Raw genomic sequence first — 288,358 nt, 5'->3', positions numbered from 1 at the left:
GAGCATACTGCAATGTCCTTGACATCTTCTATACAGACGCCGCGTGCTACCCCGACATTAGAGAGTTTTAGATTAGGGGGACGCAAGCGCTGGGGCCCGCTAGCGCTTGGGGGCCACGGTACTGCGCATGCGCAGACCGCTCTGCGCATGCGCAGTACTGTATCCCCTAGTGCTAGGGGGCCCCCAACACTTGCGTCCCCCTAATCTAAAACTCTCTATTACAGCGAAAGTGGTAGCGGTGGCCGACTTGATGGGCGAAGCAGTATTATCACCCACAATACCCACTGACAACTGCACGGAAGCGGAAGAATGTGCCATAGCCCTCGCCATCAGCGCTCAACCCTGGACTATTAGATGGAGAATAATGAAGAGGAAAACATTGTCATCCACTTGTACGTATTACACGAAGTGATAGCAAGTGAACCCTTACGGCTTTTCCAGATAGGTGGACGGTCTGGAAACACTTGCTTCGACGGCCTTTATGTCCGCACCCAACATTCACCAAGTGCCATCCTTTGAACCAATACAGGCCCTTGGCCCATGCACTAGCACTGCCTTTGCATGTCGCGCACCGAAGGCACTTTTGTGTTTCCATAGATACACTGGTCGCAAAGAGACATTTAATTCATTGTTAAGTACTGTATTTTGGGTATGTTGTGTAGCTTTGTTCTGAACTGTGCACATCATTTCATTTTTCATCCTATCCATCGGGAGCAGCATTCTAGGCATGCCGCCAGGCAAACCTCTCCAGGATCCATTAAATATCTTTCTCTCTCTTGTTTCCTGTTACGCCGCTTCACTTCTAAATGGACAAAGGCACAAAAGCAATTGCAGTTATTTAAGAAATGAATATCACGGCCTGCAGAGACATTGGGTAAAGGTTAAATCTGATTTTTTTTAAATGTAAGAAGTGTGTTTGACCTCAGAAAAAGTACAGCGTGCTGTGCAAAGGGAGACACGTGAAGCGCTGCTCATTAAGGTGGAAGCCTTAGATGGTTCATAGGTCGAAAAATCCGACAAGCGTCTGGCGTTAATGCAGCAAAATTCAAGTGGCGTCTCAGGTGACGTCTCAGACACATTAAAGAAACTCTTATCATGAGTAGAGGCAAGTTCGAAATGGCTATGGGAGCTACGAAACATAGCCACATTCGGTGACGCATGCGCCAGTAAGCCATCACTTTCTTTATCAATAAAAGACCTCGATTACCTACGTTCGCGTTGAACGGACACCTTTCTAAATAATCCGTGTGGCCACAAAAGTGGTTTTCCCGGTTTTGTTCATATTTACACGTGTATACGTGTCTTATGACGTTTTGAGGAGTATAAGTACGCATCTCCGAGAAATGGAAATAAATCTGTTGTTGAAAGTTAGCGCTGTGTGTTTGACTAATGTGCCTTTCCGTGTCCTTCTGATTATGCCTGCGCTACAGGAAAGTGTACAAAAGAAACAGACAAGGAAAGCCACGACCGTTCTAACGTGCCATTAACCACGCCGAACCAGTGGCGATGCCTAGGCGACCGAAAAAGCGAACAAGTAAATAGAAAAATAAGTAAAGAGAAAACAAGAAGTATGAAGTAACAACGCATTCGAATGGGAATGTCGAAGTAAATTAATTAATGTCTCGTGAGCGCGCAGGCTTTCGCATTCATGCTATTTAGCGTATACGCTAAAGTGACCGTCAAGTTTTCGACTTGCACACCTCGAACCTGCTACGTTATTTAAGTGAACATGTGGTTGGTTAGCAAAAGCTGCTAATGACGGCTATGGCTACGTACCAGCGGGCCAGGTGATAAAGTCTGGCGCTACTTCAAATAATAAATTGCCAGAGATGAGAGTGTTTTCAGCATCGATTATGTCGAGCTGTCACCTGGCCGAAATTATTATTATTATTATTATTATTATTAGTTGTTGTTGTTGTTGTTGTTGTTGTTGTTGTTGTTGTTGTTGTTGTTGTTGTTGTTGTTGTTGTTGTTGTTGTTGTTGTTGTTGTTGTTGTTGTTGTTGTTGTTGTTGTTGTTGTTGTTGTTGTTGTTGTTGTTGTATCCAGTATGTTGCTATACATCCTATGAGGGATCCTAATAAAAACTTTATGTATCCATATATCATATGCGGAATCCCATTTAAAACCCCGCATGGTCCCAGATCACATATGAGGACATATGGGTCTTTATATAGGACCTCATGATAAGGGATTATCGGATAAAGAGTACATGTTGTTGTTGTTTTTTTTTTTCGATAAGGAACTGCCACCGCAAGCAACACAATGCCTGCCTACCCTTCAGGAAATCAAAAGAAACCCAGAAATTGAAAATAGGAATGACTGAATGAAAGAGGAGAGAATGCACAAGTTTTAAGTAAAACTATACTACAAAGAATGAGCTCTATCTAGTATGAACAGCAGAAAGAAAAAGAAAGAAAAAAAAAGAAAGAGCAGCGAAAGTCGCCCCATGTCGCACTAATTGAAAATTAAAAACAGCAATAATAGAGACCTCTCTCTCCTCCCACACACACACACTGTATGTGTGCGTCCGTGTGTGTGTGTTCATTGCACGTGAGCGCAGTTCATTGCGCGTGACAGTATGTACTTAAGCGCAAAAGTAGGCAATTCCTTCCAATAAAGCCTGAAACGATGTCAGCTGTATCGTTTGAAGACACCCACCTGTTGGCACTGTGGGACAGTGCCAACAGGTGGGTGCGCGCTGGTTGGTCTCAAAGTACGACAAAAAAGCACATGTAGTTGCGGAAGTATCCAATGTCATCCCGGATCGTAAATGGGGAATCTTGACGGCGGAGAGCTCAGTGGGTCAGAAAAGACGTCGGTGGGTCAGGAAGGAGAACTACAAGAGCGGCGATCCAGGCATCCTTGTGTTTCCCCAAAGCCACGTCCCAGCCCATTGTGGATGAAAGCACGGAGTCAAATGTGAAGAGGCAGGCGAAGCTGTCACCTAACATGGTAGTCATCTTCTCTATTGCTTAAGATAACCAGGTGACATAAATATTACAAAAAAATTAAACTATAGAAAGAATCACAGGCTTCTCCGCAGAATATTCGCGTGATGATATAGGATGTAGCCTTGTGGCACACTGTCCCTGCGATTGCTTGTTGCAAATTTCAGTGGAACATTTATTTGAAAGATGCTGTCAAATATTTGATTAAATATACATTAGAAGCGTGATCTGCTTTTCGTTTTACCTATACCAGTTGAGGTTGCTTCGCTGCAGTAGCGGTGGTTTTGTATTCAGGTGAACGAGTCGCATGACCACCCTCTCGTTTGTGGGCAGCATTCTGCTCAGCGTCAAATATTCGCTTGGCTAGCATATGTGTCAGGATCCCTAATGTCAGCTCCACTATGCACTAAATGCCACTTCTCTATGCACTGCGTAGTGGCTGTTTCTGTGGAGTCCGTGAGGGAGCTATATCTGACCAGAAAAAACATGACATCGATGATCCGTCGATTCGTTGGCAGACAGGGCTCTTGGTAGATCTACTTGACGCACTGTAAGAACGCGAGTGCCACTGAGACGGAAGACTCACGTTTGTCATATATAGTGTGACAGGATTTGAGCAGCGACGACAAAACTACCCTGCCGTCCATCGGCCGATGTTTTGTGCCTTGGGAGTAATGGTGCCATTGTCTTTCGTATTTGCTGTTCACTGCAATCTTCCTGGCTCGTGCTATGAGACCGTATATTTCATCGGGAACGACCAGTTATATATACATTGAAGCATTCTGAGACGTCGGTGAAGCGTATGTGGCCCAATTGAGCTTCACCTCGCCGCCGCGTGGTTGCCCCTTGCCATACAGCAATACTGACTCAACAAGATCCGTAGGTGCCGTCCACCTTCCAGAAGCGCTGCGATTCAGAGCGGATAGAAGCATTAACTGGTCAGCAGTAGAGATAGGCAAGAGATGTTTAGAGTATTGGCGAAAAAAAAAAAAGCAGGGAAGAGATTGATAGAACCGGAGTCATATGTATACAGAAATACAGGTTCTAATGAAGAAATGAATATGAAGGAGAGAAAGGCAACATGCTAGACTGCTCTGCATGTATATGATACCTGATTAGCTCAAGCAGGCTAGGTGAATTTGTCGCCACCCCATTTCGAAGGGTATGCCTCTAAAAATAATCATGATCAAGAAAAACGAAAATTTGGTCACCCCTGCCAAGGATCGAACACGTATTGCTACGGTTATTACCAGTATTACCAGTTGGGAGGTGGACGCGCTAAGCACTTAGCTATCATGTAATTTCCGTGCTTTCCAGTTTGTGCGGGAATTGCAGCATATGCGAAGCAGACTGGGATAGTGGTGGTGTCTGTGCATGCATCTTGGAGGCAACGATAAGCAGTACGCTCGCACAACATAACTATAACTGGTGCGCGATGCAGCAGTCGTTTGCAGCGGGGCGTTCAACGCAACCATCATTCTCAGCGTTCCTTTCACAAATACGGGTTTTCGCTGTTGTTAATGCATACGCAGTTGTCGCCAACTGTGAAATGTGTGAGGAACACGTATCTTTTTATAATTTAAAATAATTAAATTCAGGCGTTTTATCTGATTCTCAGGCGCACTGTAGTGAGGAACTCCTCCGGATTAATCTTGACCACTTTTTTTTTTTTTAATTGTGCACTCAAATCTAAGTACACGCGCGTTTTTTGCATTCCCCCAAAATGCCATTTACGGATTCGAGGTTTTGAAGATTCAAATGTTTGTTTGACCAGCGGTGGAGAGTTCTCCCTGCTTTATAGGAAGGATAAATTTATGATCAGATACTCGTTGTTTGAGGGTGCTTTTGCATAAGGCTGCAATGAAACCATGCCGAGGCACCCATAAGCTCTTCATGCATGCTCAATACAAATTTACGAGTACAAAATAGCACCTATGTACACAGACTCCTAATTTAAGTGAGTTGTGTCCAGCATTGAAGCCTGCATCAACATTACGCGTCGCTATTGCGTAGTACGGAAAAAAAAGGGGAGGGGGGGGCTTCGGCTGGCAACGTGCGGCGGGCCGTCGCACCTGACGCGCGCCGCATCGCTGCACCATGGTTCGGGTTAAGCAGATGTAAGAACTTTAATGCTCGCTCAGACGTTCAAAATTACACCTTACGTCGCCATACGTGGCCGCAATTCTTAACCCTAAATTTAGCTTATAAAGGCTTTACGAGTTTCGGAAAACTGGCTACGCCATTTAATGTTTCATTACACGGCGCTGCTGCAACGCGCTTATATGAGCGGGCAAGGATTTATGGCGGCCCCATCTCTGGTCCTTGAGATTGCCTGGCGCAGGGAACCGGAAGAAACGCGTTCGGTTGGCTGCCGCGCTCGTATGTGTCGCCGACGTGTGTTTACAAGTAGCCCTGCGAGGTGCAGCCGGCGCGGTGGGCGCGCGTGCGACTTGGACCTGCAACGGCGGGCGTAATGAAACGCGCACGGCACACAGCAGCTCCCGACGGCCGGCGAGGCATGTACCTCGGCCGAAGGCTAATTGGCGGGGCCTGCCTCACGGTGGTCCACTGGTATCCCTCGTGCTTGTGCCCAAGGTGCGAGCGCGCGAGGCAATTTGCAGCTACGCTGCGCTTCGAAATTGCTCTCTGCGCATGCGGGAGGCGACTCTGCCAGAAAGGGCGAAAAATATTCGATTTCACATGCGATAATGGCCACGTGACGTACTTTTTTTTTCTCCCCCGGACGCTCTTATCTCCATAACGAGCGAGTAAATGGTACACTAATTACCCCTATCACGTGAATTAATTTTCTTAATGGATTTGCGCTTTAATGTATACCTATGCGAGGAGTTCGCAGACCTTCGGAACAAGTTGCGCCGTTTTCTTGCCTCAGAATTTTTTGCCTTCGCCCCTTCATTGTTGCGCGCACGCTTTGAACGCGGCGACATAGGACGAACAAAAAGAAATTTCAGCTCTGACGTCGTTTTCAAAGTTTTCCCATGCCATCACATTACTTATGCTTACTGCACTGAATGCGTGGCGGCGCGGTGCATCTTGAAGAGAGTTTCGCTCATAATAAAGCGTCTGGTCGTGTCAGGTGTGCGCGAAAAAATTTACGTAATGATGCCCCGTTCGCTTAGTCGCTTTTTCTGTATTTCTCGGCTTCTCCCTACGCTCCTCACGTGTACCTTTCTACCCCCTTCGCTCAGCAACTCTATGACGAGCCCAACTTTGTCTCGTTGCGGCGCGTATACGTATATTTAGTTGATGAAATGAGAAAACTATGTCGAGTCAAAAGCGCGTTTTGTCATCCTTTTTGGATACGTTAACGCATTTTGATGCCCTGGACCTCCGTATCGAACACTCAGGGCCGTCATCTATAGGTCGCTGAAGTGGATGATTTTCATTGTTGCGTTATATTCCGGAACATTATGTTAGACGGATGGTAAAAGCTTTCTGGCATTTGTTACTCAAACTTAAGATAGAAGAGGGCTGCAACTTGGGCATTGATCTATATAATAATTCCGACGTGCAATGACAACATCGTGTCTGCATTGTCGTGCGCCATTGATGGTAGTGGTAGACGTGCCATGAGCGTAACGCAAATCGTAGTGAATACGGCACTTCTAAATGACCCGCATGCATGCATATAACAGATGCGCACATCGCTTACTGGGAAAACTTCGCTTAGTGATTAAGCAGCGTTACACCACAAATTGTTGTGATCGTTGTATGATAACGTAACGTAGGTGAACTATAAGATAAAGTGTTCCGGTAGCATAGCTCACCATTGCGTATTAGTCACGTATTCTATACCAACCTGTCCGAAAATCGTCATTATGACAGTGTGCTGTTACACTTTTCCCTGGAGATATTACTGCTAAAGCAAATATTTTTAAAGCTACACGTGTAAAACAGAGCCAAGTCCTAAGGCTGTGATGCCACTCACGTGTGCTCGATTTTGCGTACGCCCGCCGGGGGCGCGGTAGACGATGTGTCTTCCGAAGAAGCACTGTTCCGTGCGCTACCATTCTGGGCGCGCCGCAATCAGCGGTAGGTTACAAAACGGCGCATGTCTTGCCTCACCACACACGCAGGTAATGCGCGCCGGCGGCAGATCGGAGGCTCCTCTTGTTACACAGAGCCGCTTTGCCGCGTACTCGACCACACCGGACCGAGCGTATAATTAGCCTCGCCAGGCGTTGGGCGGCTTCGTTCTCGCACTCGCCCATGACCTCCTCTCAACCGCGACGGAAGAACAGCTGTAAAGTCCTCGTCCGCGCTTTGGCAGACGCGCCTGGAAGCCCAACCGGAGAGGCGAAACACGAGGAAACTGGCCCTCGTGCGATCCATGAACCGAGCCGCGGAGAGCTCCGCCAGAATCGCGGGCCGTGAACAGCCATGCAAGATAGACCTCACCGTCAGCGGCAGCGAGAAGCAGAGGGCGCGATAAAAACCGAGGAGCCGCACGCACGTCTCGGGGAAGTCCTCGGTCGTGGTCCGCACGAGAGGTGACACAGTCCTGTGCGTGTTAACACAGCGACAGAAACAGGTGAAGACGACAAGTGGGCAAAATAAAATCAACCCTGCAACACGGCTCGGGAACGTGTAATTTTCGCCGCAACCTTGGCAGCTCAAAGAGACCAACGAGCCGTGAAATTCGAGACAGGAAGCCCAAAATTGTGCCCATCCGGTGGCGTGCGTGAAGCACGGATCGCTATATAGGCATGCGCAGAGTGTGCGCGGATGGTAGGTGTCGCAGACGCCTTTGGTCTGCCCGTCCTACCACGTCTCTCTACGTCTCTTTGTCTGGCAGCAGATACATATATAAAAAAAAGAGGAGGAGGAGGAGAAGGAGGAGGAGGGGGGGGGGGACCGACCCTTACAAAAATGAGTTTAGACTGTCTGTAGAATGTCCATAGACTACTTGTAGACAACTTTGCCTTTTTATAGATTTGTTCTTTTGTTGATAAATAATCTATAGACTGTCTATAGACAAAAGTTGATATGATTTTTATTTATTTTTGTCTACTCACATTCTATAGACAGTCTATAGAAAAAAGTCGATAAGATGTTTGTTTCTTCTTGTCTACTTCCTCTCTATAGACTGTCTATAGAAAAAAGTTGATACAGTCTTTATTTATTCTTGCCCATTCAATGTCTATAGAGTGTCTATAGACAAAAATTGATAAGATTTCTATTTCTTTTTGTCTACTCACTTTCTATAGACAGTCTATAGAAAAAAGTCGATAACGTGTTTGTTTCTTCTTGTCTACTTCCTCTCTATAGACTATCTATAGAAAAAAGTCGATACAGTCTCTATTTATTTTTGTCCATCCATTGTCTGTAGACTGTCTATAGACAAAAGTTAGTAAGATTTTTATTTCTTTTTGTCTACTCCCATTCTATAGTCGGTCTACAGAAAAAAGTTGATAAGTTGTCTGTTTATTTTTGTCTACTTCCTATCTATAGACTATCTTTAGAAAAAGTTGATAAAGTCTCTATTTATTCTTGTCTATTCATTGTCTATAGACTGTCTATAGACAAAGGTTATTAAGATTTTTGTTTCTTTTTGTCTACTCCCATTCTATAGTCTGTCTACAGAAAAAAGTCGATAAGATGTTTGTTTATTTTTGTCTACTTCCTCTCTATAGACAACCTATAGAAAAAAATTCGATACAGTCTCTATTTATTCTTGTCCATTAATTGTCTATAGACAAAAATTAATAAGATTCTTATTTCTTTTTGTCTACTTCCATTCTATAGTCGGTCTACAGAAAGAAGTCAATAATTTGTTTGTTTCTTATTGTGATCTTCCGCTCTATAGACTACGTATAGACCAAAGTCGATACCGTGTCTATTATTCTTGTTGATTCTGTGTTTAAGGACTGTCTATAGGCGACAGTCGATAAGGTGTTGATTATTTTTGTATACGCCTGGTTTACAGATTTTCTATAGGTGAAAGTTGATAAGGTGTCTACTTCTTTTATCTATTCCCCGTCTATAAATTTAGTCTTGACAAAAGTCGTTAAATTGTGTTTTTTGTCTATATCAGCGGTCTATATACACCGTTTATACGCAAAAGTTTTTCTGTTTGCTATTTATTTAGCCGATTGCCACTTTATAGAATGTCTACAGAGAAAAGCAGTAAAGGTCACCATGGTATCTCTGTCATTGAATTACGCAGTTCTTAATTATTATTTTACCAGATAATTAGGTGTTTAAGAGTCTGCTCGCCGAGTTTCATCCAGTATTGCACTGGTTTTTAACATGTAACCTCTGGGCCCGGCACCCTAGTTAGTCGGGAATGCATCCCCGACGATAATTTTTCCTTGCGAACCACACGGAGGCGGAATATATACTTCTATGTGATTGAAATTATTCTTTAATGGTTTCCTATATCCCTCCCGATGAACGCTATAGGGTGGGACATCACCAAAGATCATGTTAACTCGAGCGAACAGACCGTATACCGATTGCAGTAAGCTGTGAGATGAACTAAAGGACAGCCGATATTGTAAACGTCTTATTGATTCAGATTTACTTGCCGTCTATATACAAAAGTCGTTAAACTCGGCCCAACCCGTGTACGCTGTAACCAAGTGGAGGTACAGGCGGATAATACGGAGCAACGTTTGATATAAGCCACTGGGATTGTATATACTGCTGACATTTCTTTAAAGCCTTTTTGTAGAGTTTATTATAGATATGGTGTATATACTTCCGCATTTGTTCACCACATTATATGACCTCCGTAGTCGCTCTCGGCAATCCCAAGACAATCTTTACAGTTGTTTTTCATAGCATTACGTTTGCGGCAGTAAAATAAAGAAAACAAACTGCCGATCCAATCATGTAAATAGATGTTATGAATGCCAGTTTTAGCAAGAAGCGGATTACAAACAGGCATCAAGCTAACATCACAGAGACTTGTAATGTGTATAGCTGACAACGCAGAATTTGCTAGTGTGCGATGAACCGATGTCGCGCATGAGGTGTGCGCCTTATGTGTCGTCTGATTCTCAGATACTCTTTAGGTTCTCCCCATATCTAGGCTGCATCACTAATATCGCGTGGTTTTTCGCAGACTGATATCCCGCGCTATAAATTCATTAAAGCTTCTCGTTCACTTACAATGTGCGCCAGATACTCTGAGCCCACCCAGTCCTTTCCAGGCGCTATATGCCTGTGCGGCCGAGCACATGCGTGCGTCATTAGTGTATTGATTGCTTTGACATATCACTGGAACAGACAAATGTGCACTAACATGTGCGCAGGTATCTTATTTGGCAGTATGTTGGAAGCTATGCTAGAAATGCACTGCATTACTCATCGTCGTTGGCCATAATGCTAGCGCCTGACTTGCGTGCTAACGGTTTTTACAAACACTGCGTTCATCCAAGTGTGCGCTCTTGCTCCATGCGATAGCCCACAGCGTTCGTAATACAGCGCGCCAAAGCATTTCCTTCTTCCATGGAAAGAACTGAAAGGTGAAAGCAACCGGTTTCGCGCGCATGGAACGCAGAGAAAGAGAGAGCGAGAGAGAGAGCGCGACCATAAAAAAAGAAAAAAAAAGAAAAAAAAAAGAAAAGGGCAAAGGGGCGCTCGGGTTTCTCGGAGCACGTACGCCGTCGGCGGCCTCAGCATTTGCGCATGCGCAGCGGCAGCAACGGCGGCGCGCCATCTCTCCGCGTCGATTCGAATTCTCAACGGCTGCGCCAGGCAAGTCAACGCTTGTTGCTGCTGGTGAGCTGCCTGCACCTTTGTGTCTGTGTATTCGTCTCGACTTTGTGGCATCACACGTCAACTGCACTGAACGGTAAGTTTTAACGAAGATGTTTTCCGTCACTAGCTCATGACTAGGTGAGCGTATTTCGTAGCGCGAACCGGCTGCATGTAATGTAGGCGACTCGGGCGTACTGTCGATTTGTCGTTTGGTTTGTAAACGCGCTCGGGTTCTCAATTCTACTTTAAATAGGGCATGTTTAACGGCAAGCGATCGCTCGCGCTTGTTCATTTTACCGTCATTGTCAATGTCCGTGAAAAAGGAAATACACCATGTTTAACGTGGATACTGAGCAGAAATAAGCGCGGATTGTGTGTGTTAAGCGGCGTACTGTGGGCAGGTCTCGTTTTGTGGCGCTCGATCGGCGGCCATAAACGCTGCGCTGCCTGTCTAATAAAACTCATCTAAAGCGCTTTATGTATATACCTCGAAATTATGCTAGAGTGATGAATTGTCTAAAAGAGACGTACAGTTGAATAAATGCTAGCGTACTCAGAGGAAAGGCCGTGTTTGCGGGTCATGCATCAGCAGCGTGTGCTGCCGTTTTCGTAAGTAAAAAGTAGCAGTATTTATGGGGCTCCTGGCAACCAGTATAAATATATATAACCGCAAAAGCTTTCAGAGCACGAAACTCGCGATAAGCCCAGTCAATCGCAGCTTCGCAACTTAACCGAAAGAATTGGAAAACAATAAATTAGTGGTTCGGGGAAGCACCCTTTACACGTTTGAAACTGAAGCCATTGGTTTGAGGAGAGTTTGAGGATTTTCTGTGCTGTGCTCGTGTTGCCATGAATTACGAACTTGGCCAAGCCCTTGTCTGCTTTATTAAACAAGTGCTTCAATTCAGCTGAATCTAATAGTGCATTTCACGTGACTGACGTGTTATTCGTTATAATTATAATTATGTACTGGCAGTAATTTGGCAAGCATTAAACCACAATATTTTTATTGCCCCTAAACTGCGGGTGTCATAGACTGCCAGGGAATTTTCATGAAAACAGCCAGGGAAAGGTTGAAAAAACACCAAGGAAATTGAAAATGTCAACATAGGTATGCTGTCTTGTTATTTCCATACAATGTTTCCAGAGAATCGCTGTCTTAAACATATTTTTGAAGCATTTCACCTCCCAAAAAATTACAAATAGGTACGATTTTCTGAAAAAGAAATGAAAGTGAAGCATGCTGACATGGGGGGGGGGGGGGCATTTCTTACTCAATCTTTTTGCATTACGTAAGTGTCCTGAACCTCGAAACTCTAGAAAAAATACTTATGTTATAGAGCGCCTTCAATTATTTACTGTGATAGCATTCATTGTAATGACAGTTTCAGTTTTGTTTCCCAGAAGGTGCATATGTGTCGTGCCACAACACAGAAAGTGCTCACGGGGTATTTCTTGTGCTCATGTGGTATACCTAACTTGCAACCGTGTCAGCATTCCAGAAAGATATGATTATCTATAGGAAACTAAGTGACCATATCGACACAATCAATCCATCTGCCTTCTATTGAAGTTATGGCCAATGTATCAGTTAAGAGTACGAGAAAGACATTTAAATGTGTATTAAGGAAAATAAATTACAATCTTTGGCATGATACGTTCAATACTCCAGTCACTCTTCTGAGCATATCATTCCGCGCGGGTATATTTAATTACCAGCCAAAAATGTAAGCAGTCCAACTGGGTAGCCTAGTTTCAGCAATTAATATAGAGGTCATTTGGGCTAATTAAGTACATTACGTGTCATATGGCCTTGTCAAAAAATGTAACATACTGTTGCTGGCACCAGCAGCAATTGTAACAGTTTAATTTTTCACCATACGGTAGAGTGAAACATTATGCGATGGTACTGTTTTGTATTGACAAGCAGCCATTAGGCATAGTTAAACCGTATTAAGGATTGACTTAAGCGGTTTGAGCGAATATATTAAGCTGCTTAATGAACGTACAAAAAATACACATTTGTTATTTTTGCCTCACATTGTTGTATCTACATATTTGCAGCATGCACCTGCAGCACCTTCGGAACGGCTTACACGAAGGTCAAGGCCAGCCTGGCAACCATGCTCGCCAAGGGAAAGCAGCTGTAAATATGTAAATATTCTCTTTTGATGATAGCATAAGACATGCATTTTAATAAATTAATGTATTATATCGTTCAATAAAAACAGTTATTTCAATATCGGTGCACGTGTTTTCTTTGTTGCACTGCATGAGTCTGCACTAGTGGAATTGCTTGAAATATTTGTTTCTGCAACATATGAGAGTGCAGCTGGTTCAGGATCATTAATAATCTATTAACATGAATGCATAAATGCAGATGGGAAGCAACAGGTGCACATGCATAATACACGTTCAAAATTTTGTTGCTGCCATATGTAAACAAAAATTTTAACTAACTTGCAGATAGTAGATTTCATTCAAGCGAATGCATTGCATGCAACTAAACTTTCTTCAATGTGCAATTGCACAAATGCTCATGCAGCTTTACATAATGTTTCACGGCTGCATACATTTTAGATTTTTGACTGCTTCCATCTGCATGCATGCTTTTTTATGTATAGTTACCTATGTATGTTCCCATATGCATACTGGGTACAATAAATTTTTGTAGACATTTCCAATAAACTGCTTATTAGCAAACCCCAGCAGCGAGTGTTTATAGAATAACATTGCCTGCCGAAACATAGTTGGCAAAATGTGGTGTATTATCTAGTATATATGGTGTCCCAGTAATTTTAGCCAAGCTGGTCAATGAAAATGAAAGGTTAAAAAACAACACGGTGCAAGATATATGATCCTAAAAAGACCTACAGGTCAGACCTCTGAATTCACGGCCGAATGCACGCCATAGGTCTTAAAATCGGATCTTATTGCAGTGTCTTTTCTTAATATTATTTTTCATTGAACAGCTTCACTAAATTTAAGTTAGCTAGGACACCCTGTAAAATTGTAAGGCTGAAGTCTATAGATTAGCAATAGACTGATCTACAGGAACTCTCTGTAGGCAGACTGTACCACATTCTACAAAAAGTGTAAGGCCATAAGTCCATAGACAGACTATATACTGGTCTATAGGAATAGTTTATAGTCTGTAGACATTTCATAGACATGTCTACAAAAGTAAAACTATATAGGCCTATAGACTTTTGTCTATAGACACTCTGCAGACATTTGTCTACAAAAGTGAATTTTCATTGATCTATAGACCGTCTATAGTCAGTCTATAGAATCAGACATTTTGTAGACTAGTCTACAAAATGTGTACGGCCATAAGTCTATAGATTGTCCATAGACTGGTCTATAGGAATAGTCTATAGATACTCTATAGGCGTTTGTAGATAGTTTATAGACTTATGTATACAAAAGTAAAACTAAATAAGCCTATAGACTTTTGTCTATAGACATTCTGCAGACATTTGTCTACAAAAGTGAATTTTCATTGATCTATAGACCGTCTATAGTCAGTCTATAGACTCAGACATTTTGTAGACTAGTCTACAAATAGTGTATGGCCATAAGTCCATAGACTGTCTATAGACTGGTCTATAGGAATAGTCTATAGATAGTCTATAGCCATCTGTCTATAGACATTTTATAGACTTATTTCTACAAAAGCAAAACTATATAAGCCTATAGACATTTGTCTATAGACATTCTATAGACATTTGTCTACAAAAGTGAAATTTCATTGATCTATAGACAGTCTATAGTCAGTCTATAGACTCAGACATTTTGTAGACTAGTCTACAATTAGTGTATGGCCATAAGTCCATAGACTGTCTGTAGACTAGTCTAAAGAAATGTCTACAAAAAGTCTGTTGACTTCATAGACAAATGTCTACACACTTTATATAGACTTTCTACAAAAGTTTTTGTAAGGGGAGAGGGCACGACACCTACAGTCTCACCTTGCTCTACCTATCAAAAGAGGAAACGAGCAACGCCTGCTTGGCCTGAAAACAAATGAGCATACCCGGTGTAGTTGGTGTTCTGTTTACCCCTTGATCGTCTTGTGCTGACAAATCAAGTCTTGAGAGAGAGAGAGAGAGAAATAGCAGAGTCTTGAGGTTTTCTACTTGGCAGCTTCTACACATTACAATATGATTACTGTCTCCTGGCTCACTAATCAGTGTGTTAGCCGCTGCTAAAATGTCGAAGGAATTAAATGCAATTTAAAGACGAGGCATTCTCTGAGCTTGATGTTCGACACTGAAATAATATGCGTGCAGTTTGAAATATCATTACTCCAGCTGTAAAGCGCTGCGCGTACGCTAGGAAGCTTTCACTGTGCTAAATTTGAATACGGTCATAAAGTTGTTCCAAATATTTCAGGTACTAAAGAAAACGAAACTTCTTTGTCGTCGTAACACTGTGCACTGGAACAGCTTCTCAACTCGAATTTTTTACCCCCTTCATGATCTACAGTAGCCAACTAGACATGGTCTGCTTTACTGAGCAATGGGAGGCATAGCTAAGAATTAAGCTCAGACCTGGTGAGACAACAGTCCTTCATAAACCAGGTCAAGTGGGCGGCCGAGCCCAGTGCCCTGGACTAAAGGGAATCCGACCATTTTGGCAAAATCCTTTTGAACAATAAAAGCTTCTCTCTCTCTCTATCTGTGCTTTCTTCTCTCCTCTTTCTACTCTCCTCGGCCACGCGATCATTCAGGTGAGAAATCTATATTATGATCTCGACCTATCCCGGTAATTTATTGTTATTCTTTAATGAACAACTAGACCTGCTTACCTAGCTCCATGGATGCTTTCAATCTCACCAAAAACAGCAAATGTGTGTTGTACGCCTCGCAAAGCTTTTCGAGTGCATTCCGCGGCGGAAATTATCATCACAACGCATACCGCTAGCGTTTGCACCCAATTTTGTGAAAACTGCATTGGTCTATAAGTCGTATTTCTTGTGTGTGTTTCGTGTTTTTTTTTTTTTTTTTTCATCTCCCTCTCTTTCTACGTGTGTGCATTTTTTCTTTATCTTTCTGTCTCCCCTTACCCCTTCTCCAGTGCAGGGTAGCAAACTGGATATCTACCTTCCGGTTAATCTCCCTGTCTTTTACATCTCATTTATCTCTCTCTCTCTCTCTCTCTCTCTATATATATATATATATATATATATATATATATATATATAGCTAAAATGACTTGGGTTCTACTGCTGGAATACTTTTTCCTTTTTTTCTTCTATTCTTTTCTATTCTTTTTTTTTTTTTACGTCATCCAAGCCAGCCTGAATGGAGGCCTTTTGCGAAGGTGCCTTGTATTCGGCCTTTTATCATTGACATAGCGACGAGACGTCGTTAAGTGTGTGACAATAAATGATGAGCCAGTGCCAGATAACGCATGTTACGCACGCGTGCAGAATTCAGCATACGACGTTCGACGTATCATGAAGGCCCATCAGTTTTCGTTTCCGTTGTTGCTATTGTTGTTGCACCCCACAAAGCGTGCTACCTCTGAACGGTTGAAATATGAGCACCATAGCGACCCGTTCAAAGTACAGCCCTTCCTGGTCTCAGCGTAACCATACGCCCGCGGATTAAATGCATTGGCGACACTATAGACCCTGATCAGAGGAGTGCGACGCACGAGATTATGAACATGGCTTCCTAATGAGAGAGTACGAGACTGCGATTTAAAAATGGCGCGGCCGTTCGCCGCGCGCGTCTTTACTTCCTGGGAGAGATTAGAAGGCTCCATCAATTAAAGCGCGCTTATACTGTCCCGACGAGGACAACTTCCTAAATTATCGTGGCATTTTACACTTGCTCTGTAATGGCCGGTATACGGCCGCGCGCGTACTGCTAATGACGGCGTCCCAAAAGGGCCGAGCGTTTTGACCTAATGCAGAGACCTGCAATTAGCGCGACACCTTTCCCTCCCGCGCCGCACTTTGCTTGCGGTTCCTTGCGGCGCGGCTTTCTTGTTCTTCTCGCCCCAACTCGAGCCGCGTCAAAATTGGCGGCGCACGGCTGCGCCCTGAGCCTCGGGCGTTACAAGGCGGAGGCGTTCCCCGACAGGCGTAAAACCAGGAGCCGTTCGCCCCGGTGCGAAGGGAGCGCGCGCAGAGAAAAATAAATAAATAAAACCGGAAAGAAACAACAAAATTTGACTTCGCGAGGCGGCAACATGGCCGCCGCGCCCGTGTACAAGCTGAAGCAGCCAGCCAGTGCTTTATCACTCGATCTGTCCGCATAAATTCTCGAATGTTCTCTTCATTAAACAAGTCAGGCCCAAGGTGCCAGGTGCAAGTCTGGCCGTGTCGTAAATTCTGTTTTCTCTTTCTACGGCCAGGTCGCGCCGCTGCCTCTCGCGGCGTCCCCTCAGAGCCCAGTGGCAAAAGAGCGCGGTTGCCTTGTTCCCAGCCGGCGGCGTTGAATGTATAATTACCGGCGGCGCGCTCTACTGCTTGATTAGCGCCTTGCGCGCTCCCGAGCATTCCTGCAACCGTGCGCCCTGATCCGAGGTGCGCCCCTAATGACGCGTCTACATGATGATGCGGCACTTTGCCTTGTTTTGGGGCGGCATTCCTGCGCGTGTGGTCCCCCGGGCGGCCTGATTGAAAAAGTACACGCTTCCTTCGCCAACCTCTCCGCTTCCTCGTCGCCGCGACCCCATGTTGCCCGAGCCGAATTCGCTCTTCCCCTGCCACCTTGCTAAGCGATGTCACAAGATGCGTACCACGCAAAGCGGGCAACGCGACCCATTCGACGTGCAAAATCGGCGATGTCTAGATAAATGAAAAGTGCTCTCACGCCTCTTGCGCGTTGCGTCGACGAACAGGCTTCGAGCCCCAGCGCTCTTTTGCGGTTCTTCCGGGCCCCGCTCTCGGCGGAGGAGTGGCGCCGTCCTAAAGGTCGGTCATCCAGTTCCGATCGACGGAAGCCGAATCTCCTGTCAGCCCATGGGTGGAGTATCCGCGAAAGGGTCTCCGTGAAAGGTCCTCCGCAACCGCCGCTCGCACACCCGCACAGGGACGCTCGCCGCCAGAATACACAAAGCGCGCAAGTATACGAACAACCTGCGCCAGGCCAGCGCGAGACATAAGGCGGAATAAATCAGTCACGATGCGGTGATGCGAGGGGGCACATAAATCAAACCAGATGCCGACGCCGATCCCAGAGTATTCTTGTTATGGCACGCACTGACACAAACACACGGTCGGCGGTCTTTCTCTTCCTTCTCCATATTTTTGTTTTTATTGTTTCCGCTCGGGCCGTCCCGAAACCTGCCTTGCTTCTCACGCAGCAAGGTTTAATAAGCTCCGTGTCGTTGTTCTACCGTCCTCCTTCTTTTTGCTGTCTCTGCGCGTCTGTGATTAATTACGAGCCGCTCCGAGAAAGCTTTCGTTTGCGTTTCAAACTGCTCCTGGGGGTCCCCTCGCACGAGCGCCTCTCATTCCCGCCTGCGCCGTGTCACTGCTCTGGCCGCACTCTTCTCCTTTTGCTTCGCCCGCTCTGTCTCTCGATTCGTTTCCTTCCCGACGAGCAGCTCAGTGTTCTATTCTTCCAGGCTGCTTTTAATGCGCGGCAAGTGCGCTTTCCGCTTTCGAATGAGCTCATAAAGTGTTTCGAGCTATGCAAACAGAAGTGCTCTGTTTGCCATCTCTTTTTCTGCGCCGCTTGGGTGACTGTGATGCTAAATGGGCAAATTAGCTAAGAATAGCCCCCTCCGGAGGTGCTCCCGCGAACGCCGCTCAGCACGTTGTTCATTTTGCTTGCGTCTTCAGGCGTCGAGCGGTGCCGGCTGCGCCAATCGGGTGATTTTTCTTCCGGTCGCCTGTATATATATATATATATATATATATATATATATATATATATATATATATACGCCACTTGCTTTTCGCGGTCGACGTATAGTAGCGCACGCAGCATTAACATGTTGTTACCTTTGCTATATGGCATTGCTAACATACAACCTCGGTTTCGGCTGGGTGCGTTTAGTGCGCCTGCTCTGCGAAGGAAAGGAAATGACCCACGAGCTTGGCCTGTGTCACCTATAAAAAACTCGACGCACGTCGTCTCGCGTGTTTCAGACGCAATTACTCGCTTATTATCTCTCATTTCAGGATTATTTTGTCAGAACATGCAATGTGCCGAGAGAAAATAATGGGCCGGTCGCCTGTCCGAGCCTTCCTTTTTTTTTTTCTTGCGGCGTCTCTCGATGGCGGAGTATTTCTCCACTTTGCCCAAAGCGCTTCTCGAGAACAAGGGATGATTGAGCATCCCAATTACGCCCGCTCACTCCTGGCAGCGTCAGTCAGTGAGCCTGGATGCCGCTAGAAAAAAAAAAAAAAAAAAAAAGGAAAGAAAGTATATACATTAAAGCACCAGGGGGCGCCACTTCCACTGTCGTGAAATATTTAGGGAATACCTTATTCATTCATCATGCGCTGTCCAGTTTCTTTATGGTCTTTGCTGTTGTTACAAAACACTAGGTTTGTGGTAACGGACGAGTTGGCCACTTTTACTGATATTTTGCGCAACTTATGACATGTTACTACGTTAGAATAGAAACATACATTTAGGTGGACCTATATTGTCTACTTCTTTCTTTGTTTCTTTCTTTCTTTCCTTCTTTCTTTCTTTTTTTCTTTCTTTTTCTTCTTTTCGCAAAAGCCACTACCCAATGCTCAGTTTTTACTCATGTGTAACATATAGCCTGAATACACAGCGCGCATTTCTGTATTCCAAGCGCAAAGAGCAATTGACGTACCAGAGACCAGCGGTGCATTGAAGTGGAGGATAAGGAGCGTGTAGCTCCGGTATTGGCCTGTCACATTAGGAATGGTATTTATATCAAATAATTTTGAAATAACTGATTAGACAAATATTCAATTGATCATAACTGGTGTTAAGAAACCAAACTGAGCTCAAAGCAGTTTCTCAAATCTAGTGAGGCATTTATATGCATCAACATTGTAGCAGTAAAAGAAGCAGGGGGAGAGGGGGAGCCGTGCATGCAAACAGCGAGGAAATTGGGAGGTTCATAATGGAATAGATTCACAATGAATTGTAGTGTCCCGCTAATCAGACCAGCTGCCCCGCTCGGCAGATCCTACACTCGGAACCAGAATGTCTAACAAAAGCACACTTCACTTAAAAACAAAACACGCGCAATGAAATGATGCAGGTAAGCTAGAAAATAAACATGAATTTAAGAACAGATTTCAATACTATATACGCTACGCTTACAGGCGTAGCTTGATGCTTCTAATTAGGAGTGTGCGAATATTCAAAACTTTCGAATAAGGTATCAGATATTGCCTTATTCAGTTGGGTTTTCCAATCGAATAGTCATTATTCGTAAATGCAGCAATCTTTAAATAGGTTTCGAATATTTCAAACCGTCAACTGCGCGCTATCAATAATAAAATTGGTGCAAATGAGCGACAAGTTCAATCTATGTGGCCATAGCAGACATGAAACTCAAGAAGTTGCATAGTGGAGCGTGCTGTGTCGCTCAAGGAGCCAGGGCATTTCCGGCTCTATGGTGATCATGCGGACTCGCAAATCAGTCCCGAGTATGCGAGTAAACTACTTCGTTGCTCCTAATGCTTCACTTGGGCTTTTAATAAACCACAATTCATAACTTACAGTCTAGAGACAGAGGCCTGCATAACGTTGTATGAAGTTATGAAGGATATGAAGGTCGTTTTATATCAATGGTGAAAATGGCCGCTCATTATTCGAAAGCTATTCGAAAAGCATTGAATATGTAATTCGATTCGTTTCCGGCACTACTTGATTCGTATTCGATTCGGTCTGGGTAATTACTATTCCCACACCCCTACTTCTAATACGTAGACCTTTCAGTCATGGTCTCCCCATATGGAAATGCAAGTTTTGAATTTTCCGACTGGTGACGAAACGATGAAAATCTTGAACGTATCGCTGAACGTACACGTAGCCCTCTGTTAACGAAAAACAATATCATATAGGTCACTTTAGTATGGAGTGTAATGCAAGACAATGTCATTTTAGTGATGCACTACGAGGTTTGACGAGAAGCTCGACGTGTCATCTTGTATCACTGTTTTTAATTAGTTTATATATATATATATATATATATATATATATATGTGTGTGTGTGTGTGTGGTGTGTGTGTGTGTGTGTGTGTGTGTGTGTGTGTGTGTGTGTGTGTGTGTGTGTGTGTGTGTGTGTTGATTTAATATACCCTCAGGGTCATGGGCACTAAAGAGGAGAGTGGTTCAACAGGAACAAAAGAATAACAAATTTAAAAAGTAATGTAGCACATGAACGAAAAGCACAGTAGGTTTTCTAGTTATAAAAAGTTATCTAGTACGTTTTTAAAGAGATGGTGGTACCTAATTACACTCTTCGGAATTTCGGGGCATGAATGACTGTATTAGTGCTCTTTCTTGGGTCAGCCGACCCTCAAATCAATAATAACCAGCGCGTCTATTTGAAGAAAGAAATATGTCTGTTCTTTTCGTAATATAGCGTGTCTTCTTCTTTTCTGGAGTTTTACGTGCCAAAACCAGTTCTGATTATGAGGCACGCCGTAGTGGAGGGCTCCGGATTAATTTTGACCACCTGGGGGTTCTTTAACGTGCACTACAACGCAAGCACACGGGCGTTTTTGCATTTCGCCTCCATCGAAATGCGGCCGCCGCGGCCGGGATTCGATCCCGCGATCTCGTGCTCAGCAGCGCAACGCCTTAGCTAACTGAGCAACCGCGGCGGGTAATTTAGTGTGTAATCTACTAAAAAGATTATTCGTAATAAATTAATCTTTGTAATTACGAGGACCGGCCTCATGTGGCTTATATATTTATGCTGCAGATGGAACTTTGCGGAGAAATGCATTGGCGTTCCAGTTACTTTCTTAACAAAACGTCGTTTTCTGCATTGAAGCACAAAAGTAACTGGAAAGCCAATGCATTTCTCCGCAAAGTTCGGGAATAAATATCTCGAAACTGGTGTCATCCTGAGAATTCGTTCCAAGTGGATCCGCCTTACGAACTCCACGGCTAGAATTTGTAAATTGTAATATGGGCCACAAGGTCATTAATTAAAAAGTTAGTTAGAGATTTTTGTTAATTAGCCAATTATGCATTTCACTACTTTGTGCAAATAATGTCTGCCTCTTCGAGTAGAGCAGTTCATGAACTAGAATTGTGCTATCTGCCACGGGCAACCTTTATAAAATTTGGAAAGTGTTCGCTGAAACACCCGGTATACTGCGAGTAGTATAATGACAATTTAAAGAGAAATTCTAGGTCAGTTTAGACTGACAAATTATTCTTTCCAGATTCTGTATACTTCATTTTGCAGTAAGAGGTTGTTTACTAGAAGAGAAAACGAAGGGCCGAACTTACATTCTTGCAATTTCGCACCAAAACTAACGCCGCATGTAAGTGTGACGTCCTGAATTTCAAGATATTTTTCTCGTATTTGGGCCATTATGGAGCATTAAACGTTTTCGAAACTTGCTATGCTCCATCTTTGGCTCCTTTGGAACAAAATGCAGTCCACCTTTAGTAATAGTATTCGGTGGCACCAGGTGCTGGCCTGGGGCCCCAGATCAGCATACCGAGGAATTTGCAGACGACGCCGGATCTTGTATTAGGAAGACCGTTTTATTTCTGCTTTCAGGCACTGTGCTCACGCAAATATATATATATATATATATATATATATATATATATATATATATATATATTTCACTTTTAAAGCCGTGATATTGTTGGTCAATACTTTTGCCTGTTCTTTATACGATCAGTGATGTCGTGTTCCGGCCTTTCTATTGCCATTTCCATGACAGTAGCTTGGGCAGCTCAAGAAGGAAGGAGAAGGGAACGTTGAGATTCCTTAGCTCTGAGAGTATCTCCTTTCCATCTGTCCTTAACCCGTCACTGTTATCTTCGGCGTCGGATAAAGGAGTGTTCCCTACACCTGTTCTCTACATCCTAATATGCTAACTTTTTACTGTGATCACTGAAAATCGCTTTTTTTATTTTTTTTGGCGTTACAGTATTTATTACTGTGAACCAATGGGTGCTTGAATTCGTGGTCCTTTACTAACTACCTTCATTTGGCTCGATCTCCAGAGGAATGGCCAATAGAATAGTTTCGTATAAATTCAATTCATCTAAAACACAAAGTTTACAATCAGGTTCTTTAATAATGCTCCAAGCATGATCACAATGTTATGAGTGCAAACAGTGTTCCCCATGATGGTGTCGAGAAATAACGCTCATGAACTATCATGAACCATCCTTCACTGCCAACAAGCCTATCTTGCAGCACGAGCGTTTCCCAAGAACTGCAGCGAAGGAAAATAAAGACCACTGGAGGAGTGTATATAAAATACCATAGAAAGCAATGTATGTGCCGGTTAAACGAGAAATAAACGTTTATTCCTACTGTTGTGTCTTCCTTTTGCGGCTTACACATTTCTGACTCTGCGAAAGTTTAAGCAAGGTGTCGTTATTCTTATTGCTCCTATTCTCCCTGTTCGTTATCTTCTTTCTGTTCTTTTTCTCTCTCTCTCTCTTTTTTTTTTGCTTTGTTTGCTTGTTTGTGGACATTCTACCCACTGTTATTGCTCTGTCGACGCTGAACCTTCCATGAGTGATTCCTATGCCTTGCATTTTTGTTGCTTTGTATATGCTTCCCCTTGTGGCGAGCGTTAATTCTTTACTAAATACACCACCCTGCGAAGTGCATCACTCGCAACGGCCCAGCGAAAACGAATAGTGGTTACCCATTCATATATACTTGAATCCCAGACTACATGAAATTTACCTGGGCTTGTCTCCCTTTAACCGTACGTCCGGATCCCAATTACCGAAAATTTTTGTTCGCTAACGCGCTTTCATATTGGTCGACCGCCTTCGATGATTAAATGCCGAGCATTGGATGGAACTAGCCCTCGGGAACAATTTTAGCGCAAGAGCTTTTTTTTTTGTGTGTGTGTGAATACGGGCCCATGTTTTCCCACGCTCGGCTCGGTCAAAACTATTCCATCACGCTTGGCTTTCTCGAGGCGGAAGCCTACTGCGTCTACATGTTCACATGTAACGCGCAGCAACGCCTCCCTGGATTCTATCGAAATTTGGTCGTCTAAAGTGAGCTAACATCCCTGCGATGGTTGCATCGGGCGCGTCTCGTGAATCAACATTACTGACCGATTCAGCCGCACTTAGTGGCGACTTCGGCGCATGCGGACAACAAAAGACAAGTGCGTACGATTCGGGAATGCGGTTAAGCCGGAACAGCACGTATGTATTGAGAGACGGGTGTCTGTTGAAAGCGGTTTCAGGTTGATCCAATGGCTGACAGAGTCGAGTGCAGCGGAGGCTGGACAAGCGTGCGAGCCAGTGTTGTCTGACTCGCGAAGCAGGCGCAAGGACCGCTGTCGTGCGGCCGCCACCCAGGCGGACGATGCGCTCCATCTTCATTGCTTTGTCCGCTCATCGGTGGGCGAAAATCATGTCGCCCCTGGTCGCCGCATTTTTCTTGGGGGGTGGGGGGGTAGCCGAGCGCACCACGCGTTTTGTCCCGGGAGCGGATCGGAGCTTCGCGTTTCTTCCGCCTCGCCGCGGAGGCCTATCCTGCGTGCGTGCGCTCGCGCGAGCTTCTCGGGCGCCCGGACCACCGGCATCATAATAATCGCAATTACGAACGCAGCTGCGTGTAGGTATTAGCCGGCAGGACGTGTCGGAGGGCTGCGCTCTCGCAGGCTCGGTTAAGCGCGCCCGCGCGCTGCCGCTGCCAACCCCCCAGCCTCTCGTCTTGGTCCGGGCGCGCTAGAAATTACCGAGCCATTATGTGCGCTCTCTCTGATGTGGTGCATTTACACCGCGCCATGCGTTATTTTTGCGCGTTTAATCCTGGCGGGGGGTTCGCTGTTTTCATATCACAGTGAAAAACAACGTAGGCATTGTTTCTTGCCATTTTGTTTGTTTCTTTCGCGTTCCGGTCCCAACCCGTGTATATAATGCGCTTATATTGTGATAACACCCCGGCTGCAACTTTTTATCTCTGCTTCGTGTGTAAGACACACTTTTCCGTGTTAAGTTGGTCTAATGGGTTGTAATAAACAATTTTCTCATTTTCGTCCTATTTTGCTTCTCGTTCTCCACGCTGCCGAGTGAATCATGGCTGTGCTCATCCTGGTTCAAGAAACCTTGTTCCAGAACGTTCCACGTTTAAGGGCGTGGGGGCCCAGCGCCGTTTTCCCATGTACGAAATGACAGACGACTTGCGACCTGATGGCTCGCCAACTGGTGCCTAAGGATGTCTTCCATGCGCTCCGCAACCAAGTAGAAAGCTCTAGTTAGAGCATCCGCTTTTCATTAAGCTCTGAGCTATGAGGGGCATAAACAGGAATGGTGGCTAACATATACGACGACAAGGGTTGCTACCACGGCCAACGAAGGTGTGCGTTGGACAAAATGGCATGATAATAATAATAGCGAAGTTTTATTTTTTATATAGCTGGGCTTATGGCTTCATGGCTGCGCATTGCAGGCCAGGGCTTTTCGCGAAAGAATAGATGGAGAGAAGGAGCTCATTTGTGCTCCTTAGTATGTCCTCGTGTGCTTATTTATTTATTCTGTACTATTCAGTTGAATCGGTTGCTTGATTTGTGTTCAATTACAGAAAATGCTGAATTTCGTTTTGTTGCCGTTTTTTTTTTCTATATTCTATTTAAGCATGTTTACGAAATGTTCTTTATTGCCTGAACGTTTTTTTCACATCCCCTCTTGATATCATTTTTTGATCAGTGAACAATTTGTTATTTGTGCAGAAGCTAGGGACACCAATAGTTGCCAACATTTCAAATTTCATACATATGAATCGATCACACGCATTAACTACCGATGACGCCCAATGTCATAATGACTCCATTGCGTCCATCTTGGATGCGTGGTGCTTCAAGTCGCTGCCCATACATTTCTGATAAGAGAGGTGCTGCTGTGATATCAGACTGTTGTTTACACGCACACTATTATTACACACACAAGGCAACGCCAGTTTTTCACAACTGCATGCAATGCAGACTACTGCCGTAGGTTTAACGAAAGAGTCACCTTTCACCCTAAGCCACTTTGTTCAAAATACCCTTCTCAAAGAGCCACAATTTAAGAACGTAGATTCACTTGGCTTCGATGCATAAAGTCGCGAGAGCAATGGTTTTTGAAATCAACCGGCCTCAGTATGGCTATGCCTACGCCGCAACGATGAACGCGCACGTGTACCTGTCACGCCTGCGTGCATTTTTGGAGGAGCGCTGTTGAGGGACCATCCTCTGCCTGACCATGCTCATCACATCCTTCTGTCTTTCTTAATAGCAAGTCTCTTCTTATCATTTGGCCGTTCGGGACGTGTTAGCGCTTGGGTATCCGTGCCGTTCATGCCCGAAATGTGACGAGGCCTCGGAATGTTGTTACCTATGCTATTATCGAGAGCTTTCTTTCTTTTGTGTAGTTCTTTAGTATGGTTGTCCTTGAGGAGGGGGGCCGGTGGGGGATGGATGGATGGTAATAACTTTATTGAATTGTCCTGCAGTTTTGACGACCCGGGCTCAGATCTACCACGACGGGACGTCGAGATCTTGTCTCAGCGCCACCTCGCGGGCCTGCTGCACAGCCCAGAGTTGGTCGCCGAGGTCGCAGCTGCGCAGAGCGGCGGCCCACCTCAGCGATAGGGTCTCGGAGTGTAATTCGTTTTTGTGTTGGGCGTTAGGAGTGATTTATATCTGTGCTTTCATTTCCATTCCGGACCCTATTCTTACTATAGCTTTCTTTAGTATTTGTTACGTATAATCTTTTTCCCTTCAACAACAGCAACAACGACAATAATAATAATAATAATAATAATAATAATAATAATAATAATAATAATAATAATAATAATAATAATAATAATAATAATAATAATAATACAAAGAAGTGACCGAGTATAGGGCAATGATTACTGTCCACCAACTGCATGCACTGCCTAGCTAGAGTGTCTAAAGTACAGTTACCGGTTACGCCTTTCCCTTGCCACCAGCTCACGCTTGCAATGTCCATGCAGTGATGTGGAGATTCAAGGTGCCCGAGCTTTTGCCCATATAGAATTAAAATGGGGTAGCCCGAACCAGCTTCTTCCAACGTCTCTACCTGATCCACTAGCTGTAGCAAACTATCGCCAGCCATCCAGAACACGAGAACGCAATGTGAGCAAGTGCGCTCTCATGTGTAAGAGGATGTGCTTAAGGAAGAACGAGATGAAGTTGCTCTGCAAAACGAAGCTGCTCGCCACATCACAAAAAAACTACTCATAAACATCAAGCGTCACGAGAATGAAATCGTCCATTAATCGTCCACTGCTGAAACTTCTGTCTTTTTTTTCACAAGCTTTATCACAACCATTCGTCACGCGGTAACTTTAAATATTAAACCAGCCGATCGTGTATCATCGTGCGAACACAAACTAAAAGTATATTTCCCTCCTTCGCCGGTGCTATTTTTTTTTTTTTCATGCACAACTTCTCCTCGCCATCCGTCAATGTAATGTGCTCCCAGCTGAGATCGCATGAATTACTGAACATGAAGCATTTTTACAAATGACTTAACTGCTTCCTGAAACCCTAAACTTCTGCGTATTAGTAGTAGCTGCCGAACTTTTCATCATCTTCTGCCATCCGGTGCGACATTCTTTTTGGTGTACTCACTTAGTTTGTTTTCTTGTTTAGTTCTGTACGCTAAGAAGTTGTGTTACCTTGTTTTAATGATTGTTGTGACCCCGTATGTAATGCCTACCGGGCTTATAGGGCACTCGAATAAGTCCAACATATGACAAGTGAGTACCTGGCATGTGGCCAAGAACTCAATCAATCAATCAATCAATCAATCACTCAATCATGGAACTTATTTTCGCCGTAAGCAAGACAATCGTACAAGGAAAGCTGGCCACAGAAAAAGTTGCACTTGCTATGTTTGACGTAGAGCGGCAATGACACGACAATTCGCTTTGCAGTTCAGTTATAGAAACTTATAAGCATTACAAAAATAACTTTACGGTACCATTTACACATGGTAGTTACAAGAACAATTATACGATATACATGTACAAAATTACTCACTGCTCAATGCCACTCAATGCCATTACTCAATGCCACTGCTCATGTACAATGTACATGAGCAGTGGCAGAAATAAACAAATAGGGCAAATAAGCTTTGTGACTATAATGGCCGGAATGTCACGTTTCCTGTCTAACTCATTCAGCGCGGCTGCCAGTGTATATTCAAGCCTGTCTTTCCCATGGCGGTTGATACCTGAAAGGATGAGAAATTTTGCTTGTTTGAATACTGGCTAAATGTAGCAGTTTCACTCTATGCCTAATGCGGCGTTTTGTAGGCTATGAATAATTTGTATACGCATATATTGTAAATTTTCCCTAATTTCGTATTTGTGAAGGTGGGTCTGTGTGTTCTAAAAAAGAGAATCTTTTTCTAAAATTTTTGAAATTGCTGAAAAACTAAAAAGCGCTTCTTTTTTAATAGAAGGAGTTTCTCTGTAACTTTTGCGCTGTTCGGTTTGAACTGCACTGTTTGTTCAACTCTACTTGGGGTCTATGGGCAGCGTGTTTTATGCTCCATATTACGCTTTCAACACCTGAGAAGAATGCGACGTTCGCCTTCGTGTGCGTGACCGCAATGCGACTTAGGGTCTTCGGCATGATGGCTGGCGTATATTGTGGTCTCTCATGCAAGCACTTTGTTAGTTATCGGTATGATACAACGCGCTGTGGAGTATGGCAGGTTTTATACTCGGATGTATCGTCTTCTTCAAGGCCGCTTTTATGATGAAGCTCTTCAGGAAACGAGTCGTCCTTTTTCCCAACAATACATCTCTCTCGGAAAACGGTAACTCAGCTCACAGCGGTTCGCTCGGCGTCGAAGTCGGGTAACTCACCGCACCGGCCGGCCATGCCATTCAGACGACGACTGCGTGAGCTCAGCTGACTTTCCGCGCGGGGGTGCGCGTCCTCGGCGGCACTCCGAGTGCAAGGTTCCGTCAGCCTTATTATTTTCTACGCCGAGGGCATGATCCTACTCCAGTTGGGTTCTGCAAATAAAGAAAGATACGGCGCATTGTTTCCGAGCAAAATGTCTCGAATTACGTAGCCTAAAACGCAGGCCAAAAACGAGCGGCCTACACAGCGCAGATGGTACTTCCCGAAAGAATAGCGTGATTGTGTGGCCCGACATCTCGACCCAAGGTTTTCTCATTTCTCTTTCTTTTCTTTCTTTCTTTTTCTTGTTTTCTTTTTTTTTTTTTTTCTACACTGCCATTTCTAAAGCGCGACGCCTACCTGTCTCTTTTTGCTTGCCACTCTTATTTACTGGCTTCCTTGTCTCCTCTTTTCATTACATTTTAGCCTCCGCCAAGTTGATTTTAGCGGCGTACGAGAGCTTCTGCCATTCGTTCAGTGACCGCCGCCGGCGTCCGCTGCCAGTTTATCGCTTACGTGTGTTGGCAGTTACGGGTGCCGTGATCTCGCGTATACGGCCGTAACAAAATAATATCTGTTATTAACTCCCTGACGGTGCCTGTCTTCGCCCGCGGGGTGGTTTCCGAGTCCCCGCGCCGGCGGCTGAAGTGTCGACGGACGCATATATGCACAACGCGGGGCGGGCATACGGAAGACGAGTGCGCCTCCTTCCACTCAGTCTTTTGCCTTGGGTCAGTTGCCAGCTCAGGCGTGCGTGCCGCGCTTCCCTCTGTTGTTTCATGCGCACACATTTGCACAACCCGGTCGTTTGCACGGCGGAGGGCGTCGCATTGGGCATTTGGCATATGCATTACTCGGCGCGCAAGCTGCCGGCCGTAAGGTGGCGGTGCATGAAGATGCGGCCTGCTTCTCTCCGTCTTCCTCTGTACTCAAACGGTGGACGCATTTCATCTCACTTATGCAATATTCATGGGCCGGTAATTTGTTGACATGCGGTTATGAGCTCTTGAATAATAGAAACTCGATCCACACGCTGCGATGCAATGGAATAGCTTGCTCGTCTGCCCTCTAGTCATACAATGTCGCTTTGCTCCGAGGCTATAAAGGCGCTGCTGCTTTTCCTTACGTGACACCGGATTGTGCGATAAATTGTCACTGTGCATTGTGCGGCGTTCTATATCAGAACGGGACATTGACACTGTCGATGGCTATGTGGCGACTTCATATACTGCGTGCCAGCGCTCACACAACCAGTTGTACGTTGTTTATTCTTTCCTTCGTTTTTTTTTTTTTTTTAATGTTGTCGTTATTTCTTGCTCTCATACCCGTTTCCTTTTCCCAGTACAGGGTAGCAAACCGGAGACATCATCTGGTTAACTTCCCTGTCTTTCCTTTGCTTTTATATATATATATATATATATATATATATATATATATATATATATATATATACATATATATATATATATATATCTTGTTTCAGGCGATCTGGCGGTACAGGCACTTGTTTATGTAGTGTAGTTAGGGGATGAAGCTAACTATTACTCTATATATGATTGAGTGACCAATTGTGCGCGTGCGTGCGTGCGTGTGTTCTTTTCGTATTCTTTCTCTCTCATCTATCGTATCCCTTTCCCCCTCCCCCGGTACAGGGTAGCCAACCGGAGATAATCCCTGGTTAACATCCCTGTCTTTCATTTGCTTCTCTCTGTTTCTCCCTTGAGTGACTAAAGTGTACAAGCCTATATACCGATGGTTCTCACGTTAACTCGACGTCCTTTATAGTTCACATGCACGGCCAGTGTTAATTGAAGTCTATTTGCCCTGTCTCTTTTGGTATCCTAACCAAACGCAAAAAGTAAGCATGGGTGACCAGCAAACAGTCTTTGGTAGCCAACACTAACGGGCTGCTCCTCTGACCTCTTCGTGTCGGAACCACGGGCTGTTTAAATTTTCAGCGGTGATGCTGGCGTGCTTCACCAAGCGTATTCTTGCTGCTGATGAGATAGAAAAGTCGCGTGCTTAGCCGCCACTACCTCGTTCATGCACTGCCATGCGTGAGGGAGGTATATGCATACGCAAATGATAGGTTCGACGGAGAGCAGTTGCACATGTACGCACTTATATCCGCATTAGTTTGAAACATTGTGCTCACATCGGGCAGTTTCCTTTGATGCGGCTTACTGGGTAAAAGCCTGCTTTCGACTGAACTCGCAGTGCTGATACTTCATATTCCTTTTATATTTTAAATGCACTTGCACTAACGAATATCGAGGCATGTTTATTATGCAAAAAACAAAAACAAATACAACTCTTTCCTTCCCTTGTACGCCTTGCACTTTTCGCAGAACATCGCGTGCAGCAGCCTTTCATGGTAGTTTATTCCCTGCGGCCACCCGGCGCCACTGCAGATCTTCGTGCGCAAAAAGACTGCGCTATGCTCACCCCCACTTCAACCTTCGTGACAGCGCAACTGGCGGCTCGCTCCTCCGTGCCTGGTCGCGCTTCGCGTGTGGCCAGCAAATCAGTGTAGGTTTACGAAAGAAGGTCTGAGAACCTGACGCTTGAGGCAAGTCCTGTTTCGTCTTCGCTGGCTGCCCGCTAACGGGCATAATGGCATCCCTTTGTTGGGCCCCGCGCGAGCGCTTTGCATGTTTGGTGCGTATAAACGGGCCGCCGTTGTAGCCGACGCGCCTCGCGGTGTCCGTACTTGTTACCATCTGGGGGCTGTTTTCTTCCTTACGGTGACGACGCCCATTGCCGGCCGGGAGGCGCGCGCTTGTCATTGCTCCGAGGTGCGTCGGCCTCCGCAGCGTGCTGCCAAGGGACTTAAGCTGGCGGCACGCAATTCGTTTTTAGACAGGTTTCCTCGCCGCCTTTTGTGCTGCTTTGTTCTCGGCGCGGTCGCCGTCACGCGCCTGCTCTTCCATTTCCCAGCTTCGCCGCGATTCTTTCGCTTCCTCTTCTTCATTCGCTCGCAGTCGCAACGTGGCCGGATTCGAGCCGCGCGCGCGCGTAGGCGGCTGCCGTTTCCGCTATGGGAAATGACAACGGCAACAATGAATAATAGTGTCTGATTAGAGCTTCGGCGTAATTTCTAACCCCTTCAGACGGGAAGCCCTCCGCCTTTGTTACTCCCTACTTGAGCCTGGCGGAAACCGAAGCAGCCGCGCCGTAACTCAAACGATGCACGGCGCCTTTCGGCGCCTGCGTGACCCCTGCAGACCGATCGAGGACTCCACTTAAGGCCATCTGTTATGGCGATATCTCGTACGTCGTTCTCATGCAACGTCTTCTTTCAAAGACGGTGTTGCTGCTATTTCATTTATCTTGCTTTGTTCCTGCCGTCTGAACACCCTGCCATGTATATTATACGACTGCCGGCACGTCTCATCCCCGCATCCGCGCCACACAGTACGTTAGCACTGCTCTTCTTAAACTGTTGACTAAGTTCAATAACAAGTTAGCAAGACATTTGCAGGAGGCCGCGTACAACAGCCCTTTGTTCATTTTACTGACAAACATTTAACGTTTATTTATGTATGCATCTTTTGAAAATCTGTAGTCATTGCATGCATCTTTTTATGTGTGTTTTTGGAGCCGCCTCCTTCGTACAATGCCCCAAAATGGTCACACCAATAGTTCGACGAAGAAGAATTGAAAGGATTAAATTTACTTTCATGTTGTCGCTTATCCATGTGTGCCGTTCCTGCGGCGTAGTGTATATGCATAAATGATGAGTGCTTTCAGAAATACCTTTGGCTATACCAAAGATGGCGACCTTCCATCTCTTGGATGACGTTTCACATTGTCATTTCTTTCTTAATGGGCCCCTCCCCAGGCCGCATAGCAAATTTTGGTTACACACTGGACGTGGTAGAGCGCCGTCTGGAGAGCGTTTTAACGAAATAAATTTTGAAATAGGTTCATTGTTGTAGGTGATAGAAGAAATTAACTGTCCCGTTACCATGTCACCAGGAGGCGAGCGTCACTGCCATCGGATAAGCCATCGGATACGCTCTCTCCCTCTGCCTCAACTAGCGTGCGCAAGCGGTGTCCTTTCTTGCCTTTTCCCATACCGGAGCCGAGGGACCGCGTCATGTTGACGTGGCGAGCTCTGCTCTTTTTCTTTTTTTTCTTTCTTCTCTTTTGTTCTGCGCGGCGCATTTACAGTGTCGGCATTGCGAGTTCCGCATTGCATAAATAACTGAGCTCACGTGCCACACTCGTTGACGTCGCAACCAGTGTGTCTTGCGTAGGGGCATTTGTGCGTGCGACCAAGGCTCTAGGCATTTGTGCATGTGAACGAGAGGAAGGGTGTGGCCGCGCGGACTTCTGTTTGAAAATTACGACCTTTTTCGCGCTACGCAGCCGTTTCATACTTTGTAGGCACGGTCTCCACCGCGAGATCTACGCGCCGCGCTTGTTTGTTTGCAAGTCCACAACCTTCGTGAGGGGCCCTTTAAAAATTTGAATTCGTCGCGCTTTAGAAAGAAGTGAAAGCCAATAATTCATTTCAGCATTGACGCGGTGGTCCCCAGAAGATATTAGATTTACAATATTGCCGACGTTGCATTAAAGATTCAGAGCAAGTACATGGCCTACTACGGATGTAGACTTGATTATGCACAATGAGAGCTGCTCCACATAGTGGGCGGATGCTTTCAGTGGGCTTTTATGGTATCAGCGCCTTGGAGAAGCACATGGTTATGGGATGCATGGTAATTCTGTTGTAGCAGCAGCACTGCGCTTTAAAGAAAAGAAACTCACTGGAATTCACCCGCATGATTCATTTCCTTCACCAGCCTGCACAAATGAAGTCGTAGAGCAGCAGAAGCTCTCTCTCTCTCTCTCTCTCTCTCTCTATATATATATATATATATATATATATATATATATATATATATATTAGTTTGCCAGCCTGTTGTGTTACAGGCAAAGTATCCTCGAAGCAGGACATATATCTTAAATAGTAACAATAAAGCGCGAACTGAGCCAAGTTCCCGAGCACAGGTGGGAAGAGCAGAGTGGAGCTTCAATTATCTCCGTATTTTTTTATCGTGAACTGCGTTCTTGATTAGATGGCACCTGCATCAAACAAAGCTGCCGATAGTGCTCTGTTCGAAACACTGCGTTCACCACGCCTTCGCTATCGTATTTGTGCGTGCCAAGAAAACTGAGTGACATTTCGCAACAAAAGTATGAGCGTGTGGATAGCAAGCCTGGAGCAGGATTAAGGAAAGCCGGCAGTAGGTTGAAGGAGGAATAACGGATGTCTTGAGTTGGCCAGCTGTTTTAGGGCATAACTGAGTACGTGATGATATATACAACCTATAGGGCCAAGGCCCGCCAGAATCGATTACCACGACATTAAAAGTTTTCACTTAAAGAGCTGTTACAAAAAATGCCCACGCTTATATTTCTTTTGTTGTTTGCTTTCTTAGCTCCATACACCGGCCTTGCCCACTTGTTCCGCAGGCATCAAATAAAACAAACTTAATTGTCTTCCAAAGCGAGAGAGAGAAATTCACCAGAAGATTTCGGTGCTATGGCGGATGGTGCGTGTGCTTCGACCTCTACAAACGACAGGGGCGTGACTGGACCTCTCCCTCTGAAAGGCAATTAGGTCTACTTAATTTGATGCTTCTGAAATAATAGAGAAGGCCGGTGTAGCACTTTTATATATATATATAAATTTTTTTCATTTTATTGACGTGGACATAACCGAAGCCGGCGCCTTGAAACAGCGCTGGCTATTTAAGATACCTTATTTCTGAAAAGTCCCCAGACTCCACTGAATCCTTGGTTCTATTAATTCACTTACATCGAACATGCAGTTATTAGCACCCGCGTGCTCTATGCCTTTGAAGAATTTGTGAACGTCACATTGAGATCGCCGCGACCGCACTAATTGTAAGGGCCACGCAAAGCGGCTCACCGACACGTCATCTCAACCTCGAAAGGAGGAACATTCTAAGCTCGCGCTGATTACTCCTTGTCCCAGACGGTGGCGCCGCGCGGCACATGCTCTTCCTTATCACGCAGCATGGTAGAAATTATTCACACGATTAACGCCAAAGGAAGCTGCTATATGGAGTACACGGGTGTCTGTGCAGATAAACCGAAAATCGAGCCATGAGACAGCCGGAAGGGCAAGCCGGAAGGTCGACACTGGCTGCGGACTTTGCTTGTAGCCCAGGAGACTGTCATCAGAAAAAGAAAACGCCGATGCTGGCCTACGACTTGTTTTTCACAGGTTGGCGAAGGGCATTAGTTGTGCGCATGAATATGCCTAAGTGGCTTTCCCTTTAGACAGAATGGGATGGGTTTCAACACGAGGGTCACCGCGCATCCTAGCCATGTTTCTCCGAGGCGCTGACACCACAAAAATAAACTATACAAGCTAGGGAAATGAGCCCATCACGTGGAGCAGCTGTCACCGTGAGGCGAACTTCGATAAGGAAACACATTTCTCACATATTCCGTGATTCTTTCATGACGATGTCCACTTTCTTTAAACGAATTTTCATGCTCTCTAAACGGCATTTGTTTGCGTATTATTATTATTATTATTATTATTATTATTATTATTATTATTATTATTATTATTATTATTATTATTATTATTATTATTATTATTATTATTATTATTATTATTATTATTATTATTATTATTATTATTATTAGTGCTGAGTGATTGGAAAGAAGAGGCCGCAGGCTGCGGGACTGTCTCGCGCTTGCATCTCAGTTGCAGCGTATACCTATCTGTAAAGCATATAGCATAGATCACGTACGTGAATAGCTGGACGCATATAGTAACGCTATTGATCGTAAACTGCAACTTCCATATACAGCGCCAAGTCAGATGAACTCCGCAAACAGTAGCACGAAGTCAGAATGAGTATCAGGGAGTCACGCAGTAGTATTTCGACCCCACGCGATACCCAGAAGCTCTCTAAAATGGCCGCGAAACACGCACAAAGGTCGAAATATTTTATTTATTCCTGTGCGCAACAAGCTACCTGTTGCTGTGGCCCCGTTTTGGGCAAATGGTTGAGAAGAATTAAGTAACGCACTAACGTAAAACGTAACCTTGCGTGACTGGACTTCGTAAGACAGACTTTCCAGTGGGAGAAAACAACGGCGTGTGGTGTTACCCGGTCGGCAACTCGCATTTTGATACGTGGTAACCATAATCGTCGAACTGTATACTCTACTGGATTTTGTGCACGCTTAATGTGTGCGGGTGTTGAAAATATGCAGCGAATGATGCTGATTCCAGGAATAAAATCACGCAAAATAACTAGACGAACTGGTTTCACATGAAGGACATGTCGATTTTTTGCTTACGTCTGTTCCTTAAAAAAAAAAAAATTCGAGCACAGCGGTGAGCACAGAGAGAAAATGCATATATGACAAGTCGTCGCCCTCGCATGGTGCCGTCTAGATACTGCGGAGGCATTACTTGGTCGTCGTCTATTTTGCCTGTCTCTCAAAGCCTTTTAAATGCGTATAAGGGCAGGAAGGGCATCCAAAGATAGTTCTGATCGGCATGGAAAGAGGTGGTAAATGATAGAAACATAAAGAGATAGTAGAGAAGGACGAAGTATATAAAGCGTGCACACAATTCGTTGGTGTATAGCACGCAGCGTTGTTAGTCTATCCTGTACACCCGAAGACCTCAAGAACTTCAGTAGCACATATACATGTATATATATGTACATGTATATATATATATATATATATATATATATATACATGGCTGTTTCTCGCAAAAGATAGAGACATAAAGCTGAAAAGGCAGGTTAATCGTGGTTGCGCCAGGTTGGCTACCCTACACGTCAATCAAGCCGCCCATCAAGCCCGTTGCACAATCCCTTGACTCTCCGCACTACAGCAGACAACGAAAAAAATGCATGAAGGTCTCTTTACAGCTGCACGTGTTGCAGGCATAGCTGCAGGCCGTTCCAAAGAGAAATACACATATCACACTAAACATTTTAACACATTTATGCGTATATAAAATGTGCTTGGGTATCTCGTTGCTAACACCCTCACGTTTAAGGGGTGTATACGTACGATCGAATCGTTGGTGGGTAAAAATGAAATTTTCTTTTTTGCCGACTAGCAAGTAAAAATGATGATATCTGCGACAAATGACACGAAGAGTGACTAAATAAACTTGCATAGCTATCGCTGTCACATACTCATGTCAGATATTTATGTGCGCCCCAGGTGGTCACAATTAGTATACAGTTTTCAACTACGCCTTTTCTCATCGCACGAGTAGTTAGAGCTCGCTTCGTGTGCAGTATTTTTTTGCAGCCCTAAAGGTAAGGGTATTCATCTCATGGGACAAGCCAACCTCCATAAAGGCGCGATTTTTTTTTTTTTTTTTGAACGATAAGAGCTGAATAATGCGAAGCCGAGCATTAAACGTAACAACATGGTCTCTTCTCGTCGTGGCACAATCCTGAGGGTAGACGTAGTTCAGGTAAGAGGACAACGGCTGTAGACGATCGAGATACGATTAAAGCGTTTAAGTCTCACCCCAAGGGGCAATGTGTACATTGACATCCAGCCATCGATAGCCATCGAACAAAGCCAAGCCCCTGTGTCAGTTGGTAAAAGGGGAATCAAAAAGTACCAACCAGGTATCGCTTCTTTCAAACTTTCGTGCTTCATTCTTCCTGTGGTTACTTTGGTGCTGAAGCACCGTAATACAAAAACGCATACGGGTAAGAACTGCCCGCAAACACGTTTATTTGGAGGTTCAAAGATGGCATCGCGCGATTTCCCCGCATGCACGTATGCCCTCTTGGCGTTCCTGGATGGTCCCAACATTGTGCGCATTCGTAATTACGTGGCTCTGAATTGTCGTACGTGACTATAGGCTTATTGTGTAATGTGTGACTCACGGATGCAAGTTCTGCTCGCATTTATACACAGGTGAGGATTGTTTCCAAGCCGGTGGCATGGCAAGGTGTCACTAAGAGCGTCACTCAGCTGCCGAACGTCAAGCGAAACCAACACCCTCGCAATGTCTACCTCCCCTCACTTATTCTCGCGTTACATTCCTACATTCCCTCCGCGAATGCCAAAGTACGCGCTCCAAATGCATTTGAAGGGTAAGGCGTAGATGAGATGTCGGAAACTTGTCCCGCTCTCGACGCACGCCGTCACCATATACGTGAACATGTTCGCGAGATTTGTCGCTCCACCGACAGGACGCGTATAACCGGGGGCGTGGCTCTGTCATGACACGGCCCCAACGCATGTGTACACGACACGCAACCCGGTGCTGGAGGCACCATCCGGCAGTCGGGCTCCCATGCGTTCCCGGAGTCCATGTCTGCTGGGTGGTTGTGTCGCCGCGGAATGCGCGCACGGCAACAGCTGGCACTGCGACCGGCGGATTTCTTGCTTCTGTTTTCTCTTCCGCTCCTCGGATGCGTGCGCACGCCTTGTGATCCCTTTACGGTCAGTCTTGTTTCTGTCATTAGGCCTAATTGCTCATAATTTGCACGCTCGTAAATTTTTAGCCAGCTCGCAAGAAGGTGATCGCCTTCGCAGCCTTTAACGACGTCTAATTGGCCGGCGGCCGAGAGCGCATTCCCCCCCTCCTTTTACTCACGCCAGGCGTCTGCTCTTCTCCGAGGCTCCCTTGTGTGAATATTCAGAGTTGGCGCCTACTGTGACACAGGCGCCGCACTTGGTGTTCGAAGCCAAACGTGCGTCTTGCCGAGCGCCAAGCCGCTTATTGGGCGCTAGGTGATTCCCAGCTGTCCACAATAAAGCAATGCTTGTGCAACCGCACTGGTATATAGCATACATTTAGCCGCAGTACTTATTGGGATGAAAACACGTATGTACACGCCAGCGTTTGTCGCTGTCAGCGTCACTTGAGTGTTTAATTTGTTTTAAACGGGCAGTCTTACGGCTCTATTTCGGTCATTTAAACGCATCCCCCAGCACCTTAGTATAACCATGCAGCGCTTTTTGTCGTACCTCTCATCCGTATCTTGTTATTTCTACGTTATAATCAGCCATGAAGTACCTGTGCACGCAAGACACGAGGCCATATTTTTCCACGTTTGACGGCGTAATGAAGTGCTGCTTTCTTAGAAGCTTCGCTTCGGCTTGGATGCCGTATCATTTACGCAGGGTACATTCTGCATTCGTTGTCAGCGCTCGTATAATGCCCATGTTCTCGCTGAACATTCGCCTCATTGATTTATATTTTTTTCTGCGCCATTCAGGAAAAAAGAAAAAGAAATGTATTATGATTGCAACATGAAGCGGTAAATTACTTTCGTATTCCCAGCTTAGTAAATTAGTTTGACCGAGACAATAGCGACTGCGAAGGTGCACGAAAGACAGTAAATTACCCACCGTGGTAGCTCAGTGGCTATGGCATTTTGCTGCTGAGCATTGCTGCATTTTGCTGCGTTGCTGCTATATGGCATTTTGCTGCTGAACGTGCATGGAGTGCACGTTAAAGAACCCCAGGTGGGAAAAATTTTTCCGGAGTCGCCTCGTATACGGCGTGCCTCATAATCATATCGCGGTTTTTGCACATAAAACCCTTGATTAAAAAAAAACTTTATTGCTTGAATTCTTTATATTTCCTTTAAAAAAGACTGAAATAATTGGAAACGAACTGCATCTCCGGACTTTCAGCTTTCACCCCGCCTATAATTCTATGTACACGCTCAAGCTTATTCTGTAGATCTGTGTTATCTAATGAGCATTGAGGAAAATAACATGTGTACTAAACCGTGGGAGATCCTGAAGAGTATCAGCATCTCAGCAGGATTTGGGCAAGCTTGATGCCGTGTGTTCCTCCACAATAGCAAAGAAATGGGTGGAGCAAGGAGAAAAGTGAATGCTCAGCAACAAAACACAGGCGCGCAGAATGGAGCTGCGTTCTTACGTAATATCGCCAAGGGGGTTTTTCTCACACATAGCGTAATACACAAGCGCTACAACACTAAAGCCTTTCGTCATTCGTGAGAAGGCCTTGCGATGTCTACACACTCTTCCAAATATAGTGCGCTGGCCTCTCTCCTCCGCGGTGCGGACGCGATCTTTGTGCGCCTTGCTGTTGGCGGTTGAGTGCGGCACGACCCCGCTCCCCAGCGCATCGCTAGAAATTCGCCCCGCTCTTCAGCGTCGAGATGGAACCCATTAAAATGCCCGATCGGCTCCTGCTGCGACTGATGCTCCGTTCCGCCCACAAATCATTCATCCTAATTTTCCTACCCAACACCCCCGGCCGACTTTGGTTGGCACCAGCCAACTCTCCCCACCGCACACAACTTTTTGCCGAAACAACAGGACCGACAGCGACGACGGAACGGGGTTGTGCAGCAGCCAGGGCGGTCCCGGGACCGACAGGAGCAGCGCACCCTTGTAAACGTTCACCGCGCACGCGGCAGTGGTCGTGCTACATATGCGGAAAAGAAAGAAAAAAAAACGCTTCAACGAAATAACAGTCGAGCAGGGAGCGCGAAAGAGCGCGCGGTTAAGCGCAAACGCGTGTGCACAATGTAGGACGCTGTGGGCATCCTCCGGGACAAATAGATGGACGATAGAAAGTCGTCATCTGTTGTTGAATTATATTTCGCCATGGTTGGGGGCGACGATTGAGCGATAGTCTGTTTCCGTCCAGCGGCCGCTGCCTGAAAGGAGGAGAAGGATGCCATCGGCGTTTCGAAAGAGGTCGTAGAACGTAGTAAAATGGAGTGGTCGAGTCCCTGTGTTAGACGGGGTCCAGGCGGCGGCGGGCAAGCCCCGGTGATTGATATCGAGTGGGATATGCTCGGCGCTTGAGTGCCTTTCAGCGTCAGGGCGGCCATGCTGGCCCCCTCTGTTCCCCGCGCGCACACTTTTTTAAACGCCATCACCCTTTGGTTGGGATTCAGGCATACATTTCTTTCACTCAGTTCATTTTCTTATTTTTTTATTTTTTATTTTTTTTATCCATAACAAATTTTCATTGTTGTATTCTTTAATACAATTTTTTCTTTCACCATTATCTTTGCGTACTGCGACAGAGAGTGGAACTATAGCCCTTTCACTGAAAAACTTGTCCTCGTTACATTTTACGAAATTACACTGGGCGCTGTAATAATACACTCAAGTTATTTGCTCCTTTGCTACTCGGGAAACATTGGGCCATACGTCGGCGAATATATGGACGAATGCCTCCGTTGAAAACCGGCAACTCTGGTATATGTTGTTTGCAGGAGAAACATTGAAATCTTACACACCCTCTATTATTTATGATTTTCAAGCTTGATAACATTACAGGGTATACCTCAGCAGCGCGGCGTACTCAGGCTTCCGCATAGTATTCATGCAATAAAGGGATGAAAGCAGCACAGTAATGACATACAAGGCATACAAATGTCATTGAATTTCTTAATCAAAACAAGCTCTACTTCCTATTACTCTTGTAGACTTATATACAGTGAAATTCGTGAAGTAGGAGCGAAAACAAGAGGTGAAAGGCAGAGAGGTTAACCAGATTAAGTGTCTAGTTGGCTACTCTCCACAGGGGGGTGGGGTATGGGCAGAAAAGATAAGAAAACAAAAGAAGATTAAAAAAAAAGATGGAACGCATCAGTTCGCGAATTCTATAGTTTTTCAATGAATACCTTATCTTTTAAAAATCGCCCTAGCGATTTTAAAGCGGTTCGGGCCGATGTCGGCTGGGTCCGGGGTCCAAGAATTCTAGCTTCCGTAAGGGGATGGTTGTCAATCTTGTCGAGCGTGGTGCTGAGGGCTTTTCTTTGTGCATTAAAACGACGACAATCACGCAGAAAGTGCGCTATCGTCTCTTTGCAAACACAAATTTCACATTCTGGACTCGTGAAGGCATTCAGGTAGTGTATATGGTTAACTCGGTTCCAACTCGAGAATTAGGAAGCACCATGCTTCCGACCACTTCGTACGATTTATCGGGAGAGAGCGAAAGAAACGTTTATTCTTGGAACAGTGTCCCGAGCGACGATTTATCGGGAAAATAAAATTTTTCACAAAAATGACTTTAGAAGAATAGCTAAAAAGAGTGCTTTAGGATGTGCAAACAGTAACAAAGATTAAAGATTCTGGGGTCCTAAAGTGCCAAAACCACGACCTATGAGGCACGCTGTAGGAGGGGGGGGGGGGGGGGGGGGGGAATGCGGCCGCCGCCGCCGATATTGAACCCATGACCTCAATCTCGGCAACGAAACGCCATGGGCTACCACGGCGGGTACCAACAATTATTAGCAAATTGAAAAATACAATAACAAATGGGAGTCGCTGTACATAAATCGTCCCTAATACGTTGAGCACATGTACGCATTAATAAAGAAGTTTTCTACGGCAATGAAAGCTGTCTTTGAAAGCCCATGACAGGCCATGTATCCATGTATTGGCCTACATCAAGTGACAACAGGTAGCATTGCCCAGAGCCCTCAGTTTTCAGAATAGCCGCTGTGTTTCCCAGGAAAAAAAGGGAGCAAGCCAGCAGCACCTCGTGGACTACGGAAACTGCGGAATGGCGCGTTCATCTCGGCGATTTTTCCGCTCTTTCATTTCGAAACAGGCAAGCATATACGACTGGGAAACAAGTGAAATGCAATTTCCCATAACACAGATTTCGGCAACGTATGTGATCTTCACAATTTTATTGACGCTTGAAGTCCGTGCAGTTTTGCCTAAACGTTGCAGACCGGCTTACAGGTCCAGATCGTGACTAAGCACAAAAGACATTTGTATCTGGCGCTGAATTCGTGGTAAAGCACCTGGTCACTTCCAAAATAGTGCACAGACCTGCGGTGTGGTTTTAGAAGAACGAAAGATTGTAAACGTGCATTGTACCCTTAATGCCGGATTATCAAAAGCACATGCTGAACTGTCTTCAGTGCCCGAGCCATGAGTGTATACTTTGTTGTTGTTGTTTTTTTTTCTTTTTTTTTTCCTTGCGTACTGGTTGTGCGATTGATACATGGCTACTTTAATTCTACCGCAACGATTGGGGGGGGGGGGGGGGGGGGGGGGGGACTACAGAATAACTTCGCTCTGCTAGAGTTGTTTAACGTGAATCTAAAGTATGATAGGCGATCCTTCTGGCATTCCGCCCACATCCGAATGCGGCCACGTGGCGGGGCAGCGAACCCGCGACCTCGTGCTGATCAGCAGCAGCAGTAGCAGCAGAAAAAAATAATAAAAAAATAAAAAGATGATATTATTAAAGGCATTTGCAGCTTAAACAACTTATCTGTGGAGCTTAAAAATGCGAATGTGGACTGCATATAATTGAGCAGCTAATATTACGGCGAAATATAATGCGGTAACTCAGCCATCCCTGCACTGGACACGAGGATTGGGATGCTTGTCTCTGGGATGCCTTGTTTTGACGCATATTTTAAGGTCCTTTCGCTGAAAGACGACACATCTTTTATACTAGCTCTCCATTTTGATATGAAGGAGAAGACACGCAGAATGACGGGCTCCACTTCCATGAATGTTCTGGCTTCGTTAACTGGTTCTCCAGAGGCAATGAGGCATATAAATCGCCTTTAACGCCGGGAGCCTCATACATCTTCAAAATAACCTTACTGGATTCACTTGAAAGCTCGCGATCCGAAGCTCTCAGTGCAATTTCATTAACACAAAGGCACTTTTACCTACCATACATCACTTTGTCATTTGGCTTAGTAATAATAATAACTTTTTTATTTCATCAATTTGGTGGAGGAGGCTGCAAGTAAAAGCTGCTCCAGTAGAGGCAGCTTTACGAGGCCCGCAGCCCCCTTACAGAATATTCAGGAACAACAATTCATACGTGTATACACATGTGCATTATATATATATATATATATATATATATATATATATATATATATATATATATATATATACCCACATGTACCCACATACGCGCACATACATGCACATACCTACGCGTGTACATACAGTGCCACGGATGTCCAAAAAGTACTTAGGTAGCTTGTGTAGTTCTCATGGTGAATAAAAATGACACAAATAGACGCCGCTGAGCATATATATGTGCATGTACGTTATCCCTTGCTCGGCTGGATGGTGACACTTGCGCTACGTCATTTGACATTCCTTGTTAAGTTCTGGTGATTTATCTTTTTTCTCCTTCACAATAGATTATTCCTTATTACACTTTGTGATGGCTGTCGATCAGTCACCTCACGGACAATGTCTCACTCGGTCAATGTCGGACAGTGTCACGGACAATTTGGCAGTGAGTAGTATACTTTGCCCGAATGCCCCTTTTCGGGCAAGGTATATCTGCTCCCTCTACAAAACCTACGCTCTCTGATTGCGGACAGCTTGAACATCAAGCTGAATGTGGTCCACCGCTGTTGGCTTATTTCGGCCCACACTCATAGGAAAAACATCGCGTCAGTTGCTAACCAAAAATTAGTAAGTGCTTGTTACAAAGTTGTCTAAGATTCTAGTAAGAGCAGTTAGATAACGGCACTGATTGCTGCATTTACTAACCAAAGGAGGTGGTGCGTACGATTAGCACAGGTTAGCACAGGTGGTCTGCTTACGAAACATAGATAGTAGTGGCACCGGTATAGTGGCATTAGCAACACAAATAAGTTATAGGTCCTTTTTGTTTGCAAGCTGCGCGTACATTGCCGCGAATAACTAGGTCGCTTCGCTTCTAAAAGTGTATTATAAACACGTATGTAAAGAAAAAATTAGGACCCCATTGGCACACAGTTGAGAAATACTTATAATAACATTTTAAAAAATGCCACGTAAGGGTGATGCGTGACAGGAATAATAAGTTGTGTGTAATAAACTGCACTGTACGGAAATTAACAAATTATATAGGGGAACAACGTATCACATAATACAATGATCTGTTTCTGAGAACGACCTTATGAGTAATACTATAGCCATAACCATTAGGAGCGCAGGTCTTACCGATAGGCACTTATGTATTTGAATAAATTAACAAGGTTATGAATCTATATTTGTATAACGTACAGTATGCACATATGTGTGCCACAACGCAGCACATAACTATTATTCCAACATAAGGATCGAAACAATAGTTCATATAAACATCGCATTATGATCGCCACTACACAGCATAATAGACCACAGGTGACGATGGTATTGCTGTTTACTAACTCGTCTGTGAAGCTTACGAACTGCTTAGTAAAGGTAACACTCAGTATACAAGACTGAATCATCGAAGGTATAGTAAACAGCTATTAAAGGCGTGGTAATGGCTGGTAACATTAGTAACTACATCCGTTACTACCTTTTTACTGCCTTCTTTTCTAAGAATGCACTTCCAGACGTAAACAGCTTGAAGTTGTGTGGTCCAGCGCAAACATGGAATCTCTGCACCCCACAGCATGACTTCCTCATGTGCCCATGTCGCTAAGGTTTGTAAAGTTGTAGAGCAGGTTCGATATATTCCTGCACATGAGACATCATGAAACATAGCGTCCCGGGGCTGGTAAAGACTTGCTGGACCGAAACTGTAGTTACAGTATGTTGGACGAAAGCTTCATTGTTGTGGGGCTATCCTCATTAGCATACCAAGTCCTCTGTCATCGAGCAGTGATGGCGGCCATAACCGGGATAGCCCGGAAGACACTCGTCCGAACTGGTACGTCGTATCTCAACAACAACAACAACAACAACAACAACAACAACAACAACAACAACAACTTTGAAGGACATCGTGCCTATTTTATTTATATATAATTATGACGCATTCATAGCTGGCGCCTGGAATCCCCTGACGCGCCGGGCAATAGTTAGGGATAATAAGGTCAGACTGTTCGGGCTCCAAAGGTCGCATACAATAAAGAATCCTTAATGAGAGAACGCAGAGCGGACGCTTAAAAGAGCCGCAATCGACACAAGAACTCTTGCGCCCTTCAGCGCAAGCTCACCTAAGCCTACTATCTTCCGCGGAAGATCAACATGCACTATGGAGCGGTGAACGATAAGCGCTTGTCCCTTTTAACTCCGCGACTTATTTCATTCTACACACCCGTTTGTGGTAAGTATTTTATTTCTCGGCTCGATTGCTCATTCCTGCGAATGCCAGCACGCAGAGTGCTGAGCGCTAGGCTAAGAGCACCTCTCCATAAACGTGATTCAGCGACAGCCCGAAGTCCCCTTCGACGCTGCTTTGCAAGCGTCGAAGGTCTTGCAGGTAAAAAAGCAAGAACAAATTAAACGGCGACACGAATGACAAGAGCGCAGCAAAAACCGCGTCAAAAAAGTTCTCGAGCAGCAGTCACATTTGTGGCAGCGTCTCGGGACCACTTCGCGCCACTTCTTCGGCCAGCTTTTGCTGAGCGGGGAATTACAGGCATTTCCTTCCTGAGCCTTCGGGAGCCACTGGGAAGCATCGAAGTCGTTTTGTGGCGTCGTAAAAGAAAGAGAGGAAAACAGCGCGCGCAGCGTACACCCGGTCGGCCTCAGTGGCGCATCTTACTCGCGAAGTGGCCAGCCCAGAGGGAACGGAAGCAAAAAAGGGCAAAATGCCGCCGCCGAGTAGCTGCTAATAGCGGCCATAGCGTGCAGCCGTTGTCGATTCATTTTTATCATGCGCGACTGCATGCGCACCTCCTCTCCGCTCCGAGTAACAACCTCCACTGATCACAAGAAGGGGGCGCAATGAGTACCCCGCCGCATCTCCTCTAACCCCCCCTACCGCCGCCTCAACTTTCGTCGGCCAAGATTGTCGCATCTCGAGATGCGACAACCCGGCGTCAGATAGTTTTGATGCTCGACGACTAACACGGTCGTCTTCGGTCCAATTTACGACCGCCATCTTCGTCGACGTCTCTCTGCGCATGCACCGGCTGATAACGCTGCCAGTCGCCGTGGCCACCTTTTCGGTGCTGTCCGCACCCGCGACGTAATGGCGGGGGACGCGACCGGGAAGGCTGGGCCAGCTTATCGCTGGCTGCGTGTTTTAGCTCAATGATGAACGACCTGCACTCGCGCCGTGTCTCGGCTCCCTTCTCCTTGCGCGAGAGAATGCTACTCGGCGAGGCGAGGGCGGCTTCGATATCGGCATGGCGATGCGCGCAGCATTGCGCTGCAGCGCCGAGGCACCGCGCAGGCTGTGTTCGCTCGGCGCGACCGTTGTAGACAGCTCTTCAAGATTAGGGCATATCTTAAGAGGACGCCCGGGAGAGACCAGGTCGGGGGCCTCCCTGCGTGTTCCGGCCGCGACGCAGTGTGTCCATGCGCTTTATCGAACACTGTGCGCGCCCGTATATGCGGTGTTTCAAAGCGGACTCGCATATTAGATATGACGGCCATATCTGAGGCGCCGAGCTCGCTGTTCGCGCCAAAGGTAACAGCGTGTAAATGCGTGTGCGAGGGAAACACTATCAGGGCCTTACGAGCTTTTTCACACCTGGCCATCACTAAGCAGCATTCGGCGCGTAGAGATCAGCGCCGTTTAATTTGCGTTTGCTCTACTGAGTGTGCACGATGGTTGTGCGTTGCCAGCATCATTTCCCCGACTGCTCAGTTAAGAAGGCCGTTTCAGAGTTGTAGCCTGCCTACATAGAAAGTTTATTCTAAAGTGCTGCTGTGGAAGCACCAGTGTGATGCTGTGATTTAGCGCTGGTCGGAGGCAGGTAAAATAAGTTACCTTACAAGATTTACCGATGCACATCGTATTCATTTTTCAAAACCAATTGTCAAGGCGTTGCACCGATCATCAAAACTTGTACCTCAAACCATTTACCAGTCCATGAGTTTTTCGTTTGGGAACCACTTGATTTCGATCTTTAATTCCCTGCTGTTTTTCATTTCTTGCTTTTTTTTTCTCTCTTTCCCCTAGCAGCATCACTCGCTGATCATGTCCGAAGGTTGAGTTCAATAACCCGCTTAGGAACTCTTCATGCAAGAAACATAAGTGAAACGAAAAGCTTCGTGGTAGAACAAACACCCAGTAGCATCAGTGCTGCGCATGCGGGGACGGTATGCGCGCTGCTGCGAAGCGTGGCGCGCGATGCCTCGCAGGAACGCGGAGAGAAGGTGCGAAAGAACGTCGCGACTAAATCTCGGAGCGATTTCCAAGACATGCCGAGAATCTTTACAACAGTGGCACTGCTGGCAATAATGGGATGCGAGCAGGACAGGAGAGATGCTGGAGCCTCGGGCGTGCCTGGCAGCATCCTGCGGATTCCCCTCTTCCACTTCTCTTCGGCTATCAGCCGACCGGTAACATTGTCATCGCCATCATTTCCGAGATCCCATAAATGATGTGATGCGTTTCTGCGACCGGCGTCATTTATTAAAAGGCGATAAGGCGCACTTCTATCCGCCCGCTGCTGAAGTGTTTCTTCTTGCTCTTCCGTTCCGGGCACACAGGGCCAGATCCAGTTTGCGTTCCCCGTCGCCCTGGTTCTTCTCTGTTTGCATCGTTTTCTCGATTTTTTCCTTTGCTCGACACGGAGATCGCGCCTGTGTGTCTGTTGCTCCTGCGTTCTCCCCTCGCACGGGTCTTCCTCTCCCTTTTCTCCGCAGCATGTAAGGAGGCACGTACGCGCGGTCCGCCAAGGTGTGCTGGGCAGCGTCACGATGTCGACGACGATAGGATGTGTCAGGCGCGAAGGAGCGCGATCCAGTTGCTCGCGCAGGCAGTGCCGTCCGGGTTCTCGGCCGATGTTGGCGTGCGCTTATCTCAAGGGCCCCCAGTGTGAAAAGGGAGATGCACGCGTTTTATGCTCTCGGTCGGGTGTTGTGGACGACGCCTGGAGCACTGGCGATGGCCGGAATGAGCGAAGGCTGTCTCCGCCGAGTACACTTTACACCCCTCCGGCGCGCGCCCTTGGAGCGCAGCCATGGGCTTCATTAAAGTGCGCATTGCTTTTAAGAAAAGTGTTTCCCACGGACCTTGGGCCACAGGCCGCGCATTTTCGGAGAAGCACAACGGCAGAGCTGTGGTCCTCACCCCTCGAATCAGTCGCAGTCTAGTCCCTAGGCTTTGGTCTCCGGGGGGGGGGGGGGAGACAGAACAAAATATATACCCACACGTAACCACGAACGTCTGCGGAACGACACCACGGGAACATTTTTTTTTTCTTTTACTGCTCGCCTCTGTAGCTTCAGTCACTGGCAACTTGAACGTTTTCGGTCGTTTGTCAAATGGCCCCCAAGACCACCTTGGTCAGAGTTAAAAGCAGCAGGAGGATGACGACCTTCTCACGGCCGTGAGTGATTGCTACAGCTTAGTTGGAGCGCTTCTTTAAAGCAGCCTGCATCTCCAATGCTCTGGTTCTTGCATACGGAAACTGTTGGGCTATAATATCGCGCGTAAAAAAATACTTAAATATTACATTTGTCTGCAAAAGATGGAACGAATGCCAGCCATGTAATAGCGTGGCGACGCTAAATCCAGCTAAATCTTTACCAATCCCCCACCACGACAACTTCATAAACTATAACAGTAAAATTAGTGCGAAAGAGGCGTGTACGAGTGGATGGAAAAAAAGTACGAACGTGCCAATGACTAGCGATTTCTTGATTGTATCATTTATATGTCGGGAAATTCAGACTTCGAAGTAGTTGAGAAAATGTTTGCATGCCATCTTCCCATTTTTGTGCCGTTTATGTATACAGATGCTATCCAGTGTTACTCGCTTAAATCGAATATCACAGTAATAAAATTTTTAGGAGGTACTCAAGTTCCAGGCATAATTGGTGGTACCTGCGACGCGTTAACCTTGCAGTAGTTTACTTTCATAATGTTACTCCTAACGTGAAGTGCTTCGGGCACTCCTTTGGCGCAACACAATTCTCAGTGTAAGCAAAAGAGAAAAGTGGTGTCCAAATTTATGCGACTAGATTGCGTTAAACATTTAGTTCCTTGTTTTTCTCTGTCTTTTTTCGTTAGTATACTACATTACTGAATGGATATGGAAAGTTGCACATATTTACTTAGTCAAGATGATGCTTGTATTTAAAGGTGAAATCTCATCGGGCAGACCATGAAGTCACAGATACACGACCGTTTTTTCATACCGTTCCCATGAGAATGCGGCCACCATGGCAGAGAAGCGAACCCACGTCCTCGTGTTCAGCAACAGAACGTCATAGCCTCTAAGCCACCGCTGCGGGTGACTCTTGGCTGCGGTTACAGTATACACCACAGCGAAGGCGAAGAGTCATGAATGGACGTGCAGTGGCGGTACAATCAATCTAGTACTCATGTGTTGGAAAACTATCGTCTCTCAGTGCGCATGTGTGGCGCTTGCTTGTTTTTTTTTTTTTTTTTTTTTTTTTTCACTGCTGCACAGACAAGAAACGTGGAAAAGTATCTACTAGTGCTGCTGCACAAACGGTATTTCGATTCGCTCAGGTAAGCGCGAAACGAATTTGGGTATTTGCATTGCAAGTGTTTCTCTTTTCTTTTTCGTCCATTTCGTTTTGTAGCTCGAGTTATCATTCGATTAGGCCTGGGAAAAAAAAAGTTGCAAATTGCTATCTGCGACCTTTGGAAAGAGCCACAACGGATCTTACAGCACCGGTGGATTATACAACTCAACCAATTACTGCGCTCTCTTCCAGTGTGCATAATAACATATGAAGATGTAAGTCTTTCTGAGCGCCAGCTCATTCAGTTCAGCATGCCTATGAACCTATAACGCCGGCTCACGCTCGTAATCTCCTTAAACTCATTGATAAAGCAAAATCGCGACCTTAAATCCTGACCTTGAAGTGTGCGGTACTGCCCTGGGAAGAGCTTGGTTTGTCAAAGCTTTGATGTTTCACTTAAAAGAAAAGGGAAAAAAAAGACACACGCGGCCGTTCGATAGCGAATTCAGCGCGACCCATAATCGGCTGAGCGTGCGCGAGCACCTATATCGGACGGGTGGACGGAGCTAATGGATCGATCGCGAGCAAGCGTCGGTCTTGCGGGGCGCCGTCTCGGCATCGTCTGCCTCCTCTCGTGCGCCTGTCGACATTTCGCTGCCTACTTGTGGCTGGCACAATTTACGAGCAGCCAATGCTTGCGTAGTGACCCAGGCAGGACCCAAGAGCGATTTCCTATTTAGACGACGACCAGCTCGCTTTCTGGAGGGCGTGTGATTACGTAGATAGGGATCGTTACGGCTCGTTTACTGGGAGCAGCCTGACCGCCCTCCCCCAGGTCTGGTGACATTAAGTGCCGGGGTTAAAGTCGAAATGGAATCTATTAAAAATGGGCGGTAATTACATCGTCGCATCGGTACGACCCCATCCATCTTGTCCGTGCTGCTCGCGCGCGCTTTCGGCAGCGCCCTTTTGTCAGTGGCCATGGCCGCGGGCCGGGTGGGTTGATACAAGCCATTTGTTCAGAGAGGGCGATTTGTCCTGCGCACAGCCCATGCGCCGAGTGCCGCGTGCTACCTGCAATTATGAAAGTCAGCGAGTTGTTCCTCCGCACTCTGTAATTCGCAGCGACGGGCGAGTGCGCGGCGGCGGCGGCGGCCGAATTCCCGACTTCCTGGTTCGCCTGCAGACGTCGTCGCCTGTGGTCGCGCTGAGAAGCGCGCGGGCCGTCTTCTGAAGCGAGCTGCGCCACCCGGTTCTCTTCCGACAAATTGTTCCGAGCTTCCTTTTCGAGAACCGCGTAGAGCCTCGGTGCCCGTCACATTGTGCACGCCAGCATCGGTGTCATATACGCTCCCTTCACTCTTGGGATCTGTGAGACTGCTCTAAACGCTTAGACCAATGAAAGCAAAGTCGTGTGATTTAGGCGCCGGTATGCTTAGCAACCCTGTGCAGAGTAGCCGTTTAGCGGGCGGGCGTCGACGAAACTTTGGTATGTCACGCCACTTTCAATCTCAGTAAGAATGCTTCCACCTATAAGCTGCGCCTAGGCAAGGTAAATCTCAGCGTGGTACCACCTGTTTTAGGTCTGCTGTGTCCCACTGTCACCCGTAGCTACTGACTGCTAGTGGTGGACGGCCACACGAGGTCCACATTAACATCAGTATGACCACGATCTCACAGAGTGAGGCTAGGTTGACGACTGCTGGAAATTTTGCGTTAAGGCCAACGATTTCGGTAATAATGCGTGAGCTTGAGCCCTGCTCCATATGTACATGTACTTTCTCCATTGGCTCTTTTGCATACAGCCCCCATTGAAATAAGACTCACTGAGGTTGACAGAACTCAGTGAGGGACTGTAGTTCCGGCCTTCACTTCCGTATGAAGCAACAGTCTCAATGTTTTATCTTCTTTCTTTCTTTCCTTATCTTTTCACCCCTTAACAACCTTTCTCCCTTTTTAGGGTAGTAAATTGGACGTGCCTCTTGTTGACTTGTCTACCTTTCCTTTTCTCTGTCTTTCTGGGCTTTCCAGCCGTCTGCCACCACACATCTCCCGCTTACCCCTTACGGAAGAGACCTTGCAACTTTTTCCCGCAGAGTATCTTTCCACAACCACTGTTCGGGTCTTGCTATATGCTCTTTTTCTGGGAAGTTTCACTAGAGACACGCTCTCCCAGCCGACTTCTCCCTTCTCTTCATTAAAAATCCTCCTCTCTATTCTCTTTTTCTTTATGGCAGTAAAATGCTTAGGTCTATGTCTCCTGCGGCTTGTAGGACTTTCAACTTTGTTTATCCGCAGGCTGACTACTAGTTCTGCAGAATTCGTGCACCTCATTCACATTCATGGCATTCCGTCAACCGAACATTTATCATCTCCCCTCCCTTGTCACTTGCCACTTGATTTGAAATTGCGCTCGCGTTATTAGTAGAAAACTGCCCTGCATAAGCCATTCTGGCCACTAGTCAAAGGTTAAGCAGGGAAATTCGGCAGCTGTCTGATACAGGTGGGGGAAAATAAATTTTTTCGAATCTAATATCGAATCGAAAATCGAATAGCCAAAAACAGACGCACACATATGGAGCAGTATTATTTATTTCGAATTAATTAGGCGCCATGTGTGCATTGACTAGTGCAATCAAGTCAGCTAAACGCCAGGAACAAAGGGTCAGTTTTAAACACACGATCACTAATTATCGTTAAAAAACTTCACTAATAGCCTCCTCCCACTATCTTTAAAGCATGGTTGCAAACAAGCTTTCACAGAATAAATGGCTGCTGTACGACTAGCTTTCCAAAACTGCTAATTAAGTGGCTGCCGAAAACTAATGAGAAGTTTTGGGAAAATAAGAAATTAACCGACGATTACGATACTCCCTAATGCGAAATTTGAGCGCAGCTCTATAAGTGTTTTCATTTCGCGGTATATTGGCTGGCGTGGACAATCGGACTCGTGCGGCACGTTGCAAACGGAGCGAAATGTGGCGCGACTATCTCGCTAATCGGGAGATCGCGAGAGGCAGCGCGTGGGTGACGCGCAGGCGCGATTCACAGCAGCCGCCGCAGACAGACCACCGATCATGCAGCGCTTTGTTTCCATGTATGGTATCGGTGGACGCGCTCGCCGCATGCCTTATTGATAGCGTCATCGGTGAATAGATGACGCGCGCTACTCTGGCGCCATCTTGGCGTCTTGCGCGACATTACGCTTTTCTTCTCACGCTTTCGCCATACCCTCCTTATCGCGCTCTCTTCGCTATCGCTGTCTTTCATACCTCACTGCGCTCCGCGTTCACTCTTTCATCTGTCGCTGTGCTCGTTCGCTCGGTTACGCCGAGGGAAGCCGAGGGACGCCGACCCCGACGCTCAACGCAGGAACGGGCGCCTAATTAAGAGCTGCGCCCTAAAACACAAAACAAAAGAAACAAAAAAAGAACTGCTGAAGGACCTGTGTGCCGTAAGCACATATAAAGGGACCCGTAGCAAGGAAAACATCACTGGTTGTAGTGCAAAAGATTGAACTGCTACATGAGAGAGAGAGAGAGAGCGGTTTATTGAAAAGGCAGAGTGATTAGCCAGCGTAAAACATTAAATGTCAGACTACAAGCAAAATTCACAGGTTACCGTGTAAGCTTCCGCGGCGAAACCGAAAACAAAGCTTGCGTTACCCATTTTCTTACCGCTCTGCTTCTAAAGCTTTTGTCCTTGTGTCACTTCCGATAATTAGCGATAGTTTGTTTTGCAGACGGATAACATTAACAAGACTTTAACGGTCGCTTCTTTTCGAAATATGTTGTCAGTTTTGAATATTCAAAACTACCGAAGAGTTCATTTTCAAATACGAATAGTTATAGTGTAGTAGTTGTAGCCGATTCGTATTCGCAACTTAGAATGCTCGCCCATCTTGTTTTTTTTTTTTTTCGGCGTGTCCTGTGACGCGCCACACGAATTCTGAAAAAGACGCGTGAACAAGCGTGACCGCCCATCCGTACATTATAAATAAATATTTAAAATAAATAGTTTAACGAAGTTTATTGAACTGAGCGAACGGAAGCGCTCACTCAGCTTCAACCTACTGTTCCTTTATTTACATTAATTGAGAAATGCAGGCGGCGCCATTATGTTGTAGGATGGTGGTTCCCCGCGGTGCAGTGACGATATCCCACACACACGCACACGCATAAGCACACGCGCACAAGCACCGATGCACCCACGCACACGCGCGATAGAGCCCGCTGTTTATGATAAAGGTAACTCGAGGGACACACGTTCCACACGGACTGCGGCGGTGGCATATAATAGGAGTGAAATTTAAAACAGCGGGTGTGCGTGTACTGGCATGTGGACGTATATACGTGCCCGGCAGCCGAAATTTATCGATGGCCGCCGACTACGCGGCGGCGTGACTCGCAGCCTGCTTTTTACCTTGGAAAGCAAACCACTCCATTTTAATTTCAAATGCGTGCTGAACTTGGGTACGTAAAGCGATGAAGCAAGCAAAACCTCGCTGCAAGGGCGATCGGAGAAAAAAAAAAGTGGTGGGCTGTATACGGAGGAAGTAAGAGTACATGAAACTTCGGTAGCGACGACTACTTTGTTCGAGCAGTGCGATGGACAATTATACAAGGAGAGGACCTTGCATAATTTTTCCGTATTCACAAGCTTAATAATAAATCTAATAGAAGCTTCCCTTTTCTTTCTTTTTTCTTTTTTTTCAGAGATAAAAGAAGGTTTACATGCACTTTATGGCAATCCAGATAAACCTCAGGGTGGCACACACAAACTTAAGTACGAACACTGAAACTGCATGTTTGCACCTTGTGAAGTTTCTTTACCATCTTGTAAACATCTTTTTTTCCTTGTCTAGCTCTGATTCATTTGCTTGTCTTGCTGTCTTAATTGTTCGAAGTATCAGGCTCTAAAGTTGCCTATATATATCTTGGCATTTCATCGTCGTACAATAAAAAAAGACTAAAAACACTGTGGAAATGACAAAAACACTCCGGCAAGAATTATCTAATTAATTGCTCAAGGAAACAGGTAAACGTACATGTTAAGGATAAGCGGCAGCGGCTGTAAAGCACTTGCGTAAAATCCTGCCGCTGGCGGCTGGGGGACGAGGGTGGGTTGCCGACACGAACAAATGCGCAGGCATACGTAATCGCGGCCCCATTTGCTCAGACAAACGTAACGACTCGGTTGAAGAACTAGATTTTCTCCTGAAGCTTGGGTGTGCAAGCAAGCCACGCATGCCAATTTCTCTGGCGTCGCGATTGTGGAAATAGGCAATGTGGTGCGTTTTCTTGGTCGACTCGATTTATTTCTCTTCTTTTTTCTTTTGCTGATTAAGGGAAAGAGAAGAAACAAGGAAACTAGTCGTCGACCACATTATCACGCTTGCGATCAGTTGTTTTGACGCTGCCTCTTTTCTTTCCTTCTCTTGAAAGCCGTAGTAACAAAATGCGCTACTCGAAGCGCCCTTGTCGTAAAGCTGTGCGCTGAGCCAACGCATTGAAAGGAAAAACGCCTCACGCAGGCTGCACCAGTGTCACTACGTTGCAATAAAATGCTGCGAATAAATTTATTAATCGCGAACGTTCACACGAGCGAAGTGAATTTAATTTCGAATGTTAGCGCATGAATTGCGGAAACTTTTATCACACACTGACCGGTCTTGCGGCGCGACCGTCAGCTGCTTCGCCGCCGACAAGGTGGACGACGGCCTAGCTTACACCCCTGGCGAGGCGCACATTATTACAGTACGCCAAGGCGCCAGGCCTGAGCGGTCACGTTAACATTGGTGGAGGACCTGCAACGCCATGGCTGGCTGCTACTCGTTAAACCGTGGTCCCGATGGCCCCATTAATTCGCCCCCATCAGGTGCCGTCTACATGCTCGTAAGCTGTGTTGAGTAATGCCACGTAAGAAATAACTCGAAGAGCGGACAATTTTGCCGCAGCGGTTTTTAACGAGTACAAGTTGTTCGTATAACTTAGGCATTTAAGAAAGAGAGAGATAGGAAAAAAGAAATGGCAGGGAATTCAACCAGGCGTGCGTTTGGATTTCTACCCTAGGCTCTTGGGAAAGGATTATTTAAGTGGATAAGAATAAATGGAATTTAAGTGGAATAAAATAAATAAAGTGCACACATATGCATGCCCAGATAGGGTTATGGGTTCGAGTACCACGCCTACGAATGGCCACTGACGTCATCCCGTTTCAGAAACACTGTGCCCGGCTTGCTTTCTGAGTCTGTACATAATTTTTCTCTACCACAATGGTTTAGAACTAAGCACGTATGGTACAGTCCGAAGAAAATTGCGCTTGACACGCGTAACCCGGCCAAGAATACAAGAGGTCGACAAACATCTGACAGAAGGTGAATATATTTTATGCCGGTGGGCTAGTGGGTGCCTGTTGCAAAAGAATATAAAGCGCGACATAGTATGTACACAACCGCATGAAAGTAGGGCAGGCAACAAGCGCTTCTCTGTTGTGCATATGTTCCGCTTTATATACTATCACGAGATAAGCGTGCTCTTTGAGAAGACTGCCTTTCTTACCATCCCGTCCATGAGAGGGTGCTCACTCAACAAACTTTGGAACAAAAGAGAAAGTCACTTTGTAGAGAAGTAAAGAGGTTATGCTCGCCAAAGCGTGAAGCGACTCCCCGGCGTGGTTCTACGAGTGCAACAGAAGTCGGGTACTGGCGTGGCCGGCAACCCTTTATCGCTGCGAACCGATTCTAACGTTGCAAGCTGGAGGCCGACCTCTCCCGCGGTCTGCGGCGGCTGACATGGCAGGCTATTAGCGCGGCTGGCGGCGCGTGCAAGAGGCTCCTCGGCAGTCCATGGGCCGTGCGCAGCCATTGAGCGCGATGGACGCCCTCACGGCGGCCGTTCCGCTCACGCGATTTAGCCGCGCGCTCCGGAAGCGCGCGGGCGACCGTTTTTCATCCGGTGGTTATCACTGACCAGGAACAAAGACGGACGGCCATTATCGAAACAATCGTGTTAGAGACACCTGAATAGAAAGGGTCCCTACACAGGTACCTACGTGACGATGCGCGTGCATCTCGTGCGACGAGTTTATACGCGCCGTGGAGGCGAGCAGCTTTCCCATTAGGGCTTTTGCGGGGCTAACGAGTGCCGGCTTGCTCCACAATGACGGAGCCCGTGTTGGACGAGCTCGGGGAAGGCGGCTCGTCTGAATGGCCGCTCTCGGCTGGCCGCATACACTACGCCGAGCTGTTTGTGGTGACTCATGTTTGCTCGGCAGTTTCGCGAGACAATGCCGGCAAACATGGCTTTGTCGCCTTCGTTGAACGAGCTTCCTACCTGCCCGTGGTTCGCTGCCGGTGAAAGAGGAAAGTTGACCCTGCGGCCACACTTTGTCCTGTCTTCGTGAGCGAGAGACTTTCCGGTGTACCAGTCAGAAGCGCAGTACCGGTCAGAAGCGCTGCAGCGCTAGGTGAACTTTCGAGAATGGATTCTTTTCATCGGTAACGATTGAACAGATTATTATTTTTAATAACATATTTCACTTTGGACATGGCCTTTTCCAATCGTTCTGCACGATGATTATAGGGTGCAATGAATAATTAAAGAGTGTGTGCACACCTTTGTATACATTACCAGCGTGTGAGCCTATATGGCATACAAAGGTTATCAAGTAATTTATACTAGGCCTTTCTTGTAGACGTTGCTCACATTGACGAGATGTTCCACCTAAGCGGATTATTGAACAAACGAGAACTTTCTTATACGAACAGTGGACTCCTCATTCGTGCATATGGAATGTTTGTGGGGAAACGGAGTTGCAAGTGTTGATGTGTTTACGAGTTTTTGTTTTCTTTTCACATTTTACCTGGTTTAGTTTCGCCGATGTACCCATGCACATATCAAAACTTGCACAAATGCGCAAGGTAATTTCACGACTCAGGCTAATTAAGTGCATATGAAGAACTGCGGCGTTGCATCCATATAATATGGGGCTGGCTGCTAGCCCATGCAGCCAACGAAGGAAAATCGAAACTGCGGCCTAGCTGCCGTCGCGAAGAGCGACCAGTGGCGGCCGCCAAGAGCGAAGTTACATATATATATATATATATATATATATATATATATATATATATATATATATATATATATATATACAAGTGAGCTCTCTGGGCGTGGGAGCAGGGGTGCTATTCTGGAAATTCGGCCATGCATGTTGGCGATTTGAACCACTCAAACAGGCCGTAGCAAGCCTGTGCGCCATCCAGAACTGACAAGATGGCGGCATTTGACAATATTCAGAATCACACGCCAGGTAAGCGGTAAGCGTATCGCGCAGCCACCCAAGCGTCACAAATAACGACGAAGCGCCTTCGTGTGTCACATCGACACCTAATTTTTCGAATTATTCGATACTACTTTTGCTTTCCCCTGGTTTTGTCTTCAGGGCGGAATGATCCTGCAGTTGTAGCTGTTAAATACGATTTATGCGAGGGCCTAACAGTCACTGTCCATTAAGACAAAGTCAGAGCATACATGTAGTCTCTCTGAATTCAGATATGTCGGAAGTGCGCGCTGAGCGTAGAGGGAGATGAAAAAGGCAGACAAGCGGTCAATTACCTGCCGCTACAGTGTCCGGTCACTGTCTCGTCGTGCGCACAGACAGCCGCCAGAGCTCTGCACCACCTTTTTTTTTTCTCTCTCTCTCTCTCTTTGTAATGACGGCTGGGCTCTGCGACCGCCTTTGAATGTACTCTAGCCACCATAAATACTGAGTGTGCGCACGCACCCCTCCTTATTGCTTTGGTGTTGCAATTACCTTTTTCCTTTTACCCGCCTCTCCCTCCCCCAATGTAGGGTAGGAAACCTCCCTACCTTTCGTACTATTTCGCTTCCTAAGAATATTAAAAAAATAAAACACTGACTGGTAACCACTCCAATATCTGAAGATACGTTTTGTTCATTAACAAAACACATCTGTTTTTGATATGCATAGTAACGATCCCATAAGCAACACGATTGAGTGACTTCTGCGAAATGTAAATTATAAAATAAATCAAAAACAATTTACAGAGCATGGAACACCAGAATATCGGCGACATCTTTCACAATATTTAAAGTCGTAGACATCCTCGTAAAAGTGACCGAATAATTTTGCTTGCATGTAATAAAACATTAGCAGTGGCACAGTTATCTATTGCATTGTTGTTCAACTCCAACAGAAAGTGAAAATACGTACACTATCCTCTTCATTGTTCCTTCTTTCTCATTGTTTGTTTTTCTTTTAATGTTTGTATCTCTCAGAACGAGACCTATAGTTCGTGGCAAGCGGCCGTGTTAAGAGGGTCGTCTGGAGGTCGGGAGCAGCTGAAAGGTGGAGACGGGGGGGAGCAGGCGCTACCCTCGCGATGAACCTTGTTGATGTAGTTAAGCGCCACAGAAAGAATAAATAGGAAAACATAATGTCACTATTATATGACACAGTGCTTGCAGTGCTTCTCTTCTTCTTTATGGGGTTTTACGTGCCAAAAACCAGTTATGATTATGAGGCACGCCGTAGTGGAGGACTCCGGATAAATTTTGACCACCTGGGGTTCTTTAACGTGCACTACAACGCAGTGCTTCTCGTGACAGCAGTAAATGAATGTCATTATGTAGCCTATCGCACAACCAAGAGAGACATCCTTCCTCGTTTAACATGCTTAAAAAACCTTCCTTTCTGACTACGTTTCCTATCAAGTGGCATCGGCAGTTAGCAAGTTGACACCACCAAGACAGCCTTACTTATGTTCTTTCCTGCCTTCTGACGTACTCTATAGATTAAAAAAATTTAGACCTGATTGCGCGACTGTTTGTTTTTGAAGTCCGAACGCGAGACCAATTACCCTTACCCGTTACTCTCTGCTCTCCCAGTTTCTATGTTCGTGATAATGTCGTGGAGTCTTTTTTTGCCCCGGATAGTTGAAGATAGTTTTGTGAGCTTGTGTTGAAACCCTACGTAGGATCCGAATAGACACTGTGACATGAGTACGTAGAAGTTTCAGTTAGACGTTTCCAGCTATTTTCCAACATGAGCACACAACAACACAATAAATAAACTATACGTTTATTTATACACATGGTGCCCCTCAATTTTCAATTCTTTCTTTTGCGTTTTTTTTTAAAGAAATGTCGTGACCACTGAAAAGAAGTTAAGCCAGCCTCTCTACTCACTCGTTCCACGCATATACCACCGATAACCAATTTACTCGCAGCTCTTTGATCACATACAGACTAGCGTTATTTCCAACGCACATTGAACAAATCGCTTGCAACCAGTGATACCAAAACATACGTGGAAGAGCGACAGAAGATGAGTTATGATCTTTCGCGCCTCGACATCCCACCGTTGTCGGCGGACAATAATTTAGGCCCTTGGCAAGACGTTAAATCTATATAGTTTTCACGCCATCCAGGCCTCACTTGACTTCATAAAAAGCACGGATCTGAACTCTAGGCTTTGAGTAGACCTAATCGCTTGCATCTTCCTTCTGTCGTCATCGTCACTCATCATGCTTCTCTTAATTCTTTCCCTCTTTGTTTCTCCGTTCCCCTTCCCCCAGCTCAGAGTAGCTGGCTAGAGGAATGGACCTCAGGCCGAATGCTCTACATTTCGTATCCTTAAACTTTCTAGATCTCTATGTCTTAAGGCGGTTTTCATATTTCTCCTGAAACCTGCATTCACCACACTTTACAACCGAAAGAACTTTGGAATCATACGGTCAACGCTTTTGCTGCACATGCTTCGCCACATGATGCCCACGCTCACCGCACCGGTCGTTGTTATAGTCCACTATATGTCGCACTCGTCGTACGCGGTCCACTGGCAATTTCATTACTCTCGACTACTGCTCCACTTCGTGCTCACGTTGCTATCGCAATCACCAGCTGTTGTTCTGCGTCACTCGTCGTGAAGGCTGCTAGCTGCTTCGTTGTCCCACTGCTCCACAAGACTGAAACCCACGTCATCGTGTGTGCTAGACTAAGTGTGGTATTTTTTACTGCAACTCCGGTAGCCAACCAATGTTTCGCATTTTCACAGCTGGGAAACATGAACGCTCGTAGGAACGCGCGTTCGTGCCGCCTAGACAGCTGCTGCGGCACCAGACTACCAGATGACGGAATCATTATCACCGATCACGGGCGCGCGTTTTCTGCAGCGCAAACCGCCATTTTCTGCAGCATGCGTCCTGGTACTTCAATCAGTTGAACGCCGACTTTCGAATTATAAGTTTCAAGTATCGATACCGGCTCGGTAGACATTATTATCGTCACCTAGGCGGGACCTTTAGCCCGTCCTCCTCCTCCTCCTCCATCATTCGCAACATACCTGCTGCCTGCAGAGATTATACGGCATAAGAATGGGATCCACTCATCATGGAACCATACTAAATTAATTTATTAAATCGTGGGGTTTCGAGGGCCAATGCCAAGATATGATTATGAGGAATATGCCACAGCGGGGGACTCCGGAATAATTTAGACCACCTGCGGTTTTTTAACGTGTACCGAATGCACAGTACGCGAGCTTTATTAGTTATTGCTTTAAGGTTTATTCATTCATACATTTATTGCATTTCGGCCCCATCGAAATGCGGCCGACAAGGCCGGGAATCGAACGATGTAACCATATAAATGATATCGCTCTTAACAGAAGCTCACGATACCTATCATGGAACCTCCCGTTTCCTATATGCCATTTTCGTCTCGTTGTTTCAAAGCGCTGCGAAAGGTCTGCGAAAACCGGGCCTTTGAGCTGCTGAGCTTCATTGCCAGAATAATAGGGCTAGAATAGCTGTAATGAACCTCAAATAATGCTAATAGGGGTCCCTCATTTTCACACTGCAACTTGAGTGCTGCAGGACCTCTGCAGCCCTGTCGGTTCACTCTGAAATGAACAGTTGACGATTTCATTATCATCGGTGGTTTCCTCTTTCTTCCCGTCATTGACAGTGCGATTTATCACATATGGGGGCGTTTCCGACGACGTTCGCCTCAGCGCCTGCAATAGACGACTTTTCATGCGCGAAGATTGCTGCCCCGTTATTTAAGTGTCTTCTTCTTTCTTCTCTATATCTCTCTCTTCTTTCTTTCGCCTGTGCGCCTATAAATGTGCGTTGCTCTTTCCTCCAAGAGGGCGTACATTGTATACCTCGATAGCGCATTTTGTATAAGTGGTGACTCATGAAGTGGGCCAAACATACCGGGATGCCTTTGGCGTCACTGTTGTGAGAGGCCTAATTTATCTCGAAGTCGAGCTAATATCGCATAGCTTTCAGGTTTAATCACGCGAGGTTTATCACTCGCCGACGTTGTGTTAGTCTGCATGAGCCGGATAAAGTGATTTGAGTACTCTTTGACCTAGCATGGGGCCCGGTCGAAAGCGATTATCACCTTTTACGGTCAAGACCACGGGGGGAGGGGGGGGGGGGGGGTCTTGACCACGGGGGGTTCTGCCTGGCAGAAACCCTTCGACGATCGCATTCATCCTCAGTGACGCACTGACGTGCAACCCACTGCATAGTCGGTGGCGGTTGACGGACGGTTTGAACACTGAACTTGCGAAGGCTCTTTAGCTTACAATTTTTATACATGGATAATTTTGCTTGCATCTCCAGTCCACCCACAGGGATCGAGAGGGCCCGCCCTCGGGATGCTTTAGCGAGTTTCGTCATCACCGCTTGCTACAAGGCGAGCGTCATCGCTCTCCACGAGGCCAGCGTTATACCTGAAATCAACAAACTCGCCCAGGTCCCGCACCTTCCTGTGGCTAACCTTTTGGTGACCGCATGATCGCCGGCGAGTGTGTCGCCGAGGCCTCGCGAATGAGTGTCGGAAGTATACCGGGCCGACTGTTTGCCGTGCTGCCAGACAATGGCGTCTTCCTTGTGGCTCGATGACGGTCGCCCGACGTGCGCAGTCTCGCTCCCGTCTGTCACCGCGCTGTTCTTCTGCGGACTGCTGATTGTTTCGCCTCGCGGCGTGCGCTGACAACGCGGCGCTCGACTCGGCGTTCTCTTTCCCTGGCAAGCAAGCGCGTGCCTGCGCGCTCCAGGGAGCGCGAAGCGCGAGAAAGCCTGCGCGAGCGGACGTACCCCCGCGTTTGCAGCGCACGAGAGTGAAGCTGCGGTGACGTCGTCGTGGCTGCGGCGATAGCCGAGACTGTCGCCGTCGCCTGCATGCCTGGTACTCGCGGGGACAGAGCGTGGATGGAGGGGTATTACGAAGTGGTCGACGACTCCGTTTCCTGCTTCTGTGACAGCCGCGGTGGCCAAGCGTCGGCCACGCCTGGTGCTTGAATGAATGCGAGGCCACGGTCTTGCAAAGGCTTCTCGGGGCACCTAAAGAGCGGGCGGCAAATCTAAAGCGCGGCTTAAATAATAGAGACGCCCAGTCGCGAGATGGCGTGTATGTCACGTTGTGCGGGGAGGAGTGTTACTTGAGGCCTCACGGCGGACACTGCCCCGAAGGGTATAATGCGGAAAGCGGCTGACGTGATTTCTCCTTCTTGCCAGCGGCCTTTATCCCCTGCCTTCGTGCGCTCGCCGCCTGTGAGGTAATAATGTGCTCTTACGCTTCCACCCTCTTCTCCTGTCTCTCGCTCATTGTCTGCGCAGGCTCCACGCTTTGTGAGACATGGTTTTAGGTGACCTGCCTTATCATTAGGGGGCGTTCTTGTGGCTGGTGGCGGCGGCTAAATATTTACCTAAAATGCAAATGTGCCATGCGGAATGGCATTAGACGCTTCTTTGAGGTCATAGGTCAAATTAAATATAATGCACCATCTTTGGAACGAGCTTGTTTGGCTAGAAATTATATAGCCACTCTGCCGCGAAGCTGCATTAACCTAAAGCTTTGACTCAGAAGCCTGTTGTGTCGGGCACAATTTCTATTTGTCGTTTCTTGTCCTTGGGAGAACAGAGCACACATAAAAAATACCTAGGCCGTTTCAACAATGTTCGCTATCATTATATAACTGTTGGCACTCCGCCGGCGTTAATAAGACACTTGCCATGCCTGCACGTGCGCGCGCGCACACACACACGCATGCATGCATTTACACGAAAGCAAATTAAGGAACAACAGCGATCACACATGTTTGGGGCAGCTTCTCTAGGTGAACATTTACCAATGTAAGAGTGTCGTGCGAATTGGTACAATAGACACAAAACCGAACTTTAAACTGAACTGTTTAAGCATCGCGAAACCATGCATTGTCAATAATGCATGATCTAAATAATGCATGGTCCTAAATCTTTCGTTGCATGTTCGTGTCTGACGTGTAGTTTGGATGCAGTTGAAGATACTTTCGCTTTAATGTTTATATTTCTTCATAGGAGATACTTGTGGCAAACAAAAACATGTAATAGAGGAGAAAAGGGGCGTAACATATGCGTAATATATGAACCTGGTTAACGTCGATGTTGAATAACAGCCTCGCCTTCATCTGAATGTGCCCAAAGGTGTATGCGACCTGAGGTAACTCATGCTCGGCTCAGAACGAGCAAAATGTCGTCAGTAACTTTGAACCCTTTTAACCTTTGATAGCGCTCATCCACCTTTCGTCACACGTATACCTGTGCGGTATCCCTGCTTTAATTGGGTCTCAGCGGGGCGAAATTGCACCGCTCAAGCAGTTGGCCTGAAAACACGGGCGCTGTCGAGTGTGACAATGAGCCTCTTTGTGTTTACGCAACGACGTGATGCGCGCGGGCCTGCCAACGGATATCCTTGTTAAAAAACTTGGAGCGTGTTGCTCTGAAAGCCCTTTCACGACTGAAGCATTCATGCGGCATTGTCGGGAAAGGAAGTCTATTATCGTGTTGTATCTGCGCTATTAAAAGCAACAGCCAGCCAAGACAGAACACAATACACTTTGCCCGCTCTACCCAGAGCAAAATATTGCCAGCTTGATGAAACTATGCGTTCGAAGGTGTACTCAAATCCAATGTTATACCAGTGACCTGGAGCAAGTCCCATTGTTATGTGCTGAAACCTCAAAATTCTTACAGCGACTTGGTTATCGACCCACCCATCCATCCCACTTATCGTCCCAGTGAAGTTGGTGACATCACAGCTTTAGGAGCAGGCAAGCCTCTCGCGCATATGCGGTGTCGATATATGGTCGCCACGCTATAGTGCAGATGGAAAGTCTCAGCTGTTACGAATCTATGAGCTCGCAGCCGCCTCACACTTCGTTTAAACCATACACCGTGTTACGTGAGGAGCACGTACAGGACGTAAAGCAGCTTCATCACCGACACCTTAATACGAATAGATGGAAGCGCGCGAGTAACACATTTAAGAGCCATGGCAGTGATAGAAAAATTTTACTTGAAAATGACGGGATCCCCGTGATTATGGGGAGCTGCTTTCCTGCCTTGCTCCTGTTTCACTGCAGTTTCAGGAGTGGCAAAAATTTGAAGTTTTGAAGCGTATACGGTTTCCGTCGTAGCAGCAGCAGGGCGTATGAATGAAAACGAAGTGGCTTCGTCGTTTCCTGCCTACAATGTCATTTATATTGAAGGGAAAACATTCGACTAACAGGCGGTTATTGACACTCAATTTCTGCCGTCTGTTATAAAATGTCTGAAAGTTAGTGAACTATCCTTCGTTCGTGCACGTCTAAGGACTTACGATGTGACGGCTGCAACATAACAAAATACTATCCTTGTTAGTTCTCTCTCTCTCTCTCTTTTTCCCCTTCATGGTAGTGTGGTATTGGGGGTTGTTTTACTTTCATACGTTCTCGTTCTCATCTAATCATTATTGTCAGCAATAAAATAAGAGAAGAACAGTAAAAACAATTTTTGCACCAAGAAAATAGATGAACAGTTTAATTAAATATCGAAATCACATCATAATGGGCGCGGATTGAACGTGCGCCCACCGTGAGAAATGTGAACAGAATTATTATAAGCAAATTGGGGGGTTTTACGTGCCAACACAACGATCTGATTATGAGGCACGCCGTAGTGGGGGATTCCGTATAAATTTTGATCACCTGGATTCTTTACGAACCCAGATGATCGAATCCCTGAGCTCAAGCTCTGCAGCGCAACGCCATTGTCACTGAGCTACAGAGGTGGTTTGGGAACCAAGTGGCAGTTGGAGTAATGAATTCTGCAGGCTACCAACATAATCCAGCTGCCGTGAAGATTGGTTGAGGGAGGACAGAGGCAACCGCAGTATCCCCATTAGAATCAGATAGTGCACCTCCTCTTCCTCCTCAAGATGCATGAAGTTACATGTGTCATCCGATGTTTAGAGGGATAGATCGCAGTTAGAAATTGATGTTTGAACTTTGAGCTTTCCCGGAAATGAACGGAATCATTCCTGCGTACACAAAACGCATGAAAATGCAGCAGTCAGGACTCGCGAATAACGCCGAATATATTCCAATGCGGCTGAGAGCGGTCTTCTGTAAAACGACTTACAAAAATGCTTCGTGTCGGGAGCGATTGTTGGGTACTGCCCGTTAGCTTTTCTCTTTCGAATTATATACTATAAAAATGCAATACTTATAAACAGTGATTCGCAGAAGCAAGAATTCATGACTTGAATTTATTGGTTGTGTTGCTAAGGGCGCTACTGTGTACCCTTGTTCGTGATCCACTATATAGCCACGGGAATGCGAGAAAGAATCTCGGTCAAATCAGACGAAATTGCTCGCTCTTTTCTTCGTGTCGAAAAGAGACAAAGATAAAAGCAGCTCGCTGTCCTGCGTGCTGTTGCCATTCGGCTGCGTCTCCGGCGCCAGCGAAACAGCAGATCTTCAGCTCGAACACGACAACGTACATTCCAGAAGCGCCATCTGCCACGAGCAGGGCGAAATCCTGTCGCCTGGATGACTGGAGCTCTCGCATACGTCTGCATGAGGCGTAACATTGGGATCAGGCGCGCAACTGTTGGCAGTAGTCAGGGCACCGAGGGGCATAATACGTTATGTCCCCACTCCTCCACGGCGGGGATTATTGTTGATCCCGAACCTTATTTGAGCCGCAGTTCCAGGGGGCTCTCTTTTAGAGAAATCCGATTTCCCGTAAGGAAATCCTTTCACCTCTAAGTCGTCTGGTGCGTTCTCGGCAAAGAACTGCCGCGTCGCGCCGGCGAAAACAAACAAGCCAAGCACCGAGAGGAACAACGAGAAAAAGAGAAGAAAAAGCGCGAGGGAGTCGCTGGCGCGCGTCTCCTTTGCCAGCATATATATGCCCCGCGGCCCCCTTTAGTCAGGGATCCGGCGTGCTACGACTCCGCAGCGTTGCGATTTGTATACTCGTGGCCCTGATCCCCGCTTCTTCTAAACCTGGCTTTGTCTCGACCCTCGGGCGGCTGTAATGGCTCGCATTTTCAGAGGAGAGTCGAAATTTTGCGCTACGTTTGAGTAAAGTAGGCGCTTTCGTTTGCGGGTGCGGTGGCGTATAAGATATGCTGTGCATTCACTGTGCGTCGTGTTAGGGAATAGAAGCTGTTTACATTTGCTTTTTCGGAAGTCACTGTTAAATTGCAATAAAGTGGCTCGTCGCTCGTTTACGGCACGTGCTGTCTTGCCTTTGGTACTCGACCAGATGACCATACATGATAATTCGAAGCTAAACATGATTTTAGTTATACTACCAGTAAATTTTAGCGAACTGAACGCCTATCCTAGTTTTGGTTCCAAATGCCAGCTCTTGTTATTGTTGTCCGGAAAGAAGATAAGAGAGAACATGCCAGCATTCAGGATTACTTACCATGCACTAACCAAATACGAGCTCTGAACGTAAAAGCTTTTGCTCACTGGTGCCCCGGTCGCTACCAAAGAGAAAATAAAAAGGAAAATAATGTACAATTTCCAACCCATCCCGGTATTCGTATTGGGCGTTGTTCCTAAGATAAAGAAGAAATCAAGAAGCAGTAGGGAAGAGAGAGGAAATGTTCTGGTTTTCATTTTTCTAGTTTTATTGGGTAATTTTGCATAGCAAATGACATAATAAAGCTGATATAGCATACCGTCCCTTACGAAACACTGCTCGTTCATAACACCGCTATTGCCAGCTAGCCCCCCTGCTCGTTTTCCACACCATCTATTTTAATACTTCACGCGAACTGACCGAGTCATTCCTTCCCCGCCGCCTCTCTCTGTCTCATCTTTCTATTCATCCTTCCCCCTCCCTTTCTTATCTCCTACCTTCGTTCTTTACCTATAACCCCTGTTTAATATTTTTAACATTGTTTTATCCCTGTTCTACCTCTCACGCATGGAATGTGCTTTGTAAGCTAGTTGCCCTTAGCCACTATATGATCAGTGTTCCACTATTTGGACGGTTAGCTTGCTCTGCGCAGTGAAGGCTCTCAAAAAAAGACACGGCAATATTTGTATAGCTCTCACTCGTTACGTGATTTCAGGAACCTGAATGTTGTGTAGCCGCGGTGGAAGCTGCAAAGGGTAACAGTGATTGGCCACTGGATTTGACGTATTGGCACCGTTAAATGAACCGAAGTTGGCGGCATTTGCACGGGAGCCGAGACGGTGCGCGGTGAAACGTTCCCCCGAGTGACCTTCTTCGCCTTTCCTCGAGGCGGGAGAACAAAGCAAAAAAATAAAAAATAAAGCATGGCGAGCGTGAATCGAGTGAATGCGAACACAGCGACGGGAAAGAAGGGTGGACAGCACTGCGCAATGCGTGCCGCTGCGCGCGGCCGAGCACATGCGCACGGTGTGGCGATACAGTGACGCGGCCGCGCGCACGGACTTCTGAGGCGCCGCCGGCGCAGCACATTTTGCGCGCCGTGGTGGTAACCCTCCACGCGCGTCAGCGGAAACGGCGCGAAACCCTAGCCGGGCCCGAGATAGAAGGCGCTGGCCGTCGCGATAAATAACGAGCGCGAGCCGAGACGTAACCCGTATCGCCCCTTTGGCTCGTATCTTATGCTAAGCGCTTTCTCCTTCAGCGATGAAGAGCTTTCTGTCCTTTGCGTGGCTTCTTCATAAATATTCGCGCAACAAGGGGCCAGCGGCCAGACCCATCTGTGTTTTGCGGGCCCTCTGAAAATACACACGCGCGCGCGCGCTCAAGGGGCCGCGGCGGCGCCCTAATGCGCGCCGGCACGGAGCAGCGCGCCGGCGAGCCGGCGCGGCAGTCTTCTTTTTCCTGCAGGCAGGAAGCAATTACGATTAGGAATCGTACTTACAACAAGAGGTGGACCGAGGTGGTGGCCAACTGACGATTACGAGACACGGGAGGGTAAACAGCGCTCGGGGGCCCCATCCTCGAGAAAGTACCGTGTAATGGCATCAAGGAATGACCGCGAGAACCGGGCTCCCGCCGCCTGGTGTCAAGGCCTTCGGCGATGAGGCAATAATTGCGACAATTTAAATGAACGAGATCTGTATACGGGTGTGCATGTGTTTGTGCGCGAGATAGGCGCAATTTGGGGCATGCCATTTCCAGAGTGGGAGAGCTCCCGCGAATCGGCAGCCAGCAGACGTGCGTGCTGCCATCCATCATGCTATTAAGTATAGGGCCGGCTGCAGTCCCACCGGTGGCCGACATGTTTGCCTATGGGCGCTGCTTGTGCGCGTACGCGTACAACTTATTAAAAGCTGATCTGTCTTGCTGCTCTCGACTACTGCCGAAACGTGTCTCCACCTGCGGCCACGTAGTATAGCCGCCGGCCGGCATCGGCGCGCGCACGCCGTGTGCGCGGACTCACTCTGACGCGGCGAAACACCACGAGGCACGGTCGAGACTCGCCGACCGTTTGATTACTCATCCGGCTCTTATACAAACTTTGACAAACTGCTTCGCGTTTGTAAACGAGCCGATGCTCACGGATGCACCGCTGCGCTCTATAAGGTAAACAGGTGACCTTTCAGTGCATTTGGGAGGATAACCTACTTGTCTTACCCGGGCACTCACAGGTAACGAAAAAGGGCTGATATAGGGATGCGTGCCGCAGACAGACATTTTGATAGGTGGCTCAACCTCTGCCGTCCCGTTATAGTTCACTGTTACCATCACAAGCACGATGTAACTGCGCCTCTCTAGCTCCCCGTAAGACTGTCACGCCAAATATGGCAAGGTCGCCTTCACAAAGGTCAATCAGCCTATCGAAACGTCGGCCAGCCCGTTTAAGGCACTTCACCTTACACTGTAAAAAATAAATGGGAAGAAACAAAAACAAAACAGGAATTTTTTTTTTTTTTACTGCAGAAAATTTCTTGCAATGAAATAGTCACAGACAGAATTTCTCTTGATTTTAACTGAACTGGTCCCCATACGGTAAGCAAATGTCATCAATAATGTACGTGTCATCACGTAAATGTCATCAATACGCAAGTATAGGCAGATATATCTCGTATGCGCGAGCCAATTGGTCTTACTTTCTGAATAAGATACAACTGCAATCAGGGCGAGTCATGTCACTCAGAGCATTGGTATACGGATAAACTCGTAGCTGAGTGGTTACTTGGATGCCAAGACATCCGGTACTACGTGCCGGGTGTCTTGGCGCCAGATGCCTTGTCAGTGGTCATATCTTATATGTTCTACGTAGCGTGTTTATGTGTACAAATGATCGGTTACAACCGCATTCCTGCATTTGACTCTTTCGAAGTACATGAAAGGCTGAGGTTATGAGAGGAGTAAATGTTACTCCCATAATGGAATAAACTAACAATTTTTTTTCTGTAAAATTTTGGATAAACAATAAACAGATTGTATGGTAAATGTACGTAAGAACAAGAGGAGAACTGAAAAATATGCGTCACCGAAATTGCCTTACTTTTTCTGTTCTTTTCACACAAAACATTAAGCAGTGTACATCAGCATCTCCCTCTCTCCTGGTTGCAAAGTTATACAGCCATTTATTATACTCAGATAACGTTAGTGCCAGTTTGCCATATCTGGGTCACGCCTTTCGGCAGAAGCAAGCTTGAGTCTGGGAGGATGAATCTCGAAAAGCCAGTAGTGGTGCTTCAAGCATTCGCTACGGTGCCTGGTTGACCTCTGCTAGTCCAAAATTAAGACGATGAAAATGATTGAAAGAAGAACATTGTTATAAGCTTTGCAATTGTGCCGGCAGTCCACGTCCCATTATTGTTGTTGAGCTGCCGAAACATTTTGTTTATGGGTCATACATGTTTCGAGATAGTGGAATTAGACATTGCTATCGGACAATACTTGTGACATAACGATTTAACGGCACTCGTAGCTTAATAAATGAAATAAAGAGTGCAATCTAGTGCTTTAGCTGCCTTTAGCGCATCCATCCGTTGTGACCACTGTCCTAAAAGTTTTTGTCACTACAGTGACCGGCTGTTCAGTGTCTACTGTGGCTGCTGCGGTCTACGCCGTTTTGCTTTATTTGTACGATGGTATCTGTAATGACCACGTGCTTTAAACAATCGGTTAGTAGCGCCATGTCTTCGTCTTCTCTGTCTTAATTCTCTGCCGTTTTGCATGCCCCCTTTGCGCTACATGTCATGTAAAGTTATTCTTTCTCAACAACACAGATTATAAATCTTGAATGGCCTGCCCTGTCGTCATGCACACAGTCATCTCCAGTTAACTATAAAAGCTATAGCTTATCTCTGTCTTTCTCGGTCTTCCCGTCGGCGGAAGATGTCATTATCAGGATTTAAGGACACTGTACACGTCGCGCTATCTTTCGGCGGTGGCCGCTTGCCCTGCCGTAGCTAAATTGGGAACAGATGAAAAACAAAAGTCACGTCTCTCGAACAAAATAAGGCATGAAAAATAACTCGTGGTTCTACATACCAGAAACCAATTGAACATTCTGGTGAAATTTCAGTAGCGTGCCACAAAGCACGTAGCTTCTGAATACATTTGAATATTTTGCAACGCTACCTGTGATACTCCTATATAGATTGTGTCTTAAAATATTAAATGCCCTGAGAAGCTGCGTGCTTTGTGACACGATACTAGAATTTCACCAGAATGGTCCGGTTGGTTTCTAGTATGTTGGTTTCTAGTACGTATAAAGGAGTGAGGATCAATGGCGAATATCTCTTGCAGGTGACCATGTCCTATTCAGCAACAATGGGGACGAATTACAGCAAATGATTGAGAACCTTAACCGAGAAAGTCTAAGAGTGGGGTTGAAGATTAATATGCAGAAGACAAACGCACAGCCTGGCAAGGGAACCAGAATTCAGGATCGCCAGTCAGCCTCTAGAGTCTGTTAAGGAGTACGTTTATCTAGGTCACTTACTCACAGGTGACCCTGATCATGAGAAAAAAAAATTACAGAAGAATAAAATTGGATTGGAGTGCATACGGCAGGCATTGCCAAATCCTGACTGGGAGCTTATACCGCTGTCGTTGAAAAGAAAAGTGTACAATCATTGCCTTCTACCGGTGCTAATATATAGGGCAGAAACTTGGAGGTTAACAAAGAAGCTCGAGAACAAGTTAAGGACCGCACAAAGAGCGATGGAACGAAAAATGTTAGGCCTAACTTTAAGAGACAGGAAGGGAGCGGTGTGGGTCAGAGAACAAACGGGGATAGCCGATATTCTAGTTGACACTAAGCGGAAAAAATGGTGCTGGGTAGGTCATGTAATGCGTAGGATGGGTAACCGGTGGACGATTAGACTTACAGAATGAATACCAAGAGAAGGGAAGTGCAGTCGAGGATGGAAGAAAACTAGGTGGGGTGATGAAGTTAGGAAATTTGCAGGCGCACATTGGAATCAGCTAGCGCAAGACAGGGGTAATTGGAGATCACAGGGAGAGGCCTACGTCCGGCAGTGGACATAAATATAGGCTGATGATGATGATGATGTACAACCGCGAGTTATATTTGATACCTAATTTTATTCGAGAGATATGGTTTTTCTTTTTTTTTTCGTTTCCTATTCGCTTACGGCGGGGTGCGAGCAACCGTCCCCGCTGCAGTGGCAGTTTTGGGAACTAGTCTCGTATGTTTCCCATTCCTGGCCTTAACCTTCTTGCCGATGTGTACAATGATTTAATTTGCCTAGTTTTTCCTAAACCACTAGCAGAAAGGACTAACCGTCACCGTGATTATATACAGGGTAACGATCCCTTGAATCTATGCTCATTTCAATAACATAAATTTTTAAAAACAGGAGAAGTACTCTCAAAGTGCGCGCCATTCTGGCTTTTTGCTGCATTTTGTATTTGTTTCCTGCCGGTGCTGCTGTGTCTGCCTATAGAAGTGGTTGCAACATTGAGCACATCACTGTCATTGCGTGCTCGTATACATCTATACCGCACTCGCAAATGCGAGGCACCCAAGGCCACCCGATTGCGCCCACTTAGCTTCTTCTTTATCCGGGCAACGTTCGGCGATCCGACTCGATTTGTTACGGCTCGTTTCACGCGCTGCCGCCAGGCACCTGGAGCCTCTTTGTAATTTCCCGACGCGCTGTGTCTGCAGCAGAAATGTATCTTCGAAAAGATAAAAGCCAAATAGTGCTCAATGATAACGCTGTACCAGCTCTTGCAGTTTTCTTCCTCTCCCCTTCTTCTTAAGAATTAGAAGCCCTTGAACCTTTCCACTCTGAATTACCCAGCGTAAGACATCCCATGTTATTCGGGTGACATGCACATGATAGAGGCGCTTACGTTCCGCGCGAACTGACGCCGATGCAAAGAGAGGGAGAGAGAAAAAAAAAATAAATCAATAATAAAAGCCGGCTTTTAGTAACGGGTCACTGTCAACACAAGTTCAGCGAGCACGCGCGATTGAACACCGTGTATCTGTTTTTGTCGCGCTTGTCATTTCGTATTGGTGTAAGCTTTTGCTGGAGATACACGAGATACACGTACTTACAGGAGGAAACATTTCACACCACGATAAGTTTGGGGAGCACATAAAAAGAAGCCGCCAAAGGTAAGCCGCTTGATTATAATGATCGAAAGCAACCACGCATGTCGTCGATGTTTTAACGCTATCGGTAGCCTGGATGCCAAACGAGTTCAGGAAAGCGAAAAAAAGAGATGGGAGCAAGTTATCAGGCTACAGCGAAGGCGCACTTGAAAGTAGACACACCATATAAACGAATATAACGAATATAAACGAAGTGCAGTCGAGGACGGCAGAAAATTAAGTCGGGTGATAAAATTAGGAAATTTGCAGGTAGAAATTGGAATCAGCTAGCGCAAGACAGGGGTAATTGGTGATCGCAGGGAGATGCCTTCGTCCTGCAGTGGACATAAAAATAGGATGATGATGATGATAAACGAATGCTCGAACGACAAAGACGGTCAATATATGATCACAGAGTTTTAGAAAAGTAATTATTAGCGTATATATACGTGAAGACGTCTTGACTTACGTGGTATAAGTACTGCACTCCTTGCAATCGAAATCGAAACTAAGCGAAGACCAAAATTTAGCATTTGGTATGTTTTAAAACATTGCAAATAATTATCCTACTGAATGTGTTAATTGACCTAGTTTGGATATTTATGGATATGGTTCTGATTGTGTCTGGTCATCTAGTTAAGCAAAATGTATAGGTGTGTGTCAACAACTTCCTCCAATTATTAAATTTTTTTCTCGAACTACTTCATATTAAATAAACGGGAGTTGAGAAAAAATTATAACTGTTCACAACAGTGGCGGACATCAGAACTAGCCCAAAAATTGCCGATACGCCGTTTGAATAACTAAATTAGTCTAAAAAATCCTATTTAATCACTTCAGCTCACATGTTGCATTTGCGGACGGAATATAAGCCGGTCAGTGTTCAGGAAGACTTAAAACTAGCCCAAATTTCGAAATATTATTCTCTACACTAAAGCAACGCTTCTTTTCTGGCCGCGGATTGCTGCTGCTGTCTTGCCGAACAGCTCACATACAGGACAGCTCTACCATGTTTACTACTCTTACAGGTGCCTGGCTGCTAGCCTTGTTTTCTACGGAATTACTCGGGGACAAAAGATATAATAGCTAACAATCCTCATTGCGACAAACATACGTCAATAAAAGCACAGTTGTTTTAACAAAGCAATTCTTTCTGTTCGTATTTTTCTAGGGTCCGGAGTTTGGCGCATCTGCTTGGACGGTCTTTCGCCGAGTAAAGTGCTGTTTACTGTTGCGCTATATCCAGAGTCGACGCGTCGGTTAGAAAGGGCCGATTCTGCATATAGTGTGGAAGCAAAGAGGGCCAATGCGCGATTACGTAGGTCACGTGGTGGGGGTCTCCGCGTCTTGCCGTCTTCACTGGCAGACAGGTCATCGCTATGGTGCAAAACGCTGTGCAGGACGTAATCCGTTCCATGGCATTTTACAGCGAAAGCCGTATAGACTAGAATTCAGAGCCGTTCTCGGGCGCCGCCATTTTCTCGCGACGGTGGCGCCGCGGTGCGAGCATTGGCTGCGGACTGCGGGCACCGCGAATCGCTCCACTGGCGGAAGCAGGAGCGGTGGCAATGAATTGTTCTTCAAGCGGACCGTTGAAGCTTAATATTGCCAAGTGCATGCTCATTTCACTTCTGCATTATGTACGCATGACGAACGCAGTAGAACACGCGTCGGATCTAGGGCACGCTTGACTTTTCTAAAGTTTCGCGGTATCATGGTTGCAATGAGGGCGACGCATTTTCGTTTGCGGAATACGTATGCATTGGTTTCCGCGCGTCGTAAAGCGAGATGTTCTGTTAGATTAAGTGTTCTGGAAAGTGCCAGCCATGGTGCAAGATAATTAGTGGCAATAAGCATGCCACAGCTGCATGTAACGTCGCTGTGCGCTGTCACAGAGCCATTGCAGGGACATGGCAGTGTGTTGTGGCGAAGCTTTAGTTGCTGACAAAAGTGAAACTCACAAGGTATAAAACTAGATTTCATTCGTATCTCGATAAACTTATCCAAACAGGGCAGTGGTTTTCGAAATGCGTTTCACACCTCATGTGAAGTTACTGAGTGAACGATGCGATGAAAGTAACAATATTGCCGCGAAACACTGTTTGTTTTCTTTTGAACCGCCTCTGAAAGCTTCCCTAATAGCCTCGTTGGCTACGCGATACGTGACCAAAGCGCGCTTGCTTGAACACTCTGATAAAAAAAAAAGTAGCGTAGCTTGTACTGGAGGCGCAATGCTAAAGAGACAGCGGAGCTGATGGGCACCTATCTAGTCATAACTTTTGGGCTAGGCTAGGCACTACCAAATCATCCCCAGAATATTCCGGAATTTATTGAATATTGATCGATTATCGATTAGCTACTGATTGGCTATCGATTGGCTATCGCAAGGTATTGGCCACGTATTTGGGTCAGTCTAAGCACTACCAAGTCATCCCCAGCATTTCCCGGAATTTATTGATTGTTTGTCCATTATCGATTAGCTATTAATGGGCTATCGATTGGCTATCGCAAGGTATTGGCTATGTATTTGGGCTAGGCTAAGCACTACCACGTCATCCCCAGCATTTTCCGAAATTTATTGATTATTGATTGATTATCGATTAGCTATTCATTGGCTATCGATGACTGACTAAGGGTATTTTCCATTGCGCTTGGACCCTTTCTGCACTACCGCTAGGATCTGCCCACATTTTTTGTTCACATGTTACGGACTCACGCTCGGCTTCAACAGATCCGCTGCTAAAAAATAATAATAATAATAATAAAAAACGCATACTTGGGGAGCCCTTCTGCCACGCAACAATAATCAAAATCTGGTTTCCTAGCGTTTGATTTCTTGAAAACTCATCGCTTGGTGCCGCCGCGTTGGTGCAGTGGTTACGGCCTTCGGCTGCTGACGCGAAAGACGCGGATTCAATCCCGGCCGCGGCAGTCGCATTGCAATAGAGGCGAAATGCTAGAAGCCCGTGTACTGTGCAATGTCAGTGCACGTTAAGGAACCACAGGTGGTCGAAATTTCCGAAACCGTCCACTACGGCGTGCATCATAATCACATCGTGGTTTTGGCAGGTAAAACCCCAGTAGTTATTAAGACAAAATTTTAATGTGTCTCATGCGGAGGTGTCCTTTAAAGTGTTGGCAATGGCCTTGTCGAAAACCCGGCGTCGCCGCCGATGACAAAAAAATATCACGTGGTCCTATGGAAATGCATATATATACCCGATCACGTGTGGCGCATACCTCGCTGCATACCCAATTCCAGGATATGCGGGTAGGCGCCACACGAACTTTTACATGTAGCGAAGAGCCTATCATTTGGTAATGTATAACCTAATCTGTAACTTAATGTATAACTCAATGCATGACTAAATTTGCACCAGGCTTCCGCCTTCAAGTGTTACAAAGAGTGTAACGCCGAGCGGAATTTTTTTTTCAAAATTGGCGCTCGCCACATTCCTATCAAGAATGCTGACGACGGTACAATGCCGCCCTGACGAGTAGCTTTTATGCATCGTTGCTACTCACTCAAACCGTGAGTATAGCAACGACACAAACAAGCGCCACGCACAAATAAACACACGCTAGTCCGCAGATTCCCGCAGTCCACGCCGAGAGGTGGCGTCTGGTGTCGAGAGTATTGGAGCACGCCCGCAGCCTGCGTGCGAGGGTAAAATAATCTGATCTACGTATATGGCTAGGCGAAACGAAAAACCGTTCATCCCATGTTTCTCAAAATGTCTCCATTGGCTGCGCCGTCAGTTACGTTGTTCTCTACGTCGCACCCAAGCGCGCGCGCCATTGGCAGCGCCGTTAGTGACGTCGTTCTCTGCGTCGTACCTGCTCTGCCCGCAACGCCGGCTCCTCGGCTCGCCGTTGTCGCATGCGTTCAATATCTCGAGTTAGCTCGGCGTCGTGGTCAGCAGCATCCGCCCGCCATTGGCGCTTGCGTTCCACTAGAAACACAAACATGTAACCAATAATTGATAAACGCTTCAATACAGCGTCGGGATTAACCCACTGCTAAACACCGCGGCCGCACGTTTCAGTTTCGCTGGTTAATCATCTGTACGGAGTGCTTGGGCAGTGTTTTTTTTTTTTTCAGCACTTCACGAAAGCTTCGCTTCTCAGATTCCAATATGTGGGTTGGATCTACATAATTTTAAAGCGTTACCTTTTCTTAGCTTGTATTTGTTCCGCAAATAAATTATTCTCTTAAATATTGCGGAGGAGGAGGAAAATAAGGAAGGAAAGGTAGGGAGGTAAACGAGGCCCACGTCCGGTGTGCTAACCTACGCAGGGAAGGGGATTAAGGAATGAAAAGAAAGAAGAGAGAGGGAGGGAGGAAGGTATGCTATCAATGCGAACATGTGTGGTTGTCCATCACATGGAATACATACACGGAAAGCGCATGAATCGGTATGGAGTGTCGAGCAGTTGTAACGTTTTCGTGTGTAACGTGTGTAACGCCTTCTTCGCAGTATTCGCGTGTTAGCGTTGACATCTTAGGCTGCAATACCAGATCGGCCAAAAATAAACAGAGCCTTGTCAATTGGGCCCCTATATATTCGCAAGCATTTGGGTCTCTCGGAGTTGTTTCTTACCGGCCCCCTTCGCTAATATCTTCGTCTCCTGAATTGTCTGGCGCCTATTCTTACGAACCACTTTAGCGTACCAACTCCTTTGTGAATACAGGGCCTGTGCACGTATTCACAAAACTTGCCTTATATGTCATCCACGATTGGTCATCGCCGCGGCGTTCTTGTTGTTATCACGGCGATCGCTTATCAAGAGTGGCGGGTCCCCGAGCGCCGGTCAATGACGAAACGCTCTTGCGTAAGAGAAGTCTTGTGAATACGGGCCCCCCGCCGGTATTCGCAGCTGCTTTCTTACGTGACACCATTTCTTGATTGGCCAGCATCGTCGCAACGAGGGCCAAACGCGGATAGCACATACGTAAGTCAGAAGTTTAGTTGATGTGGAAGCTGTGCCCCTAAGTGTACCCGTAAGGGTCCGTATTCATTAAACTTTCTTTAGCGACATGATAGAACAATTGGCGATATTTAGCGACTTCGAAGTTAAAGAAAGTAGCTTCGAAAATGACTTTGTAGAACGCGCTTTGAGGCGAAGACGAAGAACGGAGCAGCGCTTGTCGCGGCTAGCTAGCTTGGACCTTCGGAAAAGACCGGCGCCCGTATTCACAAAAACGTTCTTACGCTAAAGCTCTCCGGAAGATCGAATTCCAGCCAATCATGGAGTCGTACATTTTATTCGCGAGAGTGGCCAGCCAATGGCAAAAATCACTTATGAACAAAAAGCTTTGGGAATAAGGTCTCGGATCCGCACACCTGCGCAAATCCTTCTTATATATTTTTTTTTCTTCATCACGAATGCAAGTTATACAGTTCCATACGCAATTCGTTCAAATTGAGCGTCCCAGCTGTAGATAATTATTGCCGAGCATGTACGGTAGTGCTCCACCCACAAGAATTGACTTAATCAGCTTCTGTAGAAAAAAACCTTACCAACAAAGATCTGCTTCCTTCTAGTGCTCGATAACAATGACGTCAGTTCGGCGCTTCACGCTCGTAACACGCGCGCTTCGTTCACCGTCGTCGTCTCTCTTTCTCTCTTATATATATATATATATATATATATATATATATATATATATATATATATAATTGTCGTCGTTTTCAGTATTCGTGCGGCATTGCATCGCGAGAAGGCAATTGATGAACGTTTTGTAGTCGCAGGCCAATTTTGGCAGTAACACGACTTCCATAAGCATACATTCATTAGCTCGAATGTGACGCTGTCCTCAATATGCGATCTACGATATACGAAAATGCCTTAGAATTCACTCTGTGTCAAGGCCGTGGTCTCGTGGTTAAGGCACTGGCTCCCAAATGCCGAGAATATGTTCTGAAGCCCTGGGGCGCCACCAAACGTATACAGCGTGTGTGTGCACTCAACGGGTTTTCGTATTCCACTCGTAACTCGTGTAGGGAGGTCAACACACTTGTCTATAACGAACTCCTGAGGGCCAAAGCAGCTACCAAAGCTTAAGCCAACCATCAGGTCAAGAGAAATCAATGGAAACTGTAAATGTAGTCACGCAACCTCACATACAGCCGATATTGTGCTACTTGTCATCTTCAAAAATCGCCAGCGCAGTCCTGAGAACGTGGTTCGCGCGTTCTAGAGAAATGTGTTCACCTCTGTACAAAGACTCCCCTACGCATCGCTGCCCACTGGGCCAAAGCTCAATGAACGTGAGCGGAAGGTATAGACTGCCAGATGTTTTCTATCGTGAAATGAAAGTCCTTCACGAGAAACAAATGTTGCCTGCTGTATCTCGATCAGCCATAACACGACAAAATCTGAGTGGAATTGCATAATTGCGCAAGAAACGCAAGAGACAAATCGAGGCATGTTTGAAGCCCGATTTCTTCCTTGCCCATTCACTACCCATGTACCATGCACCGATAGGGTAACCGTAGTGTAATTGAACCAGAACAAAGGCAGAGGTGCACGAACGTCTGTCGTCATCAGTGGTCTCGTGAGCGCACTGAGCGAAGAACTCACGCGCCCGACGGGCGAACCGTTAAATTGTATTATATTATATTATATTAAATTAAAATAAATTCAATTACGGGGTTTAACTTCTATTAACTGCGCAGTGGCTTATGAGCGACGCCGTAGTGGAGGAATCCGGATTAATTTTGACCAATCATGTCTTTTAACATGCTCTCAAACTAAGATACACGAGCGTTTTTTTTTTTTTTTTTTTTTTTTTTTTTTTTTTTTTTCAAGCGAAGCTCGTACACGCTAGCCTGCGCCGGCGATGTAACGCTAAAAAAAACCTGCTGCTCTCAGAGCTGCACAGGTGGTCGGCACGCGCTCGCGCCACTGCTCCCGCGTTCGTCGTCGTCGTCGGCTTCCACAGCTGGCTGCGTTGCCGTTAATCATTCCAGCGTAGAATTTCACTTCTGTCGTCGTAACGGGGAGGCCACGTTTACGGGGGTATGAGCCGTTGCTTAAGGGGGTATTAGCCATTCATTGTCTTACGTAACGGACAGGTTTAATTTTGAAGAAACTTCATGGAAATCCATCCAGAATGAACGCGGTTGAGAAAGGGCTCGCTGTCGACGTGCCGATTCTAGCTTGAGGGCTTCCGAAGCCCAGGCGAAACGTCAGCGAAGAGCCGCGAACCCCGAGTTGAGGGAGCGCGATGTTGAGGCCAAGCGTCAGGGAAGAGCCGCCGACCCCGAGTTGCGGTAGCGTGATGTTGAGGCCAAACGTCAGCGTCATCTTGCCCTCCAGGAACCCGACGACGGTGGTGCACGCCTCGGCAACGCTAGCGCCAACTTCCCCGGTGCGACGGCCGGGTTTCAACGCGAGTTTCTCAACCGGAACTTCGGAGCCAGCTGCAGTGTGCGTGACCGGGTGTGGTTATAGCAAAACGTGGTACTTGTCAGTGCAATTCGTTCGGAGGAACACCGAAGGAACACACGAAAAGCTTCGCTTACCCCTATTTCCACGACAGGGTGAGGGCTACTAATTCTTGCATTCTGCCCCGGTCAGGAAATCTAATCCATGGACGACCGCTGCTGACCATGGGCAAGCCGTGACGAACACAAGGTCGCTTTTCACCACGGCAATAAATAGCATATATTGGCCGCACAGAAAAGGACAAAAAGATGGCAACGCTGCTATATACTTGTACCATGGGATGTCTCATAATTGCATTGTATCACTGCTGAACAGCTCCCGTTTCAGAAAAAAAAACAAAAAAAAAAAAAACATCCCATTTGGAGTCTGCCTTGTGCAAAACTTAAAGCATCGCCGTAGATTTCTTTAAGCGCACTCATTTTGTCAGCAGCGCGTAGACGGTTCAACTATTTTGCTCTATATTGTTTCACACTTTTGGTGTCGATTCAGTTTGGTGACACCAAAATCCTATTCGTGTTAAATAGCAAGTTATTGTCTATATTTATATGGCTTTTCCACCTAATTCTTCGTTTAAGACCGCTATCATTTACGCTTTTCTATGATGAATTCAAACAATGCCGATATTTTCGTCCGAGTAATAGCCCGAAGCGCCGCAGTCCGCACGCGGTGATACCAGGAAACAAGTTGCCTAACCTTCTTCCCTCTAGCTTTAAGGCGTGCCATTTGCATAGGCGTAAGCGTTAGGTGACAATCGACCGCTTATAAATGGCTTGTACAGAGAAGCCATCTGTTTTTTTTTTTTTTTTTGAGTCATTCTTACGGCTTTGCACGAGCCGCCTCGGAATGCATCCCCACTCCAAGGAAACGTGCGTTTTATCGAGACATGCTATGAAACGAATCGGCCGGGTAATCGGCAATTAAATCCATTCTGTAGAGTGCGTATCAAAATTTCGCACTTTCATAAGTAGCACACTTATCTAATCTCGTCCTTGGAGAATGGCCCTGCATCTTAAAGTACCCTGCGCCGATTCGTGAAAAGGAACACCTATCCTGCTCACATATGCGGCGCTGCCTCTTTTCTTTATCTTTTTTTCTTTTTCTCCTTCGGTTCATATCGCTTCCAAGAGGATGTTCGTTCCTTTTAGAGCTTGTTGGGGCTGATCCGCTTTTATTCTATCGCTCGCCTTGGCTCACAGCGGGTGCGGCGAAAACACGCCAGCAACGAAACAAGACAAAACAAAACGCACGCATGCACACCCATCCGACTATACGGTTCTGGTACGTCCAGAAGGCTCCGCCTCTTTCAGCGCGGGATCACCATTCTGCATGCGCGTCACACTTGCTTTCGCCAATGGTGCATCAAGATTGATAAATGCTTCCAGGTGGTTCACCAACGACTCGAGGGAAGGGGCGTAATTCGGCACACCGGCTCCAATCCGCATGCTGAGTGCTATCAGCTTTTAAACCAGTCGGACGAAAACCGAAGAAAGGAAGAAGAAGAAAGCTGCTTTAATTTTGTTTTTCGCGCTTAAAGAGTCGCCGCTGGCTTCGCAGAGAGAGTAGTCGCTTATTGAGCGCGATGGCTGGATGCTGGATCAGCCTGCCAGGCAGGATTAGGATCTTTACGAGTCTTCGTCGAACCAGGCTGTCGCTGAGTGGATTAATCCGCGCTATCTTGCGCCGGGCGTATAGGAAAGACAGGCGCATTTTTATCCGGTTCCCGAGCGCTTAAGTATGCGCTAGGGCGCCTGCCTCACGTGCGAAACATCATTCTGTCCCGCGGATACAGCTGCACGGGCGACTATAATATACGCCCGCCCCTATTGTTCGCCGCTTTTTGCGCAAGCGCGAGAGACTGTGTACGCGCAGTGTGAAATTTATTTCTTGTCGTGTCCTTTGTCGTTGAAGAGCAATTAAAGTGAAGAATGACGTCTTATCACACTGCCGAGCTTGACGTCAGCGCCGCGGTGCCATTCTACGTATTTATCATTACTTTTTGCTGTCTCTCTGCCCTGGAGCGCAGCGCGCACTGCGGCGCCTCTCAGCATGCGTCCTACTCTGCCCAATTAACCAGCGGACGCTTTTGTCTTCCGTTTGCTTTCATGCGCGAGCCACGGGAAATTACTCCGCCGCCCGCATGTCTTTATTATTTCGCACCGATCGTCCGTTGTTCTTGTTCCTGCGGGGACGGGCACAAAAGGGTTGTGGCTTCATCTGGAAAGCAGGCGTGCCAAGCACGGCGGCCAACGCGACGGGGTGTTAATATTCAAACACCATGCTGCTCATTGGCATGCACAGCCTACCAGGTCTAATGATGTCGTACAATGCTCGATAGCTTTTCAATGTTAATGAAGGTGGTCTGGCGCGGTTCTTCTCGCCCGGCTTGTTTTGATCTTTCTCATCCCGGGCCCCATTGCGATGGAGCGGCGGGCTTGTCCGCACTCTCATTATGCGCTGGTAGCCGTGCTCCAAGCGGTGGACGTGCTATTATGCGTCAATGTCGCCCGCAGGATTGGCTGACGCGAAAATATACGGCCGTCCAGGTGTACTGGAACAATCCAATATGCAGGACGACGTCTGGCATGTCCACGTTTGACCGTGCGTTTCTTTCTTTGTCTTGTTTTTTCTTCTTTTCCTCTCTGTTTTAGCTGCGACAGTTCGAGCACAGATGTCCATCGGCGGCACTGGTGGGGACGCAGGTTAGTTACTAAGAAGACAAAAGACGAGCATCGCGCCAGCCGCGTTCAAAGAATAACAATGCGGCAATTATTTTTATTATGCATTTATCTCTGCCGCATGGCTTTTGGTAGGCGAGGTTCAAGCTGAGCGGTGCCCATAATGTGAAGCAAGCTTATTTCGTTTCAAATGCACATGCATGAGCAGAGGAATGCTGAGAAAAGCTTTCTGTTTTTTTTTATTTATTTATTTATTTTTTAAATATTATTACTATTATATTTGTTTTGCTTCCGTCTAGTTTCACTGCTTTTATCATAGCACGGAATGAGGGCGTCGTTCTCGGACTTGAAGTCATGGAAGTACCAAGATTACCATCATGTCAACTATCAGAGAAGCATGAACTCCCAGCACAGGGTTCCCCCTGTGCGGGGAGAAGTAGGTCATTCGGAGAGGCGAGGACCACATGCCTGGTTGAACAGGGATGTGGCTAGCCGTCGTGTCCCGCACGCTTTGTACGTGGCGCCGAATCTTTATTTATTTATTTATTTATTTATTTATTTATTTATTTATTTATTTATTTATTTATTTATTTATTTATTTATTTATTTATTTATTTATTTATTTATTTATTTATTTATTTATTTATTTATTTATTTATTTATTTATTTATTCACTTATTTATTGAAAGCGAAGCCGTCAGATCTTATGAAACCAACTGTATTGTGTTATCATCCACTAGAATAAGCAGGTTATAATAAAGAATTTACTTCTTAATTGTTATATTGGGGGCAGTTTTGTGAATACTATGATTTGAAACACATTCAAAAACTGCAGTTTCAGATGTTTCCAACGCGCAGTATTTTGTGTCGCTCTCTTTTTCTCTGCCATTTGAATGAAAGCCCAAGAAAGCTTTCCTTCTTGCCATTTGCGCAGCACAGCTGTGCTGCTTCCAAACACACTGCTTGCAAAAAGTCTTCCCGTGTGATGGTCGTTCCCGCTCATAAATATGACATGCCACCGTTCTATATACGAGGCGGCCACAATATTTGTGCCTCTGTTTGGGGTCCGTAAAACCGACTGTCTGCGGAATGGTCGCCTATAACTTGCCTTTCGCAGATTGTTTGTGGCTGTTACAAACTGTCATGTATGCGTTCAGGCTGGTTACAAACTGTCATGTATGCGTTCAGGCTGGTTACAAACTGTCATGTATGCGTTCAGGCTGGTAGACCAGAGGCTTATCGCTAGCAAGGGTTTTGCAGCCGCACCGGGAAAAACACTCCGTCAAATAGATGCAACCGGTGGGTCTATAGGCATACAACGCTTATACTTTGTTTGCAACGCGTTTGAGAACAGCACTGCACTAGCGCGCAAGTCCGAGGCCACGACATTGTTCTTGAATATTCGCGGGGCTCTCTTATATCTGGGGAAAAAGGAGCCACGCAAAATATCTGGCGCCGCAAACAACTGAAACTTTAAGACCTATATTATATGGCCACATTTTCTGCACTGATCAGGCAATTAAAACTCAGTTAACTAATCATAACAAACTTGTAAATTAAGCTTAACACAACAAATACTGGCGGCTTCATTAGGTGGACACTAGCAGGACACACTTGATTTCACCCGCAGAAAAGGCTTCAATATTTATTTTATTAAACTTGGTGCATGATAGATGTACACCTTGTTCAAAGAACGTGAACGTATAGGTGGACAGTCTTCAGCTGCCATAAGTTTATACTAACTGATCAGTGGATGGGTTGCTCGGAACAACTGTTTATTATGTCGACTCATCGGTGGGTGGCCGGCCTCCTTGAACACAAGATTTACAAGTTATACCGCAATTAAGCAACAAGAGAGAGACAAAAAAATTTTGTATCTTTTGTTCAAAACGTCGGAACAGCCCATACAATAAAAAAAAATAAAAAAGCAAAAAATTCGTCGGCCCTTTCACTCCGTGAAGATGGATGATATGCGAAGCTTGCCCCTTTGTATACCTAACCGTCCCCTTTGCCATCAACCTCTTGTTTACTGGAATGTGCCCTTGTTCTTCGTCCTGCCTTTAGAATCTCTTCATTCATTCATACTTGTGTCGCTGTTCGTCGGAGTGGATCACACTGATGTGGGACAAGTTCTTGTCGAACCACAAACGCTCGCGTTCGATGTCTCGAGTTTACTCGGCGGCATGGTTAGCAGCATCCGCCCGCCATTGCCGCTTCTGATTCTCCAAAATTAAATAGCTTCAAAATTAAATCTGTCCGTCACGTAAGACAATGAATAGCTCATATCCCCTGAAGCAATTGCTCATACTGCCGTAAACGCGGCCTCCCCATTACGATGACAGATACGCTAGTATGATGGCTACAGATCAGTGTTCCTTCGCGCTGCAGTATTTTAGGTTATTACCCGTGGTTTAATGGGAGACGCCGCTCCCATTGCTACGGCAATGGAAGTGGAGTCAACAGAACGCCGACGGGACGTGACTACCACGGCAGGAACCGGCCCGAGGAAGAGAAACTGCCCTCCAAGTCAAGCCGGCAGTGAGGACACTGTGTTGTACTCCTGCTCAAGCGATGACGCCTCAGATGATGAAGGCTTCGAGAGTGGTACATTGGAAGGTCAAGACAAGAAACATCAGCGAACGTTCTTCGTCAAGTAAGTCAACTGTCCTGCCACAGCGAAGGCCATCGGCGCACACACTTCTCTTTATGCCTGACAGACCTGTGGACAACCTCAACCGCCTTAATCAACAAGCGGCTTCCGTTTCTCTGGAGGCTCTTGTCCCAGGTGAGATTAAAGATATCAGGATTAATAATCGAAAGAATGTCCTGGCTATTGATGTTCACAACCGAAGCGCAATCAATGCTTTGATGGCCGTAAAGCTCCTGGGCAACATTAATGTCCACTACGTCGTTCCGCAAGGACTACGAAACCACGGCTGGTGTGGTTTACGATATTGATGCATCGATTAGCGACAGCGACCTGCCAATTTTAATCAAGCCTGCGACAGATGGTATTGCCTTACTGCAAGCTCGGCGCCTTAATTGGCAACTCGAGCTGTGTAAAGCTCGTCTTTAAAGGTGACTGCCTACCATCACACGTAAAGGTCGGACACTTTCGTCATGCGGTACGGCCTTTCGTACCAAAACCACTTCAGTGCAGAAGATGTCAAAGACTTGGACATGTGAGTGCTGTCTGCCGAAATTCAACGGTATGCCCACGATGTTCCGAACAACACGACGCTGACACCTGCCGTGCAACAGAGCTCAAGTGCACAAATTGTCAAGGATCGCACGCTGCATACTCAAAAGACTGTCCACGCCTAAAGAAAGAGCAGAAAATCTTTAGGAAAATGGCCAGAGGCAGATCATCACACAGAGATGCTTCTGCTGCAATAAGGCGACATCGCTCCCGAAAAAGATAGTCCACGAAATAGTCTTCAGGTTCGAGGGAGATGACTCGTCCTGCAGCGCCGCCTCCTGCTCCATCTGTCTCCAATAAGAGCACGAATGTCAGCGGAAAAAGCAGCCATGCTGTTGATACCTCATCAAGTGAGGAGTGGCCAGCGCTGCCGAAGACATGCCAAACACCAGAGCCACAGCACATGACTCGCCACTTGCAGTCCAACGTCGCTGCAGTTGACCACATGTGATACAAGGATTCGCAAGTGATTGGTATGCTGAAGTCGCTCACGAATGTCATGCGTCTACTACTGACAAACATGGATACTCCGGCTGCTCGTAGCGCCCTGCAAGTACTGGACACGTCGACTCCAGTGCTTGAAAGCTTCGTATAGCACCATTTCCCGCTCCTCGCTGCCATTGCACAAGGAAGTCAAGAAAGCCTCTCTATTGCAGTGGAATGCCCGGGGCCTAAAATCAAGAATTTCGGATTTTAGACAATTTGTCTTCAAAAACCCTTTTCCCATCCTCGTAATTTGTGAACCGAACGTTCAAAATGTCATCCGCATTTCTGGATATGAAGCATTCATGTTCTCTACCTGTGGTGATGTGAGCAAGGTCATTGTATATATTATATGTGAACTGACATACGTGTTGTACCCAATCCCACCTCACGATACCAACCAGTACGTTTGTTTAATCATAAAGACGAAGGAGCTTACGTTCACTCTCATCGCTGCCTACATTGCTCCTTCAAATCGCTTCGACTCTAAACGACTGCACGACGTGTTATCCACGACACCCGGCCCTACGATCCTCATCGGAGATTTTAATGCTCACCATCCGGGGGAGTTTGAAGGTGGACTCTATAGGGAAAGAGGCTTGTATCGTTTGCAACACAGCACGACCTTTATTGTCTCAACAATGGTAGTCCAACATATTTACGAGGGATTACATACAGCAGCTGCCTAGATTTGACCCTGATCTCTCGGCGTCTTGAAAGAAAAGTGCAATGGTTCTCAGACATCGAATCACATGGCAGCGACCATATTCCCACTTATCTGAAGATCAAGGGACTATTTAAATACTCCTCCACGACTCTCCAACGAATTGACTGGTCAGCGTTTCGGTCACACATGGAGGAAGTATCTCAGGAAGGAAACCATTCTAGTCTGGAACACGAAATTCAAAAAGCCATGAAAGAGACTACACGCGCTTTTCAGCCTTTCCCGAAATATGAAGAATTTGAAGCCGAATTGCAGCGCTTACGAGCGATTCGCCGGCGGGCTGAAAGAAGATACAGGAGAACTAAATCTATCCACGATCTCAGAGAGGCAAGGTGAACGCAAAAGAAGATTCAGCGGCGCATCGATGCGCTCCAATCTCAAAAATGGAAACGATTCTGTGAGTCGTTGGATTCACGTCAGCGCTTATCTCAGATATGGAGGACCGTGCGTGGACTTCGCGTACCACCGCAACAGCGTGTTCCTTTCAAATCTCTCGCTTTGCACCAAGGTTGCAGAGAGATTGAGATTGCTGAAGAATTTTGTTCAAGACTTGCTGGCTTGCAGCCTCAATGTGCACCTACACCATGCGTCACTCCTGCGTCTCGGGACTCCCGTATGGATGTCATGTTTTTGATGGAGGAGCTTGAAGCGGCCCTGGCGACTTGCAGGCGCTCTTCGTCCCCTGGGCCAGACGGCGTTACCTATACGGCGCTCGGCAATCTTGGCCAGAAGGCGCAACTCATGCTGCTAAACCATTACAAAGAGTCTTGGCGCAACAGTGTGGTTCCACGTGAATGGAAATGCAGCCGCTTGGTACCACTTCTCAAACCAGGTAAATCACCGTTAGATTTGTCATCGTACCGCACCATCGCTCTGGCCAGCTGCATCGGAAAAATAATGGAAAGAATGGTTTTGACGCGCCTGGAATGGTACCTGGAGAATTACAATGTGTACCCAGATGCTATGGCTGGCTTCCGGCGTGGGCGCTCATCCATAGATAATGTCATCGATTTGGTCACATTTGTTCAACACCAAAAACGTCTGAAACGACTCACTGCGGCATTGTTCCTTGACATAAAAGGAGCCTACGATAACGTAGCACATTATACCATTATAGAGGCTCTGATTGAAGTCGGAATTGGTGGTCGCACTTTTCAGTGGCTATGCAGCTATCTGACCGACAGACATTTCTTCGTGATGACCGAGGATGGCGCCATGACTCACCACCAAACATTCCGTGGAGTACCACAAGGTGGGGTGTTGAGCCCGACACTACTCAACTCAGTGCTCGTTGGCCTAGTCAGATGCTTGCCCAACACCGTTGGAGTATCAATCTATGCTAACGATATCTGCATCTGGGCGTCTGCTGTAACACGACTGCAGGTACGAGCAAGGCTACAAAAGGCAGCTACGTTAACATCACTGTACTTAGGAAAACAGAACTTAGAGCTGTCTTCAGAGAAATGCTGCCTTGTTACATTCACTCGGAAGGCAATGAGGCCTTACTCTGTAAGTGTCAATGGCGAAACAATTGCAAACGCACGGAAACACCGCTTTTTAGGGGTAATTATCGACCGCGACCTATCATGGAGCCCGCACGTTTCATACCTAAAGAAGAGGTTAACGACCATAACACACCTCCTCAACTTCCTCGGTGGAAAATCATGGGGCACATCGGTGCGGTCAAGGCTGCAGCTTTATAATGCCTTGTTCCTCGGTTTCGCAAGATACAGCCTCCCGGTGCTAGGCAACACCTGCAAAACAAACCTGCGTGTACTCCAGGGACTACAAGCTCAAGCCCTTAGGACGTGTCTCGGTCTTCCGAAGTGTGCGTCTACGGCGGCAACGATTGTCATAGCGCGAGATCACCCAATATCAACGTACTTAGCCACCGACGCTCTCACGGCGCATATTCGGCACGTTGCCCGACTACCTTCCCACCATCTTGCATCTTTACTTACAGAAAGGCCACACACAACTTTCAGTCGTATAATTGCTGCCAATCGTACCTCGTTGCCATCGAACTACATGCCTGCAGCAAGACCATCCTCACCGTTATGGTGCCTGCACAAACCTGACATACGCCTCACCATCCCAGGAATCACGAAGAAAGCTCACATGCCGTCATTTGCCCTGAAACAGGCCACGTTAGGACTTTTACATGAGGTTCACAGTGGCCGCGTACATGTTTATATCGATGGATCAGTCATACCTACAAGTTCAGCTGCCGCAGTGGTGATTCCATCAACATCCGTCAAGATACAGCTAAAGACATCACATGTCTCATCAACGACAGCTGCTGAACTGGTAGCCCTCCGTGCGGCTCTTCATTTCATTCCAGAGGAACCACCCCATCCATGGTAAATCTTCTGTGACTCCAAGGCAGCCCTCCAGAGTTTACTCTCAGTACTGCGCCATGGATCACATGAGCAGCTCGTCGCAGAGATAAGACAAGTACACCGTCGCATACTTGATGAAGGGCACGATATAATATATCAGTGGTTGCCTAGTCACTGTGGCTTACATGGCAATGATCGAGCGGACGCAGCGGCCCGATCTGCCCATGACGGTGTCAACTGCGTTGCCATTCCTCTTTCGAGAGCCGACGCAGCGAAAAAACTTTCCGCGCTTGCGCGTGAGCTAACAATGATGCAATGGAATTCATCCGATTTCACAAGGGCACGCCTTCATACCCTGCACCCTAATTTACAGCTCCGTATTACGTTCAACCTTCCACGACGGGACTGCACACTTCTAGTCCGTCTATGGCTTGGAGTAGCATTTTCAAATGCGTACTCCTTTCTTATCGGAATGGCCAATAGCCCACTTTGTGAATTCTGCGGGTGTAATGAAACAATCGCACACCTTCTTTGTGAGTGCCCTCGTTTCAACCCGCAGAGAGCAGCTCTTCAGCGACGATAGATCAACTGGACAAACGCCCAATAACAGAAAAGAACATCCTTGGAAACTGGCCTACACAAACAACGGCGCGAGCCGCCGTGAAGGCACTGCTGCGTTACTTGAAAGATACCGGACTCAGTGACAAATTGTGACTCTGCACTGTGTTACGTAGGATGGAACGTTCACACTATGCCACACAAGAACGCCTTCGCAGACTGCGTGCCCACAGAAACAGTTCTGTTTTGTGTGTGTGTGGGATTTTGTTTTCTTTCCTTCCTACTTTTTATTCTTTCTTTTTATTTATTTTTTCTCTCTCTCTCTCCTTTCGCATCCCTTTACCCCTCCCCGGTACAGGGTAGCCAACCGGAGGTAACCTCTGGTTAACCTCCCTGTCTTTCCTTTACCTTTTCTCTCTCTCTCTCTCTCTGGTATGATGAGCGGCAACGGAGCCAGCTGTGGAAGAAGACGACGACGACGAACGCGGGAGCAGTGGCACGTGCGCGTTCGCGCGGTTGCGCCGAGGGGCGCCAACGTGCCAGCTGTAGAAGACGACGCTCGAGTCATTGCTGATGATGATAGTTTTTTGCCTACACGGACGCCACTGAAATTTCTACCTTATAACAAGCTTCGCTTGAAAAGCAAAAAAAAAAAAAAAAAAATTACACCGCGAGGATGTTTTCGTCCTCGAAACATCCTTTCTGCAGCCTTACTTTTCCTGAAAAATTCAATAATGGGTGTATTCATTAACAGAGCACCCTTAATAGACCATTTTATTACTTCTGGAGTGCGAAAGGGTGTTATGGGCGAAAATGCATCTTACGGAATTTAAGGGTGCTCTTGCACTTCAACGTTTCGAGGAAGTAAAATAAAAAAAAGCTTTACGAGCTTCTTTGCCAGTGGTTTGCACCAAGTCAATGTTTGAGCTCGTCATACGTGGTCACAGTATATGCTAAGGATGTGATTGATTCTGCCGCTTCATGTGTATGGCGTAGAGACTGAGCGCTTTCTTGCTCTCATTTCTTAAATTGTATTTAGCATTTTACCACTGGCTTCATATAAATTCTTTCGGGTGCTGGTTTATAAACCAGCTGCCAAGCGTCAGCCAATCATGGCGTGCCACTCAATCCTATAGTTCTCCAGGCGTATGTTCTTTCTGGTGTTGCATCTCTGGTGGCCCAATATTATGAGCAGTAAGCCTTGCACTGCTTCATGCAGTTACGGTTGGAGTAAACAAAAAATTCAGAGCCCTTCCCCTGTCGAGAAAATGGGTGGTAAGCGAAGCTTGTGGCAAGACGACGCTGTCGCGGGTGTTCCGCTTCGTTTGCCTTAAACTCAGGGTCGGCGGCTCTTCGCGGACGTTTGGCCTCAACATCGCGCTCCCGCAACTCGGGGTCCGCGACTCTTCGTTGACGTTTCGCCGGGACTTTGGAAGCCCTCACGCTAGAATCGGACGACAAGCTTCGCTTACCTCCATTTTCTCGACAGTGGAACGGCTGGTGATTTTGTCTCTTTGGGTCCCGCGTGTGACAAGGGTAGTTCAAGGGCCCGTTACAGGTCCCCGAGCCCACAGGCGTACGTGCCATTGAGCTTGGACCCTTTCTGCACTATCATCAGGATCGGCCCACTTTTCAGCGTGACACCACCACCGACGCTTGTGAGCCTATAAAGTTTCGCTTAAAAGTAAATGCGTGCAGAGCAATCTCCTGCCGTTAGGAAGAACACAGAATTCGTTCTAGAGATGGCGCGTCCCGGTAGTAAAGTGGGAAGACACGACTATTTTTCCCTCTCCTTCTTATCCTGCTTTTCAGTTCTCACTGCTAGTTTCGCTTAAATTTTTTCACTCTAGTGCTGGTTTATAGATAAGCTAGAGAGCGTGGCGTCAGTCATTGAAGCTAGCGGCACGACTGCTTCTCCAGGTGCTGTATTCTTCTCTGTCGTGGCATAGGTGGACTGGCTGAGAAGGAGAACTTCCAACTGCAATGACAATCTGTAGGGCTGGAGTTCGAATCCAGGCAGGGCACTACGCAGCTTTTCCTTGCTTTATTTCTTTATAAACGTCTCGCAAATGAATTTGGGATTCCTTCGACAGACACCGGCGCCACTGGCAGATGTCTAAACGTCGAGCAGAATGATGAGATCATAGCAGATTTTACTGTAAAAAAAAGAAAAAAGAACGTAGGGCACAATTTGAGGGAAAAGTTGCACTTCCAACGAAATACCCTTTCATATGGGTAGACTGGTTTACTAAAACATCCTCTTCTATGGGGGTGAGGGGGTGAGTCAGGGACACTAGAAAACACTCCCAAGAATGCAAATTTCATTAGTGTGCATGAGTGCTTTTGCTGTAACAAATCGCAGCTTTGCCAAATATGCTAGGCGGCTATAGTGTTGCCTATGGCGTAATATTTCACGCCGTAAGACAGGCAGCGTTCGGCGCAATGTCACTTGGAGTAAATACCTGTGGCAGCACGCGATGTAGCGCTTTCATATCTGTGCCAGTATATGTGTCACTGTCGAGTTGAAGTCAGGCCTTAAATGCAGCGATACTATCCGATCTTAAAGTACTTCGGCAAGTACTCGGTACGTACGAGCATGCGGGTAAGCCCAAGTACGTGCGCGTGCTTATCTGCTTATATCTGCTCATAAGCTGCACCGAGGCGGACGAAACATCATGGTACAGCGTACTTCGTGTGCATGTAGTAAGTACCCTTGCGCAAATATTGCCGATTCCCAAAATCCGTGCCGCTATTTTTCTCAAAATATTTCAGCAGGAAATATGAAAAATACTGATGAATAATTAGCAAGGCTTTTGCTGTCTTCATTATCATCTTTGATCTCTCTTTTTTGTCCCCTTTCCTCATTCCCCTGTACAGAGTTGCAGGCCAGAGCATACCAGTCCAGCCAATCTCTTCCCTAATAAATTCTTGTTCTGAGAAAACATTTGCTTTCCAGCGTTTGCATTCATAGGCTACTTTTGCTATACAAAGCACCAAACATAATAACGAGGCCTTCATTCTTACACAAAATAATGACGTCACAAGGCTTCTGAGATAATTATTTTTAGGGATGACGATGGTGTTTGCATGCAGACGGGAGTGCCTGAAACAGCGATTCCAGCTATTGCATTAAAGTGTACCTAAACCCCCTTTGACAATTTAAACATATCTTAATAAACATGTGCGATGTCTATACAAAATACCGTGACGCTCATCGATCTTGCCGAATCGCACAGCGCTACGCGCCGAGGGGAAACCACAAGTTAATGGAGAAAGAAAGAAAGAAAGAAAGAAAGAAGGAAAGAAAGAAAGAAAGAAAGAAAGAAAGAAAGAAAGAAAGAAAGAAAGAAAGAAAGAAAGAAGTTAAGCGCTTGTCTCCAGGGCTTTTCCAATCCTTTTACCATGAGTGCTACGCCAAGATGGCCACGCGTGACATCAAGAGGGTGGTAGTTTCTTTATTGGTCAGCCTGCGAAAGATGTTCATGCCGCCATGCAGACGCACGTGTGCGGTTTCATCGATGTTGCTGTGTCACACGCCATACCGTTACACCTATGTATGTGTCGAAAAGATGCCGAAGCCAGTGATCTGTAGACACCATCGGCAGACAGTGTCGCTAAAATACCAATTTGTCATACTAGGTCGAAAAGCATGCCGACACATCCGATGACCGCAGGTCGTCGCACTGTGACGTGCTTTCGTGACGCCGACGAAACCAGTCTGCCGACCGTCGATTTGCAGGGGCGCTATAACGTAAAATGATTCCAAACTGTTTTGATTCCAATTTCTGCAATCAGCCTCCACGATTGGTCAAAACATTTTCGGGCCACAGCCAACTTCGCCTGTCTGTCACGCGACGTCACGAAAACCACGATAGCTTCTCATCTGATATAACGTGTTCACACTGATTATGCATGATTAAACCGCGCAAAAAATAATCATTCCTGATTGGATGCCTTTTCACCATTAGCTCTCTGCTATTGTTCAATGTTTTCTGGCTACGCCCACTTCGCCTGTCTGTCACGCGACCTCATAAAACCGTGAAAACTCACCACGTCAAAGTGACGCGTACGCGAAAAAAATGCATTAATATGCCAAACAAAACTGAAAATTTTTCTAAATAGCCACAGACTGTCCCGTTCCGAAAGGAATAGAAGATGGCTGCCTTCCGTTCGCTCAGGCCCTCGCTACTCGCACCTGCCGGTGAGCATGTATTTATTTGCGCATGATAAACATTTTTACGTGGCAGTAAAACGTTATCGAGCCCTTTCGGCATGTATACGACATCGCTCTGCCCGCTCTCCCACTGCGGCGCATGCGCGCAGCCCTGCTGGCATCTGCCGCCTGTGCTGCCGACTCTCTCTGGGCTCTCGCCCGCCTTTCCCCTAACAGTGTCACAACGGCGTTTAGCCGTTCCGTCACGTAGCCAGCGTTTTGACAGCGGTTGCATGCGGTCACACAAACAACGCGCACAACTGTTGTCGACGGCGGCGGCGTTTTGCCCGCGTTCGCACCGAACGTGTTTGTGAAGAACGTGCCAACCTTTGCCGTACACCCTATATGGCGGTTTACCGTAGCGACCATAAGGCAATGGTCCCTGTGGTCACTAAATAGATGAAAACCACCGGATCATATATATATATATATATATATATATATATAATTTTTAATAGTTCAAATAACCAATTACATTATCACATCTTAATAGTTATAATTGGAAATACATAATTCACAACATAGTACAACTTCGCTGGTCTTCCATCTCCACTCCAGTGGATGGCTGACAGTTTTATTAAGCCAGCTCACTCTGCTCTCAAGCAAAAGAACGAAGAGAAATGATGATCGACATACGCGCAAGCCCGGCCTCCGTCTCTCGTGGAGTATCGGGCACCCGTGACGTCGAACCACCCAATACTGAAAATAGACGCATTGCAGCAGCGCCGAAAATAAAGAGCAAGAAAGCTAGCAATGCGAGAGCACGCATGCACTTACTTTGTTTCGCGTTCAGTTCTTCTTCTTTTCTTTAAATCTGTTTTTCGAGAAAGGGCCACAACTCAGGGAATGACATTTGAAGAGGCGGGTGAGCCGCTTTCGTGCACATTCATTCATAAACGAATAAGTCAGGGCGCAAGCAAACGTCGCACAAAGTTGAACGTTTAAACGCATCGTGGTCGTATTTTCGCGACGCCCGCAAAACAAACGAGAGTATAGTTTATTGGCTTATTTTGCTGCCGCTCGTGACGTCGATAATCCTATATTAAGCTGTCTTTATATAAATAAGTGGGCAAGACTACACGCTTGAGCAACACCTTCTCCCTTTGCCGCCAGTCGGCGACAACGTCCTTCACCGCAGCCTGAACTCGTAAGCCATCTGTATGCGTTGAACACTATTGAACGGCAAATTTGCTTAAATTATTTTGCCCTGTTTTGTGTGTGCGCCTCGACGATGAACCTAAGCTAACAGGCTTACCCTTTGATACTTTCATTTTATGTTCTGGTACAACAAAATTAAATCACGTGATTTTGATGGGAGCCTGCAGGGTGTAATAATCTACGGGTAATAATTAATGACCGCAGCCCGTTGTAGTTGTCGACAATTTAAAAAAAAAAACATATGCAAGACACTGAAGCATTTGCATGCTTTAAAGGTTGGATAGAAAGCCGCATTACCTGCAGCACTACATACCGTTACCTACAACTTCACCGCTAGAAATAATTTATACGAAAGTGGCGCAGCTTCCGCAAAGTCTAGACCGCCGTTCTTCAATGCGTGCATGACATCCCAGTGTGCCGCGATATAAAAAAGCAGCAGCGTGTCGGTCGCCTTAGCAACGGCTGGGAACTTGTGATGCAAGAGCGTGGGTGAAGAAAGGCACGTCTTTAAACGTGACGCCTCAAAACTACAAGCGTATACTTTTTCCCCATTTGATTAGGACGTTACATTTGTCTCGGACACAAGTCTTTTCGCATTTCACCCCAAAGAAATGTGGCCGCCGTGGTCGGGATCGAACCCGCGACCTCAGCAGCACAATGCCATATCCACTAAGCTACCACGGCGGTAACAAACAAAGACGCATATATGTTCTTAGCGTTTTGGTAAGGGTCAGATAATAACGGACAGTTTCGGGCTAATTAAGACAACGAGGTTGTGTGAGAGAGAGAGATAAAAGGAAGGCAAGGGATGTTAATCAGTCATGAGTCCGGTTGGCTACACTACGCTGGGGGAAGGGAGAATGGGAATAGAAAGAAGGGAGAGAGGGAGTAGGGCAGAGAGACGTGCACGGACAGCACTACAGAGTCAAAGGCGCTCGCACAAGCCAGCCGTTCTCAGAAAGCACAAAAGTGCCTTTACTGACTTTTGTGCCGATGATTGGTGGGGACGGTGTTCGAGTACTGTCTGTTCGCTCAGAAGATGATCATCTAGTTTCCTGTATGCCTTGGACATAGATTATTTTTGTGCTTCAAATTGAGGACAGTGGCGCAATAGCTGTTCAATGTTCTCGCAACGGCAGACATCCCATGCAGGACTGCCAGCCATTCCAATTACCGTTGAATAAACTGTCGTGAAGGCAATTCTCAACTACAACCGACACAGAAGAGACGCTTGGCATCGGTACAGTCCGGTCGGAGGTCCGAGTTGCAGCGAAGGGTTTAGTGTGTACAGTCTGGTGCACCTTGTATCTGCTGTATCCCACTCAGCTAACGAGAGTGTGCGTGCTAGAATGTGAAGCTGTCTCACAGCGTCTGTGCTTGAGAGAGGAATGGGGAAGCAGCGGACCTCTTGGTTTAACATCCGAGCTCGTTTATCTGCGTCATCATTTCCACTGATACCACAATGGCCTGGTATCCATTGAAAAGAAATATCATGGCCTTTTTCTCTCATGTGATGGATAAGTTCCACGATTTCGCAGTTCAGTTGATCGTGAGCTCCATGTCAGAGAAACAATTGTACACATTGTAAGGCCGGCCTTGAATTACAGAAGACTGCCCGTTTTCCAGGACTTTCTGTATTGATCACATGAAGCGCACCGTGGAGAGCCGCGAGCTCTGCAGCTGTAGACGTAGTGATATGGGAAGCCTTGAACCGTTGGGTTATTCCCCTTGTTGCTATAACTACAGCGTCACCAGAACTGGTTGATGTAGTTGAGCCATCAGTACGGACGTGTGTGCAGTCGCTGTATTTCTCATACAAGAGGAGTAAACTAAGTTTCTTGGGTGTAGATGACGGTAAGTCCGACTTTTTCTGAAGTCCTGAGATTGTGGGGTTTACTTGAGTACGGATCACACACCATGCAGGAATCGAAGGTCTTGCCGCCGGTGAGTACCCTGACGTAATAGAACGGAAGATGAATGCTAGCGCTTGACTTAAGCCAGCGTTCATCTGTTATTGCAATCGCTCAAGATTACCTTATCAGAACGCACATTACCATTGAAAACAATGCGCGTGCACGTAAGATACTTCCCCGGGGCCCCTACCCACCACCTCGCAAGTCTCCCTGTAGAAAGGCCCCACATGAAATTCAGTGCAACGAGGATGGAGAGAGAGAGAGAGAGACAGAAGAAAGGGGAAAGGCAGGGAGGTTAACCAGATGGGAAGATCCGGTTTGCTACCCTAGGCTGGGTAGAAAGGGGAGGAGGAGGTAAAGTGACAGCAAAGTATAGATAAAGAAAGTAAGAAGCACAGACACAATCAGGAGGATGGTAATTTCAATAAAACACGTTTGCTGGGCTAGTTGGTGCATCTTTGTTGACCAGAATTGTGGCACAGCAAAATAACAAGAATGAGAGAATCGACAGGGACAAGCGCATGTCCAGATCTTTGCACAAACAAGGATTGGCTACGCTGAATAATTGATCGATTCATTGGATTTAACAACGCAAAGCAATACTGGGAACTATGAGAGACGCCGTAGACGAGGGCTGCGGATCAATTTTCGCCACCTGGGGATCGTTAGGGTGCACCTAGCTCTAAGTACACGAGTGTTTTCGCATTTCGCTCCTATAGAAACGCGGCCGCCGTGGCCGGAAATAGAACCCGTGGCCTCGTGCTCAGCGATCGGCAACGTCAAGAGTCGTAGCATGTACAATGTGCTTTTACGCTTCACAATTTTTAAGAACGCCATCGCCGAATCACGCGTGAGTACACCAAACACGAAATGCGGCGTCGCATACGTCATCATATGTCATCACAGCAACAAACCCCATAGCCCAATCGCAACATGGTGCAACCGCCGGGTATTGAATTTCAAGACCGTCATCTGACGGGCACCAATTGGAACAGTGAGCAATAAGCCTATCGCGCAAAAACCAAGAAGTTGTGTATTGTATATTGTCGAACCAATCAATAGTCCACTGTTGTGTGCTCAGTAAAGAGGCACAGGATTGCCAACTCAGTATCATCAAACAAATGGTACACCATAAAAACAGCGCCTTACGATTTTCACATACGAAATAACAGACCGCACGGAGAATCAGTTCGTTTCGCTTACTAACTGAACGTGGAAGTCGATTATGGTTCTCTCGGCAACTAAAAGCTTAGTACAAAGTTGCCCTAATGGGATTTTTATACGGGCCAATGCAAAAGGCCAGCGTATTTTAAATTGTGCATTATTTAGAGTGATAACGTCAGTCGAGTCAAGAAAGCACATTATGAAAGCGAACGGAGAAAATTATCACATTTCAAGTTTTCTGATCAGCACATGCCATTACCGATAATAAAGCATGGTGTACATTCTTTTTTTTTTTTTTCACCTGGAGAACTTACTGTCTGGTTTCGATCTATTGCGGGAGGCAAGACGTTTGAATGACGCCGGTACTCTCGGTAGCCCGCGTGCGATAATGACATAATTCAGGTTATGCGGTCATCCGAGTAGCCGTCGATGTCGCGCTACGTGTTTTGCACTGCTTTTGAGCCCACAATACCCGCATCTTCGACTGCTGTATGCGGTCATCTTGCTAGGGTCGGCGTGAAATGTTCAGTGGGTCGACGACCGGATTCTGCGGTCTCGTAGGAACTGCGGGGGCGGACCCTGCAATCCACTACGCATTTTATTCTAACGCTTTTCTTTATTGCTTGGTTTTGCATTCCCCGAAGAGTAACATCAGAAACTGCACTCTTTTGTATTATCATTTATGTTTTCACATTGAGATATGTTGATATGCGAAGATATTCGTTCGCAAAATCTTTGAGTTCTCCACCGCAAATATTTTCAAACCTCTGAACTGTGTTGTATTCCACTTAAACACTGGGACTTCAGCAAGATACCTATTGTGTTTCCATGAGTTACACTATTCCTGAACATGCGCTCTTTCTGCTAGACCCAGCTGCGTGTTCATAGCTGAAAAAACATTTTTTTTGCTCTGTAAAACAAAATGTACAACTACAAATATGAACAAAGTACGCGTATTGACGAATGATACACTACAAATATTTCGCGAAACGTCCCGCGGCCTCATACACGGGCAATGGGCGTTCACTCACTCCCTTGTCAGGCGCACCACCATGTTTCCAGATAAATACAAAGAAAACGACACTTCATAGAAACTTGCATACAGCTGAGGTTTACAGGCAGAAGAAACATTTCGCGGATGAGAGTCAATTATTGTTCGCCATCGAAAGTTTGCAATTGACAAAGCCTCAGTGGTATATAGGGTTGGTAACATCGATGAACGATTAATCGATTCAGTGATTAACACTATCCAGCAATACGATTAATCTTCATCGATGTCAACCTTTCATTTATTCGACTTAATCGATTGGACCTGTTCGATTAATCGTTTTCGAGAGTTTGACAGGAGTGTCGCGAAAATTTTGAAATGGTACCCGAATGGCGGCGCACGAGCAGTGACTGTGCGGCTGGGGTAGAGCGACTGTCGGCTGTTTTTCCGAGTCCCGAGTGACGCCGAGCCGAGCGCTCCCCCTCTCTTCCCCCACACCGCACACGCCACCACGCTGCCGGAAGCCGGAGGCTTAAAATTCCCTCGCAATTCAAGGCATACTATAGCAATCGTTGATCGTCGGGCTACTCCCAGTCCGCTAAAGCCATGGCACAGCATGCGCGCTGGTTTGGAGCATGCATTTTGACATAGCGATGGAGTCCATGTCGGCTCTAGCAAATCTATAGCATCCGAGCATCTATTCCCGCATGCTAGTTGTTTGGGCCATTACAAAGAAGGTGTCGGTTTCACCCAAACATCCAAGCCAACTGTCATTCCTTCGCTCTGCAGAAAAGAGCATGTGGTTTAAAATCCTAAACCATTAATTTTCTTTCTCGTGTGCATATTGCAATTTCTTGCATATTTCAGTTGGGCTGCAGCTTTCACTTTTGCCGTTTTTCTTATTTCTTGTTTAACTATACTGCACTAAGCGCCATTTTATAACATATATTGTATACCTTGTCAAAAGCCACTAGTGCCAACTATATTTAGCCTTTAACAAATTAAAGATGATACTTCATCAAAAGTTTATGTAGTTGTGTTTCAAACTTGGTTATACCTCTGAAACATTAAAATAGGGTCCTACAAAATAGATAACTGTCGATAGATAAATAGAATAGAATAGATAAATTTTCGAACAATAAATTAATCGATGAAAAACCCTGCATCGAAAGCGATTAATCGATTAAAGGCTAAATGATGAATTATTAATTGTTAACCAAATAAAAAAATTAATCGACCATCCCTAGTGCTATACTGCAAGTGGCTTTAGCTTGCCAATCTATGCTGGTTGTTGCTCAATTTTAATGCCTCGTGCACTGGCACTTAGGCACGTCAAGAAATTATCGACAAACCAGTGTGATTCCAGGCGTATCCGTGGGCCTCTTTCCTCTTCAGAAGGTAACAATGAAGAAATTGCGTGGACGAAGGCACAATAAGAATGCAAACGAGTCAGACACCACAGTGCAAGGTGTATATCGCATCGTGGTATGGAGATCACAAGAATTGTATGCAAAATGAGAAACAAGGTATACTCGCGCGGTGGGACGATCAAACTTGCAATTTATTCAGAGAACAAGGTGTGAAATGACTTGTGAAAAAAATTCCCCCCAGAAGCAGTTGCGGCGCCCTTTCGTGCCTAGCGATTCGCTCAGGTCGCCTTCGGTCCGCATATTGTTTCTTCGTGTGAACCCACCTTCACTTGTACGCCGCATACTACGGTCAAATATCACAGCAATGCTTTTTGTATATCTTCAGTGACGCCGACATCATTCGCCAAAGTTGTGAAGGAAGTAAACGACATTCCACATGCCAATAGATAAGCCCATGCTTCATTTCTCGCCGGAGCGCTATATGTGCCTAGCTTTGCCCAGGATCAAGCTTGAGAGTGCGCCCAATTCCGCGTTCGAGCGTGACCATGCCTTGTTAAGCGCGACATGCGCAGTTGGACATTTGCAGATCTGGGGAACTCGTGACTCGCGATAACTCATCGGCAGTGTCACCGAGAAAGTATAATCGTGTCCTTCCAGGTTTGCTTCATGCTCTCACTCGGCTGTGTGTTCTGGTGCTGCTATTGCTACCGTCACTGTGGAAAGTTTCCGCGCAGGGTACCTATAGGGAAGGGCTGAGAATTCGGCCCGGCCGGCCGTCGTCTCTGATAGTACGCACGATTTTTCAATCAGCATTTGAAGTTGCAGGTTACAATGACTCTATTTCGCATGCCCCGTTATGCAACTCTCACCTGTCTACTGGCGGGCACATAAAGATGATACCAAAATGCAAGTAAGTGTAAAGTCGAATTTCGAACGCTTTTTAGTTTTTATTTCACCCTTGGAGTGACGTCGGTGCATGCAAGCAGCACGCTGTTGTGAGCGGGCCGCATACGTGTGGAGAACATCGAACGTCCTAGTGGCCCAGTGCTCAACTCATGTCCGTACTTGTGCACGTAGTGTGAGGGTGCAGGAGTGGATAATTTTATGCATAACCTATGTATGTCATTTGGTGTAGCCCGCTAGGCGTATGGCCAGGCAAACATCTCCAGCCCCCATTACAAAACGTCGCTCTCTTGCTCTCATGTCCGTGGTTCTCTCCGCCAAACAGAGCCAGAGATAGATAGATAGATAGATAGATAGATAGATAGATAGATAGATAGATAGATAGATAGATAGATAGATAGATAGATAGATAGATAGATAGATAGATAGATAGATAGATAGATAGATAGATTTTAATAGCTGCCCCGTCGGGGTGGTGACAGGTGCCTTTGCCATAAAGGAAAATTACCGTGAATTTTATTCGAGCCCCGAAGGATATATTCTATCAACCTTCTCCGGCAATCCCCTAGTGTCCGTTTGCTTATTTCTATCTCTTGCGCATTAATCTCTTAGTGGAGGCAACTAAAAATCTCAATGCATCTTAGAGGGTTGAATCAGCTGGTAAAAGCTTTAGGGATAACTTGGTTATCGAAGGAAGATGTCCTTGTCCTGCAGTGGACATGAAATAGCATGATGATGATAATGATGCTTCTTGGATATCTGTGCCTTTCTCGTCCACTTGTTTTTGAAGGGAACCACACGATATTAAAGCGAATAGATTTATTTGGCTCTTTCGCCAATTTTCATAGTGGTCGGTGGTGGTCGGGCTTGCACAGCCGATATAAGAACGCCCATGCAAAGGGTGCGTACTCTCGCGCCACGTTGCGTGGCGTGTTTGCCGCCAAACGCCAACTCTTTCAGACGCACGTGCACCCTCTTATTTCCGGTACATATTCTCATGAAGAACCTAATTTCATGACAGCGCTACTAAGGTAGCGTGACGCAGTGTCCAAAGACAACATGAGCATAAACCATGAATCATGTTGGAATCTTATTATTACCAGCACAGGTACTAACAGGGCATTTCCCAAGACACCTCTGTTTTAGTAAATCACCACTGTGAGTAAAATAATAAATAATGAGGTTATAACACTCCGTCTGACGCCACAACACCGTCGCGACAATATGCGCAGAAGGCAATCTAAAAGGCATTGCCTTAATGGGATCCGCAGTGCCTGTTAACAAGGAGATGTCAAGTGTCATTTGCTTTTCTTTTATTAGGCACACAACGGGAAACGTGCACCGGGTTACTCTGAAGGCTTGCTCGAAGCTAGAGCCTGGCGGTTTTCAAGAGGAGCAATTTCACTTTGCCTGTGTGCACCTGCCATTTATAACAGCAGCCAGCCCAGGAAACCTTTCTGTGCTGTCACAAGGTTTCTGAGCCTGACGGCATTATGTCAACCACTGGTTCTTCTTGTTTTTTTTTTTTTTTTTTTTTTTTTTTTTGCCATGTAGTGTACCCGAAAAAATCCTGTTTCAGGCTGTTCGCTAAGTGCACCCTAGTTTTTGAAAAGCTCCAGTTAAGACCATGTTACACGGGGACACTGGATTGGATTTTCTGCGAACGCGGCGCTTAGCAAGGGTGCTTCTTGGCGTTAGAGCTTTGCAGGCTACATACAGGCGGTGCGGTAAAGAGCTTTGCTCCGGGCTTTAACGAGCATGTTGTTGCTCCGCTTCGCTTCGACGAGAGGACAGAGGCGTCTATTTAACGGCTCTATTTTGCGGGACGCGCACGCGCGTGTCCCTCTTGATGTAATTTCAGCCGCCGTCGTTTCACCATAAGGTCCTAGAGTCGATGGGGAGACTGCACTTACATTACAGCAAACGGAACGGCCTGCCACGCACGCGACGTTGACCCTGGGTCGGGCATGTCGTATTATTCGCTATATCGACGCATTTATACTAATGCGTGCGTGCAGACAGGCGCGGTTGCCCAAGCTGTGCGCAAACATTTGTTCCGAATCGAGCCATTGCTGGGTGTCTCAATCAATGACCAACGTTGTCGACGACGGGAGATTCACCATGAGAAGTGAAATGCGACAGTCAACTGCAAAATGACACGGACGGGCTGTTGTCAGATAACTGGGAGTTATCGAGAAACGTGCGACAATATTGCATAAAGCGGAAATCAGGGGTCGCTCATTTGCGACGAATTTTCCGCATGACGCCGGCGTGTTTGTTTCAGGGTACACGACAAGCGTACTGTAATCTCGACTGCCAATTTCTCGAAGTGCGTACTTCTCGTAGTGCACATTTAGGCAGTAACACTGTGGCCGTCGCGCGGCGTGCAATGGTTGCGCCGACTGAGCCTCACGTCAAGCCGAAAACGCGTCGGAAATGCACTCGTTTTTTTTAAAGGACGAGACGCACGGCGTGCACAATGCTGCGTTCGATACGACATGCGACGCGTTTGAAAGATGGCTGCTCCGCTTGCTGGAACTATACCTGGTGGAACCTGCTGAAAACTTGTTGGATGCCCCACTTGTTGATACGATAAACCCTACGGCGGATCTTCTGTTACACTAAAGATAAAAAAAAGACAGAATAAATTGTGTAGGCTTTATGTGCAGGAACCAAGATCAGGACCCGGATTCAGAAAAATGTTTTTACACTATAAATGTTCGTGAAACCGGATACCAGCCAAGTTTGTTGCTAGACATATTATTATTCATGCAGGCCGCCGGCCAATGGCAAACAGCGATTACGAACAAAATAGCTTTGTGAATTCGGCCCCTGATTACGAGGCACGCCGTATAGCGGGAGACTCAGGATTTTGACCACCGGGTTTTCTTTTACGCGCACCCACTTTACACGAGCATTCTTGCCTTCCGCCCCCATCGGAATGCGGGGCTAAATTGTACCACGTGTCTCTTTAATAGCTGACTTTTTAATGCCTCTCATCTGTGAGATCGTAGCCAGTTGCGTAAGTCAACAGCAGAATTCGTGAATAATGGTGCCATATATTTATGTAGACACTTATTTTATCACGCTGTGATACTCGGAGTGCCCGGTGAATCCGTTTATTGTTTTTTGGTGTGGTTGCTTCTGAGGCACGCGGACCTTTGTAATCCCTAGTTGACTTTTTCAGGGTAAACGCCGAAATCGAAGTTTCGGCGTTCGTCGATAATGACAAAAAATGGTAGTACTAGTTTCTGTGTGTGTTAGTAAAGTGCCCGTTTTGCCTTTTGCGATCCGTACATATGCTCCCTGCTGAAAGCAGCGTAACTTTAAGTATGTATGTATGTATGTATGTATGTATGTATGTATGTATGTATGTATGTATGTATGTATGTATGTATGTATGTATGTATGTATGTATGTATGTATGTATGTATGTATGTATGTATGTACGCGATGTATGTATGTATGTACGCGATGGAGCGGGCACTAACTATAGGTCGATGCAGGTAGGGCAGTAAAGGAAATTTAAAAAAAGAATGGGTGGCACTGCAAGACAAATCGCTTAAGCACCTCAATAAATAATAACACTTCACTTCCAGGGATTCGATCGTACTATATTTTACGAAACAAAGATACCTTCAACTAGCTGGGGTCATAATGGAAATGTGGTAGTACGGAGTTGGTTTTGCTATCGTCTCATGGTGATAAAGTTCACACAAGAAATCTTGAGATGATGGAGCTGGCGCCGAGGAGATGACCGACATTAGAAATAAATTTTTCTCATATTTAGTTCAGGTGGACCAATATCGTGATTTCCACGTCCAATTATTTCGACTGACAAGTTCAATAGAATATCTACCTAACATGAACCTAACCTTTCTTCGTTGAATCCTCTGAAGATAGTAAGCTTTAATGTTACATTTAATGTGCTGACCGAACATTACGCATATAGTATAGGCTACGTATTCGAGTGTACGACCCGTTCACTAAAAGATCTGCAAAACATTTAGCCCTAGTCGAAAAGATTTTATTAATTTTCTTTAACACAAGCCTTGATGTACTATCGCGCTCAGTATGAGCTACACCGCGGGAGCGCGTGGCCAAGCGCACTATAAGGTTGTACAGTGGCGCCAATCGGAACATGTTTTCGAGTTATCAGGGAAGGGTTTGGCTGTTCCTGCGAGTGCGCATCAACCCCACTTGCTTGCTTTCACCCTCGCCTTCCTTTATTTGAAGAACCAGGCTAGAGATCACCTGTTTTCTGAAGCTCGACTTATCGAGTACGAAGTTTGGGCGTCAAGCCACGGCGGTAGTTATCATTTTCGAAGCTGGGCCGCGATTTTGTAGCAAGGCATTATGACTTATTCTACTCTAGTCTTATCATCCACCGCTCACGGCCGGCTGATCCCGTTGATAATGCGAGCGGACCGCCGCTCCAACCACTGACAAAGCGCGATAAGCGCGAAAAGGCATTATTACATTAAAGGCATCGCTACAAAATACCGGCCCTTGTCTCACCACAGGGAAAAACGAGGGCGAGGGTGAAAGAAAGCAAGTGGACGTGATGCGCACTCGCAGGAACAGCCACAACCTCCCCTGATAACTCGAAAACATGTCCCGATCGGCGCCACTGTACAGCCTTACAGTGCGCTTGGCCACGCGCTCCCGCGGTGTAGCTCATACTGAGCGCGATAGTACAACTTCCGGAAAGTGCATCTTCAACTAGTGTTGATGTGCCTTTTCCAAAAAAAAACTGCTGGTCAACGTTACACCAACTATTTAAAGCGACACCAGACTTGCAAGCCTACAGTGTACTGACTAATAAGAGGTGCATTTTGCCTTGTCATAGGAGGACCTACATTAGTTTCGGTGTTTAAGAAACATCCCTTGTTCGTTACACCATTTCCAAACGTCAATGAGTATAGTGTTGGCATAATATGGACCGTCAATGTAAAGGGCTTTCCTGAACAAAATATATGATCTGCAACAGATGCGATTTTTTTACAAGCAGACTATTGTTAATAGTATTATTGACGTACAAGGTGAAAATGTTAAGTCCTAAATAACCGCATTTTTGGTACTCAGATGTAATAGGAAGATGGTCAGAGCACTGATTGCCCCCTTCTACATTGTTTCTGTTTCCGCAAAGCTACCTATTATCAAAGAAGCAGCGCTATCAACTATATCACATTGTTGAGGTGTTAGAACAAGTGTATCATAAGGAACTTATCAAAAGATTTTCTGGAACGAAGAAAATTTGCACTAATTTGACCATTTTTGTCTATGTATAAATCAAATGAATACTCGTGGTTACAAAATGCGCTAGAGAATCCTTGTGTAAACCCTTATAAAAGGAGAGTAGACTTTTTCTCACAATGCGCCACAAATTTTTCAATGCGTTTAACAATACGATGAAACCATTGTACGCAAAATAATATATATATATATATATATATATATATATATATATATATATATTTCGGGGTTTTACGTGCCAAAACACCGATATGATTATGAGGCACGCGGTAGCGGGGGGGAGGGGACTTCGGAATAATTTGGACCACCTGGGGTTTTTACAGCCAAAGCTGTTTACCTCTAGACCCCGTATACATGCGCCGCATGCGTTCCCAGGGGAAGGGGAGGGGGGGGGTTGACCCTGGAAGGCTTACGTCCGTATCGGGGACACGGCGCGTGCACAGAAATGGGGACCAGTAGGGGAGAGGGAGAAAGTGTGAGGCGACATCGCTGCAGCAATGGAGACAAGTAGGGTGAGAGGGGGAAAGCGTGTGGCGACGGCGCCTGTGCACGTGGTCTGCGCTTTTGTGTTTACAACGTTACGCGCGTCGGAGATGACGGCGCGGCTGCAGCAGCGGTTGCGGCAGATACATGGGAGGTGCGGTGAGGCGCTTGTGTCGGCGTAATGTGGTGCCGTATGAAAAAAATGTATGATTTCATAAGAGCCCATGTATGAGCATAAACAGCTTTACTGGTAATCCGTCCCCATATTAATATTGCGGCCCCACCAATGTTTTAACGTGCACCAAATACACGGTACGTGGCATGACCTCAGAGTACGGCCTTTCACCAACAGCACAGGGAGCCGAAGGTTCGTGTTCATCAGCCATTGGAAAGTGGTAAACAGCCAATCAGGATGCGAGGTCTGGAATAGCTGCCAGTATCATAAAACATGGAGCCTAACGTAGCCTAAAACAATAAATTTCACATTACCTGCCGTCCTCAGTTTTGAAGTTTTGCCGCACAGGGGGCTTTTGATGGGGAAAAAGCATAATATTCTTGCTTTGCAGAGCGAAAGTACCTGTAGCCCAGATGGCAAGCTGAAAGTTGCTCTTCAGTTTGCTTTCTCGCACACTCGAACTACTTGAACAGATTCGAGTACACTTGTGAATTTTATGCTATACTTAAAGGAGTACTGACATTTCAGAAATTGTACAGAAATATTACCGCACACTTCTCGCAAGTAAAAGGATGACAGCAAGTTCCAAGTATGAAAACTTTTATAAAGTATTTTAATCGAATACTAAAGTTGGTACCGAAGATGCCGGCCAGGCGTCATCGTCACTATCTTGACGTCATGAGACAGAGCAACATTTGTTGACGTCGTGTAGCAATGTGGCTAGGTATGATGACGTTGCTCATTTAAAAAAGAGATAGAGAGAGAAAAGAGAACACCCGAGTGCTGCGCGCGTGTCCTGCAGTGTGGCTGCGCTCTTGTGTGGCAGCCGCTGCGATCGCAACAACGGAGCAAGCCACTGTATCATGACGTCATGACGCCTCCACCTCTTGGGTACCAAAAGCAACTGTTTCGTAAAAGAAATTATTATAATAAATAAAACAGTGAATAAATTAGGGCGCTTTCACGCTTGCCAGTACTTCTACGACTTAGAGGGTTCAGATCATTATTGAGTGCAGAAAGATCACAAGTGAGAATCTCGTCTCAGTACTCGTTTAATCTAAGGGCCGCGGCCTTAAATGTTCCAAAGCCAATATGCCTGAAGCATACCAGTAGATTCACGAGCTTTTTTAATTATTCGCAAGAAAGAATATGGGAAACATGCAGTTGTGTTTCTTAAGCTATGCAGATATGCGCGACGTGCAGAGCTGCTCAAACGTATTGGTAAATCTTGACACCAGCAGCATAATCACCTTACGGAATACACCAGGATGCAGGGGCTCTCCTGGTTACTTTCTGTCACTCACGCGTTCTCATACTAGGTTCACATAGTGTTCGTACTCAGCAAAGCGCAAGTTCGGGTTGTAGTGGGCGTTCCGTGAACTTACGTAGAGCGAAACAAGACGAGGGATGCAGAAGTTACAAGTAGTTGAAAGTCAGCGCTCGTATACTACGAGCCATTATTTTTTCCCTCTTTGTGCCCTTGTCTTCTTTCGCTCCACAGAAGCTGAATATATAAGAAAAGAAAAGAAAAAGACGCCCTTGTCAATGTGTTGCTCATTTTCCATATATATATATATATATATATATATATATATATATATATATATATATATGAAAATTGGGTTTCACATTGACACTTGTAAGGTACCCTATAGGGTCCAATTGGAGAAATTGGAAGCACTATGCTTCCAGTTAGTACTCCATCTTACACTTAATTGTAACCAAGGCTCAAATGGACGAGCAAATAGAAGGCACAGAAAGACGCAAAGGACAGCGTCTTTGGATGTGCGTTTGTTTTTATTTTGACGCTTTTGCCACAAGTATTAGCCAAGCGACACTGCTGCAGTCTTGCAGTTCCTCCTACAGATTCTAAATTTCGTAGTCATAGAAATTGTGTCGCGAATATTCTACTGTATTGTAAATAACGCTCTTATATACGTGCGGTAGCAGTACTACCACGTGCGTGAACGCAGAGAACTGTTTTCTAACTGTAGTACGGCAAGATAATTTTCCGTGCAAGAACACTTACGGTCATGTAGCTAAACAACCGAATACGGCGGGCGTGCATAATAAACATCGGCTGACGGGTTGAAAGCCTTAACATGAGGAGTAGATTTCACAAAGATTTCGCTCGGATGCAATGCTTCCCTTTGGCCGACGCTCTTGCTGACGTTCCGTATGTTTTACTATAATTGACCGGGTGCCGTTATTACGAACCGTTGTTGCGCACGAACTGCTTTGTGAGGTCTATCAGGGGCCTTATTTTGTAACTATTATCTTTTTTTTTTTCAATTCTTTTTGTCATTCGTCATTGGCTCACACGAAACTGCTCGCCCGCCATCGCCGGGATCCATCCCTATATAGCTTCAACGGATGATGGTTAATAGAATAGGATGAAAGGAAACCTTACAAAATACAGCCCCTAAACGGTTTTCAGTTCTCGTTATGCTTTCGACGAATGTTTCTATAAAATTGTTGCGCGCACATTAGTTCAGTTCACACATGCATTTTGACAATTAGGCGAGGACGCTTACAGAGAATACCTATCCAATTGCCATGCGAAGCCCTATTTTGCACCTATGATGTTGCGGGTTATATTAATCACTGTTTTGTTACGGGAGGCCGTGTACAAAAAATGTGTCACAAGCGCACCAAGAGTGAATAAAAAAGACAACCAGCAGCATATGATGTTTTTATCATCACTATATTTTAATCCAACACGTTGTATTTTACTGTATTACACACGCAGTCTGTCACCGTCATGGTTGCCAGAGAACCAGTCGCGACAGCGACTCGAAAGGGAAATAAAGAGTTCAGGACGTGAAATCAACAACTAAGACACGCAAAACAAAACAATAAAATATTACAGAAGAGTTTACATTCTGTTTTGCGTTCAGGGTCGAAAATTCACCATCCTGCTTTTTGTTTCTTTGTGTTCTATGCACACACTGCACCACTCACTTTTTTTTAAATATGTACAGTCCGTTTGCACCATTGCCTTTGAATAAGTTACAGAGGGAAGTTCTTTGTGCCTCCACGCCACCTCTTGGTAACGCCATGCTTTTTTTTTTTTTTTTTAGCAGCTCAAAATGCAGAGCCTTGCACGTCACTCACAGTAACGCACAGCACTAGAATGAGAACAACAGAATAGAAACACCAGTGTAAAACGCCAAGCCCACCATGGTAGCGGCTAGAACTTCCTTTCGTGCACAGAGAGCATTGACAACATGAAGCAGCTTGGCGTAACGTAACAACACATCCGAACTGACTGAGTACAAAACTCGAAACGACAGACATAGTGTGGTCTATTCCCCCGCACGAAATAGACACCAGCTTACTTCCATCAACCCGTCGATTCCTGCATATAGCAGCAAAGTTCACAAATATCGCCAGGCAGGCGGGAAATGCAAGTGCCGCGGTCAAAAGCCCAGCAAAATTTTGGCGTTCCAAGTACGTATGCGCAATGCTCGAAAACAAATGTACGAACCCAAGTTCTAATAGTAAATAAAATGTCTTTCACTTCCTGCAGTTTTGCACAATATGACCAACACTTCCTAGGTTACAGAAGGCCTGCACACTCCGACTGCGACGGCATCCAGTACAGCCACTCACATTGAAAGAAAAAAAAAAAAGTGATTTGGAGGAGAACATTCCAATTGCGGCTTCACTATATCCCTCCCTATGCCCCTATTTCCCTCCCTATTACCATCCAGTCCCCTATTGTGCGTCTCCTATATTCCGCTTCTCCTTCTGAAATGTATGAGATCTCGGCCTTCCAACGCGATGCCGTCGCTCAAAGTGCGCACCCCTTCTCTTAACAACCAAGTATTAACAAGCAGCGCGTCAGGGCGCAATTTTCCGCTTATGTAATTTCAGGCTAAGTGCGTTGTTCAGACGCTTTTAACACATTCGGCAAACCCGGTCTTTGATGGAAATCAATGTTACGCTATGAACAGCCATCGTGTGTTTATCTTACATGACATTTCTATGATCTAACAATTTCCCCATTACCGCAACATAAATAAAGTAACAATACTCTTGCCGTAGCTCTCGAGTCCATCATTAGGCGATTATTCTTTCTTCCATCCGCTCACATAAACGCCTGGTCCACGTACACTTCGCGATAAAAAGAAAAACAATAAAAAAGAATAACCCGTTCACTGAGAAGTGAACTCTATAGTACATCTAAATGGAACCGGTATGTGAGTCATCAGAACGCGGCAAAAGAATTTTGTACCGTGCAAGACATTGCCCGATATGCCCTCTCATGTTACACGATAGCCTTTTATCAGGGTTGCACCATTCTCGACAAATAACTGAAAAATATCGTCCTTGTATTTTAACTTTTCGCATTAATTTAGCTAGCGCATGTAGCGGGTCCCACAGGTCACTTTTCTCTGTGGCACATCCATTAAACAGTACGAAACATACGTCAGCCCGCACAAGGTAAGCCGCAGGTATTTCCTCCTGCAGATGATCTGACTTCACATAGCCACCTCAATCTGTTCCCCGCGATGTTACACGTGTGCAGAGCTTCACAATGACGAGAAATGAAAAGACAACAAAATAAATATTTCTAAGTAAAAAGAGCGTTCTACTTTACGGAGCACTTATCACTTTGGCTTTGAGAAACATTTGATAATAGCTGCGAAATGGTGAGAAGTGAACTTTTATGATCGTACATGCTTGGTGACCCCTCCTAAACTTCCCTCCTAGTGTTTCCTGTCAATGACTCAACGTATTCATATAGCCTGTGCCCAAATAGCCTAAAATAGCCCAGATAAAGCACTGGACGTCGTAGCCGTATTGATATGTGTCAACTTGTGTCTCATCTTGCAAATGCCAGCGTAGTTTCTAAAGTGCGAAATTTTGACATCTTTCACACTTTCATTTTCTCGCTCTGGGCTGAATTCCCTGGCCTCGGAAAGCCTTCAAATGAGACACCAGCGCCTTCCAGCTAAAAGCATCAGCCATTGTCCTACAGTATATCGAGTGGAGCATGAACAGTGTTACAACCGCGATGTGATATTGGCTGCGATGGCAATTGAACCACGAGCCTTTCAGCAGAAAATATGGCGATTGCTTGCACATTGAAAAACAATGAACAAAAGCCTAAAGAAAAACAAAAAATAATGATGTTTCAATTTGGAACAAATCCGCAAATCCGTCCAGATTACCACACACCAGAGCGCTTGTTGTGCTGTTTACAATCATTTAGACAGGTATTAATTTAGCGAACCCATGTGAAGCTAACACATAAAGTTGTTCCCACTGATTCACATGCGCAACTATGAGTGAGAGAATATCAAGACAGAGCTGCCAAAAATGTTCAGCGTAAATCCGACAGCTAGTACAGCCTTCTTACGAAAAACACTTGACAAAATCATACAAACGCTGCAATCTGCTTGCGGCCCGCAAAAGGGTTTGCGTATTTGACTAAAAAATGCGCCGCAACTCTCGTGAGTGAATAGGCCAGGTAGGTAAGCTTCAATGAAGACAACGTTAAAGGGTTTCCTACATCAGGGACTTGAAGCCACTTCGGTCATTACAAAATACGCGAACGTCCTAAAATATCGGCGCACTGGACCTTTCTTGACGTGCTTTAACAACAACAACAACGAAAGAAGAAAAGAAAGACCGTGTCTGTCTCAACACTAGTACACAAGAGCAGCAAGAGGGCGTGGGGGCGAGGCTTGTCGAGAGGGTCTCTGCGTGAACGATGCAAGATGACATCAATGTAGGGTGAGGCGGCAGCAAACAGGACACGAGATATTTTTCTCCTTCTTCGTTTCTATGTACAAGGGTGGGGAAGGGACGAAGGGGATGGAAGAGGTCCACGCACTGTATCCTCTCTTTCGCAGTTGTGAGCGAGTGCTACAAACCATTCGTCTAAAAGCAAGCTTGTCCGCGCCCGCGGAAGTGCCACGTAGACTTTGTGACGTCCAGAGCCTGGATCGCTGGCGGCGCTGGGATCTTTCAGTTTGCCATTGTAGCCAAGCGGTGCCCAGTGAGCGCGAAGTCACTAGTGATAACAAATAAATGCCCCATGCTTGAGTAGGAAGCTCGAGATGATGATAGTTCAGCACAAGGTCGGCGTGCTGTCGAAATTCTCGCGAGTTGCACACACGGCACAGCAGCCAGAGGAAGGGAGGTCTTCTAAGGTGCGCGCGCACGTCATTCTGACGGCACAGTCTACATGCAGTGCTACGACGCTGGGACAGCGGCACGTACACACACATACACACACACACGCACACACACACACACTACGCGGGAGAAAACACGGCGACGAAGTCCGAAGCGCTCATCCCTCAAGAGAAGCGTGTCCCTGGCGGCCCGGCGCGCGGTTGACGGCGCTGCGACCGGCAGCAGTACGGAGCCGTCGCCGGGCGCTGCCTCATGAGGGGCTGGGTTGCGGCGCGCTCGCCTGGCTCGTCGACGGGCTGCTGCTGCTGCTGGTTGAGGCGACGGCGGCCGCAATGGCGGCGGCCGAGGAGCGCGCCGGTGCCAGCCGGCTCAGGTTGAAGGCACCCGAGGGCCCCGGCGGTGGCGGAGCGGCGGCCGGCTTCGGCAGCACCATGTCGGCGGCCGCAGAGAAGGCGGCGGCACTCCGTAACCTGCTCAGCGACGCGGCCGTCGTCGAGTCCGTGAGGGGAGAGCCGGCCGACACTGGCGCCAGCCCCGCCGCTGGAGACATGATGGTGGGCACGCTGTACACAGTGGACAGGGGAAACGAGCCGCCGCCCAGGCTGCCCAACGTACTGGCGTACCACGAGCTCGTCTTGTGGTACGGTGACAGGTAGTCCAGCCGCGCCGAGCGTTGCAGCGACGCCATGCGTGCCGCCACTGCGGCAGCCGACGGTGTCCCCGGCGACAGCATGCTGTGGCTGGGGCTGCCGGACGTGGCCGTGTCCACGATGGACCATATGCGCGGTTTCGGAGCCGAAGACACGTCACTATGTCCGTTGGGCGATGCCGCGGGTGTCCGCGCCGAAGACTCGGAGTCGGACAGCGAGGCGTCCGACAAGTTGCCGCCGCCCTGCTGTAGCCCATGTCGGGGCTCCTCAGAGGAATGGGACGTCCCGCTCGGCCGCCGCAGGTCGGTCAGGTCCGAGGACCGCGAGTCGTCGTCCACGTCCACAAGATCTGCGAAAGGCCCAGCAAACATTTTCGCCAGATTAATGAAAAGTTATGCTAACCTTCAGGCAACACCGCGGCTTCTTAATAATGATCGTACCGTAGCCTGATCTGACGCAGTAAATTACTACAAAGCTTTTGTAAACTCTAGTTCATTCAGTCATAGCGACTGACAGTTTAGTTTCTACAGGTCTCTGGACAAAGCTGTTTTAGTGCTAGTTATATAATGGATGGCAGGTGTACTAATTCGGCGCTACTGTACAAGATCATTGAGGCGAGTTAATGGAGAGCGTTGGAGGACGGCTGCGCCCTCCTGGAATGCAACGTAATAAATTTTCGACAAGATCAAAGTAGACACACTGATTGCAATCCGTACAGAATGAAGCATCGTGCAAAGGCATGCATGTTTCCATAAGTAAAAAGACCACTAACCATCAGATTCATCGCGTGGCCTCTTGCGGTTCTCCGGCAGACCCGCTGTGCCGGCCGCGGCCGCCATCAGCTGGTGGTTCCGGCGTGCCAGTTCCTCAGCCGCCCTTGCCGCGGCCTCCGATGAAGAGGTGTTCTCCTGGCGCGAAGCGGCCGCTGATCCTTGGCCGTCCTTGGAGTCGTGTCGCGCGGGCGGCGCGTCGTCTCCGTCCGCGTCGTCGTCGTCGTCGCATCGGTTCCTAGGTGACCAGGTCATCTTGTTCTCCTTTTTTAGCCGGCGCCGGGCATTCGCAAACCAAGTGGACACCTGCTCGAAAAGAAAGCGTTTGAGGCTATAGCATCACAGTAAGGGGGCAAATATAATTTTGCGTTAAATTGCATTCTACTATTATCCTAAATTGCCTACCGAGAGGCGGGTGGGGAAAACATTAACGCTTTTCGTCTCGGTGAAATAACTTCTTTTCTCTATGTGTTGCTATATCCACTCGGTGGCACTATATATTCCTACCAGGAATCTGTTTTGCTCCCCGCAAACAGGGCTCACCATTCGTTGCAAGAAAATGTTCAAATTGTAGCGTGAAAACCCCAAAGAAGATGAGCGGAAATGGACATGAAATGTCGGCTCGAGAGCCTACTATTCGCGTTAGGATTACTTTGCTCCTTAAACAACATAAGCGTCTTTAAACGTCTTGTCTACACTTTAGTTCAGTTCCGGGAGCAAGTAGGATTGCTGCTCTTAATTTTTGGCAAGTTATCTTTCTTTTATTCCGCCATATTCAAGCAAGAGACACGGTGTCCGTTTATATATATATATATATATCTCTGTCTCTCTTCTTGAGATCAAGTCGCTTTATTAGCCTATCAGGAAGGCGGCAAAGCGGAGGAAAGGCATGAAAAGCTCGAGAGGAGGATCGCGAGTTTTATGCGAGACGAGGTGGATCGAGAGCGCACCTGCGTTAACGTCATCTTCGTGATGATGGCAAGCATAATCTTCTCGCCCTTCGTAGGGTAGGGGTTTTTTCGGTGCTCGTTTAGCCAGGCTTTGAGCGTACTCGTGGTCTCTCTGGTGGCGTTCTTGCGTCGGGCGCCGTTGAGGTCCATGCCATACCTGGAGACACAGAGACAAAACAAAATGTAAAACCGAGGACGCTGGGGTGCGATCGAGCCAATAATTTTATTGCATTGGAAGCGTTGACGCACTATACTACAGTAACGTGTGCTGCGAACCCCCAGACAATGTTTTAACGCACACCGGTCTGCTTACAAGAGCAGCAAAAAACAAAAACACACGTTGCATCCATCGATAGATTCACGATGTCCCAGGACCTGGTGTGAATCAAACATTAGGAAATTCCTCTCACCAAAGCATTCTCTCTTTCCAATACCGTGAAGAGCTCTTCCAAATAAAAGTTTATGGCGGTACAGGCTTCTAAAGAATGTTTTCATAGACTGAAAGCAGAGCAAAAAAAAAAAAAAAAAAGAGACGAGGAAATCGAGCATGGAAGACGTGAAAAGCTGGCCTCCTCCCACTCGGCATAAAAGGACTAGTGTCGAGAGGCCGAAACCACGCTGGCTGCCGCGTTGTACAGGCGTGTACGACTGCCCGCGACAGCGTTTCGATTTGCGGCGTCGTTCGGCCCGCAATTCCCACAAGGCAGCACCATCCCGAAAGTGAAAGCAGCACAAAGGCACTCCAAAAAGCCGGCTACGACAACCCTGAAGGCCCCCGCTCTTCTCTTCTCGTGAGAAGTAGAAGAAGAAAAGGAAGTGAACGCGAAAAGATCGATACCGAACGAAACTTGGTTATATACGCGCGCTAGCTTAGTCCGCAATCCTGCAAAACAATGAGGGGCTGGGGACGATCAGAGTGCCAATCGGCGAGACATATTAATCATGATTATCCTCATTCATTAGGACGCGGGCGATTCCCATGGGTTACTTCATGCTGGGAAATGAATAGCGTTTCTCCCAGGCATCCGTCGCTGCCGCCCGAAACACCGCCGTGGAGAGAGGGTTGTTCATTAGCAGCTCGGGGAAACACAGCGCGTCTACTTAATTCAGAAAAATGAATACGCGTTCGGTGTTGGCTGCCGTTCTGCAAATTCTGAACGGTGGTTCGCGGTCAGGATTGTAGCATATACCGTGTGCATCAGCATGTGCGACAATGCCCAGAAAACGTCTGCGTATACGAGCGTCATAGCATGCACGATCCACTCAAACCATAACAGCACGACACTTTGAGTACGACAATAGTGATCAGTACGGATCTACAGTGAAAGCTTGTGCAAGCAGTGAGTATGCCTCGGTGGGGAAACAAGCAAGCACTCGATGCATTTTTATCTCTGTAATTTTGGCAAATACAACGGCGCATACAGGGATAAAGTTGCGTTAATATTGCAATAACGTGAGAGTGTATCGTTAATAGACAGTTTTAGTATTGCGGAAATGGCACCACGCTAAACGCAATAAAATAGCGGGGTCAGACTGCGCATGCTCAGAACGCTATTTCAGTTTTGCGGGTAGCGCGCGTCCGCTATTTTTCAAATATAGCGGAGACGCTAAACGCTCGCTAAGTTTTTAACGTTGCAAACATGGTGGCACCCTCGCCCCCGAGCGCTTGACATGCAGGATCGTTTCAAGGCTTGGCGTGGATCCACACGGCTAGTTTGGTTGTCGAGCTGCTCAGTTTGCTGCTTTGACTACTCGCAGCTAGATGGTTTTGCGCTTAGCGGCGCATCGTTGTCTTACGCTATACTAAAACTACCGAACAGCGTTCCGCAAAGATTTAGCGTGCGTAACACGCTAACGCTAACGCAAGCATTTTCCGCAATACTAAAAGTCTCTAATATTACGATGCGTGTCAACAGTATAGAGCCCGCATACAGCGCATGCTGCATTTCTTAACAGCACACGTACTCGCAAAGCTGAAGAGACATCAGGTATATTTACAGAAATAGCGCCGACATTGCGAACGGTAGCCTGCATTTTCGATCCTGCTTCATTTTTCGCCCGACTTTCAACCATGCGTATCGGCCGCCACAATAACAGGTGTGAAGCGCACCACCCGAAATCCCGAGGTCTTTACATTTCGCGCAGCGATATCTAAATCAACGGAACAATTTATTCCCAGGTGAGTGATAAACAGTCCGTGATCACAAATACTGCGAATAAGGGTGTAGATTCAGAGAGCCGTTCATAAACAAAAATGATTGCCAAGGATAGGTACTGGCTATTCAAGACAGCAAATGAGATAACAGCGAATGTGCCAGTGAGTGGCAAGGAGATCTTACGAACGAGAAGCATTGTCTATCCGGTCCAAGGTACTTAGAAGGTACGCTGACTGCTTTCAAAATATCATCTTAGCGCTAGCGTATAGTAAAATCAAACCAAATACGCCTTCTCAAAATGCACAGTCTGCCTTTCGCTTGAAGCTGACACCGCACAGACACGGACAGCTAAATCATAATACAAACGTGGTCGGCCGTACAATTCCATGCATGAGAAACTGTCCATTGTACGGAGCGAGCACGCATGCAGAAGGACGGAGTTTAGAAAAAATCTGGCTCCGACTTTGAGTTGAGAATGACTGTTTCGACTGGTCATTTTTCTCTTTCTTAAGAAAATATCGGGCAAGCAAGCGCTCTGTTCGCCGAGAGCCATGGAGCTGCAAAGCGCATATAGATGAGCTCGCCTCCCTCCGGCAAACCCACCGAGGTTTGTTGATTGCAAGCGTCCCTCCCCCTCCCCCCTCCATAGACTAAGCGGCGCACAGCCGTATTAATAAAGCCAACTCACAATCGTCTCGTTCAAAATTTGCATTAAATTCAGCCATAGACAGCCGAGCCAAAGTACCCTCGCGTAGCGTGTCTTTCTACTGCGACGCCCGCTAAATATTTATGCGCTATGCTTCAACCGAGCAAGGGTCTCGTCAAAATCAAATGTCCAGGTGAGTGATAAACAGTTCATTTAAAAACAGCTCTAGTTAATTCCATAGTTGACTCACTCGACAAGCGAAGACAGGTTCATATGCATACATGCGAAGTAGAATGAGCTTTCTCGTAATATATCACGGGAAAATGTGCAACTATATATATATATATATATATATATATATATATATCGCCAACTATAATGACATCCTCCATCAGCAAAATGACTTATTGCCGTTTTTCTCGCATGTCCATCCGTACTAGATCCTGTAAGGGGTCCACATATCATCAGCCTGGCGAGAGTGAGCTGCGCGTCACCGTGATGAACGCTACGGGAGGCGTACAGGGAGAATCCGTGATCCTTCCATGTAACCCGACACATTCTCAACAGCGCTGGGTGTTCCCATCCTTCCTTCGTAATCTTCCTCCCAGTTTAAAGGGATGTTCTTCTTCTCCCCCCCCCCGCCATTCTCCGACAGACAAGAATAGAGAGCCACGACACTAGCGCGCCTCCAATTTAGACTCGGAGAGGCTGATCAGTAACAGCCATTCTGGAAATCCGAGAGTCTCGTTGAACACGTCCCGAGGAAAGAGCGCGCCAGCCACGTCGAATCCCGAGAGACCAGGAATCCGCGTTCAAAGGGCCACCCGGTTCGAGCAGTCTCGACAGCCGGAAGCTCACAATTACCGGTGTTCTAACGTGCTTTAGTTCCATCGCGTTTCCAAGTGACAGCGTAATTTCGACCTGCGCTGCTCGTCCAGGGTGTGTGTCGTTTTGTGTTTGCACAGGCCCCTTCTAATGCTGATGGATCACAGAGGTGCGCGTGCAAGGCACCAGCCAACGGATATAGCAGAGGGAAAAGGCGGCGCTGTTCGCCCTATACAGCTCCTTCTTGCGTCCTGCTTGCTTAAATTTTTTCAACGTCTCTGCTGTTGTCCCATGGTGTACCGCATACTGCACTGCGTCAGAACAAGCCTGGCCCTTGTTACTTGAAGTAATAGGCCAGCTTTGCTGCATACTATCGAGCCCATTAGGAACTGCCGGCCGCTCTTAAAATCTCCATTTTGCCATGTGTGCGTCCACATGCACATTCGCAGCCTCTAGCACGGTACAAATATGCTCTCGCAAGATATACGAAAAGGTGTTATTGTCATTGCCTGTTGTCTGGTTCCTTGCTTGAGGTGTCACTCTTGCACTTCTTGCACTGCCATCAGCTTGAACGGCGTCTCTACAAAACAATATTTTCGCACGAAAGGCACATGCCAAGCGCTGACATATTCGGGCGAGTTGCCATGCGATTGCAGACCGCTTACAGCAGGAATCGTACTTTGCGCAGCGCCACGGCGAGTTATTTGCAGCAAACAATGCCTGGGAAAAACCAGAGCGCAGAGCTGCCAATATTTACGGCACGCGCCTTTCTTCGCCACTTAGAGACGGACACGGCACCGCGAACAAGGCCCGGCGCGCCGCCCGCATAAATCACAACGGCGTCTTCCTAAAGCTGTTCATCATGACCGAGGAGGCGCCGACGCCGGCAGATGGAAGGTGGCATCCTTGCCGGGCTCCCTAATAAGTGTTGATAAGTAGGAGCCAGTCGAGGATCAATGACGCCAGAGGTTACACTAATATCCCGCACACAGGTTAACGCGCAAGGATCCCTTGACGCAAGAGAAGGGCCTTTCATCGATTGCACTTAGCCGGCGGCGTGCTGCGAAGCGGACGCACCCCGGCGCAGCTTTCATTGATTTCGAGTTCCACAGATGGGAAAGCCGGGAGGAGGTGTTGATTACGCGAGAGGTGAACTTCGTCCATCTTGCCGCAGCGTCGGTGCGCTTCTCCTCCTCCTGCAACGTCGCTTCCCTTTTCGTGCCGCCCGCGATTCCTCCACCTTCCAGACGGTGCGCCTCTTACATGATTGGTTCCCTGGCTGTTGTTATGGCGCGGCCTTTGTGAGATACGTGCCCTCCTGCGCGCCCAAGGGGTGGTGACTCAACGCTGCCTGGTCTCATCCCTCATCGCTCGCTGGCACTCCGGCTGCATCCCAGCGGCAGCACGCTTTTAGCTGGTTTCGCTCGAGCGCGTGTGCGCCTTTGTTCCAGTTTGACGCCGACACGAGGTTATTTTGCGCTTCGACGTCTGTGCGCGAACAAATCTGCCACTGCCTCTTTCTGTATGCCAAGTCTTCGCGGCGCCTTCAACAGGCCCGACTGACACGCCTTGTTGTACCGAGAAAAGGAGAAAAGAAAGGACGTTTCATGGCCGCGTTCTTCACGGACATAACAGAAACTGGAAAGATGCTCTGAAATGCGGGTGGCTGCTAGCTTACTTGATACCATGGTCTCGACGAATCTCAAGTTTCACTCATGTTGCTGATTGCATGCGCGCCTGTAATGCCGCAACACGTTCATCTCCGTTCAAGCAAACGAAACGACGTTCTGTTCTTAATACTGCTACGCATACTCAGCTAAATCACCCGGAACCCCATACGACTAGTCAAGACGGCATAGTGGCTGCTGTAAGTCGTGCCTTAGTATAATACTATTTCCCTTGTCCTTCGCTCTGCAACGTGCATTCATCACTGCTGAAATAATGAAATCGTTAAAGGTCCGAGGTCGTACACGTCCCCCTGACAAGCAGGCACGCGGTGATCCGATCGGCCGATTTGGTAATGATCTATTTCACTTTCAATTCTTTTTTTTTATCATCCGATGCTTTGAGTGGCTGATTTCAGCAATAACGTCGGTGCGGTGGTGTCCCTTTGAATGACAATGGCCTCAAAAGAAAAAAAAAAAAAGACAGAGAGGACGAGAGAAATGAAACAGAATGCAACGTTGTACTCCTTGCGCGGGATTGAATTTAATCCACGTGAAGTAAGGTCTTTCATTCGGACGAGCCCCACGACATCCCGCGAACGTTTGCTGCCACTTGAGTCAACAAGGAAATATCCTGAATGCGCATACTTATCCCTCACGGACAAGACTTATACTCGAGAGACAGCGACAGAAGGCCGGAGCTCCAGCTACACAGCTACAAGTGGCGCAAGTGTCATTCGTTGCCTGTATACAAGGCACCCAAAAGGAAGCGGTCTTTCCCGCGAGGCTATAAGATGACTTGAGGACTGCTTTCGCTGTGCGTTTCAAAGCTCCCCACCACTTTAGCCTTAGCAAGTATCGCCGACGCCGCAGAGGAACGCTCACGTTCCTTAAATGCATCGCTCTAAAGAATGTCCCTTCAAGGAAGCGGCAAATATTCAGTTTGCCATAACAGCAAGACCTGGCATATAGAACACGAAATACGAAAGACGTGAAGTGTTTTCAAGCATTAAAAAAAATGCTAGAGATAGAGATACTATTCTCATTTTAAGGAACTGGGGGCGGGCACTGGGTTCACTGCGCATTGGTGCTCCGACGCCTCTTCGGATATCTACACAGAATCATCCGACAATTTCGTTGCGTCCTTACAAAAGCCGCGCTCAAGCACCCCGCAGTACGAACAATTCTGAATTAGTATCTTCGCGTTGATATCGGCTCATTAGCCGACGTGGCTTCTAGCTATACAGCAATTACAGACCCATTGGCAATGAATACTGGAGGTTTCCGAAGAAAGTTGCTATTAGCTACGTACAGAGTAAAAAGGCCTCCGAAGAAAAGTTACGTATTAGTTACGTACTGAATCACGTACCCTACATCACCGAGACCGTAATTGCAGCGGCGCTGGTGCATTTCAGCCAGTCTAAACGGAAACGTAACGGCATGCCGCCGCGAATGACGGTCAACTGGAGTAGAGTTTAATGCATGCGGGGCTCCGATATCGTTTACCGCCTGCACGGTCAGCAGCTCCCGCGCCGGTGCGAGCGGGCATAAGTGCGTCGGATCAGTTGCGCGCACGCAGCCTTGCCGGCCGGCGGAAGCTGCACCGAGGCAGGCGCCACCGGCGAGGCGCACCGCGCTTGCGTGATTCGGGCGTATCAATGCGTGTGCCTGTGTACAATGTGGGCGCTATATTTCGTGCTTTCAGTAGCCGGCCAGCCAAGCCGCGAACCCACAGGCTGTTTGACGTATGAACATGTATTTCCTTTCAGGCCAATTTGGGAGAGGGGGAGGCCAAGGTGGGGCGCAGTGTTTGCCGCATTTTCCTCCTTCGGGACGGGTGCCCGCCTGCTTTGTTCTTTTCTTTTTCCGGATACACTTTATTTTAACTGAGCCAACGATACCCCCTAATTTTCCAAGCTGTGAACTCAACTGGAAACCGGACGACCAAGAGGCACGCGAAATTCGTGTTTGTCATTAGGAAAAAACCAAGCAAGAAACGAACAAGTAAATATAGGTAGAAAAAAAAAAAGGACCCCCCTCTTCCCTCCTCCTAAGCTCCCTGAACAGGCGCTAGCTGCCGCCAGCTCCGACCGTCACACCTCTACACGAGTGGCACAAATGCAGCGTGCCGACTTGCGTCGCTGGGTTTCGTGAAGTTGAATGCCGTTCAGCGTGCGCGCACGTCTGCCTACACATGCGTCACTTCCTCGTGCAGCCCCGGACCGGTTTCATGCAAACAGCGCGAAGAGGCAAGGACGACACGCTCCCGGAGAAACAGAGGGCCCGGCACAATGAAAGCAGCCGGCGCGCAGGGAAAGGCACCGCCAGATTCCGCGCTTTTCTCTGCTGTGTTCCCGTGGGCCAGCTTCGGAGCGAAGCCGTCCGAGGCTGCCGTAGAAGTGGCGAAGAATCCACGGTATGCTGGAGAATAACTGCCTTCGCCGGCTTGAGAAAGCAGCTCCGCCGAACTAAAGAATGTCTTTCGACAATTCACGCTTTATTCCTTTTTTGTTGTTGTATTTTTTTCGTGGGTCTTCGAGCCAACGAAGAATGTTGCGCAAGAATGAACGACAACGTTCTTTCAACCGTCAATAGATATCGGAGCGCTGAGACACGCTGTCTTCAACAAACATTTCAATCTGCTCAACTGTCTCGCCTTCCCCAGTCCATGGTAGCCAACCGGGCTCAGCCTAGTTAGCTCCCTTGCATTTCCCCCTTTATCACTTCTCTCTCTCTCTCTCTCTCTGTGTGTGTGTGTGTAATCTTCGATTAAAAGTTGACCGCACTCAGCTCATCGAAAAAAAAAAAAAAGAGAGACAAAGCTGTTTGTCGTTGACAGATCGCGACAGCGTTTTCCCAACAGAATCCTCATGCTATGGCAATGCGGTTGCACTTCCCACCAAAGTGCCACACTTCTGTTTTTCTTCTTTCTTTTTTTTTTTTTTTGCACGCTTGCGTTTAATTCCAAGGAGTTTAGACTTCCTTCTAATCATTAAAGCACATAAATGTGCGACCTCAACTACTAACTATACGTAGTTGCTCAGACTACAGCGGGAGAACTGTACTATGTTCGGCGAGTAGCAGAAAACGCGCAGCTACGAATGGTGCACGTAGAGCAGCAACATTTTTCACATCGTTCATGCCTCATGTAACGAAAGCTTTATTTGCACGATCGTGCGCTTTCACGTGAAAGTCAGGTCGTACGTGCGAAAAATCCACCGATCGCCCAAACGCTCGTGCGTTAACTAGAGCCTATCAGTTCACGACGTGACTCATCAGCATATTTGGAGCGTTTCACTTGAGAAGTACTTACCCATTCGCGAATGGGTAGCCGGCGATGGCAGCCGAGTCGTACGGATAGTACATGGACGCAGCGTACGGGAGGTTCCGCCATGCTTCCAGGTTCTCCTTCAGGTCGAAGCCATTTGCCTGCAAAAATTAGCCGTTTACATATATGTCATTAATCCAGCCCCTGCCACAACGTAGCAGAAAATTGTCACTTTAAACATGCCGGCATTTCAGCGTGCAATATGTGCGCTTTATCCAAAAAAGATTGTCGGTGCGTATAATAGCATATAAATAGATGGAACATTATAGTCGGTATGGTGCGAGCTGAAAGTGTTCTCTCAACGGTTCTTTTTTGCATCGAACGCACAAAAACTTGCCATGCGAAGCATGCGTCCGTTATCACTCAGTCCGCTTTTGAAAGGAGCGATGCCAGAGAACCAACAATCTGGGCTCGCATCACAGCACATGGAGTCTCGTGCGCCGAACGGTTCTCTCATCGACATCAATCAGCTCGCTAATGACCACGCCACTTTTACTTTCTCATTCGGCCAGCGCCGAGGACCGAGGAGCTCTGCCAATGTTCCCTCACTCGCTCACTCAGGCGAGAACGCCCAAGGCCTCTCCTTTGCTTCAGTTACCGTTTCCTTATCGCCAGAGGCATCCTTGGAGCCGGATCGGTCAACGTTTACCATGTTCAGCGCTGGCGACCTGCCACCTTGCAGCCTCTCTCCTTTCCTCCACTTGAAGCGAACTTTGTCAAACTACTGGCATCGAACAACCGCATTATAAATGCGTCTAAAGGACAACGTTCACAGTTACGGATCATGCTAATCAGTTCTTGCATCGACATGCGGCGGCCAAATTGAGCGCGGATCCCATTTTAAATTAAGATTTGCTTTTACTGCGCTGGGGAGGTGACGTCATTGTTTTTGGCAAAGGAAGAAAATATCCTGTGGTAACTGAAAATTTGACTGATCCAGGTGGTTTTATGGCAAAATTCTTAGTATGTTACGTTATTTTCCATTTCATTATATATTTTTACAAATGTTTCGTTTGCTCTTATACACGTGACTTAATATTAGTCTTTGTCTAATCTCATCCGAGCCTTGGCCTATCCCTGATTGCCATTTTTAGAGGAAAACCAAACCAAACCAACTGACCCAGTACGCTGATAGACAACATGGCACAGCGTCAGACGACTTTGAACAAACCATGCCGTTCATCAGCTGCGAACATTTTCCCACCCTTTTTAACGAGTCTGCTGTCCAGGCAATTCTAAAGCAAAGCATCTTTTATTGCAGCAAAACTTTCTCCGAAAAGTTCACGGGTGTATTCCATTGCAGCGCGTAGCATTCTAGACGCTCCTGGTAGCCCATAGCCGCCGGACATTGTTCGAGGTTGGGGGAAATAAGTGCTGAAAAAGACATTCGCCTCCTGCTAGGCGTCTGTGTGCGAACAGCAGTGTGGTCCATTCCTTTTCTTTCTTCACGCCGCCTCCCTGCTGGTCGGCGTTGCCCGCTGCCTCATTGGCATTCCGAAAGTGCATCCAGGGAGCGGACAAATGAGCAACAAGGCTTCCGTTCGAAGAGCCCAGCGAGTAAGAAAAAGAGGGAAAGGCCCAGAGTGGCGGCGCTGCAAAACAGCCCCAGAGAACAAGCAAAGGCGACAAACAGACAGCGTGCCTGGACGGCGGCCGCGGGTAACAGGGAAAAGAGGCTCCTTTCGCATACAAATCAGGATTGAAAGTTTAACTCGCAAAAAACTAATTCACTGCTTCTACGAGAAATTCCGCCACTCGAAAAGCCGCATGCGCTGCGCTCAAGCGCGGAGCGAGAGAAAGAAAACAAAAACAATAATTACATAAAATACACGTTGTCTGCGAAAGGGATGGTCGTCAGGAAAGTTCAGTAAAACCGAGCGAACATTACTAAGCAACCGCGTAACTTGGCCGGTCCACGCGTTTCTTGTCGATGCACGGCCTGCTCTGGATATTTCATTAATCAGATGAGTATGCCACCGAGGAGCCAACCCTCTATACGTTTGCGGTGCCCAAAGACCTTTTGAAAGCGTTCACAATCGTGCGAGAGGATTCCTGAACTACAAGTCACAAATATAGAATGCGCGACGACATCTTGCAAATTTCGCTGCACAGCCCTTCATCCAAATGCTACCTTTGTGTGAACGGGTTCGCAAAACGCTCGCGCAGCTTTCGCTCTCAGCAGGCTGCGTACTGAATTAATGTGTGCATTAATGTGTGCGAAATGTGTGCAGAATAATCTGAACCCGTTAAGAATGTGCCTCCTTACTATAACCGCAACATGCACATGGCATCTGAGTGCGTTCCGCGACTCCATAAAAGCGCCGAAGTCCACTGCACTCTAATGCTTAAAACAATTGCCGTTGAGTTGCTCCGCAAGAAAAGCAATCTGTTCAGAAGTGGTGGCTTTTTTATCTTCACGAGTTCAAAGGTGACAGCTTTCCTTGACCCCTGACAGTCCATGTGTGATGTTGGTAATAAAACCAACGCTGGATTCCTTGACAATTTAACGGAACCTTTCGGAGTATATTTGCCACCAAGTTGTGCACATATCGCATTGTCCTTCTTTTTTGATAACGGTCCTCATTCTCAGAATTCCCAAGCCACCTACCCGTCAACGTCGGTGTAGGTCTGCCAGAATTCCTTTGCCGACGTACGTGTCGGGACCCTCATCACGGATTAATTCGCTTCGGGAGCGCCCACTGCCAGCTCTCGTTAACAGTTCACTCTCGAGGCAAATCGTCCCTCAAAATGAAAAGCAGCATGCTGAGACACTGCGGGCAGGTGGCCACGACTTTGGCCCTCCAGTATGGCATACACGCGTATATACTGACGGCAATGAGAGAGAGGGGCCTCTGTCGCAACTTCAGTGCTCGCCAGTGTTGACCTTTCAACTTCCAAGGAGCGACACCTTGCTTCTGCGGCGTGCTGTACCATAGCTTGCACCTCGCCGCGCACAGGCGTCGTAGCCTTCGGGCTTCGGGAAGTGCGACTCGGGAGGGCGACGACGCCTTGCGCCGGCGGGGCAGACCGAGCGGCCGCTTTCTCGCGCGCCGCTGGGCCATGGCGTCCGGCGCGGCCATTGTTCGGAGCGGCCATTCTACGCGGCCGCTTTCTCGCCAGCACGTCGCCTCGTCCGAGGAGAAGTCGCCGCTGAGAGAAAACATGTCGCGCACACGCAACGGGTCGATTGGGTGCCTTCGTAGTGTGGCGATTAAAATCACAGTTCGCGGACTCAGCACAAAGAAAGGCCTTCCAGGCGGAATCGCCGATCAGCGACGCGCTGCCGCCGCGTGCAGTCGCCCTTGCGTGAACAGGCGCCATATGCCTCCAACCGCGCCGCGTGCACGAGGCTCCCAAGGCTCCCCGCAAAAGGCTTGTTCGCCGATAGCCGCCGCACCGCTTACATTTCCCGAATGCAAAAATGGCTTCCTATGGCGTGGCGACTGTGTATGGCATATATGCGTATACGATGACTACTGTGGGCACAGCATCGTGCAGTACACACAGCGTCTCGCTTCGGCCCTGCAAACATAACCTTCCCTTGGCGCCCTACCCCCGATCTTTTCTTTTTCTTTCTTTTTCGTTCACGTATGTTTCTATTCAGAAGCGTTCTGGCTTCCTGCGGCGTCCATCGCCTCCTAGCCATTCCGCGAACCGGTCACTTCCGATTAGTGCTGTCTGGCACGTTTGGCTCACATTTCAACATAAACAAGAAGAGCGAGTAAGAGGGTCGAAAGTAACAAACGGGGCTCAAAGCAGCAAGAAACCACGCACACGCTGTCCGCACGCATACGTGATTATTGGCTGCTCGCTTTTATTGCCCGGCTGTGCGCAGTCGAAACCGCTTTGTGGACCACTCCGCGTATTGCAGACCAGCTGAACAGGCGTGTGACGGTGTTAGCATGCGTACGGCTCGTTACAGCGGGAGCGATAAAATGCAAATACTAGTTTGTAACCAGCTGCAACACTGCGCATAGTTGGTTAATGGTGGCCACCAGGTGGAGGAGAGGAAGATAGCTACCTCGCGACGAGCAGCATCTTTTCTTTTTTTTTTAAGTTATTTGAGCGACATGTATTAATGTAGCTGAGAGCGGAGACGGTTGCTGCATACCAACTACAACCTTCCTCTCCAGATCGAGCAGCTCAACGGAGAACGAAACCGATTTAGACCCTCTATGAAAGGCTTAGTATTTTCGACAATGCCCACTTCTGTAGAGATGCGAGAATGTTGCAAGCGAGCGCTTTCTGAAGCGTCCCAACTATTTGTAATCCCCCCTCTGCTCCCACGTTTCCCCCTCTCGCGAGTATGTCCCAAGAAGGGGTAAAGGACAACCAGGTGTAGCGGCGTGCCGCTCCTGACGCCGACTGTAAACGACTCCTCGCGCAAGGCGTGGGATGCCCGATTCTGGCAGCTGCGCCAACTCGAGCCGAGGGTGTAGGCTGAGCGAGCGCCAGACTATCTTATCTGCATTGAACGACATCTTCATTACAATCGCGCGAACAGGGGCGGTGAGCGCGCCGACGCGCGTAGAAAACAAGCAAACCAGCGGGTAAGTGATCTGCTCCGAATGTAGGCCAGATAGTCCACAATCAGGCGCCCTAAAGGGCTCCATAAGTCTTTTCTCATCTAGAGCGCGCCATAAAGCATAAATCTCCCGCTATCGGATTCGCTACCGCGTTTTGGGCGCGTATATATGCCCCGGAGAGGCAGTGTGCGCGCCGTCTCCTCGGGCTCTTCGCGGCCACAGCCCTTTCTCGCGCTCGCGGCGGCCCCCCCCCTGCCGCGCCTGGAGTTGCTGTGTCATCACGTGCTCGTCAAAGCAAACGCCAAGAAAACGGTCGCTGCAGTAAAACAAATGAGCGCCGGTGCTGGCGACGGCCGCCGAGGCCGCTTTGTACATACCTGGCCATCCGTCCTCTTTGGCTCTTGGGGCGGCGGGAAGGAGACACGATGGGCCGATAGTCTCTCTCCTACTCTCAAACTTCTCCGCCGAGTATCGCGGCTCTTATCAGGCGCGTTTCTCCGCGCGAGCCCATAGCCAAAGAGCCTCCCCCTGGGCAGTGTGGAAACAAGCGGTCGCCGGGACCCGCGAGAGCTGGTCCGGTCTTTTCGGCGCGCCTATCGGGGCTCCGCATCGGCTGCCCAGCTCTCGCTCCGTCTCTTCGCAGGCCATAACAAGAGGCACTGCCATTGGCGCATTCCGATCACGTGACCAACCTGGCGACAGGAATACTGGCGGCTGCATTGTTTTATAGCGTCTGCGAGGTGATTTACGAGCGTTTACTCCATCTCGACGCTGCTTCTCCTTCCTGTTGCTCTTGGCACCAAGACTCCTCCCCACTCGTTTTACGTCCTTTCGCGTGTCGCAGTTATGATTTCACTTACGGACGTTGCAAGATGAGGCCCACTTTACGCGCCAGAGGTAAAAGCCACCAGGTTAAAATCGCTCTCTGCCATCTTCGACACTGCGCCTACCGGTCGCTCTTTCGCTCGAGCAGCCTTGGAAGGATGCGTAAAGCCACATAATTGAAAGCAGGCACGAGCGTACAATCAAATCATTACTCTTAAATAGAAGCTACACATTAAAAAAAAAATTGTTTTTCAGCACTCACAGTGCGACGACGCGATCATGGGATGCATTTATGTATTTGTACACTTTTAAAGAAAGTTGTTAAGCTGTGCACTTGAAAAAACATGCGCACGAAAACAGTTGATACATTCACGCAGCGCTAATATTTCCATCTTCAATGCTAAACCTTGCACGTGAAGCAGAAACCATCGCGTGTTTTGTTTGCTTGTTTGTTTTCGCTGCTAAGATGCATCGAACACGAAGCATCTGCGACGACACGACAGGGCGTATATATACGGCTGATCGAGACATCCGATATTTTATTTCTTGCGCGGGGTTTCACCGTGGTATTTGTTACTGTTTTTAGTACATGTTTTCGAGTGCATTATAGTACATATAGAACATTCTAGTACATTGCCAGCACATGTGTTTATTTCAATGTATCATATATTACATCAAAGTAATATTCGTTATTGCATTGTTCATATATATATATATATATATATATATATATATATATATATATATACGTCACATAAAGCAGCTCGACAGCAAATGAGAACGGCACACGGCGTTAACTGGAGCTGAAAGCATGCCTGGGGTCGGTGCCAAGTACGCCTTTAAAACTTGCGCAAATCACTTTACATCTATCGTGTGCATGGGAAACATGCCATATAAGCTCTTCGGCGTATGCCGAAGGTCGCTTTAGATCGCAATCAGGCTCCAAATTATCTTCCTTTGAGCAAACAGAGCCCGAATGTGAAGTAACTCAAGCGTATAGATATTAATATATTCCTGTAACGCGGACAGGTGGTTGCGAAAAGTTGTTTGCAGATCGGTGCGAGCATACAGATTAATCGCGCGGCACTGGGTAGTAGTAAATCACGAAAAGATAAGTGTCTAAGGAGAAAAATGAAAAGTTGTCACTTCGCGACGACGTAAATGTTGCGATAGGATCGCTTTCGCTTCCTGTTGCTGAAGCAGCATAAGCCACAAAAAATAGAGCTTATTCTTTCTTTCTTCCCATTTGCTCACAATGTCGTCCATGTCACAACAACAGTTTGCACTTTTGTGTGAAAAACGAAAATAATATTACCGAACTATGTCAGCATGTCATCAGTCTTCTCAACTAGATAAGACCAATCCTCCTTAATTACGCAGGAAGAAAAAAGATCACCGAATAAGTGCAATTGCGCAGCCGAGAAATATGATCCATGAAAAAGCAACTATTTTCGTTTTGGTCTACGCCATTGTCATTTACATATAAAAACTACATAACGTGGCTTGGTTCAGTTGACTCTCTTCATCGTACTTAAACAAGAAGTCATAGAGGTTTCACTTCCGTGTTCGCGTTGCCTCCTTACCCACCGTCCTCTCTCTCTATTCGTGGCTACAAAATTCAAGCGAACACGAGTTGAGCGACTTCGCTTATCAAAGCCGTGCTACCACCTAAAGGACGAGACGTTAGTTATCTTGCGCTAGAGAAGGGAGAACGCCCTGACGGCGACCTTCCTTTCCTTGTTTCACCCACAAAGTTACGGTATGTCCGACCAATTAACGAAGATAATGAGCCACCAGAGTATCGGCAACGAAACGGAGAACGCAACGGCGAAATTTCGCGGGCGCCCCTTGCAAAATCTGCGACTGCGGCCGCTGAGAAGGGCGCAGCTATGAGGTGCCCGCAGTGCTGGTGCATTTGCGAGCCGCCGACAACACCGCGAACAGCAATTCGCCCGCTCGGTGTTCGCCACGGTTGGCTATACTAGCGGTTCGGTACCGCAGCCGAGGCTGTCATCAAGATAGGAGCTATCGCTAAATTGTTCAAATGGCAAGCTGAGAAATCGGAATGAGTGCTTCGCGGGTCGCGCCGGCTGGAACCCCCAGGCTGTGCGACATCTCAAAATGCACCATTCGTATGCCTCGCGTTGAGCCCCCGGCTCGGGAGGGAGACGCCGTAAACAGGACGTCTTCCGCCGTTCTTCTACTCGCCACGCCCGTGGCTTTTGTTGCAGATTTTTTTTTTTTTTTTTTTTCCCAGGCGCTCTTTTACGTTTGGCTCCGGTCACTCGGCTCGTTTACTCGCTGCTTCTCGTTTATTCCGCCTAAAAGATTTCTTGCTGTCGGCCTTATCGGCGAGTCCATTAGTCGAAGTCTCTCGTCTGTCCTACGGAGCGACGAGCTGAAGCAAAAACAGGCGCGCACTGGCGGAGGTAGAAATAAAGAGCAACCTGTTTCTGGTGATAAGGTCGAGTGCCCTCTCCGTGGCCGCCACACGCCCGCCTCGCAGGGCTCCCCTCCCGTATTGCGGGCGCGCGAACCATCCCGGGTGACAATCACAGAATGCGAGGCGATCGTCTGCGCCAGAAACTCAACCGACGCCCCTTAAGCCATTGTCTTCCCGGCCGCCAGCGGGTTCTCAGCGCACGCCACGCTGGCGAACCTCCCACGTTGCGTCCGGTACTTAACAACAAGTGCCCAAAACGAGAAACGGGGCTTTTTTCACTTCTTGTTCCTTCATCACTCGTAACAACACTGCCAACTAACAAGCGCAAGAACACTGCCATCGTCTCGTTGTACTCGATGACCAACAACGACGCTAAGTTGGGTAGGCTACGAGACAAACAATGCGTGTCGACTGAGCTAACGTCGTTCGGCACGATGGACGGGACTCAAGACCTCGCGTGAGAGGTGTTTCCAACAGCAGTACTTTAATAGGCTGCCGTCGCATTTTTTTTTTTCTCGCTGTTTTTGCTGGTGTTTTTGTTGTAGTCTCTAACCTAAGCGACCACTTCAGGCAAACACGAACCATCATGAACGGTTTGCACGCAAGAGGCTACATACACCTAAACCCTACACAAAACAGCCAGAGCTCATGCGCCGCATGGCAACCTGTTCCTGTTGGCTATAACCCAAAACTATTAAAAAGATATGAAAAATAAAACAAGAGCAACAAATCTGAGAGAAACCTTGAAATAAGGCCCGTAGATGAAGCCTGCTTTTTTTCCTGTAAATCGGACACCGCGTGTTGAAACAAGCTTAACCTGAAACGCTCGAACTGATCGCTTATACGACAGTGCTGGAACTGCAACAGGTGACAAAACAAGCGAATCTAGCACTCGCGAAAGTACCCACAGGCACACAGTCATATGTACGCACACAGAAATAGACAGAACGGTGGTATTTCTGGAAAAGCGGAGGACTATGTGTAATAAGAGCTGGAGAGGTTAGGTCTTGCTACACAATTATCTCAAAGACACATATCGCTAGCCTGCGTCCCTACAACCGTATAGCCACGCAGTCATCCCGTCTAGTACGTTGGCAGGTCACAAATGGAAGTTGAACCACGACCCGATTAAATGAGACCTATGCGTCGAATCGATGCTTAACGACTGGTCTGCGCATCCGTGCCAGAGGCAGTCCAAAGATGATGCAAAGCTAGTTTGCGTTTCCTGGATAGGTTCAATTCCGTTGAAATCCTACACAATGTTTTTTTTTTTGTCTTTTTTTTTTCAAGCTCACTTTTAAGCGATATATGCCTGTCGCCTGCATCCCATATAACAAAAAGAAAGGGGGGGATTGGCCGAAATTCAACCAATGATCACAACTACACACCTCTCAAGCCATATCGTTTCTTGTATTTCAAGTAGGCCTTTATTACGCAAGCAGGGTATATAGTTTAAACGTTTCAGTCCTTTCAATGAGAACCTTTATGATCGAGCCGTATACGATTTCTATGATGACGCATGTCGACGGCGCACTTTGTGTTCCTTCTATACCTTGTAATGGGACGTGGCTATTAGCATTCTTTCGCATCCGTAATTTTGTGACGAATTGGTATCCTTGAAAGAAATTAGTATCCGTGCGCTGTGTTTTAATCATACGAGATTCTTGCCACCTAAGAAGCTTCATGAATCGGTGTGATGAATAAATATTACTCTTGGGGGCACTCCATGTGTTATTAGTAAGTTAATTGCCGTTATTTCAAAATATCTTTTTAATCTCGTCATGCTATGCGTCATCCCTCTATGTCCCAGAAAATCCCACAGACAGTGTAGACCTGGTGGCTTTTTTGACACTCAGAATTTCTATTTTGTTATTAATATACACATTTCTCTATTTATACTCCGCACTATATAACTGACATTGCTCATACTTTTATTATTGTCATCTAGGGGTGCCACGCCTTTCTCCAATATAGAAAGTATTTTTAACTAGAGAACTACATTCACTTTATTCAAGTCTTCTGTTTTGTGCCTCTCCAGTTGCAAATTTGTTTTTATGCACTTAATTTATTTATAATACATCAGTATAAATATAGTTTCTTATGAATTTTAAAATACAGACTACAAATAACAATCAATTTGCGTAAGGTCACCCAACTACAAAATCAGGTTTCAAGTTCCACTAGAAGACACGGGAAAAGCTCGGTTGTACCGGCAGTTTGTTTACATCTATAGGAAAACGGCGTCTTTATTGCATTCTGCTTGCTGTTTTGAATGGTTGTGGTATGGCAGTTTTGACATCTAAACTTGTACTGACCACTAACTCCGCAATAAACATATTGTAATGAAAAAGACAAGACGACGACGAAGCAGTCAGCAAGCAAGCCACAGTGTTGGTGCTGTGGAGAACCACGCGCCCCGAGCTTGTGCTTGCCCCGATTTTGGCTGCTGGTCGCCTCGCCGCTTCTTGACGTTCGCCTGACGTTTCTCGCCTTCACTGACGTTTACACGTGAATAAATCACGTTGCAATATAAATATATTACCAAACAACGTATAGTCACATAGTCTCATCAAGCGCAGGCAGCTACTAAGTGGTTCGTTTGGAAAAGGAAAGGTTGGCGCTATCTTCTGCAGCCCTTGAGGGAGCACGGCTCAGCGCCAGCTGCTACATACAGTGCTGGTTGCTAACTGGAAAGAGTGAGAGCGCTGATTCTTCTCTGTCCATTCCCAAGCATTAGCTACAGTTTCGTTATTGTTGCACAGGCGTTATCGAGCGCCTCTGGGTCTGCTAACTAGCTTAGCAGAACCAGACTCTTCTTTTTCGCCTCAGTAGCACAGGAAAACTCGGCATGGTTTACACGTTGCCAAATTTGTCAACATCATATAGCTCCATATATATGTGCGCTCCTGCGACGACAACGAGCGGCGTTCTCATAGTTCATTCCTTTCCATCCAGTACACGCCGGCTGTGTCGCAACTAAGCCTCCCGCAAGGCTGCATAAAACAAGCGAAGATGACCCAGTGTGAGATACGTGGCGACCCCTCAAAGAAAACCTGTTCGTCGCGTCGGGAACGGCGCGATCCATCATGCTCTATCGTACGTTAGTCGGAGGCGTCCGTTTCTGTAATGTTGCCAGGTCAGTTATATGGACATGCTCGATCGCTACCCGATTCTCGGATCGCTGGGCAGTCGGTAGCAAAATACAAGATGAAAACTAACGAAGGACATAATAGGAGAATGCGCCGTGCAGAAGAAGCGGCGGAAAAATCAGGTAGGTAGTTTATAATTTTGGCAGTGCACGTGCACGTATAGACGGGTTTATCTGGTTCTGCTCCGGTTCATCGGCGGCATACACCGACCTGTCGTTTTGTGTGCTTCGAGCTAATCAGTCTACGCGAACGATCTCCTCCTTTTCCTCCTCGGCGCTTCCCTCAATGCCCAAGCGTAGGTAGACGAGGGTGGTCTTGCGCGCACTGTGGCTCTCTATACTGACGCCTACCGAGCACTGAAGGTTGCAGATTAGCGCTTGAGATGCTAAGTTTTGAAAGTGTGTTCGCTGGCACAGTGCGCCTCGCGACAAAGAAACAATTGCGCAGACGCAGTGCGGCCAAACACGAAAAAAAAAATCTATAAAACAATGTCGGACCTGCGTCTTACGCCTGGTGGAAACGCTGGAGCAAAAATTAAGAAAAATAAATAAATAAACAGCACGGAGGGAATATTTTTTCCTTAAATTTGAACATCTCAGGAGATTGAAGTTCAGTTTGCATTGTTTGGAAAGGGCCGTAAAGGGTATATGCGAAATGCGAGTCATTATGGTCAACCTATGCGGATATTCATTTTCTTTTGTTAGATGAACAAAGAAACTTCAGAAATAGTTATAATATTAGCCATGGAAGTTCCAGGAAGTTGCTCTTCCTTAAATCGGTTTTCACACTAAAGCTGAATTATAAAGGAACACTCAGCAATATTGCTGCTATACAAAAAATTTGCGACAAGTCACGACTTCTGAAAAAATACAAATAATTTATAACAAATAAAAAATGTAAACACGCCTTTTTACGCTTCCTTTACGTATTGTACGTGGTCAGAATTGCAGCTCTGATGAGTAAACCAGAACGACTGATAAGGAACAAAGAAAGTCAGTTGAGGTTATTTAGAAGAAAAAAAACCGTTAAGGGCCCAGCTGACTCCAGATTCTGCCAGAAAGGCACTTATAGGGCCATCTAGCCGCATGCATTCGAACTTGGAAGCGATATTTATCGGATAAATAGAATCTCGCATTTTCATACACAGCTGAAAAACAACTTTCTGAGAGTGCTTCCACTCAATCGCTCTTCAGTGGTTCCGTAGACCCCCCTTACTCAAATAGGGCTCGCAAGAACTGACCAGCAGTGCAAGTGAATAAACCGCAAACCAGGGTCAGCGGTGCGCGGCGCCTTCTACAGACGGCCAGTTTAATCACGCCAGGCGTCGTGAGCTGCGACCGACGACACTGGCTGCGCCGTGGTCGTCGCAGCAGCTGCGTGCGGCTTCGTCCCGACACGCCTTCTTTCTCGCCGCAAAGGTGGAAGCATTTCTCCGCCGTTTCGGCAGAAAGGAGAGCGTCGTCGTCGAGAGTGTTCTTCACGGGGAAGGTCGCCGGCGATGTCCGAACAGCGGATGGGCGGAGCGGAGAGCCGGCGCAGATTCATCTGCACGACCCGGCGGCCACCAGAGTCTGGCTCTGAGCACGGAGTTTGCGCTCCTCCTGCTTGACACGGCAATCGATCGGTCCCCGACGGGGCGGGCGACAGGCTGACCGCAGACAAGAGGAGCTGACCCCGCGCCCCTTGGCCGAACAACGCCGAACAGCTATCGCGCTCACCGTCCTCAACGCTTTCAGAAGCCACTCCGCGTCCCCTTATTCACCTTTAAGACTGCGGCGCCGTTTGTGGGGCGATTTTAACTGGCACGGCCCGCTGAAGTTGAACAATGCGAAAATACCGCTTGTGAACAGTAACGCGAAAATAAACAAGAAAGAAAGGGGGGGGGGGGGTGAGTAGGGGGGAAGGAGGGAATTTTTATCGGTGAAGCAGGGACTGGTGCTCTAACTCCACGAGACGTGTTCACTTCGTGAACGTTCCGTAGAAAGAAACGAGGGAAGGGGGAAAGAAAGAAGAACAAAAAAAGAAGGAGGGGGCCCACGCAAATCTCACCACTGCATTTTCTTTCTTTTTACGCACGCACTGTAGCAATTAAACATGACCCACCATAACAAGTGCCGTATGACACTTATCACAGTAGGTTATCATGATAAGTGCCGTAACCACTCTGCAGGCTATCAATTCCTCACCCAGCGGTTGTTGTTGTCGTGTGCTCCCTTCCATGCAATGCATGCGGCTGTGACCGCTAGCTCGCATCCCGTCGTACATTACTAACCTGATAAGAAATTAATCGAAACGGCACACAGGCGCATTCTGTACCTCTGCTGATCCTATAACGTTACCAATAAAAGGTAAAAAAAGAACGAGAGAAGTGCACGACCAATCTAGCCAGTGTACAAGACGAGATAGCAGTGTTTGTAAATTCTACAGTTAAGGCCAGCACCCTCGCCTTCCCTCTATTCTTTCTCATTTCTTAGCTCCGGTGAAATTGCACTTCAACGCCCAAGAAGTAGCTCCGCGCTTGGCGCGAAATATCTGCTAGCTGCAGGCATTGATATCAGACACGACGACAGAATTTAAAGTACGCCGACCAGCACACGGCGTCAGCATCGGCGGTCGAGGATTGAGAAGCGAGGAAAGCGCCGCAGATCGAAAGCGAACAGAGAGAAAGAAATAAAAGGACAAAATAAGGGCGCTTCCTATTCTCGCGTCGAGATTTTCCTGGTAACAGCAAGCTCCATGCCAGTCCTCTCCGCAAACGTGATTCACACGACACGAGCAACCGAGATCTTTCTCGATAAGTCAGCGTGTTTCGAGAAATGTAAAATACGCAATAGTGCACAGAATCCTCAGTTTCTCTCTCTCTCTTTTTTGCCGTCAGATTACTCAGCACCACGAAACCCAGTACCGCTGTGCTACCTGCGTGCGGAATTTCGTGCATTACACACAGGCGAGTGAATGTACGCCACTCGAATACGTGCACTCGCCATACGAGATGAAAATAACAGAAATAGCAAGATTTCAATTGAAGCGATTGCCCTTGTTTCAACACTTCCAACACAGTTGCAAACCTTCACAGGAAATTGCACTAAATGTAGAAGGAAAAAGATGGCGTCAGTGCCATCAGAATAGCCGGAAGGGTGCATCATATAAGAAAAACGCGAATGTAAAATCACCTCTCCATTTGTGGTAGCAAAAGTTGTCGTGTGTACAATGAACTATGCATCCGTACGTGTTCGTGAGTGCGGGAACTAGGGGGTGAGGGCCCGTTGCATCATGAGTTGGTATTCGCACCGACAGAGTCGTCACACCGCCGCCCCAGATGTGTGTGCGCGCATTTGCTGACGGCAGCGCGGTGCACCGCGACCCGTCAGAAGGGCCGCGGTGGTGCCACACGACGTAAGGATGTCCATGCAGATAGTTGGGCGGCCGAAGCCGCACAACGCATAAAAATGACGGTTTTCGGGCGAGATTGGCATCTATACGCACAAGGCGGAGGGTGCCACAGGGCATGCCAGCATTGTTAGCGAAATGAAATGAGCAAAGCTGCTCACGTATGCGGTCTCTTATTTTATGCGGCTCCAGTGCAGAAGACCATGTCTGAAAAGGCGCCGCCCTGCACTCACGCTGGACACAATCTGATCGAGGCCGGTCTGCCATAGTGCATGAAGGGGGATAAAAAAAAAGTACGTGAACAAGACCACAGCATATCGCCTTCCGTTACAAACGGCTCGAGAAAAAAGAAAGGCAGCAAGACTCATGCAGTATGCTTTTGTTTTTCGGAAGGCCACGCGCTGATGGTCAGAACAAGACGTGCATAAAAGATGGAACAAGGCGTGAAATCCGTGATGGGAATAGCGCCTTGGTACTTTCTATTTATTTATTTATTTATTTATTTATTTATTTATTTATTTATTTATTTATTTACAACATCGCCTACACTATATTACCGCTTACACGACGCTGTCCAGCTGTTCAGCACGAGACATTCTCTATTAAACGCTTTCTATACACTGTACGCGACCCTACGCAGGCGAGCTGGAGAGCCGATCACCGTCGAGTTTCCTTCCACGATGATGTCCGTCTCATTTGCGATTTATCATGTAAGGCACTCTACTACCCCGAGACGCTTCATCACTTCTGAATGCCGCAAGGTTTATCTATAGTTTTGCTTGCTCCCGCCGTCTGCCTTTCTCTGCAAGGATAAAGGATAAAGTTACACGCGTACGTGGACTCGCTCGCAATGCCAGCGCCATCCATCTCGTTTCAAAAACGCAAATAAAGACGCTTAGAGTATATACTCTGACGAATCAGAACACGTACAAGGATGCGACCGTAATGCAAACGCCGAAGCACAGAAGCCCGATGTCGTTTCATCCTAACTTTACTGAAGAGAAAATATGAGCTCGCCAAAGTCAGGGATCAGGGCCGTGAACTGCCGCGATTTGCCTAATCGGTACGATGTTCGTATTCGAGTCATGAAACAAACAGAAACATTAATTTTCTGACATTTTCTGAAGCGGAAATTTTCTTTTCGCCCCTTCGCCAAGTATCAAAGAAACGTTGCAGCCCCGAAACGAAAGACTGTATTATTTCCATGAGCGATACATTACATAGGAAACCGCGGCGTCTTTGGCTGCCTGGCGTGTTTGTATTAATAACCCGGCGCATACGTTCCAGAAGACAGCGACGCCGGAACTGCTCGCGATTCGGGGCGGTCGCTCGGTTCTCGATAAAGCCAGCCGATTCGTCTTTCTTACTGCCGCCAAAGATGTGGCAGCCGCTTGCCCGGCCGCTCGCGGGAACAGGCCTTGTTTTCTAAGGTCAAGGGGCGAATCTCTCGAGTCAGACATGTCGGTGCCGCTTAGAAAACAAGTCCCGTTTTCACGGCGCCGCGATTACAAGACAAATGCGCACTTTGCGAGAATGCCGCGCGTTGCTCGATCTCCTCCACGAAGCGCACAGGAGCGCGGAACATCGCGTATATAATATGACCACGACGTGCAACTACACTCGCCAGGCGCTGCGCTCTTTGTGCGCCTCGCGGTGTGTCTCTGTTTCGATCAGTGCTTTAGGTAGCACGGCCAATGCGCGGTAGTGATTGAACATACAACGCATAGATATCTCATGCAGGATGCTTATGCAGTCAGAGTGCGCGTCATTCGACGGTTTCGACAGAATAACGCGATGCGGCTGTCGCCAACGAGACTGCTTTGCCTGCACGGAACTGGCGTTGTATGCGGATCGTGCTATATCGAAAAACGCAGTCCATATAGAGAGTCCGAGTGCCAGGTGTAACCTCGCGTGAACATGCTGCCGAAAGGGCTCTATACCAGGTCAACCCGTTTGAGCCACGTTTTGTGCGAGCGCGCGCCAGCGGCTGTGTTCAACGAGGCCTGAACACAGCCGTCTCCCAGCTGGCTCAAGCCTGGAAGCCCTCGAGTGCTTACACAGAGTCGGCCACCTCGGCTTGCTTTTCGGCACCCCTGTCATAAAATGTTAATTCCGTCGCGCGCTCCACTGGGGATTATGCAAATGAGGCCGCTTCTCGCCTTCGCTGGCCGCGCGCATTCTGCATGCCCCCCCCCCCCCCCTCCCACTTTTTTTTTCCCCCCGGACGCCTCCTTCGCACCGCCAGCACGCCGGTATGACACTATTATAAGGCGCAACGGCGAAGCCTTTATCAGCAGCAGGAAGCCGTCACCTTGGGGGCCCCAGCTTGTACCTTTCATCGGCGCGACTCCTGTAGGGCCGGTGCGGCTGCGCGCAAAGTGGAGACGCCCCAATTGAAAAGAGTTCCTCCGCCGAGATCCCGCGCCGAGTGGCTCCCGGCCTGCATCTCTAATGGCTACTTTCCGCGCCCAGGAAATTGCCCTTCGTCCTTACCTCAGTCCCTTTTTATGGCCGGGGAAAAAGGGTTCCGCGGAACGGAGGTCTCCCCTTTCGGGAGACGACGGTTGCAAGGCGGACCCCAGTGCGGGCACGCAGCCGGCGTGCGCTCGCCGCCTCGTAGCGTTGGTCTGATCATCTGTTCGATTGGAGGACCCCGGATTAATGGGTAGCGGCGCGACGCAGGAAGCGCCTAACGGATGCGTGCTGTGCCCCAGCCCCTGCAGCCATGCTAAACCCTTTCCGCCCACTGCTGGTCTTTTGCAGAGTGTTGTGTATACGATGTGTGTAATCACGGTTCACATTACCAGGCTGCGCTCTGAAGCTCTCCAATGTATAAAGACGGGAAATAAGTTTTCAACTGTTCCGAAGCTTTGCGCAGTTAAAAAAAAAATCATCAGGGCCACGCGGTATTTAGAAGATCGGTTCGCATTGACCCCGTTGTATATTAATACGCAAGCAACTTACGTAACGATTACCATATCAACCCTATTCTATTTTGCTGCTACTACCAGCACGGACGCTGACCAAGAAGGCGGGGAACACCACTGTCTCTTGTTCATGACTGCAGCAACCGTCGAAATGTCTTTGTGTCATTACGCTAAGGCGCTTTACAGTAACCTTTTCGGACTCATTGCGGCCCGTTCGCAAGACACTTCAAATGCTCAACAGGAATATTATTCCTGTAGTTTTGATCACCTCTTGGCCGGTCTTGCAAATTCTTTTACATCTTAATCATGATTGTAGGAATATGTGAGTATGTGTGCGCTCTACTTGACATGCGCGCTACTTGCGACTCCAGGGCGGGCCAAATGACGTGTTCCGTTTACCCATGAAAAGAACATCATATATTAAACAAGGGCAAGCCCGCCTCAGCAATCTTGCCTGTGCCATCACATTAAGGAAATGGAATACACCAGAGTTTATAACCGGCGCCTATACGCCATTGACCCATTCATGAAGTTACAATTTTCACCCGGATTTACTCGACGAGAAGAAACGTTACTATGTCACCTGCGAGTAGCAGTTCTTTTACGACCGCCTATTCACTGCTAATTGGAATGGCGGTCAGTGCCAATTGCAACCCATGTGGCGTATAGACGAAACAGTAAAACACCTCCTGTGTGACTGCCCATCATACGAACATAAAAGGCCTGCCCTTGGGACAGCTTTAGGGCGCTTAGGTGACAGACCTTTTTCAGTAGAGAAGATCGTGGGACCATGGCCTCGAGCGCCTGCGATGTGCAAAGCCACAGAAGCGCTGCTGCGCTTCTTGAGATGCACAAGCCTGTATGACCGCTTGTGATGAACTGAACAATGAACGCCTCATTGCGTGTGTGTGCCCGTGCACACTGTTAACTTCTCTCCTTCTTCTCATCTTCCCGTCGCTTTTCGTTTTCCCAAGTGGGGGTAGTCAACCGAGCTCAGCCTGTTTAACATTGCTGCCTTTCCCTTATCACTTCTCTCCCTTCTTTTACCTACACTAGACATTCAAAAATTGACTGCGGCAGGTAGCGTCGAAGCGGGCATTCTGTCGTAAAGCAAAGTAACCTATAGGTATATATAATTAGCAGAGGTGGACGAATATAAAACGTTTCGAATAGTAAACATTGAATGTCGAAAAGACAAACGCTGATTCATATGCGTATTTATAGCAGGAATATTTATTTCTGTTTAATTAGGTACCACGCCTGTAGCGACTACAATAATAATAACAAAAGACAGCTAACTTTCAGAAATAAAGAATCAGTTTTAAACGCAGCATCATTAATTGTTTTAAAAAACTGCACGAATAGCCCTAAACAGCTTTAGAGCCTGGTTGCAAGCAAGATTTCCGAGAAATAATGGTTCCTGCATGGAATGGAGCTCTACAAAAACACTAAATAAATGGGTAGGTGAAAAACAATCAGAAGTTATAGAAGAGGAAAAAACCGCTCAATTAAATGTGTACTGTAAACACATGTAAAAGGGCCCGTCGCAAAGGAAACATTACGGGTTGTCGCGTAAAAGATAAAAACGTTCGAAGCTTAGTCATAATGTTACATGACTGAGCTTCCAAAAACACTAAATGGCAGACTACAAGCAAAGCTTACAGGTTCTCATGCAGGCTCCCGCCGCGAAACCAAAAACAAACAATCGGGCAGAGCTCATCTACGATGGCTGTACAAGTATGCGAATAGCCGAAGCGCACCATGCATGAAGAGTGTACTGCAGCCGCGCTGCTCTCACGCACTTCGCTCTGGACACGTCGCGTCATCTAGAGGTGCCGCCGCGAAGCTCCCGCATAGCCAGTGACCAAGTTTGGCGTCACACATTAGGTTCATTGAAGAGTGGCACATACTCACAGGAACGGCCGTACATTTTTCGATTGGACTATCTTCGGGATCGGCGCATATCTATGGTTAGATAGTTGGATAGAGAGCGGGAAAGAAATGTTGTCTGACAATGTTAAGAATATTGTTCGCACTAAAACTCCACATTCATCCGCGTTCGTTTTCTGCATTTGTTCCGAAACTCTTGTCGTTGTTTCACTTCAGATAATTTTATTTAGCAGACGGAGAACATCAACAAGACTGCTGTGAAATATTTCGCTAGTTATTTTGCGAATATGAATGCGAATAGTTAGACTGAAATTTTCTACTCGTACTCGAAACTGGACTATTCGCCGACTTGTACAATTGTGTGTGTGCGCGCGCGTGTGTGTGTTTCTTGTGGTGTTCTATGAAGTTATTCTGGTGATATTTTTGTGATCTTGATTGCAGATTCCAATTATGTCGCGAGTGTTTATAGAAACAATACCGCCCAAACAATACCACCCTTCACACGTTCGTTTATCCGAAGAACAGCAACAGTGTGCTGGCTGTAATAAGCTCCTGTCGCCCAGACGTCTTCTGCATGTGATTCCGTGAAATGTCGAATGAAGCCAGTGTTCGCCGATCTTGCGGTTATTCTCCCTTTGCAGCCTCCCACACGTTGTACTGAGCACGTCCTTGCTTATACAAGGTTTACGATTCTGCTCTATTGATGACTTAAGAACATCACCGACCAATCGACATTGTCACCCCCTCCCTTATTATTATTACTATCTTTATTGTGAAAAAAACACAATAAAAAAGGTGACTTGCATTAAATCCCTTCCTCCAATAACCCACTGCGTCTTAGATATTCCGGTTGCCTTGATATTCCGGTCTGATTTTCTGGTGCACAGCCCAGCGTCTGCATCAAGACGCATGTGTGTCCAAAGAAGGGAGTGCAAAAACAGCGCGTGCCGCCACATGCAGGCCACGTCAGCACGGTGTACAGTTCAACCGACACGCTTAAAAGGGCGAAGTAAAAAGATGAGGGAGGCGGTCTTAGCCACAAAAACATATCACTTGCACGCAGGCAGACAGCGAGGAATGAAAAAAGAAGGGGAAAGGAAAGTGACGGTAGCGTGTATCGTTGGTCGAGCTGCTGAATCGACGGACTCTGCAACCGAGCGCTCGGCAGGCGACATTTTGGCCGCCGAGCGTACGCGACAAGAGGGGCGAATCTGGATTCCCCTCATATTAGATTTCCAGCGGTCAACGCAGCAAAAAAAAAAAAAAAAAAGCCAGATACGGGCGACTTGCAAAGAGCCGCCTTTTTATTTTATTTGCTGCCGGGCTTGCGGCTTCGCTTCGCAGCGGACGTCGCGGCGCCATGCGTGTGTGCTTACGGCTCCGACCATGCGGCCTATAGTATAGTGCGCTATACCTGTATTACGCTATAGTGTGCGTTTCTTATGCAGCCACTAGCTAGTGAGCATGGCACTATGGGAGATTTGTTTGAAAGCGCTAGATAGGAGCTGTGAACTTAAATGCGACGAACAAACACGGCTCTGCTCCTCATGTTTAACAGAACGTGTATATCAAATGAGCGAGACAGTGAGCCTTGCTCATCCACACGGTACAGTCAGCGCAAATCTACTATATCACGTAATGAATTGAATATTCAGCGCTGTTTAATATATACACGGATAGTACTCGCACGTTTCACGTACCTTCATCTCGAGTATGCCTTACCGTTCTAGGCATCAAGAAGCAGACGAAAATGTTGTCAGTAGCTTTGAAACAGGCAACATTGTTACATACTACTGCACGAAGTCCACAGGAACCGCTTGCACGTTTGCACTGATGGATCGGTCACGCGTTCTAAATCAGCAGTTGCACTATTCGTCTTGGCTATATCCACTAAAGTCAAATTAAAAATATCACATTTGACATCGATGACGGCCGCCAGCTTGCAGTTATACGAGCGGCCACTTCAATTCATCGATACGGAGACACTCCAATTGCGCTTAGCAAGTGTATATAAGCTTAAGACTGCCGCTTACAAATAATTACTGTGTTGAAAATAGAAGAAGAATCTAGTAAGTTGCACAGAGTTAGCGTCCCTGTAGAAGTTACTATCGACCAAAAACGTTTACGAACAACAGGATCTCAGAAAACGCTTAATACCCCAGCAGCCTTTAAAAGTAGCCAGTAAAACCGTACATCACAATGTTGTTCGCATATACCAGTAGAGGCTGGAAATGGGAATACCAGGCTGCGTTTTGAGGCTGCGGAGATATTCAGCTTTTTGTCAGATCCCTTGGTCCGTAAACTTTTTTGGTCGATAGCACATATCTTCATGCTGGCTCAGTTGATTAACGACGGAGAAAAATTAGTAAAATAATAGGATTTCCACGTGCTTCTATTTTTTTTTATCGCAGAAAGAGTGGTTGTCTCAATGAGAACTCACTTAGAGACCTGCTATCGCTGCTCAGTAAAGTCCTCTCACCAATCGAAGAGACCTCTGTATGTGGCATGTCACTGCAAGCAGCGGGCAATGTCAGTCAGACGTCATAGTGCCATGTCACATACGAGACGATTATCTAACACAAGAATGTGCTTAAAAGCGAACTTACGTGTACACTCGTTTCCCCGTGTCATTGCATTACTGTTCTAAACTACTTGTGTTGCGTCTGTTAAAGTAATATAGTGAATCAGTATGAGTGTTTTCCTAACTCCGCACTAGCTCCATCAACAATTTATAGTACGTGTGAGAATCACTGACCCTGTGACCGATCCCTATTACCGAGGCAGTAATAATAAGCCGAAAAACTCAGGAGTGCCGTGGTCAGAGACGGTACTCCTTTGCTTTGCGAAACCGGAAAGCCCTTTTGCGTCATCATGCACCGGTTTTATAGCACCTGAGCTGGCGTATTCTGATTCACCTCACGGAGTTTAAGGATGCAGGGGAAAGGACAGCGAATACGCTCATAGTACTGCTTATAGCAAAGACCTTTGCTGTTAGGTGGCCACGCGCATTACAGAGAGCGAAGGCGGCAGAGGCGTGAAACAGCGCCTCGTGCAAGTATATATCAAGGCGGCACCCCGGCCATTATGGTACAACAAGGGTCGCGTGGCGGAGTTCCCCTCGAGCCCGGGGCGATTTGAAGCCGAAGCGTGAAGGCGCGATAGGAGCCGAAATGACTCTCGAATGCGGCGAGCACATCTTAATTGAAACGCCCAGGGTCCCTTCTTATTGGGCACCCTTTTATCTCGCTTCCCATCCGGGTGGGGGAGGCGGCCGAAAGGGTGGTCAGGGCTCGATAGCGGCGCCTAATCAGGCAGTTTGTATGGCGCGCGTCTTCCGCCCCATTCAGCGACGGTGGCGCAACAGACGGTCGGCATGCCTCGGCTAAACAATGACACACATCACCGCGTGGGGCGCCTCCCGAAGGGCTCTATCGGCAGAAAGCAGGGCGCCAACAGCGTGTGCTACACTGGCCGAGATTATGGAGCCCACGCTGTTATTCTTGGCGAGTTGTTCCGACCGCCCGGAAATGAGACAGCTCTGTCTGAGGCAGAAAAGGAGAACCCAGATATCAGCGTCGGAAGTGACGTAGTCTGAATTTGAAGTGGCCGGTCCACCCGCGCTCCCTGTGTGAGCTGCTTCGCGCGCCTCCGTAGGGAAAAGAAAGGATGGGTCTATATGGTCCTGGGCTCTATTTGACAGCGCGAGATTATCGCTAGGCGCTTCGACAGGCATGCGGCAATCTCGTCTGGTTCTTGCCTACATGCAGTTCGTGCCCCGCGTGCAGCAGACGTGAAGAGACGGCACAGAACTTGCCGGCACAGTTTCAGTCGCACGCGAATGCAGGCCGTTATTTTTCTGTTATGTTCCTTTGAAACAGACGGCGCGGTGGCAGTCAGGCATCGCGCTAGCAAGAACATTTCTTTACGGCGCGGCGTAATAGTCACGAACTCGCAAATAAACGGCAGGGCACGCACAGCCACCTCCCTTCTTCGCCATCGCAAAAAGTGAAGAATAGCGAGTGGGGAAGGGGGGCGCACATTCAACGCTATCTTTATCGTTCCCGCCGTAACTGACATGAGTCGTGAAGTACGACCGTCTTGTCTTTGTAGACGCGCGTCTCGGGTTATTTGTGTCTCGCGCGCATCTCCGAAAGCGCGCGACGACGGCGAGAGCAGCATGCATGGCGTGATCGTGGACAGCGCGTGCAGTCTGGGACTCCCCAGGGTGCACAGAACAGGCAGCCCCCTTTTGATTCGGCGCATTGCTTCGGCAAGGGTTCAAGTGTCCTGGCAGGATTCGCAGTGCCGGGGACGGCTCCCAGCGGGAGCAATTAATCACGACCGCAGGCCCTTGAGCCCCGCCAGAAGGGCCGTGCCGTCCGTCATGGATTGCGAGCTCAAATAACTCAACGAGCCCGGCGCCGGCGTCAATCTGACGAACGCGGGTCGCCAGCGTGGAGGCCTCGTGAGGACCAATCAGGTGGCCGCGTGCTCGGAAGGAACGCGGGAGGTCGCCGCGGTTTCGTGCTGCCATTGATTGGCCTAAATGGACCCCGGCCCCTTGTTTTCCTTCCCGCATGACGCCTCGATTAGCTGTTCCAACGCACGGAGCTGAATTGATTCGTCGTGCCCGCACACCAAGCACCACAGAGAAAAAAATAAAAGGGAGAAAGGTTTCGCAGGCCACCACCCTTCACCATCCTACCCTGGCGTTCTACGTCTTGAGACAGATAGCACACTGAATCGTCAGCCATGACGAATGGAGTCTATACACAAAGAGTGTAACAAAAAGAGGCGATGTGTCCTTCCGTCTTGCAACGCTTTTTAGATGGTGCAGCTCCAAATCAAAGTGTCGCCACGCAGCCAACAAGGCCTGCAGGTCGTTTCCGTTACGGTCCCTGCCGTCATCGCCTCTTGACTGCGTAGTGAGCCCGACGGCCACGTCGACTGCCGAGACTGTCCGCGCCGGAGGTTTCGTTCATTCATGGCGTCGAGCTAACAGCTGCTATGCTGGCTGAGATAAAGAAAAGCGCGAGGTTTTTGGTTTGTGTGTTTATAATCCTGCGACAGCAGGCATCAGGTTTGCTTTCGCTGAGAGTGCGCAACGACAAGCGATGTGGGGGGAGCGGAGGCAGCTTCTTGTTGGGGCGTGCTTGGTATGGATCACGTTGCTTCTTATCTGGAGAAGTGCTAAGTGCACCGACAATGTCGGACACGACGCCGGGCAAAGAGGATTGCGTGGCAGCCTGGGCGGACATTTCCATGCCGCAGCGGCCCGAGAAATCCTTGTTTCCAGGAAGGATTACAAGGAGTACGTGTCTGCAATTTCGTTTCTCCTGGGCGCCAGACTCGTGCCCGCCAGCCGCTGCGCAGGCGCAATCCTCGCTTGAGCCAAACGAGGCTCGGCGACCGGACGCGCCCTAATCCTTCCTCACCGAGGAGCTCGGCATCTTGGACGCGCCACTCGATGCTTTCTGCCGCGCGGACAAAGAAGACCTTTCGCTAATCGCCAGCCACCAACAACACTGCGGCGAGTCCCTCGAGACAAAACATCGACACGTCTGAGCTCGCGACGGTTCCTCTCGACACAATCCAGAACCACATGGCGAAAGCACATCACTCTTGGCAGAAGGACGAAAGAGCCGTTCCGGGAAGCCATGATAAGAAAAAAAAAAAAAGAATGCACATCAAGATACTTCGTGTCAAGAGGCACATACCGAAAGTGGTGGTTGTACCGTAACAAAGACCAAAATTAAAAATAACACTAAAGATAGATTGACCTGCAGGCAACTAGCCAATTTACGTGCAATCCGATGCAAACATACAGTGTGGCGTTGACTTTGCAGCAAAACATAAATCTTCTCACACTTATACATATCTTAAATTTGTACATACTCAATTAAATAAAGTTGGAACAATGTCCGTCCAACCAGCTCACCGTTCCCGAAGGGGTTCATGTCATTTATTGTTCACTGGAGGTGGTCTACATCGGCTTCAATGCAACTTTTATACCTTGTTGTATTAATACGCAGCAAGGTATACAGCACCATTTTCGTATAGCTCCCCGTGTAGCAAATCACGAGAGAAAGTGAAATTTTGCGATCCCGGATGAGGACGACATCAGCTGTCGAAAAAAAGGAAACTGCCGTTTCTATGCCGAGGTATGTCCCGCGACTGATTGCCAAAGAGCTTTAACATCGCACCCACACAAGTGAAGAGAAGAAAAGTGAGGGAACGGACGGACTTCCAAGCTTCGAGTTAGTGCCAAACAAGGAGCTGCTTTTTAGTGTTTCCACAATAGTGAAAAGGCAGTTGCGAGGCTGCCAACGAACAAAGCGCCCCTGTCGGCTGGAACGCATGCTTGCACGAGGGCTCGTATGAGACCCCCGCCACACGAGAGTGCCAAGAAAGTTTCACCTCGAACCCCCACCTTTTTCTTTTTTTTTTTTTCTTTACTGGGGCCATGTACCGCTTCCGAAATCTTTTCTGCCCTCGGTTTCCGCAGTGAAGCCATTCTACCGCCTACCCGGAGAAAACCACAAAAGGGTGCGAAGGGATCTCTGTCAACTGCGCTTAACTTGTGCGCGACATGATCCCGCGTGCGAAGCGCACAAAGGGCCACAATGACGACTTTTGTGGCCGCCTGCTCCGTCCTGCCAAGGTCCTGCCCAAAAACCGTGCCCAAGTGTGAACAACCATTTCACGCGTTTCATGAGCGGCCGGCCTCCTCCTTCGCTACCGACTGAGAGCCAAAATGGTCATGGTGGCTGGACCGACGTTTGCCCAGCCCTGTTAGCATGTGACACCTGCGTACTGAACAAGGCCGCTGGACATCTTCGGATTAGGCGACTATCTGCGCCATGACTGGGCAAGGCACTCTCCCGGTGAGCCGGGGCGTTTTTCTTCTTACGGACCCCCGGAACGGAGGAACACGTCGCCGCCGTGTGTATACGTGCGCCCGCGAGCCGCTGTCATCTTTCCGGCTTCCCTGCCATGAAGACGTTTTTCGGTGGCCACTCCTGCCCATTTTAACCCAGACAAAACGATAGAGTCGGCTCTGAAATGAACAAGCGCATACCGGACAACACGCATTCCGGATATCGCGTTCAGCTGCTTGCGCATACCCGGACAGCGGCAACGCGATACGTTGAGCGCTCTACTTGGAAAATAACATTCAACTCTTGTCGGGCATAAAGACAGTAGCGCTCATGCGCGAATGTCTTGCTTGCTTATTAAGCACACAATCGGCCAAAAGCTATGAACATTAACATGGACGAGAAGTTTTTCTCCAGGTCACGTATTAAATGAGCAAAGGCCTACCGGACAGCTCGCATTTCAGATATCGTGTCTGGAATGCAATTCCAGCATCTTAGCTCCAAGCTGACGTTGTCAAGGAAGCCAAATTCCACTTGTATTACCTATGTTTCAGTGCACCTGCCTGATGTATTATAAAGGAACAGCCTATTTCAGCAGCAAGTGACATCCAATATTACAGTACGTTAGGTTACGTTGGGGAAATAACCGATGGTATAAACAGTATACTGTTTTAGAACTTTCTTGCAAATGGAAAACAGAGACACGGCAATACAACGAACAGAATGCCACAAGAAAGTACCCACAGCTTAGAACATAAAATGCACCTCCAACCTTATTAACCGCCCTTGTGCGCTTACGAAGACGGCCCACTAATTTTAGCTAGACTAATACCCCTGTCTCAAGGAAAGATTTAAAGTCATTAACGTCGAAAGAATTCCAATATAATGTCATTAGTTCCACAGCGTCTCCTGCTAAAATTGCTAGAGAAAACTATGGCGCTGTGATCTTTAGTACATGGATTTGTATAATCTTCGTAGTTGTGGCTTCAGACATTCTTGTGGTTTTATTTACAGCGCTTCATATGCCTTTATTGGCGCGAATTTCCAAAGGAATAATATTTTCCTGAACGCCGAAGGCAATAAGACTCTGCGCACATGCATAATGATTGCGAATTCTCGCATTTATAACGCAGTATTTCGTTGAAGATGATCAGTTTGCCAAGACGCAAAGCCGTTTGAGGACAGAAGGACGAATGTGAGGCAAATCCATGCACTAGTTATCATTCCCGTGCTAACTGAACCGCTATGCTTGCACCTCCCGCAGACACTAGAGCCAGCATTCCCTCTAGCGAACATTGTGGTAAACTCTATAATTAGTTCACAGCTACACGCGGGCATCTCATGTCATTTGACAAAAACGATATTCACAACCGAATGAATTCGGGCAACTCATTCGAACATGTTTGAGACAAACGTAATGCGTACTCTCGGATCCAAGAGCACCGGGAAACATATACAAAAAATCTAAATGTATTTATTGGCTGAACTCACAGAGCTTCTCGTTCGTAAGACTTGTTCGTCTTTAGCTGGCCGCCTTCATTAATAATATGTTCACCATCACAATTCGCCTGCGCCTGTTCTTACAAACCATTCTAACATATCAACTGCTTTGTGAATATGGGCCCAGATGGCTAACATAAAGCTCAAAAATTACGTTAAATGCCAGGACGCTTAGTTAAGATTATTTTGCGTGTGCACTGTCGTCATTTTCGCGCATTTTATTTTCTGACACTTTGGCATCGTCATTTTATGCAGATGAAGTTGCTTTTTGCTGGGTACCACCACGGGGGAACGGAACAACTTTTGATTTACCGAATATCATTACCAATAAATGATGTAAGAAATTTATGCGTAACAGAGGCATAAGCCACAACGATGAGCTTGAGGCATTAGGAAAACGCCTGTAAACATTCCGCCATTTCTGGAACAACATTGGCTCAGAATACACGATTGGCTCCATCGATTCAGCTGCAAAGCCTCAGTTTGTTGCACGCTTAGGGTATACCTGCCAGCGGCCACTCTAGTCACATATGAGGGAAAAAACGTAAGTGAGCCGTGTACATAAACTTCACTGTTGGTTAGGCATGAAACACATCATAAGCCGACGCCAAGTACCACGTTACAAAGCGGAAGGAATGTACTAGTCTGCTTACATTTGTTATTATTTTTTTAGAAGTCTGTCTCATGGCTTAGAAGAGTTATTGTAGCTTGTCACTGACTGAACTGAGTTTTTAAAATCAGTAAACAATCAAAATAAAATAATATGAGCCCACATAAAAAACGCTTATACAACAGCCACCCCGCAGTAAGTCGTTTCATCATCATTGTGTGCTCGTTTATTCTGCAACAATGGCGCTTCTCTCGCATCGCTTCGTGCTTTCCCTATCGCAATGAGCGAGAGAAAATACAAATCAAGTCAGCCATACTGTTGTGCAGTCACATTTGCTAAACGTGACATTTATTGCCGCAGATGTTTCGCTATGATTGCGTGTAAAGGCAACGGCTACATCCGTTAACCCGGATGTAAACTGGCGCCGCTTCACTTTCCTTTTCGTATAGAAAAATATACACGGCGCCCAAATTGCGTCTATTCAACCTAGTGTTTTCGGTGACTTCAGCTGAAATAATAATTTTTTAAAGTAATTCAGGGCTTTTACGTGCCAAATCCACGATATGATTGTGAGGCACGCCGTATTGGGGGACTTCCGATTAATTTTGATCACTTCTGGTAACATCATACCTAAGTAGAAGAGCGTTCTTGCATTTCGCGCTCATCGAAATGCGCCCTCCGTGGTTGGGACCGAACCTCGAGCTGTGGCTCCAGAAGCGACTAACTATCATAGGGCTCGAAGCAGATGCGACCACACGCACGCAAACAAAACCAGGGCGGCAAACAAAAGGGTGGCGAATAATAGCGGCTCGCAATGAGAGCAAATTGGCGCGGCGGCGCACGTGCGAGCCGCGCAGGCGAGAGAGCGCGGAGGCCGGGCGTGCTCACGCCGCGCGCCCACGTGGGCAGAGCGCCAAGCGGAGTCGCACTCACCGAAGGCGAGTAGAAGGCGGACTGCTCGGCGGCGCCGAGGGGCAGGAAGCCTTGCTCTCCGGCGTACGCCGCCGCCGTCCCGTACATGTTGATGGGCAGCCCAGAGGCGGCGAGCCTCTGGTAGTTGAGCAGCTGCGCGTCGTACTGGCAGGAGCACACCGTCTGGCCGGTGATCGGGTCGGTCAAGACGGGGCGCCCGGACTCGCAACACGGCGTCCCGGCGGCTGGAGCGCTGCCATGAAGACTCTGAGTCGTCTGGCCTGGCATCGGGACCTGCCGAGGGAAGCAAGCGCCGCCGCTCACGGTGTGGCCTCCTCTCCCGCGGGGGGTCAGCGGGTGGGGGGACTTATGGGGGCGCCCCCTTGCTGCCCCGCGCGCCATGTGTGGGTGGCTTTTTCGCGAGCGACTCTTCTGACGCTGTTGACGACTTCCCGCGGAGGGCAGCCGCCGGCCGAGATTGGGAGGGCCGCCGCTTTTCAGGCCCGCAGCTTCCTTCTCTATTATCGCTCTGTCTCTGCGTTGCCGACCGTGACAGAACGCCCCAGTGGCAGACACTATCTGCTGGCTCGCCGACAAACATCCTCTACCTTTCGCTGCTGTTACGAAAAAGCCAGACCACACACACTTGCGCTCGCGTAAGGCAGCGGCTCATTTGCTCACTTAGCCGTTGCGAGCGCACTGAGTACTGCCGGAACATAGCCGAGACGATGCTGCAGGCCCATACAATTCGTGTCCCCATATAACACTTTTCTCACAAATAGTTCGGAACATTTTTAATGGCAAGAGTTTCGCAGTTCTACGAATTCTGTATGCAGCAAGTGTCTTCCGCTAACGAAACCATGACTCCAAGTTATGAGGTAATACGAACTACTATGACAATCAAATTAAAACGAGGGAAGAAAAACACACATCTATCACCGCTTGTAGAAACAAGTGCGCCCAATGCTTTGTGCGTAACTGAAAATGGAACGGGGCTCGCCGCTAAGTGTCGTGTTTACAGTGGCGAGCCCAGTGGAGTGGGAGCACGGAGAACTCGGCGTACACACTCATTCAGTGCCGACACGTCGTTTGTAAACACGACACTTGTCTGTACGTGAGCAGAGTGACCTGGCATCCAGCTGACAACAGCACCTTAGTCAAGCCGATAAAGATAAGTTAACGCAATTGTCGCCGCGAAAGCGAGCGTGGCGCTCGCCGTCAATTTCCTGAAATTAAATACTGTTAGGAAATTGTAACACACATGCTGTACAGTTACAGATGTTAATAGTGCCATGACCAACTTTATGCATGATAATGTACTCTTTTTTTTCCTGCATCATATAGTTTTGCATCGTACTTTGCACTCTGTTTTGCTCAGTACAAAGACAAAATTATGAAATAAAACTTGCAACAAAGACCAAGTTGATAACAGCATAGACTTTTGAGCATCAATCTAGCCCACACACAAGTGGAACGTGCGTGGCTGAGGCTTTGAGACTTTGGCACTCGACGACGTGCTTAGAATATAATGCTCGTTCCGCGCTAGGGCTTCGTTGAAGTGAAATGAAGTGCAAGATAACTATAAATGCTACAAGAGACCAACAAAGCAAACAACAGCAACGAGGAACTGCGTAATCAACAAATCAATCAATTAAGTAATCGATCACTCACACACCCAAAACGTGTACGCGCGCATGCGGTCCACATACACGCACACAAGGCACAATTTAATTCCCCACTAATGTTCCCTACTGTATTCAAGATCACAAGAATGGTATGCACCTATACTAGGTGCATTTTAGCTCGTAAATAATAATATAAATGCGCCTGTGTTAAACTGAGCGCCATCTATCCGCCGTAACTCCAGGCACATTGCCCAGCCAAGGAGGCTATACGACGGTTTGAACCAGACGGGAGATGACAGGCGTTCTGTGGGCTTTCCTTTCTCGCGCGTGAAAAGACCGTTTCACTCCTGTGACCTCTGTTGGTGCCTAGGAGCCCTTTTCTCCTGATTTTTTTTTTTTTTTTTCCGTTCTCCTGCAAGGAAGACCACCACCACTTCCCCATTCAAGAGAGAGGCCTACGAGCGGGGCGTCACCTCCCAGTGATCCCGCTTTGCCCTTCGCCTTTCTCAGTGGTCGTACTTCCTTTCTCTCTCTCTCTTCGCGTTTATTATGATTATTTTTCCCTTTTTGGCGTTGTTGTTACCTTTCCTCCTTCCTCGGCTTCCTGCGGTCTCTCCTGCCCTTGTGATTTTTTTTTTTTCCTTCCCTGCTGTTAGCGTCCTGAGCTCTTTTCACAAACGACTCCCTTGCGTATACGAGTCTGTGACTGGACTGCGCCCGCGTGGTGTTGGTATGTGCGCGTGTGGTGGGCCTGGAGCGCCGGCTAGGAGCCGTTGAAGGAACTGCAGCTCGGACCGACGAGTGACCCCGTCGTGATGTCGGAAGTTACTGCTTGCGGTCAGCCTCGCTCGACAAAGACATTCGTGAATTGTGCGTTTGCTGCGTCATAGCCTTTATGCCGAAGACAATTCATGAAACTGCCAAATGCGCAGCAGAAACAATACCGACTCGGCCGAGTTTGTAGAACGGTGGTCCTTTTTCTTCTGTTAGAGCGGAAACATAAGGAGGAAGTACACACTGGAGCAAATAGCACACAAACTTCATTCTGTTCGAGAACACGCGATGTTCTCGTCGTGAGCCCAGATTCTCGCATCTGTGCATATATGCACACGGCTTTCAGCTGGCTTGCCCCGATTACGAGACGATACGTTTTCTCTTGCGTGTGCTCCAAGAAGCAACAGGCGTTCTTTTGTGCGCCACGTTCGGTATGTGCGGGGATCAATCACGCTGTCGGCACACGCTGCGCCCTTTGCGTGCAGTATGGCCCGAATGTGTGTAGCTATGTAACGATCATTCATTGTGACGGGGCCAAGGCAGCTACTCCTTCTGTTTGCAACTAATCGGTCTCATGAAGCGAGGCAAAGAAAAAAATTACCTGAACCTTGCCAACCATGTACGGCTGGGAACACGGGCAGCGGCTGAACGTCGTCGCTGTGTGTTTTCGCAAGGCAAGATTACGTCTCGTTTACATGGGACACAATGAAAACGCCGGACACATCTTTCCATTCCCACCCTTACCCACTTTCAAGTGTGTGAACAATAACGAAGGCACAACGCAGCGAGCTTAATTCCCTTAACGTGACGAAAGTTGTATCATGCTGAACCGAGGGGCACTTAACGCACGAAGGGTATCGATTTCAAGATGGCGGCGTGTTCGGTCCGCGAAACCGCTTATCCCGCACTCGAGTCGTCTCGCTGACGGCACAGCGCGACTGGTCCTGTATGTGTGCGCAGTGTTTGCCGACATACCCGCAGTGATAATTACCGAATTAAGTGGAATGAAGACACACAACAGGAGCGGCGAAACAAAAGCCGCGCGGGGCCTGCCTGACATACGCTCAACGCATTTACACTGTGCGCGCCACGCTCGCTTCCAATTTGGCCGTGATTGTTTGCAGCCGTGATTGTTCGAATTTGGCGCGGTAATTGCACTGCTCTTATTGTGTGGCCGCGCGGCTCGTCTTCGCTCGCTTTGTTACTCCCGCTGCCTCGCGTTTTCGCCAGTTCGTTTCTTTCTTCCCTGTCGTCTTTCGCTTTGTATCTGCTGCTCAGTTCTCGGTTTTATGAGCGGCTATCTCGAGCCGAGGAACAATGGCAGCTTTGGGATGGCGTCGCAGATACCTGGCAACGCTGGAACGCCTCGGCGGAGGCACTGGCATTATTCGTGTTTATATCACCGTAATTGTACACAAACAAATAACAAGCAAGACAGCCTGATGTTTTCAAGCCCGTAAGAACATCTCTTTAGCGTGCGCAATTTTTCTTAATGAGGAAGCTGAATGCTCTTCCGCTCAAGTGGCACAAGAGGGTGAGACGGCTCGCGGTGCCTTGGCCGCCTGCTGCGCTGTGCCCTCTGCTCTTAAGCGCGCCGGTGACGCGTAAGAGGAATATTCCGGATAATGGTCACGCGTACGCAGGCCTAGCTGACGGGCCGAGAAGAGCTGCAAACAAAGTATAGCTTCTGCGCAGGACGCGTCAGCTCTTGGCTGTGTGGATTCAACGGCTGTCATGCGCCACTTACGGGCGCCACAAGGCGTTGCGGGCGGGTGACGTGGACGCACAGGAAATAAGCGTTCGGGCGCTTCTTATTTGGTGGTGTCGCGCAGATATTACGTCTAAGCCAGGTTCCGCCGAGAACAGTGCTGATATGCGATAATTACAAGTTTAGAACATGCATACGCATATATGTATGTGCAGAGGATGGACAATGGTGCGATTCGTAAGCAACGTGATCCGCGGAAAGAAGAACCCTGACCAGACCCCGCAGGAACTTTTTGTTATATGCGCTGTTAGTTGTAAAGCCCTGTCCCAGGGAGCGTTCTACTGCATGCATTTTTCAAAGCCATTCAGTAATCGCGGAAATAGAAGCAAAGAAAATGTTGCGACGAAGACGTTGCGAAGATACCAGCTATACCCTCCCCGCAGCAGAAGTTCTCTCCCGTTGGCTCTGCCCAGCGTTCGCAAGCGACATTTCTTCACCGCCTTCTCGCACATCGGAGTCAAGAAGCCACGCAATGTTACGAACCCCCGCCTCCTCTTTTTTTCTGTCTTCTTTCATGTTGTACGATGTATTTCCTGTAGCAGTTTTGCGAGCTCTGTGTTTCACAGGACTCCCAGTGTTCGCGTTGCTGGTGGCTATTCGTGCTCTGAGGCGGGAACCGCGACGTGGTACAGGGTCAAACCTCTAACGTCGTCTCTGAACGTTCTTCGTAATGTATAGTGCATGCTAAACACCGACATAAAATGACACAGATGCAGCGTCCTTCTTTTGTCGGTGTTTAGTATGTGCTACACAATACGAAGATCATACACCAACAAGCACAAATTTCGAAACATATTGAAGTGTGAATGCTTCGAATGAGTTTGGCTGCTCTGAGAATAAAGGCACACGCTTTGAATCATTTGATTTTTCTGTTGTTCTGGCGGCATCAGAGGTGTAATATTTTGTGGACACGTCGTCACCGCGTGATCTATATATGCGCACGGCGCTTGGTTGTTTGCGATGCCCCAATCCGGTGAGGAGTCTGTGTGGAATATATGCCCTTTATATGTCGAATGAAACAACTCGGGTACATGTTCGTTGCAGTTTTGTGTAATTAAAGCTTCATGCCATATAGTTATAGCTGTCTTACAGGCCCTACCTGTTTACATTATCGCCAAAGTGATACTTTTGCATGATATTAATTACAGCGCAGCAGCTGTGATTAAAATATTTGTAGCTACATAAGTGAACCCTACACGTAACATTCATGACTATGTCGCCGCATCCGAGTTCCTTGTATGCTCACCAAGTTAGGGACGATGTTGGAAACACAAAACGGAAAGAAAGGCGAGTGATACAGCCGCCACCTGTGCACGGTATACATACAATTGTTATCGTGGCTGCTCACTCTTGACAGCGCAGCGACGCTAACCCGCCTCGTGCGAGAAAGCTTGCACTAGTGAAAAACAAGCCTTCGGGACAACGTCTCCTATGCCTGTTGTGGAATGTTCCCCTGGAACTATGATAAGGAACAAAAAGAGAGAGAGAGAGAGAGAGAAAGAAAACTACGAAAACGAGAACGGATCTTCTAACTAAGAGCGCGAGAGAAGATACCAGAACGTCGCAGCAGACAGCCTAACTGAAGAGATAGCATTAAATGCGGCAAAAATAGAAAGGAGCATGCGAAGCTGTTTCGACAAATCTACCGGCCACGACATCACAACTTCGTTCTGACTAAACTTACGCTAAACGTTCTAGGTCAAAAGAAACAAACATCTGAAAACATCGATACGTTTCTAATGCTTTCCGGCGGTACATTACATGCGTGACGCTTTTCACACGTATTCTTGAAACTTTACACGCACACACACACACACGCACACGCACACACACGCGCGCGCGCGCGCGCATGCACAGAGAGCAACATAGAAAGAGAAAGGGGTAAAGAACGCCGCAGTTCACTGAGCTTTTTATCCTTCTTCGATTTTTATCAGGACCGGCAAGGATAAGTGCAAAGATATCCCAGCGCGAAACGAAAAACGCATGTTACCACGACACTACTATTAGGGACACACACGCCGCCTGCTCTTTAATTTCTCTCGAACGTCACTGTCGCACTGTTGCAAAACTTGAACCACTGCTTCGAGTCGATCGTCAAGTTTGTACACGAAGAGAGCGAGGACACGAAGGTTGCTACATAGCCGGAGGACGATGAACGCGGTTTGCCCTTGAAGGCGCGCGGTTTTCATCATCGCTATGGGATCCGAGCTCACTGGCAGCTTGCAGCTGTATCTCCGTCATCGCGCATGCAGGTATGCACACCAAGCTTGTACACAGTGGGCTCCGGACGCGGCACGCATCGCAGTACTCGGCGGGAATATTTTATCGCGAGCAAGGCTGATCAGAAGTCTGATGAGTGCTTCAGATTTCACAAAATGATCTGTCAACGCCGTAGTTTACTTACACAGTACGCATGCTTTCGCGAGAAAACGCACGTAATGAGTGAATTACAAAGTCTTCGGCGTTTTTCGCTGCGGCTCCCTTCTACGGGCTCATATATGCCGACTACATAAACCAGTCAAATTACAGGAAAAAGAAACCTGCAGTGCAAGTGTCCGCACGTCGACGCCTTTAATTATCTCTCCCAGTAGGAAGCCATCAGCGCAGCGCGGACTGCGAGAATTAATGGCCACTTGCTTTAGCGAAAAGCCGCAAAGCTAGCCGCAAATGGTTTGAAGCTTCTCTAACTCAGACTCTCTTCTTTCATTCTTGCTGAAAAGGAACTAAACTATCATTAAACAGCTAACGCATGGCGGAAAAAGACAAAAAGAAGGAAACAGTGAATTGCCAGGGCGACGTACTGTCCGACGCTATACAACGCCTTGTGCGTGTTACATACGATCCCGCGCTTGCAACGCATCTATGGATTTTTTACGCGAACGCTGCGTCCCAGACGTTTACTACAACGATGCCGTCACGATCATTAGGCTGTCACACGTCACTGCAGGAAGCCCTGTGATCGTATAATCTGTTGATGTCAAGACGAGTGTGTATATATAGCCAGTGCGTACCGTACAAGTATATATATACTCAGAAAATGCGTAAATTGAGCTAGTTTGCAGATTTGTTCTGCACCACAGCGCAAAACAAATGACCGCACATAGAAAGCACACAGAGAAGTCGCGCTAGCGTCGTTTTTTTTTTTTTTTTTTTTTTTTTTTTTTTTTTTTTTTTTTTATTCCTCGTTTGTTTTGCGTTGTGGTTATAAGAAATAATCTGTACACGCATAACAGTTACCGAGTCAGCTATGAGTCACCTCCCGTAGGTAAAACCGCGTTGTCGCTCACACTGCACAACCAGCAATGTGTCAATATTCCTATTATGTATTTGCTATGTGTGGATTACTAGTCTGAGCTTGCCCGCTAACTATTCCGCGCTGAAAGACCAGTAAACGTTTTCCGCTCATGAACACGGCAGGCCAGAATTCCGACTTTGAAGAATCATGCGCTACTGCTTCTCATTTGGTGAATGCCTCCCAATATCCCGAAGGTACCTTAGTAGAATACTGGTTTTGTTATCTTCGTATCCTTAGTCCATGTGCTCAGAAGTCACTGCTTCTACGCCAGTGTCTGAGGATTCAAATTATATGTTTGAAATATCTCTGAGAGCAATTATTATTTTAATTGCTTATTTAATTACTTTATTACTAAAGAAAGAAATAAAGAAATCCGTCAATCAAGGCGCTCGCACAGTGCCGAATTCAGTATTGAAATCAACAGGATCCGCGTTATGCAATGGTGGGGGAAGAAGAGAAAGCCGCACAAAGCCGGTATCTTTAAGCAGCAACCACTCTGCGTACTTGTGAAGGCCTCACTACCATGTCACCACCATATCCAGAGATATCTACGTTGTTGAAGCAATTGCGACATGCCGACTTCTAAAGTTATAACCAGTATTATCCGGTTCACGAAGTCGCAGAACTTGAGTCCTCGCGGCGTGCTAACCTGCAAAGTAGTGGCTGAGGAGCCACGACCCACTTTATTACGCAGACTTTGCATGTGGTAGCTTATTAGCAATGTTACGACGTGTTTCAGCATTAGCTTCACAACAGCCATTCGCTTAATACACACCTGGTTTGCCTGACCGACAAATTTACGTATGCTAAAGCCGCAATATTTTAAGGTAAAACGAAGAAAATAAGCTACACAGCATATAACCTCCACAGCAAATTAGTTTATAATTGCCCTAAAATGAGTACAGGCTTCCGTGATGTCAGTCACCTCAGTAAGCTGCAGCAATGGAGTGACCAATATGGATGTACCAGTGATGGAAGTCGAAAGTGTACCTCTGGCGTCGTTTTCCGTGACAAAGGATGCGGGGCGGCTTGAAATTGAGCAGCAAAATAAAGTCGCCTCTGTCATTAAGATTTGTAGTAATCGGGGCTATGTTTCTTCGGTCCTCGCCGATGCGAGTGCGCATGAGGCAACGCAAACGACAACATGTTGGAACCTGTGTGTGTACTACATATATGAGCACCCACTGAACGTATCGGCTTTGCTAAAGGGACGTGGAACGCTAAGCTGGTGGAGCGCCCCCTTCTGCAGAAACTGGACGCGTGACGTTGTCACTCGCGCGGTGATCAGTGACGATCGAGTGCCGCTTCGGAAACGGATGCTGGTTTTTGTCAGGAACGGGACACGTTTCCTACTTGAGGCTGAGTCCCGGCAGAGTGCGCCGATGACCCTTTCTTAGGGGATATTTCATTAGGCAGTGGTGAGCATGAGTCGCCTCATTGCACCCTGGGGAGGGTAACGTCTTTGTTATTGGCAGCCGGGGTGTCAGCCGGGCAGGAAATGAAATTACCCCAATTCGGGGCCGTCCCAGCCGCGGGAGGCTCACGTATCCCCCTTCCGCTACACGGCGCGTCCCCGGCGCGCTCTCCGCGGAATACTAAAGGGGTCAAGCCATTGCGGCAATTCGGGTTACGGCTGCACAGACTACCGCCGCCGCACGGTCAGCGCGACGGGGTCGGACGCGGCTGCCACTGATTGCGAGCGGCTGCTTGGCCGCGAACGCTTTCCACTGGCCGGCGGGAAATGCTGCTCGTTAGCCGCGAGCAAGTGCAGGCGGTTGCCGCGCGAGACTCTCGAACGCCCTTGGTCGGCGCATATACATTTTATAGTGCGTCGTGTGAAAGGCACGTGAGGTCAGGAAGCGCCAATTCTCCCTGTTGCTGCTGTTACGCCCACGACAACTGCCGGTTATGGCCGCATATATAGTTTCATTCAAAGATGCATCGGCTGCTGATGTCATTGTGTACCAGCACGGGCCGCAGTTGTGCCACTTTGTTCAAGAGCGCCATTCATTTAGATAAAGTGCCGCATCATCTCAGTGTCTCCCGGACGTCGGCCTATATATATATATATATACTTGTAATCTCACGGTCGGCAAGCCTGCAACTTGGGAAGCAGGCATGACGCATCAGAGAACGGTAAAGGCTTTGGCAATCGCAACCTTCACTTTCTAAAAAGCGCCGGGCATTCAAAGCTGCTGGTCTAGGCAACCGGTAGGCCACGGGTCGAATCCAGCAAGCGACAAATTATCGTGCGGCGCCCGCAGCGCCAACCAAGGAGGAACGCCACCCCCAAGCGGTTCGGAAGCACGGTTACACACAAGCCCAGTCAAACAGAGTTAACAAAAGCGTTAGCATAGAGGAAATGTTGAAAGTCAAGCGGTATAGTTACCTTGATGCACAGATTTCTTTCTTCCCCGCTATCTGCCGTGGTGGAGCCTTTTTTTGGTCAACCAAAGCGCTAGATCTTCGGACGTGACATCTCAAGGATTCCTGAAAAGAGGAAGACAACAGCACAATGTAGACCAAGCACGTAGTCCTTCTTCATAGAAATATAATGCTTCATGAATACATCGTTATCTATTCCTATGAGGACGCATATCAGAAGTACCTTGTAAGAGAAAAAAAATTACGTTGTAGAACAATATATGAAGGGTGCTGTTCTAGGGACAAAAATTCAAAAAGGACATGCATCGTTCATCAAGCTTTTCAAGCGTGCGATACAGTCGACGTCAATACAGTCAATACAGTCGACGCCACCCAGGCTCCCAGCGAGAGGCCAGTGCGGAAATTTGCGCAAGGTCCCACGAGTGATCGCAACTTTTTCCATTCGTGCCTATATTCGTAGTTCTGTATCGTGAGTTGAAAATGCTCAAATCCAGGACCTGGTTGTCGGTCCTTAAATAAAGCGTTTCCGACGAGCACATTACAGAACGCCGAAGAAACGCAGCACGCACGTACTTCCACACCTGGCCCAACGTAAATAAATAAATAAATAAATAAATATATATAAACGTAAATATATAACACGCACACACACGCACCGAGCCTTCGATAAGTTCAAGAGCTCATATACATATAGGAAGAGCAAAAGCGCCTTTGTCGAAACCGATGTGGTGCAATGCAACAAAACCAGTGCAACTATTGAGAAGTGATGCAGCGTGCCTGAATCTAGGGCGTTAGTGAGTTTAAGAGCACATGTATCTGCATTTATAATGCATTCAGCTTTCCTTTCTCAGCCACACCTTGCCTAAACATTACGGACAAATTAACGCAGTGTTATTGCGAGTCTAAGCATAATCTCGATTGGAAGACTGTTAAAAAGCGCAAGCCTAACGCTTTTCTTTTTATTTTATGTGAAACACACTTCTAGCGACCACGACTGATACACGACATGCAGTCAACGTCGTTGTCGTGCTACTCAATTATTTCCAGAATCGTGGAAGACCACGAACATAAAAAAAAAAGGGGGGGGGGGGGGAGGGGATCTGTTATCCGCGCACACTATATACGGCATGCCATAGGCAGTAAAAACGAAATATAGCACAGATCGATAAGTGCGCTTAATAGTATGTTCTCGTTTGAGAAATATACCCTATACAGCGGCAAAACGAGAGCGAGACGTGCACCGGTCACGCATCATAGACAAACGGGGAGAGGAACACCGAGAACAGTGGCGCAGTACCGCACCCAGAGTCACTCGCCACCGCGTATACGCAGGGCAAAGCAAGCCGGCTTCGGCAAGCTGCGCGCGCGCGACACATCTTTACGTCCGGCGCTCACCTTAATCGCCTGCCGAGAGCCCATCTCTATAAACAAGAGCCGAATCGAGCCCACCCCGGCGCGAGGAAGCCGCTGCCGGCCGCGGATATGACATTAACGACTGAGCGGTTTACACTTCCTCGCAGCAGCGCACGTGGTCCTCCCCAGTAAGTGGAATCTATGTGCGGCCGGCGCGAAAGTCGCCGTGGTTTTTACTGGCCGCCGTCCCGGCCAAGCGGACTGCAACGCGTCCAGAGAAGGTGCCTCTTGATGAAAGCCGAGCAACGGACGAACAGAGAAGTGGAGGGAGTAGACGGCTGCTCGACGTCCAAAAAAGGCTCACTGCCTTCTTTCCATGGCTGACCGGCGAGCCGCTGCTCTTTCATCTGCTTGAGCCCAGAGCTCTGGCTCCTCGAGGAGCTCAATCGGCCGCTCTTCCGCTTGTCGGAACCACCGCCTGTGTGTGTCTCTAACGCCGGGCTATTTGCGGAAATAGGCCGGACCATGGTGCCGCTGTTTGGAGTCGTGTTCGTTAGATTGTAATGAATTTGTTTTGCTTGTTTCTAAATGTTCTTGCCGCGCAGAAAACCACGCTGCACTTGTTATTTTGCGCTATAGCGTCGGCGATCGGCAGAATGTGCTGGGGGAGCTTGCTCGTCTCACCACTCCTGTTTCGACCGAGAGCGCTGAACCATTTGCGAACGCTGGCCGTAAAAGAAATAGAGTGTTTGGGATTTCGGCTCCGTGACGGCTTTTGGGGAAGTAAGGGCGCGCCTTTCGGCTTGAGCCACCTCCGGCGGGTGCTTCACTGAACGAAGCACTCCTTTGGTTTAGTCATTCTTCTTTTCTTTTTTTTTTTTTTCTCTCTCTGCCTTCAGCGATTTCATTGCCGTCCGTTAGACACACCTTATACGTGAAACGCGAATTTCCTTGCGCTTTCTGCTTGTTTGTTTATCTGTTTGTTTTTGTGCGTATTTGAACGTTATCATTCAAACCCGACGGGCAGCGGGAGGCTGAAGAGTTTCAGCTATGAAGAGACCACATTGCCAGACAAATAGGAAACGTTAGCAGCTGTCTTTTTTTTTTTTTTTCCTCGTCGGTCGCGCAGCTGTTACAAGCAGGTATATTAAATAAGTGTCAATTTGCTAGAGTAGCGCAGGGGTAATCGATGGACGTACGCGATCGTGTCCTCCCAGGAAAAGAAAATTAATGAAATGAAAACCAGCGTACTTTATTCTGAATGAAATGCGGAAAAAATTGCGGAAGTAGTAGTGGTGGAAGGTACTACTATCGCGCAAAGTCGATGAGGCAGGTCTCGCGGTTGCTCAGACTGCGCAGAGTAGGAGCCGCGCTGCCCTTTTGCGAAGACTGACTGCATGCTAGTTCGGCGACATACACGTGTATTTCGTTAAAGCTACCAGTTCACCGTTTACTTTTTTCCTCCAATATCTGATCGCTTGTATATACTCCCAGCGAGTGCTTGAAACACAGCACACACTTCCGGGTCTTATCGCGTCAATAAATCAACCTTGTACAAGACGAACTCGCCGGACTTGTTCGCTCCTCATGACTACGTGACGGCACGTAGATACGCCTTGTAGTACATATGTTCCGTGCTAGTTAATGCTTGCACGGTAACCGACCAAACCGTTGTCTTCATTTTTCCCCCCTAATTCTGCCGCACGCACCTAGCTGCTACTGGTGCTGCTGCACACTTCAGCGACACCGACGCTGTTACTTTGCGTCTTCGCCGAGATTGCGTCTTCACCGAGAGTGCGCGATAATGTAGCAGCAGCTTGTCGAGTCACGTCAGGATTTAAGAGAGGAAGGAGCAGCTCTGTGGTGTCATTGTGAGTCACGCACCTCGCCTACAAGCACCGTGCACGCATCGTGCTGTGCCGGCCGACTGGGGCTCGGGCCTTTCACACTTAATGTGGCCGAGCAGAATCGAGTGGCGATGTGACATGGAAAAACAAAGCGGCACACACAGCACAGTCGCGTAACAGGCATGTGCGCGCTCATATATATATATATATATATATATATATATATACGTGCCCAGTGTCCACACAATGCAAAAAGCCAGCTCGTGCGAGCGGGAGGCTTCCTGCCTCACACAAGATAATAACGTCGTTAGTGGTGACGAAGGCGAGGCATCATCTTGGTGGCGAGATTAATCGCGCTCAGGCACGAAGCGGAAGCCACTCTGCGGTGGCGCTGTCGTCGCTCGGGGACCATTAGCAAGCGGAAGTTGTCGTTCCACTTGTTCTGGCGCGGCCTTCTCCTCGCGAGCGAGCCAGTTTTTCTTGGCCAAGGAAGCAATGAATGCGAATGACTTTTCCGGCGGCGTCTGACTCCAACACTGGGGGTGTTTGGAGTGGTCGGCGCACGCGATCACGAACCCGCAGCTCGTCGGTGCCGTCTTTTCTTCTCCCAAGGCCGGACGAGAGAAAAGCTGAGTTGTGGCCGGCGTCGGCCACACGATCCCTCCTCACGGGGCGCCTGCCGAGGCGCCTGTGTACTACAGACAGGAAAGACTTGCGTGCCTGCCAAGTGATCGAACAGAATATACGGAGTGCGGATCCCGAGAGAAACGCTTAGAGCTGAGCGGTGACTGCAGGTCTAAATTTGTAAATATACTCGCGGTATAATGGCAATGCAGTAGAAGAAGCCCGCAAGCTCTAATGATGAGAATCGAGTTGGGAACGCCCACAGTGACAGGATTGCACCGATTTCAGGCTCGCAAAACGCGAGCCTTCCGGCACAATATTTTTCTTCCCTCCGTCCCTTGTGCTTTTTCTTTTTTCGTTGTGCTCTTCGTCTAAAGGGGGGAAAGAGAAGTATCTGTCCACTCAGTTTCATAAAACCACGGAGGCAGCCTCCTTGTCCTTCCTATATATGTGCAAAAGTTTCCACCTTTGTAAACAAGCTGCAGCCTACACAAGCTGCTTTTAAACAAGGATGAGGTCGCGAAAATGCAGCGCGGCTGTCTTTTCAGAAGAGGTTTATGTTTGCAACAAACTGCATTGGCGTGATTTTTTTTTTTTTTGAAAGCCAAGTGTAAATGTTGAAAGAAAAGTGGAGGGCGTTTAAGCTTTCAAAAATGACTCGTTCGTTATTCTCCATAGCGGCGAACAACGCCGAAGCAGACGATATTTAATACAGTTCATCTGCCCTTTTCGCATCCTCTATGCGTCGTTCAGACGCTTCGTTTACAGACACGCAACATTTACTACGACAGCAGTCGAAATCCCGAAACTTGGTTTGCTGCGTCCGTCAGCCCGTGACGCTGACGGCGGCCTTAGTCGTCGTCATCATCTCGTCGTCACCAGGTCGCCTCGTTATCCTCAAAGTAACCGCCGCGGCACCAACAGAAAGCTACTGTTCTAGATTTGTCGACAATCCGCCGAGTGATTAATTGATGCATGTGGTTTAATTAACGTCGCAAAAGTAACACTGTCGCTATGAGAGGCGCCATAGTGGACAGCTCGAGACTAATTTCGGCCGCCCGGCTCGTTTACGTGCACGAAAAGCTGGGTACACGAGCGTTTCTGCATTCTAGCTCCCTTATATAATGCGGCTCGCGCGTGCGGGAATCGAACCGACGATTTCGTGCTCACCAGCAGAAAAAGACAAAAATTGATAGCCACTGATCGGCCAGCAGCGGGGGCCCATTCATTAATATTGTTTCATATGGTAAATTACATGTCCTGTGCCGGCCACACGCTGCTTTTTTTAAGTAATTTTATAACTCACAAATAAAAAAAAAAAAAACACCAATCAGGTAGGGTTCAGCATGGAACAGCATCTTTTTTTAATTGTTAGTTAGTTAGTTATAGTTAGTTAAATGGGGTTTAGTGTATATATGTAGGTTTATATGTAGTTAAACTACTTAGCAAACCTGGCAAACTGACCGCACGGCTTATTTCCCACCTGGTGCGCAGGAGATCATGCCGTTCCCAGCTGTGTTATCGGGCGGGACTAAAACCCGAACCAATAAACAGTAGAGGACAGATCTTACGTGTCATTTCTTCAAAGTTTATTGGGGTTCGCTATACGTCATCATCATCATCATCAGCCTATATTTATGTCCACTGCAGGACGAAGGCCTCTCCCTGCGATCTCCAATTAACCCTGTCTTGCGCTAGCTGATTCCAATTTGCGCCTGCAAATTTCCTAACTTCATCACCCCACCTAGTTTTCTGCCGTCCTCGACTGCGCTTCCCTTCTCTTGGCATCCATTCTGTAAGTCTAATGGCCCACCGGTTATCCTTCCTACGCATTACATGGCCTGCCCAGATCCATTTTTCCCTTTTAATGTCAACTAGAATATCGGCTATCCCCGTTTGCTCTCTGATCCACACCGCTCTCTTCCTGTCTCTTAACATTAGGCCTAACATTTTTCGTTCCATAGCTATTTGTTCGCCCTGAAACACTTAGTTTCAGGGCAAAAGCGTGCTTTATAGCCGTATACGTATAGCGATTAGAAGCGCGCGGCTTCTAATCGCTATACGTCCACGGCTACATAAAACGCTTTTGCAACGCAAAATATAAAACGCACACTATATAAAACGCACGCTTTTGCCCTGAAACTAAGTGTTTGAGGATAAATCGCGTCTGTTTCGCTCATAGTGGCCAGCTTGCAAAGACGACGAACATTTGTTTCGTCGCTCGCGTTTGATTCTCGAGTAGCGCTGCTAGAAAGAGAGAGAGAGAACAAAGACAAAGTGGGGTTAACCAGACAGACAGGACAGACAGCTGGGTATACCCTGTACGGAGGCAAGGGGATGAGTAATTGAGAGAATGATGAAGGGCAAAAGGGGCGGAAGAGTTCAAGCGCACTACCCACAGGGTGTTTGTCTATAAGCGTCTTCTCAGGTACGTTGATTTCAAATTAGTCATCGAATCACGCGTAGATTTTTGGGTTGATGATGAGTGAGGCCACGCATGGCACAATGGCAAAGAGGGCCTTTTTTTTTCTTTTCTTTTTTTAAAAGAGAGCCTACTCGCGCCACCATGCACTATATAGGTTACACCAGTGATCGCCAAGAGTCGAGCTCGTCGGCTTGCCATACTGCATATGCTCAGTGTCACTTGAGAGAAATGCTAAGCATGCAGCATTGGTCTCAGTAACCGGGGGGAGACCCTAGGTTTATGTGAATCGCCGACAAACCAGGTTTGCCGATTGTCGAGCATCGCACGTGCAGCGGCGCGTTCTTCTTTAGTCTGAGCACGTATATGCAGGCGGCCGCACCTTGCTTTGCAGCGACGAGCTCCGCTTTTCGAATGGTGTTCGCGCGATACGAGGGCGTCGCACCCTCATACAACGCGATCCACAAGAGCACCGCGGCGGTTCAGATTTCATCAGCCTCTCCTACATTGGCATCAACCGATGCGCCGTCCCGTCAAGCGCAGATGGTGCATTGCACGACGTCAAGTGCGCTTGGCCCACCCACGCAAAGCTTATCACAACTCGCGACGATAATGACGTCGCAAAATTCTGGAACAACACAAGGCCGACAACCCTATATATAACAGTTATCGCTCTATTATTTTAAGTTATCTTGGTTTAAAGCGGCACCAGAGGGACCTGAGCCAACACCACCTCTCTGCGTGAGCGTGCTGCATGTGCGCTCAAATGATTGTGCTCCGTTAGTATACCAGTGGTGACGTAAATAGGGGAACCACCCGCCGTGGTTGCTCAGTGGCTATGGTGTTGGGCTGCTGAGCACGAGGTCGCGGGATCGAATCCCGGCCACGGCGGCCGCATTTCGATGGGGGCGAAATGCGAATTAACACCCGTGTACTTAGGTTTAGGTGCACGTTAAAGAACCCCAGGTGGTCCAAATTATTCCAGAGTCCCCCACTACGGCATGCCTTGTAATCAGATCGTGGTTTTGTCACGTTAAAACCCCATAATTTATTTTTTTATAGGGGAACCAAATGGCGACACTGCGCCTTCAGATGCACCGGCTTTCGCACGATGTCTGCACGATGAACGGTGCTGCGCCGACGGTCGGCGAAACCCGCTGCACCAACATTCCGTTCTGACATGTAGCAAAGTTTATATCGTATAGAGCACAAATTTTAGCCCGTGATACTAAACCAAGGAAAGGATATGTTCGTTACACAATGCACACTGCGAGAGACCCACCTTCTTGCATCGTCTTCGCACCGATCGTTATGCGCACACACTGACTTGGCTGCATACAATTCAATGCGCAGCCTGGCCACTGATGCAACGCCGTAAGAGACGTGGCGAAATATTTTTCTTTTGTGCCAATCTTTCAAGAATGACTGTGGAGCATTGGTACAAAACATGAGGAAATGCAACGTCCCTTTTCACAACGCTAAACCGTATATAGTGTTTCCCTGGGATTCGTGAATGGACAGACGCGTATAATAACGCGGGTACTGTTAAAGGTTTCTAAATAATACTGACATTTCTGGCCAGTGGTAAGAACTACAAGCTTGCAATATGGAGCTTAAGCACAGCAACTTCCTGTAACACGCTTGCAAGGCAAAAAACCACACGTTTTCTGCAACAAAGCAACCAACCAGCCAACCAGGATAGTTGCGCGTTGCAAACAATAACATCCACAATCGTTAACTGCCCGCAAGTCAGCCAACACAAATTAATTACAAATGAAGCACTTCATTGCATCAACAGTTGCGTCATCAATGCAATGAGCTATGTTAAAGGCTTTAGTAGTATTTCTAAGAGCTAGTGACATAGTGGTGGTGGTGGAGCTAGTGACATAGTGGTGGTGGTGGTGGTGGTGGTAAATTGTAGCAACAGGCTGGTTTAGCCTGGCGATCAAGGCCGGCAATTAGTGTCGAATTGTATACAGCAAGTTTTAGCCTTCTTCTTACATTTTCTTTTTTTTTCATTTGCTTTTCATGATTGCTTTCTTATATTCAAGTTAACATCGCTTTTGTAGGTTATTCAAGTGCGATTCTGTATTTGCGTGTGTATGTGGCTTTGCTGATGTCTCATGTTTTTCATGTGGAATCGAAACCTGTGCGCATGCTAAGAAAGATTTTGTACACTCAAAGTTGCAGTGAAAGTGACTGTCCTGGTGAAGTGTTTGTGAACGCTAGGAGACTGTTTTGTTCGATCTCTATATCAGGCTATGCGGAAAATGCTTCACATATGCATACAACATCGTTCATTCCCACAAACTTTCAACGTATGGAGAAGCCGGTGAAATATACTTTATTTGTTGCCAACATTATTAATACCAGATATAATAAGCAAATCAGCAATTAAAATCAACTTTTGCTTCAGTATAATGTATTTTGGTCAGTTAGGGAGCTACACTGTCATGATTTTCGGCGGTGTGCTGTATTTGCCATTACAAGCAACACGGAAAGTGGTGGTGATGTCGAGAAGGAGGAAGATAAGTTGTACTTAGCAGCAGCACATAGCTCCTTTGCTGTAAAATAAGTTCCGACGCCAATGACACGTGCTGAGTAGCCCGCTTATCGCTTCCGCCATATCGCTGTCAGCTATCTCAATGTTCATTGATTTGTCTTATACAGTCAATTAGACACGTTCAATCCATGTCCACACGACACCGGCAAAATAGCGCTTCAAGTTAGACGACAATATCCACTGTGCACACATATCCCTTTCAGCAAACGACTTCAGCCTATCAAAGACACAACCTTGAAACCATTAGCTCGAAGCGGTCCCTGTTCGTTTAAATAATGCCAGGCTGCACTGTCTTTCATTGTCTCATTGACTTGCAATGGAAATTACAGGCTACATCCGCACCTCGCTCACAGGGAGGGGGCGATAGCACAGATCTGCGGTTATGCAAGAGTGATGAATGTTGCTCAGGGCAATTACGGGGGTGAAAGAGAAGCGCCTCTGGCGTCGAATCTCTTGCTCTCAGAGCGCGCTGCGAAGCGGCCCTCTCGCACGTCGACATGGAGCAGGTCTATTTGCCCAACTCAATGGCCACCTTCTCGCCCACCCGAACGGAGCACGGGCAAGGCGCGCAACGAGGCAGGCGGAGTCGGTCGCTGTATAAGGACGAAAGGATCCGATGCATTTCCAGTGTGGCGTTTTGGACTATGCGGCAAGTATACGCGATCTGTCTGCTTATCTGGCCTAACCATCGCCGGTGGCAGCGACCTGGGACAGGAGAGACATTTCGTATTCCGGCGTCGGCACGGGAGGCCCTCCCGCTAACGAGCCACCATCCATCTTGCTCTGTGCTCGCCATGCTTGCGGCCGTATTGACTCTTGGTCCGCTTCACGCGCCTAAAGAGCTTGTTTTTAGCACATGCAAATGCTCGACCAGGGCCGCCGATTTCCCGGTGCACGTCTTCACCCCCGTAAACCGGTTATGCAAATTCTTCCACCAGATGTCTCGCGCTAAGTCCGCAGCAGCTGTCCGATTGCGTCAACGCTCGAACGGTCACCGTATCAGTGCCATTTCGTGCACCTTTGTGCGAGCCGTTGCGGTTTCAATTAGTGGCGAGTCCAAGAAGAACATCAATTGGCTGCTGGTTGTGCGAGAGGCCGCCACCTTCCTCTGTGCAGGCGCTGAGAGCGCAGAGGCCTTCGAGCGGCGTTTCCGCGTGTTACGCACGTTAACCGCGACACCGCTGTTCGCCACAGGTGCTCCCTGTGCGCGTGCGGTTGAGGGCGGGGAGGGGGGTCGGACTTTCCACTCTTAAACAGCCTCTTAATACTTAGCAAAGAAAATGCTTTTCGAAGCTGAATGACTTCATGACTTGCATTACGAAAGCCAATACATTGCACGAATAAATGTTGGTAGCTTCTAAATGTTGATCGAAGCCCGGAGCATTCTTTGTCGTTATTCAGTGTGTATGGTGCTGAACGAATGCGTATTTCGTACAATATAATGTTGTGTTTTATGCAAGATAATATAAGCAACTGCCCGTGACCAGTGCTCATTCAGCTACTGCTCTAGGGACGTGTACACCATTTGTTAGTTGTTTCGAGCGTTTATGTTTCGCTCTAACGATGTGTTTATCCGCGCGCACCAAATGCCAAATGCCATCTCACTTCTGGAGCAAAGAATATCTGTGTGAATTGCGTTACTTGTGCGTTCCAGGTAACATAATATATTTCGTATATGTGCCTCTGAAAACAGGCTTCAGCTAATATGCCACTATTTCCTCTTGTTTCTTTCACGTAACAAGCAGTATACCGACGCCCTCACTGATACAAGGAGAGATAAATGAGATGATAAAGGCAGGGCGGTTAACCGGAAGAAAAACATTCAGTTTGCTACTGTGCACTGGCGAGGGCGTAAGGGAGAAAATTTTAAAAAATGTGACGCAGAGAAATAGAGAGAGAGAGAGAGAGAGAGAGATAAAAAACGCATACACATGCGCGGACATAACAGAACGCGAGAGTGTCAGAGTCGTTCAACTATAAGTCGCTTGACTGGATGAACTTCAGTAGTGCATTTGTCGCTATCAGAGCCGGCACTCCAAGGTCGTCTGCTCAGAAAGATATATACTGGTCATCGAGGCGTGCCTTTGGAGCTGACAGAGGACATGTTCGATGGTTTCCTCGCTGCCGCAATCGCCACAAGCCACGCTGATAGCCATTTCGACGCGGTAAACAAAAGTATTCGTGAAAGATACTCCAAGTCGCAGTCAGCAGAGCACAGTTGTTTCGGTTAAAGATAGTCTAGATCGAATGTGGAGTCGGAGGGACGGGTGCAGGCGCTGCAGATGGGTTTCCCGAAACCTAGCGTGTTCCACATAGATCATGTGACATCCCGCGTGAACATGCGAAGCTTTGATGCTCCATCTGTTCTTGAGTTCTTGACAGCGGGATTGGTTCCTGCACGCCCATCTTCGTTGTAGCCATTGTAAGGAAATTATTAAATTCTCTGTAGTACTCAAAATAAGCTCTACTTGCACTTAATCGGGAACGCTTTTAGCTTTTATGCAGAGTCGTCCAAAACCTTATAACCCTGGCAATAATAATGACTGCTTCGAAACGAAACGACTCCAGTTTATTTTATTTGGTCATCGGTTATAATATGAAGTATTGCTATTTCCATGCAAGTATTGGATACTCCAAGCGGATTATTAAACCTCTTCCGCGCAGTGACAGGGACAGGAATTGGGCAATCCGGAAAGCAGTAGCAAACCGGACAGCAGCTGCAGACTGATGATTCCCCAGAAAACCGTCGCCGTATACAGTATATACGCCATGGCACGTCGCGAGCAAACGCTTTGAGCTTGGGTTCAACTAGACGGTGACATTGCCGGCGGGTTTTTTGCATAAACACAAACATTGCATGAGATTGCACGTCACATAGGATGAAAACAAGAACAATTTTACGCGTCGCATTTAGTTGTATAGCCTTTAATTAACAACTTCACTAAAGCTCCGCTTCACGTAGATTCCAGCATGTGCGCTGGGTCTGCATAATTTTTTTTCCCTTATAGTTTAATAGCACAGCTCGAGGACCGTCTTCCTATATACTATATATGGGATGTGTCCGGGTTGGCTGCCTAGTGCATATTTTGCGTTATTTTATTATTATTATTATTATTATTGCATAGGAAGTTTATGAATCCGCGTTGAAATGGCGCTTTCAATAAATATAGGCGACGGATTACAGTATGCGGTATTATCATCTAGGTGTTCTGCATTGTTTCTGGGAAATTGTTCTCTTTCCTTTCCTTTCAATCTAGGGCATGTTTAACGTTTAGTGCCAGAACCGTAAAGTGCACCCAGCATTGAAAAAAAAAATTAACAAAATAAAATTTAAGAAAGTTTAATGAAAGAGAGAGATAGAGAGAAAATGTTTAATGTTGCCATATAAATAAGATTTCCTGCGGTCTAGCATAGGGCTCAATATGAAGCACTGATGCAGATCGCAGAAGTACGATTAGTTCAGTTTGAACACATTAATCGCCGCAAAAGCATTAATAGTTGCGCGGTTTCTAAATGAATATTATAAGAGTATGCTATCATTAACACACCAGGATAACAATTAACCTAATTGTAGTGATATTCCACCGCTACATATTTGAGTGGATATTGAGTGGCTTTCTGTACATGCTAGGTGCATCGGCGCTGCCTATAAGTGTTAATTACGCAATGGGTCGTTATTTCGCGTAAATGAGATCGATTCCCCGAGAACGAGCACACACAGAAGTCACCATTTATAGACAAGATGGTTATTGAGCCTGCACCCCACCCAATTTTGTTTGTTAAGTGATTTTCTTCTTGCAAGCTATAGCTTATAAGCAGCTGCTTGTAAATTTCGCTCTGCTCAACCACATAAAGCTTGGTAGTTTATGCAAATGAACAGGAGCTACGAAACAGAGAAGCAGAAACGAAAGTGTCATGCTAGAACGCGCGGACAGCAGCAAGTTCCCAGAAACGTGTTTACGCTCCCCTTATTAGATAAGTTAATAAGTCCTGGCTCGTGCGTACCGCATCCCACACGGGTATTTTCTCGCACGGATGTCTCATTCATTGTTGGTGCAGTGCGCAAATGTAACACAACAACCGTTCTCGCGCGTACACACGTCCGTTGTCAAAAACTGCTGCCAATGAAGCTGTACATTGCAAGTTCGACTTACGAACCTCATCAAACGCATCCCTTTCATAGAGCCAGCAAGCATTCCGATTGGCACCGCCGATCGACAATCATAAGCTTTATATAGTGCGCATTATTTCAGCGTTTTGGGCGCTGCTGTCGTCACAGTGATATAAGCCTGTAGAACCATCCAGAACAGAGCTTCTTTCAGAGAAAGTAAGACCACATGCGCCGGCTTGCGTAGAATGTATGCAGCGTGGTCGTGCTACGGCTCCTGCACACGCATTTCACCGTCTTCAGCGGTCGCCTTGCGACAAGTTATGCGTATGCTCTGCGCGGTTGAATCCGCCTCAAACCACCTCAGCGGCACCTCACGCACGCGGCGTCTCGCATTGTAGGCACCAGTGACTGTGCGCGTTTTCCCTGTCGAGGAAAAGGAGAGCGCGGATGAAAAATGACGGGTCTTTGCAGGAAGCAGCGGCGGCCACTTGAGATGAGCGAGGGATCAGAAGCGCGCCTTTTGCCGCGCCGGAGCAGCCATCGGGGCCATGATTGCGGAATTCTGTGGCGCTGCGTGGTGGTGGTGGCACGCGCTGGCAATAAATCGCGCGCTCGCGCTGCGCCATCTCTTCCAATGGCGGCTCCCGACAGTAGCGCCCAGCAGCCAATAACAGCGCGACCAGCGGAGACGCCTGCGAGGCGCGCCGCCGGCGCTGTTCGCGACGTGCCATCCCTGGAATGGGGCACCCGCGGCCGCAGCTGTTGCACGGGCGCAATTTACGCCAAAGGCGCGGTGAGCCGCCCTGCGCAAGCGTATGCTGCGCGCGCAGGGCTGAGGCTCGGAACACGGGCGCCAGCCAGCGCGTCTCAAAACAAATCCACTCCGAAAGCGTCGTAAACTTGAGTGACTTTCTCACGGTTCGGGGCGTGCGGCGAGCACCGCCGACTGAGCGAGAGTCGCAGTCGTAAAGGCTGCTGGTACATGTTTTGTGGCCGGCGTTAGTCCAGAACCGGGGCGCCCTCTGCAGGTACTTAAGGGCCCACTAAGTGCTTCCTACGACCATGTGTGACTACAGTGTAGCCGGCCGCGGTTCGCTAGAGAGTCAGCGGCGTCAAGGTACACTTCTTGTCGAGGCACTGTGGCGCGCGCTCTGCTGAACTGCTCGAAGGTTGCGTGGGCTGCTTGATGGCGGAGCCCCGTGACCTCTTGCGCCTAAAGCACAAAGACATACAGGCAAAAATGCCTTTGTTCGCGATTTGTTTAGAGCCGTGGCCGGGAGAAGGATCGGCCCCGATATGTGCAAAACAAACGCATGCACTTGTTCTTGCATCGGGCTTTCGAGGCGCCTACACCGCTCTCCGCTTGCCTACTTTACATGAGGCGCGTCGAGCCGTGACAAAATATACGCTTGTTCTTGAAGGAGCTTGTAAGCGTCACATGGGAACTGCACCGCCGACTAGCCAAGAAGCATTGTGTATGCGGCGGGAGCGGCTTCGTTAGCTCATGTCTCTCGGGAGCAGATTAATATTTGAATACAATCGAACGACCCAACGTTCTCGCGCGCGCAGGTGCCTTTGACGCTCAAAGTGTGAAATGCCAGCAACGGCTCGCTGGGTCACAAGAAGACTTCATCGCACGTTTTCCGACATGCATCCATCTCAGCGTATTCAAGTTTCCCAAATTAACTTTACCAAATTAACAGCCACGCAGACAAAATTCAAAGCAATTACTAGAGAGTTTTAGCCGCGTACCATTAAGAAACACGACTGGCCATGCCAGAAACTAGAAAACTTTCCGTCTGGCAGAACGCAAGCAAGCAGGTACTGCTTTTTACATATGACAGCAGATAACTACATAATATGAATGCAGCCCCCCCCCCCCCCCCCCTAAAAAGAAAGCGTACAATGATTGTGTCAGCTAACAGTTAGTCATTTATACTACAGTGTGTGTTCAACCATCTTGGCAGGTTTGTTTCAGAGAAAACGAGGACTCCTTAAAGAATTGTCGGCATGAGTGTATATTACACCGAGCCGACAGCGCGCATTCTCTGGCACGGACGGGTATCACTCAGTTCAGAAACCGCCATACCGTTTTAGTGATCTGAATCGAGAATAAGATAATGTTACTTACATATACAATCCATCAGGTAACACGCACATATGCACATTTTCAACAGGTCTGCCAACGAAAGAGGAAGTGTTTGGCGGAAAATGTGGCTGTCCGTACAGAAAGTGTGTTGACTACATAGACGGGGGCGCAGTTACCGGTGCGTAAAGCAGCAGCGCCCATGTTCCACGGCAATAACGTTTTATACGCACATATCCAGCTGTCTAGAACCGAGTTGCAGTGGAATATTTGTCATTGTATTATTGTTGAGGAGGTGACACATTTTACATATCTCCTCGAATGGGTAAAATTTTAAAGTGCACAGAGTACACGGTGGAAAAAGAGCTCGGAAGTTTTTATGACACGTGGCCGGACACGCAAATAATTTAGTTCTTGAGAAATCTATGTCAATGACTGACACCTTCATCATCAATAGTTCGCTATCATGACGGTGGCGCTTGTTCTTACACACCATTCTTGTGCGCGAACGACGTTCTGGGAACGTATTCTCGAACGATCACTTTCGGTGATACTATCGCCTTCGCGTGAGGCAGTGCTCAACCAGCCAATCAGCTTATCTAGTTTTGCTCAACCAGCCAATAAGCGTGCGCGGAAAGTGATATCGCCGAAAGCAATCGTCCGATATTACGTCCCCTGCATACATACCGTAATGCCTTTTTTCACTCTGCAGTTCTAAGAGCAAAACTATACTTCAGCGTAATCCTGTTACATGGGCCCACAATTTGGGGCTACAACCGTGCTATTTCTCTTTTACCTTGAGCTTTATTAATGGCACAAAATGCCTTCACTGTAACGCTTTATAAAGGGACTAACAAGGGGGTTACAAGCCAGCAATGAAGGGACTGCATGTCCATTTCTGTCGTATGTCGGAGGTGCCTTAAAAACGCAATTCACTGACACTGTGCTTGTTGCGCTCGCTCACAGACGAGGAGTAGCGCCTGCAAGATGGCTTCCGTTCGCCAGACGGCGCCGTCGCCCTTTCTGGGGCCCGAGCCCGCGCAGGCGCGACAGCGGCTCCCAAGCGAGCACGCCACGAGGGCTCGGCGAATGAAAACCTCTCGAGGTTGCGGTCTGACTTTCCCCGCGTGCCAAGAAAGTCGGAGCCCCCCCGCGCACCCTGGAATAATGCGGGCCCTAAAGTGAGGGGCGGCCGGGGTCGCAAATTAATTGCTTTCCGGCTCACACGCGGCGCGCCGCGCTCACGGCTGGGCGCAGAGGAGGAGGAGCACCGATCGATGGGACGCGAGGTGTTGAAGGCGCGCCGCCAGAAACGCTTTTCTTTTCTGGATTCGCATTGTTATAACGGTATTATGCGGAGCTCATTGTGCGGCGACCCCTCAGCGCGAGGTTTTGTTTACCCAAAGCGGAAGCACGGCGACGTGCCCCCGCCCCGCTATCAAGCGCGACTGTCTGCCGCCACCTAGCGTGTCCGCTGGGGATGTTCAGCCGGCTGCTGCGAGAAGCTTATTGCCCGCAGAATGCGACCCTCCGGCAACCCCCGGCCCATGAATATTCAGGACGACGCCGCAGCCGCGATAGGGTGAAGAAGCCTCAAGGAGCTCTCCTTGCGGTCGAGCGAACGGAACAAAACACCGAACACATCGGGCCGCGCTGCTGCACGCGTCGCTACGCTGATTTATCGGCCCGGTCAAGAGGCACGCGTGCGGTCCCGTTACTTTCGCGTCCACTGGGCTCCACAGCAGCGTCCCGCGTCCACGCCACCGGTGTTGACTTGAGCAGGGTGTCGTGTGCTCGCCTTCCGCGTCGAGCTTACAGAAGGGCCCTATCTGTTCGTGGAAATAATACTTACGCGCTGTCGCTGACAATCGCTACACTATCTCACGTCTCGAGAGTTTTCTTGGTACTGCCTCCTATCGTGTTGCGCAATGCGGAAGTAGGCAAACGGGTCAAGATCTGGTTGTAGCTAAAACAAAATATTAAAATACACATTTAGCCAAAAGTTTTAAAGCCGCTGCGAGCGAGCGAGGAGATGCATCGCTAGGCCCCTTGCTGGGGGCCCTTCTGGAATTTTGAGTGGTCCAAAGGCTGTCCATAGAAATTGACAAGGGAACAGTTCCTTTTCTGTTCTTGGTCACTGCAGGTGCCGCGAGCGCCAAAGTGAACACACACACACACACACACACACACACACACACACACACACACACACACACACACACACACACACACACACACGCACGCACGCACGCACGCACGCACACACACACACACACACACACACACACACACACACACACACACACACACACACACACACACACACACACACACATACATACATACATACATACATACATACATACATACATACATACATACATACATACATACATACATACATACATACATACATACATACATACATACATACATACGTACATCTAAGGGAAGCCCAAAGTGAGAGATGAGTGAGAGAAAAGAAAGGATAGCCAGCGTGGCAACGTGCCAATGCTAATCTACAAAAGGAGAATGATGTGAACTGACAAGGAGAAAGAAGGAAGCGAGTAAGTATTTATACAAAGCGTTGTTTAACGATAGAAAACGTTCGTGATATAAAACTGTTGTTCACTCAGAGAGAACAGGGAACACCTGAAATCCAACCGTGTTTATCGCGTGAATTGGTGACATGTGTTATACCCCCGACACACAGGTGAACTGAAGTCCTTTGAAGTAAATCTCGTTACTTTGCGCTGAAGGACCCGTTACGAAAATGAGTTTTCGCCGGTGACACACGGTATACAGCGCGGTCTCCTTAATATGTTTTCACTAAGCACCGCAGCAAAAGAAGGCGCTGCCTGCTTGGTTTGAGAAAACGCTTAACATTTTTGTGCGTCTGGTCAATGCAAACCGAAAAAAGCATAAAGCATAAAAGACCCGTCGCAGCATTATAATTCGCATATTCGATGTTATCAGTGGGACAGAGAGCGAGACAAACTGGGCGTCTGCTAACTGTAAGAAACATTTTTGGAAGAAATGAAGTCATCACCACGACTATACGAAGTGTGTGAACGTCTGTGACTATTAGTGCAATACCACACGCGTCAGCGAAATCGCCGCTAATTTCCTTCTTTCCTTCCCTCCTCTCTCTCTCCCTGTCATCTTTGTGTTCCCCTTTCCCATTCCGCCGGTGTAGGGTAGCCAACCGGACGTTATTCTGGTTAACCTCCCTGCCTTCCGCTTTTCTTTTGCCTCCTCCTCCCTCGACAACTTTTCTGTTGCTTTATGGGATGAGCACGAAGGGACCCTTGCCACACAGGAGATACTCCTTTGTCGTGTAACAACTCCTGTGAACGCCTGTCCGGTAGATGTCTCTTAGTTCAAAGAAATTTGTAGTGACCGTGTGTCGCGGATATTAAGCCAGACATCCATCGCCACGTCCTCAAAGGAGATATACTGCATTAGTAATTGTATCAGATGACTTTCAAGGGCCATCTCGTGCTCTCTGTACTTTTATTTGGCCATGTGCGAGTTCAGGTTTCTTGCTTTGCCGTTTCTTGCTTTACCTGTGTATGTACAGATACATTTCGTGTCGTGTCGAGTTCAGCGTCTGTCTTGACGTTCTTCCCCGCTTGGTGTTTCGTCTTCGCGCTGCTTCCTTTTACGGACGCCACTCTATTTATTACTGCGTTACTTTAATAGCACACCGGTGATCCCTACTATGTACTAAGTGACCGGCCCTTGCACACTTATTTGCATCTTAAGTAAATAATATTACGGCGTATGACGCTAACGTGCGTTCTAATATTGTGGTGCTCATTTTGCAATGAAATTAATGTCAATGTATATCGGTATACATGACTGATTCCTGTAGCTCGATGTAGTAGGCTTGCTGTAGATTTTGTGTTTATATCCTTCAGTGGCAATAAGACCACGACCGAACACAAATATATTCGAGGCAAAGTATATTTGCGCTGCATATTTCAAGTCGTATATTACAAGAGGTGCACCAAACGAGCGCGGTAACGTACGTTCCTGGTCAATGCAATATACGTTTATTCTAGTGACCCAAATTCATTCACCATAAGCTTAACGTTGTTGCGGCCAATTAAAATAGTTCATTTCATAGTAGCGAAACCCTGTGGTCACAAGTATACGTCAATTTAACATAACAACGCATTTCCCCTTTGATTAGCCAACAGCAACATAATTGTCCATATACTACTCCAAGGTATACCTATAACGCACCTAGCTTTTATTCGAAGCTAACCTCGCTATAGGTGATACGTCAGCCGTATTTTCGGTAACACAGCTGCTTCTACGTATGACCGTGTATAGGTCAACATTAGGCAATAATTAAAAAAGAAAGGAACATTTTTCAAACACCAACCTATTTGTTCTAGGAAAGGCAGTTTTCATAAGAAATGTATTTCATATGAGAAATTTTAACTTGATCGAATTATGTAGCTCACAGTTCACAAGACGTAGGCGAATTTTCTTTCTTCTTCTTCTTCTTTTTTTTTTTTTTTTTTTTTTGTGGTAGTACAAGAATATTTGAAGCCTCCGTAACAAGGCACAGTCTTTTGTCCCAAAACGTATTTTGTACTTTAATGCTTACTACATCTTTACTTTATGTATCAACTCCGAGCGGTGCTCATGATTCTGCACAGTGAACTCACTTGCTTTACAAGAACATTGAATGTCCTTTGCATTATATTACAAGAACGACGTGCTGCTGTGTGGCATTAGAACTCAGGCGGATAACTTTTAAAGAAGTGTTTTATCCCGGCCTTCGCCTATATCCGCTATAGCTTTACCGTAGTGTTACCGTAATGCCTAAACATAGCCCGGAATGGCAGCGCTGGCGGCGACACTTCCTCGCGCTGTGTTCAACTAAATTTGCTGGACGCGCCATTACACAGCGCGTCTTCACTTTTATTTAAAATTTTTATTCTTCTTGGCATGGGCTCAATAAAAATAAATAAAAAATGCTCAGCGATATTTACGCATTTCGTCAAACCTTTATACCACTAAGTAACGGAAATGCACTTGCACAGTCTCCCACGATGTAGCCACCGCACTGTTATCTCCAGCTACTTATCGGTACCAGAGCAGTACTTTAACGATAGCACGTGTGCTTTCCAATAACTATAATGCGACACCGGCCACCGAGCCAACCTTTGTAAATCGGTGGTTCAGAAAACAAACCTCGAGCTGCGTGCACATAAGTTGAAAAGCGAGGCTCTGAAATACTTTTCCCTACATATTAGGCACTTAAACGTCACAGTTAACTTTGATGCTTTTACACTTCTTAGTGCATCATGCGTGTACGGCCACTAAGCTTCAAGAGGCATGGATACCAAAAAACCAGAGCCCCGAACACGGGTCACTCTTTACTTTCGCGCCGGCGCGATTTCAGGAGCGTCTAATCTGTGACCGAAAACCATGCAAGCAAAAGTAAGAGAATGCAGTACCTTCTAATATCAGTAAGTGACCCCACGCTTCTGGGAATACTACAGATCTCGAGCACCAGCGAAGGCAAACACTTTCAATGAGGTCTCGCCCGATACGCCTTGTGCATACAGCGGGGCTATCCGTCACTGCGTAAATCGGCGGTACAGACTGACACGCAAGCTGGCAAGCCAAGCCATATCTCGATCAGGGGAATACACGCTATTGTTTACATGCAAAACGCCTGCACACAGCGTAGCACTGACCAGCTTCCAACAGTCGTGAGACGATTCGTGAGCTGCTAAGCTCACGGCGCGATTATTGTGCCCCGCAGTGACTTAAAGACCATTGTGGAGGAAACTCTATACACATAAGTTAGCGAGCAACGGCGTATTCAGTTGCTTTGCTGACGAGTGGGAGCGCATGTCGCTTGCATTAAGCGCCTCAAAACTGAGCGCGCCTCTTCGCAAGAATGCGCGCACTGATAATGGTGTGCAATTGTGAGTGCCGGGATGGGTAACCTCATTGCTATGAAATGAACGAGAAGAGCTTGGGGCTCCGAGGGTCTGGATATTTTAACAGTCACAACTGTACGAATCGACCGACAATGGAGCCAGAAGGAGCGCATATATATATATATATATATATATATATATATATATATATATATATATATATATATATATATATATATATATAACGCCGCCGTTTCTTTCTTTTTCTCAGTTCAAGGAAATACTACTTACATTGACAGCTTTATCAATAATGACCACAATCACCTCTTTACTGAAGGGTTGTAATGCATAATTTGTAATAGATACAAAAAAAAAAAAAACAGCGTGTAGGGCATGTAACACCCTATACAGAGACAACTTTGGACATACCTAAAAGTTAATAATCTTTTATAACATTTTAAACGCTGCTTTCGAAGCACCGTTCCAGTAAAAAAAAAATTTTAAAAAATGTAGCAATCAAAACAAGCGCTTCAACCTGCGACTGGAGCAGCTTCATGAATGCGGCCCCGTGTGGGAACTAGTTTCAGGTCCAAAAAAACCGGGTATGATATACGTTCGCAAACGAAACGATGCGATCTCCCTCCATCATTTTGTTTTCTTCAGTCGTTTTTTGCCTTCATCCGCCGGAGATATAGAATTGAGGGACATATGTTCCTGAACAAGAAGTGAGCCGATCGTTGAGGAGGCGGCGCCGCGGCTGCATCTGAATCGCGTATACAGCGACGCTGCAGAGTATATACGAATATTGAGAACCAAAAGCGACGCTCAGTGCACATCGCTCATCGGCTGCGCCCTTATTGTAGAGGCAAGCTTTGTTTCTCGCTCCCTGTCTCGTCTCTGATTTTGGCCATTTTTTTCCTGATCCGCAGAAGGCAGAGATGTCTGCGCACGATACAGGCCCGCGGCATCCCCATCCTCTTGGTCTGCAGCGCGCGTCTTTATCGCCGCAAACTTGTTCGACGGCGGGAACAGGTGAGCGCCGAGGTTTCGGCGACTCTGCCGCGGGACACTTTCGATGCTCCTGCAGCGGCGAGCAAGCGCCCGGACTTCTTCCGAGGCGCGCCGTTTACTCGGCTACTCAAAAGATCGCAGCCGCGATCAGCGCGGCGAAAGAGCGCGATCGCATTTCCTCGAAAAGCCGAGACAAAGAAGCAAACAGTCGGCTCTATAGTATGACCGGGCTACATGTTCTCGCGCAGTATTTGTCTATGTATACGCTCGACCAAGCCCGGCACAGTGCGCTCGCATCGGCCCCCACGAGAAGGAGCGAGAGCTATCGACCCGAAACCTCGGAATAACTTATCGCCACGAGATTTACAGGTTGTTTCAGCGCGCCGACATCTTGCGGGCTGCGATCCCGTTGCATCAACGCTGCCGCATGCTCTAATCGCGCGTGCCTTCGGCGCTTAACCAATATAAATGAAGGTGCGAATCTGCCGAGCAACCGTGCTATCATGGGCCGGGAAGAGAGAAAAAAGAAGAAGCCAACAAGAACACGCTGTACGGAAAAGCGGGCGATTTTTGTCAGTGTTCTCTCTTCCCACACGAATGTTGCAAGACATCTAAATGGGCAGCAGTCGCTGCTCTCCTTTCTGAATGTTGGTTGTGCTCTCTGTTTCTTTCTCTTAGAACCTGTCCTTATAGTGCACGAACGAGGAGATGGGGACGTGGTCTTTCGCCATGGCGCTGCAGTGCACACTCGGGCTAAGAATAGTCTGCGAGCGTAGATACTTAACGATTCCAAATCTCACAAAGAACAGAACTATTCTACAACCAGCTCATCATTCATTTCGCTTTACACGCAAATGAGAACAAAGAAATCAGTAGACTTAGCGATTTCTCCGGCCACGAACTTATTTACCGTGACCGCCGGGAACTCTCACCGAGGACACCATCATCTCGCTTGCTTTCTTACTCCTCAAATGTAGATGTAGAGCCTTATGTGGCACTAGCGCCATATACACGCTCTGTATACATACTCCTGAAATAATGGCGCTATCTTCTCAAGATCTCATTCTTTGCGATGTGTGCGCAACGTCGTCTTAGTCTTTTACTACATGGCTGCTGTGCTGCCCCGGCGAAGTACATTCACAGGCGCCACCACTCTTCCGAGTCTGCTTGACACACGAAACCCCGTACCAAACGCTAATGTTGCGCATAGCTGAAGCGGTTAGCGCATCCAGCACTCAACTGCACATTGCGGTATATAGGGGCGTGAGATCGACTCCCTATATATGTCGTCGGCGAAAATTGTTTTCTTCGTGACAGGGTGAGTATGAAGAGGCCCAACGAAGGCGTAATGGAAAAAGCGACGAGCACAATAAACCCAGTTTTGAGCTTTGAACAGCCTGTCGCGGTAAAAAGCGAACAGACACGAAGGCCTAATTTCCTTAACAGCTTCTGAGCTACTTATTTCACTATGGAGAAACAGTATATCGCTAAGTGCACAGTGGCTGGCTTCGAGAGTGTACGCCCATGCACCAAACATACCCTCTGAAGACGAATGACGTGGACGACGAAAAAGAGAGAAGAAAGGAGAACAGTAATTGACTAATGCGTATATTTTGCTTGTTCATGTTTATACCTCAACGCAAAGGATGTTATTCATTCCCGTCGGTTTATGCTACATAGTTGGTGCAGTGCGCGGATGGAACTGGGATGGATAAAAATATTTGTTTGAATTTGTGCCCATGGCGTGGCAAACTGCGCTTACACAGCACAAGCCGAACACAGTGACGACGTTATTTATTATCCTGAGCGTACACGCGCGGTTAGTCACTCGATAACCAAACACCGTTGAAAATTTGTTTGCGCTGATGTAAGACTTCTAGACTATTTTTTTTATCGGTGTTATCCCCTGACGATCCGTGCTGAACGAACTGCCAGTTTGTGTCTACTCGAATTTTTATCACGTAGGCTGTACAGGCCTAGACTTTTCCTTCGTCCGCGCAGAGTCAGGTTCTATATCTTGGAGCAAGATCGCCTGCTGAACTGCAAATGCGCGGTTAGTGCACACAGGTTGAATCTTAAGTGCACGCGAGGCCCCTCAATGTAGAGTCACTCGCAGGACCCGCAGCGCTTAGCACAGCGGGCAAGAAACAAAGAACGCCGAGGTAATTTACCGTGTATTGGTAATGTACCAGGTAAGCACGTTAGATCGCTTGAGATGGAAATATAATTGATTAATGTTTCCTTAGTGACATCCATAAACTTGCACGCATGTGGTGTATTTCTTAACATGCGCGAATTGCGAAGACCCTGCCTGCAACCCAAGTGACCGGCAGCTTGCACTGTTGGCGTGGACGCTGTAACATACTGCTGCTGCGATATCTTGAGGCCTGTCGGTTCCCTTTGTTCGTCATGCTGCGCTCGTGCAAGCTTCTTTCGTTGACAACGTGAACCGCCAATCCTGTTCGAAACAACTCAACGTCTTCTGCATCTCCTCTTCCAACTCGTCACTATCATACTCGCCCACAGTCGGTTTTGATCTCGTTCGCCACGTGACCAGTCGTGCGATTACCGCCGCCCACTGTTACCGCTTTCTTTATTTGCCCAGCCGCGCGTCATTTAGGGAATGCTCACAGAAATTCTCATGATACCGAACGAGACCGCCTTCGACAGGGAAGCACAGCTGCCGAAGACAATACGCCAGACACGATTATGACGCGCGCGAAAGCGACAGTGCGCCGCTTCTCATCCTCTCCGGCGGCAGCGCCTCAGGCAGCCGGCGCTGCACATTGCGCAGTCCTCTCTCTTTAGCGTCGCTCAACTGCGACCGGCGCGCGCGCTCCGGCTGTCTCGGCTGGAGACGCGCGGACAGCCAAGGACGCGTGATCGTGCAGCGTGCCGAGGCAGAGGACACATGTACGACAGCCGGACGCCTGTCATTGTCAAAGGCGCATCCGCCACCCCTCTCTGCGCCCGCGCGGCCGGCAGACAATGGCAGGAGTTGCACCACAACGAGTACCACACCAATTTAACAGGCAAGAAGCAAAATTAAAAAGAAATAATAATAATAATAAACAAAGACAGAAAGAAACAACGAGACGCGTCGCAATCTCCAAGTTACTCGACGCACATGTGATTGCGCTTGTTCGCGCGATGTGCTACACCTTGTCCTCCTTATATAGTTCTTACGACGGAAGCGCTCGCGACCATACCTGCAAATCTTCCGTTTCGCGTGAGAGGTATAACAGGAAGCGAAGCGATAACGAGTGCCGCCTGGAAAACAATGATAGCTGGATCGCACTTCTTCGCCATGAGTGCGGTTCAGGAAGCGTGTGTGTCGTGATATGAGTCACAGAGCGAGCGTGAACGGAAGGTTTGAGAGAATCTTCGGGAAAATAGCGCTTAATTTGATCTGCTGTAGGGCGCGTCGGTGAGATCAAACATAACGATGAGCGAAATCACTAGCGGCTATCTTTGCTTTCATAAACCGCACTGTTCAGCCACGAAGAGTTCTCTAACACCCCTCATCGATAACGGTTCATGTAGTATGTGCGAAAGGTACGGACTCATGTTGACATTTCTATTGACAGAGCAGTAAGGCCTCCTCAGACAAAGTAATATTAACGTCCGAAAGCTACGTTTGGATTTAGCCTGCAGCTCTAAATCTAAGTGCACGTCTTTCTTTATGGTTATTTTTTTACATACCATGCTCATCGGAACGGGGCCACTGTGGTTGGAATCCAATTCGCATCGTCATCGTAGCTTTGCTCTTGGCTTGGAGATAAAGAAGTTACAAGATTTTGCATAATAAAATGATGGCCCGCACGTGTCGTGTAGGCAAAGTTTCCTCTTCCAATTTATCCTATGCTGGGAACAGCAGTGATTCTGTGTATTCGCTCTATTTCTTTATCTCTATTTTCTTTTTATCTTTCTACATCTCCCTCCCCCACCCCACAGTGTAGGGTAGCAAACCGGATTTTTTTTTCTGCTTAAGCTCCAACGTGGGAGCGGCCCGCTATATACATATATATGTGCTGACGCGCGTTCCGAAGGACCTTAATAAAGATTTACCATACCATACATAAGCTCCCTGCCTTACGTTTCTTTCATCTCTCTCTCTCTCTCTCTCCTCTTCCAATTTGCAATGTTACTCAATAAATGCGAGGGAATCTCAGAATCACAGAGTATGCTTTTCATAATGTCACTACTTGCTCTGCTGAGCACAAGATCGCGCGATCGAATGCCGGCCGCGGCGGCCGCATTTCGATGGAGGCGCAATGCAAAAACGCCCGTGTGCTTGCGTTGTAGTGCACGTTAAAGAACCCCAGGTGGTCAAAATTAATCCGGAGCGCTCCACTACTGCGTGCCTCATAATCAAAACTGGTTTTGGCACGTAAAACCCCAGAAAGAAGAAGAAGAAAAGATAATGTCACTACACTTACGTGACAGCTAAGAAAAAAAAATGTAGCCTGACTATATAACATTTTTGCTCTCTCTTTCTTAAATGAAAGTTTTCTTAGCTCAGATTTTCGGATAGCTGACTATTTCGTAGTGATACACCTATACCTTTGCACGGCCGGGGCTCGAAACAAAATGGGGCCAGTGTTACAAAAAATGATTGCATTAACATAATGGCACCTTGTGAGTGGCAGCATACGTGTTCCGACCGGCGGCCAGCAGAGACAGTGCTTTGCCGGGCTGGGATACCACGCACGCTCTGTGGTTGGTTTTTACGCTCCGCATTTAGTAATCTCGTGCGGCGGCCCCCATACGCACGCATACCAAAATGTGGAATCGCACAATCGTAACAAATCACTGACTATAGTGCCGAGGACTGAGCGTGACGTAGCTCAGCGGCACCGACTTGAGCGAGCAGCTGGTCAGAGGCGTCTATCTGTATATGTGCCGTGATTCGGTGCCCCTGAGATACGTCATGTTCTGTCCGCGGACTCACCCAGTGATTTGTTCCGTCGCGTAAGCGGCAACCACGCAGAACGTATTTCGAGCGCATTTTTGCTGTATATAGGCTTCGTTCGGCGTCGAGGCGTCCATTTAAAGCCGCGCGATGTTCGCGCTCAATTTTCACGATCGAACGTACGAGTATACTAAACCTGGGTTATTTGCTAGAACACGCGGTCGTATAGAACAGATTTCAACCTGTATTACAGCGGGTGGCAGAGAGAGCGCGGCGCCAAATGGATGCGCCGATGCCGGGTGACGGGAAATGAGCCAGGAATTCGCTCTATATACGTGGTTGCCGCTTTAGGGACGACAAGTTTTGAGATTCGACCTTAGGTTCTTCCAGTGCCCACCAATGTAGCAGCCCACAACTCTGCGCAAAGTTCGCATTTGACGCACTAGCTTTGCATTCGAATGCTCACGTAAGCCCACAAAAGGGGGAGAAAACTTTTTATTTAAAAGCTGAGTGTTAATGGCCCACACGTATGCGTTTACGTGTTGACAGTGGTCTACAAACAAGTTAAACAATTAAGAGAAGGCCACGTAGGTATGTGCAGACTATGTGTAGACGAAAAAGTCACGCGCCAGTCCACTGCTGTGAAGGTGGATTACCAGCGAAGCAGTTTAGCACACAACATAGAGCTGACAAAGAATTTAGATCAAAGGTATGATCAAATTTGATTTCTCTTGAGCGGCGACGGCGGTCATCCCAAAGAAAGACACAGGCACACACACATTTATTTTGATCGGCGGCATACATTCGCGTGGAAGAGTATACCGCCAAATTCAGGGAGCCGTAGAAAACTAGACACGCGCGACGGGACCGCCACGCCAGGAGAGCGGAAAGAAACTAGGCACGTAAGCGCTCGGGACGACGACAAAGAGAGGGCGGTTCGAGCGTACACATGGCCGACGCGGGTCGCACCGCGGCAAATCTTTGATAAACCCTTATTATCCTTTTTATCTACCTGAAAGTTTACTGATTTTGAAAATGGTGCCTATTGATAACTAATGTACTGAAAATGCATATCCAAGTGATGAGACGTATAAGCTTTTGCATAGAATGAAGTTATTTTGCATCATATTCGGGAACTGAGTTTTTGCACACGCAGATCTGTTGACGGACACGAAAAATGCATAGAACTCTAGCCATCCAAAGCTTCGCTGCAAAAAGGCGTTTTTTTTTTTTTTTTTCGGCTGCCCCTGGTAATATTCGCTTCATTAAGGAGCACACATTTGTGTACGGGACATTTCTTTGTCGGTTCTATCCTGCGGCAACAGAGGAATAACTTCGCACGATGATCTTCGGGCCAATTCAACACTCGGCCTACACCCGGTGTGCCTCCATTTCATTTCAGTGTGCAGCCTATAGTACTACTATACACACGACCGCTTGGTGAAGGCATGCACTGCGATGTTTGACGGGACGCTCGACGGACTACGTTACGTTTGCAATGACGAATGAATCGTTTTTCTTTTGTCGTTATGATTCCGACCAATAACTAACTTGTTCATCGGCTTTCGGCCAATGAGCTAAAATATGCGACATGAATGACTGCATACTAAATCGATATTTATTTGCGTTGTAGAATAGTTATGAAGACTCACTAGAAAATGCAGCAAACATCATCCTACCATCATTGAATTTTTTGTTTTAATTGAGTCTACTAAAGCTCGTGTTGTCTTTCTATTAGAAGCGGCAGCCATGTCCCCGGTTGTCCCTTAAATGTCATTTGATACAGTAATCAGTAAGCAAGCCGTATTTTAATTCAATGCACCAACCTACATTTCGCTAGTTCGTTTCTACGTTTTGGGTTATGCGAGCCTTCAGCTTCAGCGATCGACAGAATGCGCGGCGACATTTGATATATTTCTGCCTGGCATGCATCTCCCCTCAAAACTCTTCTGAGCGGTCCCTTCTTATTCTGTTTTCCACTAAAGAAGCGCACTACGCTCGTCAAAGTGAGTCAGAACGCTTTGCTCATAGCGCACGCATCATGCTCCCGCGTGCGAACATCCGTAAGCCCGATGGACGAAGCGAAGCATGCTGGCGTCTTGGGACGCCATCGTGAGAGACACACTGCAGACTGGGCGTATAACAATCGAGAAGCGGCTGTGGTGATAAAGCAATATCAATAAAACGGTGTTCGCCACTCCTCCGCTTATTTTCTGCCGCCGGAAACGTGACTCCCTGCCAGCTCGCTGCTGCTCGTCTTTATGGTTTCACGCTTCAGCATTTTGTCGTTCCTTTCATGTATATACGCAGCGCGCCAAACGATTATTAGCTTTACGTGGCTGCTTGCGCGAAACGACGGACGGCCTATGTTTTGCCTCAGCCTTTTTCGGTGCCTAGCTGCGTATACAGCCCGTTTTCCTACCACTTGATTAAAGCACAGTAAAGGGCTGAGTAAAATGCCCGTAAGAGCTACATGAGACGGCGTTTATCAATGTAAGTCTGCCGCGCATCGCCGCACATCAGGTAACAAGACAGTGATTAGATCCGCCAAAACCGACAGTTTTCATCGACCATATCATGTAATAGCGCCTCTCCTACCCCTGTACACATGTGTTAAAGAGGAGTTCGGATTCTCAAACCCGATCGCATGCGCAGAAACCCTTTCATTAGGACGGGTTCCGGAGAATCGTGATGGTAGACAAGAACTTATTATCAGTGGCTGTGCTCTCCAAAGAAAGGCTCCGTGAATCAGACCGATTGTTTCTTTCCGTTTTACGCGAACTTCGTTTTTTGTGTGCGCTGGAGTCGCGTGTATACATGTGTGGTCTGATCACGAAAATTGGCATTTGAGGTGACTAGGGACTTTCGTATAGCGCACAACACCAAATGAAAGGTCTGCTTCTTTTGGGCTGTACAGTCTACATTGCGGACGCGCTGCAGGATAAGCTAAGGTTCCTCAGTGCGCTTGGATTTAGTGTTCCATTCTAACGCACGCAAGAGGGAACTTGCGTGCCGCCGGCTTCAGATCAATCGAATCATCGTCGCTGACTTGTCCGGCTCGTCCGTCCTCATTCAACTCTGGTATTTGTTTTGGACTTGTGTCATGGCGATTTCATAACAAAGTACTAGAGGTACCTAGCACTGTTTTCGACATATGGTTTCCATTCTCGGGACATAAAGAGAAGCTACGTGCCTTTTGTCATGGTAACGTTCACGGACGTAGGGTACACCATGGTAAATCGAAACTTGGACCATCGACTTGCGTGTACTTTATATTTTCACGTCTAGAGGACGGTGAAAAAGTTCCCTTTTGAAGGCATTTGCCTTATCCTTCCAGTGCACAAAAATAATTGCTTGCGTTGTGCTGCGAAGCACGCTGTAGCGTTAGCTGTATCAACCGGACGTTATTCTGGAGAACCTCCCTGCCTTCTGTCTTTCTCCTTCCTCCTCCTCCGACTGACAGAGACGGGCTGTAACGAGCCACGAGAAGCGGTCACAAGTCATTTGTAGCTCGCGTACAATCAACATCACTGAATGACAAAACAAAGTACATGCACTCTTTCGTGGTATATTATTAGCTCATTACTAACACTGAACAACCTAAACAGCTTACGTTACAATGCATAGAAGGCAAACTTAGCTTAATCTTTCTATGCTGGGTTTATCACGCAAGTGTTTTGTTAACGAAAAACAAGGATGCGAGAGTCCTGCGGCTGACAAGGATCCCTGATGAGACCTTCTCTTCGTAATCCTGCATTCTAAATTGTACACAGTCTAACATGGGCGACTTTGCGCCGTATAATGCCTCGTGCTTGTATTTAAATAAAATAATATGCTGGTGCGGATATCACACTGTGACGAAAAATTCCATAAGAAAAGAAGCGCCACGCGAAAAACGTGCTGTAAAATGTCAATTATTTAAACAAAAATATAAAGAACAACTCCGTAGGCGTTTGTCAACTTCCTGTTGTTTCATTCCTGCTGGAGAGTCCGTGCTGTTAGCAATGTCCACAATTGGTAACTGCTAGTAACGCAACTGCTGGTGAACGCAAAAAAAAATTTCTTTTTTTTAGTATTCTTTAATACAGCCTTAAAGACCATTTCTGGAATTCTTGCCCGCTTGTCTATGTGAAAAATAATAGCCGTATCCATAAATGGCGACAAAAGCTGCAGCGCTTTCGCTGATTTCAGTAAAATATGGCAAGGAAGTGTTGTGTCTATCACTTCTGACGTTTACTCCAAGATGTACGCGTATGATATGTATGTATGTATGTATGTATGTATGTAATTATGTATGTATGTACGTATGTATGTATGTATGTATGTATGTATGTATGTACGTATGTATGTATGTATGTATGTATGTATGTATGTATGTATGTATGTATGTATGTATGTATGTATGTATGTATGTATGTATGTGTGTGTGTGTGTGTGTTTCCACTTGATTCTCGTGTCAGTCTCCTATACATCCTTACGTCGAACTATCCGTGCAGCTGGGAGGTCGGAACAGAACTGCCGATTCCACTACACAATAGTTAGACCGCGAAACCCCGCGCTAAAAAGATTAATTGACACTCCTCGACGCAACACGTGCCCCTGCGCTTAGTTCTGAGCGTGCCAAGAAAGCGGATGAACCGAAGCGACTGGCAACGCAAGCTAGCATAGCATGCGAGCCTCCGCGCGCAGCAGGGGTGCAGATGCTGTCCTCGCGAGACAGCACAGCAGCGTGCCGCTGCCGACTCGCATGCGTTCATTACTCTTGTTTAATAACTTCCAAAAGAGACGCCATAGATTCGCGTGATGTTATAGTGTATATCTATAGCCGACCTTTTTGTTTCATGCGAACGAGACCTTTCCTGCAGTTCATTTGGGAGGGGAGAGAAAAAGAAAGAAGCATACATTGTTTCTTTCAGAGCGGCGGTGTACATAGGTAGAATCAACAAGCGCCAGTTACACCAGAAGCTACAAAGCCGGATATTGCATATGCTATCAAGAGGACTTAGTGACCGTCATAGATTGCATGATATTTAAGGCTCATTCACACTAGGCCGACACGACACCGATTTTGGTCTGCCGACTCTTGGCGACAGCGCGTTCCTTTCTTTAAGCCGTTGGCCACAGCATTTTCCGTCCTGTAAACTGCTGTCGCCAACAGTCGGCCGACCAAAATCGATGTCATGTCGGCCTAGTGTGAATGAGCCTTTACGAAATCGAACAGCCTCCTCGAACATGCACATAGTGCTTTCATAAAACTCTGAACATTGTGACTTCGATCACACAAACATGTTCAACAATGCTTCTTTTCCCTTCATTATCGTTATCAGTTGCGCAAAGAGCGGTCAAGGAAAATTATTAGCGGCGATATGAATAGCATGCTCTTTGTCAAGAAAAAAACAAGAAAACAACCGCCGGTTAGTAGTAACACTACGTGCTACTATACAAAGGCACGCTAAAAGACGTGTCCGCAGTTACCTTGCATTCTTCGCATTCAGAGCCAAACGAATATTTGTTTATCTCTTTCTTCTTACTCTGTGCTGTTAGTTCTTTTTGGTTAAAACAAAATAGAAGGTGCGAGCTATTCGTATCCGGAAAGAAATCTATGCATGCTGTATTATTTTATTGCGATATATACGGACGCTCGAAATGCATTCGCGCTGTCCTGGTATCGACGTCGCATGCGTGTCCCACGCGTGGAGGGTTAGAAGGCCTTCAGTGCGTTCGGCTGTAAAAACGACGCTGTAAAAAGGTTCATTTTCTATATGTTCAAACTGGTCCACTTCGCTTTTCGTCGGAAACACCATGTGCACCACCTTGTTAAGTTATACCACGTTCTGTGATAAATTAATCATCACATCTTATTTCGAACCCTTCCTCTACGTCATCCGAAATGTGACATGTGCTTCTGAAGCAGCAGTAAATATTCCAAGCTGGCTCTAAAGCACTGGTCGGCTCCATGCATCAGTCAGTATAGCGACGGGCTCGAGATCGAGAGGTTGAGCCCTCAATTTCCACCTCAAGCAGTGATGTAAATTCATCGTTGTCGTTCCTTCCTTCTTCTTATTATTATCGCATTTTTTTTTATCGCCCAATGACTGGTAACCGACAGGTTTTACGTGAGATTCCGTGAAACAATGCGAGACAGATTCGGCCAGCATAACGTTACACAGAGACGAGAGCCTAGCAAAATACCCTGTTAAGAAAGTGAGAGTTCGCGAGAACTTCGCTTAAACCTGTGAGCACCTCTTTCTTCAAAGCGCAGCCATTATCATTCTATGAAACAATCGAAACGCGAACGTTCATTTCGGTGTTTTCAAGGAGCGAACGCGAATGTTTCCACGCCAGAACAAATGTGGCCGACCTGAACCCTCCACCAATCAACCTCGTTATTTTCCCTGCCTTTCTTACCCGGCCGCGTTGCCGCAACATAGGAGGAACCGCCGCGAAAACTGTTCGTATGGCATGTGCATAGCCGCGCGATGTGCCTTCACTGTTGAGGCGTTCTGTAATTGAATCACGCCCCGGTTCACGAAGGGCGGCTGCCGCGTGTAGCTCCGTCGGCGCCTTTCGCCTCCTCCCTCGCGGCGCCTGTGCAGCCAGCGCAAGTCTAGCTTCGCCAGAGCGCGCACTAGCAGCAGAAGCAGAGGCACCGGGCGAGGTGTAAAGCGCGGCTTCCAAACCTCTCGCAGCCTCCCCCCCCCCCCCCCCCCCCCCAAATACATGGGCGTTTCGGTTCGAGCGAAGGCGGGCCGATTTTGGGCGCCGCTGTGACATAGCTCGTTAACGTCAGTCTCTGTGCTAGGAAGAAACCACGACGGGCTGAGAAAAGGAGAGAGGGAGAAAAAGGACGGCGACATTGAGCTCGTTAGAGGGCAGCATCGGCGGGAAACGACGCAGAAATGGGAAGGGGGAAAAAAGGAGGGGGAGAGGAAGGCGAAACAAAAGGGCGACATGAGGCGGCAGGCGGGAAACAAGATAAAGAGAAAGACGGGGCAGCGGTGAAAAAATGAACGAGAGAAAAGCGGGTAACACAAAAGCGTCGCGGCGACGCGAGTGGCTGCTCGACAACGGCTGCGCTGGCCCTTAGCCAGACGCGAGCGCTAGATGCGCGTTATACATGGTGCGGGCGCATATCATTTTTGCCCCGAGACAGACTTATAAACACGTCTACAGGTGTCGAGAACGCGGCGGCTAGCCCGCTTGGCTTCAATATCGCGCAAGCGGCTTGTTTCAGCCAAGACAAAAAGCTCGGGAGAGGCTGTCGCTCGGCGCACGCGACGCAGCTGTGGGCCGGGCAGCGGGTTTATTAAGGCCGGACAAAAACCAAAAAAAGAAAAAAAAAAAAAGGGAAAATAAGAAGGAATAGCGAGAAGAGTTATCACATCCGACATCAAAGGGAACACGCAACACACGCGCACCAAGGCTGGTAAAGCACAAAATAAAGACGTGTTCAAATCCTCAAAAAATAAAGTTGATCTCGTAATTTTCTGCGATATCCTAATTGGACATCAGGCGAACTGTCACTATGGAGGAGCATCAACATAGAAGCGATAGGCTGCCGGAAGCCTTCCCTACGAGGCTTTCGGGTTACCTGTAATATATATTTGTTCCAGTGACGAATTTAGAGCGATCTACTCGCTTGCCATAGCCATATACGTCGGTTAACTGGGACGGCTTATGCAGCTTGCCGCACACTCCGTGTTTCTCACGCGCCACTATACTATACCGATAGCGTTTTCGATACAAAATATTCCGTGTATCTTGCGACAATATATTCGTTTCCGGCGGCTACACCGAGCAAGCATGGGCAATTCATAGCGTTTCTATGTGCTTGCGTTTGTGAGCGCTGCAACGCTCACTGTATGCAAATATTTATTAGCGCGCGTTTGCTAGAAGCGTTAAAAAAAAAAAAAAAAAAAAAAAAAGACGCGAGCGCATAAAACTAACGGCGACACAGAGGTGGAACGTCGCACGTCCAATGTTTGGGCAAGCTAACATCTTTGCTCTGAAACCTCACTTATATGTGACAGACCTGTGCAGGCGGCAATGTCTCCAGCGCGAGCCCTTCCGCGGTCGAGAATGACTGACAAGTGGGAGTTTCGGCCTCTGTGCGCCTCGTTTAAGTCTGCGTATACGGGACTGACGGCGCAGCGCTGTGCTGTCCTTCTGCATAATTCTTTTGTTGCCTTGCGTGAGAAGCATCATGGCTGAAAACAACTCAACCGTGCCTTCGCCATAACTTCAAAGCGTTGGTGTCGCGGTTCGGCGTTCTCTCTTATAGTGTTGTTTGCTTGCCGAACCGTCGGTGCTTGCCTCTCCAAAATACATCATTATATCGTTCAGAACAGTCGTCTTCCTCCGCTATAGTTCGACACACGCACAGTTAAATCGTCCGATGAACACGTTCAAGTCGTCACTGTGAAAGCCGCACTCACGCTCGGCGCCAAATTAAAGGAAGGCCACGTCATCGTGGTAGCTGAGAGTTGCATGCTATGCCTTTGAGCGTGACAATGGATTATGATCCATATTGTGAGCGTAAAAAATGACGAGCACGAGGTGCAATGGTTGCTCATTGGGGTCACCAAAAACGAATTTGGAAGAAATGCAGCTACCGCGGAACATTCACTTAGTAAGCCTGCTTTAATCTAACACGTTATAAAGAGAAATAATGATCTGGTCTCAGTCATCTCTAAAGAGTTCATTCTTTTCTGCGCCTATGCACTGAAAAGTGATCTGCGTTCGTCAGGGTTCATAAACCGGATGTGCCGAAAGTAATGAAACAGCTTACTGAGACCACACCTTCGAAGGTCTGCGACTATGCAGCTTCAGCGAACCGGCATGGAAATCACAGATGCATGGAATATGCACCGCAATAAGGCTGCGCTAAGGGCTGATGTTATGATGAAACAGCGCTTTCTTGAGCAAGTATGTTCAAGCAACGCGTACACATGTATGTTTGGCTTAGTTATAAACACAGTAAAGCTGTTGCGCCTTCATATACGGAAACTGGTAAAAAAAGGTCTACCTTGGCTTGTATAGTATATGCCTATACTGTGTTGAATAACTGCTGCACTAAACCTCCTGTTTGATACATCGGGAGTTCGGGCGCGTGTCTGTGTGTTATATACGTGTCTGTGTGTTTGTACGTGTGTGCGTGCGTACAGTAACAACAAAAGGAAGGAAATTATAGGTTGAAGTGGCGAGGACGAGCATTATAGAAAAAACAAAGAAAGAATAAGTCCTGGAGCACTTGTTTCTGGGGGCAACTTTGGTATTATGCATTAGTATTTTGTATTAGTTTTTTTTTATTGCGATTGCTTCAGTAGATTGTGTTCGTTCTATTGAAATATCTATTATCTTAGACACCGTGGCGCGGTAAACTGACCAGTGGTGTGCCCCCTCTGCTATGATCCATATGTCCTACATATATCTCTGAAATTACTTATGATTGCGGGGCTATATGCCGAACATCTAAGCTACACCATTTCCGATAGTTAACAGCCTGCTCAGATTCATCCTTATATAAACTCGTGCACAATCCTTGCTGCGGTAGTTCTTGCCCACTTCAATGAGCGTTCGTAGTTAATTGTCTGTCTTGTACGATACGTGTTGATTAAAAACAAAGGAAATATAATGTTATAGCTAATGTTACAATGGTCAATGTCACAAACGGAACGCTTTCCGTGATGGTCCGCGTACATCAGGGGCTTCAAACGACCGCCTCACGAAACCCTGGTGGGCCACTTCTGTGACCCTCTTGACTGTATTGATTCCGCCATTAATAAGTTGCCTAAGGCAATGTGCCGGTAGCGCCACTGCAGCGCAACCAGCCTGAAGTCTATATACCATATACACTCAAACAAAAATGTGTCAGGAACGCGACGGTGCGTTTACTTTGGTACCCTGTATAATAATACGCTACGTATACTAGGGAGCCAGATGACGGGGGGTGAACAAGCGATACACTTTTTATTTATTTATTTATTTATTTATTTATTTATTTATTTATTTATTTATTTAGCGCGCTTATTGGCATTCGATGTCGGTGATAAGTACGTGAGATTACATTTATAAAGCCCGGCAACAAGCATAAGGCACCTCTCCATCTGCAGGGAACCACGCGAGACTTCGCAGAAATCTCAAGACATATAACTTATGAATTTTTTTGCCGATAAATGTATCTATCCGATACGGTTATCATTTCTCGCTGTGATTCCACGCGATCGCGCAGAGCTCGATCAAAACTGTAATTTGCAGCATAGGAAAACATCGCGATGACGGTACCCTGCAGAAGAGAGACCAGCATCAAAAAAGAGCGTATTCAAGCCATTTGATGATTACCGCTCTTACTCAGCTCACATTTCCCCTTTGCTAAACTTAAAAAAGTTAACTTGCTATAGGAATTTGTAAATTAAGTTCTGGGGTTTTACAATCCCGGTCTGATTATGAGGCACGCCGTATTGTGGGACTCTGGTTTAATTTTGACCACACGGCGTTCTTTAACGTGCACCCTATGCACGGTATACACTAGCGTTTTTGCATTTCATCCCCGTCGAAATGCGCGGCCACCACGCCCGGAATTGAACCAATGATCTCGAGCGCAGCAGCGCCACGCCATATAGCCACTGTACCGCGGCGGGTATAGCGAACTTCATCATCCAAAAGCCGTTGAAGAAAAGTCGTGGCAGAAAAACGGCCCACAAATTACGTCATCTTCATCTAACTAAAGAAAGAAAGTGGCCATCGATCCTTTGCCCCTCACCGCCATTGATACCGCTCCGTAGCAAGCTGTTGACCACTGCGCCAGCGTTGCAACAGTCGACAGTGATGAATATGTTCGAGCCTGTGCACGTGGTTGGTCTCTGCCTGGCGGGTGGTTAACTAGATGGCAGAGCGAGCGGCTGCGGAGTGAGCACGGCAAGCTGCAGCCGCTCGCTCTGCCTTTCGCGTTGTCGGGGGCCCGCAGACACCGTCGCCGAGCCCATGGACGAAGACAACGACGAATAAGATGCAACGCGCTTCAGGTACCCGTCGGACGACGACTAGGAAATCGCCCCAGAGTATGAGTTAGAGTTCGCCTATGAACCCGATGAAGAAATGTAGTGTCAATATACCAAGGTGCCGCTCGGAAAAGTACTGTCATCGCTCGGCAAAGTGGCGTTCTTGTTGTCTTACTCTGCTCGTCCGCGTTTATTTGTGCGCTGGAACGATGTTTCATAATGCTAATCACAACCAACTAGCCCACCTGTCCGCGCTTAGTAGTAAAGTGGCATCATCTTGATGAAAAGTGGTGTCATCACGAAAGAACACTCAACGCAATGTGTGTGAAACACTACTGAGAACTCCGCAGATAAAACTCAGCTGAGAGATCGCAATATGGCCGGTTTGTCGTGTTGCATTGTTGCGACCTCATCAGCAGCAACATTACAATAGGAAACATAACGCAGCAGCACTAAACTCAGCAACATTTCGCCGCAACACTAAACTCAGCTACACACTCGGCGACAAGTAATGCTCTCGCATTTACACATCCTGTGAATTACTTTTATTTCTTTTTTGTCCGAGCTAACGATGAATTCAGTTGCACACACGGATAGGGATAGCACAAGGGACAACCACGACAAAAAGTAGCGTGTCGTGTGTGGTCTTTCTGCCGTTTCTGTCATTTACCAGCTGAATTCTTCGCGACATGCATCCGCAGCGAGGTATATGCGATTTCTATGCTCTGGCCGCAAGCTAAATATACAGGTGTACAGGCTGCAGAAACAATTATTCTAGAAACATTTTTTGCGAACGGTGCAGGCTGAACTTTAATCTAAACACTTGTATACTATAAAAAAAAAGGGGGGGGGGGGGGGGCATCGTTGCCTATACGACAGCTCCTCCTGTTCAAAAATCAAAAGCAACGCGTTGCGGAAGTCCATCTAGGCTTAATTGGATGACGACTGTTTGTTGCATTATACGTGTACACAGCTATTCAGCCTTCTCGAATTGTAGGTGCTAGTTTGTCATAAGCGATAGTGCAGGCAGGTATGGGCTATAGCGTCGCAGGGGGAGAGGAGGGAGAGGGGGGGGGGGGTGTTGAGATGGACAAGCTGGGAGCGTTTGCATCATGCTACGCCATTTGACTTCTATATGAGCTAAGGCAGATAAGCTATAGCTCCCGGCCCCCCGTCGAAAAAAATTCCACACCGTCTTTATTGTGCATCAATATTAATATAAAAGGGTGATAACTACATCGGTAAACCACAGAGCACGGGAAGAATGACTGGTGTGCTGACACGCTCTTGACCATGCATTTCTCTGGGCATGCCTTCTTAGCATGCTGCAAGTATACACAGAAGTGTTCTGGCTTTGGCAGTTCTTAAAGATAACGTAGCGCGGCAGAGATGTGTAGGTACCTTTGATTTTTGTAATACTGATTTGACTATTTAAATGCGGTAAGACAGAGACGGAGGCGTTCGTCAGCCAGTTATTTTGTCCAAAATAATAATTTCGACAGTCTTGACCAAAAAATTACGTTTAAAAAAAAGAAAAAAAGAGAGAGATTCAGTTTCGCCCAATATGAAATCAGTGACGCGATATCCGGCTCAATATTACACGCAGTAAGTGTTGCACTGTTTCGTCTTGTATCGGTTGGAGTAAACTTTCGCAGGTGGGCGCGAGCAGTCACCCCCGGAAAAAAAAAAAAAAAAAAAAAAAAACACTTTCTTCAATGTCAGCTATATAGTCCATATCTTCGTTCTTGGAAGTGGCGCTGCCCGATTGAGGAGAAGTGAACGGCTGCACGTTCCCCCTCCATCCGATCTTGCCTTTCGCATTCTGCCTCTAGCTCTTTCTCTCTCTGGCCTCCAGCTTCATTTAAATTATTTCACCTCGGTTCTAGTTTATAGGTAAGCTGCAGAACGTGGCGTCAGCCAATCATATAGATGCGGCACGATGGCGCTCTCCAGAGAGTATTCCTCTCGACACTATATAGATCGTCTCGTTAGCTTGCGTTTCCCGCGAGTCCTTTGTGCCAGAAAATAAATATCATGAGAGAAAAAAAATGAAAGAAAAAGTCTGAGTGGCTGAGAGGTAAAAAAAACCTTCGACTACCGCTCTGTGGGACCGGAGTTCGAATCCATGCGGGGCAATGCGTCTTTGTTTTCCTAATATATATATTTTTTTCGTTTCTTTACAAACTTCTCGCAAAGTATTTTGGGATTCCATATGGTCATGGGAGGGAGCCCATACCAGATAAGATCAGAAAATGTAAAGTTTCGTTGAATAGAATCGATTAGGATTTGTCCGCTATAAAGTACTTTATTATTCCCCTCTTAGACTCTGAAAAATAGCGCTGTTTTACACTGGAATCATCCAACGCATTAGCTGACCGCGCGCGCACGTACAATATCACGAGCACATGTGTTTCTGCTTATCAAAGCAATTTCACCGCTTAAACAAGTCCGCTATGCGCTCAGCGAATGAGCCAAAGAAAGCAAAGGACGGATCAGAATGACCGCGGCAGCCAGTTTCGCCTCTGGTTTTCTCTCTCTATAGAACTAACCTGGTCAATATATACTCTTTGAGGCGGATGCGGGTATGACATGTCGAATCATGCTTTTGAGTATTCCAGATATTTGTATATACTAATAGGCCACACGCATTCATTTTAAGCTAGAAATATTATCAAAAGTTTGCTTGCCGTTCAATTGAGTGCAAACGTATACACTCCCGAAAGGATATGCGAATGAAATCTACTGTAGAACTCAGCAGATGCGAAGGTATGCGGTAGCGCCAAGGAAATAACTCGCACCAAATGATTTACGCGACATTAAGTGGGCCAAAGCTTTCCTGCATCCGTAGGTGTCCTTAACGCCCATTACAGCTCTGCTTGAAAGCATCACCAATTCACCCTATAGGCACCGCTCTCTATGCTCGTTTCATTCACACGTTTTTGGTTGGTACCGCTTCGTACCTTGTGTTACTCGTAATATTGCAAAGTTATTGCCCCTAATTATGAATGCCATAGCAAAAGTTAAACCAGCAATGTTTAATAATGCATAACAGCTTTTCAATTCAATCCGTAGCAGGCATAAAAGCCACCATTAACAGGTCCAAATGTCTCCTTCGCGTCTTCCCTTTTCAGTTCTCATGCTGGCCGTTTACGCGACGTGAGCCAGCACACATTTGCGACGGTTCAGTGGCTATCGCTGTATCTTCGAGCGGACTTGGACTGATTTTCCCACCACGCAACACAGCCGCGCAGAAATAAAAGGAAACTGGCAATAGAAAATCAATGTCCCCATGAACACAGTCCGTGTTGACAGCGTAGCATTTCTCACCCAGATGACAACCGTCAAAATGCGTGACATCAGAGGCTGTCAAAAGAGGAAACAGAGAAAAACTATGAACACCGTAGCTTATCGGCGCTGTTCCCCCGTGTGTACTATACTCCCCTGACCGGAAACATTTTGCAGCCGCGCTTCGCCACGCCTGCCAGGTGATGGGGATCGTGTCGTTAGCGTCCCTTGGTCTTTCTTTCTTTCTTTTTTTTTTTTTTTTTTTTTTTTTTTGGGGGGGGGGGGGGGGGCATTGCAGCGTTGCTCGTGATGCCGTCGAGGCTTCCGCTTTATAGATAAATTGGGCACTCTCCGTGCTTTTTCTTGTCTGTTTGAGCTCTCTCGTAGGTCTGCGAAACATGGATGAACAGCTGTTGTGTATCACAGGCTGCTTCAGTGCACTGCATGCTGAAGAAATTGGTCCGCAGCTAACCTGGCACTCTGTTTTGGCCTATACAAATAGCCAGCTGAGTGAAATGACCTGTGTCAACCAAGCCCACGCGTCCAACTGTTATACCTGTCTGTATCGCGTACATTTGAGATAATCTCGGTGCCGCCTTTCACTTTGAATCAAAATAGCAGGATGACTGAGCTAGTAATACTTGTACTCTATGTACGTGTCTCTGAAGTGCACATTGTTTCTGCACTTTGCCGGCCGCAAACATTAAGTTTTCTGCTCCCCCTGGCTTGTGTTATCCGTTAGTCTATAAATTCCTTCTTAGCACTGAGGGAGCTGCCAGCACGATTTCGCTTAACTGCTTAACTCTTCAAGGTGTATTAACGCAATAATACCTCTTGGCGTTCTTAAGGGAAAAAATGCTTTTGCGTTTTCCAATTCGGAACGATTTATCAGTTTGTAGTCCCAGTCTTCTCGAAGCTAGTTACACCATGAAGTCGGCATAGGATGCCTAAAGTGTACCGCAGACATTCCGTTTTGAGGTTGTAAACGTCCGTTCCGAAACCTACAATGTGACAACGACAGCAGTCTGACAGGCCCATTATGCGTTCATGTTATTGTTTCACGTGTGTCTGCATTTTTACTTTTTCCCGACTAGAATGTCATAAGCCTGCAAGCTGAGTTCTCGGTGGCCGTGCGTGTACACGTGTTACAGACGCAAAAACAGCTGTTCGCAATAGTGCGTGCAGCTCACGCATGTATATGGTATGTCACTAGCCATTTGTACAGAATTTGTTAACTTGGCGCGAGCACAGACATGTATGTTATGTTCGAGAAACTCAGAAAAACATGCGCTCCGTCTGGACGCCGCAAGAGATACCGTGCTTTGGCGCTCAGCGACTGTATATGCGACAGCAGCGTATATCGAGGTGAGCACATCGCAAACGAAAGTGGGAAAAGGATTTGACGGCAAGAACGTTAGCATTATTGTTTTGTAGACAGTCACCCCCTTCTCTCTCCCGTTCCCTCCCCCCCCTTTTCAAAGCATTCTTATATATATATATATATATATATATATATATATAAAAGATCGCATGTTTACTGAGTCTTCTATGCCAACAAAGCCACAAGCATGAAACATACTTAATCCGAATAGATAACTTTTGTGAATCAAATAATAACAGAGCGGACATATGTACCCTATCTGTGGCATGCATTAAAGTGAGCACGTACTCATAATAAACCGAACACGTAGTCTGAATAGATAGGGTCGACATGTATTTTGCGCATTTTACGTAAAAAAAAATTACATAAGTGTTAAACGCTTTGATGCGAGGTTTAACACGTGTTATTTCTCGAGGCGCAGCACAAGAACGTATTGCGACTTTGCCAGAAATATGCACTAAGTGTTCTTGATGTTCTGCGAACTGCATCGATGTAAATGTGGTTCAGACATTCGGCCGGTGAGCCCGAACCAATATTTCGGCACAATGTGCGAGGGAGCTGGCGGTATGTTATAAATTTTATATTTTGGAAGGGTTCTCAAAGACACTAAGGTTAGAAAGCAATAGGTGATACTCCTTCGCTTTCTTAGCTTAAGTATTATACAAACGCATTCGTATAATGACGCTTATCAAGTTTACTGTCAATATTGTCACTGTCGCTGTCTACTAAACGTTAACCGTTCTACTTATCTGTACGTAGCATTCTTCTGTAATTGGTTGTCAGTTTTATACACTAACCAATTTCTGTTAAGGAAGCTTTTCACATGCTTTCGAGAGCGCATTGTAATACGGCGCATGTGGCTTATTCTATATATACGCCGAAGCGCGCGCGCTGTATTCCAACAAGCTTTGGTTAATTGTACAGATGTTTGCTGTATAGATGTCGGTTGTAAAGACAACATGTGTCCTTGCGACCGTCAAGCCTTAGCTGTGTATATACCAGTTGTCTGCATGACAGCCGTATAGCTATGCTCACAACGCACAAATGAGTCATTTGAAAACGTGAAAGGACGATGACTCAAACTGATACCATGATGGTCAAGTGAAAATATTTTGGATATGTCACACATCCATATTGTTATGTGCCCCCAGAGTCTGCAGCACGCACCAGCGTTATTCAAAATCCAAACAAGGTGACATGCTGACAAAAGTCATGACTGCACTGTTGCATGCATCTGTAAAAACAGTATGTTCAGCCTCAAAGAAGAATTTGCTCACAGGCATCGTTCCACAATGTGACTGATAGTTTTGTTAAGCACGATCTACTCAGCGCTGCAACTGAGCATATTACTTGACATCTGTCACATGCTTGCTTCTTTCATTGTCTGGACAGTTCCTGCTTCAAACAATTCCTGAAACCCATGCCTTTTACTGCGAACGGTATGTTTAACTTATAACATGCAATGGTAAAAAGAGGTTGTGGTGCGTAGATTCGTATGTTGGCGTAAGCCTGAAATTGCAGTTTCCGAATGTTGTGCACGAAATTTTGATATACACGAGGCAATATATGATTTCGTTCAAGATGCTTCAGACTTTGTAAATGTGTTACCAGCAATAACGATATAAAGAAACTAGGATAATATATAGTAAGCTTACTGTATTTTTATTTTCATACTATCTGTATTGTGTCAAATCCTAAGCTAGCTGCAAAACGTTCACTACTTAAGTTCTCAAGTTACCGCTGTTAACGACTAGCTATAGCATTGAGTATAATGTACCGAACGAGATCGCTGCATGTAGCATGCGAGTTCCGCTTGGAGAGTGTCCCTTGACACTGACTTTCTGACAGATCAAGAGAGCGTATACTTCGTACGTTTCTAAGCTTATCTGTACATCAAGGAACGCTTGTCGGACCATCATGACCACACTGTCAAATCTGTCAAGCATTTGCGCATACGCAGCGGATACGTTGCGCATGCGTTAAACACAGCTATAACAGGGCATACATGGAAGTTTACAATAAGCAATTTACATATCTCTCGCATCTTCTGTTCCACGTCGAATATTTTAACTCCAGTGCGAGATGCGTGTAACCTGTTACTGTATGACAAATTACCGGTTGTTACTATCCGTGACATCCACTCTTTTGTAGCAGTTATGTTCAAAGGGTGCACAGCGGATCGCACACATACACAACAAGCACCGCACCAAAGGCTGTGAGATGGACATGGCATGTTCGTCTAACCTTTTTATGTCTCTAGAAGCGCAATACGCATAATAACATAGGCCTATTTTTACGACAAAGAGCACCTACATTGTGGAAGCAGCTAAATATTGCGCACAGTTTTTTACTAGTATGTCGGTGTTTTTAACCACAGAACAAAGTTCGAAATGGAATGCCACATAATGACTTAACGAAAGTATCCATATAAGCATTTGAAGATGGATCACTGATTAATATATAGAGAAATGTTCCCGCACAGGACACTTGCAGCCTACGGGGGAGCGTGCGCTCCGTCAAGCGCAACCGCAACACAACGGTTCTTTCAAATCGCATGGTGATGACACACTGGATGTCACAGAGCACTGGAGCCGTGGGCGCAGCGGCTAGGTTTTCTGCCCGTGTATGCCTCTGACAAACATGACAAGTGAGCATACCGGCTAATGTTAAACTGGCACACCTCTGAACAACAACGGCGCAGTCGACATCGGTTACGTTTGCACGGTAATCCCAATCACGTGGTAGTAGATCCACATTCCACCGCCTTCTAAACCGGTTACGACCACGCTCGTCGCATTTCCAGCCCTAATCACACACACGGGGCACCGTAATGCATCATTCGTAACAGTATATGCATTCACGGAGAATAGCTGTCCGAAGCAGACAGCCGCTCGAAACAACCGAGTCCCTGTGACGCTGTTTACACGCCGACCGGCCACAGCTGGCAACAGGCAGGGACGTCGCGTTCCGAGCGCGTTCGCGAGCAGCGACAACGGTCGACAAGCGCCCGAGGGGCAGCGAAAACGAGGCCGTGCGGGCACTTGATCGCACGTCGTCGCAGCGACACAGAGACGGGCGGCTGCATACGCACTGCTATTTTGGCGACCGAAATAGCAGCGTGCAGGCTGCTGGCCACGTGGATGGGGAGGCCCAGGCAGGCCCCGGCGCCTTCGGCCTACCTGGCAGTTACCGTCGACGCTGGTCCGCGCCGCGGGCTCCGGTTCAGGCGGCGGGCAATCCAGGGAGGACCATGGCTGTCGTCTCGGGGTCGGTCTGGCACACGCGTGCACACGCCACACGCACGCGCACGTCGGCAGAGAAACGCGGCCGATGGGCGCGCTGTGCAGTCTCCCGATCTCGTCTGGCGGCCGCGCTCCCTCTCCCCTGCGGCCAGTTCCCAGCCTAGCCGCGGGGCGGCGGCGCAGCCCGGCGTCGGCCAATGGCAGCGCGCGGCCGCCCGGCGCGGCCAGCAGCGCAGGCCTCCGCGCCGCTCAACTCCGCCTCGCCGGCGGCCCCGGCCCGCGCTTTGTGCGCAACTCCGCCTCGGTCTCCACGCCCGCCCGCCGACGCTCAGTTGGCGCCGGTCGCGGTGTAACTATTATCCCGGCACTAGTCTGGCAAGTAATAATAATACAAGGGGCCGGCCCTGGAGCAGCCCCGCCGGCGGAGGGGCCCGCAAGAGAGAGGGCAACAAATTAGCATTGCTGTCGACAAGCCGCGCCAACATCGGTACCCAGTTGTCAAAAACCGATCCTGGCTGTCCTCCTCCTCGGAGGCTCCTTTTTGTTACTGCCTCCACGGTCCCCGGTTAAACATCATGCGCCACCAACCGCCGAGAGGGCATCCGCGTCTCCGGCGACCTGTGTTCGGGGGCTGTCGCGCACAAAAGGGGCTTACTTTTTCTTTCGGTCCCGGGGGCTAGCTCGAGCCCCTGTCCTGGGGTTTGCTCCCCGCGACGGGGGCTTCCCTGTTTATCCCAGCATGTGCTGCCGCTGGCAACTCGTGCAAATACCCTCGGTCTCAGCCGTGACGCCTTTGTGTGCTCACGGACCCCACGGTACATGCGGCCGCGGTGCTAGCTAGCAGCACCACTGTCATCCTCTCCTCGACAAAGCCAAGATAACTCAGCAGCTCGTCTACACGGCCTCCCCATGCCATGTGTACACGCCAACCGCTGCAGCCTCCCAGTCTGGGACCACTTTTTGCTCAGCCTCGATTACGTGGGCTATGCATAGGCCAGATGCTGAGCCCTTTTTCGCAGCACTCTCTCGCACGCGTAGGGATGAAAAGCAACCCCCCATAAAATGCGGTCTCTGCTCTTGTTTTCATGGTCTTCCGTTTCACTTTCGCATTACGTCGAGGCGTGTGCGCGGCTCTCATTCTTCTTTCTTTCTTCCTTCACACGTGTTCACAACGCTCCTCAGACAAGATGGCGTCCATGTTTGTCGAAAGTGTACATCCTGAAAGAGTGAATGGAAGAAATATATATTCATAGAAAGGACAGAGGAGTCACACTGACGTAGGTTTTTCTTTTCTTTTTTTCACTTTATTTATTCTTTTTTTTTTCTTGTGGTCCGTTCAGGAACAAAGCATATATCCGTAATCGATGACTTACTTCAGCGCCCACATCACCTGAAGTCTCACACTTGGGCTGCAGTCATATGATAGGTAAATGAAGAAATAGTAAAGAAACGGGCATAATCGCATTACGATACATCTTTGCATTGAATTCCAAAACACATCGTAAGAGGGTAAGCTCCAGAAGTCAACCATTTTTCCTCAGATACGAAACAGAAAGATGTATGCTATATGAGGTGGTGCCCTGGCAAGCAACGCTGCTAAGAATCTTTTTTTGTTGCAAGCGTATAAGCAGTTCACATTGCGAAATCTTTTGCTATATCTTTTACACGACGCAGCTACGTACAAAACATACATAAACTATTTTATTTCTCCTTTGTCTCGCACTCCGTCTCCGTGCGCATGCGCAACTGCCCATGATACTTTCATATCTACCTTATTTATTTTGGTCTGAAACAAAGCGTCGTATTGTGGGTGTATTGCGTGTAGTGTGCGCTGTCGATAATGAACTTCTCTCACTACACTTATATATTTATGTATAACGGGCTTCATTCTTCGTTTAGACATTAGTTGTGTTGGTTTCTATTATTCTATTAACAGTGAGTAACGGCTTCTCGTTGTGAAGCCAACGTGTATAATCAATCAATCATTTATTTATCGTGCCCAGGAACAACCATGAGGTCTAAGTGCTGGCGCACGCATAAATCAAAAAAAAAATAATAATAATAATAATAATAATAATAATAATAATAATAATAATAATAATAATAATAATAATACAAGAATGATTTCGCCTTCGTTGAGAGAAGCGCGCTACATACATTCGTGACGTCTTGAATGGAATCATGAACTTTAGAATCCATGATTTCGAATCGCCCACTTTTTTATGAGTCCACTACCAAAAAACATGCTACATCCAAACTAAGTCTGCAGGTTCACTTGTACTAAACATTTTTAATTTCAAAAACGAAGAAAACAAACACTGAAATCTGTGCAGGTTCCCGTCTGCTGCGAACTTTACACTCACGGTGGCGATCTGCGATGCTATAATTGTCCTAAACTTGGTAAGGAAATTATTATACACGCAAAATTCGACTTTATGAGAGGGGCACAAAGGAGCAATAGCATGCGTGTATGACGGTTTCGTCAGTACAAACATTTTTGTTTCGCCAGTTTTCACATGTGGCTCATGTCGGGTGAAAATTTTGCTATCAAATAATATGCCTGTCATGCTGTTAATGCCAAACGACGTGTTGAACGATCAGGAACACTCTGCATGGCAGACGAATCAACTGTCACAAGCATCCGTCGCCGCTCGCGGCCGGCCCTCGACGGCGTTCAAATGACTTTGACAGCCGCAGGTGAAAGCTTGATCACCGGATAACAATAATCGTCATGTGAATATTGCGTAGCTCATTTGGCGTCAAGCAAGCGCATGTCTCAGCACTTCTACATAACGCTCTTGCATGCTATATGGCTGCTGCAACTAACTGGTTAGCACAATTCTATTCGGAGAACTCAGCATGACCATTGTTGATCTATAGAATGTTTTCCGCGTGTCCGTAGTATATGCACGCTCAACGAGATATTTATGATTAGCTTTGTATGTGCCCGAGAGTGTGTGTTGTGTGACAGTGAGTCTGTGACGTGCACTGTGCTTATCATTTCACTTGTCATCGCATTCGTCTGGAGTATACCATGTTAGCGCCGCCTGGCAAACCCTTCCACTTTTTATTAAAAGGCCGCTCTCTCAACATGACATGCGACCAGTCACCTGGCACGTCATTACTTAAAACAAGGTGACCAGTTAGGTTAATTACTATCGCCAATCCGGGATTGTCCCTTTCCCAGAGTTGATGGCTAAGTTTTTCAATTGAGTGCGGCTTTCTTTCCTTCTTCGTGTTTTTTTTTTTCTTACAAAGAAAAAGAGAAGAAAAAAAAAAAGGGGGGGGGGGGGGGGGGCATGCATTGTTGACTGTTCGCGCACTCAAGTTTTGAAATATGACATTTCTGTGCATGTTCTCAGCTTCATAATTCATTTCGCTTTGGGACATTTTAAGTGGTGCAGCATAACACACACATTTACAAGTGCGAGACATCGTCGGCAATGATAGTAAAATCGACCTTAAAGTTTACATAATCACTTTTTAGGTGATTTAGTCAAGTTTTGCATGTAGTAATTTACTTGCCAAATTAACGCCAATGATAGCCGACCAGATGGCCATCGTGAGTGTAAAGTACGCCGCCGACGGCTTGTAGATGATGATAAATCTTCCTACTTTTTCTTATGTTTTTTTTTTTTTCGTTCTTTTAATATCGGGAGAGCTTTGGGAACATGGATGGCTGTTTTAGATGCTGAATGTAATACTTTTGTGGATCGAGACGTACTTCTTATACGATCCGCGTGATTGAAATTTTCTGTTTATACTTCGGGCTATCTTTGGATATGCAGCGCCACTTATTTGGATTTTTTTAGAGGAACATTGACATTTCTGACTAACTTTCAGTTGGTTACTCAGGTCTTAACCAACAGATGGGTACAATTAAAGCTGTTTTTACGTTTACCTGCTATAAGCTTTCGGTTTAATTGAACAGACAAAGGGGGAAACAACATATCAACCGACTAGCTCAAAAAAAAAAAAAAAAGGTTAAGAAAGAAAAGAGAATTACAACGACAGTACAGTATACGAGGACAAGCGTATTTTTTAATTTTTTTTTTTGCGCTAGTAGGCAAATAAGCCGGTACTTTCATTCTTTCAAACACACATCTTTCTCACTAACACTTATCTGTTAATATGTGCAAAACACATCACATGAGATTGCAATATACGTAAAATTAGCTTCAGAGATGACACTGCTTCAGTCAAAGCTTGTATTCATGGACACCACTTTGTCACTACCGGCTTGGCATGGGATCAAGAGTGAAAATTTTAGTATCATTATTATTGCTTCTTTACTGGAACGGTTGAAAGCTCGAACTTCGATTTGCAGCGTTGCATCATTTCTGTTACACACTCGTCGTCGATAGGCCGCCTCCTCAGCTTCACCCTCTCCGTACTGCGATGACAAATGAAGCATCACACACCGCGGACACTACATAGGGAAACGAGCTCATGTGCCTGCGTGCAGCTGTGGGCCGGACGCGGCAACCGCTGCTCCATCACGCAGCTTCGGCGCGTTGCAATTTGTGCACCGCCCAGAGTCTGAGAGTGATAGCAGGCAATGCATCAGCCTACGAAGACATGCTTGTCTGCATCGCCAAGAAATTATTGATAATATGGTGGGGGCAGCTGGTTTTAAGAATCCCCTGTTGCTGTTGCAGTAAATAAAATCAGAGCAGATGGAATCGCCGAAGTCGGCGGGCTTTCCAACGAGCGACAGAAGCACACTGACGGTTTACCCTCAAAAGGTTCACTGCATAAGCCCCCCCCCCCCTTCGTCAGCATTACTTGAGTAGTCAACTGTCACGCTTACTGCGACGTATACCTGCGACATGTGCGAGTACGATTGAAATAACGAATCGAACTTCGCCTCGCACACTATAGACCATTAAATCCATCTAAACTTGCAGAGAGGCGGAAATTTCATGGCTGTTTTTAGTCTTGCCTTCATGGGGAACACGGCAGGATTTTCCACGCATCTTTGCAAGTATTTGTCACAATCACGTCGTCGTTCTCGTCTTGAATACGCGTATTAGTCGAAACTAGGCGTTCACATTATGTAACAATTACGCATGTCCTCGTAGCCGCTGAATGTGTTAGCAACTGCATGTGGGAAAACGAACAGGTCGATGTTCGAAGTAAGCGTGCACACAACTGAATAATAGTGTTTTTTTAATGAAAATAAAATGAAAAAGATATACTCACCCTATAATGGTGACGGCTATTCCTACATAACAGAAGCAACAATATAAAAAATAAAGGTAGTGGGGAAATGAAAAGAAACAACGTCACAGGGCCAGAAATCCACAGCACACAGTCCTATACACCCACAAACATATAAATATAAAAGGCAAAGGAAAGTCACACCACAATGACTAATAGTCCTTCCTATGATTGTGTTTTAGTCAAACTAAGATCCCCAAGAACATCGGGATATTTAGTTGTGTACTGCGGCAAGCGTAAATTCTAAATTATAGTTCGGTTGAATTTAGACACATTGCCTAAAATAACCGATGCTAAAAGACAAAACAACTGAATTATTTGCGACACCTTTATGCCTCATGCATATGCAAAATTTATTTATGCGTTTGTTTCATGCAGGCGTAATCTATGCAAGTCATCAGCATTCTTGACGTGACATCACTCTTTGGATGATGCTCTGGTCAGGAATTCTCTTACTGGCAATCTTGTCCTCGGAAAGGCCAGAGATCTTGTCATTACGTCGTTACATGCGCGAAGACTAGCGGACAACACTTTCGCTTTTAATGGCATGTGAACGAAGCAAATAGACAAATAAAAACCTCTCACCTTGATGGGAAAGAACATCGCAAAATACTGAGTACCTCACACGCGGGCGAGCTATGCATCATTCTATACACTAATGCACAAACGTTTGCAATGTTGCATTAGCTCGACGGGGCTCGGTAAGAGGCACTCAAAAGAAACGACATAAAAATAAATATTGCTACTTTACTTTTCTTGTTTCCGCATATCCCATTAAAAGAGCTTTCTCGTCCGATTTTGGCGGGCTTTCCATGGAGTCACGTCATTTCAGCGACCACGATGCTGACTGATATATGCGCCAGGCATATCTCGCTTACCGTGGTTCTTAATGAGGCCACAAAGTTGTACTTTGATCCAATACCATAATTTTCGTGAACACGTGAAATATTGGCTAAACGTATAATTAGCCTTTCATGCCTGTGATTATCGCGAGGTTATAATAAGGCAAACACCGCCGATAACACGTCATTGTTTTTTTTTTTTTTTTGCGTATTCGTCCGCCACATCTTCCATGAATTCTCAGGTCACGGTCTCATAAAACTGGTAAAACCGAACACGACGGTACCGAGATGGCTTCCATTCACTTGCGCTTGGTGTAAGACAGTTCAGAAACTTTCTTCATTTTTTCTAACTTAGATTACTTATATCTTTAGTCACTTATTTGTTTTCTATTTTATAACAGAGGGAAATGGAGTACGTGATGTGTTTTTACCTCGTTCTTTCCACAGCTACCAATTTACAACAGAACAGAACAGAGGAACGAAAGAAGAAAATGATGCAGTGGGCAGATCGCTTGCCAAGCATGTCTGTTTGTGTACCAAAATCTAAATCCTTACTGCAATGAAAGGTGCTCGGTTTTATTTTGATATATTTTTTAAGCGATCCATGTTTGATCTATTTCTCTACTCTAAGAATCGCTGTAGAATTGAAAAAAAAATTCTGGTTGCCTTCAAAGAGGATGCTCTATGGGAACGCCTATATAGTCAAATGCGTCTTGTTGCGAAACGGCCGCGTATCGGAAGAGCTTCAATCCCGCCTTCATGCGGTTAAATATCTGCACATCAGGCCCACCGCATTACTACATGAAAATGCATCCTGGCCTTATGGCGAAATTATATGTCCAGAATAATGCTCGCAGGTATAGGTGAAATATATATGCTATATAGTCCCGTATAGGCATGCGGCTTTGGATTAGATATAATTCATATGGGCCTCCGATTACACGAAATTTTTTTGCGTATTCGTCCACCACATCTTGCTTGAATTCTCAGGTCACGATCTCATAAAACTCTGGTAAATCCTGACACACCACGGGATTATAGTTCATCCGTGTTTCTTTACCTAACGTTACTTCCAAGGAAAGATCACTCTCCTGTACAATCTGTACGCTTACAGATGGAAAAAGCTTATCAAGATTGCACACTTGTTTGGCATGGAAGTGCAGTTTGTTGCCAGAAGCAACATACTTTCATTGAAGTGCAATATAGTGTAAAACTGGGCGAGTTGGGCCGCGATTTTGTAGCGAGGCATTATGACTTATTCTACTCTAGTCTTATCATCCACCGCTCACGGCCGGCTGATCCCGTTGATAACGCGAGCGAACCGTCGCTCCGACCACTGATAAAGCGCGATAAGCGCGAAAAGGCATTATTACTTTAAAGGCATCGCTACAAAACAGCGGCTCTGGTTGATCTTCATAGTAAAAGCAGCGCAAGAACGGCAACGCAAGACAGCGAAGTACACATGCAGGACAGGTGCCGATGTCCTGTGAATGCTGATCCTGTGGATGCGCGGTTTTAATCATTGAGCAAGCGAATTCGACACATTTTTTTTTTTTGTTGAATTTATGAACACTCACTAAAAATATTCACCCTGGAATTTCGTGCTTCTGCTGGAACGGTCTCACCGGCAGACCAAGCGTGAAGCATGCATGTCGGCTTCTGGTCTGAGCGGCAACGCTACTGCCGCAGAGTGACAGGATTCCATTCAGACCAGACGAACACGCAACCACTCGCGACATATGATTCGCGAAGCTAGACTTGTGAGCACAAAGAGTGCAAAAAAAAAGAAAAAACATGTACACGTATTGCTAATGTCCATCAGTGATTGCAAATTGATATGTTACACAAGCATTCGTTGTTCAAGTATGCTCGTGCGGTTTATGTGACGAGCGCAGCATACGAGACAAAGAGAGCATTAAGTGAACTGACAACTGCTAGAGACATTGTAAATGGAAATTACGAAATTGAATAATCAAGGTGCAATGCTGCAGTGGCAACTGATGTAAAACACCGAGAGCAACAAGAGCCAAACGTATTTTTAAGGATACTCGTTTATGGACATAATGTTAACGTCATACAACGACTAAAGACTGACATGTTTACTGTTGAAATGACATTCGTAGGGTTTCGATGCCGAATGCAGCATCAGGGGAAAAAACAGAAATAAGCGAATTGTGAAGTTTCGCTGTTGTGTGTTAAAATTGTGAAATAATTGAAATTGCAGAGACCTACGAGAAATTTAGGCTATTGCTTGTGCTAGCTCATATTTAATTTCCGCTGAGGTCAATAAAAACTAAAGAAATTAAAGGGAACAAAAAGCTAAACAGGCATATAAGGTTACGATGTGGTCAAAAATGTACAGGCATGCAGTTGATAACGAAAAAAAAAAAAAGATGAGACATTACGCGCATGTAGATACAAAACGGGAACGCAATCTGCAGTAAACACAATAATGTTATTATTACTTTTTTGAACACATATACAATTCCCAGATATAAAGAAAAAATGATGGAGCAGGCTGGCAACTGCTACCATGAGGGGCACAATGCCTGCCTACGTTTCAGGAAGACGGGATGTAAAACACAGAAATGAATCATAGGAAGAAGGAAAAAGAGGAGAGAAAGAAGAAGATAATACATATCGAAGACTAAAATAAAACAATGATAAAGGATGGAGTACGGCAGTGGGAACAGAAAAAAAAAAAAGAAAAAGAAACCACTGCAGGTCACACTATTACAAGTATGCTAACAAATAGAAAAAATAATGCCCTAGGTCTTGTCACTCGCAAACAAAGACAAAAAAGATCGCTACGAAGGGAAGACAGATCAGTTTCTTCTAGAAAAACAAGGAGCGCGCGATGACCCTAACCGCGTCAAGACGCGCAGTCACTAGGGTACAGGCATTCACGGAGGATTTGTCACGCGCCGTGGTGGCGTAGTGGCTTTGGCGTTGCGCTGCCCGAGGGCGCGCGATCAAATACCAGCCGCGGCGGCCGCATTTTGATGGGGGCAAAATGCAAAACCGCCCGTGTATACCGTGCACTAGGTGCACGCTAAAGAACCTCAGGTGGTCAAATTTATTCCGGAGTTCCCCACTACGGCGTGCCTCTAATCATATCGTGGTTGTTGGCACGTAGCCGTAGAATTCAATTTAATTTTAATTTCGAGGATTGGTACACCGCAGGCCGAGAAGACTATAGTCCCTCAATAGCGACGTGCGCTATACGCAAGGAAAGCAGGACACTTCAATATCTGGTGCTCATGTGTCTCGCAGGAACACACAAAGCACAACGATGATAATGATACACACAGACGTGATAACAGGAGGAGGAGAGAAAGAGAGAAGGCAGGGATGTTAACCAGAAATGCGACTGGTTGGCTATATACCCTACTCTGGGGGACTAGAAAGAAGGAATATAAAGATGAGGTAGAGAAAGGAGGGGGTGGGGGGAGGAAGGACCCGGTGAGCTCGCGCACGCACGCGGAGGGCCTGAGCAAGTCAAAGGCGTTCACATAGGCCAGAGTCGCCCTGAAGAAAGACAAAAAGGCCTTCACAACTTTGTGGGCCGATGAGCGATGGGGACGGTCTTCAAGTAGCACCTGCACGGACAACGGCTGATCGTCCAGTCGCAATGCGTTCGATAATGCTTGTCTTTCCGACTGAAATCGATCGCGGTGACACAATAAATGTTCGATGTTCTCTTCGCTGCCGCAGACGTCACACGCAGCAATTTCGGTCATTCCATATCAGAGCAAAGTATACGCCTTCGTGAAAGCCATTCCCAACCACAGCCGGTATAGAAGCGACGCCTCACGTCGGTGAATCTCGGGTGGAGGTCGGAGTTGGAGCGAAGGGTTCAGTTCGTGTACCCTGGTGCGCCTTATATTTGGGGTGTTCCACTCAGTTAAACATAGCTTGCGTGCCAGGTGACGAAGCTGCCTTGCAGCGTCTGTCCTGGAAAGAGGAGTGGGAACGATGTGTTGTTCTTGATGTGACTCTCGGGCAGCTTTGTCTGCGAGATCGTTTCCACTGATCCAGCAATGGCCAGGGAGCCACTGGAAAATAATTTCGTGGCCTTTCTGTTTGACGTCGTGCTGTAGTTTGACAATTTCGTACGTTAGCTGTTCGTGAGCTCGATGTCGGAGAACTGACTGCATACTGTGTAAAGATGGTCTCGAGTCGGAGAACACGGCCCATGTGCCAGGACTCTCTGCGTCAATGAATTGAAGTGCCGTGCGCAGAGCAATGAGCTCTGCCGCCGTGGACGTGGTGACATGCGACGTCTTGAATCGAAATGTTACTCCTCTCGTCGGTATAAACACAGCACCGCCAGAACTGGTCGATGTAGTCGATCCGTCCGTATAGACGTGCTTGTGACTGCTGTATCTCTCGTACAATAGGAGTAAGCTCAATTGTTTTAGTGCAGAAGATTATAGATCTGACTTTTTCTGAAGTCCTGGAATTCTGAGTTGTACTTCAGGGCGGCACAGACACCATGGAGGAGACACCGGCCTGGCCTAAGGTGCGTACCCCGATGTAATCGAGGCACGATACGCACTGACAGTTGTGCTATATGACGTGCGGGGTCTTTCCACGGTGAGTGCGGCGAGGTGGTGGCAAGGAGTCCGGGCAATGTGCCTGACATGTGCACGCATTGCCTCGATGGCGATGTGCGTTGTGATTGAATAATCTTCAGCGATGGCGATAGTTTCAGCCGTTAACGCACTGCGTGGTACTCCAAGGCATATCCTAAGAGCTTGCGCCTGAATGCTCTGAATTGTACGCAAATTAGTTTTGCAGGTGTTGGATATAACAGGTAGGCTGTATTGGAGGAACCCAACAAACAACACCCTGTATAGCTGTAACATGGATTGTGTGGACACCCCCCAGTTCTTTCCTGCAAGGAACTTGAACAGATGACAAATAGCCATCAGGCCCTTTTTCACGTGGTTGACGTGAGGAGTCCAGGACAGCTAGATCTCTGTCAATCACAACTCCCAAGAGCCTGACTCCTGCTGAACTATATCACTTGTCGGTTGATTGATATGCTGTTTGCAGACATTGGCTTCCGGGTAAATGCCACCACTGCGCATACAATGCGTATCCGTATAACAAGCGCATACGTATACGTATGCGATGGTTATCTAGTCTGTGTATCATATACCAGGATGTTCACAAGGTACCTATACACAATGCTACTTAGTGCTGCGTCACAGAGCACGTTCATTAACTGCTCAGTACTCTCCGTAAAAATTATCAGTGCGGTAGATGCTGAATATGCGCGCGCACTGAAAAGGCATTCATGCACGTTAAAAGCTCACCGCTGTGCGGCTTTCCCTCTCCATGGCCCACGAGATTTGCGACTGATAAAGTTGATGATGATGATGATGATGATGATGAGGAGGAGGAGGAGGAGGAGGAGGAGGATGCCCGGATCGATAGCGTAAAGTTCTTGCTTTTGGTGCCGTCTATGCGCAGCATGTCTGTGGTACTCTAGGGGCAGATGACATGTCCTCATCGTCGTGACCACAGCAGCAAGTCGCAAATGACACATATTTGATGCGGCATAGGAAATGTTTTGCATTTCATTGTTTTGTGGTTTCAGTGTAGATTGTGCATTTCATGCCAAGCCGGATGTGTGTCTCATTTCACCACTGGTTTAACTTCACTCGGTGGCATTTTTCGTGACTCCTGTTCCTTTCCAACGTGTTCAGTTTACTTCCAATCACCCTTCTTTAATCTTATCATATCGCCATTTATCATCATTGTTTAGTCGCCGGAGATGTGGGCCACGAAGTATTAACATTTCCAACTGCAAATAAATAAATAAATAAATAAATAAATAAATAAATAAATAAATAAATAAATAAATAAATAAATAAATAAATAAATAAATAAATAAATAAATAAATAAATATAATACAGTCATAGGGCCCATGTTGAAATTGGCAGGAGGGATATTACTAAATGAGTCTCATGCTTCGTATTCGAATAACCAGTGTTGTCTGTTATTGGATGCTGTAGACCAGCCAGACTACGCCGTGTTCACTAGCCCAGTCTACACTGAAAAAGATGTTCACATGAGGTTGTTCTTTCGCCACTTCCAGCATACATCGAAGGAATACAACAGCGGTCATCTTAGACCAGAAAAATAGGTGTACCAATAGGTGTGAGAACCCAAACCTTGCAGTATAAACTATATCGGGTAGTGCCTTACGCGGGTGCACTCTTTCTCAAAAGTTTCAACGCTGCTCGCCGCTCCGCTTGGCGTGATCTATTGCAGCACCCGTGGGAGGAATGACGTAGAAAAACTCGGCGTTCCGAAACTCAGGAGAGAAACTGTGCGCCAGTCCTTCGGAATCACTGGCGCTTTTTAGAAACAATTCTACAGGGGACCCATATAGGAGGCCTCCGACACGTCCGATCATGTGCCGCACCGGCTTTAGAATGTTTAGAAAACTCTAAATTGTAGTGTCTACGAAGCTTCAGCTGATTTCCAGTAGTAACAACGAACAAGCTATCACAAATCGGTGACATTGTTTCTTTTCTATACTGTACATTGCGAGTGATAGCAATTGTGGAGAAGCGAGTAACGAAACGAATGCTGAATTTCTAAAGCTGAGTGAACTCACACGATGCAGCAACCTGGGTGCGCATTGAGCGCATTTGAAGACGAAAAGCGATGGGCTACGCCGATATCTCACCCAGGGTTATGAAAGTCCTTTCACCCTGTGAAGCCGTACTGGACTCGTCGTCCTCGCGTCGCTTGCGAAGCGCACTGTACAGCCCTGCTGTCAGATATGCCCTGGCTTCCTCTGTTTCTTTTTCTCTCTCTCCGAGTAGAACGCGCGCCGTCATCTAAGAGCAGCGTCGTCGTCTGTGCGGCGCGTTTCACAACCACGTGCCGGCCGGCCAGCACAGTGCCCTCGCCAAGAAAAGCTCATTATCCCGCGTAATTACGTCCGAGCGGCAGCAGCCCCAGGAGCCTCCCGCGCTGCGATGTCTGGATTCGATGAAAGTGTTTCACAAGCAATCAGCGCGGAGTCGAGGGCGCGCACGATCTCGGCGCTGCATAACTCTTCACGATAAAGCCCGCGCAGAGCCTGGGCACGCGCCGTCGTTGCTTGGATAAGGCGATAAAGTGGATCGCCGAGAAGAAGGCAAACGTCGACCTCGTAATTGTTTTCAGGATCCGGACGCGGAGACGACGGGAAAGGCAAAATATCTCTGGCTGGCAATTCAATTTGCCGCCGGAAGTCGAGCCATGCGTCGAACGGCAGCAGCAAGCAGCAGCAGCGCACGAAGTTTCCAGTATAGGCTCGCAGGCGCACGACGACTGGCAGCGCAAGGCACGCGCCGTTTTCGAACTGCTGTCGCCCTCTTACGGCACCGGGGTCAATCGTCGGCGAGATGGCGCCCGGTCCTCTCAAGAACGAGCTCTGAACGAGCGCTCACCGCACCTGCGATTTGTTATATCTGTCGTCTCTTCGCGGATCGGCATTCGAGAGTACTATGGCTTTCAGATACCTCTCGGCAAACGCCAGATACGTCTGCTAAAAGCAGCTGGGTTAAGCTAATAGATCACTCAACTTCAATAAGTATTGCTATTAGTATGCAAGTGCGTTTAAGCAAGTACGCAGTTTTGGAAAATGACGGGTGCAATAAACAAAATCCGAGGTATCTGCAGCCGCGCTCACTTTCATGATCTACACTGTTATTGAGCAGCACACTCAAATGCCCCCAAAAGGCGTTGGCTGGTGTAGGCTAGTGGTGCTCACTAAGCACAAAACTGAACTGCAAGCATTTTGTAGGCCGACAAGCGTTTGGGACGGTGTTGTGCCAGTGCACCACCCCTTTTGCGCATGTATAAAAGGGGTGTGTGTACAACATACAGCATGTACTATCGCGCTCAATGTGAGTTGCAATACGGTGCACACCCATCAGTTCTTGCAATATTAAAAATGACAACTGCCATTTTTCTCGTCACACCATTCTTACACTTCTCATCACACCATTCTTCCTCCGATAAGGATTAAACATCGCAGACGTCTTGCAGTGTGCATCCACTTAACTGGCGGTTGCGTGTCGGCACAGCTTTTGAACAGTGTAGTGCGTAAGCGCGGATATTACACGTTGCATGAAATAAAAATAAAGATAATTGTACGCATCTCATTTAGTTGTTTATAGTATTTATTTCCATTTTCGCGATAACTTCGTTTCACATAAATTCCACCATATGTGTTGAATCTGCATCATTTTCCCCCTAATATCTTTGGTGAACAGATTAGTTATTGAAGACAGGGGGTCATCGACTCCGAGCATCAATTGGAACTCATGATGAGTTGTTGGAAAGTAGGTTTCGAGTCCTTTAATTCCGAGCACGAAGTTGGAGCTTTGCGGACTAGCGTTCGCAAAAGCCAGACTAGGTATATATATATATATATATATATATATATATATATATATATATATATATATATATATATATATCCAGCTGATCCCTGAGATGATGTAATAAAAACTGAGTCGGCCCCGGAGATTATGTTTTCAATCCCGGAGGCTGCATAATCAAAGGTGATTACAATTGGTGGACTGATTCTCACACCATCACAAGATATGTGTCCTCGACAGGATTTCAATGTGATTTGTAACGCGATACAACCCTGCAGTCAGTGCAATCCTGATAATCCTGCTCGCATTACAGTCGCTCATGTGTAGCATGTAGTTTTACGTTCTTTGCCACTACTTCCGGGTTAGGCGTCGGTGTCTCGATCGCCACGTAGACGTAGTGAAGGATCTCCCTCACAGCTGCGGCGCGGAGAGGAAAAGCACGAAGAACATTTACAAAAGACAAAGGACTTCAAGCTGGATAGACTCAGCGGTAGGTCTCCGCTATCGCGTGGTGTGGGTGATTGATCACGTGTTCGATGTTTTATACTTGTATGTAGATACAGCTATGCTTACAGTGCTTCCTTCGCCCCTTGCAAAAAGTCGCATTCGCCAGCAAGTCTTCGCTGCATCCATGTCGCATAACACGAGGCAATGGGAACTTGTTTTTGAATAGAAGCAGAAGCTGGAAACAATTACATAACTTGGAAATAAGATACAATTGAACGCATCACAAGCCTCTTTGCATAACCTTTAACTTAATCGATTCAAGAAAGTTTCGGTCAGCCTATATTATAAAAGTGCATCGAATTTGCCGTAATATATTTTTTCCTGAGCACTAAGTAATATTGAACAGCGCCTCATTAATGGCGAGAGGTTCTGTCCATGAGAAACTTCATGAAATAGCGGTAACACCGGCTTTGTAGTCCAGATATACACCACCGGCGTTGTACACCAGACCAGGCCAGCGGCAGCTCTTATCTAAGGGTTGCGCACGCAGAGTTCCTTGCGCCTCTGTTTTGAGGCAGTGACTGAATCTTCGTCATTTCTTGGAAGTCGGGATCTTGGCGGATGTATCTTTCGATCACACGGAGCTGTGGTAGCATTCGATAGTTAGTTTGACATGGCATCGTCTTAGCTGGTGCTCGGCACATGGCAGTCGCTTGCGCAGCTGGCAGACGTGGGAATCGTCAGTGTAGGAGCGCATAATGCTTTGCAATTTAGGCCACCAAAATGATCTTGCACTTCGCAGAGTGTGGCTCGCTGCTCAATGCGACGTAGGTACATGCATTGTAGGTACGCTCTGCGGGAGCCTAGCGAGTCTAATCATTAGGTGCATGTTGGGGTCTTTGTTGTTTGAGATGAGTGAGATTGCCGTTTGTATGGTCACCTATTCACCCTCGCTTCGGCAGGACTTTGGGATGGCTAATGATAATGTGACGTGTTGATCATCTATCACTACAGCTACTTGGCCTCTCTGGTTCAATTGGTTGATTTTTGATTTATTTATTTATTAATTTATTTATTTGAGAATATTGTAAATGGGTACATAAGATGAAAACATACAGAAAGAGAGCCCTTAGCTCAAGGTTCGAGGTAGCGTCCCTATATTAGACCGTACCCGGTAGTTGTGAGTCAATCAGATTACAGAGGTATTTGACGCGGGCCTTTCGTCTTCCTTAGTGGTGTTCGGGTTTCATGTTTCGCGGTATGGGTGCTTCCTGTATTAAAGGTAATAGAGGTAATAGATGAGGAGGTAGTTCACGTGTGGCTTGAATGGGAGGGTAATGCTGGGGGCACCCAAGCAGGCCTAGGAGGTGCCTGCCCGAAGGGGTGAGTCTGAGCCGGTGTAGTATAGCTTACACGTTGTACCTCGAATAGCTCACTCCGAGTTTTGTGCGCTCCGAGGGCCCGGAGCTGCTCGGTCGACGCGTAGACAGGGACTCCAATAGCTAGTTTTGTTGCCTTCCGTGTGATGGTGTTTTGATTTTATCCTCTTTCGCCTGGGTGAGCCGGTGATACGGGAGGTGGTAAGTCGGCTTCTGATCACTGCCAGATTGATTCCAAGGAGATCTCTTTCCTTGAAGCGGATCGGTGATTGCTAATGCGTCATGCTATATGGTAATGATTTGGTCCGCTTGTTGTAGAAGGACAGCTGTGTGATTGGAACTGCGTGCCGTTCACTAGTACATAGAGTCTGAAAACTTGCACTCGCTGTACCGTGAGTATTCGGCGCCCTTTTGAGCTTGACTTCCTTGTCAGGTGGCGGCCTTTAATTGAGACCTGGGCCGGAGTGGCTCAGACTTTTCGGTGGAGCTATCAAGGCCGCTGCCACGCACGTATGCTTGGACCACGTCTACTGCCCCTTGGAGTTGTTCCTATAGATCTCCCTATCGTAGCCCTTGGTGGCCCAGAGGGTGATATCATACGCATACTGTGCGTGTCGGAGGTCCGGGATTGTTTGTAGTTGTGCGGGGAGGCCCATATTGATGTGTGTGGGAGACGGCACATATCAGAGTGCAGGGTGTGCCTATTCAAGTGTGCCCATCTCGAATGAACAGAAATGGCCCATCCCGATATTGCCGCCATCCTGTTTCGGAGAAACGCTCGCATATAATTTTATATATGGGCTCTCCACAACGAGAGGATGCAAGATAGTTCAGGATAAGATCATGGGATAAATTGTCAAAGGCGCCTTTGAGGTCGAGTGTTACTAGGGTCTTTATTGTGTCTTGCTTGATGCGTCGATAATGTCTTCTTTGATTTATAAAAGGAGCTATTGCGTGGAAAGGTAGGCGCGGAAGTCTAATAGCGTGTAGGGCTTGTAACCGTCGGAGGACGACATGATCGAACAGCTCAAGGGGACGTTTTTCTTTTTCATTTCGCTCCTAATTCAGCTAAACATCCTTCCTTTAGAGTTATAATCTAGTAAGGGTGCGTGTATTAATACTTTAAGGGATGCTCGTCCGAAGACAAACTGATTTACACCCTTAAGGGTGTCAGAATGTTTATTGTGCATACGTGCAACAAAGTCAACACAATTTCTTTTAATCTTTCCATGTCACTATTTCCATCAACAAAGGTGCAGTAGTTGCCTGCCTAACACGGCTGTCAGTACAGGGTACTGTGAACGGATAGGGCCTACAATAGAGTTAGAACGACGACAAAAACAAAATTTACCGCCTTTATGTTGAGGACAAGTGCAACAAAAGACAAAAGAGAAGTATGTGCAAATTGGCTGGCAGCAATTGTAATAAGAAAATTTGTGTTATTAATTGCTCATCAGTAGAAAAAAAAGAAACTTGACCTTCCCGGTTGGGTTCAGTCGGTAATCGGGATGGTTATTCAAAAGTCGAAACTGACCTGCTAAATTATGGATGGCTGGCAACCATAGTAGGAACTCAAAATCAAGTCAGCAGGCCTCGAAGTCTGGAACGGCCGATATGAGCTCTCCTCCAAAAGCTGTCCAGATACTCAAATCTAGCACGACGACTGGCATCACATTGTCTGCAAGGCAAAGCAATGCAATGGGCCCTGACTGTAGTGTCGAACGCTAGATGGAGTAAGGTGTTGAAGAAGTGCCTTCCACTCAGCGCCTACGTCCACAAGAGCACATAAGAAATTGAGTCAGTGGCAATGGGCCTGTTTTGTAGTGGGCCTGAGTCTGGTTCTGCAGCATTTGTGGGGAGTCTGTGGAGTGGTTACATTTGCGCTTGCCACAGGAACGTCCGTGACCTTGGATGAATGGATAATGCGGCTTTTGCAAAGAGCCACCAGCCTGCGTAGCGACAGCCTGACGGTGACTTCCACTCCTTTGCAGCTCAGCAGCTTTACGGTTCATTCGAGTGTGCAGCCTGTGCCGTCAAAATGGTTACCGTTAACGGGATCCAACAAACCGTCTAGGACGTACTGCTTATATGTAAGAGGATGCCAGGTCAGGTGCATGCACCTAGAAGCCTCAACTTGTCAAAAATGCCGACGACGACGTCTTCAGATAAGACTTGTCGGCTAGCTCGCATCCGTATAAATGGGTCGTCGCATGCAGAATAAATCGTTAGCAGCGCTGCAGACCAGTGAAGCCGTTACCGCTATACGCGTGACCTTCGTACCTTTTCCGCGCTTCATCGGCGCCTCGAAGCCTTTTCTCGGCAAACGATCGTTAGACGCCATCGGGCCATCCATGGCGGTCACCGAAGGAGACGGCAATCTGCAGAAATGGCGCAGGGTTGTCTTGGAATTTATGAAATTGTGGAAGCGCCGAGTCAGACAGCGGGGGCAGCAGACTGCGCGCGACAGTGGACGTCAGAGTCTCGGTGGTGTCTTCAAGCTCTTGTGGCAATGCTGACATGGCCAGAGTGATTTTAGCTTTGCTTCCTGGTGTGATTCCGACCGAGAAGTCATGAACAGTGTCCTCGCAAACACCGGAGCGAGCGTTCGGGTCAGGTCAATGCGTGGGAAGCAAAGGAGCTCTTGGAGATGCAACAACTGTACCAAAGATGATGCTATACGACTCCCAATGCAAAGTAGTTAACGCCAGATCGCCGTAAACCTTCGTCGACTGCATCATTCCCAAGAAACATATATATAGAGAGCGCCGTACGCCCAAACACGCCTCTTCGTTACCCGACTTCCACTGCCTATATATATATATATATATATAGATATGGAATATACAATCCTCTCCCTCCCAAAGACGGCTTTCAAAAATAGGCATCGTTTAGCCCTAACTTTAGGCATGAAGCGCGATGGTAGTAGAAAGAAAAATGACAGGTAACTAGATGCAGAGAAATGATAAAGAAATTTTCTGGTACAGGCTGGGTTCACTTCTCGAAGGGAACAGATAATTGGAGATCTCCGGAAGTGAGGCTCTTTGCCCTCACAGTCCGCATACGATACGCTGCTGTGAACATCTCAGCCAAATTTTGCAGTCGTGCACGCACGGCGCGTGGCGCTCGCAAGCGGAGCGCGAAGTCACCTTTTGCTCAAACGCTCTCTCTTCAACAGAAGCCCTCTCCTCATCCTTTTCTGGATGTTTTGTTTCGTAATATAGCAGATTCGCATACGCGGTTGCTATTATTGGCCAATAGCTGACGTCAATCGAAAAGGGTGTTTAGATCAGTGTGCGTCTTCCTACTGCTACTGTGTATATTTATTGATGAAGTTTAATAAACAGGCTGAACTAAGCGAAAAAGTGTTTTCGAATTTCGATAAGAACTACGTACTTCCGGAAGAAGCCGACTGTCTGCTCACTCTCGGCCGCGGCCGCCAACGTAGGAACTATTTACACTTTGGCAACACCGCATATCGGTGTCGTAGCCGTCAGGTCTCGCTAATCTCGACTATACTTTTGAACCTTCAACTAGCCTCGAATCACGGGAAACTTAAGGTCCGACCGCACGCACGCTTGCCAGCGCGAGCTCACTCCTGCCTTAGCGGACTTCGCTTCGTATTGAGCTATTGACAGCGCTTCAAAACGCGCAAGTTCGATGTGGCTACTATCCGTCGCTCAAGTTGGTGCAGGGCAAAGCCGGTCCGCACCATGTAGCAAAGCCAAACTGGAGCATATGATTGCGAGCGCGCACCCAAGCCCTCTCGCGCACAATGCAAACGCCGCGCATGCGCACTATACAGTTGCATGTAGCTGCGGTCTGCTACGTAGCGTATAGATACTGCAGCAGCAGCGGGGTGCCGCGACGAGTCCGCTGACTGAGCACACTGCGGCTTGCTGAGGACGACCGCGTTTGGCTACGTTTGGCGCGTCGTAGGCGCCAAAATCGGAAGTAGTGGCGTCTACGTGAACATCCAAAATCAAATTTGAACTGCACGCCACGGTGACGTTTAGTAGACGGAGCGTTGTGGGCACGCCGCGCGCTCCGGCGTAGTCTTCGCAGTGGAAAGCGTAGAAGAAGGAATGGGAGCACAGCGAACGGGATCATACGCGACCTTGGATTGCCAATAACTCCGCTTCTTCTGAACGCATTGAAGCACTTATTGCGGCAAAGGTTTTCTGAAATAGTCTACTTTAACTTCAAATGCATTTCTCCGCTTCGATAAAAAGTGGTTCCGGACTGCTGTATTATTTTTATTATATTTTAAGACAGACAATAGTTCTAACTCGTGCGACGAGGTGACATGTTATATTTACCAGTACTTTAAAAACGTTTGGGAAGAAGGAGAGTTATAAGGTTATTGGTAAGGAACACGGAAGCCTCCAATTGTGTTTCGTTCTTACTTTCTAACAGCGTCATAAATTATGTACCTCCCAAGCTCTCTTGTGTATAGGTAGCTGTGCGTAAGAACTCGCAACAATCTCAACGGCATCTCGAAGAGATACATCAATTATGTATGTTACGTGTCGTGGTGTGTTTTCTGTATGTCATGTGTCTGTGGTGTGTCCTGTGCGTATTATTTCATTTTTCATCGTTTTTATATACTAGAGTGGCATGCCAAGCATGCCCCCTAGGTAAGCCTCTTAATTTCGCGACTGGAATTGCCGTTAAAGCTTTTATTTAAGTTTGCCGGGGTTTCCACCCTTGTAATCCATGGTGTAGGACAATCCAGTGTTTTAATCACCTCTTGAGAACAACTAGTATGACCTTGAAAAAGCGTACGGGCTGGTCTTCTATCTGGATCGCAATGCAAGCCAGCCATACATTATTGCGCGATAGCGCTGCAGTTGCACACGGGGTGATCATTTTTAAGCCCGTAAAAACCCATAATTAAATTTTCTTTCTTTTTCTTTCTTGGGTTTTACTTGCCAAAACCAGTTCCGATTATGAGGCACGCCGTAGTGGAGGGCTCCGGATTAATTTTGACCACCTGGCGTTCTTTACCGTGCACTACAACGCAAGCACAAGGGAGTCCATCGAAAATGTGGCCGCCGCGGCCGGGATAAGATCGCGCGACCTTGTGCTCAGCAGCGCAACGCCTTAGCCACTGAGCCACCACGGCGGGTTTGATAATTAAATTTTAATTATTAATCACTTTGAAGTTTTACAGAAAGAAGCACACACACACACACACACACACACACACACACACACACACACACACACACACACACACACACACACACACTCACTCACACACACACACACTTATGGCCGATAGCATAATCCCATTCCTTAAACCTGGATATTCAAAGAGACGTACATTACTTGAACGAGAAATCGAAACACATAATCAACTAATGGACGAAAATTCACTAATTACCTTCTTCATTAATTAATTTACGGAACATATAGAAATTTACGACTTGTCATGCTTCACGTGATGATTCACCCATCGTTCGGTTTCTTTAGGCCAACGTTTTCACCGCCTATGCACGCCTCTTATCTTTCGAAGCTCATCGGTCGGCCGCACACTGTTGCTTGCGGTACAAGCACGCGACGGCGCGGTTTCGGTGCCTCAGCGGGCTTTTGCAGTGAGTTGCCTTGCGCCACTACACGACATCGTCGGAAAACCACCTGTATATAACTTGTACTATAATGTTTCAAGACGCCTAAAAACACATAATCTTATCATCTTCCTTCTGGGGTGACTGTATACGCTCAGTGAAGTGTCGCAACATGTGTCCTGGGACAGCCAGCTAGGCAGCCAGAATTACAGAAAAGCGCTGTCTGCATCTGCACAATCCTCAGCGAGTAGCGATTCTGTGGCAACACAGTGTTACGGGAAACGGACCGGTGGAATCCAGGTTTCAGATGACCTGCTAACGGCAAGGTGACCGCCGTCTTCATTGACAAACTGTCTCACCACGTCAACATAGTTGCAAGCTAAGATCAAGCCATGCGGACTCTTCTAAGGTAACCAATTGACTTCCTACAGCAGGAAAGAAGTTTGGGGGTGTTGGTAGGTCATTGTAATTTTAACTGGGATACATAGCGCTAAAACGACACAACTACGAGGATGTCATAAGAAGCCAACAAACAATGACACTAAGGACAACATAGGGCAAATTACTTGTTCTTACTAATTGAATTAAAGAAATTATAAATTAATGAAAATAAAAATGGATGAAAGAACAACTGTCCGCAGGTGCGGAACGAACCCACGTCTTCGCATTACGCGTGCGATGCTCTCACCATTGAGCTACCGCGGAGCCGTCTTCCCATTCGCTTTCTGGGGTATTTATGTTTTACAACTAGAATTAACCCTGGGAGTGTTAGCCACTCTCTAGGCTACTCGAGGCAGACATTAGTTGCACGATTTATCGTGCAACTAATGTCTGCCTCTTCCAGTAATCCAACTGATCTGACAGAATTGCGCTATCTGCCACAGAAGATGTTTGATAATGTTGTTTCCAATAGAAGAGATCATGATAAAGTTTAAGGGGCAACTCCGGCGATTTTTGGGCCATGTCAAGCTAATAAAATATTTAAGTTCCCGAGACCCTCCTGTGACACACCTAATAGGAGAATTGTTCCGCAAATTCGAAAATAACTTTGAATAAGCAAAAAAGCGCAAAAACGAAACCGAAACCTGAGCAAGCAGTCGAGCGAACCTCTGCGTGTGACGTCACCAGTGTACCCCCGGCGGGGAAGGCGCGCAACGCACGCCGGTCTCGCCCGCGGGGCGAACGAAACCGGCGAAGAGCAGACGCTCAGCTGATTCGTGACCGCGCCGGACCTTCGGGTGACATTGTCAGCTGCACCACCTATTCGGATTTGTCAAACAGTGACAGTTATGATTCAGACGAATTCAATAGCCACGAATCGCCGTCCTCCACCACTCAGAGCCAGCACCCATGCGCAACATATCGCGCTGCAACATGAAGACCAAGGGTAGCCCTAACCACTGATATACGTGCTGCTTGCTATTTTAGGTGTTTTACCCCTCTCATGGAATCGCTTCGCATGCTCACTGTGAGATGTGGAGCACGACTTTCCGCATTTGTATCCCACAAGAACGCCGCTGACAGTCCAAAGCACCGACCGGTGCATTTGTTTACCTCGGCAGGTACAGCGACCACTCGTACGTCGTTCGCTTGAGATAGCTGCTCATCGGTCACATCAGTTAATATCAGAACATATCAAAACACGCAGATTTTGTGCATGTAAGCACCGTTACATCACTCTGGGTCGCGCTGATACGTGCGACCACACATCTTCGGAAACAGCGAGTGGGAGACCGTAGTAGGGAAGCGTTGTGCAGTCTGCTTATCATTCTTCGTATTCTATTCATGCACAGAATTAGTGTTCCGTAAGGTAGACATAGATTAGGACATTGCGCGTATGATCTTTCATTTAGAGAACGCATAGTTTTCTCGCGGAAACGCCGATGTCATGAAGTATGACATCGTTGGCAGCTGAACGAGACGGTTGTTTACGCATGCTGTATCGAAGGGGCCTCCGCTTGCTGCCCATTTGGGATACGAGGCAAATAGTGCACCACGTAAGCTAAATAATGAGTCAGCGTAACAATAGGTAATAATACACCCATGCATGTGCGTAGTCACATTTCATTTAGGGAAGCGCCGGCGAGTGAGACTGGCCGTATTCGAGAACGGCAACGTATACGGATATTGATGGCGCGTCGTGTTGTCGCTTCTAGCTTTTTGCGTGTGCATTGTACGAAATGAGGAATGGTTTATTTCAAATCTGTATGGTTAAAACTAAACTACAGAAGCAACTTTCCTCATCCTAATAGCTTAATTAGCGTCATATCGGTCGGTCTGGTCCGCCAGCAGCAGACGCACGAACTCGGCCACTGTGATAGGCTTAACCTCGGCTGAACGCGATCGGCATCGGCTCAAACTGTGTTTGCGCATGGCGAGGGCTGAAGTTCGTGCAGCCAACAACGCAACACCGCTTGCCACCCCGCATCACTTGCCCGTCCACAGGGAATGCAACTTCTCGCGACAGCAACATCTCACGCCAAGCACTCGCTCACGATCGTCGACTCCTGCACGCTCTCGTCGCTGTCGTCTGCATGATCCCGGCATAATCTGCGTGGACCATTCCTGACGTCATATACAATGTTCCCTGTAACTGAGGAGGAGGTAAGGTAGGGTGCTCGAGGCAATAAATTAAATTCATTTGTAAAAAAACTGTGCAACTCTCAAGCCTGCTTTTTTAGGACATGACTGAGGTATTCAGAGGAACAGACCCAGCGAATTTCATCTACATCCGTTGACATCGAAAAATCGCCGGATTTGCCCTTTAACACTTATTACAAAACGCACACAAACACGCACAAACACACGCAAGCACACGCACAAACACACGCGAGCGCGAGCGCACACACACACACACACACACACACACACACACACACACACACACACACGCACACGCACACGCACACGCACACGCACACACACACACACACACACACACACACACGCGCGCACGCACGCACGCACGCACGCACGCAGTTCGTCTGTCCCTCTGGAGACTGACCGAAAACACCACTCCTGCGACTATCTACTATGATCTCTAGCATAAACTTCCTTGATATCCGGTGATCACTATGGGTAATTGCAGATTTACGGTGAAACTATTCTGGATCCACTGTTCGATCCATCTACCACCACCTTTACAATAATGATATCAAGCAGTGCCAAACCAACATCCCGTATAGCCAGGCCGATCGAGTTAATAGAGTATGTTGTGTTAATAACGAGGGCACTGCGATGAACTGCGACGAATATTCACTGTACTGAAATGCCGTACCAAATAATTGGCAACGCACTAAAACGCGCTGAAAGCCTCGGGTTCAGGCAGCTCCGAAGTGGAGACGAATGTTCTGCTTCGAACATGCAAGTAGATATTCGTCTAATACATCCAGCATCAACTACGAAAGTAAGCCATATTCTTAAAGAAAAGCAGAGACACAAGAATATGCTGACAGAAAGATAAATAACGGCTTAGAAATACTTTCATAGAATGCCCGCGAGCTGTGAATGGACGCTTGCGATATCTTCGGAACAGGCTCACTTCATCAAAAACGAAGCCATAAGAACATACATGTTGCCACCTGTGCAATAAACCACACTCAAAAGTTCGAGCTCACATGGTCGCGCATCACGCTACAAACTGTTAGTAGTAGTAACTAACTTGCTACAATGGTCAACGTGCAATATACAAAACATAGGTCAAACAGAAACTTCTCAACTTCGTTTTGAAAATAACAGGGCACATGCAAAGCGTATCCATAATCTTATTTTGTCAAGGCATTCTAACAGGCCTTAGCACTATTTTGATAAGAGTGAAGGCACACTTCTACACTCGCGCTTTAAATCACATCATGGCAGAAGGACACACAAATATAACGCTATACATGCGCGTATATACCACCCAAAGAATCGCAAGGTCACTTGCCTTTCACTGCTGTCACATTGATCAATGTTTGAAAAATCTATGCTTGTTCGTACTTTTACTTGGTTTGTTTTCTTCCCATTGCCGCTATGTTTTCTTTCCTTTGCAATGTGTAGTCATATCAATTTTTTTCTTTTTCTTCTTTTTTTTTTGTTACGAACATGGGCCGCTGCTTACGACATGCGTGTTCAGTTTTCTGCTTGTATACTGCAACTTGATCGAAATGCCTTTCCGAACACGCGGCTAAGTTGTTCCATCAATGATTTGTGCAATTGTCTCAATTGTGATTGCTTATAAGTACTCCACAAAAAGTTACGGTGACAACAAGAGCGGCCATATCGGCGGCCTAGTGGCCACTGCACGCAATACTTCTGAAACTAGACTGCTTTAGCTTATATAGCTTCGCTTACGGTCCACTCCGCTCATATTTTACATACTCAGACGCTGCAGTGATTATTTCGCATTCTTGTTAAGCGCTTGTCGCAAACAAATGGGCAACGGGTCGTCAGCTTAGCTGCAAAACGACAAAGAAGCCAAGCGGACGCACCGTTGCCATCCAAGGCACCTTCAAGTCAGTATTCCAAGGGATAGTCACAGTCCAAGTCACAGTCATAACTCGAAGGCACCTCTGCAGCGTCTTATATCACCATTTCATCACGTACCTAACGAACTAGTCGCTTACATAAGATGAATTCATCACCGCGCAGTCGACAAAGGGCAAGACGTATATATAGCGTATCAGTGAATAATCGGTGCATGGCGGCATCTATGGTAACGACCATACGGATGAGCCCGCCAGGTCTGCCCACGATACTATCCAATACAATACCACTTTCGAGTACTGATAGAGCTACCAGGCTTCAATTGATAGTGTGTGTGCTTACACTGGCACAGTGGAACTCGCCGTAATTTACCAACACTCGTCTCCACAGCTTGGATCCGTGCCTACAGCTCCGCCTTCCACCTGGGATATCGCGAGCTGAGGAAACACTTCTGTGTCTCCTGTGGCTTCGCGTGGCCTTCACAAATGCTTATCCATTCCGCACCGGAATGGCCGAAAGGCTCACATGCCATAACTGTGGCAGCGAGAAGACAGTTATGCATCTTATTTGTGAGTCCCCTCTCTGCAGTGCGCCTAGATAACTCTCTACTGCACATGATGGACTGTACAATCACCCCATGTCAGAAGAGAGAATCCTCGGATACTCGTTCAGAATATCTTCAGCACACAAGACGTTGAACGCTTTGTTGCGCTTCTTGAGGACATGCAGACTAACTAACAGGCTTTGAGAATTCTAGGGCGCTACATCGCGCTCATGTGCAGTTGTTCCTTTGTTTTTTTTTTTTTTTTTTATTTGAGCTCGTGTCTGCTTCTATCACCTACATCTTTAATTTGTCTTACTCCTTATCCAACGCAGGCTAGCCAGCCGTTTTATAGAACGGCTAACCTCCTTATCTTTTTCATTTTCTACTTGCTGCCCTCCTCCTGTGTGCAACCAGTTAGAGGACACATCTCAGTGGAGCGACCTGTAAACTCTGAGCTGTCCTTTTTTTTTTTTCCTTTATTATGTGTGTGAAACTTACAGCAATATTTACCCACAATTATAAATAATTCTACATTTCAGTTTAAAAAGGTTATTTGCCCTGTGCGGTCCTTTTCTCATTGTCCGTCGTTTGGCGTCACAATGTATGTCTATACTGTATAAACTTGTCCTGATCACACGACCAGGAGCAACCTTTCTGCAACTGTTTCTTTGTATATTCGTGCATACTAACTAACCGACTCTGCCAGCAAGCCATTTGCTTTCAGGCGCGGTACCCCGCCATCAGCCTTTGCAGATTTTGTGAGCGCCAAGGAAATTAGCCACACTTGCTATCTTTATGCAGAGCTTGTCGAGAGTTGTTGTAATATATAGCATTTATGACATCACGTTCCAAGCAAGCGCCATAAGTCATTGTTTCGTCCGTTGCACACTGCTTCTGTTTGCGCGCTGCACCTTAAGGAGCCGTTCGCTGCCAGTGAACAGCTAGTCGCATCCTGTCTACAAAATGAAAAAAAAGGAAAACTGCCGAGTCACATTTACGTTTTTCACTGCTGTTTAGAGGTTTCCACCATGCTGTATCAGGCTTATTTGAAGTAAATATTTTGGCAGCCGGCGCGAGTTCTTTTTCGAGGCATCCGCAGTTTTCTGTTTAGCTAACCTTTTTCGCTTGTCTCTTTGAATTTCGTACTAAACAGGCCTTCCTGACACTTATGCCTCCCAGTAAGACATGTTTCATTCGTATCCTCGAAAAAGTACCCTAAAAACGCCCATACGGACCATACCAAGCTTAGACAAAACAGGTCTAATCGATCGCTATTGCATATAACTTATTCGGTATCACAGCAGAAGGATGAGAGCAGCTGTCTATTATTTTGTAGCGGTCATTACAGTTTTGTCAAAACAATTCTTTTTTTCCCTTTGGTGTGCCGCTATGGCCCTTTACGAAGATGAGATGGATAGATATTGTCGATACTGAGCGCAGCTGCACTATGCTGACGAACACATGCAACGCAGAAGCACGCCCTCACGATTTTGGCATTCCAGTAATGGCTGTAATTCTGTGCTTTGGGCAGTGCAATTAGAATGCTTTTGTATTTGCAGCCCAAGATGGTGGCTCTGCGTTCTCTTGTTTGAGATAAAATTATCTCTGTACTCTGAAGAAATACGCAGGTTTCCGGCTCAAGTAGTCTAGGTTGCTGGGTCGAAATCTTCCACCACGTTAGCTCGGTAGTTCGACAACTGAGGGACTCAAGCACATATACTCATCCCCATGAGCTGTGGTATCAGGGAAGCCACGAAGCAGGGCCATAAAGGGAGAAAGAAATGTTCAGCCCCAGTTTTTATTGCTTCGTAGCTAAGGAGATTTGTCCAACCTGCACTTTACATGTGTTTTGGTCCACTATAATGGCTTGAAATGCTTGCTCTAGAAATGTGGGGACCATAATGCTAACGTGACTGTGATGTAGAGTCTTTATGCGACGGTGCCACAATGTGCCACCTTGCCACAATGTTAATCACGAGATTCTTATAGTTGGCAGTACTCGCACTTCTCGGAGAGTCGTCGAGAATCTTGCGGCAGTATCGTCAGCGGGAAACCTTGAACTGAAAACAAAAGCAGATGTTAAGCAAATGTTGAGCGACAAAGTCACTTTCTGGCCTAACTGTCCAAAGCGACGATTAGAATGGGCACAGTACTCGTATAACAGAAAGAGCCATACGGCCGATGTCCATACCGAATATTTCCCTAAACAAGCTTGGCGATGACTTGAGAAGGAAGTCGCACATAGGCACATTGATTTAAAAACACAACGAAGTCAAAACTGCGCGAATTGAAAAGATAAAGATTATCTTTAGTATGCATGATGTGAATATACTGGACGTAAAAAGCAAATTCGAGAAGTTCTCAACGGGAATACCATAACCATGGAGGTATTAAGGTGGTGGTCCCACTCCGGTGGCACGAGCCCCCCATTTTCAGTACTTTTGGAGCAACCGTGGCGGCTCTTCTACTTAGGATATAAAGTTGGCGTATATACCATTAAAAAGCGTAATTCTTGTAGATTCCAACTATATATAATATAGAGAACTTGATTAATGTGATTTATAAATAAATGTTCAAGAACAAGCATGAGATACATGGTTTTTGCGAACTGTGTCTCAGTTGTGACCATATTTAGGAGAAACTACCGCATGTACTACATTACGGCTTGCACTGTAGCTTTAGGACATATTTATCTGTTTCCTAGACGCAGTAAAATAATTTTGAATTTTTACTTTTTGGATAATTTACTTTTGAAGATTGCCAAATATCGCAAACTTCTCTTGTAAACAGCCCGATAACTACACGCTCAAGAAAGCTAAATTTTTGATAAATTAGAGTTCCAGGAATGTCCATTTAGGACGCAAAATTTCATTCATGTACCTTCATTAGTTTTAAACCGCAGTTTCGTAGCTTTAGTACCTTCCCGCAAAAATGGGCAAAAGTAAAACCAGAATGCTAAATATTGCTTAATTTTGGCCGCATTATTAGGGAAACTAATAAACATACATGAATGAAATTTTGCGTAATGGATGGACATTCCTTGAACTAAAACGTTTCTAAAATTTAGCTTCCTTGAGTGTGTAGTTGCCGGGCTGTTTGCAAGAAAAGTTTGCGATATTTGGCAATCTTCAAAAGTAAATTATCCAAAAAGTAAAAATTCAAAATTATTTACTGCGTCTAGGAAACAGATAAATATGTCCTAAAGCTACAGTGCAAGCTGCAGTGCAGCACATGCGGTAGTGTCTCCTAAATATGGTCCCAACTGAGACAGAGTTCGCAAAAACCGTGTATCTCATGCTTGTTCTTGAACATTTATTTCTAGATCACATTCATAAATTTCTTTATATAATATATAGTTAGAGTCTGCAAGAATTAGGATTTTTCATGGTATATACCACTACTTTATATCCCAAGTAGAAGAGCCGCCGCGGTTGCTCCAAAAGTACTGAAAACGGGGTGCTCATGCCGCCGGAGTGGGACCGCCACCTTAAGCTAGAATGGTCACTTCTGGTACACCTGCTTTCCGAAGAGCATTCCGCTTAGTTGCATGTAAGTTCACCTCCCAGAATGCTCTATCGTTAGCATAACCAGTGAGTCCATACACTTTCTTTCGTAGATGCGCATGCTTCATACCTTACGTAAGATCATGCCAATCTTTGATTCTCTCGTCCTGAAACCACCAGTTCTGAAAACCGATATATTTTTCCTCAGATCTGTTATTTTGGGTGCCTGCTGCGAATAGAGATGTGTGAATCAAGAGATCTCTTGAAGGTTAACCTCACTGTAAATTTCTTCTGAAGCGCTTGCTTTAAGGCGTGATACGGTGCAAAACACCATCAAGCATAAAGCAGTACTGGCGGTGTAGCGTCAGGTGGTGTTTTCCCAGCAGTCACTGACGGCAAGTGTTCTATCCTGAGCGACGCTTTCCAGAGCTCAAAGTGCACTAGCATTTCACCGTGAGTGTTTCATACCGAGAAAATCTGAGAATGAGTAGCGATATATTGTGCCGCACTTTTCGCTGACCTTTACAGAACATCAGGTGTTTCACATATATGCCTGGCGAAACTTGAGATGACTTCCACCGTAAAGCCATTCCATCAAAAAGATCACAGGAACAATGTGATTTAATTCAATTGCCCGAAGCTGTTAATCTCATTAGATACCAAAATGACCTCTAGCTAGATTTGCTATACACTACAGTTCACATGTCTGAATGCGCAGTTCCTTTGAATTTGGTAAGCAGAAATTTGTGGTTTCCTCGAGTGATGCACTCGTACTGTGTCATTAGCTTCTTGGCAGCAGGACTAACAGCGCCAAGGGCTAAAACTGTAAGCTCCTCTGCGAAAGTGATCTGACCTTGTCTGAACTCACGCCGTGACGAGCAAGTGTGAGAGAGAGATGAACTTCCGGTATGCTATCCTACGTTGGGGCCGTGGTTAATGGGAGGCAGAGGGATGGAAAGAGAAGCTGAGAAAAACTTACCCCCGCATTCTCAAACGATCCTTGACTCGGCTCTTTCTCCACTTCACCTAGTTGAACTCAGCGCCACCCCTTGACTGCAGAAGGCACTACGCTTCATAAGAATTATCGTGGAGTGTCAGTGAAGGTCAGTGACTATACTTCTGTCGAGTTGCGGTGCTGCCATCCGCTTTCTTGAGTTGAGGTGTAGGGCTGCGGAACGTTCTGTAATACAGAGGTAAGGAACGAGAACACGCTGTGCACGGAAGCTCTTGAGAATTACCTTCATGTGAAGGACCAGCCATGTGTTGCGAACTAGCCGGAATTGATGGTTTTGTTGCGATAGCGATTATACGGACGCTCGAGGCGCGCTCACGCCATTCATAGAGTGCCATACAATTACTAGAGGGAAGTGTCTACGGGCGCTGCAAGCACGGTGGTTCAGCCAGCATGGGACTGATGGATAGCATACATGGATTTGCTTAAACTCCGTACTTCGTGCTTTAAACGGCTTCGTAACATCGTAATCTGGTCATTGTCAAGAAAGTACTGCGCTATAAATAATAGAATAAATATTATTAAAATTGTCCGACGGCAGAATTCACAGAAACTCTAGCCCAGAAGCCCGAATTTGAAACCATCACGCCACGGACGCATGGACAAGTGGAACCGCTAAAATTAGCAGCGATTATGCGTGTTCTCAGAGTCTTATTAGCTTCTGCATTAAAAAAAATAGTATAAATTGTTTTAGAAAGTTCGGCCGACGAAGGCAGGTAATGGGTAATAAACAAATCCACACGAACGTCTGAAGCCACCAGCACGAAGATCAGACAAATCCGTGTAGTACCCATATATCATTCCCACGGTGGCTGAACGATCGCCGCGCCAGAGTTCCCTCTAGTAATTATTGTAGAAAACTCCATGACGTCATCGCCGTTGGCACCGCTGCCGCCTCGCCGTCATGCTGTCACGGTATCGACGCGCATGCGCGTCCATGCGGGGAGGTTTAGAAGCTTTCCAGAGACGCGCAGTGCGTTTGGCTGCAAAATCGACGGAGCCAAGTGGGCGCGCCATCATGCTTCCCTCAATCGGCTCTGCCGGAGCCAGGGCAGCGTTCTGACTTCCGCTGCTCGCATGCGCGTTGTGCGCACATACATTAGCGTCTACTGAGCAGCTGTGTACATACCACACCGCGGTGCATGGACTGGTCTGAACAGAACGTACATGAAACGTCAAGCTAAATCTAATACTTTGGGCACCGACAAGCGCCGCCGGTGTTCCTTCGGTCTCGTGCATCGTCGAGGTGCGACGCCTGCAACAGCACTGCTGACGGCGCTCCTCATCCCGCCAGCGCTCTGAGACGCCTTCAGCGCAACGCTGCCGCCGCTTTGAATACCTCCTTTTCGGGCGAAGCTGCCATTTTTTTTTTCAAAGCAAATATATTTCTGTGGCTTTTACACAAATTTTCGGGATAGGTGGTTAGTCGTGGTCGGACTTCAACGGCCGATACAAAGGCGCCGTTGCAAAGGGCGCGTGCTCACACGCAACCGCGTTGCGGGGCACGTTCGTCGCCTTGATGGCGAACGTGCTATCGCGCGAGAGCTTTGGGCCGCATTCTCTGGTGGAGTGCTCGTGAAGGACAGCCCTCCTCTTCTTCCTCGGCACTATAGTGGCATGTATAGTGGTCATATTTGGCTGCAGGATGATAACTTTTGTGACAGAAATTCAAAGGTTAGAAAAATTTATTGCTAAATAAACTGCTGAAGAACATCTCAAAGATAAAGAGCAATTATAAAGTGAACACGTGCAAAAAATATATTGTCAAGATATGGGGATTTATAGGGAACTCTTGGGTAAAATATATGGGGGAATATTACTTAACATGAGAGCTTATAACATTGTTAGCTATACTGGTGAAAGTACTGCTGAAACATTCAGGTCTTACTGGTGCGCACCCACTAAAAAGTGCTTAGCAAGCGTGGCAACACCTTTGCAGTGTTTGTAAGATGCGTATGCCCAATCAGCACATGACTATTCCCACCGCTTTTAGCCGCTACACTGATTTTGTGCCGGCAGCTTAAATCTGGCTAGACCACTGCCATGTCCAGAAACGTTGGACATTGGCCCTTTGGTATACTGTTGAACTTCACCGCAATACACCAACTTAATGAGCAGCATTCTAAAAAATGTCACAGTTTCGCCCTAAGGACGAAGCAATGAATGCGATAGCAACACAGCAATGTCATACGAAGTAAGGTGAGCGGCTTTGGTAGCAATATGAATTGTAGTAAACATGAGCTGATTAAGTAAGCAGGTGTGCTGCGGCGTAAGTAGACCGACATGAAGAGAGACTCGATGACCACGAGAAGGCGCGTGTGAAACGGTGGTGTTGATGAGAAGCGCTTCCCGCGGGGTGCGTGTGCGAAGGGACACACCTGTAGCTCTGCACTGCCGATCCGGGCAGCATTGCATGTGTAGCGTGCGTTGGAAAATGTGGCCCGACTATTACTAACTGAATGAACAAGCGTGGTGTGAGCGCGCACAAACAAACATGAATAGATCACACTGAGGCCTCATTCACACAGCCGTCAAACGCTCCTTCACGTCACCGTCACGGCATCCGTTTTCGTCAGGGGAGAGGGTTTCCGAGTCGTTTTCCCCTCAAAAACGGCTCGCCGGCGACGCAGAGCGGTGCTCTACGTTTCCCTCGCCAGCACGGTGACGGAAACCCTCTCGGAAACCCTCTCCCCTGATGAAAACGGATGCCGTGACGGTGACGTGACGGAGCGTTTGACGGCTGTGTGAATGAGGCCTGAATGACTGCAGACAACGACTGTCAAAACGCTGGCAGCAAGCGCATACGCCGCAGCGGCGAAGGTACGTGCGGTCTATCGCTTCAACGGAAACTGAGCGGCGAATGCACGGTGCATGAAGGTCAGAGCCGTGGGGAGGTAAGAGCCGTGGGGAGGTAAGAGACGGTGCGGGCGAGCGACGAGCGCGGTTGTTGGCAGAGAAGAAGTGCCCCCCCCCCCCGCTCCCTCCGGCGCTGGCTTCCCGCTTCCTTGCTTGCGCGTGGGAGATTGAGTGCGTTCGCTCTCCGTGATAGCGCGCGTCCCCGCACGCTTCCGCTCGGGCATACGGCGCGCGGCGAAGATTTTATCTATAGGGAACCTCACGGCGACGGCGACGCCGACGGCAGAAATCCGGTTGAAGTATATTATCGCAATAATATATGTATATACTTCAGAAGATTCGCAGAGTTTCTAGACGTTTAAAATAGGAACATCGAGAGGGTGCTTCCTTTTACTAACATCCGCATTTACGGCACTTAATCGGCACTTAGTGGTGCGTTATAGCAGTGTGTTGGTCCTGACAAAAACACTGCTATAACTCAGCACTATGAGCGGACTAAGTGCCGCGAATGCGTATAATATTAGAAGGAAGTACCCTCTCGACGTTGCTAACAAAAACTTGTTGAAACTCGGCGGAGCTTTTGAAAAATAATTTTTGAAAAGGCTGCCCATTTAGTTACCCTCGTTTATTGCGGCGAAATTTAACAAATTGCCGAAGGGGCAATGTCCAAAATTCCTGGGCATCACAAGAGGGTTTACTTTCGGTTTCTCGCTGCGTGGAACTGCTTGTGATGAGTAATTGTGCCTCGTTTTGTTTTGTTCGTGGCTTTAATACGTGATCGACAGACGATCGATAACAACAAGAAAATGGTGCCTCGTCATCCACAACCTTTTCAACGAAATAATAGTACCTCCTCTTTTCATTTTCTCAAAATTTTTGCGCGCAAATAAACAGGGACGAAGAAAAGGAGACACAAGGGCGAGCGCTTTCTAACAACTGATGTTTATTATTGAAGAACCACCGGCTTAAATACCCACAGATCTGCGCGATCCTGTCAATAGAACATGTCAAGAGCGCATAAAATAACGGTTGTCATGAAATGCCGCTACGCGGTCAGCATAAAAAGCAGCAATGTTCATAAAACAAGCACAAAAGGCGAAAACGCGTTAAAGATATGATGACAGCAGCGAATTCTCTTTATCTAACAATGAAACAGAAGGATGACTGATGCATTTTTCTTTTAGTTTTTCAATCCAGTGAGCTTCCACAATTTCTCTCGCGGTTTGATTTCTATGCCTAAGCAAAATGGCGGTGCTTTCAAGACAAGGTGAGCACGCATGTTCTTCACAATGCATCGCCAAATGCGTACTAGGGCGACCTTTGAGACTAGACAAGTGTTCCCTTAGTCTCGTGTTAACGCATCTCGAAGTCTGCCCTACGTACACATGACCACACGTCAAAGGAATCTGATAAACAACGTTCATCGCGCAATCGACAAATTGGTTCTTACGTGGATGTTTTATACTACATCCTTTCCTAGCATCATCCTTACTTTCATACTTACTTTTGACCTTAGAACACACACTGCCTATTTTGTTTTTTTGCTGAAAACACCACTTTTACTTCGTAACTCCCAGCCACCTTCTTAAGTCTGTGTGAAAGGCCATGAACATACGGAATCACTGACACCTTAGAAGCTAAATCTTTCTGTCTTTGATTACTTGTGCATGATTCTTTATCCTGTTTTAGTTTTTTCATTAATCTAGAGCATGACGCCAGCATCACAGCGAGCGGGTATCCAGCCTTTCTCAACCGATTGACTTGTTCAAGAAATGCAATGTTTACAGTGTGATAACATGATTTCAACAACGCTGACCTGAAACATGAAATGACTATACCATTCTTCACAAGCCTGGAATGGTTAGAGGCATAGTTCATTAGCGGTTTTCCATCTCGGGGCGAGAATGACCAACACACATGTTCCGGTAGAAATTCTAACTTGACATCTAGAAACTGTAGCTTATTATCTACTGGTACTTCAGAAGTGAAAGTCAAGCCCTTGCCCAGAGAATTAAATGATTTTACTACCCTATTTCTGAAAACATCTTTGTCTACATGACAGCCCAAAATCAAGTAGTCATCTACATATCTGTATACCTTATATACTACACCTTCTAGATCTTTTGCCAGCTCTCTGTCTATGCTTCCCAGAAAAATGCTACTAAGGATGGGAGCTACCTTTGACCCGATGCACACGCCCCCTGCCTGTATATACGTTTCATCACAGAATCCTACGTGTGTATTAGCTAAATAAAAATGCAGAAGTTCAAGAAAAGACTCAACAGTCATCCCGCACGTGTTGCGAAATGACACCTCGTCATTCTCATTTGTTATGCAATCATTAACACTGCGCATTAAGGGCCCATGCGGCAAGGAATAATAGAGGTCTTGAACATCTATGCTGAATCCCCAGCTGCAACTTGTACTATCTGATGCCAAAAATTTCACAAGGCCTTCAGAGTTTTTTAATAAGTACGGATCCTGTACTTCTAAGGAATTCAACATTTTCTGCAAGAATCCTGCGACCAGAACCTGCCAACACCCTCGCTCGGACACAATTGGCCTAAACGGGATTCCTTGCTTGTGTGTTTTTGCAGTAAAAAATATATCCAATATCATTCCTTTTGAGTTCTTTACATGTGACGCGAGCTTTTCTTGGTTACATTTATTCAATAGCTCCACCGCCTTCTTTTTTACAATTTCTACATTCACATCACTTTTTCTAAAGCACTTGTTCACCGCTAGGAAAGCTTTTTCTAAATAACAATCATTTGGTACAACAACCAGAAAGCCTTCCTTGTCAGCTTGAACCACACGCAGATTATTCTCAACCAAATACTTAGCAGTCCTATCAATATTAGGTCTGGATCTATCGCTTACCGAAGCCTTGGCCACCACGTCCACACATTCCACCACACATCGTTCTTTTTCTTTCTCTGGTACACTCCTGGCAATGTCCCTTGTAAGTGCTAATCTGTCGACGATGCCAATCCTTGGCTCCACGCAGAACTTTGGCCCCAACTTGAGTACCTCTTGATGCCGTTCTTCCACCGTTGCGCCCCCTAGTATTAGAAGGCGTCCCTCTGGCAATTCTTGTTTCTTCTTTTTCGGCAATGTCCGACGCACATCGTTCCACATGGCTTCAGTTACAATATTTGCCTGTCTGCACCAGTCACGAAAAGCCTTCACATTGAACAGACCATCGGAAGGAGACGAACAGGCCACCTTTAGACATTCTTTGAAATGTCTAACCTGTCTATGGCTCTCTGATCTCAAGATCTTGATTATTCTTCTCCCGTGTCCCGCAGACGGGGGCAACCATCCGGTCACCAGCAACACGTCACTTGGGCATTTTCCAAGTTTCAGGAACCAGCTTAACACCCGTGCTCTGCATTCACAGACCGCGATAATCGGCACCAGAACTGCTGGGTTGTTTAAGCCATAGTTCGGACAAGTAGAAAGAGGGCCGGAAGAACTAGAAATGAACTGAAGCATAGCTGCGAGTCGGCCTAGTTGGAACAGATTCATTTTCTCAAAATTTTTGCGCGCAAATAAACAGGGACGAAGAAAAGGAGACACAAGGACGAGCGCTTTCTAACAACTGATGTTTATTATTGAAGAACCACCGGCTTAAATACCCACAGATCTGCGCGATCCTGTCAATAGAACATGTCAAGAGCGCATAAAATAACGCTTGTCATGAAATGCCGCTACGCGGTCAGCATAAAAAGCAGCAATGTTCATAAAACAAGCACAAAAGGCGAAAACGCGTTAAAGATATGATGACAGCAGCGAATTCTCTTTATCTAACAATGAAACAGAAGGATGACTGATGCATTTTTCTTTTAGTTTTTCAATCCAGTGAGCTTCCACAATTTCTCTCGCGGTTTGATTTCTATGCCTAAGCAAAATGGCGGTGCTTTCAAGACAAGGTGAGCACGCATGTTCTTCACAATGCATCGCCAAATGCGTACTAGGGCGACCTTTGAGACTAGACAAGTGTTCCCTTAGTCTCGTGTTAACGCATCTCGAAGTCTGCCCTACGTACACATGACCACACGTCAAAGGAATCTGATAAACAACGTTCATCGCGCAATCGACAAATTGGTTCTTACGTGGATGTTTTATACTACATCCTTTCCTAGCATCATCCTTACTTTCATACTTACTTTTGACCTTAGAACACACACTGCCTATTTTGTTTTTTGCTGAAAACACCACTTTTACTTCGTAACTCCCAGCCACCTTCTTAAGTCTGTGTGAAAGGCCATGAACATACGGAATCACTGACACCTTAGAAGCTAAATCTTTCTGTCTTTGATTACTTGTGCATGATTCTTTATCCTGTTTTAGTTTTTTCATTAATCTAGAGCATGACGCCAGCATCACAGCGAGCGGGTATCCAGCCTTTCTCAACCGATTGACTTGTTCAAGAAATGCAATGTTTACAGTGTGATAACATGATTTCAACAACGCTGACCTGAAACATGAAATGACTATACCATTCTTCACAAGCCTGGAATGGTTAGAGGCATAGTTCATTAGCGGTTTTCCATCTCGGGGCGAGAATGACCAACACACATGTTCCGGTAGAAATTCTAACTTGACATCTAGAAACTGTAGCTTATTATCTACTGGTACTTCAGAAGTGAAAGTCAAGCCCTTGCCCAGAGAATTAAATGATTTTACTACCCTATTTCTGAAAACATCTTTGTCTACATGACAGCCCAAAATCAAGTAGTCATCTACATATCTGTATACCTTATATACTACACCTTCTAGATCTTTTGCCAGCTCTCTGTCTATGCTTCCCAGAAAAATGCTACTAAGGATGGGAGCTACCTTTGACCCGATGCACACGCCCCCTGCCTGTATATACGTTTCATCACAGAATCCTACGTGTGTATTAGCTAAATAAAAATGCAGAAGTTCAAGAAAAGACTCAACAGTCATCCCGCACGTGTTGCGAAATGACACCTCGTCATTCTCATTTGTTATGCAATCATTAACACTGCGCATTAAGGGCCCATGCGGCAAGGAATAATAGAGGTCTTGAACATCTATGCTGAATCCCCAGCTGCAACTTGTACTATCTGATGCCAAAAATTTCACAAGGCCTTCAGAGTTTTTTAATAAGTACGGATCCTGTACTTCTAAGGAATTCAACATTTTCTGCAAGAATCCTGCGACCAGAACCTGCCAACACCCTCGCTCGGACACAATTGGCCTAAACGGGATTCCTTGCTTGTGTGTTTTTGCAGTAAAAAATATATCCAATATCATTCCTTTTGAGTTCTTTACATGTGACGCGAGCTTTTCTTGGTTACATTTATTCAATAGCTCCACCGCCTTCTTTTTTACAATTTCTACATTCACATCACTTTTTCTAAAGCACTTGTTCACCGCTAGGAAAGCTTTTTCTAAATAACAATCATTTGGTACAACAACCAGAAAGCCTTCCTTGTCAGCTTGAACCACACGCAGATTATTCTCAACCAAATACTTAGCAGTCCTATCAATATTAGGTCTGGATCTATCGCTTACCGAAGCCTTGGCCACCACGTCCACACATTCCACCACACATCGTTCTTTTTCTTTCTCTGGTACACTCCTGGCAATGTCCCTTGTAAGTGCTAATCTGTCGACGATGCCAATCCTTGGCTCCACGCAGAACTTTGGCCCCAACTTGAGTACCTCTTGATGCCGTTCTTCCACCGTTGCGCCCCCTAGTATTAGAAGGCGTCCCTCTGGCAATTCTTGTTTCTTCTTTTTCGGCAAAGACAGAAAGATTTAGCTTCTAAGGTGTCAGTGATTCCGTATGTTCATGGCCTTTCACACAGACTTAAGAAGGTGGCTGGGAGTTACGAAGTAAAAGTGGTGTTTTCAGCAAAAAACAAAATAGGCAGTGTGTGTTCTAAGGTCAAAAGTAAGTATGAAAGTAAGGATGATGCTAGGAAAGGATGTAGTATAAAACATCCACGTAAGAACCAATTTGTCGATTGCGCGATGAACGTTGTTTATCAGATTCCTTTGACGTGTGGTCATGTGTACGTAGGGCAGACTTCGAGATGCGTTAACACGAGACTAAGGGAACACTTGTCTAGTCTCAAAGGTCGCCCTAGTACGCATTTGGCGATGCATTGTGAAGAACATGCGTGCTCACCTTGTCTTGAAAGCACCGCCATTTTGCTTAGGCATAGAAATCAAACCGCGAGAGAAATTGTGGAAGCTCACTGGATTGAAAAACTAAAAGAAAAATGCATCAGTCATCCTTCTGTTTCATTGTTAGATAAAGAGAATTCGCTGCTGTCATCATATCTTTAACGCGTTTTCGCCTTTTGTGCTTGTTTTATGAACATTGCTGCTTTTTATGCTGACCGCGTAGCGGCATTTCATGACAACCGTTATTTTATGCGCTCTTGACATGTTCTATTGACAGGATCGCGCAGATCTGTGGGTATTTAAGCCGGTGGTTCTTCAATAATAAACATCAGTTGTTAGAAAGCGCTCGTCCTTGTGTCTCCTTTTCTTCGTCCCTGTTTATTTGCGCGCAAAAATTTTGAGAAAATGAATCTGTTCCAACTAGGCCGACTCGCAGCTATGCTCCTCTTTTCTTTGTTTTCGCGATGTGTGCCTTGTTATTACACGGGATACCGAGAGGGCACCAGACTGATTTTACGCGGCTCACTCAAAAATAGTGAATCTGAGCAGGTGTGATCTTATGTTTCGGTTTTGTTTCGTTGGTGTAGGTTCGCTTTTTCTTCACTAAGGCAAATCGCGTGGCCACGAACCGTGTAACCCTATCTCTACCGTTCTCCTCTTTTTCCTTCCAACCCTGACGAGCGAAGAAAGCTGTAAATTCTAGCCGTCCGTGAAACCAAAGAAGACATTTCTCGTCTCATATTCTTCACACATATCTCTACCCACACTCTCTATCTCTCTCTTTTTCCTTGCTAACGCAACAGACATTGATTTTTGGTCTGCTCGAATACATTTTCATTGTTCATACGAAATACTCGAAGTGCAGTGGGAAAACTGTGCCCAGCACAAAAGCAAAAAAAGTATTAAATAAACATGACTCTCAAAAATGGGCCCCGTGGGCCGCTTTAAGGCCGCCTGACTGAATATATGGAACATGTACAAACGCTGTGTATCACATGTATGCATGTTGTTGAAGCAGGCGTTGCAAACACCGCAGCCCTACTCTCCCCCTCTATGCCCAGTGCACGGTTCTACCTTTCTTTCTTCTTTTTGTTTCTTATGCGGGACCGCATGCAGCCCATATACGTACACATTCGAGCAAGAGCGTGGATGAGGTGATTACACGTAGCACGGGGCGCGTTCCCTGCCGTTCTGGTGTGCGTCGGTGGTCCAGGCGTATGGCAACGCACAGACATGCGCAGCTCCGATACTCCTGAAGAGTGTCCCCAGAGGACAATTCCTCAGCCCTGTCGCAAAGCGCGCTTTCGCGCAGTACCCGCAGCTGCCAGCCCGTTGACCGTGCGCGCTAAGTTTTCCACATTTGCTTGCTCCCTCCGCGAAGAAGAGCCGAACGCCTCGCGAAGCACGTAATGCGCTAGGTGACGTGGCGTTCCTGTGGCGTGTATAATATACACGCCACGACCTTCTCGTCATAAATCGCCGAAGAGGATCAAAATACGTAGCAAAGTGCCGCATACAGGCAGGCAGGCACGGCCTGCATGCGCTGTAGGCTAATGGGCTGCGCCTGCTCACACGGAGGAGCCTGCCGCGCCTTCAGTTCTTTTTTTTTTTTTTTTTTTTTCTTCTTTTGCTCAGCGGGGTTGAGCAAAGTCGGGTGGTCTGCGGAATCTTGCGGGTCAGCTCAGGAAGTCGGTGTTTACGCACTAGCGTCGCTCCGCCCGCATTGTCTGGCACGCGCACAAGGCGGAGTTAACCCTGCAGGAGCCAAAACTCGAGCTGCTCAGAGGGTCACGACGACCTCTTTCGCGGCTGTTCGCGCTCGCATGTCGAGTATAGCACACAGCTGCGTGATTTCGCGGCTGAAGCGCCTGATACTTGGTTGCGGCGGTAACCGTATAGCTTCTTTTCTATGGACAATTGGGGCGTAGAAAGCGATGAGCCGCTGTCAAACCCACTTCTTGCCGTTGAAGCTAGAAATAATACGGATGGGGGGGGGGGGGGGGGGGTGAAGAAAAACACGGGCAGCAGAGAGCGTGCTGGTGTCTATACGCTTACTTGATATTGCTGTATATGCATTGCCCGCTCGAGCGGGTGTTGTCTGCCCGGTTGGTTAATGCGTTTCGCTGGTGATTTTTATTATCCAGCCGAACTGTTGAAGCGGCAAAGCGCTCGTTGAGGACGGCTTGTTGGCGGCGCTGCTTTATCGCGGACTCCGTTGTGGCAGTTGGCGACCACCGGGAGGAAGTGGTCAATGGGCGAGCCTCACAGTGCCTGCAGAACAGCGCCGCGTCGGTTGCCACCCGGGGCGCGAACGCGCGGAAGGACATTCTCAGCCGGAGAAGGTCGCGCCTCGAGTGTCGCGGACCCGCTGCGATGTTCCGAAAACGAGCGTGACTCGGGACAATGGCGTGTGTATACAGAATGCGCGGTCGGCCGCTGCGCATTGTCCGGCCAGCGCTTCATTATCGCCCGCGCACAAATGGACCGCGCGCTTTACGGCACGGGGATGGCGCTGAAAAAGATCGCAGTCCTCCCACCGAAGTCATCCCGAACATCGCTTTTGGCACTGCTTACGTCGGTAATCATTCTGGCCGGTTTCTTTTTTCGGTCCATTTGCTCGTTTTGGGAGCGCGCGTTGGTCGAGCGCTGCAGCAACCCAGTTCCCTCGAAAGTTGCCGATGAATCGTCACCATCGCTAGTGCCCCTCTCCGAGTCTTTTCTTCCTCACTGGACGCCTTCTTCTTTCTTTTTTCTTTGGTCGCCCAAACGTTCGCGTCCTTTGTGAAAGAAAAGCCTGAGCTCAATGGACATTTAAGGGATCATTTCTTTGTTGGCCGTCAGTAAGAGTTCGAGAGGTACACGGCGTCCTTTTACCGGGTTCGCACAGACGGAATGGAAATCTTTACGGCCCTGTCGGAGGAGCGCTCTGGGCGACGCGTATATGAATGAAATGGGGCCGCTATCCGCCGCTTGTCTGAGCGCAGTTCCGCGTTGCACCGCAAGGCCCGACAGCGATAGCCGCAAGCGCCGCGACGTTTTCCAAGCTCGCTGCGACGGGCGAATATTAGCGCGCTGCCTACGCGCTGTAAACGCTCGCCTTCTCCGCTTTTATTCGAAGTGCAGTTCTGTCGACAGCTATGTGACAGTCCTCGCTGGCGTTTATTGTATAGCCTCGTGCTCCGAGCTCTACTACTAAACTTCCTTGACGAAACGGCAGTTGTATATACGCGAAGTGGCGTCCGAGGTGACACCAGCGCCTTTGCGCCATCTTTCAGCCACATATGCTTGCAGTCAAAGAAAATATAAGTACCACAAGACTTGTCGAAATAGCTTTAAACCTCTGTCATATTTTTGTTTTGTTTTTCTCTCTTTCTTTATTAAATGACGGATTCTTGTTAACTTCTGAGATTGTTTTTAAAACAGTTAGGATGGTGGTATCATAAATTCTACAACACTGTTTTGTTGGAACAATATAATAAGGCCATTACTCAGCGCTGTGATTCCAAGCCACAACCACTGACCATTCTATGACATTCGCTAGAACGTTAACCATACATGCTTTAACCATACATTTAACTATACACACATGCATGTGACATTGGGTAGAACATTAACTATACATTCAAACGCCTATATACTGTACAGTCATGGACGACTTCAGTGCGAAAGTGGGGAAAAATAGCTTGGAGAACAGAGAATTGGCAATTGCGGCATTGACTTTAGCAATAGAGATATGGCAGAATTCGCGTAAGGCAATCCACTCCGAATAATGAATACCATCTTCCGGAAGCACGATAGCACAAAGTGGACCTGGAAAAGCCCTAACGAGTAAAAAATAAATAAATATATTTCATACTATGTACCGAGCCCAGCATAGTGGAGCAATTAGAAGTGTTAGGTAGGGTAACCGTGAAGTGATCATAGGTTACTGAGGTCTAGGATTGATCTTAATTTGAAGAGAGAAAGAGCATGATTAGTCAATAGGAAACAGGACAGCCTAGACGCAGTCAGGGTAAAAGCAGAGGAATTCAGGCCGGTACTCGCAAACAAATATGCAGGTAATATAACGTAGAGGTAATGAATGAAATCGTAACTAGACTGATTTCAGAAGCAGCAGTTGAAGTGGGAGATAAGACACCAAGGCAACAAGTAGGTAAGCTCTCCCAAGTAACAAAGAACCTAGCAAGAACGACAAAGCATGGAAGTGTCTAACTAACTAGAGATCAGATAGAACTATCTGAAAGGTGTAGGCATATACGGAAAGTAAAAAATTGTGTAAATTTCTCAGATTCCTCTCAAGGAATTTTTATTTTAATTCGCAGATATTTCGTAAAGGCATTTCTCATTATTCATACCAAGTTCTATCTGAAAATATTGACAAGTGTTAGAAGGGTAAGCTTTTATAACATTATCTCCTTGTACAATAATCAAGGAACATTTTAAAATATCGCTAATTCAATTAAAGCGCAGAACATTCTGCCAAATATTGTTCAGAAAGGGGCGCTTGACTGACTAAAAGAGTAACAATGACATTGTAATTACTGCAAAAAAGAAAAAAAAAACTTTCAGTGTTGACATCCCCATACAAGACCAATTCGGGAAGGAAATTTTTATTAAAAATTCTACTTAAGGTATCGTAATTGTTTTAGCTCTGTAGATGGCATTAAAGAAGCTACAACAATTGGGATAATTCTTGCACCAAACATTTTGTTAGTTGCCGATACAATGTTCCTTTTGTGAGCAAATACCTTGTTTCCCAGAAATAGCGTTGAAGTGTTTAGTTGTGAACCATCAAGGCCAAAAATTTACCTAGGCCATAATTTCCCACAAAATTTACCAGTCATTACTATGCAAGATGCTTCCTGCCAATTACTCTAGCTTTTTCTCTTTGGATTACTGTTGGGTAACTAAACGAGATACCAGCGATCTTCATGGGACTCGCATTCGTGATCGCGGCTTGACCACGTGTTGACGCATGGTAGCGTGCCGGTTTACGCAGAATCTGTGGTTCTTCTTCAAGTTCAATGATAAATGAGGCATTTCTATCTTCTGGGTGTAGCATGTGAACACGTTAGCTCTGTTTGTATTTAAAAGTTTTACAGACCATGAGGTACGATCGGCAATATCGCCGATGCGTCAGTGAGCGCGCTGCCGCCAACGTTCAGCAATTATTTTTGGTGAAGATTCAAAACTCCCAAAAGCCAACATCAGTAATAAAGCCACACCCTCAATTGTAAAATGAAAAACCAACTTTTTACTTGTTTCTAGTTCTTTAGAAGAAGGGGAGGAGGCGGAAAGAGAAAAGGAGAAGGCAGGGAGGTCGACCAGAATAACGTCCGGTTGGCTACCCTACACCGGTGGAATGGGAAAGGGGAACACAAAGATGACAGGGAGACAGAGGAGGAAAGGAAAGAAGGCAATTAGTGGGGAGTTCGCTGACGCGTGTGGTATTGCACTATTAGTCAAAGACGTTCACAAAAGCCCGTCGTCCTCAAGAAGCACAAAAGTGCTTTGTGGGCCGACGAGCGATGGGGGCGGTGTTCCAGCAGCACCTGCACGGAAAGCGGCCGATTGTCCAGTTTTTGTAGCGCGTTAGCAAGTTTTTGGCTTTCTGAGGCATATCGTGAAAGGGAGTTGTGTCAAGTCGCTATAAGGCCAAGCCGATCTTTACAGGTGGGAAGTAAGTTTGGCGCCACGTTTGAAGCACTTATAATGCTCGTTTCGGCATAACATTTTGAGCATTTATTCTTCGTTAAATGAAGTAATCTTGGTTGCAAAACTGAAACAGCGTTTTTTTATAAGTCGTTACCTACCCCTTCTACTCCCCCCCAATCAAGAATTCAAGAATTACAGAACCATTAGCTCGCTTTCAGTGTTGTATCAAATATTCAACGAGATAATTTCCATTAATATCAGCGCAAAACTTGACTTCAGTCAACCAAGAGAACAGGCTGGTTTCAGGAAGGGCTATTCTACAATGGATCACATCCATGTCATCAATCAGGTAATTGAGAAATCTGCGGAGTGAACCAACCTATCTGTATAAGTTGTCCCAGATAACGTTAGCCAAGCTCTTCAAAGAGAAAACATGATAAAAGAACACACTGCAAGTTACGACTTTAGAACCTACAAAGTTTGGTCATCAAAGGTTTGACGACCGAACGCCATATGTCCTAATATCCTATCTTGCATTACGTTTTTTAGAGCGCAGCTCTTAGGTGCCCGTTCCTGCGGCGAACGTCGGCGTCAGCGTCGTATCTCGTAACCAAGTGAACGAGCACAGCGAAGGATGAGAGCGAACGCGGAGCGCAGCGGGAGATGAAAGACGGCGATAGCGAAGAGAGTGCACGAGGAGGAAAGCGGAGGAGGAGGGTGCAGCGGAACCATGAGGCGGAAAGCGAAGGAGGAGGGTATGGCGAAATCGTGAGAAGTACAGCTTAGTTCCGCGCAAGATGGACTCTGCGGTGACGATGGCTACAAGATAGCGCCAGAGTAGCGCGCGTCGTCTGTTCACCAACGCGCTGCATGAGCGGAGGTCTGTCTGCGGCGGCTGCTGTGAAACGCGCCCACGAGTCACTCACGCGCCTATTGTGATCTCCCGATTAGCGAGGCAGTCGCTCCACACTTCGCTCCGTTTGCAACGTGCCGCACGAGACAGATTGTCCGCGCCAGCCAATACATCGCGAAATGAAAACACGTATAGAGCTGCGCTCAAATTTCGCATTAGGGTGTATCGTAATCATCAGTGAATTTTTAAACCGTTGTTTTCTTTGAAGAGCTTGGCTAATGTTAGCTTGGACGCACGGTATATATGGTTTTCATAGATTATAGAAATGCATTTGATTCAGTAGATATACCAGCAGTTACAGAGACATTGTGTAATCAAAGAGTAAAGAAAGCATACGTGAATGTACTAGCAAATATCGATAATGACTTGACAGCTGCTTTAATTCTCCAGAAGAAAATCGGAAGGATACCGATCAAGAAAGAAGTCAGGCAAGGAGACAGAATTTCTCCAATGTTATTCACTGCATGCTTATGATAAGCATTCAAGCTATTAGACTAGGATGGATTCATATTGAGGATCAATGGTGAATATCTCAGCAACCTATGGCTTGCAGGTCACATTGTCCTGTTCAGCAACTTTGGGGATGATTTGCAACACATGATTGAGGACCTTAGCCAAGAAAGTGTAAGGGCAGCGTTGAAGATTAATATGCGGAAGACAAAGGTTAACTTCAATAGCCTGACAATAGAACAAGAATTCATGATTGGTAGTCAGCTTCTAGAATGTGTGCCAGATGTAATCTGTGGAACGGTATCTTTACCTAGGTCAGTTACTTACAGGGGACCCTCATCAGGAGAAGGAAATTTACACAAGAATAAAAATGGGTCGGAGTGCATACGGCAGACGTTACCAAATCATCACCGGCACCTTACTGCTATTCTTGAAAAGAAAAGTGTACAATGATTACATTCTACTGGTACTAACATATGGGGCAGAAACTTGGAAGTTAACGAAGAAGTTTGAGAAGGAGTTAACAACCCCGCCATGAGCAATGGAACTAAATATGTTATTCGTAATGTTGCGAGACAGGAAGTTCCTCTAGCAATGAATGATGCGCGTTGTTTATTGAACAAACTATGCGGTAAATTATCCAAGGAAACTTCGTTCATAAATGATGCGCAGAACTCTCAATTATATAATATTGATCCTGGAATAGAATTTAATATTCCGTTTAAAATTAACCGATCGGTTGAAACAACCGTACATAGGCTTCGGCTAGGCACTGCCTATACTAAAAGCTTCCTGTATAGGAAAAGAAAAACTGGTAGTGATGCATGCTCATATGGAGAGGCTGAAGAAGACATAGAACACCTTCTTCTACACTGTAAAAAAACATGATGCTCCCCGTAAGAAGCTTTCAGAAAAACTACATGGCTTTTACAGACGACCACTATCCATAGGAAAAATTTTGGGTCCATGGCCGACAGAAAAAGACTACAAAACATCGCTACGCGCGCCTTAGTACAATTTTTGGGGGGACTCAAAAATATCACAAAATTACTAAGTCAGAAATCAGTTATTGCTGGAATTGTTATTATTAACAGGCACTCTTGATTACATGTTTATTGTGTTTTCGTGCTCATGTAGCATTTGTGTCTGCGTAAAAGACTGTTGTATTTAGAGCGCGGCATTCAAGAGGGACCTAATTTGCAAGTGCCCAACATCTTCTGTGTGAACTTGGTTTTGAGAACATTTATGCTTTGTTAACTCATGTGTTGCGTGTGAACACTTCGGTTTTGTGAGTATTCATGTTATGTGAACTCTTCTGTTGCGCGAACATTTATTTATATTGCAGTTAAGACTTAGTACGTGAATGTTCGTACATGTGGTTATTAGTCCATTTTTGTGATTTTTGACAACTTTCTGAGGACAACTGTCATGTAAGAGAAGAGGAGTAGCCGGCGCCACATATAGGCACCAACCTCTCCTTAAATACATTTAATAATAATAAAAAAAAAAGGCTGCGGTTCGAATTAGACAGCGAACGGGTGTACCCGATATTCTATAGTTGACATTAAGAGGAAAAAATGGAGCTGGGCAGGGCATTTAATTCCTGCTGTAAAATTACCAAACCACTCGTTCTTAGTAAGCGCTCACGTGAAATTTTAGCTGGACGCGCCTTGAGCCAGTCTAGGTGGTGGTGGTTGAAGCTGCAATGTTATCGCACATTTGCCACTGTGAAGCAACTTTACTGTGCCGCCTGTGGTTAGGGGTGGCTTTTACAAAGGCCTACCCAGTCCTTATTGGAATGTCAGACACACTCTTATGTGATTGAAATGATTGATTGACTTGTGCTTAATTGCAGAAAGCAGAGAATGCGCCGTTTTGTTGCTTTTTTCCCTATATTGACAGTTTAAGGATGCTTACGAAATGTGCTGTATTGCCGGCACGTTTTTTTTTCTCCTTTTTTAAATTAATGAACTATTGTTTGTGGAGAAGCCGGCTACGCAATAGTTGCCAACAGTTCCAATTAATCCAAATAAATCACTCACTCACTGACCCGTGCAACTATGAAGAGGTAATCAACCACATATTGTGCTTTTATCATTGTTACGATGTCAAACGCGATGTTCGTTGGACTTTGTTAAACCGGCTAGATCATAGACCATTTTCAGATAGATAGATGCGTCGCTGCCTTACTTGGCTACATTTATGTAGCCAAGTGTGCGACTTATGCAATGAACTAGGGTAAATGCAATGTGATCAATATTAAGGAAGTAATGTTTGAAAAATTAAGCAAAGTGAAAGAATTGCCCACTTGGGCCAAACTTCTTTGCAAAATGAGCTGTAAGTTCAAAAATATTGCATCAAGTTCTTTTGTTCTAGTTCGTTGCACACATCTCTCTGTGAGGAATGAGTGTGCAAATTTTCATTTCAAAATATTCATTCAGAAAAACGTTATCAATGTTTCCATAACATGAGGTAAAACAAAATCTTGTTTTGAGAAAAACGTAAACAAATGTTTCAAACCATGTGCAAGTTGTCAAAAACAACACATAGAGGCCGTAAAGGCCTTGTGGCCGTTTTTAGAGATATTAAAGGAATATAAAATGCACAACCAAATACAAAGACACCTGTTAATGTTGCAGAAAACATAAAATAAAAAAAGCATTTTGAATAATATTTATATAAAAGAAATAGTACAATGATTTTCGGAACCAAGGCAATATGGTTTTGGTTTTGCAATACGATTTGGGTTGGAAAACTCGCTGTTACTCCCAAACGAATAATGATAAGAAGGTATTTATTTTGCAACATGTTTCTGAATGTTTGGGAATACATAACACCAAAATATCAATCTTGTGCAAGAAAACTGACTATTGAATATTGCCTCCCACCTTAAAAAGGAACAAAAGGTCTGACTTAATACGTCTTGACTTCAGTGGTGCCATTTGAAGTACATCCGAAAGTGCTGAACTATGGCCACCGGAACTCCCAGCGATGCTTCAAGATAGATATAAATTTATTCTAGACGCGCTCAATGAGGTCAGAATTAGATTTGCACATTTTGCCCCAAACTACAGAGGCATACTGCAGTACTGAAAGGCCCACAGTAGTATGTATATACAGCTTCAGAAAGGCGGCAGGTAGTAGTAGTAACAACTTTATTTATGCTTTTTACAAGGAAAGGGGCAGCGGGGTAGAGGGGGGAAGGGGTCTACTCGAGGTAGTCCTCCGCTACCCTCTCAGCCCACCCCAGGATGGCAAGTTGAAGTCATCCAATATTCAGCAAAGAATGGCAAGACCGCAAAAGGGTGCCTTGTATTACGTATCTAACGTGTGGAGAGAAGTATAACCTTTTGTGGAGGTACAGCCCAAGTGCTTTAATTTCATCGGCCCTAGATAATAAAGCATGGTAAAAAGTACAAAAATTGCAGACGGTGTGTTTTCCGCGTACAATTTAATACCATAGTTTGAAAGCATTTCAGCGTTGCTTGTCGAAAAAAAAAAAGGGGGGGGGGGGTGTATGTGCCCCCGCTGGAGATGGAAAACAAAATTCTTTAATATTTTGGGGGCTCAATGAAGTTAGGCTCCACGGGATAACTTGAAGAAGGGCAGCGTCGTCTACTCAAAACGGACGCTGCCTTTGTATGGCAATAATAATAATAATAATAATAATAATAATAATAATAATAATAATAATAATAATAATAATAATAATAATAATAATAATAATAATAATAATAAACAGCTGGGAGGTTAGCGTGGAGACGGAAGCCCTTGCGTTGTGGCGCTGATTGATACGTACCCCCCACTGTGTTCGTATAGCTCAGTGGAACCCTGAACTATACGAATACGGATCGCACGTGTCGAAGTGATCATGGCCTTACAAGGGGTGTAAATGCGTTAAACGTCAAGTCAAGCATTAGGTTTCGTACTTCTTAGTAAAGATACCCTTGCACTTAGTACGTGACACCAACGGCGTCTTGGCATTAAGTCTGTGATGGAACTTGAGAAGGTTCGTGTCCACCGATTCTCAGAGTTCGAGGGATCCTAATAATTTTTGCCAATGTTTTCTTAGGTTCTAAGCCCACCATCAATGCTACCATAAGTTTACAGGGATAAAATGTGCTTAACATCAACACCAGGCGTCAAATTACACATGCTGTAGCATGACGCTTAGCCGCGGCAATAATCTGTGGTTCGCTGCTGGAAATTTTACGTTTATTTATTTGATGTTTAGGCTGCACAAAAATATTCAATACATTAAAACTCGTGTGCATATTATACCTTAAGGTAAGTTTCCCAGTTATCTTCAAAATCGAAATATCGACACCTTTATGTAACAGTTACTGTGTATGCTTCACCTAGAGCTGTCGCTCATGATGCTCAATGGTTTTAAGCTTAAGTCGGGCAGTTCGAGTGATATTTGCCGTCCACTTTAGCTGTGGCATTAAGACGCAAAAAGACGATCTGTAGGCAGTCGCGACCGGTCAGCTAAACAGAATAATTAGCATTCTAGTATATGTTTAGTCCACATATGTCTTTCTTTTATCCTTTTGACTGAGCGAAAACACAAAAAGTCATCAAAATAATAACACAGTCCTGATAAGTGTCGCAAACATGGGATTTCTGGGGGCAGGTGGATGGAAAATTCCAGTTTTGACACCGACTGTATTCTTTGTCCAGCGTGCTCTTATGCATGCTTAAAACGGTAGTGCTGATGATTTCAGTTCTTCACGAAGAAATGTAGCGAAATTGGGAGATCGAGCAAAGTCTCCCATCGAGATCGAATTTCGGAGGTAGCATGGAAAAAATTGAAATTTGGTCCTTTGTGGGAATACTTCGCGCGAATGGTGGAAAGGAGGGGGGGGGGGGGGGGCATAATTTGGCCCTTTCAGAGAATTATGATTCCTGAATCACTCTATTAGCTTAAAATTAAAATTCTTCAAATTATCTTGTCATGAAGCTTGATTGAAATAACAAATTTATCCAACAAATTGCTAAAGTAAAACAAAAGATCCCATACATACGGCAGTACTTCTTAAAACACGACACATATTTAACCATCAAACACTGATATTCCTATATTGCTGCTTTATTCTTTCGCACATTAACTTTTGCGTTATCTTGAATTGAATTCTTTGGTTCTACGTGCCAAACCACGATTTGATTAGGAGGCACGCCGCAACACCATAGCCGCTAAGCCATTATAGACAGATTTCCTTCTTTTTTTGAATTAGGCTCGTAATACCTTTGTTTCTGTTTTCATCCTGCAAAACTTTCTTTTTTTTTCTTTTTTCCCCTTTTCCGCCATTCAGCAGCCATTTGTCTGGGAGTTTGAGGCTTGTCACCATGCCATGGGCAAATTCTTTTTGTGGAATGCAGCGGAGCCATAAGATAGGGGGGCCCCGACTATCGATGAGCCTCACATGAGGACAGCTCAATAACTAATAATTCAATAAAGTTTATTTACTCACTCACAGAGCGAATATACCCCCCAACCTTTTACGAACCTGTTTTTCAAAATACCTCATCATCATTATTATAGGTAGATTAAGTATCTAGTGGGCGAATATTCGAATTTTCGAATAAGAATCGAATATTACACATTAACTATTCGTGTTAGAAACTGAACTATTCGGTTTTATTGAATATCAAAACTAACCAAATATATCGGAACAACCGACTGTAAAATCTGGTTATTCTTTCCCTCTGCTAAACAAAGTATGGCGCCTTATCAGAAGTGAAACAACGACAAAAGTTTTCGAAGAACTGCCGAAGCAAAATGGCCAACTAGGCTTTTTTTTTAATTTTGGTTTCATGGCGGAAGTCTATGCACATGACAACCTGCCATTTTTGCTTTTAGCCTGTCATTTTGTCTTTTTGGCAGTCGAGTCGTGTAGTCAGTTTTACCTTTTACGCTACAACCAGTGTTTTCCTCACAGCGAGCCCTTTTACATGGGATAACGACACGCAAGTCCTTCATGAGCTTTTCCTTTTTTCACAACTTCTGATCTTTTTTCAATCACATTTTATTTAACGGAAACCATTTATTCAGAAGCCTTATATCCTTGGATAGCTTGCTTGCAGTCAAGCTCCAAAGATGTGGTGAGGCTATGCGTGCAGTTTTTCTTCTTTTTTATGGCAATTAGTAATCTTGTGTTTAAAACTGATCCTAATAGCCCCCGATAGGGAACTCTCTTTCGCTAGTCAATGCAAGTGTGGTATACCTAACTATGCTGTAATGAAAATGTCTGCTTTAAATATGTGCGCCTGCGTTTGACTATCCGAAATCCGATTCGATATTAGATACTTCCTATTCGTATACGATTCTTATTCGAAAACGCTGATATTCGCAGACCTCTAGTATCTATAATTTGCTCCTTCGCAGTGTAATTTCAAACACAACTGCACCCTTAGCTCAGCCTTGACTACCTTGACGTTCAACTTCATGCGCAGAGCTACCTTCCCGGGGGGGATTCGCGATGGATTCACGCCCTTCATGAACACATTTGTACCTGTCATACAACAATGAACGCGCTACGGACTCTTCTGCGAACGCATTTGGCGCGTGACGGCGAATGTCAACGAGATTTAATGCTCCTTCAGCAAAATTTTAGCCTCATACTCGGTTTCCTCACTGAAGCGCTGAGTTCGACTGGTCCAACGACATCTTAAATAACAGGGTTTAGGAACTGAATCTAGAAACTTGCCTACTAATGTGTCAAATAATATACGATTCATATTGGAGTACACTATAGGAGTTCCCCATTATAGTAAAACCAATCAGGAGCGGACAAAGCGTTGGGAGTGTTACTATTGTGTGCGAAATATTGAACGTTTTACTATGTTAAAAAAAATCCCTCTAAACGCTTTGTAGGGCCAACAAAATTGCTTTAGCACTGGAAAACAAGGGGGCTAAACCATCGGTAACATTAAGCTTCGGACAGTAGGGGATTAATTATTCGCCTAACGATAAATGTGTTTCTGCATTTCGTTTATATTCAAGCTATTTTCTGCAGGTTGTTTTACACTTAAGCCTGCTTTGAGTAAATGCCTCTAACGACGTAGAAACGGTCTGCAGTCTATATTGGCTTCGTGCTCGCGATTTTGCGTGTTCGCTTTACATGAGTTGCAGGTATCGAAAAACAAATTAGTAGTTTTCAACCGCTTGCTCACGAGATTCGCCAACGAGGCTCGACGTACTATTCACCTCCGGTTTTAATTAACTCCAAGACGCGTGACAAGCACGAGCAGTTCTTACACAGCGGTCAGTGCCGGCGCACCGCGCACGTCGGAGCAACTGAGCCAACCACATAACAGCCGCCGAGCAAACCGTTCAAGGCAGCAGCTCGGCGCCGCTGCCACTGCTGCTTCTGCCGAGACTGCTACCGCCATCCCGAGGCTGTGGAGCGAACCAGTCCGCTCTGAAGAGATGTCGCCACGCGGCGCCAGGGTCGTCCATGTGACTGGCGGGAAAATTCGCCGGTTCGTAGAGCGCCGGTACGTCGAGCTCGCTGTAGCGTCGATTGGAGCCCTGCACGGGCTCGGAGTGACCCAAAAGCTGGGGCCAGCCCGGTTGGATGGCCCGGGCTGGCTGGCTCCAGCCCGGCCCATCACAGTTTAAAGCACGATCATGGTGATCAGCGGGTGTACTTTTCTATATCTTCCTCCCTAAATGTAAGCAGGTGTTGTGCCACTCCCGCTGGCTGCTGCCAGCCTGACCCCTCCTTATTTTCCTTACTGCCCATTGTATATGAGTGTTTTCATACCAAATACTCGTATAATAATTTGCGCGTCTTCGGATAGCAATGAAAGGAAATAAATGAAATGTTATGTCTCTCACAGTTAAAGTAGTCAGCAAGAGGGGACGCAGGGAAAGAACTGCTTTGATGCAGCTTGAAGACCGCCCGGCGCCCGTAGATCACTTGACAGTATCTTCACAATAACCGGGAACTCCACCTAGCTTCGTGTAGGCTCAAGGCCTAATGGGTCGAACAGAACCGGACCGGGCTCGGGCGCGGGCCAACGCTTGGCACGTTCGGGCTCGGGCCGCGGCTGGGCTTAAAAAACCGGCCCGATTAGAGCTCTAGCATCGATTCGCCAATGCCTAAAGGATTTCGGCCCCAGTAGCCGGCAAGGCAAAGGCGCCTTTAATACTTCGACTGTCAGCGTAGATGAAAGGGCTTTTTTTTTTTTTTTTTTTTTTTTTTCAGAGTAGGCGCGTATGGAAGTGAAAACTACGGTGGTGCGTACGCTTGTCGAAGAGAAACGAGAGAGCAAGGCCTTTCGGAGGTGTTTATATATACAAGTATACATACAACAAGTATATATATTGTATTGTTTGTATATACAAGTATATATATACAAACGAGTATATATATTGTATACAAGTATATATATACAAACGAGTATATATATACATATATATATTCACGCCTGCAAATAATTATGGCGTGTACTAAAAACCAAAACCACTAGTACATCTCGTCGCGTTTTGTGGTACGGTGCGACCAAAAAGGCAGCCTCACAATGCTACACGTGAAGGTCAGGAACCTGACCTTCCTGACGGCAACATATCTGGGCGGCAAGAAAATATTTGTAAGCGCTTCTGCTCTAGACATTTTACATAAGGATGATCCTTTTGTATTGACCCTTTATAAAAAAAATATCACAATGGAATAAATTAAAAGTACTTCAATGCAATCAATCAATCTTTATTAATATAGCAAATATATACATACACATGATAAAGGGTACATACAGAAGGAGGTCCCACGGGTCAAAGACCGATGGGGGACCTCCTATACAACGCATGACAAGAACGCTAAAAAATACTTTGAAGTATTTAGGCCGTATGCGAAACTATACAAACAGTGTAATTTGCAAAAAACTGTGTCACAAACGTAATTTGCAAAAAAGACAAAGAAAATGACAGAGAAAAAAGAAAAAGTACAGACAAGGAAGCGAAATAAAATGTAATAAAAACTACAATAAAAGAAGAAATGAGCGTACATTATACACGTTCACTATAGCGGATTGTTAGCGGCGCAGGAGGTTATGAAAGGCACAACAGAGATGGCACAAGCTTTTGCCTCAATCACTTCGCCTTGCCGCCTTCGTGTGTCGTCTTCCAGTTTCCAAATTAAACTCATACATGTACATCCTTTATTTAGCAGAAGCCATTCCAACAGGAAAAAGAAATGTAAGAATCACTTTGAAGCAGTTAAGATTATTGGAAAGAGCAGCGAACCATTGTGGCGACCGGCAAATTGGCCGATGCCACCCGCACGGCATTCTCGAAATGTTGTAGTTGTCGCTCCCGTCCTATCGCTAGAGGGTATTGTTCCACAGTCGTGTTCGCCCGAAAGCATTGATACAGACTTGTCCCCTCGGAGCGCGCGCCTAGTGCTAAGTAGGTGTCTCCAAAAACTCTCGATAAAGTCGAACCTGACCGTCCGACTGCACGGGAAAAAGCCGCGCGCGTGATAAGACCAGAAGCGAGGAGAAGGTGCCAAGCAGCCTTTTTCGTCACAACACTCCTGAAAGGCGATAGCGCTGCGCCCGGCTTCAAAAAGGGCCGCCCTAAAAGCGTAATGGACGCGTCAATTGCTTCCTAATCAGCAGAAGCAAGGATCTGGTGAAGTGGCTCGTCCGCAGACTGCGAGCACGTCGGGCGGCTGCGCCTGCATGTCCATTGCAGAGCACGAAACATCGCGCTTCAGGCGTCCTTATCGAAGGGAGCGTGATGCCGATAAGCTTGCTCTTCTAGAAACACGGTTGTAGCACTCCAGTTTTAATGTACCCGATAGCAGCGTTGCGCCTTTTTCTCTCTCTCTATGGTGTGAACCGAAGTGTTCTATTTGATAAGCTTCGTTCCACGCACTGGCAATACTCCGGAAGCAAAACAAGCGCCACCGAGGGCTTCTGAAGGCAGTCGTCACAAAGCTATATACATTCCCTGAGCGTTAGGTGCCGAGAGTCAAAAGACGGCAGAGGCTTTCTGTGTACAACTGGGTGGTCCCCTCCCAGCAGTTCTAACGTGCCTGGCTTGATAACTTGACCGCTTTTAAACACAGTCTGCTTAACAACGTAAGCCCGTTCTCTTTAAATCGGGCTCTTTATTGTTTTTTTTGAAGGTGTCCAAATATTCGAGATTTCGAACAGCAATTGAGTGATCCATGCTATTCGTTTCATATTTGGTTTGATGACGCGATATCCGGCATCATGATTATCCGCTGTATATAATGCTCGCTGTACCCCTGATGCCGCGCGCTTATTGGCGCTGCCATCGGGTGAGATCCATACGAGTTGTGGAGCTCAAATGGTTGATCGCTTCAAGAGACCTTAGGGAAGCCAACAAAACAGATGAATGTACCTACTCTTGCAATCTTTATTGAGAGTGAAATATTGTTTATCGTTGCACGTGGCATTTGATTATTACCTAATTTGTGCAGAGAGGAATAATTTATTTAATGCACACGAAGTTAAGAACCCTCGAAGACGCTTTCGGTTCTCGCATTACTAACATGGTGTAAGGCACTGCAAAGTTATAATCGTTTCTCTTTCTTAATTACACTAACACGTCCTTTCAAACCTACATTATGACATTAAAACTGTATTTTCTCTCCGCATGTAGTTATGTACAATGTAATTTTTTTTTTTTTTTTTTTTGCTGGGAATGAAGTGGAGAGTTTGAAACACGTGCTTGCTGCTAGTAGTCCATTTCACTTCTATGCGGGGTAAGGAGCTATGAATGACAAAAAGTACAATATAAAATGCTGATGGACACAGCAAAAGTGAAAAAAAAAAGGAGCACATAAGGGTTGACGTAATGCCACAGTTACGCACGAGGTTGAAAAATAAAGTGCAAACTCATGAACACAGTCAGTACGTTAGGCTCTGCTTGCACGAAGCAAACGTATTCTACACACGTACAATGCATAACGTCCTCCCCGCAATATGTGGAGAAGGCCGCGGTCTGAGAAGAGTCCCTGAAGAGAGCTCATAATTCGATATAGCACTAAACTTGACGCACAGTTCTCGATTCTGCTGGTCCTAAAGCGGACAAGTTAATAGCCCCTGTCAGATGTCCTCAACAGCGCACCCTGCTTTTTGTACCAAGTGGTTGGTAAAGACTTCACCTAACCGAATTGGATCAAATCAAGTTTCTACCTCTCTCTGTTAGTTGATAGAAACCCTAAATTTTAGTTCAGTGTGCATGGCATGCAGAAGAGACATTTCCGTTGCATCATCCAGCAATGTTGCCAAATATCATTCCGTGGAAAGCTTAGTTGCTGAATAGACAAATAAAGTACATGTCGCCGTGTTCATGGGCTCGTTTAGCCATTTCGTCTGCGTGGTCGTTCGAAGATAATCCAGTGTGGCTGGGCACCCACCGAAATGCAGCGTGATGTCCACGAGATACTGCGCTGTAAACATCCTCCGCGATTAAAGCAATAATTTCACAATATGATGTTCTTGCGCGCATGTTACACAGAAGCTTTATCGCCGACTTCGAGAACGAGCAGACCACGCACTTTCCGGGCGCGTCATTTCCCAATGCAATTAACTTCCTTGCTTCCAGCATGATATAGCTCTGCTATATAGGGGATGACGTCGAGCGAGAAATCTTAAGCAGTAGCTGTTCACCCGATGCTACAATGACGATGACACATGCTGAACTATCCTGAATAAAGGACCCATCTGTGTATATGTGCTTACTGCCTGCATGCTTCGCGTGAAGTTGCGCTACTGGATACGAGGTCGCGGGTTCAATCCCAGCCGCGGCGGCCACATTCCGAAGGGGACCGAATGCAAGAACGCTCTCGTACCGTGCATTGTGTTCACGATAAAGAACCCCAGATGGTCAAAATTAATCCAGAGTCCTTCACTGTGGCATGCCTCATAATCAGATCGGGGTTTGAGAACATAAAACCCAGAATTTATTTTTCTCGTGAAGTTGAAGCAAAACAAACTCGACAGGAACCAGGGAAGTAACTGCACATTTTTTCCTTTTACATTCTATCTCTACTTGCGAGTCATGATTGCATGCGGGTGAATCAATGGTGGCGGCAGATCCGTATAATGTTTCTACCCGAGAAGGCTTGCTTGATATCCAGCCAGCTGAGAATGTAAATGAGATCCGCTGCTTAAAGGTAGCGTTGTCGATACTAGATGACATTTATGCTACATAAAGATGCGGAAGAAGTGGCGATATGTTTCTTGTTGTCTTAGCACGGTTACAGATGGTTCTCGTGCCTTTGCCACAATAAGTGTACTTGGCCTCGCCTTCGGTACACCAAGAGAAGAAACACGAAAACTCCTTGCCATTATCAATTGCAACTGGTCCTCTGCCGAATGTGCTATAGTTCCTGCGGTATTGGTAGCGAGTACCCCAGTGATGAGCATAACCACCTTACACACAGCATTAGCAAAGTATCTCTTGAGATCCTCCATCGTGCACATGCCACATTGTTCACTTTCGTCTCTACCAATTCAAATATTTTACGTATATGTATTACTTCTCCAAGAGAGCGATGGCTTTTGACAATTTCTAAAGTATCGTTGTCGATGAAACATCTTGAAATTGTTTAAACGCTTTATAGTATCGAAAAAAAAGAAAACTGTGCCGCTCACGTTTCAGTGGAAAGGCTCATGCCAGGCTCAAGAAGCAAATTGCTGACGTTAGCTTTTATCGAAGATTCCGAAGTCCAAATTGTAGATATCATCTACGTATATCCAGCACTGAATATCTGGTGGAACACTCTGTGGTAATAATGACATTACCGCATTAAACAATGTAGGGCAGAAGACGCCTCAGTGTGGTGCTCCCAGTGATAACGTATGGTCAAAAGTTCTTCCATCATTATTTTCCACAAATACCTTTATTTGTAAAAATTGCATATAAATCCTAAAGTTCTTCCTCGAATATCAATATTCACGAGTTCCTCGAAAATGTGAATATAACTAACCATGTCATATGTGCACGCTTCATATCTAGCGGCTGTGAAATTGACCTTAAACCTTTCGTACTCTAGACAGGTAGCCAGATCTATTATGTTGTTCATAATAGATCTGCCTGTACGTCCGCCTCTACAAAATTCAGACACGTTTGGGGGTAACAAACTGGGTTTTTCACTCCACCATTGCATATACGTTATTTGATAATTTTTCAATAATTTTTAAAATGCACTTTCTGAGGACTATTGACCGGGATGATTCGAGGGCCATGGGACTTATTCCTGGCTTTAGCACAGGAACAACGTTTGATATCTTCCATGATGTTGATGTGTCACTTCTGACTTCTGCAGATGTCGTAAGCGTCTAATAAACGTTTTGTGTTTCGAGTGCGAAGGTTGGCTAGGGCCAAATATGACAATCCATCCTGGCCTGGTGCTGTTCCTTTGGTCGCAGTGTTAGAGCACTTGTGAGTCCTCGTAATAAAAAATTCAGGTCCAAATCCGGTGACTGATTGCATTCCACCTTCAGTAACAATTTCAGCTAGTCGGAGTCCATGGAACCTGATATGTTTTTATCTTGGCAACTGAGCTTCATCAAACAAGGTGTGCACAAAAGTTCTCTGAGTACTGTAACTTCACCTTATTCACTAGATAGTGCCAAGGATGGAAGTGACTTGCAAGTAAACGAATGGTTCACACGATATTCCAGACCTTAGTAGACGACATAAATAGTGTTAGTTAACGTCACAGCTCTTTCCATTGCTTGAATGAGACCCCTTGTAGCTGCCTCTCCATTTTTTAGAATATTTCATGTGCTTCAGCGTAGTCATCCACTAGACCGGACCTGCGATATACTTCCGTCGCGCCCATCGCCTGATGGCACGAAGGCGTTCGCACTTAGCATCCACACCTCTATATCTGTCTGACATTGGCAGAGTAATGGTCGCTTTAGGCAGATTCCTTTCGAGGGCTGATGTGAGATCGTCTTCGCCGAATGAACTACCTAAATGCTCCTGGTTTAGGTAGCGAGAAGCAGCTCTATTTACTATTCGTCGGATTTCTGAGAGCTGATGTGAGATCGCCTGAGTCATGGCGGTCTACCTAAACGTTGCGCGTTTAAGTATAAAAATAGTTGCAGTGGCTTAGCTCGGCTATGCCAGGATATACGTAGCGTTAGCAAAGGTTCAGCTGAAGGTTCGAGTCGCACTGGCGCTTTCGCTGAGTTTCACAGTATATTCAGTCGATCGGCGAGCCTTGACGTCATCGACGGCGTTTTGTTGTTGCTGCAGGGGTGGTCGGGCACGTCGCTCAGCCTCCTGGCGACGCCGCTTTGCTAGACGTTCGTCCCTTTGCTCCAGTGTCTCCGCAGCACGTTTAGCCTTCTTCTGTTCATTCCTCCTACGCTCAACCGCTAATTGCCAGGCAACTACTTCGGGATCCGATGAGTCAAGCTTCTCCGTTCTTCTGCGCTGTTGAGCAGCATTTGCGCTCTCCTTCTCCATGGCTATACCACACTGGCAAACGCCAGTCAGAAGCGCAGCGGCTCCAGCGCAGTGTCAGACGGCGACTGTACAGCGAGCGCGCGCCGGCGCCAGTGCGTCTACCACGGCTACGACGTCACACCTCTGGAATGCGCAGACCGGCGGCGGTGAGTCGCGCGCGGCGGCGGCGGAGTGCGCGAGAGGTGCCGGCTCCGGTGGCTCCGGTGCGCAAGCCGTGTGACATCACTGATCCTTGCGCATGCGCAGCACGGCTCTTGATGTGCCGCGCGAAACGGGCTTGGCTAGGCCAGTGTAGCTAACGCTACAAAAATCAGCCCAATATACCCTGTTTTCTGCGCGTTGCAATGGCTTGTATGAAAGTGACAGAAGATAAACAAGGATGGGGTAATGTTCACTGACCGTGGTGTCTACATCTGTTGTCCAGGCCGTACCAGATGCCAAGTCGGATAAACGAAACGTAAGGTGCACGATCGAGTATCTACAACCACCAAAAAAAGCCGGCGATACATTCTTCCCTCCATTCCCTCCATTCTCGCAGTGTGTTTCCCTTTTCCTTTTATCTCACTACTATACCAAAGTTTTGTGAGCATTAAAAAAACTTGGGGGGGGGGGCGAAACGCTTAAGCTTCGCCTTTAAGAGTGGAACGCGATGGTATTCAAAGATCCCTGACTGCTTCTCACGCTTCCCTGCAACTGCAGCTTCTGTAACCTTAATGTTTGCCTGCAAACGCTGTCAGCGAACGCTATGCATGGAGGCTAGCTTTCTGATTCTTTTTTTTTCTTTCCCCGCACAGCAGGATCCGCCGCTGCCGCGGATGCGTGAAGGCGAGCGCCATTTGGATGGCGTTTCAAGGAACCGAGCGGCGCGCGCCGCTCCCACAAAGACAGACCTCAAGCGGCAGCTGGAAAAAGGGTTTGTATTTGAAGCTTCCGCGTAACAGAATTATGTTTTCTCGTATATTCAAATTACAATCCGACATTAATATGTCTGTAGGTTGTGCGTAAGGCATACTTTACGAATTTTCTGACGCATTTTACTTTGAGAAATTCAATTAGTTCAGTAACGCGGATGTGCCACGCGGGGGACCTGCGTGGTTCGGGATGCGTGGTTCGGGATGATTTTCCTCTGATGGACAACGCCGCCGACGCCGGATTTTCTGCGACACGGGGCTCTTAACGCTATCGCGTTAAAAATCCACATGCAATGGGAGAGTATCCGTTGGCCCCGCACATATCTGTAAGACCTGAAGAAAAAATGGTGGCCAAGAATTTTGGACATTGCCCCTGTGGCCATCTGTCGAACTTCACCGCAATGCATCAGCATAACTCATTGGGCAACATTACACACACATATATATATATATATATATATATATATATATATATATATATATATATATATATACAGGGTGTTTTAGCGAACACTTTCAACATTTATTTAAGGTTGCCTGTGGCAGAAAGCCCAATTCTAGTTAATGAGCTGGTCTACTCGAAGCGGCGGACATTACTTGCGCAAAAAATTGAAATGCATAATCGACTAATTAATACAAAAATCACTAATTAAGTTTTTAACTAATTACCTGATGGTCCATATTGTAATCTACAAATTGTAGCCGTGGAGTTCGCAAGGTGGATTCACTTGGAACGAATACCCGGGATGACACCGCTTTCGAGATATTAATTCCCGAACTTTGCGAAGAAATGCATTGGCGTTCCAGTTAGTTTCTTAACAAAACGTCGCTTTATGCATTGAAGCACAAAATTAACTGGAACGCCAATGCACTTCTCCGCAAAGTTCGGGAATTAATATCCCGAAACTGGTGTCATCCCGAGAATTCGTTCCAAGTGGATCCGTCTTGCGAACTCCACGGCTACAATTTGTAGATTACAATATGGGCCATCAGGTAATTAGTTAAAAACTTAATTGGTAAATTTTTATTAATTAGTTGATTATGCATTTCAATTTTTTGCGCAAGTAATGTCCGCCGCTTCGAGTAGACCGGCTCATTAACTAGAATTGGGCTATCTGCCAGGAAACTTTAAGAATTTTTGAAAGTGTTCGCTGAAACACCCTCTATGTATATTTCGAGAGGCCGCCCGAATTTTAATAACTTTCGGTTAGCAACGTCGAGAGGGTACGCCCGTCTAATAACATGCGTATTTAGAGCACTTATTCGTATTTTATAGCAGTGTTTTAACCCTGACGGCACCGGGCGCGGGATGAATTTGGACCGGTGGCGCCTTCATGCGGCGGCGCCGCGAATGTAATGGCGCTGCCGTGAAACCAAGTCTGATCAAACATGTTGCGTTTTTGGGTGCACCAACAGTTACTGAAACATGACTGAAGCTGGTTAGGCCATTCAATTCAATCGTTGTTCATTGCGGCATCGCGTTTTTCGGGCGAAAAGTCTGTATATGTGCGGTCTGTAGGCAACAGCGCGTTCAGTGCTCAGCAATTGAAACGCGATACTCGAATCGCATGGTCGCCATCGCTTTTTGCACTGACTGTAAGCGCTGGGGACACCAAACTGATGCATTATGGTGTAGAGTGAAAGCGAGAACCTTCGTAACGCATTATGACTGCATTTGGTCCCACGGCGCTCACCTGTGGCGCGAAAAGAAAAAAAAAAAAAAAACGGCGGCAGCCGCGTGCTGCCAGTGCTTCAATTGCTGGGCACTGTACATTTCCGACGCTGATTTGCTATAGTCTAGTTGTTCTAACGTTAATAAAAGAGCCGTTCATACGCAAGAGCTTCGCGTCCCACTTGCCTGTCTTCGCCTCCGCAGTGTAACGGCTCCGGAGTTTGGGCACCGAAGGCGAACACTCAGATTTGTAGTCATTTGCCGTCTTATCAGTGTATCAATCTTCTTTTTAATGTACATTTTCCTTCCTAGCAATTCCCAACTCTGGTTGCATCCGGCACATGACTGTGCTGTGCATCGACGGCGAACGCCAACGCAGTGGCGTGTTCACACTCGCCGCCCCCGACGGCTTCCGTCGCGCTAAGCTATACAAAATGGGCCGTGACTGAAGATTGGGCTAGTTTAAAGCATTAAGAATGGGGAAACATTGCAAAGATAAAAGAACTACAACGGACAGAGAACGAGAACTTACTGACACATGTGTGATCGGCGAAGCAGCTCAAGAAACAGAATAAGGAAGACGTATGTCTCCTTTTTTTTTTTTCTGTCCATAATATTTGTGTTTTTCGCCTATTTACATGGTTAAATACGCGAGAATGTTAACGCGCACAGCAAAATAACACCTGGAATATAACTGCTGGAGTTCCACGTCTTAACTTGCCGCGGTGAGCTCCGTTCGCATGGTGCAATTGCATCGCAATTTGCGCTCGTTTTCTGCTTTATATACTACCTGATGCTACGAATGTGATCTGCCTGGTACAAGTTACTATCTTTCTCAAAAGCAGACACTCGAAAATGCGTTTTCCGGTGCGTCAGTCCTTAAAGCCCTCAGTGCCAAATCACTGGAAGCACCGAGCGCCTTCGTCCCATCGTCTGCTTCACATGCCAGTGCTCTGACAGCTGCCGTTCGCGGCGCTGTTCCCAGCATATCGCCGGCGCGCCGCTGGCGCCGTATGACGGCTGCCCGGTGCCTATAACGTAGCAAAAACGTTACGACTAAGTGCCGTAAGTACGCATGTTAATAAAAGGGCGTAACCTCTCGATGTTGCTTATGGAAAATGGTTGAAATCAGGGCGGCATTCTCAAATATGATTTTTTTGAAAATGCTGCCCATTAAGTTATGCTGGTGCACTGCGGTGAAGCTTGACAGATAGCCGAAGGGGTAACGTCCAAAATTCCTGGAATTGTCACGGTCATCGTCACGAATGCAGCTTATATCACACAAAACTGTGTAGAAGTCTATCAAAGCTAGTTGTTGGGCTAGTTGGTGTTTAGGTGCCATGGTATATAGCCGGCCAGAAGAAATCGGCCAAGGGCAACAATGCGGACCAGGGCAAGGATAAAGACAGACACGATTTGTTCGTGCCTGTTTTTACTTTTGTCCTTGTCCGCTTTCCTCACGCCGGCTATACCACGGCATCTGTAGAAGTGCTTTGACGGCGCAGCGACTAATGTCCGCGGATTATCTTTCCGTACATGGAATCACTATACTTGGTTCATAGGGACGGTTAGATGTGTACATATCGTAGTTCGCCATACAAAAATTCGCACGTCGAGCTTCAGATATGGACAGCACAGGGAAATTGTAGTGTGCAATGAAATTCCGAGCATCTCCCCTTTGGCCGCTTAGGGCACTGCAGTTACATCGTAGTATGTATATCTATAGCCATTGAGTAGCCAGCCGGATACTTAATCGGTTTAACTTCTCTGCCTTTCACATCTTGCTTGCTCTGTCTCGCGCTTGTAGTATAGCTGTTTTCTTTATAAACGTTGTCCATTATGCCGAATATCGAAAGAGGAAAGTGATTTGCCTTGTTATAGGTTCCACTTCAATTGATTAAGGCTTGAGTTGGGGCTAGTCGGAATAGCCTGGTTGAGAAACAGCACTGCAACGCTTTGTGAGACCCACGAAAGTAGCACGAACATCAACGAGAAAACACTGCACTTCGTAAAAGCAAGCGGTGCTTTTACTTCCGCCAAGTGATTCGCCTGTGGCAGAGCATTTAAAATTGCTTTGAAAGCAGTAAACAACACTTTGAAATAACAGTACTAAAACTTCTCAATGAAGTGGTCTCTATTGTTCTGTATCAGCGCGTCATTGAGCAGTATTTCCTCATTAGTGCACAAGATGTTGTGGGCTCTGCTGCTCTTTTTATTAGTTTCTTGTGTGTTTTCTGTGATTTGTTCAATACTGTTAGAGAAAGTCTATTTCTCTTTAGACTCAGACCTTCTATTTTTCTAGAACTGAAGAGTATGACGCATGGCTCTATTACAATCAGGCGTTACCGTTTGTGATTTTGTCATTGTCATGAACCCAAAGCTTATGACGCCTTTCAACGCGCACCCGTTGGCGCCGTCGTGTTTGTTCACGTGGTGGCGCTTCCATTGCTTGCCTCAGCCGGCCTCCGCTGCCTCTGTTTACGATGGCACCGCACGACGCCAGTATGGCGTCGCAAGCCGCTGTTCCGGCGGCGGTCGTCGACAATGGCTGGGTGAATTACACGAAGCTTTGACTAAAGCTCCAGAAGAAATGTAAATGTCGCATATCCGTTTTTTTTTTTTTTTTTTGAGCTCATTATGCCTTGTCCGAATGTTGCAAGCACCGGTTTTGCGCGCTCGGCTAGAAGTTATTCCAAGACACACTAGTGCGTATTTTCCGCCCTTTAAATAAACCACGCTCACTGTTCTTTACTTGTTTTTTTTTCTTTTGTGTTTTGCAATTGCTTTTAAGGCACCGCTTCTCATGTTTTTGGTTCAGTAACATTTTTTGATGCCATGTCATCTGATTACTTAATTTCTACCTAATCACTCACGAGTGGGCCCAGTTGCGGTTTTTTGTTTTTGCAGTGCTCAGTGCGAAGAACATAAATGTTTTGAAGTTCTTTAGTAGCGTGCGCAAATCACGTAATGCTGCCGTCACTCGTTTACGTTGTGGCTCGTGGCGAAAAACGTTCAGCTTTGAGCATTGGTGTGTAATCGATGTAAAGTGCCCTTGGCCGTCCAACTCACTACTGAGTGCCCTATATAATTTCTAATACGTGAGACATTTGGTGTGCGTGAGTGTGATTCTAAAAAATTAAATTATGGGGTTTTACGTGCCAAAACCACGATCTGATTATGAGGCACGCCGTAGTGGGGGACTCCAGAAAATTTCGACCACCTGGGGTTCTTTAACATGCACCTAAATTTTAGTACACGGGTGTCTTCGCATTTCGGAGTGTGATTCTCTGTAAGTGTGGACATCAGTGGATACTAGAGAAAGGAATATGTGCGAGCATGAACAAGTGGGCCCAGTATGTTTACCCAGCAGTCTGGGAACTATAAACTTCTTGTAAAATTATCTTTTGTTCCACTATAGCATAAAATCTAGGTTGACGTGGTGCGCATCACGGCGACGTGGTGCGCATGGCCTATCAACGTGCAGACTCTGAGCTGCTTCCAGTCATCCGATATCTCGAGGGCGCTGACGTTGTTGTCCCACGCCCACTTTCACGAGGATTGACGTCGTACTGCCTGCGGAACGATGTCCTGTACAAGAAAAATTTCGAGAACAGCCAGGAAACGTTCCTTCTCGTCGTTCCGACGGCGCTGCGCGAGGAAGGTTTACAGGCGTGTCACGACGATCCCTGTGCCGGCCGCTTGGGCTTCGCGAGGACTTTAGCACCCATACGGCAGAGATAATATTGGCCACACCTGTTTTCGTCGGTTCAGCGCTATGTGCGAACGTGCTGTGACTGTCAGAGGCGTAAAGTCCCACCCGTAAAGTCTGCCGGCCTCCTTCAGCCTTTGGATCCGCCTCCGGCGCCGTTCCAGCAAGTGGGAATGGACCTTCTTGGTCCATTTCCACTCCATGTACATTGATGTGGAACACAACACATGGGATGAAACTTTGCCGTACGTGACGTTTGCTTACAATACCGCTGTGCAGGAGATCGACCACCGAGTTTACACCATTCGAGCTCGTTTACGGACGTCGCGTTACAACGCCCTTAAACGCCATGCTCACGGTAGACCACGGAACCACGAGGAATGACACCACTGAAGAGTTCGTCGAGAAAGACGAGGAAGTTCTCCAGCTAGCTCGGAATCGCATCCGCACCCACCAGAATACCGACGCCTGCCGTTACAACCGGACCCGACGGAACGTCCAGTACTCACCAGGCGAACGCGTGGACACCTATCCGACACCGTGGGCTCTCGGAGAAATTGTTGCGCCGCTATTTCGGCCCCTATGAGGTTGTACGCCGCCTCAGTGGAACTACGATGTGGTGTCTCAAAGCTCTGACCCTGGTTCGAGCCAACGCCGTCCCCGTGCTGAAGTCGTCCACGCAGTACGGATGAAGCCGTACTACGCACGCGAGGGATAAGCAACCCTCACAAACCGCTTCAGCATTATGTATATTCCTGTATGTTTTTTAGATGCGAAGCATCTTATGGCGGCGGCTTTGTCCGTCCCTCCCGCGGCGTCCCACACCCCACAGCATATGCGCGTCCCCTCCCTCTCTCTCCTCTCCTACGCTCCCCCCTTTCCTCTAGGAATTCTCTACGGAGCGGCGCCCGCGTCCCACACCTCCACAGCGCATGCGCGTCCCCTCCCCCTCTCTCTCCTCTCCTACGGTCCCCCCTTTCTCTTCCCCAGGAATCCTCTACGCAGCGGCGCCCGCGTGCCACACCCCCACAGCGCATGCGCGTCCTCCCCCCCTCTCCTCTTCTACGCACCCCCTTTCTCTCCTCTAGGAATCCGGAGCGGCGCGCACGACAGGTGGGGCGACAGCTGCATACTCCGCTAGGGGGCGCCACGGTAGTTCCGCGGTATGAAAATGACGGAGCGCGCGCGCCTCATTCTCTCTCCTGTGCAGCGCCGCGATGAGCGCTCGGGCCGCTGCCGCGAAACCACCTCCCACTCAAGCTAACCATCTCCCCGCTGCTTCGCATCCACACATGGTTCCCTTTAGCGGGAGATGGAGTATTTTTTTGCCTTTTCATGTGGGCACTGTTGCCCATAGTGCTTGCCCGCTGCCCTTGAAGCGGTCGCTTTTGAGAGGGGAGCAATGACGCGAAATAAGTTCGAACGTGATGACACTGACCCCTTGAGGCGAGAACGATGAAGTTCGTGGTTGCGCGCGCCCTCTCCGAGGACCAGCCATTGCAAAAGGCAGACGTTTTTTTTTTTTTTGCCAATCTGTCGCTGGTCAACTATTTTAGCTGTACTAGCTGGGTGACAGTATTATCTCGTGGTGGTGGCGTCAAGGAACCTGGACGAAAAACACATAACAAGACATAAGCTACCGTCAATCAGGGTTAGGGAAACGTCAATTACGAGTGGTTACGTGGCACGTCGTTTTTCTATTCTTCTTCATTGTCATTACAAAACAATTAGAGCTGGTGAGCTTTAGTACAAATATCCGTGTGAGAATGCTACAGCTGTCAGTCTACTAACCAAGAAGCAACCTTAGTCATTATTACGCGTACCCCACATTTAGTAGATTAAGTTTAGGACATTCGGGTATGTTAACCCCATTTAGGTCTGCAAAGAGGATTTGAACTAATAAGGTGGCTACCTAGAAATGTTCCTTGGACGGCACTTTTCTTCTCTTTCATTTCTTTTTTTCGCGTCGCACTAAGTCATTATTCCGCACCTGTGTATGCGTATTTGATAGATCGCATTCTAACAACACACCAAGTTCCCGAAGTGACAACTTTTTTCAACAGGGACCATGCGGAAGTAGTACTGTGTAAGTGTACAAATGAATTCACATTTGACATTGGTTTCAGGGAGGAAATCACATCTAATTCAGGAATCCAACGTCCAAACACAGGGCCGATGTGGCACATCGTTGAGGAAGTATCAGTATTCATCAAAAAAAAAAAAAAAAACTCCCAATTTCTGACGTGTACCTAAATCAAAGTACGGAAGCATTTTTGCTTTCCACCCCTATCGAAACGCGGCCGCCGAAACCTGGAAGCGAGTCGCCGCTGAGGCAGTGCGGGGGTTCTTGAGACAAGAAATGGCTGAGCGCACCGGAAGCGCCATCTTGTTTGGGTTGAAGAACACAATCGGTGAAGAGCGTCTATGCACTACAGTGTTCACAAGTTATGCCGAGATGCGAACAGCCGTTCAGGTAGATGCACACTGTGAGGCGTCTGCGATGCTTCATCCTTATCGGGGGAAGAATGGTGTATAGATAGGTGTATATGCAGAGAAAAGAACGACACATACGTAATGCATCCCTTATGTCACCTTACACATATGTAAGTACATTAAGGCTTCTATACCTCCTGTTTCAAAGTGGCACATACACATTCTGAGTGATTGGTCAGTAATGCGCCCATGCGGAGTGGCCCATACGCAGTGGCCCGTATGGGGTAGGCCCAATATACGAAACGTTAAAGAAAGCACTGAATATCAAGTGCTATTCTATTAGGAGATCTTTGTGCATTAGAGATAGCCATGAGGCGACTCTATATGTACGTGTTTTAAGACGTCATTTTATTGTTTGATTACTCACAACAGAGCTCGATTGCGCGCATATATATATATATATATATATATATATATATATATATTGCGCGCATATATATATATATATATATATATATATATATATATATCGTGCTTCTCCGAGTACTGTTCGTTGACGAATGAGGAGGAGTGCAACGGCATAGACAGGCTGGCAGGATTTGGAAGTAAAACTCAAGGTCAAGGGTAATTCGTGAGAAATCCATAAGATGATCAATAAAAGTCGCACAGAGCTGTCTTTTACCTTCACAGAAAATGGAAAGAAGTTTTCGGCTCAGGTATATGGTGTCATTAACAGGCAACACAGTTTTCCCGTGACTTTTGTTTTTATAAAGAACTGTTGAACGACTTTCTCTGTTAATGAGTGTATGAAAATAAACAAGGAAGAGTTTTTAGACGGTGGCCTCCAGAAAAAGGACGAGAAGAACGGCGCGGATAGCATCTCTAACTATACTTATTAGCCCTTTGCCCATTGTCCGTGCACTCTTTCGTTTCAAATTGTGTTTATTTTTCTCGATCTGTGAGGACAAATCGATAGTCTTAACTGTCGTTTTCTTTCAGCTATATATTACCGCGAGTAATTTCCAAGGCGACCCAACCTACCCTGGCCTAGCGCAATTTAGCGGTGGCGAGCTCCCAGTCTAATTTATCTCGAGAAAGGCTCCGAGTCACGCCGCAGTGCGCGGTTACTTCACTTAGCCTTTTCTTTTATGCGTCTCCCCTCACTCTGGCAGTCTTTCTTGAAGCACCTAAACGAGGCCTAAAACTGCGCGGCGACAGCCGTCCTCCTCGCTTCCTTGCTGTGTCGGCGATCCCTGTGGCAGGGGCATGCGCTTTCCCGCTCGTCCTCTCTGTGCTCCCCCCTAAACAGTAATGGATGTGTTCACGGCGCCGTGTCTGGCCGAGTGCAGCTGTTGACACTCGTTCGCGTCGGAAACGTGATCCGGGCTGTGTTATCGTTTCACTGCCGTGCTCCAGTCACGGGCCCACCCATCGCATGTTGCCAGCGCCTGTACCCCGGCTCCGCCGCCTCCATCCCTCTCCCACAACGGAGTCAGACTGTCGACTTATCTCCCGACGTCATCGTGGCAGGGGGATCTTGCAGCTTATACAGTCGGAGGATGGCACCACGCTGCCATATTATCGACCTTGCGAATCGGCGGAGTGACCGCCGCAAATCCGGAGCAGATCTTGGACAAGGTAAAACTCTTTGCAGACGCTTTGCCCCTCCCATCGTACATCATTTGGCATCTCTCTCTCTTTCTACCTTTTGAAATTCTTCACTGCCGTTCACTAGATTCGCAAGAATGGCCAGTCCGTCAAAGACGTTTTCGTGTCATCAGAGAAGGAGACAATACACGCAGGGATGTCAATTTTGGATAACTTTTATCCAAGACGTTCGCCCGCGAAGTTAAATGTCCCTGTGTTGAGACTAGCTCGAGCATTCATTACTAGGACCAAATCATGTTTAAAGTTAGCCACGAAGGCTCTTAAGATGCCCCTGACTAACTGAGATAATTATATAGTTATCAGGCGATCGAAATATCTCAATCCATGGAGAAACCCTTCACGTGTTAACGGTTCTATACTTGAATATGAATATTGAACCGACAAACGATTCAGGGCGTTCCCACTGTGGATGTCTGCCTGCACCACCATGCCTCTTTTTATTCGCATAGTTCGATCAGTCCTGACTGCAAGTATATCTACGTACGAATATTAAAAAAAAAAAAAAAAAAAACGCGACTCGCTTGATCTCAATTACGCGCCTGGAGCATCGAAGGATGGAGTACTTATTGAAGCTCCATTCAGCAGCCTTACGCTAGTAGCACGGGCACTTGAGTCAGCACGTTCCGTAATCAGCGTGCACTCATTGCCCCCGCCACGAGCAACAGCCGCTCGATACGAATCGCGCACCCAAACGCCCCCAGGCGCAAGGTTACACCGCGAGCCGGGAGGAGCCGGTGTCCCCCTCTCCCGCGCGGATTAGCTCAGGCGTAGCTGCGGTCGCGACTCAGCGTGACAGCCGGCTTCCTCGCACGCGGACGAGGCCCGACTTCCCTGCGCCGCATCTGTGTTCCCACGCGACGTGACTTCGGCGCCGTCTCAGCGGCGCCCCGTTAACACGCAGCACGCTCCCGACCGATGGAGTGCGTCCCCCACACCCTCCGCTTGGCGTTTTGTTTTTGGCGAGCCAGACAGACTCTTTGCACCGGGGCCTCCCCCAGCCAGTTGGGACAGGAGGCTCGTGTTTCGTCGGGGCATTCCATCCGCTGGACAGTGCTGGCGCCAGGGCAGCAGTGCCGATAGAATCGGCCCGACTGGCCGAGATAGTGGAGGGGCTTGCGGGGCTCTACTCGCGCGGTTACGACTGCGCGCCGGGCGGCCCCCATCCCGTGCTTCTTCACTCCTGATTTTACGGCGTGGATGTTCTTTCTCTCTCTTTCTCTCTTGGCGCCTGACCCTGATCGTATACGCTCACCAAGAAATGAATCGACGTGCGGATACTTGATGGGCAATCTGGGTGGTAATAAGTTACATGATACTTGTCCAACGGCTTCAACGTCCACGCGGCTTCGACGTGTTAACTCTTAGTATCCTGTGGGGCGTTCAACTTTCTTCACCGACAGCACCCTTAAGACGAACCTCATTTTGGGGCTCCGAGGCAGCTCAATTAAAATTCTCATCGCAATGGGCCACATATTCAGTGAACAATTTGTCACGAATGGTCGATAACTGATTCAGCCTGAAATGAAATAATGAGATGAAATGTGCCTTGAATGACCGTCAAGACAGTGCGGTATCTCTGAAAACGGCTGCCTATTTTGCCTCCTGTTTTGTACACCACGGGAGACGATGCCCTTCGACATCGTTGCCTCGCCTGATTTGCGTCCCCATTTTCCACCTAGTATATCACGGCAAAAGCGAGCACAGCGCGGTAAACGGGTACACAGAACTACGCTCACGGCGCTAATGCGAAGAAGTCAGGCTGTGCCGGCTATGCATTGGCGTAGTGTTTATAAAATTGCAATATTTCTGCTTGGAAAGGCAAAATTAAACTTTCGCCCGCTTAAGTGCGTGCACACAAGCTTGCGTGCGTGCATGTGCGTGCGTGTGTGTGTGTGTGTGTGTGTGTGTGTGTGTGTGTGTGTGTGTGTGTGTGTGTGTGTGTGTGTGTGTGTGTGTGTGTGTGTGTGTGTGTGTGTGTGTGTGTGTTTGCGTGCGTGCGTTGGTTTAATTTAGTCGCATAATTACGCATTTGTGGTGCGCTTTAATTGCATATTTTCTTACGCTGTTTCAGTCAGGCTTCACGTATTTGGCCTCCTCGAAGTATGAAGCTCCAAAATCTGAACTTCCATAGCAGCATTCTGTAACTTTCGGCTCCAGTCGCTAGCATCGCCATTGCTGTGCATTTTCTTGCCTGTCGCGAACTCTCCGGTGAGCGAAGCCACGTACCGATGTGCGAAACATTTTGTCATCAGCACCGAGCCGCTAAGCCCGGGTGGTGTCTAAGCGTTGTACCGTGTTCTCGAGCCAGCGTGCGCGGCGCGAGACCGGTTCCATCCCCTATAACTCCCACGGGTTGTGTTCCGCTGCGCGACGAGAGGGAAAGTTTGAGCGCTCCTTGCCGCAGCCCACATAAACTTCCCAATTATCACGCGGCCCCTGCGCTCCGGGTCGCGGTGGGCCGAGGAGGCCTCCGTCAACACGGCGCGCTACCTGCGGAGTAGCTCATTCCCTACGTGATAAATAACGTTCGCGGCGGATATACGCGCATTCGCGCCAGCAAACAGAGGGCGAGAAACAGCAGCGCGCCTAACGAGCCGTAGGGGGGCGCGCGCGGAGGGCTGGCCAGGGCGGACATACATTTCACGCCAAAGTTACCGGCTGAGCTCACTTTTCAGCGCGTGATTAACGGCCTTCAAAGTGCGGCCCTCGACTGAGCAGCGGTGTCGCTGCGGGTTTCCCGGAATTGAGCCGCGAACCGCGAAAATCGACCAGCCCAGGAGTGTGTAGGTGGTGCGCGCTGAAAACAAATGTTAAGCGTTTGTCCGACACCTCCTTCGTCCCGCAGGCAGCGTGGCGCAGGTCCTAGTCGCGCCAACGGGTTGACGCTGTCCCAGAATAGCCGCACTCCCCGCCGAGCTGCGCCCAATTTCGCCCATCCCTCGGCGGCAGCTTCCGAAAGGATTTCCATGTATCGCGGCCGCCCGGTCCCGACAGTCGTCGGGGGCACGCTCGCAATTGCAACGTGCGCTCGGTTCTGTTATTTTCGGAGGGCCGTCGTCGTTAGTGGCGAGCGCTGCCAGGCGTAATGTCCGCGCTGCGCTTGACTCGGCGCTCATCGCTTCCGGCAGCGTAGAAGAAGGTCGCAGCTCCTGAGCTGATGCCTCTGGGCAGCCCAGCCGCCGGCAGTCCCCTATATACTTTGAAGAGCAGCTGACTCACCGATGCGCACTGTTTGCCCAGCTATTGGCTGACACCGATTTCGGCTGCACTATAGCTCTATGCTGAAGCAAGGAACTAGATCGATTTCTGCTGAAAGTCGTTGTAGAAATTGAACTGTCTGAAACCTGCGTCATATTAAATTGTTTCCCATTCTACACCAAACCCCCGCTCTACCTTTGTGTTTTCGAAATTCGGGGCAAATCAGACGAACACCTTGAATGCGGAGCGACCATGGTGCGACCCTTTTGCATGAACGAGTACACGCACAATAACGGACAGCTTAGCTAATATTCATTCGTCTATGGTACCAATTTATTTAAGATTATTTCCTGTTATGGAACAGAAGACGAGCCGCAAACGAAAGACTATAAGCAAGAGTAAGGCGCAGGAGGAAAAGCGCATAAGTTAACGAAGACCGCATTGCAACCCGTTAACCACCGTACACTGGGAAGGGCAAACAAGGAGTGCCAGCAAGACTAGCCAGAACTGTGCCCAATTGACTGATTTGCAGTAGGTAACGAAAAAGAATCGACAGGTGAAAAGCCGGGCACAGGTACAAACCTCCTATAAAAAGAAGGCGTCACTTCCAACTGCAACCGCACACTTATATTAGAGGTTGCAATGCTGTGGCATATGGCTGTGTGTTCAGAATGCACTATGACGAAATCGATGCTTCCTCCCGCTCAAGGAACTCTTCCAAGGGTATATAGGAACCGGGCCGTCCAGGAATAGTGGCGGCATCTCTTGGCGCCCATTTCTGGCGGGCCCCGTTCGACGATGTTTCCCACTCGCGTTCGGCCGGCACCGACCGAAATCTATATATTTTCTCTCGGCCACGCGAGCGCCTCGCTCTTCAAAGCCTAGCTTTAGAAAAGAAGAAAAAGTTCTGCTAATTTTACCTTTCACTCGACTCGGAACAGCGTTTGACGCCACGGCAGGGCCGATGGCGCCATGCATGTAAAGCGGTGTGCCGCACGCTACTGGAGCTATATAGACCGAGCTGCCTCCGGGTCGAGGTGTATTTCTCGCGCGACGGAGCCCATAGATGGATTGATGAGCTACCTCGGGGGAGCGTAAATCTTGGCAGACAACCCCTCCGCTTCGGAGTCGCCTGTGTTCCCTCGGTTGTAACGCAGAGCCGGTCTAACGAACGCTACGCGGAGGAACAAGACTGTTGTCTGTGAATTATTTCTTCATTTGCGCTGGCCCTGCTCCACTAAGCGTGTTTGGCTGCAGCAGCGGGCGGCGCTGCCAAGTGTCGGAAGAGATGAGGCGCTGGAATCCAAACCATTCCCCTTTGGCGCTTGGTCTCGTCTCCGTGGACGCTGCGAATAGCGCCGCCCCGTCCTCCCTCTCTCCTCGTCCGCCTTGAGCGCCCAGACAACAGCAGCGACGCCGTGGACAAGCAAGTTTCATGTTGTCTCACAACCGTTTACGCATTCCTCGCCAGCGCGTAGAGGCTTCTCGAGGCGAGCCATACAGCCGCCTTGACAGATGGGCCCCGTCGTCTCGGCGACGCTGCAGCGAGGAATGCCCGCCTTTGTCCCTTCTTCGCGTGCTTAGCGAGCCAGCGGCCCGCTTGATTCAGGCCCCAGCGCTTCTAATTGAATGCCTTCGCCGAGCGCATGTCAGCGAACACCGTGTGAATGCGCAGTCGGACGTCCGGGGTCCAAAAGGATTATCACTTTATTTATTGCTGCTCCTGCATGTCTCACTTTTCTGAGGCGTGCTTTCATTTTTGTCAGAACGTTGCTACACTTCTTTGCTCGCACAAGTGATAGGCAACTTACAACAAAATGGAGTAAATTGTGTGCTTTATATTATTCGTTTTTGCAAGGATTGCAATGCCCGGGCGGAGTAGTGTGCTGAACATAGCGAGCAGCAGAAATCATTAGACTGACGACCTCTTGCTGAAGAGGTGTTCAGCACCATTTCCTTAACAAAACGCGGCTGAGCGTGGCGTCCAATGATAGCGTTCCGAAGGCATGGAACGGTTCGATGAGGCATACTCCTTGTTAAAATAAAAACGATAGGATGAACTGACAGGCGCTGATGGATAGAAAATTAGAATATATAGGAACAGATAAAATAGCCCTATGGACAACAAATTTAGCTTAC

At 47.0% G+C, this 288,358-nt stretch overlaps 1 protein-coding gene across 1 annotated transcript; it reads right to left on the bottom strand.

Moving 5' to 3' along the window:
- Positions 1-111,677: 111,677 nt before the first annotated feature.
- Positions 111,678-210,870, bottom strand: LOC119431652 (iroquois-class homeodomain protein IRX-6). The gene is made up of 7 exons (XM_037699133.1): positions 210,703-210,870; positions 165,027-165,127; positions 155,197-155,469; positions 126,114-126,229; positions 117,510-117,666; positions 116,562-116,865; positions 111,678-116,138 (listed from the first exon to the last, which is right to left on the bottom strand). Exons 3-7 carry the CDS (start codon positions 155,461-155,463, stop codon positions 115,390-115,392), a joined length of 1,593 nt encoding a protein of 530 aa, XP_037555061.1. The 5' UTR covers positions 155,464-155,469; positions 165,027-165,127; positions 210,703-210,870; the 3' UTR covers positions 111,678-115,389.
- Between the last annotated feature and the right edge of the window lie 77,488 nt (positions 210,871-288,358).

Source organism: Dermacentor silvarum, chromosome 1 (assembly GCF_013339745.2).
Source record: "Dermacentor silvarum isolate Dsil-2018 chromosome 1, BIME_Dsil_1.4, whole genome shotgun sequence".
In the NCBI taxonomy this organism is placed as follows: domain Eukaryota; kingdom Metazoa; phylum Arthropoda; class Arachnida; order Ixodida; family Ixodidae; genus Dermacentor; species Dermacentor silvarum.
This window is presented reverse-complemented; position numbering and strand designations above follow the sequence as displayed.

Bases quoted from the DNA above. Each gene is read 5' to 3' on its own strand.
- LOC119431652 (XM_037699133.1), bottom strand. From the start codon at position 155,463: ATGCCAGGCCAGACGACTCAGAGTCTTCATGGCAGCGCTCCAGCCGCC. The intron at 126,230-155,196 runs GTGAGTGCGACT...TAATTTTTGCAG, and splicing joins CCGCCTTCTACTCGCCTTCG to GCAAATGGCTTCGACCTGAA. The intron at 117,667-126,113 runs GTAAGTACTTCT...CTGTGTCTCCAG, and splicing joins GGCTACCCATTCGCGAATGG to GTATGGCATGGACCTCAACG.